The sequence below is a fragment of the Caloenas nicobarica genome, chromosome 1, assembly GCF_036013445.1.
Source record: "Caloenas nicobarica isolate bCalNic1 chromosome 1, bCalNic1.hap1, whole genome shotgun sequence".
NCBI lineage: Eukaryota > Metazoa > Chordata > Aves > Columbiformes > Columbidae > Caloenas > Caloenas nicobarica.
The window spans coordinates 109,100,972-109,350,379 of NC_088245.1; the positions used below are offsets into that span (position 1 = coordinate 109,100,972).

General features: G+C 39.4%; 2 protein-coding genes across 5 annotated transcripts; one reads left to right on the forward strand and one right to left on the reverse strand.

Annotated features, from left to right (window-relative positions):
• Window positions 1-13,705: 13,705 nt before the first annotated feature.
• On the forward strand, window positions 13,706-230,464 carry CNKSR2 (connector enhancer of kinase suppressor of Ras 2). 4 transcript variants are annotated; one of them, XM_065634123.1, is made up of 22 exons: window positions 13,784-13,929; window positions 51,336-51,499; window positions 63,003-63,205; window positions 75,106-75,193; window positions 90,911-90,952; window positions 101,766-101,885; window positions 108,170-108,229; window positions 112,872-112,940; window positions 129,694-129,840; window positions 139,801-139,934; window positions 143,780-143,991; window positions 147,852-147,941; window positions 149,556-149,770; window positions 169,605-169,653; window positions 170,521-170,693; window positions 173,111-173,184; window positions 175,648-175,719; window positions 181,887-181,954; window positions 187,216-187,316; window positions 188,524-189,055; window positions 226,753-226,949; window positions 230,048-230,464. In XM_065634123.1, exons 1-22 carry the CDS (start codon window positions 13,866-13,868, stop codon window positions 230,261-230,263), a joined length of 3,090 nt encoding a protein of 1,029 aa, XP_065490195.1. In that variant the 5' UTR covers window positions 13,784-13,865; the 3' UTR covers window positions 230,264-230,464. The 4 variants fall into 4 exon arrangements, with proteins under 4 accessions (XP_065490177.1, XP_065490195.1, XP_065490185.1 ...); XM_065634105.1 differs by lacking the exons at window positions 226,753-226,949; window positions 230,048-230,464 and adding an exon at window positions 214,694-215,753 and having other exon boundaries at window positions 13,706-13,929; XM_065634113.1 differs by lacking the exons at window positions 226,753-226,949; window positions 230,048-230,464 and having other exon boundaries at window positions 188,500-188,549.
• KLHL34 (kelch like family member 34) lies at window positions 230,400-236,164 on the reverse strand. Its single transcript, XM_065634137.1, has one exon. It carries the CDS (start codon window positions 235,510-235,512, stop codon window positions 233,725-233,727), a length of 1,788 nt encoding a protein of 595 aa, XP_065490209.1. The 5' UTR covers window positions 235,513-236,164; the 3' UTR covers window positions 230,400-233,724.
• Between the last annotated feature and the right edge of the window lie 13,244 nt (window positions 236,165-249,408).

Consider the following 249,408-nt stretch of genomic DNA (forward strand, 5'->3'; position numbering starts at 1 on the left):
TCACCCCGAGTAGAGGCAACCACGTGCACCTTCCTCCTGACTTCTGGTTCCCCTTGTACCACATAGCCATTGCTGGGGCAGCAGGCCTGTGAAAGTGTGGAGCAGTCAAGCTGCAGAGAGACCTCGATAGCTGTAGAGACCAGACAGTCAATAATCATAGAATCATTTTGGTCGGAAAAGACCCTCAAGATCATCAAGTCCAACTGTCAACCTAACACTGTCACTAAACCATGTCCCTGAAAACCTAATCTACACGTCTTTTAAACATGAGATATGGCAGGATAATTCACAGCTGTGCTCTCCTGCTCAGCTCCAGTGCAGGAGGGGTGGGTGGCAAAGATGTCCTTCACAAGAGTGGTGGAGGCCCAGGTGCTCCCGAGGGGTGTCCTCACTGTCACGAAGGCACCCAAAGAATCAATTTAAGCAAAGCGATAAGCTCCAGAATGACTTTATTCTAACCACAACTGTTTAGCAGAGAACCAACTAGAAATAGGGTTTATTCGAAATTATTCAGCACTCTGACAACATTATAAAAGACAGATTCGGATACCAGTTAGGAGTTCAGTTACTACACAGCAAATTCAGACTCAAGGGATCTCAAAACTCTAGTGATGATTCAAAATGCACATCTTTCCACTCATAAAAAATGAGGACTCTCAAGGGTACCCAGAAGATCACTTACCAATACAGCGAGGTGTCTCAAGGAGGAGAGTCTATCACTGCAGACCTGCTGCTCCAAGGAAGACCAATTCAATGGGGTTCTCCAGCAGGATCCATTTATACCCTAAGTTGAATCTGAGCTGTGGTAATTTGTGGTAGTGTTCTAGAAACTTCTCTCAGCCAAGGCGTTTCATTGGTCAAGGGCCATGCCTGTTGACCAAGGGGTATGTGCATAACTGTAGCAGTCTTTCAGTCTAGAAGTTCCTGGTATTTTCAGCGGGAGAGGCGGCGCATCTCCCAGAGCCACTGGTGCAAGCCAGCTGCCTGGATGCCACACGAGGTCCAGCTTCAAGGAGAGGGGTGTCCAAGAGGGGGTGCCCAGCGGGCACTTGCTCCAGCATCCCACAATGGGGGAGCTTTCTGCCCTGAGCATGCCGGCGGGCGGCTGCCTCCCCACATTGCTCATCCTCTCTGTCCTCCAGCAAGTCAGAGTATCCTCCTGGGGGTACCAGTGTTTTGTCGAGTTTCTCACTATAGCAAATCCCATGAGATATAAATCTCAGGAGTGTTGTGGGACAGTCTTTTGGGAGCATCTTTGCAAGTTATGGGCTTCCTTTCTGAAGCCAGGACTTTGGGCTGCCAGCTGTGTGTGCCCCACAGGATGCTTTGCCTTTGTGTGCTTTTTTTTCCACCTTCACAAGGATTATAAATATTTCAGAAGAACATTACACATTTTATTGTATTAATACTCATACTGCCTGAGACCCCTGAATGAGAGATGATGTATAAAGACAGTGACAGGTGGTTATGTCAAGCACCAGGACAAACAGAGTGGAAAAGCTTCTAAAGGCTAATCCCAAATATGCATACGTGCGTGCACACAGGAAAAGAAAATTGCAGCTTACTCAAGACATTGAGTTACCCATATGAATACCATGAAGCACGAAAGACTAGAAACAGTTAAATGAGTCTGCCTGCTCCGTTCTGTGGCAGAAACATAAACTACATGCTCTCTGCCTTCAAATGTCACGTTAAAAGATTTGGTGCATAAATTTGGATATGTAGTTACAGAAAAATGCCTCTGGAGTACAGGAATGTTAATTCATCAGTCAATCCTCGCCTAACATAGCATTTTAAAAAATTAACCTTCCCCCAATACCAACTTCCTATTGCGTATGTGATTGACAAATGCTGATTTTATTATTTTTTAAATTCTTGTAAACTACTATGAGTGCCTTGAATGGGGTGCAAATGTACACAATCCTTTTTTACAGTCTGACATAATTTCCTCTGATGCTTTGAGCTCCTCTAAGTAGCCACTTGACTACAAATTATACCATTTGACTTTTCATATATCAAGGGTAAATAGCTTGAGATATTTTGAAGCTTTATTCAAAGTGTGAGCAGTGCACACATTGACTTAATATCAGCGCAAAAACTAACCTTTGAAAAACTCCTGTGTTTTCTCACCATAGATGTTCACTTTCCTCTACTTACTCTCTGAAAACTAAGTAAGAGAACAATATGCAACCTTATGGTTATACCACTGTGTTTGCATGATGGTTTGATACGTGTTTTTCTGCTGCAGTTGTTACTTTAGAAAGAGTTGATGTGACTGACAGAGAATTCTGACGTATTATGATGAAACAAACCGATTGACTTTTAGGAGAGAAAGAGAGGAACAATTTATCCTAGTACTATATATCTTTTTTCTGGGCAGAAAGGTCATGATGACAAAGTAACAAAATTGAAAAATGATACAACTTTCAAAAACATGAAAAAACCCATTGCTCTTCTCTTTGACAAGCTTGTGACAAAGATGAGACTAAAACAAACCTTGAGATATTTGTTATTAATAGACATTGATGAATGATGAGGTTCCTGCTCCCTTCTCACGTACACGGGTGTTCTGGGTAAAGCAACGCTGCCGAAGTCGATACACTAAATTCCATCTTCCATACACTTAATGCTCACCTGCTCGGTGCTCTGAAGTTAATGGAGTTATTCTGGAGTTAATTTGGTCTAACTCAGAGGAAAACTGGACCCACTAGAACGAGCGCTGTATTGTTGGTCAGACAGACCAACAGCCGATGAAAAAGACCTCTTGGGAAGAAAGAAGGGCAGGAGGGTGATGCAGAGAAAACTTGCCCACTGTTTTGAATTGGCAGCTGCATCACATACTATCGTGGGGAGGCACTAGCACAATTCCCCACCAGTTCTGGCCGAGTATCTCCTTGGTTCCTCATCACAAAAATGACGTATATGAGGTAGGATGAACAAAAGAGAACTATCTAAGTGGTTAGCACAGGTCTGAACAGATGTGGGATGATGGTTACAGAGATCAAAATTAGTCATATCTGATGCCTCAAATTTATACATGCAACTGTTATAAAAAATTAGATCTAGATAATACATTTTATTACATATTGTTTAAAAACCTCTCTCAAAGTTAAAAGATTACATCAATTCTATCTTGTCACAGCAACATTGGATCAGTTGGTCAAAATAATTTTTACGATTTCAAACCAAGAATGATGCCACCAGCTACACCCTAAATTCCTTCCATGGTTACTGTCTATATAGCATATGCAAGTCTATATAAAGTGCCCCAAATAAAACTCATCCCTACGTCTTTTATATCCTTCAAATACATGCATATTAATCAGCAAGGTTTTATCTTTCACATACCAACTCATTTCCTTCTTCAGTAAATGATCAGTGTGTAACCCACTGAGTTTCTCCATGATTATTGGCAGTTGCAAGAAAGATTTCTTGCACTAACAATAAGATAGATGCCATGGAAATTGGGCTACCTTCATGTCACTTTACACATTTGTGAAGAATTTAGCCTGTAATTAGCGGAGGCGGTGATGGTCATTTTCTGTAGAATGATGAAGGACATGCCAGATGTAAAATCTGCTCAACATTTTCCCCTCTTGAGTTGTTACTTTTTCTTTCTTGGACTGAAAGGAAAAAAATGGGTGATTGGTAATTTTTCCAATACATCACTCACTTTGAGCTCATTTCAGACTCATTGCTAGCACTGCCAGCAGGGAGTACATTTCTTCTTCATATAAACTATGGACAAAGGCTATACTTTTGGATGTCTAAGCCATATTGCATGCTCTTGCTTAGCAAATGCTGCTGCTGGCTGCCAAAGCTCTTCCATCAAAACAGAGACACATCACGGTTATTCAGGCCATGATGACCATTCAAGTCACCCTGGTGAAGCACTTGCACCTCCTTCTCTACAGACTTTGACTGCGAAATTACACAGGCAGCTTTCCTCTTCCATTTGGCACCTGAGTATAACTGTTAGCGTGCTACAGCTACAGACTGAGTCTAAGTACCTGCAGTGCAAAGGAGACACATAGTGAGTGGATAGGAAACAAGTGGGTTTGATTTGGCAAGCAAGGACTACAAAAGCTTTTGTCCCTCCCAGCATCACTGTCTGGCACAGTGTGTCACCCATGTCAAATGATCAGATCTGGTCAGATGGCTGTGGAGCTTCTGTAGGTAGACTGCACATGGTCCCAAAATGTTACCTTTGGATAAGGTTCTCAGTGAGGGGTTTTAGCTGTGGAATCACCAAGGATTTTTCATTGCTACTGGGTTTTCCGGTAGTCAAGACTGGTAGAAAAATATTTTTCATCTGGGCATGGTAGATGACCAAGTCCATGGCTGCCATATGCTGACTTGGTTCTGGGCATTGTTGACTTCCAGAGTGGACAGATGCAATCCAGTCAACTTAGAAATAAACTCAGGAGAGGAAAATGTAAAATTCAATGTAAAATGGTTGAAGAGACAGCAGCTGACCTGTGAAGAAAGGGAAAGTGTACAAATAAATCATTGTGGTGCCTCCAGATTCTGACCTGACCCTCGGCAGTCCCAATAGACTCATTTCAGACTATTTGCAAGATGACTTATTTCTAAAAATCCATATGACCACATTTGCACAATAGTAATTCACATCAGTGTAATGCATTTTGCAAGCTCTGATACAAACCTGTGCACAGATGCAAGGCAGATCTTAAAATTTCATGCAGTTCCATTTTGGGTGTGCAACCATGTATGCTGCAGCAGTGCAAACATTAATATGCACCTGTGCTACATATCTGCAGCTGAAAAGCTCTTTGAACAAATCTGGATATGCTAGTGCAAAGTTCTCCAGAGTTGTTCGACATTATGAGAGGAAAGCTCTCTCTGGGACTCCCTCCTTAGAGAGACTGGAAGAGCCACAGATATTGATGCCCTCTGGCTAAAATGCAGGACTCCTCTCTATTGGTGCTTTCCCACTGTAACAACATTAATAATAATAATTAAACTAGTTGAATTATGTGCCTTCTGTTCCTGACTGTGTTGAGCAAGAACAGAACCAAAGATCAATATTAATTAGATTATGTAGTAGACTCATTTAATACTCTAAAATGCTCAGAATACTACAGAGAAGAGCACAATGGAAATGTCTTGGAAGATTAGATTAGATAGGTGTGATACCCATCTCTCATTGGAATTAATAGAGTTTTTAAAATTGGGGCAGTTAGAAGAATCTGAAATGAGTCCATGGCTTGCATTTTTGCTGAGCAATTATTCAGACAGCGCTTGAGAGTTTTGCAAAAGTTTCCAATCTGTGACTCCTATTTCCTGACTTTCCAGCCTTTGCCAACTACAGATAAAAGCTTCAGGAGATGGCATGATTTACAGTAGACTGTCTGGGTAGCAGGATGGTCAACTGTCAGGTGGAAACATGAAGCTGTGAAGCTAGAAGAAGCTGACAGAGTGAAAATGGTTTTATGTGTAGTGTGGTGTCGACTACTGCTTCTCAGGTCATCTCCAGGGCACCCTAGGGATTCTCCTTTGGGATTTATGACACCTCCAGAACACATCCTTGGTTGCTGGTGGCCAAAGTACAGGGATTGGGAGACCAGCTGTAAACTGTCTGGGCCCCTGTCCAGCCCTGGTTTCACTGCTGCTGGGAATGGATGCTGCCTGCCCTAGTCTGACCTTGACACTCAAGTCAGAGTACAACAGAGCATGAACCTGTAAAGCAATGCCTGAGCCTGTGGCATGAGTATAGGCTCCATCATTAAGTCCACAGTTGAAAATCTGTCAAGGTCATGGAATATTTTCAGGCATGAGAATGCTTGTTCTATCAAACTGCTCAAATCCACCCTGGCACGGCTTTGGGCTATGCCAGCTAACATGTCCCAAATAAGTCCCAAGCACAGTTTGGGCGTTAGCATGGTCAGGAACCATTCAAAACACACAAGCTGCATGCAGCCACTTGCTTTTGGAGGCAAAGGCTATTTAATGCTACGGGCATGAGCCATTCTGTAGTAGCCGAGACCAATGCTACCAAATGAACCAGCTATGTTTAATTCAGCACAGTTGAATTCATTAGCCCTAGTCCACCAAGGAACAATACAAATAACTACAAAACCCCTTTTGTTTAGCACTTTTTCTGGGTATGTTTTGTGAGAAGCTTTCTTGTTTCTCTGATTAATGAAGTAATTTTGACTCCTTCTCCATGGCTGAATTCCTGCTGAGTCACTTTGGGTATTTCAAATCTACCCTGTCCAATCTATCTGCCTTCTTGAAATCCTTTTCTTGTAAAACCTGTCCATGTTTTGGAACTCTTGGCTTTGATGATAGTATACTTACATTTTCTCCTTTATTTCCACCCAATTTCAATACTCTTCCATATCTTCCTACTTCACTGGTTTCTCACTCTTTTTTAACGTTCCCCTCCCTTAATTCCAACTGTATCTACAGATTGATCCATATGTACATTTGCTTTCATTTCCTCTTATGCTGATTGCTTTTCCCAATCTCTTGTCATATTTTCTTCTGATTCTTTATTGCTTCCTGTAACATATTCCCTGTCATTCTGCTACATTCCTTTTATCCTTCTTGCCCTGATCCATCATTTCTTTTTATACTGATACTTCTTATTACAATTCTTTGACACAAGAAAAGTTCCTTTCCTTGCAAAAATATTCTTTATCCTTCCCTTTCATATAACAATATTCCTTGGCTTTATACTTGTTTTTATGCTTTAACCAGGTCCAGTTGTAAACAGCCGTACTAAAAGAACATTAATGATATAGAAAAGTCCAAATTATGGCACTACTGTGGTATCGAACACTTTATGTATTTAAGTCTGACACATACTTTGGTTAACACTGGATCTGCAAGCGTCATTTTAATTTGACCATCAGGTCTCCCTAAATTCCCTTTGATTTCAGTGCGATGCCATATGGACAGACCTTTAGGTGTATGCACAATCCCAAGATAGCCCCAGGGAGAATATGAAGACTAGAAGCGACAGCTCACAGGAATTAGACCTTAGGTCACAAATTTCTCAAGCTGTAAACATGAAGCTTCATGTAGATGTATGAAATCTCAGCTTCTAAGCACAGTAATATCAGGGCACGCCAGGGCATATTTAATTGTAGCACAGATATGCTGCTCTATTCCAGGAATATTTGAAAATGTGTCTTTTTTCCATTTCCCATGAAATATATTTGAAAGTAGTAAACGCTTCTTAAGACTGGGAAATTTGTGACTATTTCCATAACAATAGCTTTTAGAGAAAGTTGTCATGTCTGAGAAATAAAGCAAACCTGTCAAGTTTCCCTGGTCATTAGGAGCCAAATTGCTCCTGCCCACTTCATCCACAAAAGCTGTCTGATATGAAGTCTCATGGCACTGGAAAATTTATACTCTCTTTAATTTATTCAGACTAAATACTGTCCAGGCAGGATAGAGCCCGTACAGCACGAACAAAGAACACGCTACATTTAAGAGGCCATGTCTGACTTGGAAGACATATGGCAATGCTTCCTGAAGTCAGAAATAAAATGTAATGCTTGTAATATGGCATGTAATACTTTCTGTACTCCACCAAATTACCAGGGAGACAGATTGTGCTTTTCTGAGTATACTGACAAATGTCCCTTCTCATTATGGTTTTGCCCTTTTTATATTACCATATCATTATTCTTTTTCTTTTGTACTCCAGTGTGCAATTTACATGACTATATTCTTCAGTAATTCTAGAATGTTGTTTTATTTTCAGGAATTGCTTAGAAAATTATCAGATATTTATTATTCTTTTGCTAATACAAATTCATCAGTAAAAATACATACCTCAAGGGGAGCCACCCATTGCATTTAGCTAAGCCAGCCAACCATTCCAAAGGTAATAAAATAGTGTTTATAATCAGGAATAAACTGTGACGTTTCTTTCTAATGAGATTTCTGATCTGACTCTTGTTGGCAGCCATTTTACAATTGTGATGCTAATAATGACTGGGAACCTGATGTCAATAATTAGTAGCTGTTTCCTAATCTTTATCTAATAATTTTAGCACAGAAGTACACTTCCCTCGGGTTTCTCATTGTTTCAAGCAGGGCATTTGTTTTGCAGTAGCATAAATGCAGCCTTAGCCTAGCACAGTAGCTGAACAAACAAACAGCCTCCTCAAACTAGTGCCTAAAAAAAGAAAATAAGAAGGCCCACACAATACCACCTGTGTGTATTTATTTTCATGATGGAACAGAAAACTATTCTTTTGAGATGACAACTCCCAACACACCTCCAACCGAGTGGCTAATGCTCCCAAAAAAGCCCTCTGCACCTGCAGGGACACATCCACCACCCCTCTGCTGCTGGCTCGCACCTTCCCCATGGCAGCATCGCTCTTTCCCCCCGGCAACATCACATTGCCGTGAAGCTGCACCGAGAACCTTGGCTGGGAGCAACCGTGGGATGCAGAAAAACAAGAGCCTGTCACATTACCAGGGATTCCTGTTCTTTTCAGCGACAAAATGAACCGGCCACTTGACTCCATATGTGAGGAAATGCAAAACGGATACAATTTGGTGCAATGAAGAGATATGATCAGAGGAAAAATAATTCTCCTCCCTGTGGGAAAGGCTGGGCAAAATTCTTTGGCAGACGTCAATGTAGGAGGACACGTCAGATGGTTGGTGTGGCTCCTCCTGTTCTTCAAAATCTATTAAGCCTTTGCACATTTCCACAAACCTAGGGAACAGGGAGGTCTCAGCAGGCAATTACTTGAGTCCACTGTTCAAGAGAGGCAGTGGGACTCAAATTGTGTATGGAGTGGTTTCTTTTTTATTCTAAATGAAGAAACCTAATTAAATTTATAGGAATTTCCTGGGGAAATTCTCAGCCTGTTCATTTTTGAAGAGCCTTTGTATTACAAAAGGTGTTTGAAGTCCTTGAATTTTTACCCTTTAGCCACCTCTAATCTAATTTCTAATCTCCTAATAGCCTTAATTGAGTTCTGAATAATTTAAATTATTAAACGTCTTCGGGGGATTATTATTTGTATTTCCGATTATACAAAAACAATATCAATTGCACACCCCCCCCCCCTTATTTATGTCAAATTAAACCATCAGGGATATGAGGCCTATACTTTAAGGGCAAGATATTTGCCTTTGAAACACTATTTTAAAACGGATGTGCTGCCAGGCAGGTTAAAGGAGCTGAGTGGTGAGAAATGAGGAAACAGCAAGGTCTCATTGTAGGCCTCAAATTAAGTGAGTGTCATTGTCTCTTTGGCCTCCTTGTCACACGGGTAGAGGCTGCCCATGGACACGGAGCAAGCGGCAGCTCGCTGCCCCGCAGGGCGGTGGGTCACACAGCCCAGCAGGGTGCAGGCAGGAGGGCTGCCTGCTCCTCCCAGCCGGGATGGATCTCCTTCCCACCCCAGGGCCTTCATACCTCCCCACTGCTCCAGGGCCAGGGACAACTGCTCAGCACGATGTGTCCCTCTGAGCTGGCTTGGGTCTCCAACTCCATCTAAGCCCCTTTGCTCCTTTAAAGTCTCCTGATCTGCCCTGCCTCTACCTTTCTCACAGGCTTATAACCTCACTGCACCTCTGCTCTGCCACGGACACTCCTCCTCCTTGTTTACTTGCTCATGGGCCCCTGGCACCAAGGATATTCATTATTTCCCTCCCACTCCCCATCATTCCCACCTCTTCTTGGAAGATGCCTGCCCTGGCAGGGACAGCAATCTTTGCATTGATGAGGCATTGGCTCAGACACCACTGAAGGCAAAAAGGCTGGCCCTACCAGGCAAGGAATGAACTCAGTGTCTTCATTCAAGGAGAGCAGCAACTTGCTTTACATGTCGTACCAAGCTGTGGAATAAAATACTCTCTAGTAAGATGGATACAGCGTTCAAAGCAGATAATTGTAGCATGAGCTAATCCCAATGAAAGAATTCAATTTCTATCAAATAAAGCCTCCCTTGTAAAAATCAGGAATTTATTTCTCACTAAAGCACAAACATGCTTTCTTAACTTGAAGAAAGTATTAGCTTTTTTACTTTTTTTTAAATTCAACTGGGTTTATTAGATCTCAGCTTTAGTTACTGTTAGCTTAGCTCCATTTGTTTCATCTTCCTACCTCTCAAAGAATCTGCTTTAATATCCAGCACCAGAAACAACATATTTTGAGAGCTAAATTCCTTTCCTAACTTCAGGGAAAGATTTCAATTTTTCATTGCCAAGTGTTTTCTGTGTATTCTAGACTGTAGCAGAAAGTTGATGAAGTTTTTGGGGAATGCACGGGTATGCTTGTACCCATTACTGCTATGCACTGCAGTGTCTGGCTTCATAAACATAAAACATGCTCACTTAATGTATCAGTGTTAGAACTTGGATCTAATTCTGCCACCATTATTCAGGCTGAGCAGCGCTCCACTTCAGGAGTTGTCCTATTAATTAAATAGGCACAAAAAGCACATAATTAGGCATACTTGAACTATTTACTTGTATTATTTATAATTGGTATTGCTGTAGCAGCTATGAGTGGAAGTAAAACTCTAGGGAGTTTTGGTTTTTTACAGTGTACTGTAACAGAAAGGACACATCTTCTCCTGTGAGCTTGCTGGTCCAGGAGATGTGTGTGCCCAAACCTGTTCTCTGAGGCTCTCCATCCATGTCCATGGATGTTCAGAGAATGGATATTTAAGCTGATACATAGTTTACAGAGCTAGGTTCAGGCTTGTACTTCAGCTGTAAACTCATTCCTGTTCTTTTTATTTTTGTTTCAATATTGAATTTTACTGTGTACTTGCTCTTACATTTACTACCTAATAAATTGAGGCTTACCTAACAAGGACATGTATATTTAAGAAATATATTTTTATAAACACAGTATTTTTTAATGCACTTATATGGACCAGAGGTAATTATAAAGATGAGTTAGGACATAATCCTGCAGTTCAGCATCTGTGCAGAAGCCTGTCTCATATGCTTCACATAAAAGGCCTGACTCATGCAGGTGTGACGGCAAGATGAGGGCCACTAAACTAAGAGATGAAAACACAGAAAGACTGGTTAAGGTATTTCGGCTGAGGCACTCTAGTTAAAGAAGGTTAGCGTGAAAAGTCATTCAGCTCTCCTTCTGACTTCTTACCCTAGAAAGAGAGAACAACAATAAAATGAGGCAGCAATAAATTTAGAGCAAATTAAAAAGAATACTTTTATGTAGCACATGTCCTGACTATAGAATCCATTGCTGTAATAGGTCATCAAGTTAAATACCATGGCTGGATAATTTTATCATCACTCATAATGAGCCAAATCCTCCCCACGATAGCCAAGCCAACACTCTTCAGGGAGACTGAAACAAGAACATTTGCCTGAGTAAAATAGTGGGATTTACCCCAGTATTTATGAGGTGGCTATGCTCTGTGAGAAGATCAATAAAGGTAATTAGATCACATATTCAACACATCATCTGTTTACTGGAGTGGGGCATTAAGCTCCCCCTTTTACTGTTCCATAATTTGCTAGAACCACTACAAAGGGGCTTTAAAACTAATACATATTGACCACTGGGACAGCACCGGTCACAGATGCTTTACTGAAAAAAATGGCTCTAGCTACAAATTACCCTGGCAAGCTATAGGCATCCTGGTGCATTCTGTAATTATGAACTATAGGACTTCATACATATGCACCGAGAACTTACTTCCCCTTTCCTCACCCAAGAAGAATTTTTCAGCACAATGAGTATTACACAATGGTGTTATAAATTATACGCCAGGTTTCAGCCTGATCTTGGGTATTTACTTCTAAATCTTTAAAACTACTGGTTTCTAATTAAAATTATGACACGGTCTTTCAACAACAATAACCCAGTATGTAGGGATCCTGCATACCTTTCAAACCTTTCATAAGGAAAATAGTCAGCCTTAATTTGCAAGCGAGGTTTATTGTTTCAGTGGCTTTAGGTAACGCACCCTCTTCAGAAGCAGTCTGTCTCATCAGTGTGCTGGCAGGAATGTGACACAGGAGACATGTCTAGAGCCAAATTCAAGGAAAGTTACAGTGTCAAAGCCCCAGTTTTCAGTAAAAAGAAGTTCCTCCTCACAGATAAGTACAATCTTTAAAGTGAGGGTCAAGTCTAAGCAGTGTTACCAGGAAGACTCTTCCTGGGACTCCAGGGAGCGGTGTTATCCACCCTGGGAGTGTCTTACTGTCCCTCATCACTAGTGCTTCAATCCCATGTACCAAAATGAGAGAGCTTCTGTTGCTGTCCATGCCATGCAAAGGGATGCCTTTGCTGCTGCCACTTTGGGGCTGAGGGAATCCTTTTTTTTCTCACATACAGATATTAAATGTCAGCATCACCAGCTGGTGTTCAGCAGCCAACACCATCAGAGGGAACATCTCGATGGCCGTCGCTTCAGGAGAAGAAAGGCGAATGCAAATGCAGGCAAAGCTGTGCACTGGCCAACACACTAGCAGGGAAACACCCTTAAGCAGTATTTACCCTCCTTTGGGAGCTCCAGGGGGGGCACCACCTCCTCAGAGCAGAGGATCCTAGGAAGGGTGCCCGAAAAGCACCCATGGCTATCCTAGGAAGAACTGCTTTGCGTTGGGAGAGACTCCTACAAACAGACACAGTGGCACAGGGTCTGTGGGAATTGACCCCTTGGGAAAGCCTTCAGGACGATGCGGCCGGAAGGGGACACAACGAGGAGAAGATGAACAGCTCCAGCAATGATCGTCGGCTGCGGGGACGGTGGATTTTTGCACCTGCAGCCACACCTTGGTGATGCAACTCAGGACAGCATGGGCAGAGGAGCCTCTCTGCAGTGCCCTCTCCCCAGCTAATTTCCTACCCCGATTCTGTTGGTGAACCTCACTTCAGTTTGCCCCATTACTGCACCCTCGGGGTGACGTAGGCAGAATACCGAGGTACAGCTCCTCTCCCTCTACTCTCCGGGCCCACAGCAGACCCAGCCAACGGCCGCCAGCTCATCTGCGCTGCCCGCCAGCACGGCTCCCCCCCGGCGTTCGACGACACCGTCCGTCACAGCCATTTAACAGTCGAGCTTTTCTCAAAAAAAAAAAAAAAAAAAAAAATCAAAACCAAAACTCAAAACAGCAAAAACCAAACAACGAAAAACCCACAAACCTTTCCCGCCCACACAGCGATGCTTTTTTCAAGGAAAAAAAAATCCAAAACCAAACCGCAAACGCCAGTTCGGTGCCGCTGGCTGCGCTCCCCCGCAGGCACCCCCCGTTGTCCCCGGCTCGGCGGGAGCAGGTGCTCGGCGCTGCCACCGCCCCAGGCCCGGCCCCCCGCCCCCGGCGGCGGCACCTTGCGAGTCATCGCGGCCCCCCGCCCCGCTCCCCCGCCCCGGGCGGCCGTCGGGTGTCGCTTCCCATTTCACTTGGAGATATTTTCGGGTGGCGGGAGCCGCCTCGTCATTTCCGCCAGGAGAAAAAGACACCGGCGCGGGAGCCGCGGCCGCGAAGAGCCGCGGGACTTGGCAGACAGAGCCGGGCACAGCCGAGCCAGCCGCCCGCTCCGCCACCGCTCGGGAACCGACCCCTCGGCGGAGCGGGAGCCGCCACCGCTGCTGCTGCCCGTGGGTCCCCGGGGGCGGGAGGCGTCGGAGCGTGCCACCGCCTCCTCCCCCTTCCTCCTCCTCCTCCCCCTCCTCGCCGAGCCGGCAACATGAACTGAAATCCCCTGGGAGGCACAGAGGCGGCGAGCGAGCGAGCGGAGCGCAGGGAAGCAAGGATTTAGAGGCTCTCTCCTCCCGCCGCCGCTCGGGCTACGGGAAGCGCGGTCCCGCCACACGGCACAGCCTCACCCCTCTCCCGCAGAGCGGCGGCCGCCTGAGCTCCGCACCCCCGAGCTCCCCATGGCCCTCATCATGGAGCCCGTCAGTAAGTGGTCGCCGAGCCAAGTCGTCGACTGGATGAAAGGTGAGGAGCGGCGCCGGGGCTGCGCGGTGCCCCTCTCCCATCACCCCCCTCATCCCCACAGGTGCGGAGAGCTGCGCGGCTTCCCCCGCGCCGGGGTCCCGCCTCCCAGCACCGCCGGCTCCCCCCACGTTTCTGCTGGGGGTTGAGAAAGGAGGGGGGAGGCCGTCGGGGCCACGTCGCCGGCGCGAGGGAGCAGCGCGGGCGCTGGGGGTCCCGGGCTACCCCGGGGCGAGGGGCTGCGCTCCCCGCTCCGCCCCCAGGTGCAGAGTGGGGGCGGCTGGCGACCCTCGGCGGCCCATAAAGCAGCGTGGAGGAGGGGGGCGGGAGGAATGCTGTGCCCGGGGTAGACCGGGATGCTGCCGGGCGGCGGCCGCGGTGTGGCGATGGGGCTTCGCCCCCTCCCCCAGCAGCGAGGGGATGCGAGGAGCGTGGTCGGCTGCTCCCGGCAGATGCGGTGCGAAGTGACTCGCGAAATAAAAGTTTAACCCAACCTGGGGCGTTCTCCCGTGCCGGGGACATGGCTGCAACCGCGCCCCGCGGGAGGGCTGGGGGGTCGAGGGGGGCTCCGCGGGGGGCGGGGCCCGTGGGTCGGTCCGCGCTTTCGGGAGTGCTGGGGATGCCGCGACCCCCTCTCTCGCCCCCTCCGCCCACGCTGCCGTGAAACCGCCTCGCCGGGCGAAGGGCGCTCAGGCCGGCCCGAGGGCACCCACGCGTGGGCGGTGGCGATCCCCGTCCGCAGGGGCGGCATTTAAAGATCGGTGGTTTACATTAGCCTGATTTACATTAGTTCGCCGGGCTGACGTGTGCTTGTAGATGCTGCCTTGCCCCTCCCGCTCCCTCACCTGTCCTCCCCCAAAATAAAGTCTAATAAGAATAAAATTTGGACTTTGTGGAAGTGCTTTTCTGTTATTCTGCGTGTACCAACCTCAATACTGTAATTTTAAAAGGTGTGGGGTTTTTTTTGTTTATTTGCCTTTTTTTTTAATTACCTTTAACTTAGGCTGCAGCTGTGTTTTGAATAAATCACCATCTAGTATTATACATCTTTTAATAAAGATAGAATGACCGGATGGGTACAACTTTTGAACAACTGTTACATTGTGGGAGTTCTTTATAACATGCTGCGTGCTACTAATGTGACAGTTTCATCATCCTTAAAATTTCAGGCATATAGCATATGTTTTCAGTTATTCAATCCTGGCATTTATAGCTGTCGAGTTATAATTATATCCAGTAACATAGATTGTTTTGCTTTTTCTGAAGCATTTTCAATCCATAGAATAATAATAATAAAAAAGAATAATGCGATCCTTCATCTGCTAAAAAATTGTAAGTATTAATAACAAAAATTGAAGTAGTGACAGATGATCAGTATTAAAAGCAAACCCTTTTCAACCTCATAATGTTTTATTACAGCTATTTATCTTCCAACATTTCTACTTCTGAAAAAAAAATTGTGTAGGAGTTTTTTGAGATCAATGTCTGAGATGCCTCCCCCATATTTTGGGAATGCAGAAGAAATAATGATTTTGCAGATAGTGCATTTTTAAAACACTTCAAAAAGGTAATACATTAAGTACTTTTCTTAAATGACAATTGAAGTACATTGCATACTTTGCTTTTGTACTGCATCAATATAAAATCAGTTATTTAAAAACAGTAAGCTAAATGATAAGATTAAAATTGTGAGGCTGGGTAGAGGTCTGTGGTTAGAAACCTGTGACTAACACACAGAACTGTATATCAGTTTATAAAATAATTCTGTCAAGTTTACAAAAAAAACCCAACAACATTTATTGCCATCATGCCTACTTTTTGGATTATGAAGCTTGCTTTTTAGCATTTAACCTGCTTATTTTGGTGGGACTGCTCGGTTGTTTCTCTGGAGAACTTTCATTTTTTACTGAGCAAACCCATATATGTTGCTTCAAGCTTTCATTTTGAATTCTGAATTGCAGATTAGCCTTCATTTAGAGTGAGGTGCAAATAAATAAAGCACCTGCCTTTTATTAGCCCTGTTTGAAGAAAACCACCTCGAGAGCCACTATAGTTTCAGAAGTTGAGCCTGGAAATGAGCATGACCAGCAGCTATGGGCAGATATGGTCCTGTCTGATAGATCACATCTTGCAGAGTTTAGAGAAAGGATAAGGGCAAGTGGTCTTGGCCGCAGCAACTTTGTTTTTCTCACTTATCATTTGTAGCATTGCAAACATTGTTATTGAAATCAGTGTGAAAAAATGTTCTGCTGCTGCTTTAAACATATTGTCTCCAACAAATTAATTTTCTGAAAGTCTTAAAAATAGCTTGTTTGTGTTTTAAGAGGTACCCAAGACAGTTCAATGAGGAAAACATGAATGTGTCTCTGACGTGAGAACTTTGGGGTGAGTGCATTAGTGGTCTTTGCATTAGCAGCAGTCAAGTCTGGCTTGCATAAATTACATTAAACTTCAAGATTTGAGAATATTTTGCGGATTTACCGAGACTATTTTACAGATTTATAAGTGTTGAACTCAGTTTTAACCTCTTCCTTGAAGTAAGTGCCCTGCTATGTAATATACCTGCTCAGTGCAGCTCTGTAAAGAGCATTCTTCAAAATACGTTTCAATGTTCAAAGCAAAATCTTCCCTGAAAAAAAGAAAATCCTACTGTTTAATATTGTTTACAGTTATCTGAAAGTAAGGGGAAATGAAACACTTTAGATTTTATTGCTCTCAGTGTTTTTGTGGTGGTCTTGCTGGTATGACCTGAACGTTTGCAATAAAAGGCCCTGTCTGGAATTCTTTATTTAGGCAAAAGAGCCGTTACCTCTGTGGCATTTTGTTCAGGGCAGTGATAAAGCATCGGGCCTAATATTAAAAGATGTGCGAAATGAAGACAGAAAAAGTATTCCTGCTTGAAAGTGTTAGACAAAAGTGCCAAGCTCTGGAATGGATGGCTGGATAGGAGCAGGCTCAAGACCATGGGTATTCACGGAATACATACAGTCTCTCCAATATCTTCTCATTTTTTAATTCCTTGGTATACGTGGTTGGTCTATGTATCCTTTAATATCCTATGGACTCTATAATGCCGTTGGGATATAGAGTTGTACCTGGAGCTGGCTATGCCAGTAGGAGACTACCTACATTTTGACCTTTGAAAATGTGTACGATAAGAAGTTGTGGACTGAAGTACCAGCTAAAACTTTGCCAATGAAAATGAAAAAACAAGTGGAGCCTGTGTCAGCACATGAGTTTTGGTATGGTTTAAAATAAACTCACAGACAGAAGATTAATTGTCACAGAGCTGGAAAAAGAGCAGATGGATTAGCTCATCTCTCTCACAGGATGGCATATTGTATGTGGAGGATAAAATGAATATTTAAATTGATTCAAACTGTGTATTATTTTGCTTTTCATATATTTAGGACTAATTTTAAAGGCCCTGCATGGATAAGTGAGCTGGAACTATGTCAATCACCTCCTCTGCCTCCCCTTTGGAGGACATGTGTGGATCCTACTGCCGCGTTGCAAGACGATGACACGTTGCATAGGCGAGGGCCGTCAAATGTCATGGGTTTCACTGACTTGGGAAGAGAACATGTCAGATGTGTTTTAGATTTCTGAGGTGCTGAGAAAACTCAAAGATGCGCAATTACTTTCCAAACATCAGGATGTTTTTAACTGAGTCTTGTAATTTAACTTATTTTGTCTGAGGTTATTTATAATGGTTGTAGTTTGATAAGGACTTGCTGCTTTTAACAATATTCTAGTTTTAATTCAGTACCAATCTTGAATGGCAGAATCTGTTCAAAATGCAATCCACCTGGAAAAATTGATATTACATTATCTAACAAAGCTTAAATATTTATTTTTTGTTTGCTGAACGACAGCTCATAGAGCTTATACTAAGCTCATACAGCTTATACTGTTGTAATGGTAGTCATACCAAAGAAGCTGACATCTGAGGCATGGAGGTGTTCTAAAGGCTTCCAGTGCTAAGACTTTTATAAAGTCTACTTTACCAGCATTTAGAAGGATGTAGATATTTAGAGGGACTGCAGGAAGAGAAAGAGAAACACGAATTTGCTAGCAAAGCAAAAACAGAGTGCAAAAGCCCCCCTATTTGGATGACTGAATATTACGTGGATTTAAGAACTGAGTTTCTGTCTGCTCTTCACATACAGAAGTTCATGTCAATTTTCAGCAGCATGTATGTTTGCATAGATTCGTCATGGGCTGCTGACAACTGTGTTCCACTTGGTGGGACGAGAATTATGTATTATCTGTCAAGAAAATGCAAGAGTTCATGGGAATGGTCTGAAGTGAAAGACTCTAATGCTTCATAATGATTTAAAAAAAGATGTTGCCATGGGGATCCTTTAACTCATGTTCCTGCATGTGCAGAGCCCTAGAACTTCTGTGGCAACACACAGGTCTTGCTGCTGTTCCCGAACCATCAGGTAGCAACAGAGAAGATTGTGAAGGCACAAACCCTCTTGCAGTACTCGGATCTAGCGAATGGATTTAGGTCTTAAGAACAGTAAGGATGACTCTTGTGTTCAGGGTCTTTATCAGACCTACCTAATTTTTTGCCTTGGCTTTCTCTGAAGAAGACTATTGCGGACAGAGTTCAGGAGAGAGCTTTTTCTGGAGTGTAGGCTGGACTACAGTGCTACAAAGGCCTGTGAGCATCTATTTTATGGTAGAGAGGAGATGTGCTTGCACATATGTATGTGCCTCATTTTGGGCTTTCAATTTTGTCCTTTTTTTTTTTCTATGGCTTATTGAGTTAAAGGTACTTGGTTATGCTAATTCCCTTCGTATTGCTTTTGGTAGGGCCATTAACAAATGCAGCTATTAGAAATAATACAGAAAAGGCTGAGTTGTCTCATGGAAACAAAAGCTGGATATTTAAGAGTATGAAAAATACTTGGATTCTGAAACTTCAGTTCCTTATGAAGCTTGCGTAGATGACTGATGAGCTGCAGAGTAGTCATCAACTTGAATAGTCATTGCTAAGTGCCATATGTGGAATAGATCAGGTGTTTTACAATTTGTCAGCGTTAAAACTTCTTTTTTCTCCCAAGAAAAGCAAACTGAAATTTTGCAGTATCAGAGGGTACATGTACTACTCCATTAGCTTTGAAGTGATGCTGTTAAATGGAGTTATGACTTTTACTGTAATGCCTAGCAAGAAAAGCTGTAGAAAAATATCATATAGTTGGACCACAATTATGATGAACTCCTGAACTTTTTAATGTATAAATAGTTATTCCATTTGTAAGAAAGTAATTAGAATTTTAGTAAGACAAGTTGGGGGGGCTGTTTGGAGAGGAGAGTTTGTACAAAGACTGATGGTCAAGGGTCAAACTGTGCTATTCCAAACCTTAGTTTTAAGTTTTTTAAGCTTTAAACCTGTTGTGCCAGCAGCACTGGAAGATCTCTCTCTTTAGCTTGTTTATTTTTCCTGTGGATCTCTCACTTTTTGCTTGCCCTTCTGACATTAGGAGTTTTAGCAGTATCAGCGGCCACCACATCAGTCACGGTGATGTGTTTTAGAGCATCTTGGTTTGTGATTAGAAAACCTCTCCTGCCATTTTTTATCAGCAGAAAATGAAACTGCAATTGCAACTGGGATGTGTCAAAGCCTAACAGCCCTGGTGTTGCCATAGCAAAGGCAATGTTACATAAGCAGCCACTCTGCAAATAATTCGTGCAGCCAAATTTCAAGCATAGCATGAGAATTCATTTCTAAATTAATGATCTTTTCGGGAGGGAGCCTTCCTAGATGAGATGATCTCACTTGCTAAGGAAATTAATGTGCTAGTTGTGAAGATCTTTTAATACTGCCCATTTACACCTTTATTTTGTTTGAACATATTGTTCTGTTTCTGAAACATCTGTTAGTTTAAATATGGCCTCACAATATGTTTTCTCAAGTGGTTTTAAGCAACAGTTCAGCAAAGCTCTATATTCTGATCTTATTCAGATTTATTTGCACACTGCAATATTAAGCCAAGCAATTTACAAATGCCTTTTCTGGTTAATGGGTGTCAAGAATTTTGCAAGGCAGTGATGTAAACCAGATCACTTTTCAGATGAAAGTTTTGAAATATATACAGATGTATTTTTAGAATCTTTGGAAGTAGTTATCTAATAGTGGTCTGACAATAGTAAAACCGGCAGTTTTATCTTGTAAAACCCAAATTGGCAAATGGTCTAGCCTTTCTGTCTTGTCCTCAGAAGCGTAGATAACCATTTTATCTCAGTAGAGTTACTGTAGCATTTGATTGTACTGTGTTTCTCAGAGTCAAGTAGTAATATTTGTTACTGATTTCCAGATAAATAGGGAAAAGCTGTTTCCTGAGAAAATTCTTCATGCAAGCCTTGCTATCAAAGGTATGCAACCAGGAGAAAGAAAAAGCTTGTTCCTCAGGCTCCCTTGCTGTGTAGGTGCGTTTTCTTTTTTGTTGTTTTCTTTTTTTTTTTCCATGAAGTTACAGTTTCCTCATCAAACCATAACATAGCTAAATAAATGATCACCTGTAGCAAGCATTTGCCTTTAGCAAGATAACTTAACTTTAGATTTCCAGATCCAAATAAAACAAAACTGTGCTATTATCACACTGCTTAAATAATTTACTTAATGAAACCTTTAAACCTTCAGTTTAGAAGCTGAATACTTATCAAGATAAATGCTGTAGGATAAGGGTTCCCAAATACCTTACTAAAAAAAGAGTGCAATTGTGGAAGGGCTGTGTCGTGAAACTGTGAAATCTTATACTCTCTTCACTCATCTCTTCTAGTTTTTCAAATGCATCCATTTTTTCTAAAATGGTGAAATAAGGAGGTGGAGATGAGTTGTATTTTGCAAGAAGAAAAAAAAATGAGGGCCCTGTATTTGGCCCATGTTATAGTCAAAATGCAGAGGAAAGCAACTACCACGTGAACCTATTTGCAGCACAGTGCAGGGAATTTAATTTCTTCTTGTGGGACAGCTGGACTTAGCAGGACATTTGCTCTTGAATTTAAAATAGCTGACTGTCCAAGAGCAATCATCTGCTGCTCCTGATAATGCTCCTCTCCTGCAATTGAAGGGTGAAGGGGTGGAAGACACAGGCCCATTGCTCTAGTGCACCCAAGATCTGGAACGCTAGCTGAGCATCTGCTCATACATACATTTTGCCCTCACCGTATATGAGGGTTAGCAGATGTCTGGTAGATGAAACCAATTTTCCCTTGAGGTTTCCAGTGTAGGCATTTCTCTTACTCAAAGGTAATTTAGTGCTGTATGTATCAAGACATCTGAAAGCACTGGAGGCTTGAAAATCTAGCCCTTTTTGTTCTTCTTCTCTGCCAAATAATATTATCTTTGAGAAAATAGCCGTGAGTGTGATCTTGCAGGGTTCTCAGCATTTCCAGTTTAAGTAGAAATTTGGGGCACTTAGTACCTCAGATGAGGTGCCTAGAACAGTAATTTCCAAGTGTTTGGCCTTGCGTGATTAACATCTGCTACAGTGCCATATGGTGGAGATTTCCAAGTAAACTGTTAATTAATATATGAGTGTACCAGAGTAAGCTGTAATTAAACTATATTCAGCTGAAGTGTATTATTTTAACACAGTGGGATGCAAAGTGCTGTACTTTTGTATTATACCTTTTCTGTTGTGTGAAAAAGAGGGCAAAAATTTGATGAGAATTAGTTGAGCCTTTACATTAAAGGTTCAAGTAACTTTTTTTTAAATAAATAGTTTAAGACTCACATCAGCATCAAACATCCATTGATTTAAGCGGCACAGGTTCTTTACTTGGTAATGCTGAATTTTGCTTTGTGGATGCTGTGGAGACTCCTCTGCTAGGATTTTGCTGATGTCTACTGTGGGTTTTCAGTGGATGTCCAGCTGAGCTGTGCAAGCTTAGAAGCCATTTGTAACTTCCTGTATTGCTCATAGGGCCATGTTTGCGCTGCTTGGCTTAGTACCGCTGGTGGAACAAAATCTTCGTGTGCAAGCTGGCCAAAATGGTCTGGAGTAATGTCGAGGTGGGAGCTAAGGGTGTGCATGAGCTAGAGTAATGCTGGGATCTCCTCCTTGGTGCTCTTCTATTTGTCAGGATGGACATACCCATGGATACCGCTGAGCAGCTGGCTGTGTCACCTCTAAGTGGCACTTGCCTCCCACAGAGGATGATCATTGGCTGTGTAGAAGTTTATAATATTACTGTTTTTGTTAAAGTGTAGAATTTATTTTTAGTTTGGTCAGATACACCAGTCACCAATAGCCGCAGCTATAAATGACCTATTTTAAAATAGATTCTTCCTCTCTGGCCTGCCTCCTCCTCTCTCTCCCTTCTCTCCTGATAATCTTTACGTCAATAAGAAGGTGAAGAAAGCCTTCCTCTGCATAATGAGGCCAGGTAAATATAGGTGGGACATTCTGGTGTTGTCTGAGTAGTTCACTAGATGGCATTCTTCCCTCTGAGTCAACAATGAAGCCCTTCATGGGAGTGACAAGAGCCCTTAGTGTTTTTAGTAAGATGTCAACCTGAAATTGTGACCGGGTGTGGTTGCTGAAGGCTCACTGGCATTCTTCATAATAATGGGAGAGTTAGCTCTAGCTCCCCGATTAAATTCCAAATTAATAATTAAAATCTTTGTAATCAAATACCCCTCATTAATATCCATGACTGACGTGCCTTCCTTTCTTTAACTGGTTTGTAGTTTTGTTGGTTGCCTTCACATGGTGAATATTTTAATTTGCATGGTGCAGTGCCGTTCTTGTCCTTATTTTGTTTCAGATTTTTAAGAAATAGTGGTGGAGGGACCTGTTAAATGCAAAGGAAAAGTTGCTCTCTGAAAAAATAACATGTTGTGTACAGTCAACTATTCTGAATCGACACTTGTCCTGCTTTCTGTACACCTTTTAAACACCAAGCAAACAACAATTTTCTTCTTTATTATTCCAGTTGAAGTGTGACTGAAATATGGGGTGGAATATCCAAAAAGTACCTTCTTGAGTGTTCAGTGTTGGTTGACTTCTGGCTGGTTTGTTTATTGTTGCTTTATTGTCATGGAGAGAACTGTGTGCCCTTCAACTCCATTTCTCTTAAGAGGTCAAGCATGGCTCTTTTTGGCAGACTTTATTTTATTAGAGCTAATGTTAAAAAAAATTTTGAATCTGTTAGTGTGGTTTTAGTTTTATAGTCTGATTCTACTTATTTCCAAAACTTTCTGTAAGTGCATGGTGATGAAGTGGTCATTACTGCTTTTCACAGAGGTGCTTATTGCCCTTTTAAAATACTGCAGTCTTCAAATATTTTCAAATAAAACTAAATAGATGTTAGTTTTACCTGAAGTGTGGATGCTTATTGGTTTTTAAATTTTTCATTATGTTTTTTAGTATAGTCTTGAGTGTTGTGCCCCACAAGTCCTCCTGAAGATACCTGTGATTGGTAATTTTGCTGTTGGGTACTGGACTTCAAAATCGAATGTAGTATTCATTACTTTAGCTGTTATTTCACTGTATGTTTTAAACCATATGGATCTTAGCTGTTTAATGCAGTCTGTGTTCAAAAACCCATTTCTGGAGCCCCGATAACTGATTCTAAGGGCACAGTGTAGTGTGAATAATTTGTCATGCTCTACGTGTGGATTTGAGAGAGAGGTTCAGCCTGGAAGCATAATCCTTGTACATAAAGAATTTCCATATAAGTGTCAATCTTAACATTTGGAGGAAGGAGGACAGTTTATCATTAGAAAAATAAGAAAGTTGGTTATATGACAGGACTGGACTCCCTGAGAGCAAATAAACTAATTTTTTTAAAAGGACTGGATACTTCGTAGCCTTCAAAGGATTGTTTTAAATGTCTGCTTTAGCAAATTGCATTACTGGCATAGCATTGAAATGACTGAATGGGTTGTGATGAAGCTACCACTAGTGACTACAGAAAGTCAAATGGTACATATGTAATCGTGAAAGTGAAACTTCTGTATTCCTAAAATTAGTATGTTTTCTTCTACTTTAAAATGAAGGATTTGGTGTTCCTGCTAGCTACCTTGGTTTGAATAAGGCAGCTGAAGAGTCATGGCAAAGCTAATGAAGGAGTGCTAGCCATCTATCTGATGGAAATGTCAGCATTTGAAAAGGGCCTTGCCAGTGTACCAGCCCAAGGTCTTGGGAAAAACAAAACACTTTTCTATGCGAATATATCCCATGGTACTATTTAGCATTCACTAGATGAATAAAAGATTAAATTTGTTGCAGAAGGCTAAAGGTAATTTCTTCTTTTCAGTTTTTGGTTACTAGAAGTTTACTAAGGTAGTTTACAAGGAGATCACTGGTTCTGTCTTGGTCAATAAAACCCTTTTCTATTACTTATTTGGCCATCATCTAGTTTCTGTCTTCCATCCGAACTGTTGTCCCTCAGCTCGCTACAAGCCACGCTGAACTATTCAATTATGAACTGGAGGTAACTAATGCTAATGAGATATGAATGAGTAAACCTGAACAGACTGGACAGTTAGTGACTGCCTCTGGTGTTGTTATGAGATCACAGGGTTTTGCACGTCTTCCTGAGATGATCCTTTCCAAAGTGGGTTGCAATGGGGTGCTGTAGGTGGCTGCCTGGGCATCCAAATACCAGGGACCGAGAAACAGGGGCTTGAATTTGCAGGATACCCCGTTCTGCATGTTTTTCACCTCTGCAGATCTGTGCAAACTCCTGTTTAGGGGAATGAGTGCTGTCTGTGTAATAGAATAACTCAAAAGATAACTTTGATATGTGATGCCTTCCTTCAAAAAAACCTGAAAATTAGGCAAAAATTTGTTTTGTAGCTGAAAAGAAGGTAAAGCCGAATAAAAGCTTTGCTGCCTAGTCCCCTAGTTAAAAAAAAAAAAAAAAAAAAGAGAGAGATCCTTATTTTAGAATATGTTTGGTTTTCAGTTGATAATATATTGCAGGCTGTGGTGAGAATTGTGACATTTTAGATCCAAAGGAAAAATTAACATGCTCATAACTCTTCAGTTGCATATATATGAAATTAATTCAACTAACAGGCAGAATTAAATAACATCTAGGAATTGTAATGTTGTCATTTCATTAGGTTTTCTCAGTTTGTATGTGTTCAGTAATGTGGTCTACCTCTTACAAGGTAATTGACTTGTATTTATCCTAGGAATTAAAACTTAAAATTTTAAGCCTATACTGTCTCCTTTAGTGCTTTCACATACTGTAACGAGTTTCCTGCAGAAAACTGTTTTGGTAAATCTTACTAAATCGAAATTCACCTGAAGAAAGAATTAAAATGAGACCTCTGAAGGAAAAGATTGATGTGTGTTGGGATTTAGTTTCAATCAATGATAAAATTGTTTCTAAAATTATAGATCTATCTAATTTACTTTTCTTTTGATAGAACCTTTGAAAGTGTTATGGCAGTTCACAAAGCTGTATCTCAAAGTTTTTGAGTTCAAAGCATCTCAGTAATGTCAAATGTTATGACTGTACTCCCTAGAAAAAAATGGCTTCCAGATTATAGTAATTTAAAAATGAGCAAATAGATAGCAATAGCTCTTTAGTGACATGATCAGGTATTTTAATCTCAAGAGATCATTTGTTTTTGTTTACTGCTTAGTATTTTAGGATTTTTGTGCCACTGTGGAACAGCACTAAATAGCAAATTTTAAATAGTTTAATGGTAAACATCAGCCATCAGTGTTGAGAAAAATAAATCCATGTAGCTCCTCCAGAAGAATGCACCCTTCTTGCATGTAATCAAGCACCATAAGAACAATTGACCTGAATGAACTTTGGATCAGTTCTTAAATGTGCTCCCTTTAAATTTATTAGCATATGACAGATGGGACATAAACTAGCTAGGAGTTCAGAAAGGTCAAATAAGGCTAGCTATAAAGAGTTGTCTGCCTGTGGTTTGTGTGTGTGTGTTTGTTTTTCTGGGTTTTTTTCTCCCGTTTTCCCCCTTCCCTTAATGACTTTTTGCTGTGGCATATGTGACTTTATTTAAGTTTGCTCCATGCACTCTAATCCAATTGCTGTGTTTAGTCAAATGAATGTTTTTGGTTTGTTTTGAATTTTAGCTTTTTTTTAGCATTAAACGTGCATATTTAATTAGGATATGTTATTAAAGATTAGATTCTTACAATAGGATGTGTGCCAGCTCTTGAAATGAAGTCATGCTTGTCAGGAGACAGTAAATAATAAGCTTAGTAAGGTTTAAAAGACGTGTCTTGCAAAACATTAGCCCCTGTAATGAGTGCAAAGTGGCAACAGTGCATATCTATCAATTGTTTTTCTCCAGTGGATCTGTTTGAATACAAGTTTTCTTAATTTGAATTAAATTTTCTTTTGCAAGTTTAATGAAACAAGCAAGAAGGGATGTTTGTCTTTTGAGAAACCACAGTTTCCCATCCCAGAACAATGACTTGTTTTGAACTGAAGGAGAACAATCCGACATTCATACAATATCTTGTAATCTCTGTTCCCAAAACCACGTTAAAAATAAAAAACTGCTGTCCAGTGAAAATCCCCATTTAGCTGCAAGGCGGAATCTTGGGTTCCCAGCTTTGCTTTCATAAATGTCTATATTTTGTTCTTCATTTTATCCAGAATCTTTTATTACTCCTGGGAACAAGGGCTTGTAGCATAGGGTCTCCTGTACTCTTAAATACCGTGAGCATCCTGGCTGGTGTGTGTGTGCGTGTGGCTGGTGTGCCCAGGGTGGCGTTGGCAAGAACAAGACTTTGAGACAAGGATGCGTCTGTCTCCATCCTAATTTGATCAGACAAAACTGTCTGCAATCATGCCCTGGAAGATTAAGAGCAGCTTTTGATGACTGTGGTCTTAAATTCAGGCATCTAATTTCTGTCTCTAAGTGCATGAGTCTCTCTGTGGGCCTGGGCAGAATAGCTCTTCTGCTAATAATCTTTGCAGTAGGTTTTCCATTGATGTTTCTGATGTGTCCCCTGGCCCCTGTGGCACAAGGAGGAGCTGGTGTAGCCCTTTTTCAGGGTGTACCTCTATCCTGAAGCAAGAGAGGAAGTGAGAACAGTATGTTGCGATACAAATGTATGATGTGGAAAGCAGACTGATTTAAGTGGAGAGCAGAAAAAAAGGCATACTATGCATATACACATATTCTCAGCCACTTTTGTTTTATGTTATTTTATTTTTCATTTTTTAAGTGATATTCATAACATTTTTGAAATTGTATGTATAAAATAAGTGCTTAACTCAGGCCCCACGTGCTATGGGATATAACCATGGGAAAGAGGAATTGCCTTTGCAAATGAGCAAATATTTCACATAGACTAATAAAAGGAAAACAAAACCAAAGAAGTAATGAAGAAACTTCTGCTTCTTCAGTAATACGGGGATGCCAGTAACCAAAACCCATAGTTTCTGATGCTGGAACTAATTAGCTATTATGCAAAGTAAAAGCATATCGCTATGGGTACCGTGCTGCTAGAAGCACAGTTTTTTGCTAAAACATTAAATTTCTGTACTTAGTAGTGGAAGACCTTAAAAATGCTACATTTAATTTTGTAAGAAACTATTATCCCACATGTATGAAAAAAATTACAGAAAATGGTTCTTTATACTGCTGATTTTTATTTTCCCATGTGTTGCTGGACCCTCTATATTGCTCACATTACTGGGAAGTTACCAGTATTTCAGCAGCAGGTGAAGAGGCTGCTCATCACCTGTTCTATCCCAAGTCCTCTGGTTCTTCCTCATTACAGTGGAGGAACAAGGTTTAAATGCCTTGTCTCATCTTTACTGTAAGTGTACTGAAGCATTTCTAACAGACTGGCTGCTCTTTTTTAATGAAAGAAATTTGTCTTGTAACAGCTTTATATGCCCAGCTAATTAAAACTGCTCCATTATATTACTCTCCATATATCCTGTTTGGTAGGCAGAAATTGTTTGCTGTTTGACAGATTCATTTCTTGCCGATGTTGGTTTTGTAGGACACTGCTGTCTTGGGCTTGTATAACGTAGAAATAATAAGGCATTAAGGCATTTTATATATTTGAAAATACAAAGATTTGTTAATCATTAACACAGAAAACATTTTCAGTCTTGTTTAGCATCATAAGGTACAGTTTGTTCTGTGTGTGTAAATGCCTCAGCTTTATGGCAAGACTTAAGTTGAGGGACATTTGGTTTGATACATGAAACTTAGGAATGTGTTTTAATAAAGAAACCATTACAAGACATGGTATGCCTTTGCTAGCAACCTTTTTAGAAGCTGTTAGGCATGAAAAATGCCCTTAGTGAAGAGGCAGGTTTGTCTGCACTTTTGTAGGCACTCAGTGTTGGTTGATGCCCTTCAGTTTATTTGAAGCCTTGTGTGTTTTTCCAGTAGCCTTCTCATTGCAGTGCTTTGATTTCTTCCACACAGATCTGAGTGTGCACAGGTGGGACTTGAAGCCTGCCATGCCACCTGTCACTTGTGATTTGAGACCTGGAGGTCTGAGGGCCTTCACTCAGCTGGGAAGCTAAATTGACTGTTGAGATTGATTCACCTTCTAAGCAAATCATGTCCACCCTGCATTTCCTCCTGTCTTTTTCCCATGCCAAAAACTGTGAGGTGGACTGAGAATTAACAACCCCATTAACTTTTGTCCCAGCTGTCAAACAGTCCCTGGACAAATTCTTTGGTGGTCATGTTTGTGTTGATTCTGTAGCACACTGAAAAGGGAAAAATTCATTATTAGAGGCTTAAAATTTCACAGATGAGGTTTCTGTTCAATATATTGTTGATGAGCCTGTTGACCGAACAAGTTGGGTTCTTTTTGCAACTACAAGAGTGCTAAAAACGAAGACCAACCAACCCCACCTCTGCAAAAGGCGAGTCATGCACCCAAGGACATTGTTGCCTGAATGGCACAACAGAAAAGGTGAATTATTGTGTAGGTTATTTGGAGGGAGAGATCTGATAACCAAATGATAATTGTGCACGCTTCAGTAGAAGCAGTAGAAGCCATCACTATTTGCCATCTGGTTCACCATTATTCTGACTGAATGCAGGAAAGGAGAGAGCGTTAGTAATTTGTAACCCAGTATTAGGGGAAGGGCTTGGTGACAGAAACCAACCGGATGGGTGCCTCTTTTCTTAGGCTCTGTAAATGCAGACCCTGTATAACCTAGTTTGTCATACATGAAAAGAGAGAGGCAATGTATGAATAGAAGGAGAAAGAAGAGTACTGCAAGCTTTTTGTTTCATATAGATTATCCGATAGGCCTGTATCTAGTGGAGTGCCTTAAGGGTCAGTACTGGGACCAGTATTATTCAATATATTCATCAATTACTTGGATGAGGGAATAGAGTGCACTATCAGCAAGTTTGCTGATGACACCAAGCTGGGAGGAGTGGCTGACACGCCAGAAGGCTGTGGTGCCATCCAGCGAGATCTGGACAGGCTGGAGAGTTGGGTGGGGAAAAATTTAATGAAATATAACAAGGGCAAGTGTAGAGTCTTGCATCTAGGCAGGAACAACCCCAGGTTCCAGTATAGGTTGGAGAATGACCTATTAGAGAGCAGCATAGGGGAAAGGGACGTGGGGGTCCTGTTGGACAGCAGGATGACCATGAGCCAGCACTGTGCCCTTGTGGCCAAGAAGGCCAATGGCATCCTGGGGCATATTAGAAGCGGGGTGGTTAGTAGATCGAGAGAGGTTCTCCTCCCCCTCTACTCTGCCGTGGTGAGACCGCATCTGGAATATTGTGTCCAGTTCTGGGCCCATCAGTTCAAGAAGGACAGGGAACTGCTGGAGAGAGTCCAGAGCAGAGCCATGAAGATGATTAAGGGAGTGGAGCATCTCCCTTATGAGGAAAGGCTGAGGGAGCTGGGTCTCTTTAGCTTGGAGGAGACTGAGGGGTGACCTCATCAATGTTTATAAATATGTAAAGAGTGAGTGTCAGGAGGATGGAGCCAGGCTCTTCTTGGTGACAACCAATGATAGGACAAGGGGTAATGGGTGCAAACTGGAACACGAGAGGTTCCACTTAAATATGAGAAGAAACTTCTTCTCAGTGAGGGTAACAGAACACTGGAACAGGCTGCCCAGGGAGGTTGTGGATTCTCCTTCTCTGGAGACATTCAAAACCCGCCTGGACGCCTTCCTGTGTAACCTCACCTGGGTGTTCCTGCTCTGGCAGGGGGATTGGACTAGATGATCTTTTGAGGTCCCTTCCAATCCCTGACATTCTGTGATTCTGTGATGAAATTCTTTTGAGTTATAGGAAACTCTTTGGTGTAAAATTCCTGCCTGCTATGACCGGTAGGTCTGCTTTGATCTTGCTCAATGCTTATCACTGTTACAATGATAAGTGCAACAGTACAAAACAAATTTTGTGTGTGCGCGCTGATGAAAAACAAACAAATACACCATCAAAATCTATTTCAGAAGCTCCTTGAAGCTGTATGAGAAATATTAGAGCTTTGACAAAGTATTGATACATGGTATTGCTGTGGGTATTGGCTGGATCTGCATCCCATTTATTATGAGTGCAGGAGGGACTTCAGTACACATTGCTCAGTAAGTTGCCAATTATGAGTGAGATCATAACAGGACTTTAAAGATTTTTTAAAGTGCTCTGCAGATAAGATTAAGAGATCATCTGGTGAGTCTGTATAGTATGCTTGTGTGTTAGAACAAGTTCAAAATATCAGCTTGGGTTCTGAATGAGAACTCTTGTTAATGATGTCACAGTAAATGTTTACATTCTTTTAAGCTCTAGCTTTTATTTGTGCCAGTATTTGTGATGGCTTTTAAAGGAATCTTTTTGAAGGTATTTATGGACTTTCTCAAGGAAAGTTTGAAATGACATCATCTTACAGTTTGAGACTAAGCCTTTTTTGTTGTTGAGTTTGCATAAAAGAATTGGTGATATTAAAATGTCAAGACTAATAGGAAAAGAAGCCAACCCATTGTAATACAAAAAAATATAGAAACATGAAGTAACTAATGCAATGTGTCTTGAATGAACTATACACCATTTTTGTATTGTTACTTCATAGTGGTAACATATGAAAGATGCATTTACCATGCCCCAAGGCAGATCACAAGCAAGAGCAGGTGGAGACGCTTTTATACTTTTGGTAGAGGGGCGAAAAGAGAGTCTTCTCTGGCTCTCGCTTTGGCCCACATTTGTGCCCTTACTGGTGCGGGCGCTGAGCTCCTCCTGATGTGCCAGCACGGTCAGCCTGTGTGCAGGGGGTCACTGCCAGCTGGTGCAGAGCTGCTGGCTGACCAGGGCGAGGGGCATCTCTTGTCATAGCCCCGTGCGGGTGGGAGAGACATCTCTTACCAGTGCCCTGTGCTGGCAGGGGGGACATCTCTTACCATAGCCCCGTACCTCCCTACAGCATTCATGGATTATTAATGTGCTCACCGGGGGGTGAAATTACCTGGCATGTGAGACAGGCCTGCATGCAAAGAAAGTGCCCAGTAAACTCTCGTGGTTAGTAAAGAAGCTTTTTTCATGTTGATTAATCTGTAGGAGGCAAGGGGGTTTAATATTTATGTTTTTAATTAGAGTTAGGTTTCTGAAATTGGTGGCTGCCCTTGTACTGACGTGTGTAGAGTGTGTAGCAGAGGGAAATCAGAAAGCTTTCTTAGACAGTAGGCGTGACCTGAGACACCTGGGAAGTCCTCTAAGAAAGTCCTATAAAGAATAACTCTGTTTAACCAGCGCTTAAGCTACCAGGTCTGCGATGTTCTGACTCAAGCAAAACACAAAAGTCAAGTTTATTCATCACTCCACAGTGTGGTGAGAAGCTTTGTAACAATTGACATTTTTGTCATGTTTTGAACACTAATTAGCACTTCAGATTAGCTGTTAAAGGACATGAAACTTTAATCACCATGTCTTTTCTTTTTAGCAGTAGTCACTAGTGCAATGCTCTTTTTTTAAAAAAAAGTTATTAAGTGAAAAACTTTAACAATTTTACTTGGGATGCAGCAGTTTCAAAAGTTGAGATTACTGGCCTAAATGAACTACATAACTAGATTTTCTTCTCCCTGAAGTAGTGTTTTTAAACTCCTGAAATATTAAAATACTAATAAAATAATTCTGAATGCCTTGCAGAAGCCTAGAAGATCCTCTTTTACTGCCTCTAAGTGTTTGGGCATTTTTAGGATTTGGTGCAAAGGTGAACACTTCTACTCATGACTGAAACTAATGATTTCTCATCTTCTAAAGTTGTGCTATTTAACGAAATATTATAAGCGTGTTACAACATTGATTCTGCAACAGTGACACTGTTGGGGTTTTTTTTCTCAGTACCAGCTAGCTCTTTAAAAACCTGTTTGGAATACACTTCAGACTAACTTTAAAAAGGAGCTCTGTCAATTATAAATTAAAGGAAAATTTATAAGCCTCAGAAATCTTGAAAATGCTGAAGCACAGTCTTTTATTATGTTTTCAGCCTGATATTCAAAAGGTTCTGAATAACAGTGAAATAAACCAGCTAATTCTTCAGGGATCCATCATTTAGGACCTTTTTCTTGAATTGAGATCAGTTTGTCTGCTCAAAATTGGCATTTAATCAAAATAATTTTTGTGTAGCTGTTTGTATTCTAAAAATACAGAATGTGTGAAAGATTAAAAGCTAACATTCATTTTTAGTAATATATTCTGGGGAACTCTGAAGGGAATGCCATGGAAAATATCAGTGAAAGTTTGCTAATCAACCTCTGTCCTTCCCTTTGCTATTCTAAGTGGCCAAGACCTGGCTCAAGCCATGGTGGGAGATGATTTCACAATGAATTTGTGCTGTGTGGATTTCTGCCAGCTTTGTTAATCGTGAGCATGGGGGTGGCTCTGTACGCGCAGTGATGCCCTGGCGGTGGGTGGGGAGGCGGCACATGGCATCCCACCCCGTGGGGAGGGGGAAGCAGCCTGAAACGTTGAGCAGAAGAGAGAAGATGGGGGCTGTGGCTTCTTGCAGCTTCTCTCCCAGCCTTGTGGGGAGTGGGTGGTTGGCTGGCTGACTGCCTGCTTGAGGAAGCTCTGAGCAGAGGTCAGACAGATTTTGGGTAGGGATGCGGGGTGGTCACACCGGAGTCTTCCCCGGCTGGAATGAACATGGTTGGGGACCCAAAGCACCTCTGCTGCAAGGCAGGGGTGGGGGAGGAATAGCAGTGGGTTTGTGTGTGGGAATTAGGGATGAGAGAAAGGTGACTGTTGTGGCTGTTGTTCCTGCTTGCGCAGATGAGTTGTGACTGGGCTGAGACACACTATTTTCATTCCGCATGCACTGCTGGGGAAAGACAGTGGAGAGCAGGCGATGACTGCTGCAGTTGAAGGAAGAACTGAGGTGCAGGAAAAGAGATTTTTTTTGTTTCCTGTAAATGCTGAATGGTAAAGTTTTCTTTCAGATGTAACTGTGAAAATTTGACCCAAGAAAACAATACCTTGTTAGGTTTTTCCTGCATGCCACTGGGGTAAATTTTCCTATTGGCATTTAGAGGTTACTGAGTGATGAGGATTGGGTTTGCAGAAGAAAATCTTCTCCTTCTCTCTGGAGCTTAACTTCTTTCCTACAGCAAGGGGAAAAAACCACTTCTCTGAAGGCCTGGCTGAAGTGTAACCTTATAGAATCATAGAATGGCTTGGGTTGGAAGGGATCTTAAAGATGACCTAGTTCCAACCCCCTCTGCCATGAATGGGGACACTTTCAACTAGACCAGGTTGCTCAAAGCTTTGAACACTTCCAGGGATCGGTCATCCACAACTTCTCTGGGCATCCCGTTCCAGTGCCTTGTCATGCTCATGGTGAAGAATGTCTCCCTCATATCTAATCTAAATCAACCTCCTTTCAGTTTAAAGCAATAACCCCTTGCCCTGTCACTACACCCCCTTGTAAACAGTCCCTCTTGAGCTTTCTTGTAGGTCCCCTTTAGGTACTGGAAGGCTGCTATAACCTTGGTGGTAAGCAGTGGGAAAGGTGACATTGAAGAGTAAGATGCAAATTTTAAAAGTTCAGTTAGTACTAGAACTAAATACATTTTTGTGGGCTTGACAATACAGAAAATATTTCTTTAAAAAAGGGAGGAAGGATTCTACATACTTTACAGCTGGTAGAATCCTAAAAATATGTTTATCCTTGGCAAAGTATCTTAAGGTCTCAGAAACCGTAAGATGTTACAAGCACCTCCCAAAGAGTCATCTAGGACCCTGCCTCTTGAGATTTCAGTTCAACGTTTGAGCTTCTTCATGTGAGCAGTGTGTTAGGTTTGAGATTCTACACAGAGATTAACTCCTTCAAATTTAATTAACAGCTATCGCATGTTCAAAACACTGATTTATTGATTTTTTTTTTTCCCCCTAATACATAACATGGAAAAATCTTGAAGACCAAATGCAGAAAAAATGGGAATCAAGTTATTTTACTAGTATTAAAGCATTTCTGGATAAAAACCAAAAAGGAAGAAGTCGGTTTGCCTTATGGTTCTATAAAACTGTATTAAAATTAATTTTGGAACATATTACATATATTAACACTGGCTAATAATGTGTGTTGAATGGGAAAGCTTTTTTTTTTTAATATCTCCAAATGCTGATGCTTTTGATATTTTCATAATAGTCTAAGGTAGTGACATTAATTTCTGAGACACTGTAAAGGACATACTTAGGTCTGATGTTTATACCTTCCGTAATTTCAATTAAATTATTTAGTCTCTGCCTGCTAACAGCTGAAAGGACATGAGTAACTCTGCAACTTTCTGCTAGGACTAAAGTTTCATCACCTAACAAGATGCACTAGCTCACACTTACACAAAGCACTAGTGTGATCTGCTCTAGTTTTGGTAGGACTGTTCACAGGCTTGAAGTTAAATCTTGGATGGTCTCAGGAATGAGGCCCATATTTGAGAACTACAGTGTACCTGAGGTGCATATACCTTGGCAACCTTACTCTGGGGATTTTCTGATGTTGACCCTTTTTATTTCTGCAGCATTAATGTTGCATTCATGCTAGCATCTAGCATTCTATTTGCATGCAGTTACTCCTTAGTTCCTTTAGTGAGGGTGGTGTGGTTTTGGGTTGCCAATAACTGTGAAAATAATATAATAATGAATAATCCTGCAAAAGCACTTGTGTACTGACACTCTTGTTCTGTTTTTTTCTGAGATGAAAGGTTTCTTTTTCTGGGCAGCTAAAAAGGAGTTGTTGTTTTTTATGTCCGTACCCTCAGAAACTTTTTCTAGTTCTCCTCCAAGGTATTTTTGAAACATTACTTTCTCTTTGCTTTTGTTTAATTACTTTTAATTTTTTTAAAACCTTTGGACATTCACGGGGCATTTTTTTTCCTCCAGATGGGAACAGGCCCTCTTGAGGTGATTTAGAAAGTACTGTTGCTACCAACTGTCTTAGCTATAAATTTAACTTTGCTATTTACTTAGTAAAATTCTTTCAAAACTCAAAAATGTTAGGATCTAAGGTTTTAAGTTGGGCCGTGAAAGCATCTAATCCTCTGCGTCCAAATTAGTCTTCCTCATCCTATGTTCTGAAAGGAGGAGAGAGACGTTTTGGGATGGAGTTCAATAGCATCAGGCCAAACATTGGAAGATTGTTTGCACAGCTGTGTCTAAGCAGTGACCAAACTGTTAAACAACCTTGTGGGGGGAAAATGAATAGAAACTCCTGTTGGCCAGGGGACTGAGTTTCCTGGACAGTGCTCAGGATGTTATGAAGTCATTGTACATGCTGGGTCAAGGCTTTTACCCATATTTTCCTCTTGCATTCGGGAATAATTCATGCTTTGCTTTTTCATAACAATATAATTGGCTTAAAGCATCTGAACAAAAATCTGTGTTGACGAATGATGCACTGTAGCGTATTTACCTATAACTTCAATCAAGGAACCTTTCCCTGCCAGTGAACTGATACACTGATGTGAGAGGAGACAGTGCCTGTATATCTGTCTTGCTTCCTTGCAAATTGTAGATTATGAAACTGGACTACTGTGCAATAATTTAATCAGTGGCATCAGTAGAGCATTAAGCTCCATTAAATGTTGGGTCACCATCAATGTCAGATGAGTATTAAATTGTGGCCTGCAACTTAGCAATACTCATCCAAAAGGCAGTGTTTAGGTTCTTGGCAAGCATGTAACAGTTCATTATGGAACAGATGCTTTAGAGCTTAACATATGACTGAAGTGTCAAGTTGTGTCAGAGAAGGTGGGCCCAACACTAATGTGGTGCGCAGACTTTGTGAGACCCATGTTAGCGAATTGCTCCCTGCCTGAACTACGTGAGTTAAAAGTGTTTCATTAATAAGAACTCTCGTTGAATGCTTGGAAGTCAAAGCACTGCTCTGTCTGCCAAGGACTGGATTACAATGTAGAATAAGTTATAATAAAATTCTCTCTGCAAATGGTGAAGATGCAGTTTTCCTGATAAGGAGGGAGGATCCCTACAAGCTGCTCAGAGTTTGAGTTTTTATGTAGAAGAAACATAATTTTCCTTCTGGTTCTGGTGCATCGTGATGTTGCCAACCTGATATTTGGAGCATGACTTTGATACCTTTATTGCTAGTCACAGGTTTTTCCAAGTGACAGCAGTAAGGTGGAACTATTATAGTAATGCTCTTTCTGGGTGGCTTTGCTGATGTTAGCAGCAGCTCTCAGGCAGCAGCTAAATCATTTGGGCTCTTGTCAGTCTGCTGTACAGCTCCTGCCACTTAGCAAAGCTGCCTGCTGCAGGAGATGCTGACCACGGAGCTCTGCGGGGACAGAGAGGAGGATGAAAAATGGTGCAAAGAAAATAAGGAGGAGATAAAGAAGAGAGGGAGTGGGTTGGGCTGGTAGAGTAACAGATGTGCTGAGGGAAATTTTTGCTGGTGGTGGTGCTGGGAAAGGAATAAATAAGAGTGATATTGATATAGGTAAAGCTTACGTGGTCTTTAAGCAGCCACTAGCTTGGTGGTAAGATGGATTCTCCAAGTGGGAATCCTAACAAGATTTCCCAGGCCATCTGCTGAAGACAGCTGTCAGGGTTCTCGCTGAAATCTTGCCCATGGTTAAGATTTTCTTATCTGACTGTAACCACAAGTTGGCTGCATAGTCTTATGGGCACAATATCATGGCAGGATATTTTAAGCCTTGTTACAGGTTTTTATTTATTAAGGATTGCATCACTGGTGCTCAGATGTTCTTGCTGCTGTGTGGAAACGGGTAGTACTTCTGTTTTGTGGCAGTGGGCTGCAGATGAGAATGCTGCAGTTTCAACTGAAGGAGCCTAAGACAGCTTGGCAGAAGACAGTGGTCTTCAGGGAGGAGTCGTGTCATCTGGCTGCAGGATAGGCTGGTGGAGATGATGGAGCAGAGTGTTGCAAAACCACTCCGGTCAAAAGTCTTCAGAATCTCCTCCTGATCATAATTTTCACTCTAAAAATTAGTGTTCATTGCTTGTTAAAAAGTACTGTCCCAGAAATCGACATGTCCTGTATTGTTAAATTGTTATTTTGCTTTTCAAAATATACCAACAACTTGTTGAAATTTTAATACTAAACTATTAATATTAAAGCTTCAGAAATTTATTCCATTTTGGACTTTTCTCTCTATTACAGTTGTGAAACTGGCCATTATGCAGAGGACCCGTTCTGAAGGGGACTTTAGCAGAGCAGAACCTGTCATGAGAAGGGGAATTTCACCTTATATTTATAGATGTTAGAATTGCCATTCCCTATCTATCAGTGCTTAACTTCATGCATGCTTTATTATTAAAAACCCTGTCATTTCTAAAATAGTTCAAGTTAATGAAGACATTCTAAAAGAACTGCAGAGCATTAAGGTATTACTATTTCTTAACGGGAGGCTGAAATAATACATATGCACTAAGATGCATGTGATGCAGTGGAAGATCAGAATACAGCTGATAAGTATGTGTTTAACAGACTGGTTGACATTTGGAAATGATGGTGGAAAGGATGCGTTTGATACCTTAGGTACTGGGAAATAAAGATGTCATCAGTCTTACCAAAAAACCCACTCTTTAAGTCTCACTCAAGTTCAGAAAGTTTATTTTCAATGAGACCAGAGGAGTCTGTGGCAGGTTAGGGACAGTCTTTTCCTTCAGTCTTTAGTGACGAGGAGGAAGGCATGCAAAGTCAGCCAGAATTACTATGATCAAAATAATAATGATTAATTCAGGTTTTACCACTACTTGAAATGGTACCTAATGTTATGTTTCAGGCGCAATTTTAAGAATAAATACAGAATAAGGAATCTCTCATACAGTAAGAAAAATGGTACATATAACAAGTCTGCAGTTAAACTCTGCAGAGTGAAAATTCAGATATGTTCTTGTACTTTTTGGTTTTGGTCTTTTTTTCCGGCTTTTGATTAGGCCTGGATGAGCTGCTAACGAAACAGTATTTTTGTACTGATACACTCTCTCCAAAACTTTTCAATATAAAGTAAACAATACTTAAATGGTCAAGAGATAATGGAGCAAGACCAAGAAGTATACTACAGTTGGCTATATACAAGCTGACTCATAAAGTGTTAAACAGCATTTACCTCCTGGTGATATCTTGTGGAAATGGGCAGGAATAATTGGGGTACTTTATCGCACACTGACTGATACAAGTATTTAGTTGTACCAGCCAGGGATATTGCAGAATTAAAGGGTGAAGATCACACAAAAGAAACCCAAGCTCAAAATTAATTCAGTGGTAAAACTATATTTTTTTTTCCCTTTCATCTGATAAGCTATGTTTACTAGAGTCTGTTGAACTGCAACCTTGGTTAAATCTTAGTTCTGGTTTAGTTTGCCATGCCTTCCATGTGGCTTGGGGCAAGACTGTTTGTAAGTATGGCTGAGCAAAAGGCAGGAGAGCATCACTTCCCCTTGCGCTGCCTTCTGGAGGGCTCCACACAAATAGAGCTCTCACTGACCCTGTGTTTTCTGTGATGTTTCTGGCTTCTTTCTATGTGAGTTGCTTGGGAGGACGAGTGCAGTGCGCATCTTCTACCTCCCCCTGGAAGGTTCTCAGTGTTGCCTGCAACAGTGGCAAAGTGGGGGGATTTCAGCTTTTTCTTTGGGTTTGCAAGCATGAGGCCTCTGAATTGGTTAAGTAAATGCATGTATATGTGTGCATTATAAAATGTTAGTAGCACTAAACTGCAGCATTTTGTACAAATGTATATAGTGTGTAACACCAGTATTTAATGAAGTACCTCATCTTCTCCTTGGGAAAGAGCTTCAGAGACAGGTTTCATACCATCAATTTAGTGCTATGCAGTTAACAGTTAAAAACCAACTTGTTATTAATTTTGTGTGATGTGTGCACACATTACTTTCCATGTGAACATTCATTTCTCTTTCCTGGGGATATAACATTGACGAGACTTGAAAGAGACTAATATGTCGCTGTAGATTAATTCAGTCTTTGAAGGGTCTAATTCCTAGTTACTGCTCTTTGCTCATATGGATAAATTGTATGAGCAAGTGATTATACAAAATGAGAAACTAGCTAAACTGTAACTTACATTGTTACTTCAACATTTTTTTAAATTTTTATTTGTTTATGACTTATGGAAAGCTGATAACATTATTTTTAAAAGTATATTGCCAAAGAAAATAAAAACAACTCAGGAATGTATTTTGCCATGATCCGGTTGTGTGGGTTACGCTCACACTTTACAGGCTTATGGTTCCTGTTGTAGATTTTAGATTATGGAATGTGTTTTTCTCCTTTAATGAGCGAGAGGGAAAGTGAGGAAGAGCAGGCATGTAAAGTTGTACTTGTACATACTTTTACGTAAAGCTTTCTACTTTGAATATAGTTTGAAGCAGATTGTCTTAGCCAAGAAGCTTAAAACAGAAGTGTTTTCAACTTCTTACCATACATAGGATCTGTGTGTATAATAACGTAACAGAGTTGTAGGACTGTAGGTAAAGTTATTTCAACATACTCTGTTCAGTTACAGGTGGTATCATTGGGATTCTGGCTTAATTCTGAAATCCTTCCTGGGAGAAGGCAGATAGAGCCAGTGAACACAGGATGATTTTGCTGGTATTAGAAGGCAAATTAAATGTAGGGGAAGGAAGAAGAATCTGGAGCATAGATGGAAGTCATCGTATAAGCACTCCCAGCCAAAGCTAGTGTCTTATCTACTGCTGCTCCAGCGAGAGGTTCAGTATAAGTGTGGCAAAAGTGAGGAACTGCTTGTGCTGTAAAATAGAATGCATTGCTTTTAACCACACTGCTGGGCTGCATGAAATCCACATACCCTGTGCGATGGCATCGCCAAATAAACCTTGAAGCCTCATTTGAACCATTAACAGATTTCTCCAGTAGTGAGGGACAGTGTAAAGTACTGAGGTAAAGGAAAGCTTCAACAACTGTTGTATTATTTCTCCAGGGACATGATGTTCCAGCTTACTCCAAAAGGATGCCTTCTGACATAATAAATTCTTGGCAGCAAAGATGGTTTTGGTGGTGAAGAACTACAATAAAGGCTGTGGCAGAGCTTATTTGACTATTTTGTGTGATAGCATGTATCAGCCCATGTGAATGAGGGAGGAGGTCCCTTCTTGTGACAACAACAGTGTGTTTAATGTGACTTCTCTGGAGCATGCTGTAAAAATGCAAACATGGGAAGGCATTTGAAAGAACAACCAGTACTTATTTACTTACTCGGTTAATGTCAGGGGTGTGCTTGGCTTACATAAACATCTTCTGACTGTCTTACGTATTCTACTTGTTCTTTTCCCTTTAATATGTGATTCATTTCTATTTTGCAGAGGGGTGGAATGGTTACTGAGACACTGTATGTGAAGTGATGAATATTAGGAGTAGGAGTATGGCTTTCCCTTTCTTCTTCAAGACACTCCTACACATATCAAAGTATTCGATCAGTGATTTTAAGTTACAGATGTTTCTTTGTCATGTGGAGGGGGATCTACAGCTTTTTCTGCCCACAACCCTAAAACCGTCCCAAATCTCACACTGTGCTGAATTGTGTGAGCTTCTGCTAAAGAGAACTCCAAGCCTGGGAATTGCATGGGCGTTGGGAGAAGGAAGAATGAACGGGAGTTCACTCAGAGTTTGAAGAAACTTTCCCTCCTGCCTGCCTGCTGTAGGCTTGGACACTGATGGCTTTGCACTTCCTATAGTCATATGTACTAGTGTGAAGCACAGCTGCAAATAATCACGGGAGACGGCAAAAAGTGATGAAATATAAAGACTTCCATATCTTAAGTCCTGAGGGGGTGTTTCAGCCTTATAGCCCCTTCTGAACTGTTGAGGAACCCAATACCACACCTATTTAGAAAAAGCCTCCCATCCTTAGGGAATATAGTGGTTGCATTTCATTGCTGACAGTCATGTTTGGGAATCTGGTAGTTTGTCATTGCTGTGCGGTGCAAAATTGTTCGGAAGGCTCAGGCTGCGCACCGGCGCAGTTGGGGTGGGAGATACGCAGCTGTAGCCCCAGGGCTGGGACAGATGGAGGGCTGCTTTGCCTTGGGCACGCTGTGCCCTTGCCAGCCCTTTCCAGCTCTGGCATTGTCACATTGGTGGTGTGCCTGAACCTGGTGGTACTCACTTCAGCCTATTTTAATGGCGTTAGTGCTCACTGCTTGCTTGAGAGACGTGTTGGAGAAGTGATAGCAGCCGTACACTGCTGTTCGATGGACAGTTGCTCTCCCCATGTAAACTAGTGGTGTAGCCTTTTTGTTTGCAGGCACCAGAATATAATATGTTTGGTGATAAGCTGAGTTTTAATCTTGTATGTTTGGTGATAAGATGCCTTTTAATCTTGTAAAGTTGCTTTGCACTAGTATAAACCTCTAAAAACTCTGAAATCAGAGGACACTGCTGAGAAAAACTTTTTGTTGTGTTAATAAATTGCTTTATTCCTAATTGGTTCACCCTAAAATATAAAGTTACTCCTTATAGTCTAATATATGCTAGCAAGCTCTTAGGAAACATCAAATCCCTACAGTGCTAGTGATGCAGACAGATGTTGTACAAGGGATCATTTTAGAAGAGAAAAATTTTAATGTTTGAAGTTTAGAAAAAATTATCCAATGAAACAGAAATCAAATAGATGTTAGTTAATGGTATTTAAAACCCTAATTTTATAATGCTGATTAAAAAATGCCTATATGCCAAGATAGTTGCAATGTATTCTAGTTTACATGTGGTAATTGGAGCAGAAATATGGTACCTTGAGGAAGAAGTCAACTGTTGATTGGACACAACAAGACTTCCCTCTCTTGAGTTATTCTGCAGACTGGAGTAGATGTGAAAAATGGGAGAGTGACTGTGTGAGTGTGAAAACTGCAAAGTGAAACAGAGTAGAAATAAAAGTAGCTGTTATAGGGTCTGCCTTCATTAGCTAGCCAGCTTGAGTTTCATGGAGGAAGAGAGGGTCAGGACTGTGTCTCCTCGTATATTACTTTGTACAGACTCTAGCATCCTGGGACCCTGAATAAGATACACTGTCTGGATCCTTGTGTATCATAACAATGCCACTTCTTCCTTTTGTTTTTTTGCAAAGCTTTGTGGTACATTCAGCGTCCTCAAAGCTGCTTCAATAATAATGAGGGCATAGATTTATGCAGGAAAAAAAGGAGACAGTAATGGGATTTCCTCTTGGAGATTTTCGAGGAGTATTTCATTCAGTATTTATAGTCTATTAATCTTGATAATGCTTGGACAACTTATTGGCGAACTTCTGGTTTCGGTAGAATATGATATTTAACCAACACCCTCACCCCATTACCCTGTCAGTTCTTTGTTCAGAATACAAGTAGGATTCTTTTGGAGGGGAAAAAAAATAAATTACAGTGCGGATAGTTTTAGTTTATCTCTAGGTACCTCCCAAATTGTGCTGAACTTCTAACCCTGAGCTTAAAATCTGTCATTTTATGGACTGAATTATGAGAATGAATGCATACTTTCTCATCCCATCCCCATTGTGGCTGCCCTAGGCCCCTGCAGTTTGGAGTAGTAGTGTTTATCAAGGGTGAATGAATGCGTTCCTTTGATTAGCTTCATTTGAGGGTTTCCTGATATTTAATGATGCTGTGGGTTGTTTGGCTCCTCTCCCTTCCACTAGCAAAGAGCTTTCTGCTGCCATTATCAGCCACGTTAACTTTTTAGCACGCTTCAGCATTTCTCATGTGCAAAGGCCACAGCTGTATTTGAACAATGTGGTCATTGTAATCCAATAATAAGAGGCCTAAATATAACAATAATTATAACCTCTTACAATGAGAACAATATTGATAATCAGTGGTACTAATCCTTGAATTTCATAGCAACAGAGCTCGGCACTCACTCTTGCAGTGTTATCTATGTTTTAAGATTTCAAATACTTTGCAAAACTTGTATATGCTTGTCTAAAGATTTGGCTTTGCTATACAGATGGGCATAATGGAAACAAAAAGCACTCAGAAAAATATGAATGATTATATTTATCAACAGCTAAACAGAACAGTTTGAGTATTGTTCTTGTAATTAACAAGTCAAACTTGCCATAATAAGCCCTGATTATAAGTAGTCTATCAGCAAGGACTGATTTTATTAAAAATATGTTCTATTAGACACTGCACCCAGTTCAGTCCTCTGTATCTTGAAATCACGCTTGTAGTTAGTCTACTTGTACACTTTCAGTCTCTCTGTCTTTTCTTTAAAATTTCATTTTCTTTTTTCAAGAAAACCCTTTTAAAAGTTGGTCCATGTGAAATTCTTTATAAAGTAGAGCTGCTGATGAGCTATGTATGATCCACTCAGTCTTGACGTTCCTACAATTTTCTGAGGAACAAAATTGCTATTTATTGCCAACATGGTCATACAGTTCATATATCCAGGTCTCATGAGAGCTGATGATTGTGAAAACAGAGTGTATCTGTAAACACGGAAACAGCAGACACTTCGGAGTTAGATTCCTTGAACAAAATTTGATCTTTAATTACAGAATTTGTAGTGACTTGAGACAGTACTTCTTTCATCTCAAACTGCTGTTCCAACCCACTGCTGTTACAAATACACCCTTTGACTCCCACATTCTCACTCGGAATAATACTATACCATCTCCTCATTCCCTGGTGGCTTTTTCTTTACTTGAGCACAGGCCCTTCTCCTGGCAAGGACCTTAAAAAGAACAGAGCAACATGCAAGGTCTAAAATATACTTTTATTTCAGTTCTTCATTTTGCACATCTCTTCAGGAGCCCAGTGTGATACCTTCCTCGTTTACCCTAGTGCTGTATACAGTACCTCTGGTCTAGTAGCCAGGGTCTCACCATTTATAATATCTTCAGGAGGGGCTGAGTTCAGATTACATTGCTGCTTCTCATGTTCTCATCATCTGTCCTTTAAGTTCTTCATTCTACAAGCTTAACATGCCTTTTTGGGAGTAGTAGTATATATCTAGTGGATTTTTTAATGCTTTGTGTTTCTCTTTCATTGCCTAAAAATGTAGGTTTTAGCAGTACCTTTCAGCTGATGCTTTGGCTATGAGCAGTTAAAGTTTCCTAGAAAAAATTAAATCTATCCTAAACTGCACATGGCAAACATGTAATCTTATACTATGTTCTATGAATAAGCATGTTGTGTTTGAAGGAATAATTATTGAGATATTCTCAGTCATTTTTAATGTTAGTTTTTAATGCTTTTGGAATTTTCTTTGGCTCATATATAGATATATACAGAGAGAGAGAGGGAGTGAGAGAGAATAATTCTATGGAGTGCTGGATAAATATGTTTTACAGTTAGAGGGCTTTTGCCTGAAATTAAAGATAACCAGCACACAAAGTGACTGTCCAGCTGTTTTGCAAATATTGCTGTAATCCAGGCATTTGGCAATTCTTTTTTTAATTAATCCTGTACCCATTCATAAATCTGGGTCCAGCAATTAAAATGTTTTTTTCGCTTTAAAAATATTGTAATTTTTACCCAGTCCGTAACAAAAGCTGCTTCAGGTGTTTCTTTTGCCATCCTACCTGCAGTGCTCCCCTGGGATGGGGCATTACTTTTTTGCATCCGTCCCATCCATGGCAGGCACTTGCTATCCTCTTAAAACATTCTGTTCTTTGCTCTGTCTTTTGGCACTGATAACTGTGACATCTGTTTGTCACATATGAAGCCCAGGAGGTGCCGAAGACCCTGAAGCAGTGAGCATCCTTTACATGCGCATCCCTTACATGGGCAAAGGAGAATTATCTTTGCCTCTCAGGTGAGGAAGCAGCTGACTTGGATTGCTCCCAGTTTCTGTGGTGACATCCGTACTGAGGGACATGGAGAATTTCCAAACGCCCATCTCCCACAGGCAGACCGTGGCCTCTCCTAGTCGTCTCTTGTGCTCTGGTTCTCCTAGGATGAAAGCTGAGTGCGTACCGCAAACAGGAGCTGCTGTGGCGGGGAGAATTGCCAGCCCTGGGCTGCCTCTGCCCAGGAGCAGCCCTCTGGTTGAGGTGGAAGAGAGGGAAAAGTTTCCTGGTTGGTCGTTTTGCTCTTTGATGTAAGGAAAGCTTGCATTTTTGTATAATTAAAGCAAATAGGCTAGTAGCCTACCAGCTCCGGATAAATAAAGCCTGTGTGCAAATGCGTAATTCATAGCACAGTGTTTTCAGGAGCTCAGCTGAACATTAAAGTTTGAAATATGGTGTGTGGCATAAGTGGACCTACATGCAGCTTCTGGGGTGGTCATTTCTTAAGAATAGTTGGCTTAAATTTAATGCATATTTAATAGTGAGTAGTGAAAAAAGCAACCATGGTATTTTTCTGAATATCTTGTGTTTTAATGGTTCCTGCCATCATGTTAGTTTGGGTAAAAATATAACAAATAATAGTTTATAACCTGAAAAGGCACTGAACAGTGCTACATAAATGTCTAGCTTTTATTAAACTCTAGTGTAAACTTTTTTCAATGACTTGTTAAATTCTGTGCTACAGTCCATTGCCTGAATTTGTGTTTGTTAAGGCATACAACTGATGGAGGTCAGATAGAGCATACTTCTTCTGTCCAGATTAAGAGATTAATTTTTTTGCCTTATATTTAAAGAAAAAGAAAAGCCCCAAACCTGAAATTTATTTTTTTTAAAGAAACCTGTGTGTCTTTTCCTTCTGTGCAAAATGATTCCATTATTTTCTGTAAGTGATTACTTTTCAGTAAATGCTGTGTTTACGGAAGAATGGCTTGCCAAGGGAAGTTGTCAGTGTGCATCCTTGTCCTGATTTACTAGAGGAGCATAAAAAAGTTTCAGGTGTGATAGTTAAACCTGTAATGTTCATTATCTTTCTCTTAACCCAAACTGAAAAGAAGGCTCATAAGGACATGAGATTTTCCAATCTTAAGGAAAAATTCCTTTGCTACCAATTTGGGTAAGAATATTCTACCTAGTTGCCTCTATTTTCAGAGCTGTATCTTCTCTTATATATCAGAGCAGCTGGTTACAAATTTGAGTTCAAATCTAGCTGTAGGAAAAGATAGTCTATCTTAATACTTTCTGATCTCTTTGAGGGGGGAGGACAGACCAAACTGGTTGCAGAGGAGGAGCAGACTGTGGGATCAGAACCTGAGGATGTATTTCATGGAGAGGGTCATCTGAGTTTGAATTACCCCAGATGTGCATAACCTTTTCTGACACTGAATTACAGGGTAGTTTGTTGGTTTGGTTGTTTCAAAAGAAAACCTGTTATGCACATGAAAATAAGATAATACCTCAGAGAGATCATGAAGTGTGCAATTGTGTTATTAGTTAGGAAGACTGCAAGTGTGGAAGATTTCCCTGGAGGGTAGCACTGCGTCCTGCAATCTTATTTGAGAAAACCATATGAGTGAAAAAACGAAATGAAACATTTTTTGGTCAGTTTCTACTGTGCCATTGTAATAAAAGGAATTCTCTGCATAGAAATCTGCCCCATTTCACATCAGTAAGCCATTAAAATTGTTAATGATTTGATGAACTCTGACTTCGCTCACACAAGGCAGAACTGAATGACAGAGCAGGGAAGGAAACCAGCTCTAATATGTTCTACTTGCAAGAGAAACTTTTCTAGAGAATTTTTTTAATGTTAGAAGCACTGAATCTCCTGAGCAGTTTCTTTTGGAAGAGCTTTCTTTACCTTTGCTATTGTTTTGTGCTTGTTTAGACCCACACATGAGGTAGAGCTTGTTTTAAACTTAATGAAAAGAGTTGTTCCTTTTCTGTTAATGCACAGAACAGTCCATCTGTGTACATAACACCTCAGGGGTATGCCAGCTGGCAAAGATGTGCAATGTATTAACTTAGCATCTCAAATGCTCTTCTAGGCCCCAGTCAAACTGGGCCGGTAATGAGTGTATGGTGGGATCTGGACAGCATTGCCAGACTCCATGGTTGATAAGCTCAGGGGAAAGCATGTGGGGTAGGGGAGTGCTTCTTTAGTAGTAAGTGTCCTTGGAGGTCTGTGTTATTTCTGGAGCTTAAGATGAGGAATCTTTCAAGAAAAAAAATTTAAAAAAAGTTACATTATATCGTGTTTCCTTTAAAGAATAAGTCTAAAAGGAAGAGGAGTACCATCATACGGTTTGACTTTAAACTCTCTTATTATTGGAACACTTATACATTTACATATACTTAAAAGATCCTGTGCTTATTTTGGGTGAGGATCCGAGCTGTTGAAAATGAGACTTATTTGTGTATTGATATCGCAAAATCTGTTTGATATATTATAGAGCAGGGGTGTCAAACTCAGTTTCACCAGGGACCATGTAACTACTCCTACATTTATACAGTTCTAAAATTACATTCGGCCCTTTGAAGGCAACCGTGAGGCTGATGTGGTCCTCGGTGAAAATGAGTTTGACATTCCTGCTGTAGAGCCTTGTGCATCCAGAACATAATAACAAATCTGATTTTTAGACACAAATGACTGTTCTTGAAGTATCCAGAACTACTACGTGCTTGGCAAACTTAATCACACCCATGGCCAGGAGCAGGGATTAGTACATCAAACTGAGTTATTTTCTGGGATTCCTTGGGTATGTGGATTGTATGACAACCTCTGATATGAGGGCATTGTGGAGCAGAAGAGGAGCAGACTGTGCCAGCTAGAAAAATTTTTTACTACGTTGAGGTCGGATGGATGCTAGACTTGCAGGAATGTTGTAAAAGACAAAGTGCTCTTAAGAAATCTGTGCTTTCCCGGTTAGCTTCCAGGGTGTCTCTGTGGACCCCAGGCACCTGATGGATTTTGGTACATCTTGTCCTGTCCCAACTTAAATGGCATTATGAAGCAGCAATGCCCATTTCCTGCAATTCCTCCTGTTGATGTGAATGCAGCAGTGGCTGGTGGGCTGCTGGCAAACACGGCTGTCTGCCTGGCTCTGGGGTGAAAAGGTGTGGGTAAGGAATGCAGGCAGCCTTTTTGTATTATTATTATTTCCTATCTGTACACAGTTTTGTTTACAAAAAGAGTTGCTGCTCTTTATTTAAGAAATAGAATGACAGAAATAAATGACTTCAAAAAGGATATTCTATTTAGGGAATGACGGGAAGTAATTGTGGCAAGGTATTCTGAAAATGTCACGCAATCTATGATTAAATTATTTTGTTCTTTCATGGCTGTGGTTCTTACGAAATTGGTGAGTCAAGTAATTGTCAGTAATATTTTTGTTGTCTTAAATTTTTTTCATACCCTTTATGAACTATATGCATCCATCTATATTACATCTGAATGACAAAAATACATAGATAGCAGGAGGAGGAAGAGTAATAGCTTTATTTAGAATTAACTGTCAGTAAGTGTTTATTAAGTGCATCCGTCATGTCTTATTCTGGATTTGTGTTGCTAGTCTCTTAGCTAGGAATTCATTTTTTTGATACCTGATGACGTTGAATATTTTAATGTTATTATTCTCATTCAGCAGTCTGTGTAAGCAGTGTGGGACTTAAGTTCAGGAATATTAGAAGTACTTACTGTCTTCGTTTTTTAGTCATTTAGTGAAAAAACATCTATGGCCTATTTTTAATATGTTTTTAGATAAGTGTTTCATGTATTGTCAAGAATATTCAATTTATTTCAAAAAATCAATGCCATTGTGCATGGGACTGTGCTTGTAAAACAGCTCATGCAATTAATATACCAGATGGAAAACTTGGGCTAAGAAGCGCTTTTGGAGAAAATAGATGCAAATATGGATAAATCAAGGAGGCTTACATCAAAAAATTTAAGATAATGGTATCATGTGTCTGTGTATGAACAAATAAAGTGGATTCAAGAAGACTTGAGGAAAAATTATTTCCTTTTGCAACTTAAATGTTAACATCCGAGTTCTAGATGTTGGACTTGGTAAATAGCCTCTTTTCCAGGTGCCATGCAGAAAAGAAAACCTGATTTTTATTGCTGCTTTTCTGTTTGCTAATAATGATGAACATTGCCTCGTACTTCAGAGAGACACCACAGTGTCTGGATGATTTGAAGGCTCCCATTGAAATGCTTTGGAAATATGCAGGATTCATGCCCTTCGGCATGTTCTGAAGCAATGATGTCTAAGAAAAGAGAAATTAAGATCTTCCCCGTGTACATCACACTGAGTAGGCGTGTATTGTGTTGTTCTACAGTGAAACATTCCTTGTGATTAACAAGCAGTTCTAAGGCCAAAGGCTGAGTATTTGTTATTTAAGTACAAAGGGAAAAAATACCGAAAATTCAGTGAGGCCCTCCGCAAAGCATCAGGGTGTATTGTTTTGACTTTAGAGAGTGTTTCTGTCTTCTTTTCCATGCACACGTGTGACAACCAAATCATTTTGTGGATCAGTCTTGGTGGTTCTGATTATGCAGTTTCCCCTAAGGTAGAGGGATGAAACCTAGGAGAATAAAAGCTTTACTAGATCATTGTTCTTACTGAAAGTTTAACCATTTGTATTTTCCTTACTGGAGAATTAGAAAATAATTTTAGCTCCTCACAAGCCGGTCAAGCACATCAGGGAGCCAGGCTGTGTTGCAGGATGTGATACATGATCTATCCTGAATCACCATTTTTTTGTTCCCTGCTAATAAGTTGTAATAGAGTCTATGACTGATTGGAGTGATTGTTTGATTAGAAAAGGAAACGAATGAGTGGAAGACATGGCTCCAAACGCTTGATTAACCTAGACCTTTAAGTGGTTTCGTTTCAGAGGCAGGAAATCAGGCGGCAGGTTCTAGAAGGCCGTGGTCAGAGGCTGCTGGAACTGGGGACCCGCTAAGGAGAGTTTCCTCTGTCTCAGGCCTGGAGTATTTGATTTACAGTGTGTTAGTACGTGGTTTAGTTTTGGTGTGTGAATTCTAGAGGTGAAAGCCATGTGAGGATTGTACTGATGTGTGCAGGGCACGTTCAGTTGGATGTAGCAGGGACAGAATGTGAGTGACACTTGCCCAAGGACTGAGCCAGGAATGGTAGGCTGGCCTGGCACTGGGGTATCCCTGAATGCGATACCAACATGTTCCTCATAGGAATCTCTTTGGAGCTGTGGATACACCCTGAAAGGGGTGAAAGAGAACCAAAGAGACAACAAAACCAGTTTCAGAGAAGCTTTATGTTATAAGATGGGGCTCTTGTGTGTCAGCTGGGGCCCATCAGTTAGATTGATCTTTTCAATGTATCTTCAGGTTTCTCAGACATTTTGATTAGCAAGTTAAAATGTTCTCACTTCCTTGCAACCTAATGTGCAGATGTCTTTTCAGCATTGGAGAGATATGTGCTGGCTGGAGTTGTTTGAAGACGGCCATCAGAAAGGTGGTATCTCTCAAGAAGCTGCTAGATTAATGCATTCAGGTTTTTGTCAAAACCTGCTACTTGGTATCAATCACGATGATCTATTGGAAGGTATTCAGACACAAGTTTTAGATGGACCACCAAGTACCCAAGAGTTTTCCTGATTCCCTTAGCACAAGAATGTGTATGCTGCAGAGCTTCCCTATACTGGTCTGGCCCTCTTAGGCAAAGATTGATTGGGAAGGATGATGGATTATCTCATGTTCTGCAGTGCTCTTCACTCCATGTTGATATGCTGTACCTGGAGAAGGGAGCATGTCTTTCCCCCTTCCCTTTCTCCCTCTTCTCCTCTCCTCTCCCCTCCCCGAGATGTAATGGAGGCATTGCTAACATATTTGTTATTAGGGGCTGCCAGACACGCATTCATGGCGCAGTATACTACAAGAATTCAGGGCTGTGTTCGGGGTTCAGGAGTGGTTGGTATCATCCACAGGTGGAAAAACCGTGGCTGCCGTAGCTCTCCAAATCTTAAGATTCTGGGTAGCATTAAATTTTTTGTAATGTTGAAATGCTTCTCTTAAAGGTAGGGAAATTATCCTCCGTTGGCTTGATTTTTGGTTCCAGCCCAGTTTTATTTTCTATGGCAGTACAAAATGTTGCTGACTTGTCTTCCCTTCTTCTATCCTGTTTTTGCAGGTCTTGATGATTGCCTGCAGCAATATATTAAGAACTTCGAGAGAGAGAAGATTAGTGGCGACCAGCTACTACGCATTACTCATCAAGAGCTGGAAGACCTTGGCGTCACACGAATTGGCCATCAGGAGCTCATCTTGGAAGCAGTAGACTTGCTCTGTGCCCTGGTAAGCTTCTTGGGGAAAACTAGGGGGAGTGGACAGTGTTTGCACATTCACAGTTTGTGTGTTCAAATTTCTAGTCCTAAAGACGATCTAAGTAGTTCAAGAAACTCCTGACATGTATGAACAATTTAGCATTTTAAACCACAGGCAAGATAAAGAGCAGTAACTACTGATAGGATGGTGCTTGTTAAATAAATTGGTACCAGAGATTTAAGGCTTGCATATGTCTTTATAGAAGAAAAGCTTATCTGAATCAAAAAAGGACTAAACTGGGTTTGGTTTGGAATGTAAAAGAGTTACATATGTGGATGCAGTAATTGGGTGCTGGTTGCTCTTTACAAACAAGATGTCCTGATATTAACCATGTCATTTTTCACTGATCCTTTCATGTAAATTATGTTTTAGATGATTATTCGAGCTTGATGAAACATAGCTTCTTGTATTTCACAGTAGAAAGGATTAAATACTGAAATAATTATCTTATATGTAAATAATACATACGTTTTTTATTGAGCATACAGAGGGAATTTGATAATGGTCTTTTCGGTCAAGTCACATCATGTGTAACTGGGATTATCCCTTTAGTGAGGGGTGTGGTGTCACCCTTCTCACGAATTTTTTTATGTGCCTGTAGAGATTAGTGATAGATTGGGCACACTGTCTGCATTCTCTGCTGTAGGAAGGATTGTGAACAGCTTTGTTAAGATATACTTGACTACCTAAAGTGGTGTTTTGTGGATTTTTAATGCGTACTACTTTTCTAAGCCTCAGAAGCAGTTTAAGAAAGCTGAATCCCAGTAGAGACAATCAAACATGGTAGGCTGAAAGGCTCTTCAGAAGCTTTGTGGATTCTCAGTATGCAGCAGTTTTTCTGAATATCCTGTTGCATCTTTAGGAGATAGATGTGAGGAGTAATGAAGATAAAAGAGTGGGGGAAAAAAGGAGCAAAAGAAAAAGTAAAAAAAGGGGAGAAAATCTGTTCCATGCAGGAAGACATTTGTTTTTAAACACATCTCAGATTATTTTCTTTAGAGTAGTATTTCTAATAATGTCACAGAGTGGCTCAGTGCAATAAGTTAATTTATCTATTTGTTTTTGAAATAATAGAAAGGATGTAATCCTAGAAAAAAAAATTGCTAATGATATAGAAGGGAACAGAGTGTTATTCACAAAGTACTTATCAGACAGTGCAAAAGGAAACAAGAAAGTAAATACTTTAACTGAGACAAAAATCTAAGTTAGGGTGAACACTGGTGACCATTCTTTCCCAGCACACAGGGAGACAGATTGCAGCTCTTTCAGAAATAACCTGCTTCCACAGAAAGAACCTTGTTCATTAGCTGATTTTTTTTTCCCAGATATGTAATTATAGATGTTATCTTTAGGCAAACAAACACAACTTGTATTTGCATATCCCTTATCTTAGGCAAAAGTCTAAAGATCTAAGTTGAATATAAAATAAGGAATTTGTAGCAAAGGCTAACACTGCATCCTTAATTCATGCAGCAAGTCTCTAACCTCCTGGTCCTTGTCGTGCACGTAGTTTTCTCTCCTTTTCTGAGTTCTTCTTAAAGGAAACGGTACCACTGAAACACAATAGCAGGTATTCAGATCACAGCTTCTAATTTAAGTTGAGGTTTTTGCAGTCTCACAATTGGCTCCTGATGGCTCCTCAGGGATACAAAATGTGATGGTTATATTGATTTTAGTAGTCTTAATTTGAATTTATTGTTCACCAGTCAGATAAACCTCTTAGGAAATTTAATTTAGAGACAATCCTTTTGGCTGTACTGGTCCTATAGTTACAGGCTTTCCTTTTTTTATTGCATCAGTAAGTATCTGTCCTGGTTAGTGCTTGCCCATTCTTCCAAGTAGCCTCTAATGTTGACTGTATTGTTTAGGAGAACTTTAAGACTATGACTCTCCAACATAGGATAACTGCTACTGCAGGTAGTCACTGTGCAAGGTATTTTAATGAAAATTATCTGATTATTTTTTCTATTTCACCGAAGTTTGACAGGGGCTTCATGATAGAATTGGGCATGAGTTAGAAGTGTATGATCCAACTGAGTTAAGATCTGTTTGAGTGCTGGAGATGAAGGGTGGCATGATGTGGTAGAATATGACTGTTAATTTTGCCTTGGAAATGTAATCTCTGATTTTAAACTAATCACTAAAAACCAAAAGGGTTATCACTTCTAATTCTCCTCCTCATTCTCTCTGAGCTAGTGAGTGACCACCTAAACAGTTTTTGGCATTGAGGACAACTGAGGGGGATAGATCCGCCTCCCACTGTTCATTCCTGGTCCCGCTCTGCAGGAGAAAGTTTCCAAGATAGAGTTGCCATCAATGAGGAAAGCTTCTGCAATGTTGATAGCTGATGTGTTTTAAGGGCTGCTTCCTTCCTGCCCCCTTCACAGTATTTCCAGGCGTAAATTTCTGGTCGTAGTTTCTGCCCTGTCAGCTGTGGATATGACAAATGACAGTCCAGCTGCTTGTGTTGCAACATTTTCTTCCTGGAGAGCCTGAACAAGTGCATCTGGCTGATATGGAGAGACCATGAGACCTCCTTAACCCAGGTGGAGGCTGTTGAACAGTGCTAAATAGACAAACTCCTTGCTGCAATAATTGAAGGAAGCAGTTATGATTGACAGTGCTATTTAAAGGATGTACTTTATTGATTTTTGACAGAAGGTGGGTGGGTGGCTATGGTCTCTCACAGTATTCCCCTCCTGTCATAAGCACTTGCAACAAATGGATCTTCCAGTGTTTGTTAGCTGATCAAAGAACAAATAGCGGCTTGGGCTATCTGTCTTAGTAGCGTCTCTCTTGGCTGCCAGCCTGCCATACTGTGCTCTTGACAAGACAGCCAGCAGCCTGGGAGTGAGATTCACAGGTTTTCTTCTCCTGTGGTGCTTCAAAGAAGGAAGAATAAAGATTTTGCCCAGCTGCTCTACTGCTGTTACAGGTCACTCTTGACTGATAAAGGTGGAGGCATACATATTACATACCATCACTGAAGCTGAACGTGCTCCAGGAGAGAGCGGGCAATGTAACTAACGTGGTTTGTTTCTTCACTCTCTCCTTCGGTCTGTGAAGGTGGGAGCATGTTCAATAGATTGTCTTGACTCTGTGCGGCTTAATGTTTTATAAAATCCCTATGTCAGAAAAGGCAAGATAAATGAAATGTTCTTCATGCTTAAAAGAAAGAAGTAGTGAGGTCTGTGATGGTATTTCATTGTTGCATGGGTTTTGATCAGTCCTTGGGAAAACACCATGATGGAGATAAGCCTGTAGAGTTGTTGTGTTTCCAGCAAGACTTTCATTTCAAACTGGGACATGAAACCAAGATCACACTGGTGGCACTAACAGGTAGCAGATCCATGCTTGATGTGGACATGTTTATTTGTGGTGACAAAAATCTCAAAAAATAATTGACATCTCAAAGCTGGTTGAAAAATGGTAAACTAAGAAACTGCATGTCCAGCTCTAGAGATACAACAGAAATTGTACTGAGATAGCTACCATGGCATTTTTTTCTCCAGGCCACTCCACATAATAGATAAAAGATACGTTTGTTCATTACTTAGAAAATTGTCACGCAGATGCAGCCTCAGCCTGATCTTTTTCAGTATGTGTGTGGCAGTGAAGCTAGTCTAAGACTGTTTTACATTTAATCAGTAAACAAACAGCGTAGCAGACCTTCATCCACACAAAAAATGTTATGACCCTTATTTTTCTGATCGCTTTAAGAATTGGAGGTGAACAAACAATACCAAGAGAAAGTAAATTGAGGACAGGCAGAGGTGATGCTTATGAAAAGAGGAATGCATACTGAAGGACAGATTACTTACATTATGCCGTCAAATCACTCTATCAGTCTTCAGATTTGGAGCGCATCTGGAAGTCTTGTAGCTCCTGGAATACTGAACTGTGCTGCAGAAAGCAATGAAATGCCTGTAATACTTTTTCTATCTTCTGTTGTCAGGAGATCATGTTTCATTTATCAGAACTAGGGATGACCATATTTTATTGTGTGTCCATGGAGTCTAAATTTTATGTCTCCTTGGTATCATATTTTTCCCAGAAAAGGCTGCCCTGCCTTGCTCTCTGAAGAATACAAAGACTGAAGGCTACACAGCCAAAGATTTCTTCTTATCGCTACAATGCATGAGGATTTTTTTTTACTTTACTTCTCAAAAATATTGTGTACATTTAGTTTGAGTGAAGATTAAATTAGTTTTGTTCTATTTTTTAAATTTTCAAATATTTTTAGGAGAAGACTTTAAAGTGAGAAATATTTTGTTCTGGGAAGATAATATTTAGGAAACTTCACAAGTAACTTTTGAATGCTTTAGTTTTCTTTAAACAGATAACTTTGTAAAGTTATCCCTGTGAATTTGCAAAATACTTCTTCAGGGAATGTGCATTTGTGTAGAATAGAGTTTGTTTAAAAAAACACAGCAAAACAGTTGCTTTGTACAGCATACTGGTTTCAGTACTAGTTTCATGCTAGATACTTAAATTGGCTATGGCTGCACAGGAATTTTTTACACACTCTATATTTGAATCTGTAAAGCTAGAAGATTGCAACAGATGAAATAGCGTTATTATTTGGCGGAGAAAACATTGGTGTGCACTAACAGCATGAAATTACTTATCATTTACCACTAACACAAAACATTTATATGCAAATGAATGTAAAAAATAGGCCTACTTCACCCATGAATGATTCAATTCCTCTTAAGAATTATGCCTTTTATCTTAATTTCATCTTCTTGCTATTTCTCATGCAGAAATCCTTTCCTTTGCCCTTATCACTAGTCAGATCTTAAAACTACTTTTGTCAGTAATAGTGAATATTAGAATTAATCATCATAGTGCTAAATGAGGAAGACTTCATTTCAGAATGGAGATTTGTATGTACTGAGGTTGTGATTTATTGTTAATATTCTGCATGCTCATAGCAGAAAAATTACTTACCCTTATTACTATTGCCCTTTCAAAGTTAAAGTTCTGCTTATATATAATCTACCTTCCTGTCTTCAGCCTGAGACAGCTTATCTGTCAAGAAGGAAATCCTGAAGTCCATCACCAGATGAATAAAGCTAAGGATTTAAAGGTGTTCTGATAGCTCATATAGATCACATTGAAAATGTTTGTTGTTGTTGTTAGTAGATTTTTTATACAGAGCTGCAGTAAACCCAGGGGTGTGCCAAAGGCAGTAAATATGTCTGTATGCAAAGAGTGAACGTTCTTTCTCCCACCTGGCTAAAGAATCCGGTGTGGATCCTAGATGCTTTTCTTAGTTGTTTTTTTCTTTGGGCTGTTTGGAGTTTGGGCAAGTGCGAAATACATGCCCTAGTTCATAGAGTCATAGCATGGTTTGGGCTGGAAGGGACCTTTAAAGATTCAACCCACCAATTTAAAAGCAGGCTGGACAAAAAAGGGCTGTTACACCTTAAAATGTTTTAAAGAGGTAGTGTGTTCATAACAATCTACCTTTTTTTTTTTTTTAATTCGAAACTACTGATTAGCTGTTTAAGACTGTGAAATGCATGTAACTGGATATGTAACCGTAACTTTGAATTCTGGAGAAATAAGAGCACTTGGCTGGCTAGGGACAAAATTACATGCAAAAGTACATAAACAAAAAATAATGAGCACTTAGTCTTGCAGAATCTGCTGATTGAATAAGAAGAATAGTCACATAATTGCTCTATTAGTGCTACAAAGCATAACCAGGTCTTGGCTTTTTGATGTGTTGCTTGATTGTGCTGTGGAAAAATAAGGGCATTTTTCAGGAAAGGGGGTGATGATGATAATTATTAATCTTTCTTGGGTTCTGCAGGGCTGTAAGTGTCATGCACCTGAGTTTTTTCTGACTACAAACATTTAGGACAAATATTTATACTCTTAGAAACCATGCCTTCTAATCAGTATATACTTAATAATTGCAGTAAATGATAAGTGTCATTTGAACTAACTGGCTTCTTCTCCTTATCTACTTATTCTGTGTTAATGAAACAGATGTGTAAGGGTCATGTGTTGTGCACTTCTAAACTACCCCATATGTCAGTGCTATTTGAAGCAGAGAGAACCTAAATGTTGGCATTTCATGATGCTGGAAGAAGGGCCATTAGAAATATGTTGCAGGCAGATCTGATGAGGTATAAAGTTACATAAGACACCATCCAGATGACAAGCTGTGTTCTCAGTTGCACGCAACTTTGGACTGGTAAGCTCTCTGCCTCATACTTTGTGGGATGTGTTCAGCCAAGTGTTTTGGAGAATGAGGTTCAGATGCACTTTGTTCATTTTTAAAAAGAGTTTGGAGGCAAAGGTTGCAATTTTCCTCAGTGAATTTTTGGCCGTCCCAAATTTTGAGGCATGGTTTTGAAATGGCTGCTGTGTGCCATGGTAGCCATGTAATGCTGTTTTTATTATTCATTTAAAAACTTCCCCTGGCTTCCGGAGAAGTGAGGACTCTATGAAGTTTACTGGATCTGGGTTGCTTGTTTAAAACCAATAAGTATTACATACAGAAATGATGCTCAAGAATTTAATATGGAACACGAAAGCACTGAAAAAATAGTGAGGGGCAGAATTAAGCTTGCCTGAGGTTATTTTAAGTCCATTTCTTAGTAGTCACATAGTATTCTTACCTAAAAGTCCTGTACTCAGTCTATAAGTCCACGGTTGCATAAAAGTTGTGATCAAGACATCTATTCTAAGGGATTTCTGGATTTGTTAATGGGACTATGGCTATGTCTGTGTTGCATTTTGCGATGTGTTTACACCCGGACTTCTTTTGATTTCTGAACTTAGCTTTTTTTATTAGCTGAGACATCTTTGCACTTGTAATGAGCAGCATAAAAATACTCTAAACTAAAGGTCTCAGCAGCTTCTAGACACCCTACCTGAGCCAGCAGAGGTAGCGCTAAATGAGTTAGGAACACTTTACTTTTTAACCTGTGCTAGCAGTGTGAGGTGCACTTCCCTTCCAGCATGAGTTAAGTGAATATAACACAGGAAGGAGATGAAATGAGCTGTGATTTTCTTTTTTTTTTTTTCTTTTTTTCTTTTTTTTTTTAATTGGGGAGAGGAAGGGAGTATGATCAGCTAATGAACATTGGTCAAGCTAATCCAAATAAGGTTCACTTTAATTCCAAAGTTTCGTCACCAGACTCTCTTCCTACCTTGTGGTGCTGCTGCAAGGAATGGGCTGGTAGAGGGATCAGGCTGGCTTCTCTCGCACACATACACGCACAAAAAAAGGGCAAAACTCATCAGTGGTGATTAGAGCTGCTGCTTGTCAGCATGTGAAGAAAAGAACTATAATTCATCACTCACACTGTCATGTGAAGCCACAGAAAAGTAATTAGCAGGTAAAATGTCTATTAATAGCTTCCACCACCTTTAGTTTGAACACCTGCTGACAAGCTATTACTCAGTGTAGCTTAGCTTCGTCAAGTTCTTGTTTTGTGATTGCCAGAATAGACTCCATTAGAGCCATTTCTGTTGAGGCGGGGTGTCTCTGAAGAGACTCTTGCTCTGTAGCCTCTCATTATGAAAGCAGATGCATAGACTTGCTTTGCTTCTCATAATCTCTACAAGCATGGAGAGATTTCTTTGTGGTTCTTTCAGTGACTGAATTTATTTTGGCTAATGAAAGTGTAACTTGCATTAGTGCTGGCTAAATGCAGAGAAGGGGAAAACAAAGAGTTTTCTCCTTTGCCTGCAATTATCTCCTTACATTGCTTGAAAAAAACGCAGTGTATTTCTGAGAAAACCATATTGTTAATAGTATATTATCACATATAAAGTGTGATTAAACTTGGGAATTATTATTTGAGCAAGCTTTTTTCCAATATTAAAACATACAACTGTTTGGTTTTAATGTGGGCCAGAAATATTAGTGATAAACAAAGAGGGGATTTTGTTAGCTTGGCTGATGTTTTAGGATCCTTCTACTTGAAGGCTTCAATAAAGACAGCTGACCAAAAATATATTCTACCTGAAATTTATCTCTGTATTTTCCATTTCTGGCTATATCTGTCTCATATTCCAGGTGGAGGCTTTACCAAAATCAGTGCCATTCCTCATGCAAGACTGAATTTTATATGTAGCTTAGGTATTAAATTTGTCCCTAAGGCTTTTTTTATGTTAAAGAAAACACAGGCATTTGATGAGTATGTGTGAAAACAGACTTTCTATCCATTAACTTTGACTCTTCCTTTCCACATATCTGACAGTGAAAAAGGACATTTGAAAAAGTGTCTGTAGTGACCATCACATGAAATGTTAACAAGAGGCCACTAAGCTTTTATAGGAGCCAGTTTTCTAAAGAAGCTTATACATAAATGCACCCTATTTTCCTGCCATAGAATAAATTTTTGAGAATTGTTTTGCTCAGTCTGCAGTGTTCAATATTGCAGGTTTTCTTTTTGCTGGTACGTGGCTTGCTGGTGAGATGGGAGGCCTGCTACATTGCCTGTCAGGGTTCCTTCCCGCTGTAGTAGGCACAGCACAGCAGTGCAGGATGGTACCCAGATGCTGCCTCTCTAAGCAGACGAGGGGGGATGGAGAAAGAGAGAGAGGAGAAATTATTTCGGGTTGTTGCGGAGGAGCATTGGGATCCAACCCAGGCCTCAGCGTAGTCTCCCCCAGCCATGTGCCCTGAGCGCAGCCTGGCTGGGAGATGAGCAGGTGCCTGGATCGCTCCTTGCCCATGCTCACCCCCAGCTTAATGAAGGACAGTGAGGTTTGGGGCCAGGGGATGAGATCTCCGCTGAGGTTCCATAGCAGCTCAGTGCTGGGGCTGAGAGGGGTTCAGAGATGTGGTATGGTGACTGCTGAGGAAACTCGTATTTACCTCATGTAGTTTGAAGCTGAGCCAAATATTTGGATAATTGCATTCAGCTTCTTAGTAAAAGCCCCCTGAATTAAAAAGTTCAACATTTCAGTGCGTCAGAAAGAAGGGATAAAAAGTTCAACATTTCAGTGTGTCAGAAAGAAGGGAAGCCTGTGGCCAGCCAGGTTTGTGGTCGATGCCCCTGTGTTTGGGGAAGGTGAGCACCATGTTGTGCGGGTGTCATGGGGCTTGCTTGTGGTGGGATCATGGTTTGACTCATCTGTAAGACGTTTTGTGTGACTTATCTTTCATTTGATTCTTCACCTGTTAATTTTGCCAAAATGAGATAGATGCTCAAGAAGCAGGATGAAATAAGAACAAACCTGGTGTTTTTTTCCAACACACTCTTACTCAGTCTGCAATCTCCGTTGTGCTCTCTGAGCCACAGCAACCACAGAAAACTGCAGCAAAACCAAATTTACTTTTATCTGATGTTTAGCTCTTTTAATTTGGACTGATTTAATAAGTTATTAGTTATGAGCCGTTTAGCTACAAAGTACATTTTACATTTCCATCCCTGTTTATTGTTTCCATCTTGTAATTTTTTATTTATAACCTATGTCTACCTGTTGTATAATTGCTATAGAATGTTTACATGGTGGAAAAGTCACTGCCCAAACATACAATTTGTCTAATTGGGAACTGAATGTGGTGGCAGAGGATGGCACCTGTGTAGAAACCGTGCAGTTGAGAAACATGCCCGCAAAGCCTTCCTTGCCCAGAATATGGATGTCCACAGAAGTCGTGATTTTTAAAGCGCAGCCTTAGCATATGGTCACTTCCCTCCTTAAGTCAAGTCCCAAAGTGCATCCTCTGCTGTGGAAGGATGGCTGTTATTTTGGTGGTTCCCTTATCAAGTGTGTTGGGTTTAGAAGCACAAAGAGGGGTGTGCCTGAGAGAGCAGACTAGCCGTGTGCTGATGTCTCTCCTTTCTGGGGTGATCTGTCTCCCATTTGCTTGGGAGTGGACATTGTGGGAGGGCTGGGGGCTCACCGGCGCTAGCTTCATTCTGTGTAATCTTCCAGCAGTCCCTGTATAATTAAAGAGGAGATTAAGTTAATTTAATAGAAGGTTTGGATTAGGAGCATGACAACTGCTGTAAATAATCACACACCCCTCCCCCATTTCCTATAGAAAAAAGACTAAGGTAAATAAGCTTCAGCAGTCTTAAATTAGCATAGGCAAATATATTCCTTCTCCCATCTCTTCTCCTTGGGGGCAGACTAGCATGGGGACTAAAGCAGGAGCCTGGGACATGAGCTGGTGAGGACAACGGTTGTTGTTAGGAAGTAGATTTTTTTCTGTGTGCAGCTGAGGGGCTTTCTGCATGCCACTTCATCATCATTTGTGGTAGAAAATGGTCCACCTTTGATAGTAAGTAGCCCGTTCCATCATCAACTGAAAAAGTTGTGAGCACCCCATGTTATAACCCTGTGATGTTGTTAAAGTGAGGAGCACCTTTGGAAGTACCATCTTTCCCCTACAGGAATAATGAGCTCAGTTCTACGCAATTGCTTATTCCTTTACAAAGGGAAAAGAAGATCTATTTTGAAATAACTCTATTAGTCTTTCCATTTGTGAGGAAAACAAATCTATTATAGAAATAACAAATTACTGATGGTACTATATTATATTGTAATTGAACATTAAATTAGGGCATTCTCTAGTGCTGTTTCAGCAACATTTGTATATTTGAAGGATTTTCAAGCATTATTTGTTAATATTTCTGCGTAATTATTTCTGTCTCTGCTGCACAGCTCAGGAACATGATTTAAGTTTAAGGCATTGACTTTTAAATGGAAGCAAAGTTTACAGCTTGACTTTAAAAGGGCAACATAGACATTGAGCAGAGTGTGTTCTCTGGTCTGTGACTCTGGCAGATCTTTACTGACAACGAGAATAAAAATAAGGTAGTGAACATGCTTCCTTCACTGAAACCAAGAAAAGCAATTTGCTGTCACACTGTGTCCCTACTGCATACTTCTCCTAGTTGCAAGCCCTCTTGCTTAACGTGATCTTAGGAGTTGGTGTGAGTACGAACACAAGGGACTGATCGACGGTGACAGAGCACTGGAACAGGCTGCCCAGGGAGGTTGTGGAGTCTCCGTCTCTGGAGACATTCAAAACCCGCCTGGACACCTTCCTGTGTAACCTCATCTGGGTGTTCCTGCTCCAGCGGGGGGATTGGACTAGATGATCTTTTGAGGTCCCTTCCAATCCCTAACATTCTGTGATTCTGTGGTCTCTAACCAGCAGATATACCAAGAGAAGCATCTGATCTACTAAGAGTGATGCACTGCTTTGAAAATCAGTCTTCCAGACTAGGGTTTTTTCTTCATTTTGAGATCTTTTTCTCACTGCACTTAAAACCAGCTGAAAGATCACTCATAATTTTGATCTTCTTTTGTTCTATTTTTACGCACTTTAGAAACAGAACATGCCATACATTTAAAAACTAATGAGTGGGTGTATTTCTACCTTAATTATTAGGAATGGTTAAGTTTTGAAGCAGAAGAGCAGTCTTGCTTTTCTTGGTACTTCATGTTCAACTGCAAAGCTAACTCTCTTTTCTCTGTCTTTTTTCCAATGCAGAACTATGGTTTGGAAACAGAAAATCTAAAAACCCTTTCTCACAAACTGAATGCATCTGCCAAAAATCTGCAGAACTTCATCACTGGGAGGAGGAGGAGTGGCCACTATGATGGAAGGACCAGCCGCAAGTTACCGAATGATTTTCTGACATCAGTAGTGGATCTGATTGGAGCAGCTAAAAGTCTGCTGGCTTGGTTGGACAGGTAAAATCTCCCAAATGTGTCACAGGTAACCAGATCACACACACACACAAACCCCAACTTCTTTACAAAATATAATGTAGACATTGAAATGTAAGCAGAATTCATTTACAAATTCTGAGAGTATGTTTGTAGCAATTTTTTCTTGTTAAGTCAGCATGCAATTCAGGTAGCATTTCAGTACAATACTTCTAAATGCCCTGCAACCTGACACATACCTAGAAATATTTTCAATATAGCAACAGGTTGACATCATTAGATTATAGATGTATCTTATTATTAAAATAGAACAACACTTTGACCTGCATAACTCGAATTCATTGCTCTGATAGTATCAAATTCACAAAACTGTGATCAGACTTTTCGTTATACAGATGTCAATATATACTTCCAGTGTGTGTGTGTGTGTGTGTGCGCCTACATATGCGTGTTGCATTTTAGGTTTTTTAAATGTCAGTGAAATACCTCTGCAACTGTAGATGCAATTGGAACTGGTTTACACTTTTGCTTCTATTACCTGAGAAGTATGTGGGACCAGGACATAAATGCTCTCCTTTACTGTATCTGTAGTGACATTTTTCTGATGATAACAAGAGTAATATGCAGGTATTTAAGATAATCATTGAAACTCCTGAAGTGGTTAAAATTAGTCTATCTGTATGTCTTTATAAAATGCATCACAGTGAATTTTTATCAGCAAAAAATAAAATACTTATCTTGATTTAAAGGTGTATTTTATTTTGTGTCTAGCAGCTGAAGTTTTGTTCACAGTATGATCTTTGTGTAATTCTTAAAATCCAACGGAATTGTTTGGATTTACTGCTGTGGGCTTTGTTGTGTTTCATTTTCCTGAGGAAAACTGGCTTCTGTCCCATAAATTATTTCAGTATGAAAAGTTTAGGTGAGGCATGAATCTTTTCCATTTCTTAAGCTGAACTGCCAGCTTTTTATTTTATTCATTAGACTGCAGCTACCACTGCTGCTTCTCTTTGCCTCACTTTTCCCCAAGTTTCAAACCAGTGTACTTGAAGTTGGGCTCCTAAATTTCTGTTTAGACATTTAACATTAGATGTGCAGAGAAGCGATATGATCTCATGGAAAGAGTTTAGTAATGAGACTTTGAAAATTGGGAATACATTTTTAGCTCTGCCTCTAGCCTTTGTTGTTACTCAGAAGACCTGTAGGCTTCGCTTTTTCTCCCTGCAAATCATTTTTGGCAGAGACCAGCATATCATTCTGCATTTTAAAATGGAAGGAACAGTATAAAACGATGTTCTTTTGCATAGGCAGATTAGTGTCTGCCACTTCTTTCTATTTAGAAATAACCTTGATTGTTTTCTCATTGGAATTGTGGCTAATGGATAAAGACTGTGAGTTACAAAGTTGAGATTTTTTTTTTTTCCATAAAATAATCTGGACTTACAAATAAACTTTCATATATACATATACATTTAACACATTGAAAAACAATGTGGCTTTGGCGTATTAATATGAATGTAGTAGTTGAACTTCAGGAAGAAAGTAGTTGTTGATGCTAGGAAACATCTGCATCGGAGCACTAATGTGTCACTCTAGTATTGTGCACCGCACCCAAATTATGCACTTTTAGTGTTAAATGACAAATCCAGTCTGTAAAATTTGTTTGTAGCTCAGGAGCTTGTTGAGAATTAGCTCTTCATAAATTTATGTTTATAAAGGCAGCTGTATTGGATTTGTCAGAGATAATTCTGTTAGCAGGTTTTAGTATTGGTGGGAGAAGATCTCTAAATAATTTCTAAAAGCATGCATATCTATTCTACTCCCGGTAAAATGCAAAATGACTTTTGCATTTATCTGAAATGATAGCTGGTCAGACACAAGAGTTCCAAGAAGTTGAAAATGAGGTCAGCCATGGTGGTAGCCCGCTTTTAGCAATGTTCTCTTTAATGCCCAAGTTAGGCTTCCTACAAGTGATATTTTAATTTTATTCAGATTTCTGCGAAAGTTCTTTTAAAGATCCATGTAGCTTAAACATCTGGTTCTGACAAATATTTTCTATAACATTTTAAGAATCTTCTGATTTGCAAGGGTGTGGGTATTTTGGTTAGACGTGTTATTCCTTCTTGCAAAGTCCCCAAATTAGGATAAAGGCAGGCCAATGATGACATTTTTCTCAGGAAGCAGGAACATCTGGAGATCAATAAGATTCTGCTTATTGTATTCCTTCTAAGCAGCTATTGGGGCTACTAGGGGGAAATAGAAAGATTTTTTAAAATAAAGTATTTAAAGTCAGGAACAGGGATTTGATTTTATTCTGCACAGCTATTACTATCTTAGTGTTTTGGTTGGTTTCTAATGCCACTTCCATGTCTGGGGTGTGACAGAGGGGACAGCAAACCATTAGGAGAATTAAAGTGGCTGTTAAGAGTCATCCACCCCATTGTAACAGCCATACTGGGCTGCCCCTATGCAGTGTTTTTCAGGTCACATCCATAAAAAGCAGCTCCAGCTTGCATAGAAATGCAATTAAGTGTTTTTTATGCGTAGGGAATCGTGATGAATCCATACGACTTGCGCTTCACTTACTGCTCTGGCGAACTCTGTTTATGATGTTTCTGTAAGACGCAATCTATAAGGACCTTGTTAGGCACAGTAATCAAAAGGAGCGCGAGAGTTGTGATGTGCTGAATTACTTTCACTGTGGCTCTTGCAGTGCCACTGTGCAAGGCCAATCCAAGGACGCCCTTTGTTTCAGGTCTCTGCCTGGAGCAGTCCTGCTTCCAGATGTATGTCAGAGATTGAGTTTTACTGAAAAGCAGGGTAGCTTTTATTGCCAGACTTTAAAATTCTTCTGGTTTAGTTTCATTTAGGAGCTGGGAAACTTAGCAGAGAATTCTAGCCATTTTCAAAAGAGGTTTGCTGGTGATTTTGAAGAGCATGAAATAGCTCTCCAATAACGTCCTGTAAAGAAACTGTCATCACATTAATAGATTATGTCCTTAAACTTTTTAGACTAATTTTAACTTTGTGTTACTTTCTCAGCCCATAAAATCTATCTTCTCTTCCAGAAGACTTAAAGAAATGTTTTAGCTTAATAATGTTTTATTTTATGCTCTTTCCCTAATCTTCAGATTTTTCCAAACCAATCTGCTGATGAGATTGGTTCTTTTTTTCAAAAACTATGAGAGACTTTTGTGAAAGCACGGTGCATTTCCACTTGACAATTAACTTAGCTCTTAGGCTGATGGAAAACCACACTTCAGGCTATAGCAACAAACTACTTATCTGATATTCAAAACAACTTGGAATCTAAATGTCTCCAGTGACACTTCTCAAGAATTAGAGAGTAATATATACAGTCATCCAGGCGTACTAGACTTCCCGTTAGATCATTGGTGTTCATTTCAATCTTTATTTCTGTAATTCATGAGAGGTGCATTCTTTGGAATAGTAATATATGCCGTCTTTCTGAATCCTCCTTCTCTGATGTGTCAGGTTCCTGGAATTTCTTCTGCCTTTTACAGGGCTGACACACTCCACCCTGGTGAGGAGGCCTCAGTGATTTCTGTGCAATATGGTTTCTTTGCTGAGATTATGTATAGCAGTTCTGATAAATGCATTTTTCAATGTTTCTTTTTAATTACAGTTAAAACACACACAACCTTGCTTTTAAAGTTTTGGCAACTCATTTTATGCAAATTTATTATTTGGTATCAAAGCAGGAGGGAAATAAATGTTGTTAAGCAGCACTCTGGTCAAGCAAGGAAAACTCTCTGCTTTATACTCCTGACCACAAAGTATGCTACAGTCTGGAAGCCAAGTGGCAAATATAATGAATACAGGTCTCCATATGTATATTTTTTTTTAATTCAGTGTTCAAAAATATGAAATAGGTAGTCAAAGATCTAGGAAAACTGGAATGATGACAATCAAAAAACATAGTTGAAAGGAAAATAAACTGAATTGTTAAAGAAAACCATTAGAATGAATGAAGAAAAAAACATAATTGAAACATGTGCAGCTGATCTAAAATAAAAATTGAGTAAGAAGTTTTATGTCTCTCAAGGTAAACATAAGGTATAACAGAGAGAATTTTTTTAAATGTATGATTAAATTAGGATTACTGTTATGAGTTCACTACTGAGGATCCACAATAAGAATGCATTGCAATTTTCTGGCATAAAGCTATCTCTAACCTCATAAAAGTATTTTTTTTCTTTACAGTAGTATGCCCAGTAGTATCTGCACACTTAATGAAAATTGAAATTAGACATTTATTTCTGTTAATCCCAGGTCATATTTTGTTCTTACAGCACACATTTACAGTCTACCTGAAAACCACTTTGTGAAAGTGTTGCTTGGTGTGGATGTGTCAGTGTTCACTGTCTCTCTGAGATTTCTAAATTAAATAGACATCGTCCATCCATGGCTTTCTTGCTCTAAAAGCACCATGAACTCACAGAGGGTTTTGAGAATCGAACTACTTTTTTCATCTTTAACAAAATTACATTAAGATTTTGCCATGTTGCTTGAATCTTCAGTGACACCAGTGATGCTTCCTACTTTTTGTCCGGAGGCAAATATGAACTGAAAAGCAATGATATTATAGGGATCCCAGAAAATTCTTAGGTCCAAGTTTAGAGCATTGAGCAATGCTTGTAACTAACTTTCTCTCTGACTAAGAGACAGCCCGCTCTTATACTGTACTCGCATCTCTTTCCTTTCCTATTAATTTGCTATTACCTGTTGGTTGTACTACTTAAATTGTGATGAAGTCCTGGGTGAAGGGTGCTTAGGTTCCTCCACTACTTTTTCTCCCACACCTTAACAAACCATCTGACACACAGACAGAAGGTTGTATTTTCATTAGAAGTTGGCACATTGACTGTTGAGTTTGTCTCCTAAGGAGTCAGTGGCTGCTGCAAAGTGAAGGCAGCCTTGGGAACAAAAGCGTCTTTTCAGCACACCATTTTCCCCCTTCAAGTCCCACTGTACATCATATGTTTTTCTTTCATGGGACAGCTAGATTTAACAGGTACAGCTCATTACTATAGTCTTAACTGGGAAGAACTGTACTGTGCTGTGTGGAAGAGGAAGCAACCTGAGGGAAACTGACCTGGGGTGACATTTGGTGGCAGTTGCATGGCCTCTGTCTCTTCCCATCTTGCCTCCTTGCTCTACCAGCCCACAGCTTGACTGCATCCCTTGCTTTTGCTGGTTGCCCTTGGTTTGATACATTGTCTTAATTCACCTCCATTTCTGTTGCCAACCAAACACCCTGGAAATCTGTATTTCCTGCTGACTGCACTAAGCAAGAAAAATTCCTTAGTTGTGCTTCTGGGCTTCTTGCCTACACTATGGTCCTTGGGCCATGTTATCTGAAGCAGGGACTCCTCATACCATAAAACTTGTGCAGCATCAAGAAGTAACATCAAATAGTAACAAACTGCATAAACTATAAATGTGGACTTAAGAGACTGGGAATGAGGAAAGGATGGTTGTTCTCAGGGCTTTAATTGAGGCTTCATTAAAGACACAGCTAAATTAATGCAGTAGTTTATTTTTCAATTAAGAATTTAAGAAAATATAGTCAACTTCCCTTGAGGTAACTACTACAACATTTTGCATCTGTTGTTGGGTCACAGATTTTAATGGTTGTGAATTAAGATTTGTCAGGGAACACTGGATTTTTTTAGTGCAGTTTAACTCAGCCATCTGTGTGGGCAGTGATTCAATATGTCTTTCACAGCAACTCTCCTGTATCCCTTGTTTTTCACCCTAACACTATCCCCCTTTTGGAAATGAAAAACTTAAACTACTGCTGCAGATTACACTGAAGCCTAAGTAGTAGGAACAAAGAGATCTTGTGGAGATAGATTTTTGTGTTCAAGACTTTCAGTGCTGTGGCCAGAGAAAAGCTAGCAGGCCGACAAATGTGCACCAGTCTGATTAATTTACCATTGCTGTCTGGATACATGATATATGAACCAAATGGAACAAGGAGATGAACAAAAAGCCCAACTGTAAATAGAAATTGTTGGTCATATAAAAGATATGGGTCAAATTGCTGACAGTAGTAACAAAATATAAAATTTCAGAGTAAAAGGCCTTCCTGGCAAGTCTAGGTCTGCTTGTAGCAGTGTTCACAGAGTGGTGGGGTTTAATCCTTTGACTTCTAACCCAAGGTGGACAAGTCATTTTGGCAGGGACTTAAATGTGCTAATATTCAACAAAGCACTTAAATCCTATTAAGTTAGGCTAAAATCTGTGTCTGAAGCATTTGAATGCTTCAGTGGTTAAGTCTGGACAGCAGAGCAGGAGCTCCAAGCCTCACTGTGGGCTGTGTAAACTTTTTTTAGTGATGCTCTGTTGTCTACAGGGAAGTGCAGCCTGCAATGATGTAAACACCCTTTGTTTACGTATGAACAATTCTAGGTGTTCAGCTTCAGTGCACCCTTTAAGCCTGCTTTGTATGAAAGCACTGTGGTAGCAGAACGCATTCCCCACTCAAAAATGGATTTCTTTTCACCATGGTGACATACACAATGCATACATTTTCTTCCACTGTAGGTAAAATGTGTTCAGCTGGATTTCTTTGTCTCATTGTTTTCTGTGAATGAGCCTTGGTGATGTTTATGGTGTGCCTATTTTGTAGTTTTAAGTAAAGAGGAGCATTCACTGGGAAAATTATGCTTGAGTGTTTGCAAGCCCATAACTTCTTCCTCACAAAAAAAAGTGTTACTGGTTTAGAGTCTCCTTTGTAAGAGACTTCATATAGGCCTGTTAGCTGTGCTTGGTTATTGCTTCTCCTGGCAGGGTAGATCTGGTTTGCACACAAGATGGTGGAGGAAAACAAATGGAAACCCAAACAAAAAGAAGCCAAAGAGTTTAGCAATTCCTTACTCACCACACGAATAATGCACTTTCTGTCAATTGGTTTTCAGTCTTAAACCTGTGAATCTTACATTTCCTTTATGCATTTCCCTTTATGCTTGTTTGAATGGTAGCCAAACCTGTCAGTAAGTGCTGCCTGACAATGCTATGGTACTTAACCTTATTGTGCTACTGGAACAGCTGTAAATGTTTAACAGACCACTCATTTAAAGAATTCCTTTATGCAGTGTGAATTTTACTACATTCCTCTCTCATTCTACACAAAGCGTTGCCATTAAAAATACAAATAAAATGTTTGTTTCATGAAAGCCTAAAACTATGAGTATTAGATGGATTTGGCACAAATATATATGCAACAATACTGTAGAGTCAAATTTTTATTTGAGCTTAATGTGTCGCCTTTGAAGACTGAGTTATGTCAACAATTTAGTTACCTCTCTCTTTAAAAGAATTTGGACTATTATGTTTAATCAAACTGCTCTGAGGATGTTTTAACTTATAAGGGTGCTAAAATAAGTATGGTATTTGTTTTAAACCCTTCACAGTGTCTGTTGTTACAGAACAGCTCAGTACTACAGCTAGTGGTGAAATATGATTATTTTTTATTTGGGGGCAATGCTTTTACTAACAACAGTCTGTATTTGTCCAAATTACAACTTTTTAAAGTGAAATACTTATTTCCATATATGATTTTTCCCCTAACCAAATGCTATGCGAAGACGACAGATCAGGAGGCTAAAGCATATGAGACTGAAAATGTCGATAATGTAGAAATACCGAGTGTATGCATCTCCTTCACAATATACATCTTTTTTAATTGTTTTGAAAGGATTTTGCTTCATGTGCAAACACCAGTTGTGAGTATAAATAGCTGTTGAATCGTATTATATCTTAATTCTGTGAGGGAATTAGCTGTGCTATATTGATGTAGCTGGCTTTTCTACCAATCCTTCAGGGTGGCTTATTTTTTTAATGTTAGATAATATGATTTGGTTTTCATTCTGAAAAATGCTGGTAGTGGTAAAGATTTTAGTTAGGTCTCAATTCATAAAAGTGTATATGTACATGCATGTGTGTTACAGCCTGCATTACATATTTATAATTGAATTAATGTTTCAGAGTCATTTTATTATTTAACTCAAACAACAGTGTAAAAAACATGAAAAGAACAGTACTCTGTCATGCCTGGTGTTAGGGAAACCTTATTTCCTATACATTAGGGTCTTGAAGTTGACTGAATTTAATGTTAAAAAAAAAAAAGGTAAGCACCAATTTTACGGTTTTTCCTTGTGAATGAGGTATTTAGAAGTCTTCATCTCAGTGGAATCTGTGATGTCTAATAAGGTACAGGCTCACAATGTGGGTTCTCATAGTGGAAACATTAAGAGGCTCCCAATTTTATTAGCTGCATGCATGATCACAAGACATGTATGAACTTATTTATCCTTGAAACCTATCACCCACACATTTGTGAAAGTGGTTTGAAAGTAGCTAATGGCTTCAAATGTTGGAAGGGAGAAGGCACGAGAAAAGGTGAGAACAAGGGCAAACCCACCCTGCATGTGTATGCAGAAGCACTGATGTTATTGCATAAATCTCCTTTCCTTAAGATATCAGGCATAGAAGGGGTAGACAATGGAAAGGAGAAATTAGCAGATGTCTGGAAGATGAAATGAATGGAAAGGGCATGTAGTCAGGTAGGCGCTCTGTGGAGCTACAAAGGTGTTTTATGTGGGTGTTGCAAAGGAAGAGAATCACAGAGAGGTTTTGAAGGAAGAACAAATGAACTACAAGAGAAACTAGGTAAAAAAGGGTTCCACAAATACAGAAACGTACGTGGAAAAAGGTCTTGGAAATGACAGAGAGAGAAGTGAGACAATGGGAGAGAAGTAAACTAATTAAACTAGGAATTCCTTTTGCTTTGTGTGTTTCTGATGCCTTGAGAAGGAAAGTGTTGTAGCAGCCAGTTGAAAAGTTAGAGTGTATGTAGGCTTTATTTGCATTTATATGTATTGTTTCACCTGTTGCAAGTCAATGCTATTGTGCTGTATTAAAACTGCAATCAGTGGATATATTGTTATTGAAGAGGTTTTTTGTTAGATTGCTGTTTCATGCTGTGTCTTTTATGAAAGCCAGTCAGTGATCCTACAATGAAGTTTTTGCTCATATTTTGGTTGAAACTGCTGGCATGTTCTTTTACTAAGTCTTGTTGGACTGAGGCTTGGGATGTAATAGCAAAATACATTTCCCTTAGTAGTAAATATTTAAAGAGGCTTTTGTCCTTACCGTTTCCCCAGCTGCTGATGCAGTAGTGGCTGTATAGGTGTGTGTGCAGGTTGCCTCCAGGGAAGTGGTCTGAACTGGGGAGGGCAAGTAAAGGGAATTTCAGTTTTGCTGGTCCAATTTGCAGCAATACCTTCAGAGAATCATAGGCAGAAACTGATGTGAGGGAGTCATTTTATAAGCTACAGAGACCTACAGAGGAGGCAGCTCAAGGACCCCTTACTTCTTCTGCAGAAGCCAAGTCCATATAACATGGACCTGTCTCCTTATCCTTCCAAGTCATGAAGCACTTTTCAGAATATTACATATTAGTTATTGATTTTTAGTAGTCCTCTCCCTCCTGCTGGCACCCTTGCTGCTTGTTTCACATGCTGTTTTCAGTAAATCTTCATTGTGTAAACTTCAGTGTAACAAAAATGACTAATGTCTCAGTCCCTTTGCCTATTCCTTAATGTCAACAAAGTTTATTTGGGGCATTTCTAATGATCTTCACTAAGAGCAGTGATGGTAAAAATGTCATTATTTTCCTCATGAACCGTGAAACCAAACTAAATTGTAAAAGTATGAGGAAAGATGATGTGGTATTAGAAGCCAAAGCCTACCATGAGATTTTGTTTAGAGAAATGCTGGAGGCTTTGAAATGTCAAATAGATTCCAGTTGTGTAATTTTAGGATCAAATTCTATTAACATCTATACTTAAAGTAAAATAATACTATTTGCTGGCTTGATTCCATTCATCTTCAATAAAGATGAGTTCAGAAACGAACACGACCTTTGAAAATCAAGGTTTCAGGTAGGTTCCAGAACCTCAACAGTTACAATTTTGAAAAGAAAAATATCAGTGTTTTTGTACATCTTGGCTAATGTACTTTTAAAAACAGAATTATGGTTCATAACCAAGCAGTTCGGTTACCTTTTATCCTTTAATATGCTCACATGTCTCTCAAACTTCAGTAATACTCTGGACGCGTGTCTGTGGGTAGGCCTGCTGTAGTGTGTACCCACTGTACCATTGCCATACACAGCATGAAACCTGGACTTTGAGTATAGCTTTTGTAAGGCACCTTTTGGAACTTACCCACATACTGTCTACTAAGTCTTTGCTGTCTTGTTACTTTTACGTTTCTTAAACTCTGCCTAGCTTTCCATTTCCATACTTTTGTTTTAAAAAGAATGTACTGCTTTTCTCCCTAGAAAATATGGGCAGAAAGTATATGTTGTTGTATGATGTAGCACATCAAATTAAATCTGCTAGACTTGAGTATGCACCTCAAAATTCTTATGTCTTATGAACTATCAGGGCTGCATTGGGAGCCCTGGAGAAGAAAGAGGACGTTAGAACAAGCAGGCAGAGATGGGAAAGTTCACATGAGTTTATTAATGGACAGTTCCAAATCTGCCTGCACTGGAATTTCAGAAATTCTGCATATGGAATGGAAATGTAGAAACTGTTAATAAACAGTAGAACTACATTTGTAGTTATAATTTGGGCGTGCTTATAGCAGAGTTCTTTATACTGGAAACTTGTCTTTAGGGTTAGATGAGGAAGGCGTGGTACCATCCAGAACTGTAAAGCTCTTAAAGATATATACAGATATTTATTCTCTAAGAAGTGATGAAAGAAAGCAGTTGAGGAAGGCACTAGTCAAACAGCTTAATTTAAAGGCAACCACACTTCAAGCATTGTTTAGAGATCTTGGCACATTGCATGATCTGTTGTTAGTTTATTCAGATATTACAATTCTTGTGGTTCTTTGCTGCCTTTTTTGTTTTAAATGTCTGAAGCAGGTAAATTAGGGAGAAATGCCACATTTGCAATGCTAATAATTCCCACAAAAACCTCATTTGCAACAGTGAAGTGAAAATCTTGACTCCTCTTGGAGAAAATACCTGTCCTACCTAGTGTTTGGCTACTTCTTGAATATAGAAGATAGGCCAGGTTGAGTTAATAGTTTAAAACAGACTCGTAGTACAGAAATCAGATAACTGCCAGCCTTGCTAACCAAATATATTTTAGCAGTACCTCTAGAAAACAAGGAAGCTTCTAGGTAGATGAGCATTTTTAACTTTCTAACATGAAGTTTTAAAATATAGGATACATATAGGTGACATCTCCAAATGCTGGATTCAACTTTTCATTTCATTAAGTACTTCTGATTGTAGCACAGTGTGGGGGGATGTTAGGTTGTGCCTCCAGTTTAGCCTTTGCAGCTGCCTCTGCGTGTTGATGCATCTCTGGCTCTAAATGCTGTTCTCCCCTTTGGATAAGATTTTTCGTCTTCTGAGTCCCTCCATTACTTTTACCAGATATTAGATCAGGTCCCAGGAATCCCAGTGTATCAGCCAGATGCTTTTCTGATCTGATTCACATCTGGACACTGCTCATATCACAGGTGCAAGCGATGCCTCTGGTTGCCTTTATGAGAATATTCCCGAACAATTGCAGAAGGCAAGGTGGACTTTTTCTGGGGGAATAAGGGCAATCCAGAAGGAAACTGGAAGGCTATGAGAAATAATGCTTTTATAAACAGAATTTCTTAAAGAGGATCTTAAAAACTGCAAAAGCAAGGAGAGGTGAATGTTTTCCATGTATCCTGTATTTTACAATTTTAGTAGTACATTTTGGGTATTTTGTGTGCTCTTAATATCTCTAGAAACAATGTGTGCTAAGCACATTTTAGACATGTGAAGCAAGTGGATATAAACTAGTACTATTGAACATTTCTTTTTCTTATTTTTTTTTTAGATCACCTTTTGCTGCTGTCACAGATTACTCAGTAACAAGAAATAATGTCATACAGCTCTGTCTGGAACTAACAACGATAGTACAACAGGTAGGAGACCATCTGCTTAGCAGTTGATTTTTTCCCAAATTGTAAATAACCAGTGCCTTCTTCACACAACTTTGTGTAATTCTGTCTATATCATTTTCTAACAAAAATAAGGGAATACTAGTACTTAGTTAATGCTTGGTAAAAATTCTGCTTCCTGGTTTTATAATACTAGTTTCGGTTGTGCTGTGTATATGCCTCTGCATATCTCAGTAGTAAGATTCATCTTGGGTTCTCCAGTCTAATATAAATAATATACATAAATAAATCTGCAAAATCTACTTGATAATTTGCATATTTAGTTTCTTATATGTCGTCATTAATTTTTAATTAACTGTCTGGTTCAAAAGGTCTGTGCGTGTTGGACTTTAGTCATCTGCTCTTTCATACAGTTCATATCATCTAGACACCTGTTAAGATGTGTTTTCCCATGAGGCTAGAATATTTTGTATACCTTTTTTTACATCCTACCCTCAAGAAATCCAGAAGTAGGTATTGAGAAGTGCTCACTTAATGGGAGAGCCTTCCCCACCCTTCTGTTGCTTCTCTTGTGTGTGGTTTAGGTCTATCCCTGTCTTTGCCTGTTGTTCTGCTGAAACTGAAAAGTCACTTTTGCTGCAAGTTCAAACTAATGTTGATACCAAATTCTGTAGAAATAACCTAGGAAGTTAAAGTAGTTCTATCATCATTTACCCTGATGTGTGCATTTCTGAGACCATTCTGCTATTGATGGTTGTGAAGGGCCTCGCTACCATGTTCTAGCGTTGGTTGACCATGCAGTGCAGCAGTGCCCATCATGCGGAGCATGGTTCGGCAACAGCAGATGGAAGGGACCACTGTTGCTGAGCAGTTCAAGAGAGCGTTTGCACTTGGGAAGGTGGAATGGGAAAATGGAGAGAGTGGGCTAGGTAGGAGTGCCGAGGAGACTTTTTCAGGTTTTCAGAAGCATCACTCCAAACCAAGCCAAGCTAAACTTCTCCTCTGGCCGCTTGGCATGACTTTGTATGATGATGATCTCCTTTTTATAAAAGAAATGCATTTCTCTCTGACCCTTTCATAAACGTATGCAACACTGATGATTAGTTATCTCCCACATAAGTTGGAGAAAGCAGTATTGCTAGTCCCATGTGCTCAAGCTTGGGAATCAGAAGCTTCTCACTTTATTATTATTATTATTATTATTACTATCATCACCATCATCATCATTATTATTCCCTCAATTATGCGTGGAGTTTTTGGTGTGGAAATGGAGCATGGGCTGTTCCCTTCCCACAGACCACCTGGTGAGGGTGCCTGTTTGCTTTCCAGGCCCAAGGGCCGAGGGCTGACCCGCCAGTCCCATCCCTTCAGCCACCCTGTGCTCCCCACTGGCCTTGTCACCATCAGCCTGCCTCAGACTGGGATGGGGATGCCAGTGGTGGTGGCTGCGTAAGAAGAGCCCAGGCCTTCATTTTTTAGGCTCCCTTTTTCACAACTCCTGGTTTTTTAATCTGTTGTCCTGTTGGCTTGTTGTGCCCTTGTTGGGCTGTGAGAAAGGGTCAGTACCCTATGAGAAGGAGGCATGAAGGGCGTCCCTTCACCTTGGCCAAACCGTAGAAGTAGCTGTGCATCACAGTCTAGTTTTTTAATTCAGAGAAAGAGCTACCTGATCCATTTTCATGTGTCCACTATTAGTGGGAAAGTGGGTAAAATATCAACTGCTGCAATATTTCCCAGGAATTAGCTCAATATCGGTTCATTTTCTTACGAATTCATCTCCTAGCCATGATACTAATTCGCTATGCTGTAGGTAAATATTTCTCTATGTGTATTTTTCAGTGTGAATGAGAGCACATGTTACAATTTCGTACCTTTGGAGAAAAGCAGTTTCATCTGTGTCAAAACGACATGTTTCCCCCATCAGGGAGCAGTTCAGTACATGAATCCATAATGTGAAGTCGAAAGGAGCATTTATGTGCCTAAATCTAAGCATGCTCTGGAATTGAATTGGGCTGTAGTTAGAAGAATGATAATGAAAAATTCCATTACTAGTCCCAAACACATGTGGTTTGATCTCTACTTAAAACAAATGCATTCCAATGTAACATTTCAGAAATGTCTTTGCTGAGCTTTTCTTTTCTAAGATCACTGAACAAACTGAAAATCCTCATTGTGCTTCCTTTAGGCTGTAGATTGAATGTTTCAGTATCACCTTATCAGGTGATATTCTGTCTCAGATTCCATTTTCTTTTGTATGCAAAGTATAATACTTTATGGTACTTTACTATCTTCTAATAATTTATAATTTAATATTTTTTTTTTTGGTGGAAGACCTGCAGAAGTCAATGTTACAATTGTTCTTTTAACAGTAGCTAACAACAGATTTTTATAAAGCTTAATGGTTTATTAAAAAAATATACAGTCTGTACATTTTCTTATAGTTTTGACTTTTTTTTGAGACATTCATACAATTCAAAAATAGAACACCAGTATTCATCTCAGTATCTAAGCACTGGCAGGATTTAAAATGGTGGGGGTTTTTTTGCTGTTGTTTGTGGTTTTGTTGTTGTTTTTTGTTGTGGTTGGGTTGTTCTGTTTTGGTTTTGTTTGGTTGGTTTTGTTTTGTTTTGTGGTATTTAAGTTACAGCCAACCTTCAGATTTATTAATCAAAAATTATTCTTAAGTCAAGATGGATGAAAAAAGCCTAAAATTTTGCTGGCTTGCTTGAATTCTTTTGCATGTTTTGAGGCTAATTGTAATGTCAGTGTTTCTTCATGGAATTAAGTGTGGGTCGTGGGTTGTGTTGTGTGTGTCCCTTTATCAGAGGTAAACGGATGATGAAGAAAAAAAATGACAGACTTACAGCTCTCTTGCAAGTATGAAGTCTAAGAAAATCCATTCAGTGTCTGTGCTTTAAATTTTAAATAATTTTAAAAGTTGGAGTTGTAATACCTACTTAGAGACAGACTTTGGAGTAAAATTCTGAATGGCACATACTTTGTTTGAACCATTTCATTTTCTTTGTGTGTTGCACGTTGCCCAGGACCCAACTAAGAGGCCCGTGTGCAGTAGATTTGCCAGTGGAAGCAGGTCCCTCAGAGCACTGCAAGTTATTATTACAACCTGCTTTGCATTTGCAGTAATCGTTTGCTTCTATGCAGCTGTTTTATTTTGGCTTAAGGAATCTTTTTCTCCCCCTTAGGACTTTAGGATATTGTTTCATGGGCACTTCCTGCAGGTTTTCACTCTTAATACATCCTCCTTTCTGATGGCTTATTTAATTCAGGGGTTGCATTCTTGGTTTATTTTTATAATCAACTCTTCCCTTGCAGCAGAACATTGGAGAGAAAAAAAAAAGTATTTAAATAAACAAATCCATGACACTCTCATGACTTTTGTGACTTTTCCCTTGCACTCTGCCTTTCTCTCCTACACTTGTCTGCCTGCTTAGAGCATCCTCATAGAGCTGGAGGTTGAGCATTATCTGTACTCTCTGTTTACACTGCAATACGTAAAAAAGGCCTGTTCTTTTTTGATGGTATAAGATAGGTATTAAAGGGATAGGAGTGTACACATTGGGAGGGTGAGATTGTTTTGGGTTCTGCTTTCTTCCCTTTTGGTTCACTCATGAGTTTAGATTTGTGTCAGCAGAATTATAAATTATAAATTATGCATTTATGCATTAAGGAAGAACAGGCAGGACTCCTTGTCTTTATGGTGTTCATGAAAGTCTTGCTATTCACTTAGTCAGGGTATTCAGTTTCAGAGAGTACCAGAATCTGGTCCTTGTAAGTGTGATTGTTTTGTTTTAGAATGGCAGCAGTAACCACAACAATAACTGTAAGGAATAGGAGATTTATTGCTTTCTTAGGCAATCTGTAGGTAGCTTTTATTACTATTCATTCTCAATGCTCTTGTTGCTCAGGAACCCATTAGGGTTTCACTAAAGAAGCTTTCTTGTTTAGAATTAAAACCCTGGAAATCTTGAGAATAGCTGAAAAGTCTATTTTTATATCAACTTGGTAATTTATCAGACATTTAAAGAAAACTTTGCTGCTGAACACCGTAGTTCTTATTATTGCTGTTTAGTAGTGATCGTTAATAGCACTCATCACACATTTTTTACCTTCCTTAATCACCTTTCACAATGATTTGCTGTGTTTATTTAGTTTTAAAACCACTGGTGCTCATCTCGCAACTTTAATGTCTTGTGGGATTTACTTAGCAAGATGCTCCAGCAGAAACATAGCTGTAGGCCTGTAAATACTCCTTTATAAAAGCTTCACTGCAATTACTTCTCTGCCTAAACACCTTCTTGAAGAGGGCCTATGCAGTGGAAGCGCTTCTATGTAATGGGTGGAGATGGAGAACAGTCACTTGGCTGACATGGACCTGATTGCACTGTTGTCACAGAACATACTTCTGACTTCATCTGCCTTGCAGCAATATTTGGAGGTAAATTCGGATTTTGGATGAAAAGAGGTGAGAAGCTGAGTGACGCAATTTGGGAGGTGGCAGCTGGGATGGAAGATAGCTAGGAAAGACCAAGACAACCATCCGCGAAACCTCTGTGTGGACATACAGGCACCTGGGATATTGAGCTAAAAGCCCTAATATAGAGCACATGCAGAAGTGCCCCGTGCGCTGCCTCAGCTGAGTGATTTCAAGCTTATTCCCCATTTAAAGGTGTTTGAGATTCGAAAAAGTGTCTGTATCCTCCATGCTCCAATGGACTCTCTTCCCATGCTGGAGGAGTAATCTTTTTTTGACTTCTAGCCATTGCTTGCTTTCATATAAAAGATATTGAAAAGGATCACAAATTATTGAGTAATGCGCTATTTTTGTATGACATTGAGTTTTTTTGTAGTCAGATGGCTGTAATTTACATGATTAATGTTTCAAATATTAAGTCTCATTGAGAAACTAAGTCCAGGTTTGTTTTCTAGTTTAAAGGATAAAAAGGGAATTTACTTTCATAGCCCTCTGCCCTGATTCAGAATCTAAAAGCAATAATATATAATAGTTCTATTCATTTTGCTAGGACAGTATCAAATTCGTGAACAGTGAAGAATACTTAATATCCTTAGTTGTATTGTTACAAAGTATCTCTCATATAACCTTTTCTATCACAATTCCTCACTTTTGTTTGTAAGTCCTAGTTATTAAGGACTTGAAGGACTTGCTAAATATAGCTTTAAAATTTTAAATTTTACATCGTACCAAGTAGCTAATTACCTCAACAATCTTTAGCTAATAAACTGGCTTTCATAGTTTAATGATGCGAATGTTTGATTGGTTCCTCATTAAAGCTGCTTTGTACTTCCAGATTGTTGGGATCTTTCAAAGCAACGTGTGTCTAATGGAAGCAGTTCTGTATTAAATTTTAAAGGTTTTGATTTAAATTTTCAGCATTATTCCTTCTACCTCAACTTTGTTGTCAAATGCTTGGAGGAAAATCTTTGTTAGCCTATCGTGGTAATAATCCCCTCCCTTACCCACCTTTTTTTAAATAAAAATACTTCATGGTGAGGAGGCCACATTCTTGGAATAAGAAATACTTATATTCATAGTACACTGCTTATACAAAATGTCCCATTTCTGATAAGTGTACAAGTAGGAGAGTAAGTGTACAAGTGAGTAGCTAAATAGATGTGGTCAAAAGTTAAAAACAGAACAAAAAAGTCCCCCTTGAAAAGAATACCCAGGCATTATCTGCCTATAGTACATGGAATCCAAATGGTGTTCATATGAGAGTGTTACAGCTCATTGCAAGTAATGCTGACAGAAATTTAGACTCACCTTGTATTCTTCAAGTGCTGCTCCTATAGAAGATTTTCTGTTGCATAAGGTTCAAAGCAGGGCTCAAAAGTAGTAGTGTTTCAGGAAATGTATTATCCTGTGCGGTTGTTTTCTTCACATTTAGAAGTCAATATATAATAAATAAGGTAAAATAGAATTTAAAGGATTGATGGAAATATGAAACTTTTTCTTGTTTACAAGAAGCTGTATCAAAGTGGTTTCAATTTAAACTCTTTAGAAACATATTTCTCTTTTTCATAGTAGAGTATCTTATTTCACTATAGCACACTTCTATGGAAAATTTCAGATGTAATTTAATGTACTATAAAATAGTGCCAAAGGTACTTAACATTGATGTCTTTTTCTGATTCTGATAGTTTATTTCCGCTGTTTTCTTATGCTTCCCCCCTTTTCTCCACTCCCTCTTCCCCCCGCCCCTCCTTGACATGTCTTACTTGTAGATATGTTGTAGTCTTTTTGAGTTTTGGAGTCCTTTAGAAATGGGATTAGGCACAGAATAGCTCCAAGGTTAAAACATCAATAATAGTCTGTAGGGATATGGACCACTACTAGAAATAATTTGATGCCTCATTGGTTGTCATTGAGATATATGCTGTAAAGAGGTGTTTTTTCCATCAACTTGAGTAATCTATGATGTGACATTTCAAAGTAGCATATGAAGCCACTGCATGCTTTAATAAAAACCCATCCAGTAAAGTCCTGTGAATTTATTAGCTCTGTTTTCTTTTACATTCTTAGGGAAAGTAGTTTCTTTTTCTCATGGATGGAAGAAGGAAAAACAAAATGAAAAAGAACAACAACAACAAAAAAAAAACAAACCGCAACAAAACAAAAAAAAAACCCACACGAAAGCCCAAAAAGATTGCTGAGTACCTAAGAAACTCTGTGATCAGAAAGGAAAAAAGTGTTGATGTTGGCTTGTGTGGGTTTTTTGATTGTTTTTCTTCCAGATTAATGATTGACATTCTCTGAACATGAGGGGAAATGAAACACAAAGCAGAACAATTTGTAGAAAAAAGACTAGTCTTGTTGATGGGGCATATGCCGGTAAACCAATGCAGATGTTGAATTTTTCCATGAAAAGGAGCCTGAGTGGGTCAAGGTGACAGTGAAAGAATCAGGAACTCCTGGGTTAATTCACGCACTCATGGAAACACTTGCAGAAAGATGCAGAAAGTTGGTGGAAACTGAGATAGACAGAAGGGAAAATTGTGTTTTAGTATTTCATATGTTTCCTCTAAATAAAACCTTTTTTCCTTCGACTGAGCGTTATGGGCACTGTGTCAGTCCCTGCCGAGTGGCATCACAGTTTCCATTTGAATAGAGGCAGACAGAGGATATGCCATGCTTCCTGTGTAATTTGTGATAAATGCTAAATCTAATCATTAATGATGATGGATTAAGATTACGTTGATCATATCAGTAGAATTGAAGACTGAGACTCTGCATTTCTTTTCCTTTGGAAACTCATTTCCCTTTCCAGACACAGTCCAGCCTCTGTAACCAGGTGCAGCAAAGGAAAATTTCACTTCAGTATGGTGAATTACAGAAACTGTGTGTTGCTAGCAAGCTAGTAGGAGCCTTGAGTGTGAAAAATTGTAGGGTTCATCTTTATTTCAGTAATATAATGTGAGATATGTGTGTATTTGTTTTATTAAATCCATTAAAAATACATCAAGAATTTCAGATGAACCAATACAAAACATTCATGCCATAGCTGAGCCTGAAATGCCATCTGCCTAAATATATTTATTTTTTCTCAAGTTTGATTAATTTTATTTCCCCTGTTGGCAGAATAACCACCTAGACACTAAATGAAACATGCAATATTTTGCTGCAATTGTATTTTATAAACCAGAATTCATGGCAGTACTAGAAGAAAAGCAGAAGTGAAAAATTAAGAAGTTATTTACCTCTAAATGGTCTTGGAAGTGACATTGAAAACTTAGGAACCTTACAACACATTGTGCTACAAACTCTGTGTTGCATGTCAGTAAGAAAAGATTTGGTTTTGAATACATGATGCTTATTTTTCCAAATTAGAGAAGTGGAAAAAAGGGTGTTTTAACTGTGTTTTTTCTTTTTTGGATGGAACATTTTTTACTCATTTCCAACCTCTCATCTGTTGATAATTTTAGTGGATTTTATTTTTACCTGCTGAGAATATCGCTGCATAGGGAAATCACCCTAATAGATGAAATTCAATTTAGACCATGTAAGTATTTAGACTCTAGCAGGATATATGAGCAAGCATCAATGTGATTTTAGTCAGTGCTAAACACTTGCTATGGTTTCTGACCTAATGCTGTGCCAGCTCATTTTAGAAAAGACATATAGTTACTTTCTATATGCAAATCAAGATCTAATATGTAACCAGATCCTAAAGGAAAGCAATATAATGTCTTTTACAGAAAAGAGTGTAAAAATAATTGGAAATGAAAAATGACTTCAGGAAGATAGAAGAAAAGAGCTTAATGTACAAATGGCATCGCTCTTAATCCAGTGAGCAATTTTTCCCAGTAGTTGCTTGATCTGTGGGTGATTTATGTAAGTTGTGTTGAATTTTTACCTGAAATATTCTGTTACTATGGTGATAGGTGCCACTCCACGCAGATTGTTTAAATAAAATAAAGGCAATTCTTTGTACTCAGCAAGCTGGGTAATTGCTATCAGTTCGTACACCAGGGTTATGAACTTAGAGAATGCACGTTCATTAAGTATTCAGGGAAAGGCTCTAGACTTTTAGAAGTGCATTTGTGTAGGTTGCATAGGAAATGTCCTTTCATGTAGCATTTGTTTAATAGCTTGCATTGTATTTTTCATTTCATTTTCTCTTCCTTAGTATCTTAAGTGGCGTAGGCTCACCATTCTGTTTTCTCCCGTCCCCATGGGTTCTTACGCATGTTTCCGATGGGGGAGGACAGAGTGGGTTGCTGCAGATGCAGGTGAGCTCTGGCTTCAGTGTGGAGGGGCAGGAAATAATAATAGAGTGAGGATGCCATAGAGCTGGTGTCAAGAAACTGCAGGGCTTGAATAATTGTAGCAAAAGTGGGAAAGAAAGCAAATATTTCTGAATGGCAGTGGGAAGAAAATCGACAGGAATTGTGTGGGAAGCGGAGTTGAAAATGGCACCCAGGTTGTGAGTTTGTGGGACATAAGGTGGTGGAGTTGTTGACAGAGATAGGAGAAGAAGGGGGAAGCAGAGAGGGTTTGGGAAGAAACGTGATTTCAGCTTTTCAGCATACTGTGTTAGAGCTGGTGGCAAATATCCAGGAGGAGATTCTGAACTGCGAATGTGAACAGAAGGGCTGAGAGATCTGTGACTCATCCACACAGAGCTGATAATTAAAGCAGCATGATTTCAGGAGGCTGCTGAGCAATAGGGAACAGGTTGCAGAAAGAGGGAGAGTGAGGGTAGAGCTCCCTGGGACTGTGGCAGTCTGAAGTAGGAGGAATAGCCATGACTGGAGACTCTTTTGGAGCAGCTCAGTGGGAAGAAAGTCAAGGAAAGCACATGTTCTGGAAAGTCCACTTAGAAATACAGTATACAGTTTTAACAATGGCTGTGTAATTTAAAAAAATTGTTTCATTTGGTAGCAGCCAAGAATGACCTATGCAAGTGCTGGGTAGTTACATAGCTTAAGAAGAGCTGGCTTTTTTGCATTTTAGGTAGTGAGAAAGGAGAAAGGTATTTCCTCTTCCCCATCTCCTTTTCAAACATTTGTAATTGTCAGTATCCCCGGGGCCTGCACCTTTTGCATGCAGTGTCCTGCTATATCTCTTAAAATCGAAGATGTGGTAAAGCACTGCGCTAGGAAACCTCTGCCTGTGTCATACTCTTAATTCTTTGCCCATTGCCAGAGGAGAATGTTACCCGCTTGACAGCCTTTAGCTTTGGGGGTGTTTAAGAGGTTTTTGTTTCTTGGTTTTGTGGATGAAGGGGTTGAGGTGGAGAGTTTGGAACAGATCAGTATATATGCTAATTTGTACTTTATTCCTTCAGTTACTCAGACATGCCTGTAAATGGCAGCCTGAGCAGAGTTCCCTAATAGCCTTCGGTTTTCTAATAGTCGTGCTCTACAGAACACAGGAACATTTTGCCATAGCCTACATTATAATGATCAAGTTTATTGTTTCAAAGCTGGCCTTTCATCCCACCATCAGTTGTATTAGATATATTTTCCATCCATTTTCTATTTTAAGTAGTGAAAGACTAAATTAATTGAATCTGTCTTGTCCTTGTACCTGTTTGGAAATAATGTACCATTGTCTTAGTCTGAGAAGAATGATGAAGGGTAATAATAAATGAATCTATTATGAAAGTTATTAAATTTTTGTCTTCTTAGTGTGTTGGCAAAGCTTTAGACTTCGTCATCATTGTTGTCAAGATCTTTTGTGAGAACCTTCAGTGACAACTCCAGCAAACCTCAGTCTTGTGGCTTTCTTGCTACAGCTGAGTTGGGCAGAATTCAACCCAAATGAGCCTTTCTAGAGCCAATGGCATAAATTCCCTAGAGCTGGTCACACTTGAACAGTTTCACAGTGGGCTCCTTGAAGCCAGAACAACTTGGTTTTGACAATGCAGTGCTGAGGCTGAAGGGACTGGGACTTACGATCTGAGCATTCTCAACTTAATTATTTTTTTATTCTTGCTAAGTAGCAAGACTGACAGACCATCCATTTGACACATAGTGGTATTAAAGGATTCAGTTACAGTTTTAATCAATTTGAGAAGCAAAGGGATTTAAAGAATGGCTTGGCTTAATTGCAACCAATGGCTATATTGCTCAAGAGAGATTTTATACCAAAGGTTTGGCAATGCATGAAAGTCTGAACCCTCTTTTAGCAATCATGTAATTCATTATTTTTGTTACAAATAGAGAACTGGAGTTACATGGTTTAGAACATTTTGCGTGACTTCCAAATAATGGTGACAGCAATTCTATCAAACATCTGTTTTTAAGCAGTACATAAAATCTAGCTGTTGCCCTCTTAAAACTAGAAATGGAAGATGTGTGAGATTGCTCATGAAAGGTACATTTTCCAGGAAATTTCACTACCACTTTTAAGATTGGGTTCCTAACCTTGCCAACATTTTATCAGCAAAATACTGGTAAAAACAGTGTAATATACACAAACACACACATGTAAATTCTGTTGGATTTCAGAGGAAAACAAATTAAAATAACTGTGAAGAAGCTGCACTAGAAGCAGCGTGGAAGCTGCCTGGAGAACACATGCTCTCATGGCAAGCTCTTGCTCTTCACAAGTTACCTCTGTAGCACCACACAGCTTTTGAGCAATGCTGCTATCCTATGAATTCACAGGGACATTTTGGCGTTAACATGGTACCTGAGCATTGGGAGATCTGGTTTTTGTTCTTGACAATCAGGTAACCTGCTTCTTTATCAGTTCTGCCTAGGAAATTTCCTTGCCTTGGAGGAAAAAATAAATAAGGATGATTAAATATACATGAGCAACTAAAGCATTCTGCTGGACAAGAAAACACAGTGAAAGAAGTCCATGCCCTCTCTTGAGCACTCTGATCTAAGGATAACTATAAAGGCTGAAGTGTTGCCAGTTTGTTGCTGAAAGAACTAACCGACATATTTCTGCAATTTTTTTTTTGTGTCCCTTACCTATTTGTATGTACATATTTTATTTTCTGAGCTAGCATAACTTTATTCTGAAGTCATGGAGCTGACAGGAACTTAAGAGTGCCAAGAAGAGTACAGTGCAGCAGCTGCCTAGAATATGTGGCAAAATCACAAATAATAATAGTAGTAGTAATGATGACATATTTCAAGATTACAGCCTGCAAGTACCCTGAGAGGAGAAGTGTTTGACAGGTAATTGCGACAGGTAATTGCAACAGGTAATTTGACAGGTTGCTGACTCAGACTTGGACACCGGATCATATATGTGCAAAAATATAAATGTTTTATTCTGAATATTATCCCATAGGTATAGAACTGGAGAACTGTATGAACACCTTTTTCCTGTGGGTTATATATATGATCAGTAGGATGAGTTGAGAGGTCTTCTAGATCTCAGTACTTCACATTTTGAGTTGAGATTTAAGCATCTCGGGTGCAAAGAAAAGTACTAAAGAGTAAGGAAAGTGCTGGTATAATTAGCTGGCCCCATTCCTCACTTCTGTGACAAATGTTTAAAAATAAGGCAATATTAGTGAAGGGAGAAGAAAATATAATGGAAAAATGAAGCATCATAACATTGCTTTTGAAAAATAAAATCCACATATATTTGTATTTTATATGTTCTAGTAACGCCTAGGGCAGGGTGAGGTGAGATGCAAAAATTCTACAGCATTGTCACCAGTCAGTGCTGTCTCATTCAGTGGGTTTAATTTAAATTTCTTTAGTAATTATTACTTATGACAGTATGATAGGATCTTTGCAGATAAGACTTGTCATTGTTGTAGAAGTAAAGCCAAATTGTGGTCATGAAGGTCCGAAATTCTGGAAGAAATAGAAATAATGCCTCTCAGTTGCAGGGTAGCATAGATCTTGCTAGTCTTGAAATTTTACCAGCATTGAAAGTGCAGAAGAACCCTCTCCCTGATTGTTGTAGTTTGTCCTTGCTCTTCTTATCTTTCCCCCTTACTGCATTTTTTTTTCTTTCTTCCAGTTTTGGCCCTCATGTTTCCTGTTTTTTAGGATCTTAGCCTAGTTCCGACTGCCTCCACAAAGGTCACTTTTACTGTTTTTGATGCATGAGGCAGAGCTGGAAAGAGTGACCATGAAAATCTGATATTAGTAATGAAGTTGTTCCATCATATTCCCCTTTTATTTCTCTTTCTTTGCAGATGAGATTGTCCCATTTTCCTGTCTGAAACTGCTAATGGCCAATAGTTGACTACATCTTCAGGAAGTATAAATTAATACAGAACTGCATTTGTTGCTTTATTAGCAATCTGTGGTATTAATCTTTTAGGAAATAATATGCATTTAGAAGATAACCTTATGTTTTTTCAGCTGAAGTTTTCTTTGGTTGGTGAGAAGATCATGTGATCTATCTTTAGTTATAGTTTCTCTGTGAATACATGTGTGAAGTTCAGAGAAAAAAAAAGTAAAGGTAAAATCTCCCTCTTACTGTATCTGTATTTCAGTTCCAGGGTAATCACAGTATCGTTTCACTAAGTGAGTATCAAATCGTCAGCTTGTGTAGGAGTAAAGCGTGGTTGCAGATTTTTTGTGTGTTCTCACTTTTCTAAAGTAGAAAAAAAGTTGATGTTGAACATGCTTGTGTTTTGTTTCTTACCTTAATTGCAATGTTTTGACACTGTGGTTAAACAGATATTTAAGAAGATCTTTCAGGAGTAAGATATGGGCTTGTAGTCTAGTTATGGAAGGAAGAGGGGTTCTCCAGCTGTGGGTAGTATGCTATTAAGAATACGAATTTATTTCTAATTGCATAGTTAGTGACTCTTTTTAATAGTTCTCAAGTGCTTTAATCTCTTTTAGTTGAAATGAAATGGGTATGAAAAAGCAATAATTGTAAATGGTAAAGGCCCCCAGTAATAAGCATTCAGCTTTTCATTCTACCTAAGGGATGTTTGAGGAGAGTGGGCACCGTTATCCTCAGTGCTTGCTTAAATATAGAGCACAAAGCAGCGAAGTGACTTAAAAAATCTAAGGGGAAATAAACTGTTCACTATGAAAGAAAGTGACATGGAGGTTTTGCTCTTGGGATCATTTGGAAGCAGTCTCAGCCGTCATCCCTAGAGGTGGCTGCAGGGCGTTAAAATGAGCTTGCAACGATGCAGGGATCAGCTTGGTGACCTTTTCTAGGTTTCTTTGAATCCTAGTCTTCAGGGCTGTGCTGGCATGGATCTTTGCATTCCTGCCCATTTCCCTGAGTCCATGCTTGGATTGTGTTTAGTTGGATGTCATTTATGTATGGAAAAAGTATGTTTTGGAATTGGTTTTTTACCTAAGCCTTGTGTTTCCTCTCCTCCAGTTTTTCTGTCTTTTGTGGTTTACTGAACTGTTAATTTTTCTCTTGCCTGAATATGAAGATGTAGCATCAACAATCAGCTGTTTGCTATGTAATTAACTCATTTAGCAATTCGTCTTCCCAGACCCTGGATTTGTAGGGAATCGTGTGTTGAAGAGAGAATGTAAGGGTGAGACAACCTGCCCCTATATATAGACTGGATGCCTGAGAAGTTTTCCACTTGCTTTACTGTCTTTTGTAGATTCAGAAGTATTTTAGATTCAGAAATATTTTATTTTTTCATATAGATGCTTGGTTTGTCAGAAATAAGCATATTTCTTTAGCTTTCTTCATAATTATGTGGAAGTTTCATTTGAAGGATGTAGGAGTGTTTCTCTGTTATTCACTGGTTTCCTGGTTGTAATAAACCTCTACAGCATTTAAGAACCCCAAGTCCTTCTTCCCTTAGTAGTGAGACTTCTCAAATAGTATCCTCTTGAAGCTGAATGTTTAAACTCATAGTAAACTCTTTGTATTGCCAATTAAATAATTATGTCTGCTTGAAAGCACTTTTTTTTTTCTTCTTCAACTTAAATGTTACAATCCCTTCCTGCTATTTTTGCAAAATGATTCATGCAGAACATAGATGTATCCAGATTGAAAATGTTACATGCCCTCCCACATAGAACAATGAAATGTGTGTTTTGCTACTAAGATTGCAAATACTTCATTGATGTCTGCATATAATTAAACGTGTTAGATTTTCTTTCTGGCTGTACTTACTGGCAAATGTTTCCTGAATGCCAACAGCTGTCATTAGGAAAATATTCCCTGATCAACCTGCTGCTTCTGCATAGGTTGCTGTATATAAAGCTTAAGGACACATTGGCTTTTCTTGCCTGAGTAACACTAGAAGCGTTTCATGGATTAAATGTTCATTTTTAAAAAAAAAAGAAAAAAAAAGTTGCATATAACAAAGTCATTTTTTAACAGGATACACTGATTTAAAAATGAGACTTAAAACATGAAAACTGAGTCACATTTTTCTTGTGGGTTATTAGGTAGGATATAAAGCATCTGTTCTAAACAGGGTTTGCACTAATTACCATAAAGCTACAGCATGTGATGAACTTAGCAAAGAGTGGTTCTTTCACCAATGTTGGTTGTATTTCATGTGCTCTCTGTCTTACTAAATCCATTTCTCTATATCCACTGTGGTTTTGGCCTGTCAGCAAAACTTTCATAACCCCCAGCCTCCCATCTGTTAGTCTTGCTTATAGAAACTACCTCACATGCTGCATAAGGTGACAACAACGTGCATGCAGTCCCCAGCAGGCTGTATGTCCTAAGATGGTCCGACACGAGTTTCCCGTGTATCTTGTGTCCCTCGTTTGTCTTCCTTCCCATTGCATGGAGTGTTATAAACAACCAGGGGTTCCCTTTTCTTCCTCCCAGTGGTTCCCTTTTCTCTTCTCCTTCTTCCCAAGGTTTCCTTCTCTGGCAGGGTGTACAAACACAGCAGTTCATCTCAGCTCAACAGGAATTGTTCAGCTTAGTTTTCTGTCTCAGTTACTTAAGACTGTTGCTGGTACATCTGTTTTTCAGTGTTACAACTAGTGGTGGGGCATTCTTGTCCATGGTCAGGGACTGCTGTTTGAAGGCACTTGTCTGGCAAACATGTGACTGGCTGGTATATGCCAAAACAGTAGAGGAAGATCATTATCTGTCTCAGGGAAGGAAACAAGAACTAGTGAATAAATATAAACATTTCCCAGTATTTCCTTTCTGTGGTGGCTTCACACTTTGATTACATGAGTCTTTCCATTGTGTTTGGGACTTTGAAATCTTTTGCTTCATTCTAAAGTCTTTTCAATTCAATTTAATTCAATTCTTTTCAAGGGTAAATCTAGGAAAGGTGAATGATTGGATCAACCTAACCTGCCTTTTCTGCTTTACTTTTTCAGGATTGCACGGTATATGAAACAGAGAATAAAATTCTTCATGTGGTGAGTAGTATTTGGATTTCTATCAATAAATATATTTGTATAGACTAGATAGAATTATAAATGTGTGTGTTTTGGGCCTTTTCAATGCAGTGCTAGTGTGATAATGAACTAGCCTGAGTATGACTGAGTGAATGTTTGGAACAACTTGTGAATAAGTAATGATGTTATGGAAGCTGAATCTGGCGTATGAGAAGGCAGGAGCTTTGCAAGGGCTTGTGTCTGTCTGGCTCAGGCTCATCTGTTATTTGTAAACCATGGTCAGAAGAATTATTTTGAAAAAATGGCTCTTTTTTTCCCAAGAGGGCTGATCACTAGGCTCCTGTGAAATCATATATATTTATGTTAGTGATGTAGCTTAATTTATACAGCTTTATTCCTCATAAGCATTGAGCTAGCCTAGTGACAGGAAAATTAATGCAATACCTTCCTTTTGAATTCTTAGGATAAATAAAATGGTCTGTTGCCAGAACCTGTAATGCTAGTGATAGTAAATAAAGCAGGTGAAAATCACCAGGGCATCAGAACACAGGATGAGTTTGAAAGGCTGGTATTTTGGTGGATGGAGAGTCAAAACCTTGAGTAAACTTTGTCTGAAACTGCACTTAAGTTTTAGATATTAAATTGCATTTCATATAAAATGTTTGTCAAGCTGAATTCTATAAGCTTTTGATGCTTTGATTGCACAGTGATGGGGAATAAAATGTCTCCTTGTATTTTTAAGTTTCACTGATCTTTTTCCCCTGTGGGACACAAAGCACCAGCAATTTTAGTGGGCTGTCATCATCATCTTTGTTAGGCTCATCTCTGCAAGTGTATAAGTAATGAAGTTTGTAATTGCATAATCTTGGAAAAAGTTGAAGCGCTGTAAGGTTGAAATCATTATATCTAGCCTCTTTTTCAATACATGCTTGTTTTCTACTGTAAGAGCCAAGAGTTCTGACATCTGCTATATACGATATATATATTTTTTATGAATTAGCAAAAAGGATTGTAAAGGGAGCCAGCAGTGTTTAGAGCTGATGAAGCATCAGTTAATATAGTCTTCAACAGAAGGTTTCATCTAAGATATGCGAGTTCACAAATTTGAGACAGGTTTCAAAAATGATCTTACATCATTCAGACTCACATCGGCTTATTTCTTTAATCCACAGTAACTTCATTGTGGTGACAGGTGGACATATGTATTATTGTGGAGAGCTTAATTAGCTTCTACAATTAGTGCTTAAGCTTCCAAGAAAATATGAATAGAGTGTTGAATGTTTTACTGAAGCCTAGGATTAAAAATTACTACATGTATTACACGTAACTTGGATTATTTCTGACCACATTTCATTTCAACTGATAGATGGGACTTCATGGGGCAAAAGCTGACCAAACGCAATTGAGGAAAGAGATAAATATGTGATTGAATAATTAAAGGTTGGGACTTGAAATCACATTTTGAATTGGAAAGGGAGCATTTTACAAATGCAGCTGAAAAGGCCGACGATAGAATTTGAATTGAAAGAAGTCACAGTTCCCTCTAACCTCTCTCCTTGGAAGACAGAAAAAAGTGTTGTGGCTTTAGCGCATTAGACAATCTGGGAGGAGTAATCTAACAGATTAATAAAAGAGGGGGAAAAGCCTACTGATGCTAAGGTCTTGGGAGAGTGCATGGTATTTTTATGTCAGTGTCAAAGAGAGGCTGTTAGATACCTTACAAGATAACAATATTTGAATGCACCAGTACAAACTAGATCAAAGATGTTCTAGAGGGGGATTAAGAATTTAAATCTTCTGTTATAGACTGTGCATCCGGTAAATTTGGAGATGAGTGTTAAAAAGAAGATTCTCTGATATAAAAAAGAGTAGTAGTAAATTTTGGTAAAGCCATATAAAGAATTTTCAATGAGAAATGCTGGAAGAACTAGGAAAGATTGGGATGAGAGGATATGTACACAGATATTCTAGAGAAAATAAATTCAAAGACCAAGCTATTACAAGTCCATTTTCTGAGCACATTTTCCATCTGCGAATTGTGCATGGTCCTGGAGGTAACAGAAGTGGCGTCTGGCCAGCATCATATCCAGCTGCCTTTGAATGCTTAGATACCAACATATAACTGTGGTTGTTGGGATGAATTTTAATTCAAAACCATGGGCTCACCCCATATGATTTTGCATTCCATGTTCTCTTCATGACACAAGAAAAGAAGGTTACCCACAAAAGCGAAAGGCAATGATTTACAACTGATTAGCAATTCATGCAATTAGCCTAAGGAAATCCTTCTTGCAAGGTATTGTTCCCACTAAGGATTGAAGGCAAATTTTAAGAGATCCTAAAAGAACTACAGCTAAAGAAATGAAAATAAATTAAATGGCAATTACGTACTCTTGTTCTTTAGGACAACAAGAAATTTACCAGCTTAGGAGTAGATCATTGAATCAAAGTTGCTGATTTTTGTCTGCATTACCTGTTGGTGGTCCAGTGGTTTACTTCAGGTTGAACCTGTGTTCTGGGTAGGACATCTCCACTGTTCACCTGGCTCAAATTGTTATTTTGAACTCGTGTGCCATGGTTCAGGGGCTGGAACTCTGTAAGCGCACATGACCTGTGGGGATGTGGCTCCATTCCCCCTGGAGCGAGCCTACTTTGTGCCAAACTGGGAGGGCAACAGGGTGTGTGGGAACAGACAGGAGACCACTTTGCTGCTATTGAAGTGCATACTTGGATACTTCCAAAGTTAGCCTGTCACTGAGTCTTCATGCTTTCCTCCAAAGCCTGGTGGAGTAGTCAATATCCCTCACCAAAGGCAAGATCCTCAATTAAATGATGGATTGGTTTGCTTTAATTAGGTAGGGACAAAATATAGTTAATGTGCTCATATCCTAGTGGCAGTAATTTCTTTTGAAAAGCAAATGAGTGCCCTCTTTCTTTCAGAGATGGCAGTGGTGTTCATGTGGAAAAATTGCTGAATCACCTTGTCCATAGTTAGCATGTTTTGATGTCAATAAACTTATTTTGATGTTAGCCTTTTAGATGTCACTTATACGATTAAGAAATAATATTCTGTGGAGACAGAACTGTATAGCTTCAGTTTACATTCAAGAAATCAATATGTTTGTTTACTCCAAGCAATTCAAGTTTCAAATGCTTTATAAAAGCATTTTGATTGTCACTCACAATATTAGGTTAAGTAGTAAACTAATCTGTATTATTCAACAAAACACATGAAATGGATCTAAAGGAAAAAAAGTCTTATGGAAAACCGATCAGATTTTAAGAAGAAATTACCTACTTCAACTTGTTTATTTCTTCTAAATGAAATTGCAAAGTCTGGGAAAAAAAAGGCTCTTCTATAATTTTCTGCCCTAGCATTGCAGGTGTGTTGAAACAATTATTTTAAAGACAACTATATTTTAAAAGTGGTTTTTTTTGCTGTGGATTTGTTCACAGAAACACTTGTTTTCTGTGGAATAAGAAGCATAAAACCACACAGGAATAATATGCTGGTTTTTGCTCAGGAAAATGTTGATGCTTCTGAAATATTCTTGAATACAGAGAAATTCATCCTATTTCTGCCACTTCATTATTCAGTATGTTTTTTTCCAGGTTACCTTTTGCTCAGTAAGCAATGTAATATTATTAAATAATAATAATTGTAATAATTTATTAATACAAGCAGAAAGTGAATATCACCAGATAATAATACCAATGGAAATAGATGGCAATAGAAAATTATAACTTTAGAAGAACAGGCTTTAAAATACAGTGAGCCTAAATATGAAAGGATAAGCAGTAGGTGTGGTGTTTGCTTCAAATTCGGAAATTAGTATGCTCTTCCTAGTTTATATTTAGAATCTTTATATTTATTTAACTTCAGATGATAAAATGTATGGAAAACTGCTCATCTTAAAAGGGTATCAGTTCTGGGGAGTTATAAGTTAATCATTGCTAAAGTCTGAATGGAGGTTTAAAATCTTTGAAGAATAATTCATTGATTCCATTGAGCTACTCAAGGCTGTATATGATGGAAATATCTAGTTCAGATTAATCCATGTGAAGCAGTAGAGTATTAAAGTGAGAGCAAAGCAAGAAGGACTAATTTTCGGAAAGTAGAATCTGAGCACCAGTCAGATTAATAATAAGTTTTAGCTGAATTTTCTTTTTAGTTTAATTATATATATATAAAAGAGTGTTTTCCAAAGGAATTTCACTTTCTTAAAATTATGCTGCTTTTCCTACCCAAAAAAATAGTTTTATTGAGTTGGAAAATCACAGAAAGTAGAACCACAGAGTGAAATTAATATTGAGAAGTTTTTGAAAAACAAGCTATTTAAATTTAAAAAGTTACTAAATTGAAAAACAAAAGAACAAGTAATGGATCAGAATATTCTCCTTTTGCTACAAGCCTTGCAGATACCACTGCGATGATAATCCACTCCTGCCCACTGTATTTGAATATTTGTTACAGATACATTATCAAAGGCATGATTTTGGTAGTCTTGTTAAAGGAAAAAAAAAGAAAAAGTAACCACCTACCTCCTTTCAAGGGCCTATACCTTGCAAATTGGGCCCAGCAAATTTAACTCTAACAGAAGCCTCTCTTCTTGCATCAAAATAAGATTTAGTTCAGTGTTTAAACTTCATGTATATACAAATGCAAGTTGGTTCTAAGATTACTGGAGTTACTGATGTATTCCCTACAGTACAACAAATGTTTTGACTAAAATCAATTGATTAATCATTATTTTGTTTGGCTTAAGCTAACTAGTTAGACTACATCCTGAATGCTCATATAGCAAGATGCTTCATCTTGGTCAATTATACCTAACTGAGCTGCTTTTTTTTCTAACAGATTAAACAGAACATTGGCAAGACATTTATTTTTTTTTTTTCTTACTTTTAGCCCTGAATGTCCATGTGTCTTATTGGCATTCAAATGACATAGGTGAGAGACTTGATGGGAGAGGCTGGCGCTTCCCTTGTCCTCAGCCCTGGGAATGTGTTCAAGCCAGGATGCTTCAGTGTTGCAAATCCTTGTCAAGATAGATTTAAGCTTGGTCGCTAGCCTGGGTAAAAATAAGGACAGGAACAAACACAAGTCTGTTTGCTTGACCAGAAATGTTTTGTGATCCTAGAACTGTCTGTATTGAGCAGAAAAGGGATGAAGAGTTTGAGGGAAGGCCACGGCTTTGTGGAGGCCTTTGAAACCAGCTGTGGCCCTCAGAGCTTCCACTCTTCTGCAGCAGACAGACATTTTGCCAGCACAAATTGAAGCTGCCACAGGGAATCAGAACAGATGCAAATCTAATTTAGTCACCTTTAGGTCCTTGTCCCCCTGGCTGAAATAAGGAGCAATTGTGGAAAATCTGTTAGAAATGGGTGCACTACAGTCCAAAGATACCAGTAGAAACTAAGTATTGGCTTTCATTCTTCACACTCTGGGCTGTAAAGTAGTTGCCTACTGAATGAAAGAAAATGTTTCCCCTTGAATTTCTACCAAACAACTAAATGCTGTGTAGTGATGCTTTTCATCCTCCTTTGAATCACTTAGTTTTGCACATAAAGACTGTGGTATAGCTTCAGTCTGCAATTATAAGTTTGTCACTGAATAGAAAGGAGTATTTGTTACTAAAGTGAAGCGATGAGTTACTGCAAAAGAGAACTGCAGTAATTGCTGTAATGCTTATAGTGACAAAAGGAGAAAATGTAATCATCTGTTGATTTCTCTCAGACTTTCGTAACTTTTTTTTTTCTTTTTTTTTTGGCCTGGCCAAATGCTTTTCCTTTCTTCAGATGTCTTGCATGCTAGAAGCTGAGTGCAGCTTGAGAAAGGTTGGGTATTTTTAATGCCTGAGGATCTTGTAGGAGCAATTGGATGCTCATCTTTCTGTGTGTCTTACTGTAGCTGGTACTGCATTGCAGCGGGGAATCAACAGTTACAAAAGATAAAGCATCCTGATCCCATTAACAGTGTTTTCATAAACAGATGTGTAGTTTTACAAAATAACAAAAGGTAACTACCATTTGAGAGAAAAGGCGAGTTGTACTGTCATCTGATTTTAGTGAAACTAAAATACACGTCTGTGATACAGCTTGTACTGAATAGTTATGCTGAAAAAGAATGCCTTCATCAATTGTTTGGAACAAAATGAGTAGCAAAAGTGCACTGTTTGTGTGCTTTTCCTCCACTCAAATTAATTGAATAGCCCATGTGCAAAACTTTATGTCAGTCTTTTACTTTCCCTCAAATATAATAATAATTTTAAAACTTTTTGTTAATAAGTAATAATTAAAAAATTATAATAATCCCCCCGTGTATTTTTTGCACCTCCATAATTTGTCAAATTGGCTTTCCATCTGCGAAGGTGAAAGCTCCAGTGAAACCTGGGGAACTTAGGAAAAATTAAGCCAAGCTAGAAGTAAAGTAGCATCAAACATAACTTTCAATTTAGGCAGGGCGATTGCTTGAATGAATAAGGGAGTAACCTGATGAGCCACAGTGTGACCTGTTTAGTAAGAGGAGCATAAAGAAGTTAAAAGTGTTTTATTTGGGAACTTTCTAAATACAGTAGCATGTTGCCTCCATTAAATTAACCTCATTCCTGTGCCATTTGGGGGCATCTTTGCCATGGAAGGTCCTGATCCACTGAATAAGTCCAAGGTCTTTTTGCATAAAGAGGCCTAACGGGGAGGAAGCATACTCCTGGTGAAAAGGCTGTTTTGTCTATGTGCTGCTTTATGCTCGTTGATATATTAAAAAGCCTTGGCTGATGAAGTAAACAGCAGTAATCTGGGCAGGAACTGGATGGTAACTACATTCAGAGCCACTGGTTAAACTGTCATAAGCTGGAACAGCTGTACCCTATGAAGGTGTTCCCAGAGCCTTCCAAGCTCCAATATGCTTCTGGGGCTGAAATTCCCCAATCCTCCTTCTCCCATCCTCCACAGACACAGACACACACAAGAAAACAACCCACAAACTGTGAGTGGGATGTTTTTGAGAGTAAAGGCAAGGAAAAAGGCATTACTTTGCCTGCGTCAGACTCTGTTTGCAGTGAGACCCCACGTACCCTGTGTGTGCAGCGGGGAGAGGATACCTGTGTAAGAGTGGGCCTCTTGCTCTCCTGGCTCTGGCCAAGCTCAGAGTTTGTGAAAATATGCCTTTCACACAAGCCAAACAGACACTTGTTCCTACTTACAGTCCAACTCTTTAATCAATGAGTATTTAACCAAAATAATTTAAATGTCTAACAGTTAAGGGAACCTTCTAAGATTCTGTAAATGTTCTAACACAAACAGGGTTCTTGTACTTTCAGAAGAAAACTAAAGGAGTTGTTAAATATTTTCTTGTAGCAGCTGGAAGTTTTGGATGGTTGGGCAGAACCCAAGCCTGTTGTCTAAAAAAATTGCTTTTTTTTCCCGAGGTCTTGAAATTATGCTGGAAGAAGAAAACTGAAATGAAACGTGTAGTATTTTGAAATTAGATGAGCAGTTTAATTAAAAACAAATCAGCTAGTCATTCCTTGGAAGTCCAGGCAACGTGAATATGCCAGTTTGCTATGCAATAGCGGTGAGGCTTAAATTCAAAATCCTCCTACAGCAAACATCCTTTCCCCTCCAAAAGGACAATTCTCACAACTAGAGCAAAACACGTTTGAATGAAATGAATTGACTGGACAGAACTATTCCATAATTGCTAAGCAGACAATGTCATGATTATCCAGAGTGACTGTTTCTTGAGAAACATTCTTTATGGGGGCAGTTCATTCATGGCATGTTGGTCCACTAGTGCTCTGTTAGAAAAAAAGAGCCAATTCTGTTGGTCAGAAACTGAGAAGTAATTCAGGAACTTTTATTTTTACTTTTCTGCACCTTCTGCTTTCTTTTGCTCTTTTCAGTTATCTCTGATACTGATGTATTATAATAAACCTGATAACATTTAATGGAGCTTTAAAAGTTCTCAGTAATCAGCTTTTGTCTTTATCCTGCTGAGAACTGAGTACTCATGAAGTGGAAAAGATTTTCTAATGATGCAGCAGAGTTTTGCCCCTAAATATCATTTTTCTAGAAAGACAGTTACGTATGCATTCACACATGCCGAATGAATGTTTACGTTTTGGAAAGGTCAGAGAATTTGAATCCTTAATATGAAGGAGCATCCTCTCATCATAGGGTCTTCTCTAGGGACTTTGCTGTGGCTCATTTATTGTGCTTAGAATGGGCACGGTATCATGCTGTTGGATGGCAGTATGAATATCTAAGATGGAAAGAAAGCTGCAAGGCCCGGAAGACAATAATCTTTTAGAAATGCATAGAAGCATATGGCGGGTTTTTTTTTTTTTATCATAGCAATTCAGTGACTTTAGCATCCGATATTCCCAGAGCTCCTTTTGGAGAATATTCACAATACTTTGTTTTATGATAGCAACCAATGTAACTGTGTTGGAATGCTGATCACCATAGGCTTGCTGTATAGACTGTCTATACCCCTCTCTTGGAGGGGCAGAGAGAAAGCAGCTGCTCCAGGGAGCCATTTATGCATCTCAGCTTAGGCTTCTGTTCCATGCCATATCCTGGACTTGCCTCACTCCCCTCCTTTCCCCATCATCTGTCAGGGCAGCTGAGGACTTTTTTTTTGAATGAGGAGCCACGTCTGTGAACTTGAAATGGCATATCCTGTGGTAGGTAGTAGTAACACTCCTGTGTGTTTTGACATCCCTCTGCAATGCAACAGTCAGGAATAAGAGTGAAAAAATCATACATTAATTCATTGTAAATAGAAGTTTCTCTGAAACTGCTAAGCATCCCATAACTTTGGTAGATTTAGAAGAGATTAATAGGAGGAATAGGTGGGTGAACACATTTCTAAAGATATATGAAAAATTCAGTTTTCATCACCACAGAAAGATTTATAATGTAGGTCTATTCACTTTACCTGTGGAGACCTGAGTGTTCTGTAATTTTCTAAAAGTAATTTTTCAATAATTCTCAGTGCAGTTACAAAAGAGATGAAAATACAAATAACATGTGAAGATTATATTAAAGACCCTAAACAAACAGCGAATCTATGCTTTCATTTTTATTATGGAATTTAAAATCATTTTTACATTTAAAAAATGTCAGCTCACATTTTCATGTATCCAAAAAGCTATTAAAAAAAACAATTTTGCAATAAAGTTCACTTTTTCACTTCTTCCTGACTCAGATAAAGCACTTAACCCCATATATATTTCTTAACCCTATAATAGGGTTAAGGATCCCCATTTCTGGACTTCTTTTTTTCAATAATAATTCTGCATCATTAAATAGAGATAAAGCAGAAGGGATGGGAGGGATGTGTCTTTTTGTGTGTGTCTATACTTGAAGGTAATATTCTCTCTGGTAGCAGGTCACGTTGGTAAAATAAATTTTCTTATATATTCCATTTGGTTGATTTCTTTATTCAGTCTGAAACATTATTGTTCAATAAAATAAGCCATATACAAACTTAAACTTTCAACTGTTTGTAAATAATTTAAAGAGGAGGAAATCCCGGTGTAATGGTCGGTAACAGGGTTAAGATTTCACTGTCACTGAATTTTTGTTTTGCTTTTATCACTTAAGTTTTTTAACTTTCCTTTTTACATGATATATTTGTAGTTTGGCACTTGGAATTGTAATGTTGATTTGGCAAGGAGGTTACATCCAGTTTTATATTATTTTTCCATAGAATCCTTGTAGGTATTTTTTTACCTTAAGAACTATACTTTGCAATCTTGGAAGAGTGGTTGATGCAGCAGTTGTGTGCAGTTGTGTCTCAGTCATTTGAGGAGACTGGGTTGCTTTCATCTTTTGAATTTGAGCACAGTTAAGCTGCTTCTTAATTGGTTTTGGAGGTACCCACAGTTTTGGGACCAAAAGAATGTTCTAATCCCTGAATTTGCTGACAAAACACACATTTGGAAACCTGAACCGAGAAATCAGTTTTAATTGCTGAAAGTGGACTTTACAGAAAACATTGAAACTCTCAGAAACCACTTGCTTACAGAAATATGACAGAATGATAGGAAAAAATTGCAGCTTCCCTGCTTCTGAGAAGAGGGTGTTCAGGGAGTGAGAGAAGAGGAGATACACAGTACCCATTTGACAGTCCCAGCCTTTCTAGAAACTTTTATTTCTATCTTGCTGTGAAGATGCTGCCAAGGATAACAGGTTTAAGAATTATCCCATCGAGAAGGGGTTATTTATTGTAATCTTCATGTCTGCAATAATAAATCATGCTTGGCAGCAGTAGAACATGAGAAACTCCATCCAAAGTCAATTAGCATGTTTTATTAGCATAGCATAAACTTCAGAGTTAATGGGAGTTACCCGTCATCGTTAGGAGCCTGATTTTCATCTGTGCTGAACATCTGCACATTCAACAGAAATTATTGGGGTTTGGAGGCACTTATTGTCTTTGCAGAAGATGTGGGGAGAAAGCGGGGGTTGGAGCTTGCCATATGCCTGCTCCCTGCCTGCCTGAGCACAGCTCCAGGGGGGCACTGAACCCTGAGAGTGCATGGGAGCAGCTCACGCAGGCTCTTCTCTCTCTACTCAGACGCAAAAGTATCTGCCTCTTGTTCTACCCTGGTCTGATGCTGTGTCACTTTGGGGTCATCACAAAAAACAGATTTTGTACTGTGCTGCTGATTGAGACCTTTCCCACTCCTCCTTCATTCCCTTGTAGATTCAGTGATGTGATTTAATATGTATTTTCAAAATGCAGTGCTTTAAATTGTAGGTTGATATGCAAATTGTTAGCAATGGTATGCTTATTGTGACATTTTATTTTCTTTATTCTTCCTAGTGTAAAACTCTCTCTGGCGTCTGTGATCACATTATCTCGCTCTCTTCTGATCCGCTGGTTTCCCAGTCTGCTCACCTTGAAGTGATCCAGCTTACAAACATCAAGCCAAGTGAAGGGCTGGTAAGAAGTACGCAGTTAATCAAACCCATCATCCAGGATGAGGAAGTGAATTTTTGAAAATAAGTTGTATATATGGAAAGGAATAGGACATATTAGCCTTTTTCATTTTAAAGTCTCAAAATAGTTTGATTTCTCATGCTAGTTTGGTTTTTCACATAGCTGGGACAACAGGGAAGTATCTTGTAAGGCCGAGCGATGTATACAAAGAGTTTAGTGAACAGGAAGAAATGAGTAAGAAGTTTTTGCCATTTATACCAGCTTCTGAAAAATGGTTCAGATTGTTCTAGGATCTTGAAGTCTGAAGGGATTTAAATTACTAAGATCAACTCAACCAAGAAGTTTGCGTGGGCTTATGCACAAAACCTGTCAAATTCTGGAATATGCTTCATGGTATCTCTGGGATATAAAGCTATTTTATAAGTTATTCAAGGACTCTACAGCACTGCTGAGAAGTAGCTCATTGAATTTTATAGCAAGAACTCTGCATGCTTAATCAGGTGCTTTTAAAGGTTCAGTGCAGCCATCTCACGTTTGTTGTTCAAGACTTGACCATTGATGTTTTGTTTACTTAAGTATGCAACACCCAAGGCATGGAAAAAACCAACCTGGTAACAATTGCAGCTCTATAACCTTACATCACTAATAATATCTCTTCCCACTATCCTTGGAAGTAGTAGAAAGTGATCAGAATACAGTTAACCATTTTTTTGCCAAATGAAATAGCTTTTGCAACTTCTGACCAAGTTTAGGATCATTCCATTTTATTGAATAAGAAGGACTACTGGTGTGCTCTTTGCAGCAGGTTTTTGAAGTTGGATGGTGTAGTTTTGGAGAGTATTTTGGTTTGTGGATTGGTTATTGGGTTTGGGGTTTTGGTTTTGTTTAGTTTTTGACAAATTTGGTATGCAAAGATATTTAGAGCAGTTATACTCTGAATTAATTTTCCACTCTTTTGGCAAATCACAATTAAAATATGAGAAAAAAACCAGACATTTGGATGAGTAAATATCTTTTGTTTTAGTCTGCTGTTTGTTTTCCCTTCCTCTACTGGCTTTCTTTTTATCTCTGAATCCATTTCAAACTAGTCCTCCAGGATTTCAGCTCTTCACAGATTCTCTCCTCCCTCTCTTTCTCCTGTAATTTTATCTCTTCCACCAGCTTACTGCAGTCAACTTCTCAAAATCCTATGTTCTGCTGTAATGGAGGAATATTTTTCCCCTTTCTCTCAGCCACATTTTTTTGGAGTTCTGTCCATTTTTATCTGAGCTCTTCTTTATTTTCCTTTCTGTCTTGTGGCTGTGGTTTGTTGTGGTTTTTTTTCTCCTCATTTGAGTCTTTCTGTAGGGTGGTATCAACCCCTAGTGCCTGAGAAGTGTTGAGCAGTGTTTTTGTAAATAAGAATGTGTTTTATGAGTCTGTTCCTGCTGGGTAGCTGATCAGATAGAGAATCTCTTCCCCTCCTCTGCCTCTGTTTGATACCTTCTGTCTGTCTTGTCTGTTTAAACTGGAAGCTCTTAAGGCAGGGTTTTTTTCTTTCGATATGTATCTGTGAACCAGCTGAACAGGGTCTTCATGCTGATTGAGGACTACCATGTCATTGTCGTGAAAATTATTATATGTATTTTTAAAAAATGGAAAATTCCAACTGTGCAGTATACAAGCCTTAGAAGGATACAATGCTATTTTGATATGGTGATTTTTTTCCCCTTCAGCCTAGCCTGTATGCCACTATTCTGTTGCCTCTCTATTGTGCTTTGCCCTCTAGATTGTGAGCTCTCCAGAGCAGGAACCAAGGGTGATATATTTGTACCAGGAGGGTAATCATACCTTTCAGATTGTTACAGTGCTAGTCTTACTAACAGGTCATCTTTGTAAGGTTGCTCTTGGTGCTCTGTATGAAACCTTTGCTTTTGGGTTGTTCAGCTTTTTGTTTGGTTGGTTTTTTTAAACTAAATCTATCAATTAAGATACAGCAAATGCCTATCAGTACCTTCCTGTTGAGTGCTAAGTGCGTCCATTTAAGAACTCATGGTGGAGCTTGGAGTTGTGAGTATCTTCTGCACATCAGGAGCACTTGGATGAATGCGAAGCTCAATAACTTCTGGACCTTCTTCCAGGATTCGTGCAAAGATGGAGATGGAAAAATGGATTATTTTCACCTTTCTTCTAGATTTTTGACTCACATGAGAGTTCTGTGCCGACTCTACTGATCACTAAATAAAATCTTCTTTAAAGATGGAAAGACTTCAAGTAGAGGGAAAAGGATAAGGATGGCTGCTAACTGGGAAGCTGGGGGTTTTTTTGTCACCTAGCATAAACAGAATATCAAACATGTCTCAAATTTAATATCTGAGAAGTTAAAGTACATCAGGGGAGAAAAAGAAAAGGAGAAGAGAAGGAAATAAAAAGGCTGGAAAACAATGCTGTTTCCCTAAACTCACATGGTAAATGCAAGATGGAATTTAGAAAATGATTGGAGGTTTTACAACTTAAAATGCATTGGAGCATTATCAGGATGTTCTAATTCAGCACAAATAATTCCTCTACTGTGTTTGACCTTTTTTGTGGAAATGTGAGTATCAGTCAGAGGTAAATGTAAATTGTCAGTCTAATACTTTAATGCAGAAGGAAAAGATAATTGTGTTACAGGGTTTACAATGTTTTTTAGATTTTTAAACCAGTTAACACCTATCAAAAGAACAGATCAAATGACTTGGCAAGCAGAAAATGTTGTTGGGGTGAGATATGGGGAAACCTTTGTGTACTGGGTAAAGCAGTGTTATGAGAGGGTGGGGTTTGGTTTTTTTCCCCTTTTTTATTTTTCCTTTTCTTTTTTCTTTGTTTTTTTTCTTTACTTTTCTCTATCTCTGGTTTGTTCCCTGGGTGTGGTTATTGGACTGGCTACATACACGTGTTCTCCAGTGAGCATTGCTGCAGGAAGAGATACGGCCTGCAGTAGTTGTGGAGTGAAAAGGGAGTTGTCAGGGTAGAAAATTCTTCTAAATAGTTCTAAAATGGTTTAATGTGGTCAGCTTTGCAACCACCAGCATGCTCCCATGAGTAATCACTTTTTTTTTTTTTTTTTTTTTTTTTTTAGGACTTGAAAGCTGTTTTATCTCCATCATTAAGCAGAATTTAATTTTGTGTGTTTTTACACTATTGACATTCTAGAAAGAAACAAAACTGGCTAGCTTAGATAGTACCTTTTATCAGGAAACAGACTTCAAAATATTACTGCTTGACTGAAAACTTTGAGTGTATTTATTAAAGAAACATGATATGGTATGCCTTTTGTTAGGAAAAAAAGGCAGGTAACCAAGTTATAGCTACCACTTTTCCTTGGGAATTTTTTCTTTAACAGTCTCTTTCTATTTTTTAAGATAGAACAGAATATCAGAGAACTGTTGCAAGGGTTAATCCTGAATTTCAATTTTTCCTGTTCATATAATCATTTTAATCCTAGTCAGTTCAAGTACCATGATAAGATTTTGAGTAGCAGTTCTTCACCTGGCTTGCTAGATTCAGAACTGCAAAGGTGAACCTACCAGAACATGAGAGTGACTGTTCTCGGTTCTTTCTTTGCCTGCTGAAGAAAACACAAAATGAGCCTGTCATGTGAAAAAGTACTCATGAAATACAATCATAGATGCAGCAGAGTGTGGCAGCTGGTTAAAGGTGCACTGCTGGCTGCCTAGCTAGAAAGTATTTTCCAGGAATCCGGTGTACTACTGTTTCCACTATTTCTCTTGAGTTATTTGATGTGAAATATTGGAGGAGCTGGGAAACAATTATGAACAGGGTTCTGAGAACCATTTGGGGTTAAAGAGGCACATGTGACTTTGGGGGGCTCCATTAAGATGATGTCACAGTGAAAGAGTAAAAGTTCAGTTACGTGTGTGATAAAATGGAGCTAGTATCTTCTCTTTTCCATCCACAGCATTACCTTTGGCTATCTAAGATGTGTATCTGCCAGTTTGTTTCTGTACAAGTGAAGAGCACACACACTAATCTCACCTATATTCTTGATCGCTAAAAGTACTGTTGACATTGTGCAGCCACAAGGAGGCAGAGAATGGAAACCTTGTAAATGTCTACAGTATTCTTATTTCCATTCCAGATCAAACATTAGGCCAGAAACAATCTCTTCTCTGTACTATTTCCCATCTATTGTTCACTTAAAACAAGGCCTGGAGGAATGTGATTGAAACGGTACTCATCTTTCTGTTGCAAAATGTTACCTCTCCCTATTTAAAAGCTGTTTTGTAAACAGAATTATGTTGGCTCTTGCAAAATCAATGTGGCATAGTACTAGTGTAACATCTATTAACATTGCACAAGTGGAAAAAAAATATTTCTCTTTTCTTTTACAGCTTCCGTCTCTTTCCCAATGTGTGCAAAATGTTGATCTTAGCCTTTAAAGAAAATTCTGCAAAAATTCTTTCTCTTTTGTTTCTTCAAAGTCTTTTAAATTTATGGAAAAGACTAGATTGATGTGAATTGCACTTCACCATGATCGCATATTTGGATGACCTTACTATCCCTCAGAATAATGCTTTGCACAAAACTAAACATTGTGTGACCATTAAGTATGAGACTTTATCCTCTGCTTTCATCCTGACGTTTTAAGTTGAAAGCAGTAACTTGCTGTCAATAAAAGCAAAGACGTGATTTTCTTCAGAAATTGCTCTGTGTGGGGACCTGATTCAGTTCCTGCCACCATGAAATCACCGCGATTTCAGTTCTTTCCATGTCACAGCATATATAGTCAGGCCACTTAGATCCAGATCCTGAGAGGGTTTTAGGCCCTGGTTTTTATTGTTTTGGAGTAGCTACAAGTACCAAATAACCAGTGTGTCTCAGCCTCTTATGTCGCTCATTATGCTGTCTGTAAAATGTGTGTATATTAGTGTTTCCCTACCTCACAGGGGTGTTGTGAGGATAAATGTATAAGAAGTTGCCATTCTATATTTGCAATAACTGAAGTAAGGAGGAAACTACATGCATAGAGCCAATCAATGGAGAAATTACTGAAGGTGCATAGAGGACTTGGAAGTAGAAGAATAATGCTAGAGGCTTCCTATCTGTGTAGTAACAAGCAGGTACTTGCTTTGTTCTCTTCTAGCTGTGACAGCCCAACACAACAAATGGATTTGATGTCATTACTGCTACGTATCGTGCAGAGCAAAATAGGAGTTCAGTTTTGAGCCCCCTCTCCTGAGAAACTTGTAAAGTCCTTTTTTTTTTTTTTTTTTTTTCCCAGTGTGGATATCTTCCACTTTGTTAAGTGGCAGTTACTTTTTTGTCTCCATGACCAAAGTGTTTGTGAGTTCTGGTCCCAAATTGGGTTAGTCCAGCCTGATATGTCTTCTTTGCCTCTTTACCATACTTAATCACCAGTGAGTACACCCTGTTCCTCAGCTGGGAACAGACTTCTTTGTGGCACTCTGATTTAAAAAAGTAGGTTATGGAAATAATGTTAATGTGAAACATTTGGGGGAAAGCAGACTTCTCAGAAGTTGTTGAATGATCAGTGTATGCCAATTATTTCATTTTTCCTTCTCTCACTGTTTTAGTGGATACTGTTAAAATGTTTGAATCATGAATAGATGAAAAGTCTGAGACTGTCTCAGACTACACATGCAGGAACTTCTGTCTATTCACAAGCCATCCCTCATTTCCCACATATTTTTGAAAGTGGGCTAGCTAACAAAGTTGATGTTTAAGTTTTCATCACTGAGTTTTATCGCTGACTTGTTCACTGAGATGAGTGAGGCTATCAAAGTCTTAGAGCCATTTTGCAGCACACTTCAGAGCATTGCTTATTAGTTTGGAAGTTATGTTTGTAGCATTGCCTACCAGAGATTCCAGATCTTTTAAAGTCTTCTGTAGCTTCCAAAGCAAAATGGAAGTATCTATCATCGTAAGGCAGTATGTAATTCTGTTTCTTTTTGTTATCAGGTGGTGTTATATTTATACTCGAAGGAGTATATTAAAAAAACTGGGGAGTTTTTTTGGAGACGACTGCAGTAAAAGTTTTAGTTTGCTATTGCTAATTAGGGCCAGAATCAATTGGGCTATTGTTCTCTAAGTGTATCAGAAAGCACTTTCCTATGCAGAGATGAATTCCTCATGGCATGTATTAAAAGTCCACAAATCTTGAAAAAAGAAAGAAAGAGAAAGAAAGAAACCACAAACTTTTCTTTTAGAGATATGCAAGTTATATTTGGATGGTGATGGTTTGTGAAACACTTTAAAAATTCTTTCCCATAATGTCTTTTTCTTAGGGTATGTACATTAAATCAACATATGATGGTCTCCATGTAATTACTGGAACAACAGAAAATGTAAGTATTGTTAATACTGTATGTTCAGGCCTGGAAGCCTTTTTGACCTTACCTGTGGTTTATGCTTTCCCTTTGCTATAGACTACATTTTGCTTGCAAAAGTGTGCTAGTTGGCTGTTGAAGATCAATAGCATGTTGGGCAGCAGAAACGCTTGTGCTTGTTTACCTCAGAACTGAAGGAGTTGTTCCCAGTTGAGGACCAGGGGAATCAGTTTTGATTTGTTCTTGATCAAGATAGGAAGTAGCTGTCTTGGAGTTACCTCGCTCTGTGAATAAAAGATATATGTCTTTATTATGTATAGGCTGATACGTTGGACTTTGCTGCAGTATTAGACAAACAGCTTTTATATTTTCCATCTATCAAGCTTTATTTAGTAATAAATAAATGCATGGAAATGAGGACATCTCTTCACGATGACAAATAACTATGTATTTCTGCATGAACTTCTGAATAATGCCTATAGAAAGGAACACTTATTACCAGTGTATCAATTCTCAATGAAGGTATTAAACAGCAAGCAAGACATAATAAACTGCTTTTCAACTGCCTTTGAAATACAACCTCTTTTCCTTGTACACCATGGTTAGAGAACTGGCTGTCTCTGAGGAAATGAGCAAAATGATCATTTTGGGGGAAAAGGCTTCTATCCATAATCTTCAGTGAACATGGAACAGACACTAAACAACACTGAACTGTTTCATAATGGTTCAGGCAATTCCTTTCAAAGATTTTGATGGCATTTTCTTAAAATGAAGCTGTCAGAAATGTTTGTTTTATCCTGCTACTGTGTCATACTGTGGAAAGTGCAACCTACCTACGTGGTATTTATAGCTACTGCCTCTGATCTGCAGTGAGGTTCTGTTAACATCTCAATAAAATAGGAATGTTCATCCCTTCATAGGAGCTACAATCTGATAGCCTTTCTTCTTTCTTTTTTCTTCTTCTGCCGGCAGAATATCCATGGGTTATACCCGGCAGATAATATCTGTTGTAGAGCTTCTGTGAATGCCACCTGTCTCAGAATAAGGAAAACGTAAGGAATTTCAACCTTGAAATCAAAATTCTAGGGAGTCAAACCTACAGCTACGGATATCATCAGTGAAATTAGCAAAACTAAACAAAAGCAACAGAGCCATAGCTGAGCTTAATGTAGAAAACATATGAAAGAGAATGGTTTTTACAGTTGAATTTCTCTCAGATTAAAAAGAACCATTTCTCTCCATGACTTACTAATATTGGATTTAATTTCCCAGGGGCAAAGATAAAAATAAAATCTTAATGCATTCCCTCAAAACTCTTATCTTTTGTGATTCATGAGTATAATTGAAAACCACATCAGGACGCTTCAGTCACGATGACTTTTCTGCTTTCGCTACTGACTGTTTCACTCACTGTAACATCCAGGAGGTACTCACAGCAGGCCAAGAAACTGCAGTCTTGCTATCTAGGGACAAACCTGTTAAAGCATTTATCAAAACAAGTAATGCCTTAAAAAAAGTGTCTCCTGCTTTTAAACACACAGTTGCTAGCTGCTTCCTTTAACCAAAAAAAAAAAAAAGTATGATTCTGATAGATAGGAAGAGAGACATGATGTTGACATGTTTACTATCACAATACGATTTAACTTCTAGGAAACAGTAAGGATCCAAATTCTCTTCCTTTTGAACAAAATTTTGTGGCCTTTTTCTTTCCAATTCTGCTCCTGCAAGTGAGACATTGGCAGACTTTTTGTCTGACACTTTCCTGAAAGATCACAAAGAAGCACTTGTGTTTTTAATAAATACAGTAGCATGGCAGTGTTAGCCACATTAACATGACAAAGTAGTTTTTGTAACCACAGTTCTGCTTTTTCTGTTTGCCATTTGAGATATTTGATGTCCGGCTACAAGGCCCACTAGAGTTTGGCACTTGCTGTTCAGCATGAGGAGTCATCTCTCCCAGCACATCAGCCCTGCAGTTCAAAGCAGCTGAACTCTGAAACCTGAACTGTGAGAGAGCAGCATTCCTCACAGGTCACTGCCCCATAAGAGCTTCTCTCTGGTGGTCCTGTAGCATTAGAGCAAGCTGAGCTTTCCGGTTCACATCTTCTCCTTTTTGTTGGAAAGTAACAATTCTAAAGGGTGCATTGGTCCAGCAAGAGATTACAGCTTTCTTGTTGAGTAGCCCTTTCAGACTATGTTGGAGAGATTATTTTAATTCACAAAGCAAACGTATTCTTCAAATAAGTCCATTTTGTAATTTGGTTTTCCAATATAAAAGAGTATTTTCTAAAGTAATAATATGCAGTACATCTCCAGCATGAGTGTAACTTTGAAGGGGATGCTCCCAGTGTCTCCACTTACTGTGCACTGGTTGTGTTTGCAGGGTGCCCTTAGATCTCAGGGAAGGGAGGCATTTCAGAAGAAATAATGCCAAGATCTCCACTCTGGACATGCAACTAATGTGCTCCAGGGGATCTAAGCTGATCTTTCAGACAGTGTGGGTATAGTGGGAGAATGGGACAAAGACAACATTTAGCCTGAAGTACAAAATTAAATCTATTTGGAAGAATAAATCCTAAGCAGATTCTGAATAGCTTGTATGGTATCGATGTGTGAGCCTCAGTGACAGGTACTTCCACCTGTTGTTCAAGGCTCTGTTGAGCTAAATTACCAGCTACTGAAGATATAGTTGTGATGTGACACACTTTGTTCCTCCTGGTAGGACTTCACGAATGGATCTTTTACTTAATGATCAGCATATGCATCTAAAAAAAGAAGGAGCTTGTCAATTTTCCTCTGTTTTCCCTAAATAGTGGTCATAAAGGATACCATTTCTTTACAGCAAGGTCTGTATACTTTTCTTTGGAGGAAAAAGCGATAAGGAATTAAAGTTGCCACTAGAGTTGTAAATTTTTTTATTATTTTTTTTTTTTAATCTCACCTTGCAGTGTGTTTGAGGCATAATTGCAATGATTTTTTTTTTTAAAGTAGGCTTTTCCAATTTGAAGATTCTCAGGCTATATTTTACTGGCTTGGCAAACTGATACACAAAATCCCTGTTTTGTCAAGATTCAAGCTGCTAGTGCTGAAGTCAATACAAGAGAAAGTTTGTATTGTAATAAAGTCCTGTAGAGTTCAAGGGTAATGACAGTTGCATTTACATTTTGAAAGTCTTAGGTGTAACTACATCTGAACTAAAATAGCAGTATTATGTATGAGGATTATAAAGATTGTTGGAGGTATGAATAAATGTGAATAGTGAAATGGCAGGCAGAAGATAGATTATTAGGACATAATCACCCGTGTTAAAATTTTTCCCCAAGTCACTCAACCAACACCTTCGATGCTGAAGTAGTGCCAAAAAGTCAAGGCTGCTGTTCTTTATGTATGTAAAATTACACTTCTACCAGCTCAACTTGATTTAGGATATTCTAAGCAATGTCTTCTAGGACCGAGTGATGAGCCACCCTTACTTCAGTCTCATGTTTCTCTTGGATATCTTCCATTTAAACACTGTCCTTAACGTAGGCCATGAATTACATGCAGTTGTACTAGAAAGTCATGGCATAGCTATGGGACATATATTTTGGATGGGGATATGGCATGTAGGTTATTACAAACAGTCCACATTTCAGACCTGGAGAGTATTCTCTAGACGACCTGTTATATCAGCTGAAAATGAATTTAATTTTGTTCCTTTCTGTAAAATTCATAGCAGCTTTTTGGAAACCTACTCCTGAGCAACTTGATTTTTTTCAAGCTGTCAGTCTCACCTTCTACGTTTAAGTTGATTAAGTGCCTTCATAGACTGGCAACCACACTACTGAGAAAAAAATTAAAGCATTGTCACTTATTTTCCTCTAAAAATGGGCATGTTTCCCTCAGAAAACAGTTGGTCTACTGTAAATATAGAAGACAGAAGAAGGGAGAGTTTTGGGAGGATGTCACTTTATGGGAGAGGGTTGGGGTTTTTTGCTTGGAGTTTTTGTTGATGAGGGCTTTTTTTGTGAGTTTGTTTGTTTGGGGTTTTTTGAGGCAAAAGCAACAAGCGAAACTACTTTGTATTTTGAAAGTGTGGTCTTCATAGGATTTTGATGCTGGTTGCATTTCTTCCGGGTAATACTGACCCAGAAATTAAGTTAACATGTAACTTATATGACCTCCTTAGCTGGTACCTAACTTGATTTTCTCTCTTTGTGTACCCTTTGAAGAACAGAAATTTACTGAGGCTGTCTGTGACTTATTGAAACATTGTAGAATTAAAAGGCAATGTTGTGAAATTTGTTTATGATCATTGCCCATTAGTCTTGGTAGGTTCAAAATGCAGCCAAAGGTTGGCTTTCAAGGCCTAAGGGATGTCAGGCAGATTAAAGCGCTCTTGGCAGAATGAAATTAAAAATAAATCCTTAGGACTTGGTTACCCTTTAATAAAAAAGTATTCATACCTTTCTTAACATTTGATTGTATTGTGTATAATAGTACAGATTATTTTTCTCCAACAACAATGAACTGATTTATTAAATATTTCTTTAATTCTTAATTTCATAGTAGAATGTAATTATCAAACCTGATTTACGTAGCTTAGCAATCATACTGCTGAAACAGAGATGATGACCAGTAAGAACTGTATTCTTTATCATCTCTTTTATTTTAAATTCAGTCACCTGCAGATCGGTGCAAGAAAATCCATGCTGGGGATGAAGTCATTCAAGTTAACCACCAAACTGTGGTATGTATAATTATGTTCTGTGTCAATTGGAGATAGAGGTGTCATGGCACATCAGCATGTGTAGAGAAGAAATGTGTAGAAGAATGTATTCTTATAAATCGTTATTTATTCTAACATCTAAAATTTCCTTTTCTCTTCTGAAACCACATAGTTCTTAAGTCCTGATTCTCTGAGTATCATGGAAGTATCAAGTTAGGCTAAAGAGCTGTTGCTTGGGCAATATGTTAGGGTGTTTTCTGCTTACCCATGCTCTATAAATAAACAGTTTGGTTTAGTATAATAGAAGGTTTGGGTTGAAGGGATGCAGGGAGTTGGAAATGTTGTGCCCTTGTGGGTTTAAGAGCAAGATTTCTTCCTGGAAGCTGGAAAACTTACAACTTTCCCAACCTACTGGAATGTGTAGAACATGTCTTTCAAGGACAAAAGCATGTTGAATTCCCATTGTGTGTCTAGGGTGTTTAGTTTAAATTGAATACAGTTTTCTAAACTTGGAAAATTAAGATGGAACAGATCTTTCAGATAGGCAAGAAAAGGAATACCATGCAAACTGCTCTTTGTGTGAACAGATGCATGTTAGTTCTGGCAATTTTATTTAGGAATGGTGAACTGTTAAAATTACTTTTTCTAAGGTAAGGCTTGGTAACAGAAAAGAGCAGACCGTCCCTATAGAAAGCAACTATTCTTTTTCCAAAGTGTAAGGTTTCTTGAAAGTAGTGAAGGTCAATACATGGTATTAATTACATATGTCCTTGCAAGGAACTGACCAAAAAACATCCTAGGTCACTATTATTAATAGAGAAGTCATTTGTTTAAAGTACATTTTGTCATTCCCCATGGGGTTCCACTTCTAGCTTTAGGCCATTGTACATCATGTCAGCTCCTCTGCACAAATTAGTGTAATATTTCAGTATACCCCTAGCTAATTTTGATATCAAATATACTGTACATATGTGGAAATTACTGATAAGAAGCTACCTTTTGAGCTATGCAATGTAATTTGATAAATCTAAGCAGATTAGGGTGAATTTTAATGCTTTTTTTGGCCCTATAGTTTCTTCATGAGTATTGTATCACGTTATTACTTACATGTACAGTTGATGAGCAGCTTCTTTATTTTTCTGTACTAAGAAAGCTTATGCTATCAATTTAATGTGGAAAATATTTTAAAAATTATTATTTTGGCTATCAAAATGTGTATACATCTGAAGAAGCACATCAGCAAGCATTCAGTCCTTTTGCTTGCTAGTCTTTCCAACAAATTCTGATCTTACTATATAGCAAAGTTGCCTTGTCAACTTGAAGATTTCCAGTCAACTGGGTATTTATTCTAGTTTTCTTGGCACATCTACACTGCATTTATTTGATGGAAAGATCATATTCTTACTCTTAACACTAATAATAAGAACGTTCAGACAAGCGTTAAAATTAGCTTCCTTACCTAGTTGGATGGAATTTTGAATGTAGAATTTGGGTGCTTTGATTTTTGCATCAGTGAAGCTAGGTATTTTGAGATGTACAGAAATAAAAGTTGATTGTCGTTTTAGGAAAAAGGATGATAGGGAGCTAAGACAAGCTTAATTTAATTTTTCAGCAGTAACATTTGGTGTAGAGGATATGTACAGTAATAGACTAAATCACACATTTACATATGCTCTTGCTTTGTTGTATCAACAAGTAAAATAACAGGCATAATTTATTTTGTATACAAGTAACTTCTCTGTAGTTTAACATCGTTTTTCCACAGTGAGAGTCAGCTGGCATTCACTTAGAAATGTGATAACACCTCCCATGTTACCTTTACAAAGGTGCACTTCATTCACTTTCTACTTCATAGAGCTCAAATATTCAATCTTTTCTATAGATATTGCCACATTTTAAGAATCTTTTTATTTCTTTTGGCAAGAGTCTTAAGTCAATAATTTTGTGTTCTGGCCCCTGTCATGAGGAATTTATTGTGCAGTTCTAGGAATCTTTTTCTGGGGAGAAGACATATCCTTCCTTCCAGTGATTCTTACTTTGGAGATAAATAATTCTGAAGATACTACATATTGTCTTCTCTGTTTATTGAATTTTTTCACACTTAATATACTGCTCACTAGTTAAAAATATGGTTTTTCAACTTGGTCCTTGTAACTTGTCATACATTATTACTAATATTGAATATAGAAATAACTATGACTGAATTTTTCAAAGATCTAATTTTAAAGCTGTAGGGAAGTATTGTTCACATGTAACTGGTTTTTTAGGTCATGTTCTGTGATTGGAGAATCAAAATTTTTTAAAAAATCTAACTTGAAATTTATTTTAGATTTTTAAAAAAATTCTCTATTTTCTTCAGTTACTTTAGTGTATTCTTTTTGTCAAAGTGAATTTAAAGCCGGGTTTTTAGTACTTTATTTTTCAAAGAATTAATATAAATATGGAGAAGAGAAATTCCACACAATTCTTTTAAAAATCCAATTTGTTAGCTAAGACTTTTTACAAGAATCACGTGTTAATAACTATGAAAAGGCTGTTCTTTCAGAAAGCCCACTGGCTTTCAAATTAGCAGCATGATGAAGTACGAGAATAATGAAGTGACTTATATTGATTTTTATTATACATGTCCTAATACTGGGTGTCAAATAGTTTTAAATTCTCTATTGACATCCTCTGTTTGCTTCTAGAGATGCTTAATCACAGTATTTTGTTTGGCAGTGAAATGAAAGGATTTCAAGTGATTACGCTGATCTTTTGCTATGTTGATAGAAAACATGCATAACAGGATGTATTCCACTTGTTGCTGGCAGGATGTCTGGAATGTAGATACCTTCTGAATTTTTAAAATAAAATAAGACTAAGCCTAAAGTCAGTGAAAAGTTAATGTTCAGAAAACTGTCCTTTAAATTATGTTTTATTGAGTTTAGATAGCTATGTTAATCTTCTGTATCAGTTTTGCCTTAGAGAATAGAATTTTTTTTAATTAGCTCTGTAACTAAGACATATGACTCCTGCATTAAAATTGAAGGATTTAGACACTGTCTTCCCTTAAACTTCCCTGTAAATTCTATCCTTAATCTCCTCTAAAAGCCTGCCTGTCTAAAATATTTCCAATGTAAACAAAAAAAAGTAATTCAGGCAATTCAGAATTTGCACTGTACTGCCGTACTCATGTTTCTGCCCATATATAATTCAAGAGTGTATTTTGCCTCAAGATAGTCCTCCTTTTAACCAACTGAAAGTGCAGGAAACAATATTATTGCTTACATGAATTGTTACGGTTCACAGTACTCTCTCTGGTTGCATCAGTGATAAAGCAGTAGAGAAAATACTCCAAGCAGAGAACAGGGAGGTATAGACTCAAGATAGTGTAGGATTCTTGAATAACAGATTGTTCTTGTGTAATTTCCTGCGTATAGTTTCTTTATTTTAGAGGCATTTTTGACACGTTTTATATTCTTCAAATACAAGTATGATATGACTTATGGACTTAATACAAATATGATATGACATGTGATAGACATATGGATTCCCAAAATCTGTGGTTGTTGGCTAAAACTTATCAGAATGTATGTAAACATAGATGATGGAAAAAATATGTTTAGCTTGGCAAAATAGGCTAATATGGTCAGTTATCAGGCTATTTCATGTAGAAGCTGGTACTTTTAATATCTTTAATACCTATAAGTTGCCACTGAAATTGGGTTTTTCAAAATCGTGTAGTAGATAACACTTAGTTTTATATGCCATGTTCCTTACTGTGGAAAATAACATGGATTTTTCTGGGCCAAGCCATGTCCACGGAATTGAGTTGCTGGAATTCTTTTTGTATTTACAGTACGAGAACTCTGAGGAGATTTTGCTAAAATTCCTCTGAAACATGATGGATACATTAACAAGATCATACCTTGCTTTTTTGCCAAGGTAAACACTTAAGAAGGGTATGATACCTTTCTAGATCCTTACTGTAACTTAACATTTGCTTAGAAAAAGTAAGGGATAGGTTTTAAGCTTCACTGTACAATTAGTGATGGGAGTTCAACTTCAATAGAACCTCTCAGGGTTTGTGGGGAGCTGGCAAATTCCAGCTGATAGGAAACACTGAACTTGGGGGGCATATGAATCTCTGGAGTGTATGCTTCCAAAGTGGAGTTTGCTGTAGATGTCTTCTTATTTTGTGAAAACCAAAACAAACCACCTGTAAGTAAAAAAATGACATTGAAAATATTTCTGTTTATTTAGCTTTTCTGCACTGTTTAGCAGGATTTGCTTCAGATCCGAGCTAGTTTTTTTTGAACACAGATATTTCATTTAAGACCTTATTAACTTGGCTTTGAAGGAAATGGTATTTCTAAAGAGACTCACTGGGGAGGTGGGCTGGAAGAGTATAAGCGGGGGGACAGCAGTGTCAGTCCAAGATTTTGTCATCAGATATTTGACAGTTTATACAACTTTGACTAACAACATCTTTCAAATGTCTTTCATTTAAAATAATTTTTTTTTCTCTTATGATGCTTGACTTGAACAACAAGACAGTGCAGCAAGATCATAAAAGTTCAAAAGAAATATGTCTCGTGCTCAGCTTCCTTCTGTTGCTCTCACACATACGCTTTTACAGAAGATGAGAGTAATAGCTCCCAAATAATGATATTAATCTTTTCCAAATACCTAGGCTTCTTCTGTTTATAATGGTTGGGTAAATGTTAACACGAATATTTGATTTTAAAGGTAGGTGGGATTTACATCTAAAAGCTTTTTAGGTCTATTCAGAAATGTTAGTGGAAGTCTTTATGGAAGTAACAGTTCTCTGCAGAGCTCTGTCCTGAACTCTCTGTCAGGAATATGAGGATCATACTTTGATTTTGGCAAATGTAGTCTGTCCTACAAATTGTCTCTCAACATTTCAGTTTAATTCTTTATTTACAGTTTCCATAAATATTGTGTAATACCGATAAAGGAACTAAATGGTCATGATCCTCTCAAAAGGAAAAATCTTTGTGTCAATTTGCAATTCCCTTTACAAGGACTTTATGTTGAGATTATATGGTGTTATATATGATCTCTTTTCCACATAGATGTGCAAATACACACAGAAATATTTTATATCCCATATGTCAGGGAAGTGTTATATTGCAAAAATGAAATGTGTGAGGGAAGATGATCTTTTGTTTCCCCGTGGTGAATGCAAATATTTTTACATGACTATAAATGAAAAAGAGAAACCACTTGACAAATTTAACAAATGCAGATGAATTATGTTGTGCTTTCCAAGAAGTATTCTCCAGAGAGAAAGTATTCTCAGGTACTCTGAAGAAGAGGTAGGAGTCTTTTAATGAGTTAGGAAAGAGCAGATGTGTGTGCATGTGAATAGATTTCATTTTAGTTTTCCAGAAATATTTTTTGAATGAGGTAAATATTTGGGAAAACAAAACTAATGGAGGTCATTGGCAGCAGCTCCGTGAATACCTCTGCTTAGAGAACTGCCCCACTTGGATTTGGAGTTTAGAGTTTGAATGGGCAAGGACTCTCCTGCCATTTCTGCAGCAGAAATTCTGAATGCTTTTGTCCATGGAATCTGTTTTCCATTGATCCCTGGGGCTTGTTTGGAGTTGATGTGTGAAACAAGCACCACTTTGATGAGCACAGACTCATTTGTACGTGAATAGCGTGCTGTGTCAGTGTGGGCATTGACAAATCACATAACAAACAAGTCATTGTCTCATCTGTATTAGCTAGAGCACCATAAGCTTGGCCAGCCCACGCTGCTTCATGTTTCTGCCAACATTTAAATAATTTCCCTTTGTTCATTCCACATGAAATTTGCACACTTAACTGCATACCCGTGTCACCAGCCAGTGGAATTAGTTTGTATGCAGCAGAAAGCCACACTGTGCTGCCTCTCAGCTCTGCCTGTCTCCTAGATGGTGACAGAGCTTAACTATGTGAGCGCTTCTACCTTACTTAAAAGTCAACCTGCTTAGCTTAGCTGAAGGCTTTAAACCTGGTTGACTGTGCCCCAAAATGGAACAGGAACACTGGCAGGGTCACTCATATGTCACAAGTGGTTGTAGAAATTGCTCCTCACTTTCCTGGGCTTTGTAAGTGGCAGGTTTGGTCCTGTGGCCTGGGCGACAACATCTCACTTTGAGTGAGCTCCAGAGGACCTGATCATGACTCTCTGCTGCAGTTAAGGTGCACTGCAGTGCTTACAGAATATGTGCTGGGCATGTTAAGCCTCATCTGTGGGACTGGTACAATATTGATGGAGCTGTGGAACAGTCAGGCACCGAGAGATTCAGATTAATATAGGTGGCCTTTCTGGAAGTAATAGAAGAGACTGGTGCAACAGGAGGTGCCCATCCTGTCATGTGGTTGGAACATGGGTTCAATGGCCCTACACTGTATTTCTGGAAGTATTCCCTGACAGCTGATTGTGGTCTTGGTCACCTGTTGCCATTTGCTGTGTCCCACAGCTCACTTAAAAACGTAGGGGTTTTTCCTGTTCTGGCTGTACCCCAGAATGGACAACTCTATTATCACTGAGGCCTGGTAGTTTGCATGTGTGGTTAGATGAATCATAGAATGTCTGGGGTTGGAAGGGACCTCTGGAGATCATCTAGTCCAACCTCCAACCCACCTGCTGAAGCAGGTTTACTAGACCAGATCACACAGGAACGTGTCCAGGCAGGTTTTGAATGTCTCCAGAGAATGAGACTCCACAACCTCCCTGGGCAGCCTGTTCCAGGGCTCTGGCACCCTCAAAGTAAAGAAGTTTCTCCTCATATTCAGATGGAACCTCCTGTGTTTCAGTCTGTGCCCGTTGCCCCTCATCCTATCATTGGGCACCACTGAAAGGAGTCTGGTCCCATCCTCTTGACACCCACCCTTGAGATATTTATAAGCATAAAAAAGGTCCTCCCTCAGCCTTCTCCAGGCTGAGAGCATGTATGAATAACCATTCAGCAGACTATTTTCTTCCATTAATTTTCTATGGGAAAAACAGTTCTTTTGTAATTGACAACATAGACTGCTCTGTATGGCACTGACTACAGCTCAGGAATACACACCTGGACTGACTTTGAAGGCACCAATGTCTCTTTTAGAAGCAGTGTAATTGTAGTAAGAATTCTGCTGCATTAATAGTTGACTTTTTCTGTGGGTGTCATCAGTGGACCTTCATAGTTTCACCACTGGTGATAGCCAAGTTACTGAGTTCATAGCCAAATCAAGTATTTTTATACAAGCTATACTTATGACCGTAGTCCTGAGGATGTATCTGCTAAAAACTGCTGCAGTATTCTGTGGAGTATTCTTGTGATCTAATTGTTAAATTCACCTCTCTGTACAGAACATACTGGGATATGATGTATTTTAATGTATTTTTTTGTACAGTTTTATGTTTTGCTTTTATTTCACATATGGTAGTGTTTCTATAGAAAAAAGTCCTCTAAAAGGTGCTGTAAATTGTATTAGTATTTCCAACAGAAATACTGAAATACAATGTGCTGCCAAAAACTTTTTGCATATATTCCCCCCCCCAAAAAAAAATTAATACATTCATAGTAGTTCCTACTGACTACTAATCTTGGTACAATTTGTATTTGCAGACAATTTAAATTACAATGTTAACAGTATGTTCTTGATAGTGAGAATACACTGAATACTGTAAATTCTGCAGTTAAAATAATTCTTTCAAAATTTCTTAGTCTCTGATGTGTGAAATATATGATAAGAGCATACGTTTTATGCTCAGCAGATAATAAGTAGAATTGGAATTTTTTATTGTTAACTGCACTGATGCCTATAGAACAGAATACAGATCATATTGCTCTTTTTGTCTTGTAAGAACAGATTTAGTTTGAGTTCAGGTATGTGTATTTACAAAGGAAGGCAGGTATTATTCTGCTGCTAATAATCTTCCTTTTAACTGAGATTGCTGAAAATTGAAGTACACTGTAGAGAAGGAGATGAAAGGTAAGGATAGTTGTCTTCAAAGTTGTGCAAATTAATTGGCTAATACTATAATTGTGTGCAGCCTGGACCACATATGAGTTAGGATTCAGTAGTTTTGAGTACCTCTGTGCTTTGTGCAGGTAGCAGCTGTGTAAATTACATAGCTCATCTTCAGGTTCCAGCCTGATCTTGTGTTGCATAATTATCTTATTCTGATGAAGTGAGGAGGTAATTGTGAGGAAGTGTAAGGCGGTGGTAGTTGTTGTAAAAGCAGATCAAAACAGTAAGAAAAGCAAGTTAATGCTATGTCATGAGGGAGGAAAAATTAAAGCAGGGAATTTCTATGCCTGATTTGAATAGATATACTCCAAATATGTAAATTTTTATTTAAAAAACTCTCAGTGCTGGCTTAGAACACCTCAGTGCCTTGAACACTGTACATAGTTTATGGCTAATTATTTTAATAGCAATAAAATGGAACAAAAATGAAACAACTGTCATGGTTAAATAATTCTTTTGGTTAAATAGTTCTTTTAACTCCCTATCCCTGTCCTTCCTTTATTTAAGTAATGCAGCCTAAGTTTTCTGCTCAATTAAAGATGTTTTGGTTTTTATTTGATGTTTTTATTTGGTTGTTTCAGTTGGTTGGGATTTGTTTGTTTGTTTGTTGTTTTTGTTTTGCGGTGGTTTTTTTCCACTTTCCTACATTATTATTGACCTTTAAGGATTTTTTTACAATTTATTTGTACACTTGTTTATCTATTTTCACTGTATGAATTCAGTCTCAGGAAACATCTGTTTGAAGGGTAGCAACACTGTTTAGCTTCAGGGCAGCTGGGGATCTCAGGGACTTTATTTATACATTGAAAGGGAAGGTGTCAAAGACTGTTGGAATTACTGACTCACTGGAATGGTTCTAAAATATTAGGCTGTGATAATGCAAATTTAAATCAAAACAAAATTATTTTTATATGTGTGTATGCATGTATGTTTATGTATATTTATTATTTTAATTCCAGGGCAACCTTTTTGGGGAATTTGAATGTGAGAATATGCAATGCACACACACATGTGCCTCAAATTCTCATTGTGAGATGTGAGAACCCAGCAGCACATGAGTTACTGTAAGGCAAACATGGCTGTGGTGGGTTAATACTGCAAGGTCACTCCCGAGAAGCACATTCCTTATGCTGCCTGAAATATGGAGAATTTGGCTGTTCCCTTCGCCCTAGGAAGGATGAGGCCACCCACGTCCATACTGCAGCTTAATCTGTGAGAAACTGGGGTGCAATCCAGTCTGCCTAAATCCTGCCTGAACCTTCAGCTGGTACCACCAGCTCTCTGAGCCTGCTTAGACATTTATCAACACTTCCCTCCTCAGCCTTAAAGTTTCTTTAGCATTCACCTGTGGCCACTTGGGGATGCTAAAATGTCTGTTCTCAGGCAGTGGAGGTCTGTCCCTCGCCAGGAGCCCTGCTGAAATGGAGGTTGGCACCTGGGCAATCTGTACATTCCCTGGAAGCTCCTGAAAATGAAGCCAAGTGAGGAGACTGGTGGCAGCACCTCTATTCATGATAATTTAATGTCTGCTGTTGCTGAAGAATGGGTAGGGCCTGCTCATCACAATGTGGCTTTCAAAGCCCGTTTCCTGCAGGATGTGTGTAGTTTGTTTTGCATTTATATTAAACAAAAAAAAAGTGGTCACTGGGAATTGCAACCAGAACCCTTATTTCCCTGCTTGCAATGCAGGCACATGATGGTTTCTTGCCTATTGTGTGACTGGGCTTCCTACTCATATATTGCCATCACCACAGTGTTTTGCCTTCAGGGAAGGCTTTCAGCCTGGAATTATGCACATCTTGGTGCATGAGACACTCCTCTAGGGTTTGAAGGACTGAGTTTAGTGACTCTGCAGCTAAATAATGCTGAGATACACATGCTACAAGTAGATGGAAGGCCAGGTGACCACCTTCCAAATTGCCAGTACCTGTTTCTTCTGGTTATCTATCTGTACTCCTGGTGGAAGAGAGAGATGCCTTACAGGCATCGTGCTGGAGGCAGCCTGTCACTGTGGGAAGAGCAGGTACCCAAGTGAGGGAGGATGCTTCATATTTCAGAGGTGTGCCAAAACTGACCAAACTGAAATCAATCTCATTTTTTAGAGCCATACCTTGAATAGGGCAATGAGACCCTTTTTCCTCAACTATTGTACCTAGTCACTGACTTTATATCTGTAAAACAGGATATATTCAAAGGCATAAAGTTGGAGCCTTTTGCTGTTCCCCAAAGATATACTTGTTCATTTGTTCTAGGATGTTGCTAGCAGTGGCCCAAAAGCAAAACAGTGAGGTAGCTCTGAACTGAAGGTTCATTGTTATCAGTGAAAAGTGGAATGTAAGCATTGTTATTAAACAGTGTCCAAGCTTCAATACGGAACTCATTCTGTGTCCCTGGATGATTCAAGTTTCAGTTCCCCCATGGGTAAAACAGATGCTTTTCTCCATTACTGTTATGCACTGTAGTTGTGTTACTAACATTTGTGAAGTTTACTGAATTATGGTAGCACTGAACTGTGCAGATACCTAAAAGGAGCAAGGTAATAAAATCAGTCAGAGGTTATGTTCTGGATCAGATGTGTTCTCTACAGGGAAATGTGGTTAGAGCAGCTTAAGGAGAGGCAGTAGCTTTGGTATTCAGCTCTCAATTTGGGTCCTAACTTAGTTTGTTCTTGGGAAAGTCTTTTAATGGTGAGCTTTAGTTTATGTAGCCAAAAAATGAATATAAAAGTTACTTATTTCATAGTTTAGTAGTAGAAAGCAAAAGTTTTGATGAAACATCAGGTTTTGCTCAAGCAAAAGATGTGTTTTTCTTCAGTGTACTTTACATACGAACTGTTGTGACTTTGGACAATGATACGGTGCTGTGTGATCAGTGACGTTCTAAGGATGCACAGAACTGACTTCTTTAACATTGGATTAAATTTGCATTTATTTAAGTAATATAGCCAAGATACTCTTTAATTAGATTTGCAGCATATGCAATCACAATATTATTAACCTCTCCTCTTTGGGAGAAAACTGTTGTTGTAAGCCTGGACATTCATTATCATGCTAAGCTAAGAAGCTGGATAAATCCCTGAAAGGCATCTGCTACTCTCCTGACACCGCTTCTCCTACTACATACAGATAGAGCTTTTCATCTCTCTGGTAGTTCACCTTGTAAACATCTTTCTCTGGTTTCCTCACCCAGTAATGTTTTCTGGAGGCGGAAGACCTATGGCCTTCTCTTATTCTTTAGCCTTTTCAGTCATCTGCAGCTGGGGGAAGAGAAGGAGATGCTCGCCACTAATGTATTTGTTTCATAGGGCTGCCAGCTGACCATCCGCATTTCTGACCAGTGTTCATGGAAATCAATCTGTTAATTTAACAGCATGATGCCAGATAGTTTCTTGTCAGATTCTGAATTGCTTAACAATGTACTAGGTCTGATAGACAGGAATTTGAAGTGCAATGTTGTTTTCTTAATGCACTGATTTTTATTTATAAAATGCAAGATGGGTGATAGATACGGAAGTTCTTAAAAAAATACGCATTTCTTAAGGTGAATACACTTTCCTCCTCAAAATTCTTTTTTTTTTAGCTGAAAAATGGGTAAATGCTTGAAGCTTGAAATGGTTGATAAGTCAAAGAGCTCTGGCCGCATGCCACTTATAACAGGCAACATTGAAAGAATGAGAATTTTTATTATCTCCCCATTCCAGTAACTTTTTAAAATTAAACACTGGAGCGTTTTTTGCATATTTCATTAGCTAGAAAATAGCACATAGCTTTGCAGGTTATATTTAGTGGAAAGACACTACTTTTCCTTCAGTACTGTAAAGATATTATTACTTTTCCCTTTTACAAATCTGCAAGTCAGGAAAGAATTACTTTAACTGAGGAAAAAAAGGTGACTGTTCATGGAAGCAGAAAGCTCTTGTTGACTTTCATGGGACCCTGGTGACCCTTTGAACAGGAATACACCTGTAAAGGTACGGACTCTGTTCTGTTTATCATTTGACTATAATTCCACCCTCTAGATGATGTAGTTTCAGTGTGCATTAGGTTTGCACACTGCTTTTGAATGATGCAGCTGTTCTGTGGTTTCTTTGGGATACATATATTGGATTTTTCAGCCTGTAGGTTATTTAGTACTAGATCTTGTGGCATCCTGAAAATACTTGGTTCAGGTCCATTCAATTGTATTTGAGCTGCCTGCATGTTAATATTTCACAGAGCTCCTCTCTGGCTCATAACATACACTAGTACTCAGAGAAATCATGAATGAGTACAGGAGTTTGGGAATACTGTCATGGGTGTGGCTGCATAAAAACAGATGGCATGAATGGTCACGCTTACTTTCAGAAAAAGGAAAGATTGCTGCAGTTTTCCAAGCTGGAATTCAAAATAAAAGTTCTTTTCCAGGCTGTTGTAATATTGTCATCCAGATGTGCTTGCTGCAAGCCAAAAAAACCTGCGGTTTTTAAAAATATGTTTCATCTTGCTCAGAGACATCTTTTCCTGGGTGGTAGCAGAGGGAGCAGACCTTTAACAGCACCCCCTCCTAAGCTTTCTGCTATTTGGGTTTATGGGTGCTGGGACATTGCAGGTGATGGAGAAACCAGTGGGAGGTGAGGCTGAGATGAGGAGGATGTGTCAGAGCCGTGTGCAGCTGTGCAGGTCTCCCACGTGCCCATCTGGCCCCACTGAGCCAACCTGGGTAGCCCCAAGTATGTCTGGAGCATGCTGATGAGGCTTCCCAGCCTGGCCAAACTTCTGGGCATGTAGTGGTGGGATGAGATGAGATGAGATGAGATGAGAAGTTTGGAAGTGGCCTGATACTGATGTTGCAGCCACCCTGCCTGCAGACTCGCTTCTCCTGGCGCAGAGATTTGCCCTCCCCTTTGAGAGGGTGATGGTCCCTTCTTGTGCCATCCCCTAGCAGTGGTGTTCATCTGGCCTTGGGGTATCAGTCCTTAGGTGGCATGGATGTGGTCTACCCTGTCTATTCCTCCTTTACTTTGGCAGTAGACTCCTCCAGCAAAGATGCTGTAATCTTCTTGGCAGAAACAGCTCAGCACGACCTCTCAGAGCACCCCTGTGGGGATTCCTCACTCTCCTCTCCTTCTTCCCCTAGTTCCCCGGTCTTTGCAAGCCGTAACTTGCCTTGCTGCTCCTTGACCCCATATTCCTTCTCCTCCTTCCTCATCAAAAAACCCCTGTGACCTGTCCTGCTCCAAGCTCCACCTTTCCACAAGGTGCTCCTTGGGGTGCCCAGGCCTGCACCCATGCAGTGGGCACGCTTCCCCCCAACCAGGGCTCCCAGTATTACCCAGGGACCGGCTGGATTGTGCTTGTGTGCAGTGCCTGACCCGCAGGCTGTACCTTCTCTGCCCTCGGCCCTCCCTGTGCTTGGCGATGAGCTGCACTGGCAGCCGGGAGTGATTCAGGCTCTGTGCAGCAAAACCCAACACTGGGCTTAGGCTGCCACCACAGAAACTTCTCCTGACTACAGCCTGTAAATGGCAGTTGGTTTAACAATGTAAATTTGTTTTAAAGCAAGCAACAGTAACTTATGTGGTCCTTAAAAATGGGTACCTGCTCAGTATAGTGCACTGATTTAAAAGATAATTGCTCAGGTCGTTTTAATGTAAGCAAAGCGCTCTGCTAATCTACTTATCTATTGAATTTTCAAACCAATAATAAAACTTCCTTATTACTGTCCATTTTTGCAGTACATGGGAGGATAAAGGATACAGTAGGGGCTACACCACAGTAGGGGCTTTGAAAGTTTTGCCCAGAAGCTTCATGGTTAGAAGCTGAGAGTTGCTAACTGTGGTGGTAATGAGAAAGTGGAAGATCTTGAGGAGAGATTAGAGAGAATAAATTCAAGTCACACTTAAAAGAAACTGTCACTGAATTGGGTTTCTGGAAAACAGTTTTCAGTTCCAGCAATATTTGCTGCCTTTCCTCTTTCCAACTTGACCTCCTCAAATAAGATGGCTTCTGTTTAGTCTGTGTCAATATGAATTTTGATGGGATCTAACTATGTGTGAACTGAAAAGCATGCCTCCTACATGGACATCAATTTCCTTCAATTTATTGTCGACAACCTCTTATGTGACTTGCTCCTCTTAGGCCAATTTAGTAGTTTCTTTTCAAAAGATGAGAAGTGACCAAGGACTTCAGAACCAGATAGAAAACTTCTGTCAGGAAACTAAGTAAAAGCAGAGCATGAACTCAATTTGAAATGTATAGTAAACTTAAAATTTTCCTGTGAAGAATTAATTTAAATTGTTTATATTCATGAACTTCTAAATCAAATACATCAGATTTAGTGCTTTGAAGTGATTTTTTTTCTTTAATCCCCCTAACTCTCATAAAGAGACTAGATAATCTTCCATTTATTGCAATGTAAGATGTAGTTGAAATACATGATACAGATGATCTCTGCAAAGTATGAAAGTGCATTTAAAATCATTTAAAAACTGCTAGCATAACCAACTACCCCCCACATACACTTTATTTATATTCATCTGGCTATTTCAGTGAGAAACAGATGGCTTTAAAGCACAGCTTTCACACGCAGCATCCTACCAACCTAAATGGCAAGAATTTTACATCCTGACTCTGTAACTGGGGCCACTTCATGATCTCCTCAAGGCTCCCTGTGCTGCTTTATTCAACAGAAGGATTCCTCTCCAGAAATCTGGTTTTAGTTGTTACATTAGGAAATTAAAGGGTACAATAACTTACATACAGAGATACCTTACATGAACTGTAGGCCTTTAATTCCTTCTTTTGGGTAGCAAATGAAACCTTGTGTATGCCCAAAGCGACATTATGGAACAATGGGGAATAAATTGTTTCTAAGCCGTGGTGGGAATCCCTCAGAGTAGGAAAACTGTTTTAAGTAGGAAGGTATTTTTTTATAAAATCATAGTATTAAGAGATAAAGCTTGGACTTACAGAGACTTGGTTTAGATATTGTTGAAACATTATGGAGACTTCATCAGGATGTGGGAGTTGAGATGAAGTTGATTATGTTCATGTTTCATTTTATTTGAAGTATAATAGCCATATGCCTACTGCCCTGGACTGGAAAGAGTTCCAGCATGCTTGGAAGTCTTCTATGGAAGCTGGAAAATATCGCAGAAAGGTGCATATTGTCAACACCCTGTTTCTTTAGTCACAATAATATTACTATGGAAGTGCATCCTGGATATAATGAACTTTACTGCAGCGAACACAGGACAGGGAGGTTCACAGTACCTGAGGAATAATGGTGAGGTTTGAACCATGTCTGTGATTCAGGGTTACTGGTAAGTGTTAGTGTTGGCTTAAGTGGCATGCTCATATGGGAGTATCAGCTCTTAAAATAAGTGATATTAAGCAAACAAAGTGAATTTTGGTGTAATAGAAAAGAAGATAAAAAATAAGTAGCAACAACCAATGTGTGATTACCTTGCTTAAACATAGCTAACAAATACATATTTGTGTCATATTGCACTTTATCAATGATAAGGAACATCTGCAGTCTCTTTGTTCACGTTGTCTATTTGGCTTTTTTCCAAATACGTTGACATGACATGATATAAAGTTTTTACAATGATGTTACCTTTTCACTTCAGAGTTCTAGATGTTCTGTCAGTAAGAATTTCACTTCTCATTTGGATAATTTTCTTCTTAACATCGTTCTTGTACAAGGTGTGAAGGAAGGAAAATATTTGTAACCGTGATCTTTTAAATATCAGAAAAACTTACGTGTTTGTTTGGGGGGTGGGAAGAGAGAGAAGAAAGTAGGAGAGCTGACAAGTTTACAGAAATAGTCACTTTCTAAGACTATAGGCCAAGATTTTCGATGGATGTATGATTCTGTGTATTGCCACTCTACGTACCAAGCTTGAAAAGGCAGGGATTGAATATCTTAAAGCATTTCAAGATAGATACCTAAAACCAGGCATTATTTAGACTGAAAATCATCGTCATGAGTTGTACTGTTATAATATTTGAAGTACTTGTTTCAAAAATGCAAAGTAAATTATTCAGAAAGTTCTATCCTGTGTTTATAAAGAAGGACTTGTTGCTTTCCATGTTAGTCAAGTTCTTAATTTTGGACTATTTCAAAATGCTGTAATTCAATTAGGAAAATTTTACTTTGGGCTAATAAGTAGTGGTTAGACTACATTTCTGTCATTGATTTACTGTATTTGTTTCTGAAATAATGATGAAAGAAGTACTATTTTTTTTAAAAGGCCTTGTGATTCTAATTTTTTTATTTTATACCATTGTTAGCAGTGTGAAGAGTAGAAGATTTTCCTGAACTGTTTTGTGCTTGCATAAGCTGCTAAGAGTAGAAGTAGTATGACTACATGTGGTTAGTGGACTTTAAATAGTCACCACGGAGTACAAAATGGTCAGTTTTGAACTGAACAGTTGGTGCAGAATCCAGGGCTTTTTAACTTTCTAGTCTCTAAAGTCTATGTACCAGAGCTAATTTTGAAAACACTTTGAAATTTAATTGTGCATTTGTAGTGGAGTAACAGTAGTTTATTAATTCTAAAACCTGAAATGATGCATATCCATCTTAATGCATTATAATAATTATTTAGTTGACGTGATTTATGTGCAGTAATTTATTTTTGACATTTCTAGAGTTAATCTCCTTTAATATTTATATACACACTCCTATTATGTTATTTTACTGATCTTATTTAAAAAGGGAACATTACATATTGAATACTGTACCTCAATTTTATTGTGATGATTTTACTGGTTACCAGGTGGGGTGGCAGTTGAAAAATTTGGTGAATGCACTACGAGAGGATCCGAGTGGTGTTATCTTAACTTTGAAAAAGCGACCTCAGAGCATGCTTACCTCAGCACCAGCTTTACTGAAAAATATGAGATGGAAGCCCCTTGCTCTGCAGGTAATGAAGCTTAATCATAAGTCATACACCATCATTTTAACTATAGATTATCTCAATGATGCTTTATTATGCTTCATCTCAGCAGCATATGGATTTACTCTTGTATACTTTGAAAAATTGTTTCTGAAATGATTTCTCTGCAGTTTGTTCTCATAGGCTCAAATGAAATTAAACCTGTTATTAGAACTTTTCAAAGAAGTAATCATCCCAGTGTTTTACAATGCAAAAAAGTAGTCCCAGATAACTTTTCTAGCCAAAGGGAAACAAGCATATTTCAGAAACTGATAAATTTTAGTTTGACTTATTGTTAAGCTCTCAGTGCAGTATAACCTCAAAGAAAGCGAGGAGGAAAAGATCTTGAGTTCTCAGTTTGATCAATTATGGAATCACAGGAAAATTTATACGGTGATTTATTCAATAAACCATTCGACCATCAAAATTTCCTCATGTAAATAAAGCTGCATGGATGCCAAAGTTGTCCTTGAGAATGAACCCTTGTGCTTAAGGAGATGTAGCATCCTGTTGGGCCTTTAATTTTAGTAAGCCTGAAATGTGCTGAAAACCATGGAATGGTTTAATTAAAGCTTTTGCGTGTTTCACTCTGGGATAAAATGTCACTGTCATGTATTACTCTAGGGAATAAAAGTTATGTTCAAACTGATGAAAGCATGTAACCAACAGATGGACCTGACAAATAATCCCTTTTTTAGTTCAATTCAGATAGAACAATGTTTAGGATTTTTCTTTTTTTTGCATAAAGAATGCATTCCTTGGGACATTTTTATTATCACAATAAAAAGTCTAATTTAAAATTAAGTACATTTGAGAGAGAAAAGGCTTCTGGAAAGTCTGGGCAAATGGGAATTAAATATAGAAATGCCGCTACCAATAGCTGTGGTCTTTGCCGTTTAAAATATTAAGAGTTTTGTAAAAAGAACTAATGAAGAATTTATTTCAAATATGTATATATACATATATATAAATTATTGTATAATGGTTAAATGCATCGTCTTTGAAACTGAATGAGTTTTTAAATGATTGAGGTGTCTTGGTCTTTCAGATATGAAGGATTAGGCATGTGACAAAAAAACTTTAAACCAAAATTATCTTATTAGCGTCTGAATGTAAAATTGCAGATCTTTTTGCATGGTATGAGTGTATGAATGGCCATACTTGAAGGCTGCACTTTTATTATAGCTTTAGTGAGAATATAAATTTGAATGAAAAATGCACATCATTGCTTTAAATGGGGTGAAATACTGTCAGTCTAAATCCTCTTTGGGTGACTTTGGTAATTCTTTGGGTGAGTTGGGTCATTCAAAATATTCCTTTTTGCTTCACTTTATCATTTGCCGCTAGAATAACTAAACTGAAGACCCCACAACAGAAGTTTCTGACATGAGCCATTGATGCAGACAATAGCAAATAAGCAATTAATTCAAGGCGGGCTACTCCAAAAGGGTGGGAAGAAATTGGATAGAAACTAATTGCCACCATTTAAACTAATTCCAGTAGGGAAGTGAGAATTCCTGTGGTCCTTTTACAGTGAATGCAGTCATGAGCCGGACTTTTGAGCCTGCTTGAAATGCCACACTCGCTTCCAGAAGCAAAAATCCAGTCATCTTTTAGTGTTTTATTTGGCTCTGACTTCCATCTCAGCATCCTTAGTCCAATACAGACACTAGGGTGTTATTCAACTGACCTAACTTTAGATGTCTACTATATATGTATCTACATATCATTCAGGTTTCTCATTTTTACTCCCTTTGGCCACTGGATGTACAGAACAGTTACTGGATCATTCATTTTGGCCTATTTCAGATTGATCTACCTTAGGATGAGGTGAATTGGAACCCTACTCATGCCTCTTTCTCTGCCTTTGATGCTAAAGGGGGTCCGGACAGCCAGCACAAATGTGAATTATCTGTATTAGATGAGACTGACCCTATACAGAGGTTTTCTGTAATCTTACAGGTTTGGGGATTTGGGTAATGCAAGTATTAGTTTTGGTGTGGGGTTTTTTTGCTCATAGCATAGAAAATATGAGTGTTTTTAAGGTTAATATGAGTATAAATAGAGATACTGTTAGAAGTTAGAAATATAATTCTGATATCCCAATGATGTTATTCTGATTTTATCAAACATGACACCAGGAAAAGGCCAGAACCTCAGTCAACACTTAGGTGTGCAGTGTGCATGTGTGTGTCTGTTGTAATTTATTATTTTAGTCCAAGAAACAACAATTTTCTTAAGTAGACTAAGTGTCAAAAAAGCTCCAGGGTGAACACAAACTTCAGAAGCTGCATAATGTGGAGATTTCTGTTGTTAATTTATGCAGATCAGAGGTGAACAGATGTTAATGTCAACTGATGTTAAAGTTTAAATGTAGCCAAAGTGTGAAATTGGCACTGTATGTTTGATTAATAACAAGCAGCGAGAGCAATCAGAGTGTAGTGTAATTTTATGGCCATCAAAAATATGAAGAAATTACGGGTTTTTTAACAGAATTAACTTCAAAACTTTCTGAAAAAAACTTCATAAAACCCATAAATTTTGTAATTGCAATTTGCCTTATGGCTGTTCTGAAATTTCTTATGTTCCTGATTCATGTGAGGCTGCTATTTAATAAAAGCTCGGGAGATAGTGTGAGAGGAGAAGGTGAAAGTGATAGGAAAAAATAAGGAAAAGCAGTACTTCTATCACCTTTGGAAGCAGGGGAAATTTCCCTATATCAGGATGTCATGAAATAATTGAGAATGTTATAACTGTGCTGTCATCCTAGAGCTAAGTTAATTGAACCATATGTATTATTCAATAGACACAAGCTATAAGGAAATTATGACTCAGTAGTAATTATATTAAAGTACAAAATATGAACAAAATATTAAAAAGACTTCAGAATAAGATATGGGGATGAAATTCTGATAAAATGGGAATTAGGATCTGCAAACGGGCTACTGTCGGTTTTTTGGTTCTGCAAATGGAATGAACAGAGGAAAAACAAGGTGTCACATCCTAATCAAGTTGCAATAAGTGAGGTGGGAAGGTGGAAGTTTGCTGTCATGTAAGGAGGCTGACACAAAAGCAGAGACTGAGTTTTTGAGTACAACCCACCAGTGAACATGTTGAACAGCTGCTACAGCAAATGTAGACGGTAAATACTTCAGTGAATTAAGAAAATCATTTACGTTGATATTTACTTTGGATGTTTTAATTGAGACCCTTCAAAACTTAATTCTAGCTGAAAGTGAATAATATTGAGGTATTATGGGTAAATTGCATTCTGCTTGTTTAGTCAATAGTTGTATGTAAGAACATGAAGTTTGCCATTTGCAACTACATGAAAAATGAGACTTAATGGAGAGCTACTAAGTGTGCCTGTAAGCTGAGCAAGTACTAGATGAGTCTTCCAGTTCAGGCAGTGCACAGGTACTGCCAGTGTGTCAAGGGTTTTGATGTGTGAGTGACAGGGCATCCTGGTAATGATATTATGCATTCTGATAATGAAATGTTTAAGAGCTTTGTGTCCCCTGTTAGTGACCTAGATTAGCCATATGCCAGCCGAACCTTCATGTTCTCTGAGTGTGGAAAATGCTTTTAGATCATTCAGATATTAACGGGGTACTAGTTGGCATAAATACTTCTTAGGATGTTCAGTAGTTTACTTTGAACAGCTCTGCCTTCACATCACAGTCTTGCCATGCATTACCAGTCAAATGCAGTCTAATTCTTTGGGTTGTTTTGGTGTTGTTTTGGGGGTTTTTTTTCTTTTTTTTTTTCTTTTTTTCTTTTTTTTTTGGGGGGGGGGGGGAGATGGAGAGTTTGTTGTTGTTTTTGTTTGTTTGTTTTTACTTTTAGCAGAAATGCAGAATATTCATTCTTTCACAAATATCCTTAGAATAAATATGAAAGGTTAAGAGAAACAAAGAAGAACTAGGCATCCTGTGTAGCAGTCCTGAAACTGATATTGATGTACAGTAAAATAATACAATTAGCCTATGGCTATACCACGCACCATTACATAATGAATTTGTATTTACAAATGCATTAATTCCAGCTCTAAGGTCAAGCAGTACAGAAAGAAAAACATCATTTGTTTTTTCCCTCGTATCCTGATTAAAGGAACTGCTGTTTTTTTGTTTCGTTTTCAGTCGCTTGATGATTGTCTGTTTTAATACCCATCAGTATCCAACTTCTTGCAGATAATCAAAGTTTTCCCTTGACACATTCTGGAATCATGTCAAAATTCGTGAAATCAAGGGATTTTTCAGCCTGCATTTTTTGTTATTGCTTTTATAACATTTGAATTAGGCAGCTGTGGCCTTAGGGAATTTTGCAGTTGTCTTTGAAATTGAAGGTATTCATTAATATGGCATTGTACCATAAATATTAAGATGTTATGCCTGCAAAACAAATCTTACTAAATTTGCCTTTCAGTTACCTTTTCTGATACTCTGATCCATTGTGCAAAAGCCTGGAATGGTATTTCAGATTGTGATGTTTGTATTTCTGACTGCTACTGAATGTGGTGAACAACCCAAAGAAGTTTAACCTTTCACTTTTAAAAATTTTTCTTACCTGACATAGCGGTAACAGAATTATCTTTGAACTCCCCTGTTTTTTGTCTGGTTCAAAACCGAACTTAAATAAACATCCTTGACTCTAGATTGTCTGTTTTATTTCTCCTTCCCACTTTGTGTTATTTTGGAGAGGTTTCAAAGGGAGGGTCCCCGAAGTGCTGTTTGAACAAGGGAGGAAGGTTTGCTAGAGAAGATTCTTGGAGCGTATGAAATCTTATGTAAGTCGCTATCATCATGCTAGCAAGAAACTAGCTGCAAAGTCCTCCTTTGCCTTCTGGAAAATGCTTTGTTAATTAGTCAAAAGAAACTGGACTTTGAATACGGTGCAGAAGACTGTTCGTCGAGTTTCTTTATAGTATAAAGCAACACGTGGCCATGCTTCAGCGAATTTGGACTGTGCTTAGCCGGTATCAATGAAAAGGCTCTTACTGCTATCAGTGAGGTTCTGGACAGGTCCACTTGCCAGCCGTATCTTGTGTGTTGACTTGGAAGAAAACCTTCTGGACCCCATTAAACGCTCTGTCACCCCATTACCAATCTTATTTAAATGTCACCTTTTGTATATTTGAAATAGTTCGCTGTACTTGTTTTGTATGTGATTAAATTCTACTGTTACAAAATCACCAAGACCTCAGTATCTGTAATTTTTTAAACAGACTTTATTTTGGATTAGATATGCATCATTTCTCGACTATGATCTATTCAGTGTTTTAACCTCCTAAGAAGCAACAGCAAAAACAACATTCCTTGTTTGAGAGAAAATGCTTTTATTAATTTTATTTGATATTTTTCCTTACTTGTTTATATTGCCTCCTTCCTTCATCTAGAGACAATGTTATATTCTGTTTTAATCATTTATGATCAGAATTTGTGGCCTTACATTTTTTAATCATTAAATTTGAATAAAATACTAACTTGTTGGCCCTTCAGTTGCTTTGTTGTCTTTTGACTACAAGGGAACTGGGCATTCTTTGCAGAACTGTTGAAATGGATTCTGACTAGGTTTGCATACAGAGTATGAATTAGTTACAGTATTTCATTACTTCATGCTTGGTCTTACAAAAAGTTTATTTTATTGGAAACATTCTGTTCAATAAATTGTCATAACCTTGGTCCAATATGAAATATATACTTGCAGGAAAATCTGTTTACTGATGCAAATACTGTATAATGACATTTTGTATTGGTTTTGCTTATGTTTTTAAAAATTGTATGTCTTTTTCTGGAGCGATGTTTCTCAAACTGTAAATTGGAGCTTCCAAGGGAGTTAATGAAAGATTCAAAGAGTTCTAAAAAAACATTAAAAAGAATTTTAGATGGTATGTATTAAATATTAATCACATTCATTGTTTAGAGAGAAAAAAAGCAAAAATAATATGCTGACTTACTGGAGGGCACCCTTGCAGTTCCTTCAGGATTGAGGATGGGGAAAGCAGCAATAGGGAGGCTGGGACCTCAGGGCAGAGCTACCCAGAGGCAGAGCAGCTCCTGGAGGAGAGTGTCTACACCTCAGTCCTTATAGGGACTTCTTACTTTCTTGTGCTGGGGAAACATGGCTGGTGTAAGTAAAGATGGTTGGTTATCTGTTCCTTGGCCAACTGACAATTTGAGAAAGGGTCCATAAAGACTAAAGATCCTGAAGGAAGATGGTGCATCCAAAATGTTTGAGAAATAGTACTCCAAAATTGAAGTATGGATTTTGTGTCTGTCTTTCTGGGTTAACATTGATGCAGGGTCCTCTGTGGGACATTTCTGAGGCTATTACAGTTTTAATATGTAACTTCTAAACTTTCTGTGTCAGGCTATTCGCATGGCTCAAGTATTTAACTCTTCGGACCTGAAAACCTTTTAGTTTTATTGCTGTTTCAGCAATCCCACTTGGCCTAGCCAGCCTACCAAAAGGGACTGCAGCAAGAAAAAGCTCTAGTGCTTGGAAGAGAATTAACTCAGTGATAACACTGATCTCCAACACATCCAATTCAGAGATACGTGAATGGAGTTCCATGGGTTTTTTTTCTGTTCGATGTGCTGCATATAGTCCACTGAATGGCTGCTATTGAACCAGAGAGCTACATGAGCTGACTTACTTGCAGGTGCACAGATTGACGCGAACTGAACAGTTGAGTTCCCTCTAAATTGCAATGCAAAATGCCATGTAGATGCACCATGTCTGCAGGTCATGTTCTGAAGGCTCTCTTTTCAACCAGGAGGGCCTTAAGACTTTTAATTCCTTATAAAATGAAAGCTGAACTCCTGTAGCGCAATGTGGTGGTTACAGCAATGTTCTTAATGTTTAGAGCTACGGACAGGAGAGACCATTTGAATGCTTTTACCATGTAGCAGTTATTTTAAAAGAGCTTGCTGATTTATCTGGTGATGATAAATATATTTAAAAAAAAAAGTGGTGACCCATTTTTAAATTCGGATTTCTCTTTTTTTTTTTTTTTTCCCAGTTACACAGCTTTTCTGTTTTTGTGGAAATAACCTGGAGAGTTGACTTTGGCAATATGACCCAAATATGGAAAAGATATGAGACATCCCTAGCATGTTTTGGGACAATCCTACAGGATTGCGCTTCCTCTTGTTCTAGATTGTATTATGGTTCCTACCCCTTGAGAGTTCTGGGTACCCTGGGAGGATCTACCCACATTGCCATCCTTTGAGATACTTCAGTCATTTAGACTCTCACCAATTATGCTGTAATTCCACCTCTGAAAGTATCCTCCTATCTGACATCAGAACAGTTTGAGAGAAATGTTTTACCTTCAGGTAGCTGAATAAGTTGTGTTTTACTGTAGTAGACTGAATGCTATTTCTTCCTATTGCATTCACTGTTTTAACCACCTTGCCTATCCAAAAGATGAACCAAAATATGCATTTGCCAAAGATGCACAAACTTCACTATTTCCAGCATCTTCCAGCAAACTGTTCTGGAGGACACACTGACCTCCAGTGGGCCGTGCATTATCAGGGATTGGTGAAGTGTGCAGTTACCCAGTAGACAGGTAAAGGTAAAGGGCTGTCTTCTTCCTTAAAGTGAAGAAGAGCAAATCCATCTACCCAGCTTGTCGTCCTCAGTGCTCCTGCCAGTATGAGCCATGAACAACAACAGCCTGGGCTTAACAAATGTAAACAGGGTCTAGGTCACAAAATTATTTTGGCTTAGAATGAGAAGTAATTCTACAAGCTACTCAGCAACACACAAATTTTTCTTGTCATAAAAGTGCAAGGTATCAAAGAGGAAATAACCAATGTTGCATTTGTAAGTGGTTCAAGAGCATCTATGGCTACAGTGTCACAGATGAAAATTTAAAGGGTAAGATTTTTGTTTCTCTGAAAGATTTTTTTTTTTTTTAGGTTTGTTTTTTGGTTATTTTTGTTGGTTTGGTTTTTGTTTTTACACAGTTTTGCCACCAACTTTAGTCTTCTTTTTGCAGACTTCTGTCTTCCTGTTTTCAGTGGTTGTAAAGTCTTTTACCTGTCTGGTTTTGTGTGTGTGTGTTTCTCCCTCTCTTTCTGTAAATACTGGCAGTCTTTCATTGGCCTGGCTACAGAATACTCATGTATTGGCTACTCTAATGAACAAGGAAAGTATTTTCAGTATCACCATTTACAGGAGATGGATTCCTAACATTCAGAAAATTTCTGTCATTTTGTAGCTGTGGCTCTAAAGGTAGACTTGCAAAGTTTTAACAAGAAAAACTTAGGCACACATTTTATTATGTTTGAGATAAATTATAATACATCTAACACAGCTCTATTCCTAAACCATGGCAGTAGCTGGCTAAAGGATGTCTGAGGTTTTCTAGGTGGCATGCATGATTCTTACACGCAGATTGAAAAAAAGTAACACAATAGTGGGGGCTTTGCTTGATAAGGATAAATTCAAATGGCTCATTACTAGCTTATGAAAGGCCAACATTTTGAAAAAGTTCCTGCTGTTGAACTCTTGGGATTTTCTCCAGTGTAGTCATAATGCTACAGTGTCAAGATTAATATCTAGAAAATGAGGACTGATTTTTCTGCACAGGAATGCCCTGTTGGTCTGTCATAAAGTATTCTTACTAGTGCTGGCAGAAGGATCTTTCTACACCCCCGTTCAACCAGTATTTAGAACTTCTCTGCTGTAAATACAATGTGACATGTTTGTGTCCTCCAGTAGTTATTTAGGTCAGAAATTATAGGTATGATGAACTCTCTTTAATCCCAACACTTCTTTCTTCAAGGTGTTGACTTCCAGTAAGATGGAGGGGAAAGAACGGTTTCAAAGCAAAACTCAGCATTTGTTTAATATTAGATTAATTTTAGGGTTTATGAAGATACTGTTGTACTTGCAATTTTGCCATTTTTCTTTTTCTTCTGCTTGACTTTCACTGTCATACAAGCCAGGCAACGTAAGACTTCTGTTATTAGACAGAGACATATTATTAGGTAGACTAAAGCAATCTAAGTTTGCTTCTCATTTCATTCTTCTGCATTTGTATAGAGACTGTTAGAAAACATTGCTATAATTTCCAGCCCAACAGTGATTTGATAAAGTCTTCAAATGGTTGGTCATTATTTAGCTAGCCAAGATAGTAAAGTCAAGGAAGAAAAAGAGGTGCCTAAATCATGAGAGAGAGAGTTTTGATTTAGAGGAGGGATTTGACAGGGTGTTTCAAAAAGGTGGACCCGATTTGAAATCACAGCACAAGGCATTTTGGGTCCATCTTTTTGAAACACCCTGTGGTGGACTGGGATGATAGCTAGAAAGCATAGTTGTTCTGTGAGGATAAAATTTATCTACCTGTGAGTAAATGTTACTTTGTGAGAGGTATGCCCAGGGGAGTGAAGAATAATAATAATCTCCAGTTTATTCTGTCTCTTAGTGCATATTCTCTGAAGATGCAGCACCTGATTTTACAGCATCTGCAGACATAAACTGAAGCTTTTACAGTTAATTTTTAGGGTGTAGAGCAGATGGGGGGAGATGACATTCAATTTAATGCCTACTTATGCACCTTTTACTGTAAACACTGGACTTTTTCATTACAATGTTAGTTTAATTAAGGAATTCACTGGATTGTGTATGTTACTTGCTCATTAATATTTCACCAGTGGCTCTACTGATTACTGTTTTTATGGGCATTGACTGTAACCTGACTGTGCAAAAGGGAAAAGGATGTAATCAGAGGAGTCAATTTTATAAGCACAATACATGTCCATATGTAGATCTGTCTCCACAGCATGAATATTTTTTCTGTCAGTTTAAAAGCACACAAAACTTTAGAACTGTTAATTATTTCTTTAACTTTCTGAACTATAGAATATAGCTTTTTCAGATAGAAATGTATAATATATAAGGATAATCATGATTGTTTCTCTCTCTCTTTTGAACCAGCCTCTTATTCCTAGAAGTCCAACAAGCAGTGTTGCTACGCCATCCAGCACTATCAGCACACCTACAAAAAGAGACAGCTCTGCGCTTCAGGATCTCTACATACCCCCTCCTCCCGCAGAACCTTATGTTCCAAGGTAAAAAAGATCATTTCAGGTACAACTCACTGTCAAAAATACTTATAAAGTAACTGACCATTCTGTTCCTACCTATTTGTCATCCTGCCCTGCAGGATTAGGCTGATAATACTTCACTTTGCAGTTGAACCGGTTATTAAGGATAGATATGCTGAATCAGACCCACAATGGTCTGAATCAGTGCCTTGTCTGCAAAACAACCAGTAGCCTTTAGAAAAGAAGGTTCAGTACCCTATTTTCTCAAATATGGAATAATCTATTGTTTGTAATAATCCTGTCTTATCTCAGAAGAGCAAAAATTATCTGAAACTCTGAATCTATAGCTAGGAAAAGAGTTCTTATCTGTCCCCTTGACTAATAATCATGATACAACAGGGGAGGCTGAGCTAAAAGCAAGAAACTTTCAACTTCAACATCAAGAGCATTGTTTTGTTCTGCCATATTATTTCTTTTTAGATATATTTGATTTGATAGTGGTAGAGGAGATTTCAGGATCACGTTTTAGTGTGGCCACCCTGTTAGATCCTGCAGTGCCCACACTTTTCCCTGTAAATATATCTGCTACTCTGACCTGCTACCTGGAACTGACATTTTCATCTCTCCCAGGTCTCTGGGGTTGCTGAGCCAGAAAAGCGGCAGATCCTCCTTGCAGATTCATCATCCTACCCTCACACGACCTCAAATGATTCAGTATAATTCCATAATGTACACAGCTGTTGCTTTCCTACAATTCTGAGAGAATTACGGCCTATAAATACGTATGGCAGTAGCCACCCATAGGTCTAGGAATGTATTTGAGAGGAATCAGTTTTTTCTAAAGCTTCCGGATTCTTAGATGCAGGCTATCATATGTCCAGTTAATGTGCTTTTAAATTCCTTCTTGCTTTTCTTTTAGTTAACTTTCTTGGAAAGGTCGTAAGGACAGCCCGTCCTTTCTTGTACCTGAGTTTTCTTTTACCTGAGTTTTTCTTCCTTAGCAGTAACTCTTCTAGCCAATTAATAAGACATATGGCCTGATACTGACAAGACTTTCCTGGGGGTTATCTGATAGCGAGGTATAGGGCAAATTAAATTGCCTAGTGGGGAGCAGAAGCTGTGATTCTATGATAAATTCTTACTCTTCAGAGAAATGAAAAACCTTCCAGGGCAAAAGAGTGACCTTCCACTTCATGCTGTAGATGATGTCACAAGCCTTTTGTGAAGCCATAAGCTGAGTCCCAAGTTCCTTCTTCATCCCTGCCTTGTCTGTCACCTGGCTTGGTTTTTATTTCTTGAAAAAAAAATTGCCATTTTGTTTCAAATGTGACAGGTACCATGCTGTTGAAGTTGCTAACACAATTACTCTAGTATCTGCCACAGAGTGATAAAGAGACAAACAGACAAACACTCTAGTTCACTGATTTTTTTTTCTTCTAATTAAATAAAGACATTGTCAGTCACAATACTCAAATTGTTCATAGGGATTGAATGTGTCTTTTATCTCTCTGATAACAGAATGTTGATGTGTCTATGTAAATATTTTAAGGACATGATTTTCAGAAAATCCACAGAAAAAATCAAGTATGTAATTCTAACCCATTAATATAAAGAAGCTGTAAAATGAAACCCTAAGAAAAATGTGGTCTTTGGTTTCTCTTTGAATGCAATGGTTACATGGTAAAGCCCTGTTGCTCCTGAAGCTGAAACTGTACTATCCTAAAAGAAGTAGTGCCTTTGTAATGCTGCTGATCATGCTTACCACCACAAAAATGCTTTTATTTGATAAGAAATGCATCCTTTTTTTACATATTTTTAGTGAATATTTGCTTCTAAGCAGTTTTTGAGTTCTAATCTAGAAACTGAGATTTTCAAAATGCATTTTGATTATTTATTAGTAACATTTCTTAAATCATTAAGATAATGCAGTAGTTTGGACCAATTCTGATTAAATCTTAAAATACATATTAGTACAAGCTGTAATCTTACAGAGAGATTAAGCTAGGTACATTTTTTTTTTTAATCAGCTTAATCCTAATGGACTACATTTCATAAACCTGTCACATAGGGCACAGTGTTTCTGAATAATCTGTTTTGGCATTTTATCAGGTTTTTTTGCCCATGATTAACTTTGTTTAAGCACGTCTTTATTTGGGGTATTATCAAACAGTTCAGCATCTGTTTCTCAGTTTGTTGTTGCAGTTCCAAGGAAAAAACGACCAAACCAACCAAACCTCCTTTTGTTACTGGAATGGAATAAAAGCCTTGATATGTTGATATAAAGTGTAAAGCCTTGAAACGATGCCGCCTTGATGGCGATACCCACAGATAGTACAGCTGCTGACATAATTTAACACGGATGGAATGAGAAAGAGGGACGGACACTTTCCGTGTGCCAGTTACTTAGAAGTGCTGGTCCAAAGTTACTGCCTGCTCAAATTTGTTGAAGGCATTTGAGGGTGAGAACTGAAGTCCTCATCTCCAGAGAGCTTTGCCAAAGGGTGTTCGCCTGGTGGCATCTACCCTTCTCTCCACGCTCGCAGTAAAACTCCCTCCACCCCAGGCTGTCCTCCTTATGGTGGAGGCTTCCTTGCGCCAGTCTCTAATCTGAAGTAGCCGCATCACGGATTAGCATCTCGCTGTTTCACATCACTCTCCATCGTGTTATCTGCTGGGATTCCCCAGCACTGTTACCACAGAAAGCCTTTCCCTGAATGGAGATGAGCTCATGTCACTAAGCCAACACCATCCCTGCTCTGGGAAAGCAGCCTGACAAAGGGAGCATAGTGGGCAGTGGGGCCTTGTGGTGTCGCAGCCAAGGCAAGATGGCCCTTCCTCATCCTCTGTGGCTGTCTGGATCCCATGAGGGGGTTTTGCTTCATCCTCAGATAGAGTCTCAAGGTGCCAAGTGAAGTGTGGGTCAGAACTGGCCAGCTTGGCACTCACATGGTGGTCCAGAGAGGCAGAAGCTCTCTAATGAAGGCATGAGGCCCCAGCTTCTCTCTTGGCTGCCTCACATGCATTTTGTTGCCCAGAAATTACCGTCTTTTGCAGCCATCTCCAGGCACAGTCCTGCCAGCAGGTTTGCAGAGCCCTGCTTCATCTAACGCAAGGAGAGGGCTCCTTCCCCACATGCAGTTTGCTCTCTTGTTGGATGCCTTTTGGTAGTGTGCATTTTCAGAGAGTGGGATGGGGGTGTGGGGAAGCAAAAAGCAATCACCTTCGGGATCTCTACACAAACTGCAAAGTGTATTCCTTGCAGTGCATTGCTGTCTTGGGATAGCAGGTCATGATCAGGTGCTACACACCCTGTTTCGTACTGTGTGGATGTACCTATACAACTTCTAGGCCTGCGTTGGCTTGTGCAAGACTATGTCAAATGCCTGTATATCATTGGTCCCTGGTTATTCTCGCTCTGGAGTTAGTTTGTAAGGAACAAGATTGAATTTGTCTGTGCTTGCCATATAGCTATGTCTTAAAACTGTCTGACACATTTAAAAATGCAAATATAAAAATGAAGGTCAATATTTCTTTACCCTAAATCACGAAATGCTAGGTAGATTCAAAAAAAGAAACAAGAGAAAAAGAGTAGCTGCATGTCAGCTTTCTTTCAAGATGATTCTTTTGAAGAGAAATCTATACGACAGATACAGTCTGTAAAGGAAGTGAATAAGCAGAGATGTGTGAGATAACTGGCACATACATATGCATATGCAATATGTGATCCTGGTGTTGGTCGTTGTCATCTATTTCCTGCTTATGAAATACTGACATATTCCCATGTTTATTGAAATATTCACAGTTAAACAAACAAACAAACAAACAAAGTCTTATCCCAATATATTAAAAATTTCTCCTATTTACTAAAGGGATGAAAAGGGAAATCTACCATGTGATGATGTTGGCAGACATATAGTGGGCAAGCCCGTTCATACAGGATCCGAATCGCCAAACTCATTTCTTGACCAGGAATATCGGAAACGCTTTAATGTTGTTGAAGAAGATGCAGTTTTATACTGCTATGAATATGAGAAAGGAAGAACAAGTGGTCCTGGAAGGAGAGAGAGCACACCGACATATGGTACGGCATTGGTCTCATAAGGATAATCACTATTTGTTGATTTTAGAATTTTCGTGCATCTTCTTTTGTATTTAAGCATGCAAATACTTTTGGTGATCATTGATTCTGCTAAGAATTCTGTACTGTTTTAGTCCAATTTCAACCTAAGAGCTAATTCTGTGCAGGAAAAATGAATTGCTTACTGTGAAAGGGAGGGTGAGTCCAGTTTTGTATTGATTATTTTTCCGAATCGAAGTTCTAGAATTTTGTTACCAGCTTACTTTTCCAGGTTATGTTTCAGTATCGTTTTACCAGAAAAAAGTGGCAGAACCCCATACTGAAAATACAGGATAGAATTGTACTCCCAGTATAAGGGCAAGATTTGCATAGGTTTAGGAATTCAGCATTAGAAAAATTTACGCAAGTATAATACATTTGAAGATGAAACCCACTTCAGATTTACCAGGAACTTTCATGCTTGCACTGCTCTCTAAAACTCTTTAATTTTTCTTCAGTGCCAGAAACAACGTATGACTGATGATAGTATGCTTTTTTTGTAATACTCTGTTAACCTCCTGTGACTTCCTATACAGGAAGTGATGGCTTCCTGTATATAGCAATTCCTCTTTATTTGAGGTTATATGTTGTCTAAGAAAGCATTTTGCATGTAAAAAGACACATGTATTCATGTTACTTCCTCATCTTGGATTTTCTCTTATTTAGGGTGAGAACTCAGAAACAATTTCTGGTGAGAGTTTTTCTCCTCAAACCTTTATGCTACAGATTATTTTCCCTTTGAATCTGTTGGAACTTTAGCTAGTATTGTAACTTGTTTCAGCTTTGGACTGGGAGAACTGGTTTTCTGTTGCCAAGTATCAAGTCATGCAGTTGCAGAATTGTTAGGATATAGAAGTAAATGAAGATAAAATCTCATGTTAAAAAAAATATATTTGGACTGCTATGGTGTTAGCTGAGTACACACTTGAATATTTTTTCACCCTACTTGCTATGTTATTTCAATTTTTAAACTGGGCACAAGTTGTATGTTGGAGTTTTTATAGTAATCCTGACATGGTAGAAGAAGACAGACTTCATTTATGAGGAAGTGTAGATTTGGTACATCATGCAGCCAAGCTCCAAAATTACCTGGGAACCTTGATATAAATTGAGCCTGAGCTGTGTAAAGTATCCTCAGGACCTGGAGCAATGTGTTTATGTAATATTAAAGAATGCATGTTCATAAAATGCACCCTTTCTAAGCAATCCTGCTGCAAAATCCTCAGTACCCTTTTGTTTTTGAAGTGTTTTCAGGTGTTTTCTAACCATGCCCATAGTGTACAAAATAACTTCTAAATTTTCAAAGTGGATATATCTATTTTATTACCCTTGTATTTCAACTATTACAATTGGTGGATGGAGTCAGTTCCATTAATAGAAATGTACACTCTGTTCTAGATGTTAAATTTTAATACTAGTAGTCTAGAGTGAAAAAGAACATGTTTCTTCTTCAAGGACTGCTGAATCCATTATTTTGTTGCAGGATAGCTTTTTTTTTTCAATTAGCAGAAAGAGTATAAATACCTGGATCAAAGACTGCGCTGAAAATCAGGAATTATTTAACACATTTGTTATATAGCCTTTCACTTTTGATCTCACTTCTTTTTTAATGATTTCACACCATAGAGTCCATTTTCATGTAAGTGTATTTTCTAAAAATATTACCATTTCAGCATTAAAGTTTCCCACATGGCATTTGTTAGCATAAGATTTGTGGCTAGACATAACCTTAGGATTTCACAGAAATCTAGAAAATGACAATAACATTCGTCTGGCTTATGGTGACCCATTAAAGAAGGTCAAACAGAATTCCAAGGCCTAGAGAAATAATTGTTTTCAACATATACTCATCATTAATTATGTGGTGGTGTTAAATTTTTATATATATATTTCTCAGTCTTGCTTCGCAAGAGGTTAATAGGGCCCTCCATAATTTCTTTATTGGAATCTTTTGACATTTTTTGAAAATGTTAACAATGAGATTTCTCTTTCAGGCTCTTACTGGGTTCCAGCTGTTGTATAATTGTTGCTAATTGGCCTCAGAAAGCTTCTGTTCAGATATCTCAAGGACGACATTTTCCTGAGTGTAGTCACCAGGGAAAACAGATTTAGGGAATCTATGGGAGTTAACAAGAAGGAGATTAGCAGAGGTAGCAGGGAAATGAAATGAGTTTAAGGACAGAAATGAATTTGGTCATTGCAGTTTTACTGCCAGATACAAAAAACATGCACTTCAAACAGCCAGAGCTTTTGTAGAAAATTTGTTATGGCTATCACTTTTGATAGCAATCAGACTTGACATGATTTTGTAGCTTTTGTGTCTTCTTAAGTGTGCAGGTCCTTTCAATAAGATACTGTGAGTTCAGCCTCACAAAGAAGAGAAAGTTGTGTTTCTAGAAAAAAGTAACAGTTGAAAGTTACTTCTGATCAAGCAGACGTGAGCCAAATACATCCCCATGCAGGAAATGACTTTTTAACTCTGTGCTCTAAATCTTACTGGCTTCAATCAGACCTAAATATGTGTCCATAAATAGTAAAATAAATTACAAATAAGACATTAAATATATGTGCTGTATTTCCTGAGCAATGGTGTATTTGCAACTTGATCCTGTGGTCTGTACAGAACATATCCCATTTTTTGTCAATTTTTTAAAAAGACAATAAAACCTTTTACAATTATGCTGCCCGCGTGGTGTTGGTGTATTTTCCATGGACACCATACTTCAACAGGTAGATAGACATGTTCAAATATTTGTTTTCATTATAAACATGTCTTTCTTTTTCAGTGTATCGTGGATTTAACCTCAAAAATGTGGAGTAAGATCGACCACCTTTATGCAGGGGTTTTCTACTAAAATAATTAAGTTTATACTTTAATTAAAGTAAATAATTAAGTTTATACTTTAAGCTATGCTACTTTTAAAAATAAATTATTTCCCTACTTATGTGTTGTATGACCAGTAGATCAATTCAAAAAAAGAGCGAGGGCTCACCTTGTTGTGAAAACATTTGGTTTGAGTCTACTAGATATTGTGCCATATGCCGTGCTGCTCTGTTTTGTTTCAATATACTATTTAACTTGCTAAAAACTTCAGACCACTTTAAGTAACCCTACTAAGTTGCATAACAGGCTTTCACTGAGTTTCCAACTATATTTGTGGCATCCTCAAGCAGAAATCATAGTTCACAGCATTTTGAAAAATCAATTCAGCAGCTTCCAAATTAAAATTTAAAATATATAAGTCTTGAGCTTTTCTGTCTCATGTTGGTTGGAATCAAATTGAATTTACCATTAGTAATGTACTTTGCTTTCTGTGAATGAAATGCTACACAAGAAATTGCATGTAGAGGTTTTCTGCTTCCTTTCTTAGTCATTGATGGATCTTTTAAGCCCACCAGCAAAGATGCTATTTGTGAAGGTACTTTAGCAATGTGGATGTTTCTGTTACCAACAGTTCACATATGCTTTAAAACAGTTCTCTCCATGCATGTGCCAGGGGCTTCCAGAATGACAGATATTGTTCAGTGAAAACTAAAGTGATTTGAATGCATCCGTCAGTCTCAAACATCAGTCCACTGATGATTTTGTAGGACACTGGATTTATTTTCTAAACTTAAAATCCATTAAATACTTAGCTGCTTCTTGTCTGCCAAAGAAAACAGGATTCCTGTCTTAACCCCTTGTTCAGAGGTGATGCTGGATCCTTTCTCATGAACAAGCCTGTAGAATAGCAGCTTAGCACATAATTTGTTCTTTCTTCCGAAGAATGTTAGTTTAATGCTGCCTTATGGTGCATGATCTCAATTTTTTCCTCTGTTTCCAGGGAAACTAAGACCTATTTCTATGCCAGTAGAATATAACTGGGTGGGGGATTATGAAGACCCCAATAAAATAAAAAGAGATAGTAGGAGAGGTAAGTGATGTGAACATACATCCTATAAAAGGCATTATGGGTTTTATCATGCTTTGAGTGACATATTTCAACCTCATTTTGCTGCTTGCTTAAATACGTATTTCTGTGAACCTCTTTTGGGTTCCTTCGTTATGTATACTTTTTTGCATACTTTTTTGTTATGTATAATTTTTTGCAGAGGCTGTATTGGGATTGAGGAAGTTGCCCATCCAGGCAAAAGAAATCAAGACTGCAAGCCCTGCAGTTTGGCTTAACTCGATATTGGCATTTCATTGATTCAGCTGTATTATCCAGCCCATTTTGAATCTGGCCTTAAGTTTTTGTAATACTAGAGGACAAATGTATGGTTATTATTGATATAAATTGTCACGCTTAAATGAGAATTATGTATTATATTTCTCTGTCTTTGTGAGTTCTTTTTGGATGGAAACATTCCAGAGCTGGATGGCACCTACCTCAAAATCATCAAGAATAAGTTCGTCATAATTCTGGTTTGTGAGGCTCAGATACGTACCTTAACAAACAAAATGATAACCTCTGAGATGGCTATTATCGCCAAGAAGATGTTACATTAATGATAGATATGTCCATTAAAACATTAACTAAATGTCGGGTAGGGATCTGAAAAGGAAACACTGTTGGGAATTATTAGGAAAAGAATACAGGACAAAGCAAGAAATGGTGGTGTGTAAGTTCTTGCTCATGATGGGTATTTGTGCAGTTCTGGCCTCTCCATCTCCATTGAAGAAGGCTCAGGGAACAAGAAAAATTATCATACATGTGGAGTGGCTTTTAAAACAGGTTCAATTCAGTAGGTTGGCCATCATCAGTTTGAGAGAATGTAGGCAGGACATAAGAAAATTTTATAAAATTTTGTGTGGGATGAAGTAAGGAGATCGATTTGTCACTGCTTTTCTGAAAAAAGACCTGAGAAACATCAAAGATCTTGGTTGAGTGCTGGTTAGAAAGAAAAAGAGCTGGCTCCTCATGCAGTTTGGGTTCAAGCTAAGGAACCCGTAGCCACAGGAGGCTGCAAATACTAAAAGTTCACATTAATACAAGGAAAGACCAGACAAGTTTGTGAAAGACAAATCTGCTAAGGTTTCCTAAATTCACAAACATTGCTTCTGGCTCAGGATGTCCCTCAGTTACAAGCTGTCAGATGCTGGAAGAGTATTCAGGGAAAGGATGGATGATACAGTGAATGATCTCGAATGTTCAAAACAAATTACTTTTAAATGTATGGCACCACAATCATTTGTATTCATTGCGATCTTGTTTAAAGAAAATATTACAGATGTAATCATAAGTGTGCCATTGTTCATTTTTTGAAAAATTCAAGACAAAATTTATTGATGTGGGGGTTCCTTAATATTCTGTTCCTTTTATTGTCAAAGATAGCAGAAAATGGCAAGAATCATGAATTTTCCCTACAAAAAGATTGGGATTTTATTATGTCTAGACCAAAGAAACAAATTAGTTTTGTTAATGAAATAGTCTTGAAGACTTAAAATTGACAGTAGATCTTAGCAAGAATATTATATGTTTTGGAAGAGGGATTAACATACATACAACAATTCACAGTGATGTTTTGCACTACTTTTCTTTCCACAGAAAATTCATTGCTTCGCTATATGAGCAATGAGAAAATAGGTCAAGAAGACTACATGTTTCAAAGGAACAGCAAAAAGGATACTGGGAAAAAGTCCAAAAAGAAAGGAGACAAGAGTAGTAGCCCTAGTCATTACTCGCTCTTGCCTAGTTTACAGATGGACTCATTGAGACAAGAAGTCATGGGCACACCTGGACCAGAGACTGCTTTGTACCATGTGAGTAAAAACAACATTAACAAAAGTGGTTGCTCTATGCTTGTGGTGACTGTTGTTTTTATAGGGGCGTCGAAACCTTTTTTGGACTACTGCTGTTGCACCGATTCCTAGTCCTCTGACTACAACTAGTCCTCTGGCTGCAACTAGGTCCTGAATAAATATTTGAGAATTCCTTATTTTGCTGTTACAAATGTGGAATAGATGCCAGTGATTTATCTCCTTTAACTCAAGAGATGTCGTGTTTGAAATGGAGTGTGGTATCTCTGCCTTGTCTTGCTTGCTGCTGATGGAAAGGGAAGAAGCAGTGGTTTCTAGACTGGCTAGAAACCTTCATTCCAGCATCTATGTCACTGCAATGTGCTAAGTGTTATCAGACAACTCCGTTACTACAGGTACTTGAGAGGCCTGATAATGGCAGGAAAACTTGTGGGAGGCGTTTGTTTTTCCTTTGAGGTAAGGGGAGCCCTAATGCGTGTATCTGCTTTTAACATGTAGCCCTCAATAACTCAAGTGATTGTGACGGAAGAGATTCTGCTGAATAGGACGTAACAGGAAAATTGCAGTAACTTGGTAGTTTTTAAAAGTGTCAAAAAAATAGGAGATCACAACATATTTTGGATGTGGTATCACCTTCACCCCATAAAAGTATTTACATTTTAGGTCTCAGTAAAATATGTCGTTGTACAGGAATATACACACAGTAGCTCTACAGCAAAACACTAGAAATAATTGAAATTATCTTCATGTACTAACAAAGAGTATGTAGTTTAGATTGCCAGTGCTTAAGGGAGACAGCAGTGTGGGCTCATCAGGATGTCTGCTTTGAGAAACTGGCAGGTGGAGCTTCACTGAACCTGTAAGAGACAAGTAACTGGGCTTCCTGTTGTAAAATGTCACTAAGGACTATCGTGTTATAAATGGTGTAGATCAATTGAAACGAATGGAGCCTTTATATCCTTTTGCACTCTCTGAGTTCTTGGTCCACTGGCTTCTAAAACTCTGTAGTGTGCTGCAGTGTATAGATGAGTCTGACAAATTTCAGAGAACATGTCTTTTAGTATTAAAAGAAAGTGCTTGGGTTGTATTTTAAGTAAATGAGATCCCTGGATGCAAGAACTGCTATTCTCTTTCTTTTTGATTTGTAGTAATTTAGGTATGATGATAAACATTTTTTCTTGCATTATTATTTCCATCTTCAATTTTACACTCTTTTTGTGAGTTGGAAATCTGAGTAAGAAGATTTCCATTTGCAAAGGCAGACTGATATATAGTGTTTCCTTAATAAATAAAGCAAAGGAGATTGCAAGTGTCCCCAAACTGTCCTCCTTGTAATGTCTACAGCCTTTCCTAGAAGGACTCTAATCAGTGCAAGAGCCCTCGAAGTCAAATATTTACAGAACAAACTACAAGAGTTATTTGTGTAATGGAGAACTTTCTACTCTGTAAAGAATAGTGTGGTAAATTTGCAACACTTTCCATGTATTGAGAGAATATCATCTCTCAATAACATTTCTTTTTTAGTATATGTTAAATTCCTGACACTGCAGTGAGAAAAACATTTTTTTAAGGTGCCATCTTGGGTTTTCTTTGGTTTCCTCTATGTTTATTGCTTGAGTTTGTTTATTTTTGGTTTGGTTTTTTTGTTTGTTTGCTTGTTTGGGTTTCTTGTTTATTTGTTTGTTGTTGGGTTTTGTTTGGGTTTGTGTGTGTGCGTGTTTTGGTTTGGTTTGGTTTGGTTTGTTTTTCTGTAATGTCACCCTTCCAAATCACTTATTTGCAAGACCAGTATTCCCAGTCTAATTTCTATCTTGCATTCTTTATTCTTAAATAGATAATATTGTGTATGGTTGGCCATGTTGAAACATACGACTTGTTGGATGTGCTTGCTGAATAATCTATGTCTCTGAAGCAACCCTAAGTATCAAATATCATAGAGTAAGGGCTCTGGGCCCTCAAATTTTGCCTTTTTGATTCCTGAGTCCATAACATGGAGTATTTGAAGCTCCAGGAATCTGGGATCTGCTGTGGAATGGAACTACCAAAACCCTTGTTTTGAAATTATCTTTTTAATATGCAAATTCTGTGAAATAATAATTTTAAAAATCCTTTCTATTTATTTTTTTCTCTATTTTCTTTTCCCTTCTTTCTGAATCCCCTGGAACAGAAACCATACTGTTCACTCAGCATTCATCTCTCACGTCATTCACTGGTCTTCAGTTCTGTGTTACCTTTATTCAATGATGTTTTCCTTCCTTTTTGAGTCCATTCATGCACATGTTAAATAATTTTGGACTGAGAAAACATCCCATTAGTTAATGATGAATTCTCCTTGCAGTTGGAGGCCTCTTTCCTTTTGCATTTTGCAGTCATTGACTTCTGCATCTTGATTACCTTTTTACTGTGAAGGTTTTCTGCAGGAAAGCAGCTTTTACAATTATGCTGACTTCAACTCCTTGACTCTCCTGCTTTTATACATGGCCCCATAGAAAATACAATTATTCGATCAAAAAATTACACTGATGAATTAAATGACCACAATGGAAATAGTATGATTTTGCCCTGTAAACAATGTGGATGGCGTTAAAAAATTACCATGGTAATTCAGAAGTGCATTGTTGTTGTTGTTTATTTGCTAAAAGTTCTTTTGAAAAATGCCATCAGATTCAAATTGTTATATTCTGAAGTGATCACAAGAATATGGCAGTCCAGCATTTTTGTGACTGTCAGTATACTAAATTTGCATAAAATCACTGGTTTTAAGAATTTTGTTTATATTGTTGAGCTTCCATTACAATCGAAAACTGTGTGGTCAAGGGAGCTTTTCAGCTATGGCCTTGAAAAGTGAACAGTGAAAGTGAACAGTGTTTACTTGTGTCCACTGAACATAACTGATTTGATAGCTAATTTAATAGCAAAAGACAAACGAGTTTGTATTATGTCTCTGAAGTAACCATCGCTTGTATCCACCTACAGTATTTTTTAATCCTCACATACACGGTCTCTTCACTACTTTGCTTTGTTTTATTTCCTGTTCCAGAAAGTGTTTCCACCATCCATTGATTTCTAGCCAAGTTGTTGGTTTTGCATTCTGTTTTTTTTCCTCAGTATTGCAAAAGAAATACCAACACAGAGTATTAATGTTTTTATTAAGCCAAGGCAAACTGTTTGAGCTGTTGCTAATCTGGTGTGCGAGCAGGTGTTCAATGTGATCTATTACTGTAGATATAAAATGGTGCAGTTAAAATTGTCTTGGACCTTTGGGGGACAAGACATGAAAGCTCTGACATATGATTTTTTAAGTTCATTGTGTTATTCTGTGTAGAAATTTCCTTGGTACATTATGCTTTGTTTTCATTACAGGAAAATAATGTGGTTATTTAGGAGGGAGATAGTGTCAGGAGTCAAAAGAAGTTCTGCATCAGGTTAATAATAGTCTGCTTCTGTCTGGATCAATACAACTTCAGTCTTGAAACGGCAGGACTACGGAAAGAAAACGTTGCAGCCTATTGTATATAGTAGAGTTATACAAGAAAAGACAACTTTGCTTACATCCGTTTCCAAACCTATGCCAACAAACTTATATTATTGACCTTATTCCTTCTCTCTTCCTGCCTCCTATCCCTTTGCCTTTTCCAGTGTATGCTCACTTGTTCATATGTATTTAGCAATACCTAATGACTTGCTTGTCATAGGAAAAGTGACAAAAAAGTAACAGCTTTTCACTTTGCTGATAACCAGCCTATTTAAAACTGTTTAATTAATTACATTAGTTTTCTTGGTAATTTTAATTATATTTGAAAGTAAAATAAGTTTAATAGCAAGATGTACCACTTAAAGTTCATACATCTGGAACAGGTGGCTCAGGAACGAATGCAGGACAGAAACAAGGGCTTTGTTCCCTAGGGATTTTGCTGAATCTACATGTATAGATACGTACACTTGCACTATCTTTAATGTCCCAGCTTTAAGTAAGGGAGGAATAAAATAAAAGCTATCAGTTGGGGGTTTTTTTTGCTGCAAATTTAATGAAGTTAGTGCACCTTTGGCAAATGTGTACACATACGCAGGCACGTTGCAAGAAGAGCCAGAGGCCACGAATGCATTGCAAAGAGCAAGTTTTATCTTAGTTACCTCTCTACTGGGGGATCTCCGAAGTCGCACCTGAGCTCCCAGGCAGAGGTGACACAAGCGGGGACGCAGGCGCTGGTGAGTTCAGCCCTGCTGGAAGATCGCTGGGCCTGCTGAGCTCGCCTGTATTTCAAGGCTTCAGGCAGGCGCAGCCTCCCGCTCTTTCTCACAACAAAGCGGGAATCTCAGACATAGTGAGAAGGTGCCTGGAGTTTCTCACAGGCCTATGTTATCTAACACAGAGGTTCTACTCATCAAGCACACAAGGTCAGTAAAACAATTAGTGTGATATATGTGCTTTTTCTACAGACAGGTGCAAGTCACTTGAGCGTATTTACATTTAACTAACCTCCTTGCCAAATCTTCCGCTACATTCCCATACAGCAAACTTATTTTTTTCCTCTTTAACAACGTGTAACTACCCATGTGGTTGGAGTGTAGCTCAGTGACTCTTAACTCACATAATTAATTTCAGTATTTGCTGCAGTGAGCACCTACAGAGAGCCAAGCACTCTCCATTCTACTCTGCCAGTGAGGACATTGAGGCAACGATAATGAGGGATTTGGCCAAGGCTGTAATTTCAGCTCTGTCTCTCTGCCAGTCCCCATGAGGTTGCTGTACTGGTTCAGCTCAGTGGGATTGCTCAGCAGAGCTGGTGGGTCCACATCAGTCTGGGCATGCAAAGTTCAATTGGTTGCAACGGTGATCTTGCTGAACATACTTTTATGTGAAGAAGATTTGCTTGTGGACCTATTGCAAAAATAGATATTTAGCTGATAAGATAAATTGGAAAGGAGACAGTAACTTTTAAGAAAAAATAACTTTTCTACTTAAATGATGCATATTTCCAGATATTTCTTGCCTCTCACCCACCCCCACCCAGAGAAAAATACAAGAAAATGCTCTTTAAAAGTTCTAATTAAAACCTATGAATTTAGGTGTTCTCGATGCAGAGAATTTACCAAAAGCTCATGATTTTGAACACTTTGAAGTCTAACTCTACTTAAGTGGTTGATTTTCTCTTACTTCTCCTATTCTTCTCTGTAGAAAAGCTGAAATGAAGGAAAAAGAGAAGGTACTTTAAACATAAAGTACTTACATTTTAAATGAAAATTCTTGAATCTAATAGGCATCTATTTATGAAACCTTCTAATTGTAGTACTCTGTAACTAGCATTTAAGACAGCACAGAACATATGCATATTATTTTCCTGATAAACTTTTGAACATGCTACCCATCAATTTTTGCAAAAATCTTCTGAATAGAAATGGCGTCTAATAAGCACTATATACTGGAAAACTATTTACCAAAAAAACCAAAACCACTCCACAGAAAAACTAGCAATTTATTACAATTGTAAGCATCACAGTATTTAAAGAATTTCTGTTTGGCGAGTTTTTGTTATGGATATTTGTAATTAAACAAAAGTAAGTCAGTAGAGGAAAAAATGAAAATCAGTTGTACAGATTTTAAGTAGGTGTCTGAAATCTAGAATGTCATTGTACCATTACAACAGATGGAGTTTGTACATTTTCTTCTTGGAAATGTTTGAAGTCCAGCTATGGCAGTATTTAAATATCAGGGCTCCCTTTTCCTTTTTCTTCTCCCTGTTTTCACAGTTGTCTATAGTTAGACTTGTGATTACTATAGAATAAAAGTCTAGCAGTTTAACCTAAGTGCCTAGTGAAAAGTATTTTCCATAAGTATTTCCATGATTTTTGTTAACACTTGAATTAGTATTGCTTCTTCTCTATGGTCTTTCATCTCCGTTTAAATACTTGTGTTAAAATAATACTAAAGCTTGCAGAATTATTATAGAGTTACAGGCATCAATCATCAGCAAAGGAAATTTTAAACTCCTTCTTGAAGATTACAGTCTAAATCTAATTGTGCATGCAGTAGCTACCACTGTAAAGGCAGAAAACACAAACCTCAACTGAAAGTAGCATATATACTATTGAAATTTCACAAGTGAAAAAAAGATTGTCATTCTTCATGATGTCAGGCCTTTTCAAAAATAGCGTTCTCAGTCTGGACTCCAAGCAGGCTCCTGGGCACCTCAGTAGAGCAGGTCAAATAGTCTGAACCGCTGTGATGCCCTAGTTTCTTCTCAAGTATTTGTATGTTTATGAAGGTCCAGCATAGCTCGGCTCTGGTAAAAGTTAAACAGTGAGATGTCCTTCTCTGGAGGTAACTGGAGCATGTGTGACATTTACATCCCTTTCTTCTGTAGGCTACACTGGTCGTATCTCACCTTAAGTTTTTGTAGCCATATGGGGATGTAGGAGAGCGCTTCGGCCTGTTCTGCCACTTCAAGTCCTTGTTCATTTTCCCACCAATGAGCATGTAACAAGGATAGAAGGCTGTGATGATATTTAGTTCCATGTGTTTGGAAATGGAAGGAGCTCACCATTCTGTAGTAGAAACAGAGCTGAATAGGCTTATGAAGCTATAGAATAAATGGCTTCAGTTTTACTCTGAAGGCATCACAAGCCCCTAGCTTTTTGCATTTCTCTTGTCAGCTCCCTCTACTATAGTTCAGTTATAGAAAATCTTTTGCTCTGAGAGACAACTGGAAAGAATGACAACTTAAAAATTCAGTAAGGGGTAGATGGGTAAGAGGAAGAAACACAATTGGAAATTCATATCTAGTGCTTTCATGAGTCTGAAACACTGTTGTGTCCCACTGCCACGATCACCCCATTGCCTGTATCAGCTTTGAATGCCTACACATTGGCACATGTTGGGTTTCTCCCAGTTGGAGACTCGTGGTTTTATGTATCTGATTCAGACAGAATAACAGCATCTCTCACATTCTCGAGATGGAATAGTGTTTCCAGCCCTCGGCCAGCTTCTTCACTCCCAAAATAAACCCATCTAAATTATACTAGATGTATTCCTTCCTTTGAATGCAGCACTTCATAAATTAACAAGCACAAAACAAGTAATAAAAATAGTAGTTATGTTGTTGAAATCAGTGTAGGAACTTCTTCTAGGCCATAAGTGAACTGTGTGGCCTATGAAACAAAGAAAAGGGTGAAACAGTTAACCAATAAGCAAAATATACCTTACTCCATAAGGTACTTGTCACAACTGAAAGTAAGTGGGACAGCCATAAGATTGTTGCTTTAAGAGGTAAATCTAGATATTCCATCTGGGTTTGGTAAAAATCTATTCCAAAATAAATTACATTTCAGAGATAAAAGGCAAGAGAGAAACAGCATATAAATTCCTTGCTAATGGAAGAGGAAATTGTATTATTTTTAGACTAATGCAATCAACATAGAGGAATAGAGAGGCCTCCTGGGTCTAGTCCTTTGCTATTGCAGTTAATCACCTTCATTTAATCCTATTCAGATATGTACTAAATTCCACATTCAAACATGGTATGAATTGCTGTTGCTAATGATGGGACCAGTAAAAAGTGGCAAACTGGGTGAATGGATGGCCAGTCATCATATTTCCAAGAAAAATGTTGGACAGAGGGCAGGAAAGAGGACAAAATTATGATTAGCCTTTCAGCAAGAGAAAGGCATCACTCCTAATGAATTTGCTATAGAAAAACAAACAAAAGCCTCAGAAACCAGCTACTAGGATAATTCAGACTGGGAGAGACGGCAGGAGGTCTCTAATCTGGTGTTCGCTCAAAGCAGGGCCGGCTCTGAGATCAGACAAGGCATCTCAGGACTTTGCCTAGTTGGGTGTTGGAAACCTCCTGGGATGGATGGAGAGTGCACGAACTTGCTCCCAACCTGCTGCACTGCTTGGCTGTCCTCATGGCAAAAAAGTTGGAGGCAAGCGATAAAACAGTGATTTCAGCAGTAACCGAGAGGAAAGCAACTTGCCCAAATTGAAGGCATAGTTGCTGTTGTATCATTGCTGTTTAGCTAAAATCATCTTGTGAAAGTGCCCCAGTAATCTCACATTTGTTCTGACAGTTCTAGACTCTCAGTCCTTTAAACTCAAGACTGAAGAGAATGGATGTGCCTATGTGGATGTATACTTGAGTTCTGGTTAAGTATACATTTTGTGAAATAATATTTTGTCTCCCGAGGAGAGAGTGCTTAGTTCTTTTAATTATATGGAATAACACCTGTATTGTTCATAAGGAATATTATTTCTGTCACAGATGAGAGAATATTTTCACATCTGCATCGCGTCTCTTTTAAAGCAGCAGTTAATACTGTGAATTTTCTCTTATTGGGGAAGCAGTTGCCAAAATGAAATTTGAAGGTATTGTATGTGGGGGATTTTACATCTATTTCTATATACCCTCTCATTTTTTATTAAAATCCAGAGTTAACTATTGCAGCAAAACAAAATGCTCTAGAGATGAGGTGAGCTTTTTTGGGGGGCCACCATGAAGCACAGTTGGAGTTTTTTGTGGAAAATTTTTATTTTAAACTTTCTCTATAACCTTCTTTTAAGTCAGAGCATGAGGTAAAAAATGGCCAGATATAATTTCTTTCCATGACGAAGCTGGGGAATTCTTTAAAAATGAGAAAGTTACAGTAAAGGTCATCTAGTCCAGCTCTGCCAGTCTAGATTTATTCCCTACTGCATATGATATAATGCTCAGAAAGTGTAATTTTACGTTGTCAAGAGATGTAGATCTATAGACTAATAAATCTCCCAGCTCAGAACATTTCCTAATTTCCTTTCACATCCCCATTCTGTACTTTTTCTGTTATCTGTTTCAGTTAATCACTCCTGGTTGTATCCTGCTTCCATTACCTGATAAAGGACTTTTGCCTTTGTAGGTATTAACATTGTTTGTACACCAGTAACCTATGTTACCTGTAGCTGGTACAATCACAATAGCACAGCTGAGAGATTTTTTTTTTTAAGGTAGAATAAGTTATTCGCCTTTAATAAAGAAGATATTAAGCACAGTATATTGTAGCAGAGAAGCGTATGTCAGGCATTGCACAGAGGGGACTTGGCATAAGTTGTCACTGCAATATGGTGGGGAGTGTCACATCTATGAGACCTTAGATCTGGGTCCTGACTTCTCGACTGGCTCCTCTCCCTACTTCTTTCTGCACAAGGAAAAGGAAGGTACCAGGACTATGAATGCTGTGAACCGAGGACACCAGCTGGCACACGTCATGAAATTTGATGTTCTATAAGACTTGTACTAGTGGTGAAAACGTTTGGATTAAAGCGGGGCAGATGCCCATTTCAGAGTACCATCTTATCAAAAGGCTTTGACAAACAGCATAATTGTTTCTGAACAAGTGATTTTTTTCAAAGCAGTGGTTTTGACTCCGCAGGAGTCTCTGCCCCATTCCTCTGCCCCGCTTCCACAGCAGTGGCCCCTCAAGCCTATTGCTGACCCATAATGTGGAAGATTGTATGGTTGCACCTGGGAGGAAAATGGCTCTTTGCAGCAGCGCAGCTGCAGAACAGAAGCTGTTTTCAGAGGTGTTTCTATTGTACTGGAGAGAAGTGCTTGTTGCTTAGTGCCTGATCTCTGAGTCAGCCAATCCATCTCTGCTGCTGTATTGTGGAGGAAAAAAACCTCCTATTTTTCATAAAGTGATAACTGCTTTTTGTCCATTTCTCAAGTATATCCCTTTGCTTTCAGATTAACCCAAGTAGATAGTATGCCTAACACTACGGAATTCTGACCTTAGAATGAAGTGTAAAATGAATTTTGTAAGCTGGTTTGTACCCATAAGGTCACCATAACCAGCACAGAATTAAAAAGACCGAACATTGTGTTTCCCCACCTTCTGAGACGTGCTGTTTCATCTTATGTTCAGAAGAAATTTCACTAAATTCCAGCAAGTAATGTGACTTCTACCTTGGAATGAACTGTTCTTTTTCTACCTTAATTCATAGATGCAATGGAAGTGTTTGGTACGAATTTTAGCAGAATGTATAATGGCTGAGGTACAAATGTTCTTTCCCTTATTTCCCCATGAAAACTTCCCCTCTGTTCAAGATCCTGTTATTTCCTGTAGTCAAGAGCTACCCGTATTCAGCCCTGATATGTAACTATTACTACAACTATTGCTGCAAGCTTTTTCTGGTAGCATGGTACAATGATAAAGAGGCACAAAGCATTACATTCTGAAAATGTCATTTTAGTCCTGAAGGGTACAAATCGAGAGAAATCTCCAGGCCTTGGAAATTATAATAAGGACATGTCCAGTAGGTTAGTTTTTCTCCTGATGAATAGTACTACTTAAAAGAAGAAAATTTGGATTTGTGTGTTTTGCCTTCTAGAGATGAGGAAGGAAAGCATTTTGATGGCTGTACTTTGTCTTGTGCATCTCCTTTGCTAAGGCTGCTTCTTTCACACACAACCATGCACTGATTTCCTGTTTGCACCACAACCTTTGTAAACTCCCTAGCTCCAGAAAAGCACAATTTTGTTTTATTGATTTTTCACCAAAAACTTAATATTTTGAAAGGCAGAATGAGTTTTCTATTTCTCTCACTGAAAGAATATTATGCCCGAGTGCTAACAGAGAATAGCTTGCAAGAGTATCTCTTCCTTAAAGCAAAAATCTCTTTTTTCAGTTCTGCCTTCATTCATTAGAGAGCACCTACATCCCCTGCACTCAGCCACACTTAGCAATAGGAAAGAAATCATACTGAGGAACACAACTGGAAGCATTGTTGCTCCTACAAAAGGACCCGTGCATGTGATTTTCATCATAAGCAAACATCTAGATGTTGTAGGGGGACATGGGACCTTTATTTTAAGCTACTGACTTTTCATCTAGAATGATCATGGGCCTGATGTAAGATTTTGTGAATGCCCTGGGGTTGACTTCTTTGATGTTTTACAGTAGTTTTTCTCCCCAGAGGGTCCAGGATCAGTTCCATGATGTGCCACAGACCACCTCTCTGATCTAACATAGATCACTTGCAGAAGTTTCTTAAATCTGCTTGGGTAGCCTTATTGGTTTAGTGTTTAGATAAACATACAGAGGACCTACCTTTGCTGTGAATAAGATGGAAATTTTCTAAGCAAAACCAGATTTTTTTCCTGGAAGAAATTGCATCATTTGAAAGAGGTTTGACTGTCGTATCTGTTGGAGGGGCAACACAGCAGGGCACAAGCAATCCACCAGGCTTCTGGAGTGCGTATGGGGTGACTTGTGTCAGTGACACCTTGTGAAAGGAAAAGAGACAATGGATGTACGTTGAAATACAGGAAATTCCATGTAAACATAATAAAAAACTACTTTTACTGTGAAGGTGGTTTAACTGGAGCAGGTTGCCCATAAAGTTTGCAGTCTCCAACTTTGGAGATATTAAAAACCCAACTGGACACAGCCCTGAGCAACATGCTCTAGTTGACCCTGCTTTGAGCAACAGCTTGGATGAGATGATCTCCAGAGGTGCCCTCCTGCCTTAGCCATTTTGAGGTTCTCTGACTCGTCCATTCTCTTCAGTAAGAGATGAATCTGGGAGTTGCACTGGGGTAGAAATCAAAACGAAGGCTTAAATACTATTCTGTAATGAGTGATAATTCAGTTTCTTTTTCCTTCTTAAATAGATGCAGCTGAAATATACCTAGTGATGGAACAACCGATGCATCTTGGACTTTTGCCATTATAGACTACGTATAGTTTTTGAACCTCCCTTTCTCTCTTAGATTACTTACTGTCAACAAAAGCAGTGTGGGAGGTACCAAAAATTACATGTTTCAGAGTAGATGTAGAGCAGCAGAATGATCTCAGAATAAATTATTCTAATGAACAGCACTTGTCTAGTTTAACTTTTTATCCTCATTTGTTTCAGGCAGCTATGACAGTGCTGCAGTCCTTGTTCTGTCAGTCGAAAAGATAGTGGGGGAATATGGGAACTCTCATTTAAATTTGATATTGTCCAGAACTTTTACTGCTTCGGTATTTCAACTAAAGAGTCCTGTGACTTAATGGCTAAGAAGGAAAATCTTTCCCTGGTCGTGGAAAGCAGGACCGCTGCTTATTATTTTCTCAACGTGGCTTGGAGATTTTAAAAATGTTTTCATTTTTCTAAGTTTTGCATGCATTATGCTAACGACTTTGCACAAACAATTTGCACTAGCTTGTGCAACTTCAAATTTGCATCCAGCTAATGCAACGTTTGTCACAGAGGCCCTCCCCCCAAATTACAAGAAAAAGTTTAGGGTTAGGAGACTGAATCCCTAAACAGAAAAGCCGTGCTTGCTGTCATGTTTCAGACAATGACAGTTCGGTCAATACCTAGCATATTTTTCTTGCATAAGCAGCCGTAGAACAGTTGTATGAAAAGATCAGACCTCTTTGATGTTATCAACCCTTATTGACTATGTCATAAGGAGAGCACCCTGCACAGGTAATGTATCCATTGCCTGCAACAGAAGCAGCTACAAAGTGGACATCTTCAAAGTCTAAAGCTACATTTTTTACAGTAGAAGCTCTTAGCATATTCCTCTTGAGACACACACAGTTTCTTTATCCTTGTGGTCACTAACAAAATGCATGCATTGTGAATTCATGCGCAGAGCTCCAAAAATACAGGAGCCCAGTTAAAGCAGTGACCATGCATCATAGAAGGCATAGCCATGGACTAGATCTTGTACTTCCTAGAAACCTTTGATAAGGCTGCTGTGGGGGAAGGAGAGAAGGAGCAGGAACAGGGCCATCAGTTGTCACGTAAATGTAGCAAATTATCTCTTCTGAAAATGACTTTTTGGCTGCTGCCAAGTACAGATTCATTTGGCCTTAGTATCGGAATAGCTTTTTATAGTTCTGGAAAGGCAAAACTGAGGGAGGAGGAGGAATATACACATATAGGATAACATACCAAGCCATGAATTTTGGGATCTATTCTTCCAGTGACTCTTAATTTGTCTGTGCCGCTCACAATCCATTTGACAGAAGTGATTCGTATTTCTCTCTGCCTGAGGTACCTGCCATTTAAAAGAGAAATATCCACAGGATATTTAGTATAACGATTCTGCCTTACTTGATGGCATTATTTTGTTTATACTACAAAAGCTCACTTTTAGAAGTCTGTTCATATATAATGTTCATACTGTGTTTTAGCATTAAATATCTTAGCTAGAACCTTAGTGAATGTTATCATTTTAATTCCGGGTATGGTATTTTTATTACAGTGTGCTCAAGAGCAGAGAGCGCTGTGCAGGGAGAGCAGAAGTATCTCTTACCAAAGAACCAAAAGATCAAGATATGATTCAAAAAATTTTGCTTTTGGGAGGCACAACTGAAGGTTTCAGGGCATTGTTAATCAACTGTGGCGTCCTTTGTCTGTAAATCACTTTTCATCCAACTCACCATGGATTTATGAGTTACTCACATATGATGACTGTTTTGTCATCAGCCTCTGACTTTAGCTTAGGAAATATTTCTGGATCTGGTTTCATAAATTCACTGCTGTCATTTTGTATTAGATTTTCTCTCACATGGACAAGCCCATTTACTGTGTTTGCCTTTTACCTTTCCAGAGTGAAGCCCCGCTTCGAGAAGGGTTGTTTAAACTAGCACACTTGCAGCATATTAAAAATACTTTATCCACAACTTAGTGCTACTTGGTACTGTTTTGGGGCAACAAAATAGTTGTAGCCACAGATAAATCAGAGAATGTCGAATGTATGTAAAGTTCAAAATCCAGAATTAAAGATAAAATGTACAATTATTCAGCAAAATCTAAGAAGAGAATAGATTAGGATTTGGAATAATCTTAGAGTTTGTGTGTTCGTTTCCCTATAGGAAAATGTAATGGCAGAGAAGAACTTCCAGCTTGCCAGGAAGGATTTCAAACCTGAAAACTCCTTCCCTCATCAGGCATTTTAACTCTAGCTTTGTGATGGGAAAACTTGCATCTCCTGAACAAGAGGATTTCCTGAAACACCCTGCATGACCTGAAAAATCAGAAATGCCAAGCAGGAGATTTTTTGCAGATATTCATTCTGTTAGCAGTCCCTGAACCCCAGACAACACATAAAACTATTCAAACAAAGCAGTGTTTGAAGTTTTTGCCTTCTTAAACAGGATCACACCTTAGAGCACAGTCTTTCTTTATCCTGCTTTTTAGTAGGTTCCCTTTTGACTGCAATTTCACCCATAGATGCTTCCTTTGACCTTGAGCCCTGGTAACTGATTCCAAGTCGTACCTTGTCTCTTCTCTCCTATGCCAATAAAGTCCTGTGTAGCCCAGCTTCAGCTCTTGTTCCAAAAACTACCTTGCAGATGCCCTGTGTGAACTCAGCTAGCTTCAAGACTTAGGTGACTATAATCAGTAATCGTTTTGCTTATTTTGAGGGCTAAACATGACAACAGGTGAGTAGCTGGTCCTGCTGTAAACAAAGCAGTTGTCTGTTGTGAATGAAATTCTGCTGATGATTGGCAGGAGGTTTCAAACTTTCTGAGCTTCCAGAGGTCTTATCTCATCATACCTTTCTAACATAGTCCTTGAAAACTATATTTTTGACGAATTCCTGTGAAAATAATTAGTACTACCATTAGCTCTTGATGGAAACTAAACAAGATGGTAAACAAAAAAGATTTTGGCAAAATGGTCTGTTGCAAGTACCATTAAGCGTGAGTTCTTGATAGTGATGGATAGTGTGACAATGTAATATAAAGAGCTTTGAACTTTTCCCTCTTTTCACTCTTCTTTTAGCTCCAAAATTTTCGGTCTTAACACACCAAATGCAGAGAAACACGTATATATGGTGTATCAAAACTGTGAAAACAAAACATTGCCAGTGTTCTGCAAGTATTGAGTGTGAGAGCTCAATCAAATAATTAGGAGCTCCAGCTTTCAATTTTTTCCAGGTATTGGCTTTCCCACCTGCAGCAGAAAGTTCCAGTAATCAGAAATGTTACAAGCTACTCTGCTGAAACTAGAGAAAGTTATCTTATAGTGACAGAGGGGAACTGTCTGACTCTAAGTAGTTCCTTAGGCTCTAATCTTGCAGCTTGAGAAAAATTGGGTTTGACTTGAGCTCTGAAAAAAACGATAAAGATACCTGCCATTTTTTTTCCCCATCAGACTGAACTCAAATTCAGGTAAAAGAATTGGAGGTTATTATTTCCATAACCTGGTTCTCTCTTCCAGCTTTCCAAAAATGAGTGAGTGCAAAATCTCTGAAAAGTGAAGAAACAAATGAGCGCTTGAAATAGGATTTTAGGAGCTGTCAAATTTCATACTAATTGCTGGGGCAAATCCAGATCTTCAGAAAAACTTCAGTTATGGTCTTTTTTTGGTAGACCTACAAATACTGTAACCATGAAGGGGTTCATGTAACTATTAGAATAAAGCTAGTTTTTGGACATGGACATCATGTTCAGTTGGTCACACATTGAATTATATTAGATCTTAGAGAAGCTCTTATATAGGAATAGTTTGACTCCAAATCTTTAGACTTCCTCCTCAGACTCTTGAAGTTTGGCAAAATAACCAGTCCTCCCAAATTAATAGTTTTGATAACCAGTCTACTTATCTTCTACTTTTATTTGAAGTATCAGCTGGAATAGAAATTTTCTAACTTTCATCATGAGTTTTATCAAATATTCACCTCTCGTTATAGCAGTTTCACTCCAATTTAATATTAGCATTGGAAGATCAGTTTATTAAGTTTTCTGGTTGGCATGAAACAAATCCATTATTTGAAATTTAAATTATTTGGCACTTTTTATTTAAATACATTTTTCCAGATAGACAACTATCAAATTGCTACTGAGTAGTTCATAATAAATACTCACATTTTCAGGCTTCTGAATGTTAATGACTAACTTTCAAGCTTGCTTCACCTCTGAGTAAATACACAGAAGGTGTGGTACTGATGAAGAATGAGTACTTTATCACAAGAGCTAAAAGCACACAGAAAGCTAGATAACTCTCAAGATGAAAGAAAAACCTGATAGTCTAGTTTCTTGAAAATTTTGTGTTGTACATACAAAGATGCTGATTCATGATTGTGTGCATACAAATATTGTTGATTACACCAACTATATGTGATTATTTTCTTAGTAAAGGAACAAATACAGTTATAGGTTGTTGGTGACCTCTTTTGTTAGTGTAAACCTCCACCTGGAAGTTTTCTGTGCTATAATCCTAAAAGCACGGAAAGGCATACCCTATAGCTGATTGCTATTTACAGTTGTGTAGTCTTCTGATGGGCTTTCAGAACTCTGTCAATCATTTTGAAGACTGCAGAAGTAAATAGAACCCACATAGCAGGTTTAGTAATGAACAGTTGCAGGGAGAGGAACTGTTATGGCTGTTCTGTGCACAATGAAATCTCCACTGGCTGATGGAATGTGCAGCTAAGCCCTCAGAAAGATAGGGGTAAAGGCAGGCTAGTACCACTGTTAAAAAAAAGAAGGAAAGAAGGAAAAAAAAAAAAAAAAAAAGGAAAGAAAAAAAGATCCATGGCAAAAATCCCTGTAATAGATCATGTTTTGTCTCTCTTTAAATACATGTGCTTTGGAGGTTGCCGACAGCAAAGGCAGACCTATATATACCTAAAATGTTTCTTTGATATTCTACTTAGATATGAATTTGTTAGAGGATTTAGTCTAGGTCTATTATTAAATACAACAAGCTAAAATACCACATATGATAGGAGAAAATGATTGCATTCAAGTAACTGAGAGTCAGGGTTTTCAAGGGATTTTTTGATATGTGTTGAACATCAGGTGATGCCTTGCTTTTAGATAATGGAAAGTTTTGCTAATTGTATTTTGGGCAACTGGAAAGCATATAATTCAGAATATTATTAACCAGTTGCAAATTTTCTTCAGGAGGCCAAATTTTCATTTGAGTTAAGATATTAATCTAATTAATCTTTTCAGTGGCAGTTTTGTTTCTATTTTATTTATTATTTTGAGTTACTAACAACTTTAATATAAAATGCTGTTTTCATTTAATTTTGTGCTTTCTCTCAGAATTAGTAGGAAAGACGATTTCTTGGAAACTGGGACAAGATATTTAAGAAAGCGGTTTCTCACAGCTCAAGATTTGTCAGAATCTAAAGGCAGTGAACATATGTTGTAATTCGGCCTCATGGGTGGGTGACTAAACAGCATCTTGCAGCAAACTTGTTTTAGTACAACTGAATTTCTGGCTTTGGTGTGAATACATATTTTCAGGGTTCATAACACTAAAAAGAAATCTTTATATTTGCCACATCACAGAATTAAGCTTTAAAAGGGCAAACATTATGGTGGCCAACATTAGGACAGATTGCTTAAAGAGGCTGTGGAATCTTCCGCCTTGGAAATAGTTGGTTTTAGGCTGGAGATGACCTTGAAGAACATGACCCAGCATTGACTTCAAAACAGGGTTTGCTTTGAGCAGGAAGTAGAACATGACCTCCTTCATCGTTCTGTGATTCTAAACAGCATTGAGAAGATGGCATTAAGCATTATCTAATAACTGGGAAGAGGCTGCAGATTGCATTTGATGATTTCCTAAAAAAAGCAACAGAAGAAGTGTTTTTAGATTTCATCCTTCCTTGGTTTTTTTTGGAAATGTGCATGATGTGGATTTGAAACTGAATGACATTGACTAATGCACACTGCTTATACATCTTCTGGGTAAAAAAAAAAATAGCTGGTGCTGTTTTTGCACAGGACAAACCGACTTGAAGCCTGAAGTCTATGTAAAATAGTCTAAAGTATTAGCTAAAATCATTGAAGTCAGTTGAACAGTTCCAAAGAACTTCACTCAGTCGTAGATTGTTTCCTTAATTTAATTCAGTGAGCTAATTTAGAATAATAACCAAATTAAATAAAAACATTCTATTTTGCAATATGACATAATCTATGGAAAAATGGCTAGACGTCTAAATTACATGCTGCCTTCCTATTTAAAACTGATACCCCTTCATTACCCTTTCTTCCCAAAAACCGACTCAGAAGTTGAAAAGTGCAAGCTCACTTTTGCAGGTTCAATCTATGATTGAAACATTTAAAGAGAAGGCTTTTCATGTTCTCATACACTTTCAGAATCACTTAAAAGAAAACCAAGCAGAGGTTTTCCTTTTCTGTTTTGGCACTGTGAAAATATTAGTGCAGAAAAGTCAAGCAGAAGAATGAAATGGTCTTTTTTTTAACTGAGAAGTACTAAAGTTTTGTGTTTGTGTTTATGTGTTTTTTCAACTACTTTGAATTAGGTAAGATTTTTAGAGCATCTAAGAGGGAGTTATTTACACATTTCTGCCCCTAAAGATGTCTCTTAGTCCTACACAGGTAGAAATATTTCATGTGACATAAGCTGGGATGTTGCTGCTGTCTTGGCTTGCCAAGAGCTGGTGCTGAGTGAATTGACACCAGTAGCAGAAGAAAAGGACGACACCCAGAGAATCAAAACAAATGGGCTCCTGTTGTCTTCCCAGTGGAGGCCTATTCTCACCATCTGAGGTGGCAATACAGTTGAGTAGCTTTCTTCAGATGCAGCCTACAAGGAATCAGCGTATCTACTGAGTCAGTTAATTTTTGATATTACATTTAATTTTGATTGTATTGCTGGTAATTTATCCGCACAAACATGTTAGGATTTGCTGCTTGAGAATGTCTCAGCTGTGAGGTGAGACATCCCTCGGAAGTGGAGCCTCAGCCTCCCACACCTGAGCTCAGGTGTACGGGAAGTGGGGAGGAGAAAATGAAAAGCAGCTCTTAGAATTGAAAAGGGAGTCTTGTAAGCTTGGGTGAGGGTTTCTCTTATCAGCTAGGAATGGGATTTTGGTTCACAGGGCTGTCAGTGCTTTTGCTTAGATTTATTTTTAGCAAGTGGCACAAAAGTTTCGATTTTTGTGTTGATTCATAGTAAGGAGAAATAAGAGGTCTTAACACTCGGACACTCTAATATGGCATTTTCTTAGTTTCATCACTAATACATTTGTCTGTCTTTACAGAAGACTAAAATTCAAAACAACTAAAATCATGTCTTTAAAAGTTTTGATTAATTACAGATTTTTTTTTTAGTTTACTGGAGTGATGGTGATTATCTAAGTTGAAGTTTTTTCATAGAAATGACTGTAAAATATGTTAGCATGTATTGTCATTTTTAATAAGCTAGGATCTTAAATAAAGGAATAATTTCCATAGTGTCTCATTGTCAAGGAAATGGGTTAGTTCATGGGCATGGACCAACTGGAGGGAAATATTTCCTGTCAAACCTGGTAAAAAACAAAGTGTTTTCTATTTATTGGGGAGACTTCTTCCAGTTTTGATTTAGCAGAATTTTATTGTTGTTTTTAAAAATATTAGGCCCATTTCTGAGCAAATTATTTGATGTTCTAAAGACCACCATATAAATGCCTTTGTAGCTGCATTAGGCAGTCTGTTAATTTGCGTATTTGCATATTTGTGTCAGGAAGACTTTTTAATTAGACCATCTATTAGCAATGCAAGAGCTGTGTAGCTTCACTATCATTCCTAACCAAAGGGAGACTTTCCTTCCTTATTAACAGAACAAGAGAGGAGTGATCGTTGTAGAGAGAAACTTCAGTTGTTTTGGCAAACTGATTTGTGCTCCATTCTAGATGATTCACTGTGTGGTTTTGCTTTACAACCTTGTGAACATATGAACTAAACTTACCTTTTTTCCTAGGCCTAGCGGTCTGTTGGTTGAAGATGTTACCTGGTCATGACTTCAGCATTTGCAACACTAGACTTCTTTTATGATAAGGAATGTAATATATAAATATATAAACATTATATTTTCACTTCTTCTGTTTTGATTTTCTTGTAGACATTTCAGCAGTCTTCTCTACAGCAGAAAAGTAAAAAGAAGAATAAAGGTAAAAATTAAATTTGTTTTCAGGTATTGGTAGGAAGGAAATTGCCAACTTTAATGTTTGTGGTATTGCAGTTTCTGAGGAACTACAACTTGTTAGCTCTAACCCAATGTTTAGTTCAGTTGATCATGTTGAGACGGTGTTAGTGCAATACTGATGTCCCAGTTTCCTAATGCTCCTCTACCTGCATATATCCACTGTTGTCTTTTTTTTTTTTTGGATACTTAGACTCTGCCCTCTTTGAGGCAGCGATGTTTTTTTCAGCTGTGTGCATTTAGTGCCTTCCTGCAGCCTTTTCTCATTACCTAAGCTGTCAGGTAATTTATATTGTAGAAAATTGTCCTCCTTTGATTTAGAAGTACAAAGGCTGTAGGAAATGTTTAGTTGCAAAAAGAGCTGCAAAGAGGGTTTTTTTGGAATACCCATGAAGTACTTACATAGTTGTATTTCACAAAACTATGAAACAACTGGCAGCCAAATGTGAAAGTACATGAGTTTATATGCTGTGTGCTTTAATCTGATGTGAAATATTAATTTGTTGAAAGTTACAAATAACCATTGTTCTTATTTTTAAATATCTTGCCTTTTCTCTATAATGTCTTCTCTTTCTGTGTTGCCTTTTTTTTTTTTTTTTTGGTCTTATCCATAGAATATGGGCTCTCTGAGGTGCTGAATATGGTTTGGTTTAGTTTTTAACTTATGGTACATAGCATAAACTTTGTGGTCAAAATAGAAGTTTTGTCATGGCAAATTGAGGTTGAAATTTTTGATTAATTTTGTTAAGCAAATATATAGTGCTCTCTGGCTAGCTGTCTTATTGATTTAGTGGACAAGTCAAACACTTCGACTTCAACTTGTTGTCATTTTCAGCTCCTATTCCTGGTAAAAGTAAAAGACGAATCTCATGTAAAGATCTTGGTCGAGGAGACTGTGAAGGCTGGCTTTGGAAAAAGAAAGATGCCAAGAGTTATTTCTCCCAGAAATGGAAAAAATACTGGTTTGTCCTGAAGGATACATCTCTATATTGGTACATCAATGAAGAGGTAAGCACCTGTGCTCATTGTTTCCACAAATAACCTGTGTTCTGCTGTTGCCATGAGATAGCGGGAAGCCAGTGCTTTGAGTGCTTATATATTTGAATAACTTTATTCACCCAAATAATCATACCGAAATTAATATTAACTGCCTGACTAAATTACTATTAAGGTCTGGAGATATTTAGTCCTTCAAATTCACCTTTTACTACAGGGAGAAATGACACACTTTCCTGTGTCCTGCTCTCACCAGTTTAGAATAAATCTATCCTCAGACCCTTGAAAGGGAAAAGGTATTTAATCCTGTCATTCCAGCTTAGTCATGGGAGTGTAAACTTTAATGATGTGCTGCCTGGTGTTGCTTGTTTATCTGTGCAAGTGTTATCACCAAAACCTCTGGCAATTAAGGAAGATGCTTTTGTTTTTTCAGTTGTGTCCTCCTGTCATTCCTTCTTTGTAGCTTTTGATACGATTTCAGTGCTCATATGTGCTGAACTTAAGAACGCCAGAGCAGCCCAACCGAGTTGTGTACAGCTTTGATTATGTAATGTTCTGTATTAGTATGTGCTTATTTATATCAGCTTTAGCAAAAAAGCTTTTTGCCAGTGAGTTAGGAAACCTTAATTTTAAACCCTGTTAGTCTCATTAGTAAATATGTGGATGCACTCAGTTCTGGAGTTTTGTAACCACTGCAAGCATTTATACATAACCTTTTTAAAATATTGTGATCCCCAACTTTTCCCCGAGTAGACAGAAAGCAAGTTATTCCATGAACAGCATTATCAAAACATGTTTTCCCACAGACTCATCCCATTTATGCCTTGATCTCAGCTTCAGATCAGTAACCCTAACTTCCTCCTCTCCATCCTCCCTCCTCAAGGTCTACTAGGAGGTGTTCATCAGGGTGGTAATTCTTATCTATAAGTACGATGACTGGTCACCAGCCATGGCCAAGGAGCATGTGGAACCACTGAGTTCTGCCTGTGGAGAGGGCAGTGGCCTGAGTGCCTCTGTCTACCCCCATCCCAAGTGTCCCCGAGACTTGCCAAGACTCAGTTATTTTTGAGACCTCAGCTCTCTCACCAAAGCATCTGCAATCACTGTTGCTGTTGAGATGGACAAACGACATAGACCACGTTCTTAAGTACAAACAGCAGTCTCTATTTATTGCCACGAACACCTTTTTATATAGTCTGTACCAGCTCAAGGGTCTTTTTGCTATTGGTTACAAGTTGCAGTAGTAACATCTCATTGGCTAATTTTGCTATCATAAATGTTACTCTTTTACTCCCTTGTCTCTTACGAGTACACCTTAATATCTCCGGATACTCCTTTACTCCCATCTTTCTCACGGGTAGACCTTAGTATCTTCAAGGCTAATTTCTGTTCCCATGCCCTCCGTCAGGGAATCCACGGACCCACCGTCGTCCCCCACAAATCACCAACAGATTCAAAAGCTGGCAGGGACAGCCTCAGTGGCGGATGGACAGAAAAGCAAACAGTGCTCTTGCCAAAATTTTGTTTCCTTATGCAACAACGCAAAAAAGAAATAGCACGATTATTCTAAACAATGTCCTTTTGATTTTAAAATACCTGCTAATGCAGAACCTGTTACCTTATACCTTCCACAGAATACCTCTAATTCTAGTTTTATGTGCTGTTTGTGTCTTACATTACTTTTAAGATAAGATACAGTCATATGGACTGTGTATGTAGCATAAATAACCATGGACATTCTGAGAAAAAGATGTCGTGTTTTCTGCAGCTTCACTTTCATGTTACTGTACTAATTTCTTGTGCAAAGTAATGAGTAATTAAATAGAGAGTCAGTGTTATTGGTGTATTAGTGGCTTAAAATAAAAAAAGCTTTCAAATTGTGAAAAGTCAAGGAAGACTGAATATCTCATAAAATAAACTATGTGCAAGTCTTTAGAGGAGAGGGGGTAGGTCAGATATCTTCTCTCTTGAGTGTTGGAGAGAGATGAACATAGCTGAAGAGATATCACTACTCTTAGCTATGATATCATATAAAGATGGTAAACAACACCCATTTAAATAGCTTTTTTCCCTATTTCTGTAAGCTGCATTTCTTCATACTAATTAGTCACATCTTCCCCCAAAATTAACTAATTACAATAACTAATTGCCTGAATACTTTTGGTCATTTTGTATCTTTTCAAATGCTGCTTCAGCTGTGAAATTGTTTGAGAAAACTGGATATTTAAAATTGTATTTTACACCAAGGGATCTGTCTTACTACTTTGGCAAAAGTCCCAGTGACTTCTGTGGGAGGTTTGCCAGAGCAGAGTATACATTAGTATTCCTTATATAAGAAGCAAGCAAGTGAAAATATCTTCAAGTTTTCAGTGTGGTAAGGTTCTTTACTGACACTTTAACAAAAGTAATATCTAGAACTATCTTTGCAGGATGAAAAAGCAGAAGGATTCATCAGTCTACCTGAATTTAAAATTGACAGAGCCAGTGAGTGCCGCAAGAAATAGTAAGTACGCTCAAAAAGAATGCAGTGATACAATAGAAAACATAAAAGACAAGGGTTTTGCCCTATAACAGTGATATAATGGACTTCATTTCAATGATCACTTGGTTGTATCACAGAATAAGCTTATACAGAACAGGCAAATTCAGTGTGGTTTCTGTGTGCCATCTTTCCTGAAGAAGGTTTTTTCTTACTTCATCATGAATCACAGTGCTTGACTAGTGCAAAACGAATTAAGAGCAAGAAGGCTGCTTGTCTGCTTCTCTGTCTTTATTTTCCTAGTTTTTCTTCCTTCTGCTGTTTCCTCTCTGATTTGGGGTTTTTTTGTTTATTTCTTTGTTGGAGGCTGGACAGTGTGTGTGATACCTTTAAGCTCAATAAAGAGCTTTAAGTGTAATAAAGAGACTAAATAAAAAAGTCCCCAAGTTCATGGCCAGGCATCAATCTTTAATGTAACTCCAAATTAGTTAGCATCATCTCAAAGTTTGCTGACACAGTGTATCAGTCCTGAAGCAGAGTTTAAAAAAAAAAAAAAAAAGAATGCCAGTTATTTGCTGTATTTTTGAGGTATGACCTAAAGATCTCAAATAACTTTTATTCTCATCTAGCTGTGTGTGATCCCATCCAGCTTTGTGCCATTGCACAAATCCATTTCTTATTTAGATGCAGATTCAAGCATATGTAGCAATGTGACACGTACATAATCCCACAGAGGTATTTTTAGATTCATTATTGTTCAAAACTTTTTGCCTTGCCTTCTAATGGTTTTACTGTTCTTTTAAGTTTATCAAGACTGTAGAATCACTGAAATTTGTACAGAAAAGCAATTGCAAAAGGAAAACGGTATGATTTGTAGTACATACAGTTCTGAAGAATACACTGACCTGGTATCAGCTGGTCTACGTATCTCTTCAGGATGAACTCTGCTCTTCTTTATGGTCTCAAAGGGCAGAAAGTAAAAACTGCATTTAAAAAAAAAAAAAGTCAGCTTGGGCTTTTTGTCATGTGTCCTTGCGCTACATTGCTGAAGTGCTTCATTTTTTCTTTTTTTGGGGGGCAGCAGCATAAAGTCAGCTCATTTCTCAGAATTGCACCCTGCTTAAATTGTTGGTTTTTTTTTTTTTTTACTTGGTTTGGTATCTACTGGATAGTAGAACATAAAATGTAGCTATTAAAATTCCTTGCTTGGGTGGTAGATAAAGAAAAAAACTCTAAGAATCCAGACAACAGATGCTGCAACAATTTTAAGAAGTCAAGTTTGGGGTCTCAGTAACTTGATGATATTTCTAAACTGAACAGATGTCACTGTACATCTGCTTTCACTTGCATAACATTGTGTCATGCACCAAGGCGTCAGAGGATTTCTTTTTGTCTCAATTTTATGTTACCTTCACTAACAGTAACTTTCCTGGATATCAGTTTCATATCCCTGGTTTCTTAAAACCTATTTTCATATTTTTAAATATATGTACATGCACAGACATATAAGAAAATTGCAAGCATGATACACATGAAGAACATCGTCACCATTTTTCTGAGATACAATGGATTAGAGAGAGTGAGAATTATTTTATTATATGTTTGTGTATGTATAAAATCCATTGTGTCTCAGAAAAATGATGATGTTCTTCGTATATTGTGTTTGCAGTTTTCCTTATTTTCTTTGGGACGGTTACGCATTTTTTGCCCGTATTTTAAGAGAGACCTTCAGCCTATTCCCAAAAATTTTTCTTCCGTTCTGTAAATTATTAATTACTTTCACACGCATTTTCTGGATCTTCAAGTACTTCATCATAATTCATTACCCAGCATAGTTAAATTTTTTTTCTAGTAATTTATTTCATATTATGTATGAAATGCAGTAACTCTCTTGGCTAATCATGTTGATTACTTTGGTGGGAAGAAAAGATGAGATGTAATGGCCCATTGCTTAGAATGACCTCAAGAACACAGTGTTGATTTATAACAGCTTTTCAGAAGTCAATCAGTACATCACATTTTTCTGTTTGAAATACAATCATTAGAGTTAAAGGTAATGTCAAGGTCTTGGGGATGTGAGAAATTACCAGGACTGAGACTTTTTCTGTTGTATCAAATGGATTGTTCAGTGAATTTTCTGTTCAGAAAAAAAATTACACCTATAGGTATATCAGTCCAATTACCTGATAGATAAAATTATATCCTTACCTGGTTAACTTCATCCAAATATAGTACACTGCAGGTGGTGATTGGACAATCTTTATGCACATATGGATCAAGCATTATTTAGAAAGGGGTATTTGAAGAGCACTTTACTTGCTGAAATCTGGGACAATCCTAAAAGCTGTGTGTTTATATACCGTGTGGGGCCATCCAACAACTCAGGAAAACTGAACTTATCTCATTCCTTGGTGACCACGCTATCTTACATTTTAATAAAAAAGTGTTGTGCCATCACATTTTTATAATTATGTTTTTCCTCTACAGTGCATTCAAAGCCTGCCATCCTAAGATCAAAAGTTTTTATTTTGCTGCTGAACATCTAGATGATATGAACAGGTAAGGAAATCTAGCAAAGTTCAAGGAACCATTCCTCAAATGTGACACTTCTTGGAGCTAGTAATAACACAGTGATAATAAATTAACATGTTAATCTAGAAAGTTAAATTTAATACTGAAAATAAGGGCAGAGGAGCATTATTTCTGAGTGTCTGCATATGCTAAATATTCAATTAATGCAAAAATTACTTATTTTTTGAAACAAAAGTTTGAGGATTTTTTAGAAATGAAATTCCCTTTTTCTAAAAGGAAACAAATACAGTATGTGAAACAACATCCAAACACAATTTCAGAATTCTAGGTTTCTGTAAAGCTGCTTTTGGCTGTGTGGCACCTGCAAAGGTGCAATGTCTCCAACTCTGCTTGCTAACATACTCCCAAAGACAAGTGATACTTTCTCTGGGGATGCTTCTATTTCTGGCCCTGGAGGGAATGAGAAGTTGTGGAAAGATTTAAAGCAGTCACGATGTTTTTATCCTGCCAGTCTTGAAAGAAGAGAGAGAGGTTACAAGGAATTAATTTTTCAGATTGCCTCTACTCTGTGAATTTAACCTACATGTTGAAGTGAAATTGTTGGTCTGTTGAATTTTAGTGGGAAAAATCTCAGCAACTCAAAAAGAAAAAGGACTTTGGGTATTTGGCTTTACTGCACCTATTTTAGGCCACTTGTGCATTTTTTTCAGAAAAATATTTAAAACTTCAGCACAAAATAAACGTAGTTCCCTTAATTCATTTGAATGGTAAATTAAAAACATGAATCTCTTGTCTGTTCATATATTTGGGGCATCATTTCATTTATTTTCACAACATAAGCTGAAATTAATTAATTTCAAAATAATACACCATTTTCATCATATGACAGAGAACATAAACAAAAATCTATTATTGCAACCTGAGGATTGGTCTATCTTAGTGTCTGTGGACATCCTCGCTGAGCAAAATTGCTTTGTAAACAGAGGAAAAAGGAGATAAAACTCAATCCATAAAACTGTTAGGAAGTCCTATAATCATGTTTTAATCTCTCCTGTACTAGACTCAGCTACCTGGCAGAGCACCTTCAGGGTGCTGCCAGTTTTTTACTGATAATACTTGGCTGGAGAAGTATGCCAATACTCTAGTATGCTTGCTTTCATTTGGAAGTAGCTGTCTGTTAAAATTTTTTCAAAAGTTCATGCATGACTAAGGCTCACTTAAAAGTCTCTCTGCAGTTAGAAAACTTAAAACCTTTTTTGTTGGTTTGTAAAATTTTAGGCTTGCCTTTCCTTGATAATTCTGTCAAGTCAGTCACTCAAAATACAATTTGCTTCCCAGCAAACAGAATAATGCCATGGTCTATTTGGCATGTCCTGAACTACAGCAGTTGATAAATCATTTCTGTCAGCAGGTCCTCAATCAGTATGACAAGGCACCTTGTTTCTAAGAATAAAAATTTATATAACTGTTCAGTAATCAGAAAACAGCAGCAAATATGAATCAGTTCTTTAAAAATATATTGCATGGTTTAAACCCCAGGAACTAAAAGATTTTTAACTTCCCAGCACAAATACTCTTTTTATCATATTTTGAAATAAGTGCTTATTAATTCATTTAGAATGAGCTTGACCAAATTTTGATCTGAGTTATACATAAGTAAATTTAAAGCAACTCTGTCAACATCTATGGATCAATCGAAATTCTTACATCTGAGTTGCAATCAGAGTGTCACCAATTTTTTTTCTCTTTATTTAATATATTAGAAAAAGTATTTCAATTTCACAAACATGGAATTAACTCAATATATTAGAAAAAAAAAGTGAGTTACTGAAAAATAATCTTTCAAATGCAGAGATAATAAAATATTTCCTGTCTAAAGGCATTTTGTAGCCTAGCTGAAGTCAAACACAGAATCAAGTTATTAAGTTAAATTAAGACTCTTTCGATCAATTTATTTTCTTTTTTTGTCAAGTTTCTGACATACATTTTAGTTATATATCATGAAGTCATTTTCAGTTCTGTTTATACTTGAAGCAGGAGAAATAAAAGTAGAAAACTGCTAATACATAGTATAACTGAAAGTTCAAAATGGTTCAGTTCCTTCATCCCTTGTATATAATGATTTAGTGTTTGGTTTATTTTATCTACTCACATATAATGGGTATTTTGATGTCAGGTAACTCTGTCACTATTCAAATTTCTTACTAATTTTACGACTGTGCCACACCATTATGTTGGTAAGGAGTCTGGAGACCTGTGATCACTGAACTTCATTGTAGTGGCATCTGAAGTTGCTTTCATGTGCATGGTTGCACCAGCAAAAGTGTTCTTCCTACCCATATAACATGCTTTGTCTGGGTCAGAAGGACAGAATATTCTTTATTGATGCAAAGTACTGTTTTGATAGCGTAAGTGTATAGAATCATAGAAACATGTTTCTTGTAAAGTCGTCGTTATTCTCATTCCAAAAAAATATTCTGATGTAGAAGGCAGTCCATATATTTGTACTTGATGATAGTATGTGTAACTTTATTCTGATTTTCCGTGGTAACTGTGCGTGCTGCTTATGGACCATTTGTTCTTTACACAAAAATCCTGATCATCAGCTCAGAGGCAAATGCATCCTTTTCAGGGTTGGCCAGCTTAAACACAATACTCTTATTCTTCCTTTTTATTCCAAACTGTCCATTTTTTAAATTATTACATATCATATATGGCTGCCAAAATTATATCTTCTGGGCAGGGAAATACAGTGAGTAACTTCATGTGGAATATTTGTCTGAGAGCTTCCTTGACCTGCTGTAACTGAGCTGTCCTCTTTGTCGTTTTGTGACATTGAGTATCAATGTTGGTAAGAACTTTCTTCCTCAGTGTAGCTCTATGATCAAGAGGAAAGATGACAAGTCAGCTTGTAATATTAGTGCAGAGAATGTCTCTGGAAGATTTCATTGAAGAAGGCCTCTAAAAATTCTCCCGCATCATCTACAGGCTTCTTCATTCTGGTTAAACTGCCGTTGGGTACTTATAAACACTGTAAGGTATCCATATTCCCATGTAGCAAGTTTGTCCTATATCCTCGAGCTTTATGATTAAGGACAATTTGACACCCTGCTTTGACTTAAAAGCATCATCTCTATCTGGAGCATGAGATAAGATAGAAAAATATTTCCTGTTCTTCTGTGAGAGTGCCAACACTGCATTCTTCTTTACAGAAGTTACAGGTCTACAGAAAGATTACTTTTTTAATCCTGTTCTGTGTGTCATAAAATTGTTTCAATTAAATACTGACAATAAATGTATGTGCTATTCTTAAAAAGAAAAAAAAGGAAAACCAAAACAAACAAAACAAAAAACCACCAACAAAAAACCCTAGATGACTGCTGCACCTGCCGGGGCTACTTTATTTATTGTTATACCTAACAAATAGATTGTGTAATTCTCACAAGAAAATTAAAGCTGCATTTGCAGTAAGGAAGAAAAATTTTCTTAGCCTCTTGCCCTTTAAAAGTTGCAGTGCCTACCAGGACACAGCACACCATGGGGAAGAAAGATTTAAATCTTCCCGTGTCCTAGGGATTTGTATCTTTTAGTATTCATAGTAAGGAATATTTGTATAACTGGACACTTAGAACTTTTTTCCCCGGTGTTTGTAAAGCAGGCACTCCTGTTCTGCAGGAGATCTTTACGTTTCCCTGTGATATGAGCCCAGTGCGTTGGATTTCTCATACAATTCTAACTTGGATGAACCATAACTCTAGCCGTGCTTTATTAAAATAATATTAATTCTCTAACCATACCAAATCTAACCATATCTAAAGAAGCTTTAGCAGCCACATATCAGAAAATAGGCAGAAGAAGTCAATACTATTCTTTTAGTTTCTAACCTAGGATACCACTCAAAAGCCATGGCTGTTTACAGTTTACCACCACGCCAATACCTTCTCATTCACCCCACAGGCACTGCAGGTGATATTCCAAACCATGACATAGCTCATGATCTACATAAAATCATTAAATGTGAAGTCAGTCTGCTGCCTCTCTTTCAGACTGTTACACATTTCCTGAGTTCTCATTAGATTATACTTTTCAGGAAATAACATTTTTCTGGAAACAATCATCTACCACACCTGTAAGTGGTATCAATTGACTCTCCATCAAGTATTTGTTAGTTTAATTTGTTATCTCATTCTCACGTACACTTAACAAAAACTGCTATCTCATATTTAGGACAGAACGAAGATTTCCAACAGGAGAACATCTATAGGTGTATCATCTAATATTTTGTGGTTAGCAGCCCTATCTAAAGAGGCTCAGTAGGTGGCTGTTCCCTGCTGGCTGTGCTGGGGGTGTGGTAAGCTGCGAGCTGAATTGGGAACGTGAAATCCAAAATAGGTGAGGGGCAAGTGAAGGGTCACCTCCACTATCTGCCGTGCTATTTGACAGAGCAGGCACTTGTCTCCTGCTGGTTTACCCTTTGGATGCGGGCAAGTCAGTGGCCTTTGCTGGTTCCTCGGCAGCACAGGGCTGGAGTGCTTTGGGTGAGGTTCCTGCCTCAGTGCCTCTGATTTGGACAGGCAGAGCTGTTGAGACAGCCGAGCTTTATTCCCCAAAGGAAGCCTTCACATATCAGGAGTGTGAACCTAAAAGATAGCTTTGGAGTGGATCACCTTTCTGCTGTGAAGATGTGAAATCATTGTCTGGGACATGATTTGTTGGATTACTGTTCCTATGTGCCAGTTATTTTTACAAGTGTATGGCACTGCCTAACAATTACAACTGAAAAGTTAAGTCTCTTCTTCAGCTTCCCTGTTCTTCTGGCAGAAATTTTGATTGTATGCTAACATGCAGTATTCTGTAATCACTTCAGGAGTGAATCTCTAGCTTTCTTCCCAATGTACAATGATTTATGGACCATTAACATGATTGACAGATCGTCGTTGCCATTTGTGGAAGGACAGTGACAGGAGTTAATTTTGAGGAGAGCAACTGTATTTTATGATCTGATGCCTGCTTACCCTACACTGAAATGTTGTGAAGGCTGGCATGCAAGAGTGATTACAAAGGTGTCCCCCTTGCTGAGACAATACCACAGTTTCCATGCATACAGTGGGCAAATGAAACCCATCAGGCACAGTTTTCTGAAAGAGGAGTTTCACATTCATGATGAAAACGCAAACCTGACTTCAGTTATCTTTCTGTATACCCTAGCAGTAAAATTGTAAGCCAGTAGCTTGGCAAACCGGGCCTGTCATATCCTGACTGTAGGATGTCTTGAGCAAGTAATTCCAGGTTTACCATGGAATGGAGAGCCATGGGACATTGTCACGGTGGTTTAAAGCTTTGTTGATGGAAAACCTGATTTAGTGTAAGCATTTGGATAATGAATACACTGAGAGCCCCGTGGGGGAAGAGAGGAGGTTGAAGCAGTGCATTGCCACAGGCAGTTGAGTGTATGCTTGGCAATGACAGCCCTGTTAGAAGAGAATAGGAATAGTTTGTTTTGTTGGGTTTTGGTGGTGGTTTGGTTTTGGTTTTTAATTTGTGCAGCTTACGGAAGCATTTTTTCAAGTCTAAGTTGAGTTTAAAGCCTTAGATGTGAATTGCATTAGGACAACTGTCTTTCCTCCCCATTTCTCTGACATGAACACAAAAGTGAATTCTGGTATGCCTCCTTCTCTTTGTACTTGGCACTGTAGGTGAGCTCTAAAACACATAATGGCATAATTAAACCTCACTGTCTGTTTTGGAGTGAACTTGTTCTTTTGACTGCTGGTTTCTGCTCTGTTCCTCTGCTAGGTTGCCAATTCAGGCCTTAAAATATTGCTTAAATCTCTGAAAAGTGGTGGTTATTCTTAAGAAATCAGAACAGCAGGAGTATTGGTGTGATGGCGTATCAGTTAGCAGCAGACTTAATAGTTCTTTGATTATCTCCAAATCCTTTATTTTACAGATGTTTGACACCATACATGGTTTTTCCATTGGAAATAAAATCTTTGCTCTGAAAACAATTTGTTTAACAGAAAAATCAAAGATCAAAGGAGGCTCCCTGAGTATGAAATAAAACAGTTGTCTAATATGAAAAATAACATTGTCCTGAATCTCCTTCAGATGCTTGTAACTTTGTTTTTTGTAGAAATGCACCCTAAAATTTAGAGTCTGGATCGGTATCACTGCTTTTTTTTATATTATTTCAGATGGCTAAACAGAATTAACATGCTTGCTGCTGGCTATGCAGAAAGAGAGAGGATCAAACAAGAGCAAGGTAATGTGTTGTTGTTTTGGTTTCTTCTGTCAGCTTGTATCACAAGTTCCTCTGTTCTTTTTTCCCTGCTGCGTATCAGGCCTCATTCTCACCATCTGAGAGCAATTCACATATGGCTATCGCTGTTGTAGTTTTAGAGAATTCCTTCTCTCTCAGGGGTTTTGATTAGCTCCTTCAGATTCTGGTCCACAGACACTTGGATTATTTCTGAGAAGAGCGCAGAAGGTAGCTAAAAGCAGCAAATGGGCTGGTAATAAGCTCTGGTATGTGGTACCAAGGAGACTGTGTCCCCTATCAGAAGAAACTTAAGAATCTGCAAACTAAAATTTTTCAGACCTTGCATTTGGTGTTTGAATTCATAAGGGGCAGGAATGCATGAAATTGGTCTCAGGAACAAAACCATTTTTCTAAAGCCTGTTAAAATAATTGAATTTCCCCTAAAGACTTTAATTTTAAGACCTTTTTTTGTGTCTCTGATTTCTGCTGGTTTAGCTATATTGAGGTATGTGCTAAAGCCCTGTTGGCATTTCATTTGGAGTTGCAGGTTCACAGCACTTTACATCTGTTTATTTTTAATGTCTAATATTTTGCAGGTTTAAAAAAGCAGCATATATAAAATAATGAGTCGCTTCGCTTTAGTTTGCTGCAGTAGAAATCCTGTTTGCAGACAGGAAAAAGAGAATGTCAGTCATCAGTTCTGTTGGGGGGGTTGTTTCCTAGAATTGCCGGTGACATGGATCCACAGAAGTGTTCCTTTTCAACTAGCTGGTTTGGCAAGCAGCTGGCTTTTGAATCCATGCTCTTTTTTACAGAGGTACCTGGCAGCAGGCACCAGAAAATTGCAGTGGTCATGATGATCCAGAGCTTATCCAGATGCCTATCTGCCTGCTGCCCACTGAGTCAAAACCCTACTTTCTAATTTTGTGGCTCTGCAGCCTTCATCAGTAAGGTTCTGTCTTTTGGCCCAAAAAGCTTATAGCTCGGAGCTGCAGCAGCAGTGTATTTAATCTAGTCTTTGTAAAGAAAAGACTCTATTTCTATACAATTTTTCAAGGAGGATTCTGTTCAAAAGGCTATCAGTAGGCTTCAAAATTGGCCACATGGTGTCCTCCTTGCCCCCCAAAGTCATGGTTCTGTACCAACCCATGTGACAGCAGCCTTAGCCATGACCTTCTGGTCTGCTAACATGAGGAGGAAGATGCGTGTGGTCTGTCTCTCTGCAATTTGTTGCTGTGGTGCCATTTTCCTGGAAGACATTGTGCAAAAAACTCCTTTCCCCAGTCAGAAGCAAGGGTGACTTCAGCAGCCAGGCAGAAACATCAAGAGAGTAGGATATTTTGTAGTGGTAGAAGATTGAAAGACAGCATCAGAAAATTATGTCTGCCTTGATTCATACCCTGATTGTCTCACCACAGAGCATCCTAGAGGGGTTAGCCTGGGGTTGACGAGCAGTGGCTTATAGATTACTGCCACGTTTGGTGGTAGCGGTGTGCATGGGAAAGGTTTTGGACGTTGTGTCATTCTAGGACATAACTAGGTCGTACCTGCTGTTGCCTCATTTCTAATCATGTCTTCCAGTAAGTGCAGCTGCTTACCCTGGGAGTGTTGCCCACCCCCTGTTTTAGTGTGCTATGGTCCTTGGCACATCACGTCATTCATAACACCAGGCCCTTCGCACTCACACAGCCCAGGACAGCAGCACCATGCTCACTGTCCCTCCAGTCATGTTCTCAGTACCTCACCAGACTTCAAAATCAGTTTGGGAATCTGTACTCCCTAGGCAGTACTACAATCCAGTTTGGAGGGACCTGTATGCCACCTGTCACTGCTTGAAGAGGCCATGAACAAACTCTGAATCTTGGAGTCCTCTAGGAAATCCTCCATGTTAATATTCAAAGCCAAATTCAAGCTTTTATTGACAGCAAGTTGGCACTAGAATTACAACATGTGGGACAGTCAGGGAAAAGGTGTATGAACAGTTACGCTAAAACTGTCAAAGTGCACAATCGCAGACATGATGCGCCTTTCAAAATCCAGATGGATGTGCAGAAATATTTTTGCTACCAGGCAATCACTGAGTGATAAAATAGAAGACGATCCAGCTCCTAGACATGAGATCATGTGGATTCAGGCCTCATGTTACCTATTATTAAAATATCTCCCTATTGAAGATAATCAGTGAGACCCCTCTTACTATTGAAATTATATCCCGGGTACTGATGGAGCAATTTGTTACAGATCTAATGTCATTCACTCAGATTGATTTATCATCTTCAGGTGGGTAAAACTATATCCTCTTTGTGTTGCTTAGTTGTTTTTAGTGTGGATATCAGTATCACATTTCTGCCCCCCACTGCTGTCCAGTGTCTTTACACCACTGGTGGTTATCCGTGGCTCCCAGCACAAGGGCTATTAAACAGCCCAGTAGTGTCCCTAAGTAGCAGAGGCATCAAGTTAGCAAAGTAAAACCTCTCTATCACTTCAAGCCTTTCTGCAGTTATAAAAACTGGAAGCTGGAATTTTCTGTATTCGGTGACTCTACCAGTTGTCATCTCCATCTTTGATTTTACAAAAGGTCTTTTATTTGTGTTCAGCTCAGCCCTTTGCAGCAAAGCTTTAGAATGCTTCTGAAACAATTCAACGGTAGTTGTCAAACCTGTTTCATTTAAGAGTTGAATGGTTCTGAATCTGAAGTGCATAAATATATTTCAAGTGCTTCAGAGATGCACGAATCACCAAATTGTGGGTGTACTGCGGAATAAAATGTCACATTCTGTACAGAACAGTTTTATAAAAATACCATCAGCTTTCCATATGAAATACAATGAATGTTGGCAATATGGCAAGGGACTTCCTTGGATGGAGAAGTTAGATAAATGCTTTCTAGTCATATAAAATCAGATTTTAAAATGCTATCTTATATAAACAGAAAATATTTAGTTGGCAAATGGTAGGTCAGTGTTAGTTTATATGTAACATATGCAGTCTATTGCTCATTCAGAAAACTTCCAAGATATGACCAACGCCTTGAGCTTGTCTGTCACTGAACTGGACAAAATCACAGAGATAAATATGGCAACTGACTGATAGCATTAAAGACATTTTAGGTAAGACTCTAATGAGTCAGTTGGCCAAAGGAGAATATTTTTGAAAACTGGTAAGAGGCTATTTTCATACGTTTCATCTGGAAGTTGACCCCTGTGACTGCAGGATTTTTCTAGACAATCCGTAGGTTGCCAACAGAATTCCCCGTCTGAGGTAATACAGTGCTTTATTATATGTGGATTTGACAGCAAGGACATCTTTGTAATTTTAGCCAAAATTGGAACCTGCACTGAGGCTGCTAAATTTTACTTTCAGAATAAACAGTTGAGCTCCAAGTCTGCAGAAGTGTCACTGAGTGATGCAGTTCTGACAGGCCTCTCAGCACACACCATGCCATTAGGCTTTGCTATAATAGGAACAAACATGCTTATAGGCCAATATTTTCAGGTGGTTTGAGTTGCTGGAAATAAATTTCCATAAAACTAAGAGTGATTGAAAAAAGACTTTTCACAGATTTAGGCTTTTGTTCACCAAAAATTAATTATTAGCAGTTTTCTAGAGATGAAACTGTTTGGAATTTTTTATTTCACGGTCGTGAAAACTTTGTTTATGCTATTTATTTATTATACCATTTAAAGACAATCTCTCAGCTATAAGCTTGCATGAAGCACATCAAGACACTCAAACAGAATTGTTAATGCTTGGAAAAATTAAATAGATAAATAAAGCTGTCCCCACCATTACTACAATCTAAAAATATTCAAAAATTTTGGGGACAACTGTTCAAAATGTTGTCATTTAAAGGTAAGTTTTTGTTTCAAATCTTGAATAAGATGAGGTCCAGTAGATCTTTAATCATACAACTCAATAATCATCACAGTAACAAAAAATCATTACAGCCAAATTTATATGTTGTGCCAGCTTGGATTTTTGGTTTAGATTGTTTATGAAGCAGCAATCAATCTTCTCATCTATCAAAGAGAAAGTAGTAAGTCATTCAGTTCATTGAATACTTACTAGGCGAAGTTAAAATTGTCTGTGATCAGTCTGTGAATAGTCTGAGCTCAAGTGTCCCGTTGTACAATGATTTACCCAAATACTAGAAGGTAATACAGTCAGAAACAAAGTGACAACAGAAATGTTTGCACAAGTCTTACAATGCCTAGAAAGGTTAAAGTTATCCATCTTGAGCCGAGTCGGCAGTTAAGTACTTTGTTTTTGTAAAGAATGTTAAGGTGTGATGTCCATTTAGTTAGATGCTGCTCTGCTTCAAAAATATTTGCAACAGAATAAATATAAATTCCCACGTGGTACATTTTTACATGTGTTTTCACCTTTGACCAAGCTATCAAAAATATGAGATGGGCTTGGCTAAGATTTGATTTCTTGACAAAATGAAGCCTCATACCCCATTAAATTTACCCTACAAGATCTGTGTCCCTTGTACTTTCTCATCCACCTTTCAGAACTCTGTACTTAAATGTCATTGTCATATTTTTCCTTATCATACCACCTTTACGTTCTTGCATGGATACCAGGGCAGCAGCTGTTTTAGGAAGCAGATACAGGATATAAAGTTTTTCTGTCTTAAATGTAGCAGTTTGTTAGTAGAAATTGAATTGAAAAGCTTGGGTAACCAGTAGTATACAATGGAGAAAATGGGTAGAAAAATAGCATTGATTATTCGTGTGTACAATGACCCCTACTTGTTTGATTTGCCAGTTGGTGTTAATTACATTTGTTAATGTTATTTGCAGTCAACAAGACTTAAGCAAGTTACATTTTTCATCTTTTCTGTTCAAAAAATACTCTCAGTATTTTCTTGCCAATATATGTCCAATCATAATTATTTTTATGGCTGTAGAAATATTTGAAAGTCTAATACTTGTATTAGGAGTGTTCTGAATGCATCTTGTGTTTATAAGGTGTGTACAAGAGTTAAAGTAGTGGTTCATTTGCAGGTTGTTGTTTAATATCTCTTCAGTGGAGCATTAGATTTAGTATACACCATAATGTTTTGAATTTTCCCTCCTTAGATTAAAACAGTTCCTAATTTCAGCAGCTAACATTTACAGAGTCAGCATTCACTAGTATTTAACTCTCAGTAATACCAAGGATGGAGTTTCCACTTGGCTTTTGTGAAAGCAAAGTCTCTGCCATACAAATGTATCCAAATGCATTGGTAGTTTTTGATCTGATCTGTATGTGACCCGTAGATTACTGGAGCGAGAGTGATAAGGAGGAAGCTGACACTCCATCAACACCCAAACAAGACAGCCCACCACCCCCATACGACACATACCCACGGCCTCCTTCGGTAAGTCACCTGCAACTGTCTCCAGGAATGACGACATAAAGTGTCACTTTTTACCCACTCTCCTGCTTAAAAGCATGTGTGTGCGCACATTATGGCACTCCCTAGTATAGTTTTTGAGCCAGTATTGACTTAAGGCGTTTGTTAAATAACATGCACCACTAACTTCAACAGCCATCATTGCTGTTTTCACTGGTTTGTAGAGAACATGGATTTATAAACCCACTCACTGTACAAAATAGATTAAGTTACAGAATTCTTTCTTCGTTTTCCTCTTTCATGATGGATCCCTACTCATCCATGCAGCCCCCCACTGCCTCCTTATCGACTTCTCTGAGAAAATGGTGTTACCTCAGTAACAACACAGACTCCTCTCTAAGGCTCCAACAGTTGTGCTGTGAAGCTTCACAGTAACAAATTACACTTGAATTTCCAGAGAAATGCCAACATAAAGATGTTCTGTCTTATATTGCAAACAGTGATACCAGTTGTTCTGTTGTTGTGAAAAAGTAGGTTTCTCTATAAATTAGAACAAAAGGGCATTTGGTTTTTATTTTTGATTTTCTTCTCGAAGCAGTTATTGATATGAAACCAGACTACGGACTTCTACCTTTTTCTGCACTGGCAATTTTAATTTTCATGTCCATATACTCGGACAGTGTTAACAAATGCATTTTACTTGGATATAGTTTTTTAAGTGCAAAAATTGGAATGAAAAATTGAGAGAGTCTGGGGAGAGTGTTCATGATGTTTAATTTGAATACAATACTTTATCTTCCGAAATCATAGATCTTTGAACTGCACTGAAGCATTGCAAACTTGATTCCAAATGAATTTTTAGCAAGATAGGATGCCAACAGGCATTTGGATGGCATTTTTAAGATTTTTAATGGACCAGGCACATCCCTTCTATGTCTTCCATAGTGCCATATTCTACAAAGTTTTCTGCAAATAACTGTGTTAGCTTATTTTACAGACTAAGGGACATAATGAAGATAGTTATGAGCACGTATTGGTGTTTGACCTACAGGTCAAAATGTGTAGATATGGGGATGCCTTAAAGTTAGGATCAGGGCAGGTTAGTCAGGTAAGTTTGTGCCTTCATTACTGAACTGGATACCACCAGTGACATTGAAAAGTACATGATTATTACTAGCAGTAGGTCTTGGTCTCCATTGATCTGAAGCTTGCTCCCTTGCTAACATCGTAGATGAGCTGCACAAGCCCTTATGTGGAGCCAAAACACAGCCGACTCTCATCCACGGAGACCTCGCAGTCACAGTCGTCGCACGAGGAGTTTCGCCCGGAGGTGGCAGGGAGTGCCACCGACTCGCCGGTGCGCAAGACAGCGAGCCAGCGGCGCTCCTGGCAGGACCTCATAGAGACGCCACTGACGAGCTCGGGACTCCACTACCTGCAAACGCTGCCGCTGGAGGACTCTGTGTTCTCCGAGGCAGCTGTGGTCTCCCCTGAGCACCGGCGGCAGTCCACCTTGCCCACCCAGAAGTGCCACCTGCAAGACCACTATGGCCCCTTCCCCCTCGTGGAGGGTGAGCGGATGCAAGCACTGAATGGGAATGGGGGAAAGCCCCGAAGTTTCACTCTGCCTCGGGATAGTGGCTTCAACCACTGCTGCCAGAGCCTTTCAGTCGGTGCCGCCGATCACCACGAAGAAGTGCAGCAGAAGGAGGTGGAGGAGGAGGAGGAAGGCAAAGCAGCAGAAGAAAACCAGGAAGATAAAAGTAAGTATGGGATATTTCTGTGGCTTTTCAAGAGTCTTGTTCGTGTAACGTAGAGGTTGTTTTCCCTGTTGCCTGTCAAAAAACCCCAACAGTCCTTCAACATCCCCCATGTTTTACCAGGTCCCCCTTGTGGCACACCTATTTGATCTGCCTTATGTATAAGGCTTGATAATCAGACAGAGTGCTGCGTGACCTCTCATGATCACCAGACACGTTCCCCATAGGCTTGTCACCAATCACCTCCTACTAGTAATTTTTAGTTATAAATGGATTTCGCTTCCATGCTTTCTTCACGCTTCCTCTTGCACAGTATCCTCTCCCACTGGCACATCTGTGTCTCAGGACATACTTAGTAAGATTTCCAGCCAACCCCATCTGGGTTGTATAAAACACTTGGTAAATCCTGAAGTGCAGGGTCAGGCTGTGATTGTGTAGTATCCAGGTGGGCAGGTCACAAGACAGCCCAGAAGCTCTAAGAATTTGAAAAAGAGAGTGTATTTTCCCCAGTTCCTCACCTTGTGATTTATAGAGAGAGAAGGTCAAAAAACATTTCAGTCAAACAAAGGAATTAATAGAGAACAACTGTGTGACCAGCAGGGCTTAAAAAAACCCATAATGCTGAGTAACTGTCTCTTACATGGCACATTAACTCCATAGATATCAGTGCTACTTGTCAAAAATAATCCAAATAAACAGGGATTGGGGAAAGTCCCTGCTCTTCCTGAAGGTGTAAACACATTTCTGTGTCTGTTTCATGCTTTGTCCTTCACTGTCATTTATGGAGCTTCTCAGCATGTGTTGCTAGCAAAGTTGAGTTCATGCTCAAGTTGTAGGGTCAGTCGACAAAATCTGCACCCATGGATTGTGGGGTGATGCTGCGATTAAGTCACCGGTAGTGGCAAGGAAAGCAGGATGACCCCTGAAGCTCTCAAAGGGTCTATGCTATCTGGTTCCTTCAAATTTGATTTTTTCACTGCAGTAAATGAGTATAAAAATGGTAAAGAGATAGGAAAGGATAATGAAAGCTTTGGATAGTTAACTACCTATTTAATTCAGTAAGGTTAGCACCTTCGTTCATCATTAAAATTCATGTGGACGTTATTTAGTCTACTTGGGAGTACATCAACAGTTTTCCATTGTCCTTATGCTTTAGTCAATAGGTTTTAAACATCCCAAATTCTTGCCTTTGAGAAAACAGTGATTTCTTTTGCAGATATTAAATTTGATGCCATTAAAACTTCAAAAACGCATGATTTCAGTTGTGTTCATGCATGACACTTTCCAAAAAAAAGACCCCATATATTTATTAGGGTAATATTAGACTCTTACTGACTGTGAAATGAAGCTGTCTAATTAACAGGGTTAAATGCCATCAACCATGCAGAATGTTTTATCTTATTTTTAGCCTTCAGTTTTGGTTTTCAAATGGGTTTTTACTGATAGCAATAAAAAAATATTTTTAAAAAATTCCTCACTGTCAATGAAAAGGGTCAAGGAGAATTCCCGCTGGAGTTCCTGTGCTGTTTGGGCATTACTCAGAGAATACTGGTGCAGGGTCTAAGTTGTTAGGTGTTTTAAATCTCAGTTTTAAGGCTTTTGGGTTCCTGGTTGTAACATTTTATAGCATACAATACTAATACAGAACTAGTGCTTGATTTAACCAGCCAGAACTTGGGCTCTTCTCCACCTTTCTACGCAAATTTCCCAAAAGGGAGGAAAAAGTTTAATTTTTGACGTGGTCTCCCGGTATATGCATACTTTTTTTTAGTTTGGGTGAGGAGGTTTTCTTGGTTGAATCTTTAACAGGAGATTGGTTTTGAGACATTAATGACCAGCTAGACAGGTGAAATGCTCATGATAAATTAATGACCATGAAATTATAAAACCCGAAAGAAAATACTGTTTAGTCTGTTGAAGAGTTTAGATGTTGAATTGCTTGTTGCTATGGCTGCAATGTTCTGTTTGCAACACTGGCTTTTTCCAGTGCCTCTACCAGTAAAAGGCAGGAGGGATTTCATGCAAGTGGTGTTAAGTGCAAAATTCCAGTTTCTCAGCTGAGATATTTGCTCATAACTGCTAAGTCCGCCAAGAGGCTAAGTGCCATTGTGCATGCTACATCATTGCCCCCTCACCTCCATTGCTCTGGGAAAATGAAACATTGAACTGGCTGGAGAAGGGGAATCTTCTCTCTTTATAAATGTTTTAAACCTCACCTTGAACTTTCCTTGATGTGGTATCAGATGAACCTTTTAAATGTATTTATCTGCCTTACACATTTGTGATCCTGACACAGTTCTGAGCTCTTGGATGATTATATGTGTTCTTGTGTGTACATGTATGTGTTTTAAAGCTTAATCATTCCTATTGCTTGTTGTGGGGGACAAGGAATGCCGCTCCTTTGCACTCGTTGATGTACAAGTCAAATGTCATTGCCAAAAGTTTGTTTTCTCAGCTTTTTGTTTTTACATTCCCACTTTTAAAACCTCATGAGTTAAACTGAATAGTAAAATGCAGTCCTGTTTGTTCCAATTTCTTTGCAGAATTGTTTTCAAATAACCACACCACAGATTAGGAGCTCCACTTTTTTTTCAGATGCTGTCCTCAGCTGCTACAATTTAACATAGTTCTGTTGACTTTCTACTAAAGCTACAGTGATTTGCAAGAACTAAGAATCTGCTCTTAATCACTACATTATGCCTTAAATAGATACTGCAAGATTTGACTGACACTGCAAATAGTTCTGTGTATCAGCTCTGCTGTAACACCTAGATATATCATGGTAAATTGAAAATATGGGTTGTCGTTTCCTGTGTTTATCCATTAGGATCTAACTTCGTGGTGTGTTCAGTTGCTTTTTTTTGTCTTGTTATATCACATTAACATTGCACTGCTAACCTGGATTGTTTTGTTTCCCTAATTAAAATGAGTTGTGTAAATCATTTAGATATTCCATATTGACACCGTCCTGTAATGGTCTCTTGCTTCGTAGCTGAAGAGGATTCTCTTGTGGGATATTTGTGTTTGTCCACGTGTTTGCTTCTGAGGCTACAAAAACGGCAAACATTCAGACGTGGCACTAAACATCCCATTTGCTGTGTTGTTCGGAGGCAGCCTGCACACAGAGGGCAGGTCAATGGCTGTGGCACAGTGCATTGTGTTTCTGTGATTCCGTTGTGAATGACGAGTTGGGCCTTTTCAGGTTTGTCTTCTGCTAGCGGGAGGTAATAGAAGGAGACAGCTGCGCATCATGGCACTGTCACCCCCTTCCCCTCTGGCCCCACTGCTGTCTGCACTCTGTGTTTCAACGGATTTCATCTCTTAATGCCAAAGCACACTTCTAGGGTCTTCTTGGGAGACTGTTTGGGAGCTTTGTCCCAGGAAAGCTTGCTTCAATTTCTGTTTTATTATTTGGAAGTATTTTTGATGGTGGTTCCTTAATTTTCAAAGACTTCTTTGGTCTGTAGGCGAGTGACAGGAATTACTAAGGGTTCAGTATGTAAGCGAAGCAGATACTAGCTCTCTACAGAGTGTAACTGGCTGTAGGTTCCCCTGACTTAGCCACGGAAAAACCTGCACCTTTTTTTCCCATACTCCTTGAAAAAGTCTTTGCAGAGCAGTCCCTGGGAGTCTCTGGTGCTGTCACCTGCCCAGACAGTGCTGGGGCAGGAGCTCCACGTGCTGCAGGGCTGGCCGGAGCAGCACTGGCACAACCTGCCAGGGAACCCGCTCCTGAGGCCTGCAGCAGCCTGCCAAGGAGCTTTCTGCTGTGCAGGTTCCGTAAGATTTCTTCAGGAACATGGATAGAAAAGCATTGACATCTGTGTTTGAGTCTGAAAAGGTATTCGGAGCAGAAAGAAATCACTTAGATTGTCTTCCCACTCTTCAACCCCATTTCCTTCTGCATCGTTCCTCACGTCTTCATTCTCCTGCTTCTCAAAGTTTTCTGTCTTGTTCCTGCACTATATGTACTGTAATTCCTGCTGACTTGTGGTTTAGGATTTTTTTGTTGCTACCCCATCATAATTTTGGAGTGTCTTCTGAATAGGATGGACAACTATTACCAGGTCCTAAATAGATTTCAGTAAATCAGTGGCTGTCCTTTCGGGCCAATTGAAAGGTGGGGGTCATTTGTTTGTTGCATTGATTTTTCTCCCCCAGAGTGTCTACAAGATGCAACAATCTTCCACGTGTGGCTTGTGTCACCTTGAAAAGATTTTGCAGGGTTTCTTAAGCCCGGACACCCTCATGTATATTCTCTGGCATTTTGCTCCCTTGTTCAGGTTTGCAACATCTCCCAGTATCCCATACTTAGTCCCACGCAGTCTGGTGAGCAGTCTTCCCAGAGGAACACAATAGCCTCATGCTCCAGTCATGGAACTTGGCTTTTTACCTTAAACCACTGCACACACTTGCCAAAGGCTGGAGTAGGAGTTAGTGCTGGCATTTTGCAGCTCAGAGACATGTCCAGTGCCTGCAAAGGATTTCAGGAAAGCTCCCCTTGATGTCAGTGAGAGCGGGTCACCAAAAGAGATATCAAATGTCTGCTTGTGATGAGGTACCAAGCCTGAGACTTTTTTCTTTTTTTTTCCCAGTAAAACAAAATAGGAACCAGCAAGAGAATAGTAAGAGAAACTGAGAGCAGTATCTCCCACCCCACTCACCAGTCCCAGAAATGAAATTCTGGGCAGCGGCAGTGCATTCACAAAGTGGGACAGATGGGCTTAAGGAGTCCCATGATGTGCAGCAAGTAGTTTTGTGCACTGTGCCCAAGAAGATATATCTGTAGGATATCCTAGACAGCATTTGACTTCAAGGAGTTTGCGCTAGAGAAAAATATACTCTGAATAATGTCAGGTATTTCAAATTCTGAAATACAGGTACAAGGAGGCTTGCCTCTTTTTAGTGAGTGGACTGTACTGTGCTGTGCAAATAGTATCTCTCAGAAAAATCAGTGTTTGCTAATTAAACACGACATTAGGAAGTGATACACTGCATACCACTTCTAGGATTTGCTTCTCTGCCTTTTGGATAGGACGTCTTTTCACAGTGGCAGGGTTTAAGCAACAGTGAAATGTGGGAGTCGGGGTCAATAATGTGTAGAGCCTGGACTGCGCTTACTGGAGTCGATGGGGAAGTGTGTCTGAAATTAATAGGCAGTTTGCTTTTACGACAGCCTCCTTCCATTTTAGAGAGGATACCATTAGTGGTGTCCTGTCATCTGACCACCTGGTTAGTTTTATCCACACCAAGAGGCAAGGGAGAGACCATTAAGATACCGTATCTTCCCCTCTGGAATTATTCAGAGTAGTAAACTTGTGCAGGCCTGGTAGTGTCTTAAGTGAGCAGAGCTATGAGAAATGACAGGTAGTGTTTCACATTACAAATGTTCCTTATGAGGCTGGTGAATACCACGAAGTGCAGCACCCTCTGGAACACTAAGGAGGATGTTATTCTAACTTACTATGTCCGCTATCAGCCCTGTACAAACCAGAACATTTACCAGGGCAAGGTGGTTTTTTTGCTCAATGTCCTTCTGGGCAGCACAGCCCGTGCATGGTCAAACACTGAAGCAAACTAATGAAATGGCTCCTTTTCTTGAGCTTGGTTTGATTTAATCTGATATTTCATTTCTAATTCCATTTGCGTCTTCCCGTGGCACCTGACTGGGTGTTTGCACTCCAGCGTGCTCAGGACCATCAGCATTTCGTGCCTTGTCTGCTGGGAGGAAACTTCCCTCCTTCCCACTGCCTCTGAGGTGCCAGCTTTGCTGTTAACTCAGAATGAGCTTGCTTAAAAATACTACCTGGTTGTGTTCAAAAATATGATCTCAAGCCTGTCAGTTCATAATGTAAGTGGCTAGTCCACACTGCTTTGCCATGGATAGTTTATATATTTACAACGAAATTTTCATCAGTGGCTCAGAGTTTCAGGAAGGAAGGAACTGTGGAAAAGCAGGACAAGACAGTGGCTGCTGTATCACTTGGTCTGCTTTTCAAAGCAAATGCTTTGTGTACAAAACGTCTGAAGGAATGGCATGTCTTCACACACTCTTTTTTTAACTAAACCATTTAGTGCTTCATTTCTCATAAGATCTGGTGAGTTGCTATGAGAGCTGTTATATTTGAAAATGAGTGGGCGAGGGGACAACATCCTTGATAATCTAGGTTATATGTCAGGCTAAGCTATCCTTGTTAAATTTTAAAATATACATGTTTATCCAAATAAGAATTTCTATAAGCTTCCAGAAGCAATGGCATATTTGGGAAGATTGTCATCCCAAATAAGAGTTGCTTAATTATCTTCTAGCTGCCATATTCATGTGTATAAAAATGTGCTTTAGACTATTTATTATATTTTAAAATATTATTATGAAGACTAACTTGGATAAACAAGTACTGGGAGTAGGTATCTTTCTTTGTGAGCTTGTTCTTTAATTCAAGATTTAAACTTTACAAAATAAAGCTTTTACAGTTCTCATATTCAAAAGAAACTGCATTATGGAAGTGGGTTTGTATTCTAAATAAAAATGATGGGATACAAAACCTCTGTATTTTGACTTCAACATTTCAGTTTGAGAGGAAAAAAATCCTGCAGTGTTTGAAAGGCAAATATTGAATAGTTTACTGAGTAGCAATTCAGAAAGTAATATGGGCTGTCAACAAAAATAAAAGTAATTTAATTTTATGCCGGTTAGTGTTTTTACATATGAATGGATTTTACCCACAAATATGCTGTTGCCACGTTTTAAATTTGAATTGATTTCCATTTGCCATGCTGCTAAAAATGCAAAGGAGAGGTGAATTCCTACTCTTATTTTGGTTTTAATAGCTTTGGGTGTCATTGCAAAGAAAGATCATCTGCTTTTGCCCAAAATATATGGATTAAATGCCTTCAATTTTTCCATTTCTCGGTGTAAGCAAGCTCTGTCCCTGCCACTGCCCTCTCTTAAGTCTGGCTGCACAGAAGCTGTCCTTGGGAAAAGACCACTCATAAGTGGCAGAGCACTTCACAAGTCCTCTACAGCTTCTCTGTTCGCTGTGCTGAAGGATATGTGATTGCTTCCCGGATTGTTGGCCTGCTATATCTCAATAGCAATATAAAAAAGCCTGGTTTGTGCTTGCAGATTCCACCTCCTCAATTCCAAATGTTCTTTCATTCTGAAGTGTAATACAGTCACCTTTCTTTAACAAGGATATGTAGCTGCTTTGAAATGTTTTGTGTACAAAAAGGAAAATCAGACTTTTTCTTTTTTTAAATAGCATATAGTTTCCCACTAAAAAGAGGATTTTCCTGTTCCAAAATTTACACTCACATTCATTTTGATTTCAAACATGAGAAACATACATTGTTTTTAATCATTTACATAAATCTTCTCACAGAAACTCACTGAAAATTGTTTAAAGACACTCTCAGATTTGACCACTGCATGAGAAAAACATTTTTCACTGGGATTTTTGCAGAACTGGGATAATTACTTTTTGAGATGCAGCAGGGACTCAACCTAATCTGAAAGTTTCTAAATGCAAAGGAAACAGACACCTAAAATGAAAAAAGTTAACCAGCTATTGTGTGCATGAGAATGTTCTTTCAAAATGTAGAATTTTAAAACTTTTAGCTTTTTTTTGACAAAGCTAAAAAAGAAACACAAAAAAAACCACACAACAAAAAACCACCTTTCTGTAATTGATTATAATTCATACAGAAGAATATGACATGGTACCAGTAGGACTGAGAGCCCAGAGGAGGATGAAAATATTTTCAGATTATATTTGTTACATCTCCAGGTGGTACCCTCTGCTGTCTGTGGCTCTCAGGTTCCTTCAAGGCAACTGTTAAAACATATGCAGGGATGAACTTGAGTCAGTAGGGCTTGGAAGGACATGGGAGGGTTGTAGTTTTATTGAACTGCTACCATGCTGGACTTCTGTAGTGTCACCATGTAAACATACATTTTTATTAAATTACTGTTAGTCATGGGAAGCAGGATGAGATATTAAAGCTCTCAGTGTGGACGGTCAGCATCCTGCTAGAATTTTTTCTGTTGGACAGGGGAATGTGGAAAACCCCAATTTGTTACATACCAGTTTTGTTTGGTTTAATGTATTTTTAAAAAAGAAGTCCTCAAAGTTCATATACTTAAGATGAAGATTGTCATGGAGGCCTATGAAATAAATGTTGCAGGGCAATTTTTTGTGAATTTTCCTGGCATCGCAGCCTCGCCTTTGGCTGACTTTCCTTTCCTTTTAGCCACTAGCTGCTGCTCCAGAAGGTCACAGGTCTCGTGTAGGTTATGTGCCCAACCTGCCAGCCCCATGCAACTTCCTTGGATAGTCTTTGACAGCTAAAATGGCACTAGTGCTTATGTTTGGGCATCTTAATCTCATTACTTGTTTCCTAAACCTTTCCACCACAGGAAGGCAGTATATGAAGGCTAAAATCTTGGCCCCTTTGAAGGCTCTGGTGAAGCTCTAAGTGTGCTGTGCGTGTCTTGAGGCCCATGAGCTGGAAGTGAATTCAAAGGTTACCCAGTGTAGCTCGGCCCTCTCAGTCTGGAGCTGCTATATCTGATGTCCTTAAACACCCCCAGCAGTGGCCATTCTTCATTCGCTCCAGACACTGCTTTTTCTCTTTGCTGTGTTGGAAAGGATTTTTTTTTTTTCCATAATGGATATTGAGTCATTCCCTCTGCAATTTAAGCCTAGCATTTCCTTTCCATTAAGGCACAGAAAACAAAACTGCTCCATTACAGCAGCTCTTTTTAAGCTGAAAGGTTATTATAAAGGTTGATTCCGTTTTTTTCACAGAGCATGTTTTCTAGACTTCTGACCACTTTTGCTGAGCTTCCCTGGGTTTTCCAGCTGACTCCCGCTTCTGGGATGGCAGCGTCCAAGCCGGGTGCAGTATGCCTGGCTGAGACCAGGAAGATTACTTCACCCTGAGCATTTTGTGCACTATACTGTCATAATTATCTGTTTCGCAACCATACTGTACTTCATATTTGAGTTCGTGCTGTACAGTATCCCAGATGCTTTTCTGCTTAAAGGTTATTTTTTCTATTTGTAGTTGAGCTGATTATTCCTGTGCCTTTGACATATCCACGTTAAGTAGCTCGCATTAATAGAAACCCCAGGTGATTTAAAATGTCTAATTAATTGGGCTAAAACCAACCAACAAACCAATATGACATTTTGTAAAACCAACAGCCTGACTAGACAAAAAAAAAGCCTTGCAGACTAACCTGGTGTTTGCCAAGCTCTGCGTCTGCTAGCATAGCATTTACCACACTGTTTTTATATAAAACTTGGCAAGGAATCTCGTCCCTCCAAATCATTCTAACTTCTGAGACTGTCCTTCAGCAGTCTAGGAGATGTTTCCTCCCACTTTGGTGCCTGTGGATTTTGCTAGGTGAATTTTCTTCTACCGTTCAGGTCATTAGTGCAGTCTGGGACTGTTTCTGGATTCAGGGCAGCTGCAGGAGAACCCCACATTGTGCAGCCCTCCCTGTTAACATGGAGCCTCTGGTGTCTCCTCCCTCTGGGCTTGGCTTTTGCTGTCAGAGGACACCTTGGATATCAGAGGTGGATAATGTCGCTCACTTCTGGGAGCTGAACTTTGAGAAGGAAAAGATCGTGTCATGTCTCATACCCATTCTGCATCTAAATAGCCAAGGGAGATGTTACCCAGGAACTGAAAGTTCATCCTGTTGTCACTTGGGGTTTCATTTCTTCCTCAAAAGAGCTTAAATGCTCAGACCTTTTACTAACCATGTGAGTTCTACTTTTAAGCTCTTCTGTTGTTTTTCAATATCAAGCATTGCCAGTTCTTATGAAACAAATGTCATAATACATGGGGTTTTTTAAAAAAAAAAGCCTTGGAATCAGGCAGTTTTGCAAGGATCTCACTTCTCATTAATAATAAAAGTAAGCTTCTAGCTTTGTTTTTAAAAATCATGCTTCAAAAGTTAGAAGATAAATATTGTTTGTCTCCTTTTGTGGCCCCAGTTGCGAGTTTTGGATTTTGTTGATAGTTAACGCTCACACATCGTTGCACCTAGTGTGATGCTACTAAATACTATGATTTCATGGACAAAGTGTAAAACGAGTTCTCTGCGGGAGCTTATTGTATTTACATGAAGAAAATGGCTTCATTTTAAGCTGGATGGTCGCTTTCTGGCTCCACGTTTTGAGTACTGCTGGCATAAAATAATAGCAGCTAATTATTTCTTCTCTTCTGGATTCCAGAGGGATGAATTTTGGCCTTTAGGAATATAAAATATAACCACTGATTTGTTTAAAAGCATTTGAGTTGTTATCACTGTTAGTAGAGTGAGGAGAGAGGCTGCCAAAAAGCTTCGATTTAAAACCACTTTTCAGCCAGTTTTTGGAATGTTGATTTAATCATGCCGAGATTCACAGGCATCAAGGAGGGGGTGAAATTAAGGAAACTTCTCTTGGGAGGTTTTTCTTGGTTGAAAATTCAGGGATGGACAGAGATCAGGCAGCGGCACCGCAAGGCCCAGCCATAGGGTACCAGCAGGGAGGAAGTTTACCTTGATCACTTCACCCAGCAAGACTAATGAGAATAAGTAATAAAGCTTGACTGGGCGGCATTGCATGTGTAGTTCCAGGTTAAATGAAACTCAGATTTCGAGTGCGGTGGGGTGAGCGGGGGGAGGCTGCAGGTACAGCACCCAGCTGGGCTTGGCAATGCCAGAGACATGCGTCAGGGGGCTCCTTGCAGCTAATCCTGTGTTTCCTATACATGCAAAGCAGTCGTTACAGAACACCTAAAGAATTAGACAGGTATCTTCCTGTAGTAAAAATAGCAAAATCCGTTTCAGAATTCACATAACAGTATTTTAATAGCCTCTACATTTGGCATTAAAGTGATATTTTTACTGTACTAGTGTGAACAGTTGAAATCCCATATGTAAATTATACTTAATCTATAAAAAGCTTGAAGCTGATTATTCTGAGAATTCTTCTGTTTCTTTCCTTTCTACTAGAAAATACCCTGCCACTCGTTTTCAACTTTTAAATAAGAAAATAAATTTTATTTTCAATAGACTTTTTTTTTAACCGGAGTAAGGACATGCACAGACTTTTACAGTAAAAAATTTATATTTTTAACTTTAACAGTTTTAGAGAAAACAACTGGAGTAGCTGGTTTCAGTCTTTTCAGAAAATGGAAGAGAATACTTTAACTTCTGACTGTGTAAAGAGCCTAGGAAACCTCCTGTTAAAATTTTACACTCCCCCCTATTTTTTTTTTGTACATTTTTTTGCCACTGAGGACTACGCTTACCTTTTCCAGTCTTACTGTATGATCTTGGTATTTAATGTCTTATTTCCTAATGTAGCCTCAAAAGTTTCATGTGATTCTTACGGGGGCTGGGAATACTTAATAATGAACTAGGACAATTTAACCATAGAATACATTTTTTTTATACCAGCACATCGGAAGTTAAAATATCAGAATTTTGATAATGGTTTATGAAATGGTGACACTGAGGAATAAAAATAACATCTTTTAAAAGGTGCTTTAGACATTAATACATTATGCATTAATAAATCAATAGTTTCCAAGTTCTCTGCTCACAATGTATTTGAACTTTCTGCAGTCCAATTCACAAGTTCTGCCTGCAGATGTGGGCACCTTATAGTGGCCCTCATGAGTGCTATAGCATACGCAGGCTGTCTCTGCATCTGTGGAAACTCTAAGAAGTTGAGAAATTTGAGTCTATGAATGTCTTGCTCAGTCTACAAAATATTTGTAAAATGTCTCCATAGTAAGAGAAGAGGAAAAGAGGATGTGTGTTAGTTTTCCTGGGAATACTTGTCTAAAGGATGGCTGAAATTTTTGGTTCAATTAATTTTGAACTATTGCTAGAAGGTGGAAGGAAGTTTCAGGGTTTTCATAAAGTGAAAAAATTATTGCCGTGTAGAGTCACAATTTGAATGTGGCTTTTACAGTTAATGAAATTCAAAAATGTCAATCACCTTCTTCTTGCTGTCCTCTATCCCAAAAGGCCAATTTCCTAAGCTTGTACATGTTGTAGCTAAACAAGGTCGTGGCATTTATAGCAAGAGTACAGGAGTCACTTGAAGTAAAAATTAGACTTCTCAGTCAGTTTTGAAAATACCATGTGGGTCCTTGATGGAATTCATTATTCCTGAACTTCAAAGGAAGCTGAACGTGAGAGGCTGAGGGCATGGTCAGATGGCCCCAGCCACCAGCACTGTCCCTTGGAGCCCTGTGACACTTGTAGTCTTTGGGTTTCTACTGAGAGGAAAACAGGAATGGAGGGGTGAGATTTTGTATTCCACCTCAATATGGCTCTTCTGCCTCAGCTGCCAGAAGACTGTCTGTGTTTCTGAGCATCGCAGCTCCCCGGGTTGTTGGGGTGTAGGAGGTTGCTGAGAGTAAACCAATGAGTATAGAGTAAACAATGGAAAGTAGACCCCACCAAGGTGGTGTGGGCTTAATTTATCTGCATTAAAAAAAAAAAAAAAAAAAAAAAACACTTTTTACAGGATGTAGTGATCCGTAGTGCTTGTTGGGAACAGGAAACATTAGGGTAGCTGGGGAAGAGATGGCAAAATCTAGTGGGTTGAGATGGAAGCAAAAGGCAGAAGACTAGAAATAGGACATAAATCTGTAATGGTGAGGATAAGCTATAGAACAAGTTTCCTTGGGCTGTGATTGGTTTTTCAACTGAAAATCCTATCAGCCTTAATACATTGTGAAATAATTGAGGATGATAGTGTTATAAATCCTTCCCCAGTTAGAAAAACTGTTTTAAAATAATAACACATTTCTCATACAGGATAACCTCCTGTAAATGCACCCATGCTGCCTTTGCCTTTGTTTCACAGAACTGTGCAATGTAGCATGCTGTGCAGGTTAGCCAAATGGACACATTTTAGAGTGGGGCCATGTGCTGGCAGACCGTGCCAGTGCACAGAAACATTTCCTCAGCCTAAGTTGTCCTCCAAAGAGGAGAATCTGGCATAACCTCATGATTATGTTGGAAATCTTGTAATATCTCTGGCATTAAATTAAATAGCTGAGGTTATGGTTATTTTTGACAAGTAAAACCTTCTTATAGTGTCCCCTTAGCTCATGTCTTCCAAAAGTATTAGCAGAGGCCTCTCATGAGACCTTTTCTTCAGATGACTTACTCATTTGTACCATATTGAAATGGAGTAGATATTTTAAAAGACAAAGTCATGAGTCTGTTTCTTTATTTTGTCCTTGTATGTTTTGCATTTCTTCAGTCTGCTATAGCTCATCTTTAGTAGTTGCCATAGCTAGCACTGTTATTAGTGACGAAAAGTATATAGCCAGATCTTCGTCTCTGTTCCTCTTGGGCTTTATTAGTGTCTGTCTCCTTCTTCCAAAGCAAATATAATGCTTGTAGTGGTTCCAGGCTGAGCAGGGGAGATTGTTGTCTGCACTTAGGCGTGTCCCTGTGCATTTCCACTTCTGGAATTCCTCCAAGCACACACCTGCTAAGGGGTTTTTTTTAAAACTTTCAGACTGTACTCTTGCTGTCTTTCGTAGTTCACAGAGAACTGTTTAAATCATGCTCACCAGCATTTTTTTTCATCACTAGCAGATGTGCTGATACATTACCTATCGCACCATCAGGTTATCAGAACAGATAAATTCTTGCCCATTCCTACTTTCTCGTGTACTTTCTCATAGAAAACTTAAATTGAGTAAGTTATTTTTCCGGAGTTGTTGAACGGATATATCATACACTGAACTTTGTGGCTACTCTGTAACCACAGTAAAATCTTTAATATATCAGATAAGAGGAAGGACACTATGAAAGGTAGTATCATCTCTGTGTATTTTGAAATTATTTTCCTCGAGTCTCTTTTCCAAAAGCAATCTTGGTTTTTGTGCTTCTTTTACCCTAGTTATGAAAGATATGAAATAGACCAAAGATAAATTTATAGCCTAATTCCATGTTGTTGCACCAGGATAATTTCTCTAGAACCTGTCCACCTATATTTCTGTAATATAAAACATTGAGGAAGATGAACATAAATTCAAGTCACTGCAAATTACAAAAGCATCAATGACAAGTCCAATGTTGTAAAGCCTCTTTGGAATATCCGGTTGTACCGATAGCAAGTCCTGATGTTATACAGGAAAATTAGTGTGCTTATTGCCATCAGATACACAGCTTCTCTAAGAGGAATGTTTACTTTCCTCAGAAAAAAAGCAAATCCTATTTTGTCTTGCAGTCTAACATTTCCATTCTGCACAGCAGATAAGGGGTTAGTAAAAATTGTCCAAAATGTTGATTTGTGTAGTTCTATATCACATCTCAAATTCTGAGTCAAAACCTGCTAGTGCAAGTGATTGCACTGAAGAGCATCAAGTCCCACATTCCAGCTAACCCAGTTAGCTTGCCTTGAACAGTGCCTAAAAACATATTCCTAGGGAAGAGTTAAAGGTATCTTGCTTGTAGCCCTTGATGAAGGATTCTTCCATAAAACAGTTTTAGCGATTTTGAACTCAGAGGTGCTTTTAGCTGTATCAATTGGCAACACGCAGATGCACATTTCAACTCCAGGCTGGAGAGAAAACCATCTTTTGATTAGTTTTGAAGCTGCCAAACTTTCAGATATTCCTGCTACTGGAAGACACAATGTTCAAGCTTTTCTCTCTTTACTTTGTACATGTATGTGCTTGTAATTACATAGACCTCTGTTACATCTGCCTTGTTTACAGGAGTGACCAAGTCCTGAATGGTCCTAGACTGTGCAATCACACCTTGCAGGAAAACCGTTTCACACCACCAATAATCCTAGCTGACCCTCCCTTTCTCAGTACTGCTTTATGAGGTGAGAGGGCCACAGTGATATACAACCTTCAGTAAATCAGGGATTTACACTATTTCTTTTTTTTTTCTGCTTTGTCTCCACTACTTTCTATATTTATTAGGAAGTAGAATCTAAACCTCTCAAATTCTCTGTTTTTGTGGAAGCTGATTTGATATCTGTAACAAATACTCTGCAATCGTGACTTTGCAAGCCAAGAAGAGAACTAAAGGGAACTGTTTGGTATAAGATGGTTCTGCCTGACAGGAAAAAAAATAAAAATTGTAGTTTTGATGTCAGTGATGCATGAAAGGGAAGTGTAATGCTTGTTCATATACAAGACTGCAGAGGAGGAGAAAACTAAAAAAGACAACATAGTTACAAAAGAAATTACCAGAGGACATAGCTAACTGAGCAGCCTGAGGAATCACTCAATAGGAGGGAAGCTGCTATCGCGGGATGAGAGCAGAGCTCAGTTACATGATATTCAGTGTTTTCCAGACTGTAGAGCTGCTGTTATTTTCTTTGTTTAGTGATAATATTTTGATGAAAAGCACTTAAGCAAACCGAAGGAGGAGCGAGTCGTGAGTTGCTGGGCTTGTATCCACTGCAGAGTGGCTCTGGGTCGTGCCAGAGCTTGCCCAGGGAAGGAATGACCATGCGACTGATCTGGAGAGCAGAAACGCCTCAGGACAAGCATCCTTTGTCTGACCATGCTCTGAGGGAAGAGCATTCTTATCCAGCAGTTCCCAAGCAGGACTGTTTCTATAGGTAGCCCTCGCTCCAGCATCAGAGGGTGTTTCAGCCCATTCCCTCAGCCCCTTTGCAGAGCAGGATTCCCTTGCACACAACAGCCACCGATTGTGGTGACAATAAGGATTTCCTCAACAAGCCTCTCAATACCCTTTCTGCTGCCCTGGGCAGGACACAGGGCCTAGTGCCCGGCAGCTCAGGGCACCGGCATCGCTTGCTCGCCTGGAGGCTGCCAGGGGAGCGGGCCAAGCCCTCCTGAGCACTTGATACCATTACCCAGGTCAAGGGTATTTTTTGATACTAGTGATGTCTGAAATGCATCACTCACTTCCCAGCAGATCGCTACAGCAGGTATCAGTGGTGGAGCTGCCGTGGGTACTCCCACCCACCCAGCACCAGCCTTCTTCCCACTCTTCTTCCTTGCCGAAGAGATGGGCTCAGTCTGCTCAGCTGCCGTCTTGCTCCAGCAGTACCCTTGCTACCCAGCCGCTCCCAGAGCTGGGGCAGTCCTTGGGGAAGGGCCCCCCTTCATTTCGTTAGTCTTCTCTTTTTCTGGTTATGGATAACTTTGAGGAAGCTAAAGACTTTTTTCTCGGCTTGTGACCTAAAACCCTGGATGAGGTAACAAGAGTTAGCAAGTAGTCATGCACGTCTAAGATCGTTCTCTCAATTCTAGCTGAAAGCCACAGAAATTCTATTTCCTGAATTTCCTATTCTATTTTCCTCCTGAAAAAAGAACACTTAACATCTCAAAAGGTTTTGAGAAGTGCCCATCTCCGATGCTGCTCTGGTGGTTTGTGCTGGTAGAGGAACTTGAGCTGCTGTAAGAAAAGGGAAATGGGTACCTGGGTGCTGATGAGGCCATGCTGGTTGTCCCTGTGTGCTGCTGCATCACTCCAAGAGGACAGCAGGTCTCCCCAGGGCTCAAGAGTATTGCCCTCATCCACACGGGATGGGACACTGAGGCAGGAGCAGGGCTCTGCCCTCCCACATTGGGAAGGGGTCAGATGTGCAGGAGAAGACAACCAGTGCCCAAATCAGGTATTGGTGCTGCAATCTGTTCAATGCAGGATTCTTTCTTCTGTGAAACAATAGCATCATACGAAAGTATGGAAACTGCACCTCATCAAACACAATGCCCATCTCTGGAAACATTCCAGGCCAGGCTGGACGGGGCTCTGAGCAACCTGATCTAGTTGAAGATGTCCCTGCTCATTGCAGGGGGTTGGACTAGATGACCTTTGGAGGTCCCTTCCAACCCAAACTAATTATGATTCTGTGATTCTGTGTGTGACAGAAACACTTCAGTGTTTAGGAGATGCTTGAGGGTGAATTAGGGAGGAGGAGGCTAATGAGAAGCAATTCATTTGGGCACCAATGTCTTTTTACCTTTGTACAAAGATCATGGAGGATAAAAACCTTATAGGGATTAGTGACAGTGTAGGAGTAACTCCTTCCCGGTTATCTCCAGCACACCAAGAACTTGATCGGGATCTTCCCTTAAAAGCTGCTGGGCACACCACGTCCTCTCTCGCCAAGAGGGCCTTTGACTGGTGCCTGGGTTTCAGAGGAAGGCTGGGCAGCAGAGCTAAGGGCTCCTCAATGGCTGGGCATCATGTGGCTGGGAAACCCAGACGTGTCATCCAAAGCCTCCTCTGGGCTTCCTGACCAGTCCGACAAATGAGTTTTACCTTTTCTTTCACCAAACAGCTGCCTTGTGGTTTTCTGAATTACTATTTAGCCAGGAGTCTGAACACATAAGGTGATATGACAGGACATTAGTTTGCTGGATTTTCCCCCTCCTAAATTGTGTATAGAAGTACTTTCTTGCAAGCTTGAAGAGATACTGTCCAATTAAAGAGATCATACTCACTGTAGCATGTTCAGGGATTTGAAATACTTTAAAGTTTGTTGTTTGTTGCTATCTTTACAGTTCAAATACACTGGGGAACTTCTGAAATTTTCAGCGTTTGGCTCCTGTAAGAGGAGCCTTTAGCCTAATGAAATCCCTGTCCAATTCTGATTTTCTCTTTATTACAGTGGTGAGTGCATTGTTTGGCATATGATAGGCTTAGGATATATATTATATGAAAAATTTGGAGCACCTCTGAAAATAGCTCTTGCATGTTAGAAATATACAAGCAATTATAAGCAAAAAGCAGAGCGATGTTCCACTTGCCAGAAGAATACCTTACATAAAACCTTTCTGTGCAAGCTTTTTATGTAGACATAATTATTCTCATAAAAAATAAAATTCAAATTCACCCGATGAAGATGTATGCTTTCACTATCTACCAGGTGTGAAACGTTTTGTCATTAATTCTTCATTTTATACTCCCAAGTAGGTAATGAATTCACTGCAGCAAAACAAGCAGCTCACTGCTGTATTGGTCTGATGGGTTTCCAGGACACTGTAGACACCAGAGAAAGCAGCTGAATCATTGTTTTAAAGCAGGAAAAGCTATCTATGCCTTATTTTTATGGAAATCAAATTAATTAGAAGCAAGGTTTCTAAAATCGGTTTCTTTATATGCTAATTTTGTGCAGTATATTTCAGTTTCATGATCTGAGGGAGGGGTTTCGGGTCTAAAAGTATTTGTATTCCTAAATATGGTCCTCCTCAAGCCTGGAAGAGACCTGACTAAATCAAGAATAGAGTTGGAGCAGAACCATATGACTTGCCTGGGAGCAGTCAAGGCAAGTTGGATTAACAGATCAAACACGTGCTAACACATGAGGAGAGAGAAGGAGATCCCCTTGTTGTATGTAGCACAACCAGTGAGGGGGAGTTGTCAACATTTCACTTAATGGCTTCTCCAGATAAGTAATAACATAGTGTGCTTCTCCAGTGAGCTGCAGATTAGATTAAAATATATAATAATAGTAGTAGTAGTAGTAATAATAATAATAATAATAATAATAAAAAAACCTGCCCTTGCAGCTTTCCCTAACTGGGCGGGTTTTCACACCATTCTTATTGGATGTTTTAGCAAAAGCCACCAAAGAGCCTCAGCAGAACAGGGCACAAAGATGACGCTTTTGGCTCAGTCTGTTCATTTCACCTTAACCACATAGTCTGATATCAATAACTTAAAATGTTTATGTGTTCTGTCTGTTTTATTGACTGACTCAGACAAGAGATCCTTGGCCAGGATGGAAAGCTGCTGCCATTGTCAGCAGCTGTGGCAGGAGCAGCATCTCAGTTCTCTGCCCTCGGATGTAGGCAGGCAGTGGGGAAGTGAGAGTCTGGCCGCGTGTTATGTAGTCACACAAGTGATTTTGTCAGTGCATCGGTATTTTTGTTGTCAGTATGGAAGGCACCATCAGAAAGAGCAATTATGTTACGTGATGATGTATCGAAGTGTTCTTTATCTAAAGTGGTTTCTACCAGTTGAAGATAAAAACTCGTGTGAATTTAAATTTGACATGTCATAATTAATTCCATACATTTCTGTTTGCTTTTAAAGCCCCAAGTGAGTTAATGTATAAAAATTTCCAGAAATATGCTGCTAATAAAAGTGATATTGAGAATAGTTTGCTATGATAATAGGACTGATTCTTCTTAAATATTCCTTATTAAAAAATTTGGTGATACAAATGCAAAAACTTTGTGCATTACTTTTTTTTTTCCAGAGTTGAAGTCCAAAGCATTAGTCAGGAAACACAACTCCCATTTTTGTGCTGTATTATAACTCACTCTTTCACGGGACAACAAACTGGAACTACAGTTCCTGCTGCTTCATGGTCAGGAAATAAAGACATGTCTTTTCAAGCAGTTCAGTATAAACCATACAGGAGGTTTGGTAGATTAAATTGAGCTTTATATGCCATTACAGTCATAGCCTTGCTAATTTTAGCCTATGACAGGACTAAGAATTGGATGGAAAGGAACCGCACCTTTAGATGTATGCCTCGTCTGCTTGTCTTTTGAGTGTAACAGAGTTGTCCTGGGTGAGGCTTGTCCCATAGGCATATATAGCTTAATTTCAGTGTAATCCAGCAATTAGAGTGCCAATACACAGAAATTTAAAGTTCTCAGAATTCATAAGTTGCCCCATGGGACACTAAAGTCCCGATTACAATTTGTGCCCTCTGAATGTGTCTAAAATATAAGAAATCAGCCAGCTTCTTCTTTTTTTCCTGACCGTCGTTATTCAACTGTGTGCTTTTTTCTCCTCTCCAAAAACAATGAAGTGTGTTTTTCTTTTTATACAAATCACAATGGATGTTTTTCATGATTTACCCAGCCTCATTGTTTATGTCCCAAATTAGAGGGCCTCCTGTGTCTGCAAGCAACTCTATGGTATTAGTTTACAATGGTTATGAAACAACCTAGTCTGGAAAAATAACTGTGGATTCCAGACAGAGCCACAACTGAAACTGCTCCATCTTGGAGTTGTGATCTGTCACTCCAGTAAGACCGCAGGAATGAGCTAAAGGAGGGAGTTTTACAGATATTAGAGAGAGACCTGTACAGCACAAGAATAACCATGAGATATATCTACTATGAAGGGACATAGTATGGGCAGAATTAATAAGAATTAGGAAGAAGATAATACAGTAATATGGTAACAATTAGTCACTTGATAAGTTAATGTGCTACATAAAAAAAAAAAATCCATATACCAAAGAGGAGCCAAAAATGGGGTCTTTATGGATAGGTGGTGCTCCTTCCTTAGATGTTTAGCTATGGATACAGGTATCATCCTTATTTGTCAAGCAAGCTGGAAGTTCATCACTTAATAAAACATCCATAAACAAAGAGCAAATAAGATAGGAGCTCTAGTGGCATTATCGAAAAGCTTTTTGTCAGCGAGAGAAACAATGTCAGTAAAGCAAATGCATGTTCTTTATGTAAACTTTTTCCGTGAGTTGGGTAATGTCTTACTTCAGCAGAAGGTAGTGCAGAAAGAAGGGTTCCAAGTCCATGGCTGTTGTTATCAGAGGTGGCTTTCATGGAGCAGTAAGAGCGCTCTGAGTACAGGTGACCTCAGCACACACCGCCAGTGTGATGCGTTGGCACCAAGAGACAGAGCGGGGTCAGGCACCACAGCTGCATGGCTAAGCAGGAGTCTGGGGAAAAGCATCATGAGTTTATAGGCTTCTGGCGCTTCCCTGCACGTGAGGTGAGATCAATACGATTCAGTGGACATGTGCACAGCTTAAGATAGGATGATTCAGAGAATAATGTTGTTCTGTGTACTAGTAAGTATGTTAGTGGTGTGGTGCTGGAGTGTATTAGACAACCTCAACTATGAATTTTCAGTTCTCCAGGTGCGCTTTTTTTTTGTAACTCTAGTGAGGTTCTTGCTTACTTGTTTGTTTGGGATGGGAGGTTATGTAGTTCTTTAGTGTTGAATAGATTGAGGGTTATTTAGCAATAGCTATAGTATATGTAGTGCATATTGGGAGAGCCAGGATACCTTTATGCATTTAGAAATACTGTGGTAAGTGGGAGGAAAAATGCCTGCCGATCAGAGCCCTGTAATTTCCCTGTGTCTCGTTCTCATGGAGTCAAGTGCAGCACTTGCAGAGGAGCAGATACTGGAGGTTATATGTGCTCAGACACCACCATCTGTCCTCCCTGCACCCCTTCGTCATTGTGGTGCTTTCTCATATATGATTTGTGCTCTTGGTGTTCCTGTGTTTAGCCCAGTGAGGACGTGAAGGACACTAAAGCATATACTGTGATGCTGGAAAAGCTGGTACTTGCTATTTGTAGGTAGCGTATTCCTGTATTATCATTGTTTGATTTAGTGCCCTTTACTGCAGTAACTCAATCTCCAGAGGAGTACTGAGTGACTCCTGCTGCTCCTTCCACATCTAACTTGCTCCTTACAGGATAACTTGTAGAGATGCCGCTTTGGAGTATAGTGTCAGGGGGCTGCACTGGATGTGTCTTCGAAACCCTCTTTCTTCAGGCACTCTCATTGCCAGGCTCTGTACCAGCTCCTTTTCATCTCTGCTTGGCATCTGAGACCTGGGCAGTCCTGAAGACAGTGGGAGCTTCTCACCATTGAGCAATGGACAGTTTGTAGATCTGCCAGCATTCCTTCCGAGGACTCTGTGTCAAATGGTGTCAAGCCGTTTCCCTAGCAAGGAGGGAGGTGTATCTGACACTGGACTCCTAACAGAAGCAGCCAGATGCCACACGTAGTATTTACCTTTAGGGGAATATGCATAACTAGACATGCATCATTATTGGACTAGATAATAAGGAAGAGCATCTAGTCGAAGTTCTTCTGTATGTCTCACGGATATATAGACAGAAGTAGAAATATGTACACAAAATGGGATACAAATGAAGGAAACATGGTTTAGAGGTGGACTTGGCAGTGCAAGGTTAATGGTTGGACTCGATGATTTAAAGGTCTTTTCCAACCAAAATGATTCAAGGATTCTATGAAAGGACAGAGATTCAGAAGGCGGTTACAGTTTTACTGATTGTCACTATAGATGGGAAGTCTGACATTTCTAAAAACCTCAGTACTTATTTCAAAAGTAAGTTTCTTAACCTGCTATTATTCAACCTAACCCTTGTCTGAAAAGCAAATTTACCATAAATGTACCATTTAATGATCAGGCGTCTTGTAGTCTGTTTAGGTAAAATATGTAATGTGAACACTCATAAAGTGTACTCTCAAGTGACTGGTAAAATGTTATGCATTTCATTTAAAAACACATCAAAGTGAAAACCCTAACTTAAATTACCTCTCATTAGTGACTGCTGGTTTGCCTTCATTACTGATAAATAGGTCTCAAAGAGAAATAGTTGATTCACCTTCCCTGCCCCTTTCCTTACATAGGACTTCTCATGTGAGAGCTATTTTGAGACTTTATTTATTGTGACTCTCAAACATTTCTCTCGGGTGAGAGAAATTTCTCTTTCTCCTCCCCTTTGCTTACATTTTTATTGAGTTTTGAGATACGGTGGCATGCCCAGGAAGGCCTGCGGAGTTTCCCTTTGCTCTTGCTTGGCGGGTTGATCCCAGCCCTGATGCATTCTGTCACCACCATTTTCAATGGGTAAATACCCCTCACTACTACAGGTTTGCTCAGACATAAGATTCCTCACATCTTGTGTGACCACATTAGCTGAAGAAATATGTGCAGATTTACAGCAGGCAGTTTTGTTTCTGGAACCTCTCTGGGGAAGTCATTTGCTGTAAAGCTCTTCTCATAATACAAACGTAATTTGGTTGGTAAATGCAGTAAGTTCACTTCATTATTTTCATAGGGTCATATTCATTTTTGTATATGAATGGCAGCTGGTTTATTTTTCAAAGTATTTGCAAGTCTCATGAGTTTCGTAAGTCAAAGTGTCAATAAGTATCCATCCAAAAGTACATTATTTGTTCTTTGTTATTTGTATTCGTTATCCTTTAAAACACATTACCAAAAAAAACCTTATCAAGAAAGGGAACCATATGCTGGAGATTATTTACTTAAATTATTTTGCTAATGCTAGTGATACAGAAAGAAAAATGTGGCTTTTATAATAAGAAAAGCCAAAAAGCAGAATTTCTAAACTCTTAACGTGTATCTACACTAATAGGAAATATTGTAATAGGAAATTACTCTCAGTAACAGTGGTATAGTAAATAAGAAAATCTATTTAGAATAGCCCCTCAAGTGTGCCTGTTAATTATATTCACTGTCAGATAAATAGGACAGTGTATGCTACCACTTATCTTAAGAGGTCCTAATGAAAGGCTGTTCATGCACGTTATGACTGATCCAAACTGGGACAGTGAAGAATTACCAGTGTTTGATGATAGGCCTATAATGGCCTTAGCAATATTACTAAATAGGCTTTTTGAAAGTGTGTCTTCTTAGCAGTTTCTTTCAGAAATAGTCACCTATTGAGTTGGATTTTAGGCACATAGTAAAGTCCTGTCCCACCATCTGTTGAAAGAAACACAATTTTTCAGTAGACACAGAGGACATGTCCCAGCCAGCCTCAGGGTATAGACATATAGAGTGGAGTATAGACATGCCCTAGGCAACACATTTGCCTTACCTTCAATAACCCTCCTTTAATTCATAGCCACCTTGTTTCATGTAAAGGAAAATTTCTTTCCTCAAAGCCTCACCTCTGAAACCAAACTTCATGAATGTTTAGAGATAAAGTTATATGAGCAACATCCACGAGACAACAGGATCTCCTGAAGCTGCAGAAGTGATACATGTGAGACAGAATTCTCCGCTTTCGCTTAGCGTGTTTTTCCAAACAAATCCAAGATTCTTATTTTAAATGCTGTGACTGTTTGTAGAATAAAAGAGGATGAAATGTGAAAAACATTCCCTTTTGCAGTCTACCAAAGTCTCGTTCCTTCAACCCCATGAATCCTGAAATGTGCTGGTTTTGGCCTTTTGTTTCTCGGGGTTTGGGGGTTGGATTTTTTTTTTTTTTTGGAGGGGGGAGTGTTTTGTTTCTTTTTCATGTTTTGTTGTCGTTGTTTTGGTTGTTTGGTTTGCTTTGGGGTTTTTTTTTGTTTTATTTTGTTTTTTCGGTGGTTGTTTTGGTTTTCGTGGGGTTTTTTTGTTTATTGGGTGGGGGTTCTTTTTACATTTTGATTGTAGAATCAAACATTCCTTATATTAAACAGTAAGTTATGTAAAAACTTATCTCAACTGCTATACTTAGGACATAGTTATATAAACTGTTTTCCTCTCTTCTTCCTCCTCTCCCTGTCGATGCACAGAGTCCCTGGGAAGCCTCAGCAGTGGAGGAGAGGTTGAACAGGGTTTGAGTTCCATATAGCATTGCTCACTCTCTGCCTCTCTGGAAACTCATTTTCCAGTTGCTGCCGTGGGTGGAGTAAATGGCACCAATGTTTCCATCTGGGATTTTTTCCACCTTGTGCCTTCTGTCACTGAGACAACATTTCTTTTCTGCTTTCCAGACTTTTTGTGATATACTTGAGAGTAAAAAAGGCAATGCTTGATATTTCCCTTCCTTTTTCATCCTGTCCTTTGGAAAAAAAACCACAAATCTCTTCAACAAGGGATAAACAAGTCTCACCAGTTAAATTGGATTTAATTTGTGCATCTTTATATTCTGCACAGTTGAACTCTTTCCCAAAGTGTTTTTTTTAACAACAAAATATCCCCCAGCTTTTCATATGTGGGATCTAAAACTATAATGGATTTCAAGATCCATGGAAATTTTCATATTTTATTACAAACAAGTGTAGTAGACAATAGAACAGGGTACGTACTGAGAGCAGCTTTCTGAAGCTGCAGTGACTGCATATCCACACACAGACTGAGTAAACAACTTAGCTGGGTGCTGTTTATTCCACCTCTTCTCTCTTTTCTTTGCTAACTCAGGCCCACAAAGATTCTCAAGTTCTCAAGCCCTAGCTTTTGGATGTATGTAGTGTCAGCGTGGTTTCAAAATCGCATGATTTCCCAGCTCCATATCTTATCCTTTGCCCAACGTTGCCCAAAGCTGGGTTGTAAGCTAGGACAAGGAAAGGAGCCAGAGCGCGTTGTGCCGCTTCTTTTTCTAGTTCATGCATAAGTTGCGAACAGGATATTTTTCTGTGTTTGTAGCACATTTGGTGGATTTGGGGCACATTTTTTGCTTCCTTTGTCCTCATTCATGTGACCCTTTCCCAGTGCTTCCAAATGAGCTAATGTCTTTTAAATACAGAGGAGACCAACCCAAGTTGGTTAGGCCGTGTATTGTTCTCTTGTTTTCTTGTATTGTTTGGTTTGGTTTTTTTAAATTGGTCTTTGTTCTGTTCTTTTTTTTTAAGCATATCCACAAAGATACAATATATAACTTTCTGCCCTAAATACCTCTTCTGCATCAGGGATGGACATTTCAATGGAGCAGTGTGTAACAGCAGAACAGTGCCGTGTCTCTGTCCTCATGAGCATAGCTGCATGCAGATTAGAAAAGCTCTGTAGTGCTGCTACTGTATGCCAGATTTGCTATTTGCTCTTGTTTGCATGACAGTATTTCTGATATACTAATATGATATGGAAATAATGGCACATCACAGTTCTTTCACCATATTGTATCACTGCTTTATCGTATTAGGCTAATACACTGCGAGAGTTGATAGCACCTCTCCATGTCAAATGGGATCCACTTCTCTTGGCACTGAACCGATTGGACTCAAAGGTTGATAAACTTATCATTAGAGAATTGGCACGACGGAGACTCAACTTCAGCCTCTTGCAAGCAACCTAATGGCCTCCGTTCAGAAAGTCAGTTCTTCTTGAATAACTGATGTTTGTAACAGAGAACAGACCTGTTAAAGCATAGACAACCACATGCCTGGATATGAGGCTTCCAGGAAGGTGTCAAAGGGCATGGCCAGTCTTTTGAAGAATGCACCCTTTCCACAATGGGACTAGGCACAAGGTCAGATCCAGTCTACACGGAGCACATTTGCAGAAAATACTGCCCCCCGCACGGGAGAACGGAAGGGGAAGAGGGTCTTGGCAGGGAAGGGCTTTGATGTCACTCAGTTTTGTTCTGCAGACCTCGAGGAATTAAAGAGGGATTCAGCCATGGTAACTGTAAAATCTTGTTGCTTGTACTGAACTCCACTGAACCCGTTCAGGCCAACCAGACCAAGTTGTGTCATTTAAGCGTACTTCACGTTAGTGAAGGAAGTCACCTTGCAGTGTCATGCTAAACTAAGTGTATTCTGTCAAGTGGAGGTATGTACAGACCTTTCAGAGACTTCCATTTATCTCATGATTTGTAATGAATTACCAGAGGGTACACTGACACTGGTTTGGATGATGACGGAGAAGATGCCTCACGCTGAGATTTATTAGACTCTGCAGATAAACTCTTCAGTTCCTCTTTATCTTCTAGGACTTAAACATGTGAGTGATGCTGCCTGGCCAAGCAGGCACAAAGTATTCTCTGTATAACACCCAGACTCCAGGGGGCTGTTTTGGGGACAGTATTTGTCTGGATGTCACTCAAAGTAGATTCAGATATTGTATTTATCATTATGTTCTGGGTCCCCTATGGGTTGATGTTTGCCTCTCTCTCTGTGGTTAGAATGTGGATTTTCCTTAATATATTTGGCTAAGGGTGTATTGTAATAATGTTAATGCTAATTACTTGGTATTTCATACTATCTTACGGGGAGATACTTTTAAAAAATGTATTTTGAAATGTTTTCTTTCTGTTTGCTCAATGTATGGTATTGCATTATGTTAATACCAATAAAATTATATATATATAGTTATATATATTTCCCTTTTATAAGAAGTAAATTATGCTTTTTTGCCTCACAAACAGGAAATGTGCAGTGAATAAAATTACATCATTCTGCCTTACAGCAGATGACAAAGCTTATAATAGTTTTAATATTCTTTTTTGAAAAATAAAAAGTATAGTATGACATACACTAGTTGGAAATTCATCAAAATGCATGTTTTGTGTTTCTGCTCAATGGGACTGTCACAAATCAGCCTAAATATTTAGCAATGTTGTTTTGGCATCTTTAATTTTTTCCAATCAAAAACATACACTGTATTGCTATTATTGATTACAGAACTGTACTGTCATAAATTTTTTGCCTGTTGGCCAAATAGACAAACCCACTGAGTTTTTATGACTCTCTTGTCTGTAGGAATTGATTTTTAAATTTAATTTAGTGCTCTTTCCAACACTTGGCAAAGGCAGAATTTATTTTTTGTATAAGGTTGCCTTTGAAGTACCTGCCTCTGCCAGGGCTGATAAATCACTGCTAAGTACATAAAGATTGTGCAACCTGAAGGATGTGTCATTAAAGCCTTGTTGGAATGGCCTGCAACCCCAGACAGTCCTTTACATTCTGTCATTAAATTCCATAATTAGTTAGAGGTGAAATGTTTTGGAAATTAATTAGAGCAGCAGAAGCAAAGATGTGACTCTAAAATGTCCTTTGGCTGCCATTTGGGGTTACGCTGATGGCTTATTCTCTGCTTGTAGCCAAAGGCCAACATATATCTGTGCTAAAATGATTTAGATTGTCTTCAGCTTCCTCTCTTTCTTTTCCCCACCCTTTCTAACATACTGTATTGAGTATCTTTGTTTTGCAGAGGCATTCAGAAGGGCTGTAATTAGCAGTCCCCGGCATTTAATTGCATACACATTTGTTAAATATTTTTCTGTATGCCTTAAAATAAAGTATAGAAAATGGCACTAAATGTTTCTTTAATGAAGGCATTTGATTTATTTATGAAGTCAGGATTTTTTGAAGGTGTCATTTTGGGCTTAATAAAGGAAATAAGCCAGCAAATTTTCAGTTTTGCCTTTGCGTAACCATCATCTGTCAGGGCTGATGTTCATTTCCTTTCTCTTGTTTCTTTTGTGTGCAAAAACATTCTGTCCAATGAATGGCGAAGAGACCTTTCTCCTGTGACAACTCTCGTGCCAGTTTTGAGAGAGAGATTTATGTTAAGGTGCAGATGTGTTCACAAGTTCATTGTGACATCTGATGACATGAGTACTGTCTAGAAAAGCGGCATGGTGTTGCATTTCTCTTGTCACGGTATTAGCTTTTCCTCTCAAAGGTACTTTGAAATCTGTGCAGTGCCTACAGACCATGGTGCTGTGATGGGCATTCAGCAGCTGACAGGGGGTGCTTAATATTTGGCGGTGTCGTTCTCCACTTAAATAACATGTAAATCAGGGTTCAGATTAATTAGTCTGGAATCTAGTCAGTGCAGCTACCATAACATGTGCAATTATAAATGCAATAATAAATCTGAATAAATAAGATATCTTCTGGGACAATGTTTTCAGAAGTATTTCAGGCCCCTTTCCTAAATGCCCAGGAGGTGCTTCCCCAAGAGACTGCAGTGCACTACAGAGGTAACCGAGCCAGCTATTAAAATAGTCTGGGCCCTGCCCACACTAATTTGCCATGTTTCTTTCATGCTGAAAGTAGGATTGCAATTCCTAAGCGATGCAAGTGCTTTCAAAAATTTCGCTCTCCATGTTGCATTTTCATATAAATAAGCAAACTTGGGATGTAGCCTGAAGTTCATTTTCTTGGTGGATGTTACTCACCAGTAACACCCACTCCTTCCCTTCAGGCTTGCTTTCAGGTATCAAGCCCTTAAACATTGACAGGCATGGCTGTTGCACAAGAGTGACTGTGGCTTGATTCTGACTGGTGAGTAATGTTGCTGGGTCCGTATCATTTGTCACTTAACCTTTCACAAATTCATGTGCTGTAGCAGCTTAGGTTTGTGAAAAAAAAACATTTTCCTGAAGGACTAATTGCTTCCATATATTGCTTGTGAGATGTATCTGTAGGGGCTTCCTCATCCTGTTTAAAAATCACAGCATCCCCACATATATAGCAGTTTACCCAGTTTGCTTCAGCTCCCAGCGTACCTCATGAATACGATAAGTTTTTCATTGTTTCTGAACCGCGGGACTGAGAGGAAGCATACTATCAAAATGTAATTGTTCTGTTTATTTCACTTCAACATTGGTAGCTTGTGGTAGAATTGAACAGCACTTACACTGATGTGTGGCACAGAAGAATGTCAGGATATTCTATTTCATCATGTTAAAATTCTCCCAAAGAGTCACTAAAATCTGTTCAGCAGATGAAGGTTAAACTGATGCCTTCATAGGCAACTTAATGAGTAGCGTACTGTGTCCAAATACCAAAGGATGCAATTAGAACACTGCTGCCAAAAAGTTCTGCCACTGATCAGAGTTCCGTGTTACTTTGGGAAGCTTTGGAGTTATTTCATCTTCATTCTTATGCCATCTCTGAAATCACAGCCCACCAATATAACCTCATGAAACAGCAGGGCTGGGAGCAAGTGAGGAGCTTCTCCCGATGCTCATTCGAGGTGTGTAAGAGCTGTCCAGAGGCAGCACGAGCAGAGCGAGCTAATTATTCCCTCTGTCTGTGTTTTTACTTTTCACTAACATATTAACTCATCTGCTGGCACCTGTACTTCATTGCTAAGTGGATGTTGAAAATGCCAAAATGTTACTGTCAGCGCAACAATGCAGGTCTGCAGGGCGAAACCTCGAGGACTGATTTTTTTCTAATGCCGAGTTTAGTGTCATTTGTTTTTAATAAGCGATTCCAGTTGCGTGGAAAGCTGAAGAGACGTGACTGACGTGGGCGTGAGACTTATAGTAAGACCAGCTCAAAGTGTCCTGTGGAGGTTGAAGACACTTCAGCCTGCCAGCTCACCAGCTGCACTCTGCAGGGCAGTGGTGGCTCACAAGGCTGTGACAAAGTGTAGGCAACTGGTCATTCAAATAGCATCAGAAAGGTGACCTCGGAGGAAAAGAGATTTGCAGGGCTCTACTGATCCAAAAAGAGAACCACTAGTGCTATAAGTATTTCACATAAAGAATTAGACCTTTGGTGCCATAGCAAAGGTTTAGCATCTTTCAGGCCTTACAAAGGCTAGGGTCAGATCTTTTAAAAGCAGTTAATGGTACCTCACTGCTACTGATTGAACTTGTTTGTAGTGGAAAATGCCTAAAATACCTTCAGAAATCTGTCCTATGGGAGATGAGTTTTCCATGTGGCTGCACAGTTCACTTTATTTCAAGAAACCAATTTATTCTCATGCACGTGAGAGGAGAGGCAGCCCCATACCATTGAGTGGAAAACTCCAGCGTATTGCAGAGCTTTGTTTTGTTGATGCTTTCAGTGAACACCGTCTCTAGGGAATATCTTTTTTGCCAGCAGGTTTACATAATGGGAGAGAATAGAAACCATGTACCACTATCCCAATAACTCAAAAATACTTCCTCTTTAGAGGAAAGAATGGTATGGAATGCAAACTTAATACTTGTTCTCTGATCCTCCAGCCACTAATGTTTCACTAAACACATGTATCAAAGCTTGTTCTTATATGTTGCTCCTCCCTTCCTTGACTGAAGACTTTGGGGGAAATCCTGCACTTTCAGATACACGGAGCCAGAAAGGATGGAGGATTACACAAATCAGAAAAGGGCAGGCAGAGGGAGAGAATAACAGAAGACCTGCAAAGGCCAGGCGCTGCACAAGAATCCCTCAGCTTTTCTCAAGCTTTCCTTAAGCTTAAACTTTTCTTCATTCATGGAACTCTCATTAATATATGTGTGTGTATATTTATATGCATATATATATATAGATGCATAGGCATACTCGCACACCCAGTCAGACCTTGAGTTTGCCATAACACGGAGTAGGAGAAGACACAGGTTTCTATTTGTGTCTATTTAACAGGGAAATCTGCTCCTTATTACCCAGAGCTTCCATATAGACCTGAACTGCATGTTATTGCACCTCCTGCCTGCTGTGTCATGCCAGGCTTAAACACTATGTTGCTTCTTCCTTTTCTCAGTAATCAGAGATGTGATTTCTGTAGCGTTTTCCTGCCAGGAGCTGATTTTCCATGTCACCATGGCTCATACCTGTGCAGGGGTGACCTCATACACAGCACACAGCTGTGCAGACAGTCTCCTTGTAAAACCATCTTTCTTTGGTTTCACCATTTTGTTCCTTTTAGTTTATAGTCTGGAGAGAAAGGAAATAGCTAGCTTAGCCTGCCTACCATCCACCCAAATAGTGTAAAAAATGACTGTAATTCCTGTTTCTTTGCATCATAAGCATTTGGACTCCTCCCTCTTGTGCAGTTTGGGCTCTAATGATTAACCTGAACAGCAGCAAAGATGGATTTAAGCCTCACACTGGGAAACCAACAACAACTACTCTGGAGGATTTCTCCTCTCCTCTCCTCTCCTCTCTCCTCTCCTCTCCTCTCCTCTCCTCTCCTCTCCTCTCCTCTCCTCTCCTCTCTCCTCTCCTCTCCTTTCCTCTCCTCTCCCCTCCTCTCCTTCAGCACAGCTAAACCTCACGTCCACTCTCCTTCCATCCTTTTCCTTTCTCACCTTAAATACAGGGAAATCCATCCTGTCTTTCTCTGAACTGTTCCCCCCAAGCCCAGCCAGGCTGTTGGACCCTGTGGCCATGGTACATGCCCTGCCTGCTCCTGGGCACACTTGGGCCGGCAGACAGACAGAGCTGGGGCTCAGGAGCTTGCCGAGGGAGACCTCCCCTCCTCAAGGGATCAGCAGGTGTCCATCTCCTCTCCACTGCCTACCAGCGAAACCACTGCAGGACGAGGCGGGTGTTGATAGACTTTTTCATTAGATACAGCCCAGCCTACATGCTGTGGCATAGGAAGATTACAAAATGCTTTGTCAGTCCTGGGATTATATCACTGATTAGTTAGCTTGTAGGAGACAAGCTTTTCTGTTCCCAAAATAGATGCATCAGGGTCAAGAAAGCAGAGCAAAAAAAACCCCACACCCAGAGATTTGTGCATCAGGGCCTGTTTTATCTAGCTTGAGACTGTTTCCCAGAGGCCAGGGATGCTCTTTGTTTTGTTGGAGCATTTACTGACACTCACAGAAAGTCTCTGGAAGGCTTCAGGTAGGTGCTTCTCCTGTGTGAAAGGTGAAGCAGGACAGTGTAACTCTCAAATTGGAAGCAAATCTTTGGAATTTGTAGGGGAGAATAACATATGGAAGCTGTTTAATAACGTAATTAGTGATGTATTCTAACAAAATTGCCTCCTTAAGATTCTCAGAAAGCTGAGCTGAGCTAATTCCTCTGCCAGAGAAAGCAAGCTTACTAAAAGGAATGAAAATGAGTGCTTAAATTTCAGTGGAGCCGGGGGATTTCAGTCTGACTCTTTGTGCCGTGTTCACTGTCTGTCACAGACTTTGCAGCAGCTCAGCTTTCTCAGGATTTGCAGAGGGTGGCGATTTTATTCAAATGCAGGGCAAGTAGAGGAGTGGGCGTGCATGGGAGGAGTTACAGGGCGAAGGAAAGCACATCACTAAACTGTAAAGTTAGCAAGCAGCAAAGGGGATAGCAGAAAAATGAAGAATGCCATCAGGACAGCAGCGGTGTCCATCCGTCAGGATGAGGAGTCTGAGGGTGACAGAATAAGCCTGGATGTCATTAGGAGGCACTAACAAAGCACAAAGGGGTCTCTAAGGAGAGCTTCAACCCTTGAAAAATCTGACCTTGTCAGCACAGTGAATGGCAAAATTTATTATTAACTGTGTTGTACTATCCTTGCATGGGCAGTTATGTCCACTCGCAGTCCCCAGTGCAATCACTGGTTCCTCTGGTATCTCACTGAAAGAGGAAAACCATGCAAGCTTCCAGTGGCTGGAGCTCTTACAGGCAAAGTGAGTCACAGAAGTGCAGGAACCTCCACTGAAAATTGCTAGGGGTTATTCCATATATTTAAAGCAGATTTATGAGAAACGTGTACCTAGAGCTTCTCTGCATCCAGAGAGTGAGCTGGGTTGCAGCAATAACCATTCGCGTGGCCCTAATTCAGTACTATTTTCCTGAATCATCAGTTTACATGGACCGATCATCTCTTGGTCAATGTAAATACCAATGTTAACTGTTTCTCTCTGGTCACTTTTCACTCAAGTGCCTCATATTCCTATTTATTGCTCTTAGAATCTTGGTTTATAAGAGGGAAACAATGGAAATATGAATACCCCAATGGAGCTCAGAGGTGGTTACACTTAGTACATCGTGGAGCTCAGAGCATGATCTTTTCAACAACAAATGACAGCAGTCTAAGAAATCCCACCACTTTTGCCTGAATGCCAACAACCCAAACCATTCCTGACCTCTCTGAGTTTCACCTACCCAGCCGCAACCTCCATCTCCCTCTCCTGAGAAAATGTAAGAGTAGGTACAAACATTTATGGCATTTTAAGAAGTGAGGGCAGAATACAAAAAGTTGAGAAAATCTTCCTTGTGGAAAACAGAACAATGAAAAATAATAACACACCATTTACTAGACTGACATATTTTTTATCTCCTGAATTTAATGCAAATGGCTTTGAATTCACTTGAAGACACAGCAGAAGCTTCATTGTTACAAAATTTAGTACCAGCATATTCTTATATTTGGAAGATGTGGTTCTGAATTTAGATCCTGTGTGCTGCACAGTTTACACAGCTTTATTTCTGCTCCAGAATTACAGAATCGTTCAGGTTTGGGTGATGCGGACAACAAAATTAGTGCTTCAGAGAAGAGACCCTACTTTTTAGCAGAATGTGGAAACAGCTACCAGTGTATTCAGAAAAAGATGATGGCTGGGGAGGTGAAACCCATGACTCAACAGCCAAGTGAGGGTGAAAAACAACCTGCTGCATTGGCTGCTCTTCTGAGGTCATCTGCAAAACCCCATTAGGCCACATTTTCCACCCAAATAAGACGTTACCCGAGGCCTTATTCTTCCTTAAGGAGACAGCCCTGCTGTAATAGCATGACTCCCATACAAATCCACCAATTTAAAAAAAAAAGAAAATATGTTTTAAGCTCAGCTGTGTATTTAATCAAGTACCTCAGATGCTTTATGGTGTTAAGGGTTTCACCAACACCTACAGGAAATCAATCAAAGCCTTTAGCAGAAGGGTGAGGGAGGGGATATTCATGTATAATCTCATTCCCGCCTACTGAGAGCCATTGAGAGCAGCAGTACCACCACCTTCAGTGTTTCTCTGGAAAATATTAAGGGCATGGGATGTGTTAGCGTGACGCCTGCCGCCCTCTCCCCAACGTGGGTGGAACAAGGCAGCATCTTGCCCTGTTTGAGCTTCCCCAGCTTCAGCAGCCGTGACACGTTTAAGAGAAGGGACCTGCTGGTTTTCTCCCCTTCTCTTTCCTTTATAGCAAATTACGTCCCCTTTCCTACACACGGCTCATAGCTACAGCACCGAGGCGGTGACAGAGCCTGGAGGAGGCAGCCCCAGCTGGGTAGAAGCAATGTGCCGATGAGCTTCAAAGAGCTGTTCTCAGTGCTTTGCTGCCTAACCCTGCCTGCATCGTGCCCCTGTAGTCCTGCACCTCTTCCTGTGCAGCCTCAGAGCTGTCCCCATTTGGGGTGAGGGTAGGAATCCCCTGTCTACAGTCCCTCTGAGGCCCACACTGGGCAGTGGCAGCCTGCCCAAGGAGGTGAGCCCTAAGGAGCACCAGCCGTGCGGACCTGCAGGCCGGTGGCACAGGGAGGTAGGCTATGGCAAGCCCCCCAGCTTGGTGTTCGAACCCACGTGGGCCATGCTGCCTTCCAGGCACTTCTCATTTAGGATTGAACCTCAGGGTTGAACCCAAAATTGTCCTTCTCCATGGTGGGAACCTTTTGTTTTTCAGGAAGCCATCTGTTTTCAGTGGCAAGCCTGGACATGATGGCCAGCTGCTGGTCCAGGCTCTAGATCACCCTAGCAAAGTGTGGCCAGCAGGTCTAGGGAAGTGACGGTCTCCCTGTACTCGGCACTGGTGAGGCCCCACCTCAAATACTGTGTAAAGCCCCTCACTACAAGAAAGACGTTGAAGTGCTGGAGAGAGTTCAGAGAAGGGCAACAAAGCTGGTGAGGGGCCTGGAGCACAAGTCTGATGAGGAGCGGCTGAGGGAACTGGGGCTGTTCAGCCTGGAGAAAAGGAGGCTGAGGGGAGACCTGATCGCTGTCCGCAACTGCCTGAAAGGAGGTTGTAGCAAGGTGAGTGTCTGTGTCTTCTCCCAAGTAGGAAGCAACAGGACAAGAGGAAATGGCCTCAAGTTGTGCCAGTGGAGGTTTAGATCAGATATTAGGAAGAATTTCTTCACAGAAAGAGTTATCAGGCATTGGAACAGGCTGCCCAGGGAAGTGGTGGAGTCACCATATCTGGAGGGGTTTAAAATATGTACAGATGAGGTTCTTAGGGACATGGTTTACTAGCAGTATTAGGTTATGGTTGGACTTGATAATCTTGAGGGTCTTTTCCAACCAAAATGATTCTATGATTCTGTGAAAGTAAATTCAGATGACACGGAGTCAGAGCACTGGTTTGCTTCTTCAGCAGATTGTCCCTGTACTAATCCCCTGAGGGTACAACATAGCAATGCTGCTGGGGAAAAGAGACCCGAGGAGAGATCTTTTTTGCCTTGTATAGCAAGGGATAAGAGAATGAGAGAAACGGATGTAAAATACTTCCTTGTCAGATCGAGGTTGTTGGGGTTTTTTTCCCCTTTGCCCTTTGGCAAATCAGTTCCATTCCCCATCTGTCAGACTAGTGAACTTCGATGTTCAGAGATATGAACTGATGGAGAGATCCCAAACATTCACTCTTGTTGCTGCATGGACTTTTTCAGAAAGCATAAAAATCAAGACCGTAGGGAAATTTAACAAACTTTAAGTATTCAGCTACTGAATGTTTTGCCCTTTAACACATTAGATGTTTTAGTAAGAAAGAAATTGACAAGATATGGAAACGCATCTAATTTCTGTTACAGTGATGAACCCAGCTCTCTGAGCAGGGTAGCACATGCTGGGGGGATTGAGGGAGCTCTGTACAGACCCACAACACCTCCATCAATAAAAAGCCTCTAACCCTTCTTCACTTTCATCTCTCTTTAATAAAAATGAGTGCTTTAAAAACAGCTGTCCTCTAGAAAGGGCAAATGAATAAACTGATGAGAGATATAGCTAGATTAGTTGCTGACTGCAAAATTCTTGGGTTGTGTTAAGATCTACACAAATGCAAACATGTTTTGTGATGGGGTGTGGAGACTTGGGTTTCTGGAGTTCTTGCCTGAGCCTGAGGTGAGTAGTTACCATACTGCACAGTATGGACTTGAATGGAAGATTGTCTCGGGTAGCTGCTGATGGGCTGGAAATGCCACTTCTAAACAGTAGCTGTCCTCCCTGTTGGTGCTTGATAAAAAACCCACTTAACACCTGAGGAGATTGAGGTTCATTACTTATGGACATTTAGCATGTGCTGAACTTTCAGCCCATGGAGATGACGCTGTCTTGGTGCAGTGTCAGTCGCAGGATAAAAGCAATGCTTGAAACCAAACAGGCGTAGCCTTCCTACAAGAGCTTTCATGAAAGCATCCTGAGGACACAGGCACATGGGGGCAGGAACACATACATCACTATGAAAGCCAAGACTGAGTGGGGGGCTCCTGAGGGCTCTGGAGACAACAGGGAGGCCATGCACAGGTGGTGGCCGGCTGTTGCCTGTACAGGTGTGTCAGTGTGCGAGAGGTAGCAGGGATGGAGCTGCCTGTCTCACTGCCTGGCTGCTCCCCCAGGGCTACCCTGGCTTCTCCTGGTCACCACCCCACTGATCCTGGCACTTCCTGTGTTTGTACTGAGTCGTCAGACTGTTTCTTCTGGAAGAACCAGTGTGTGAGAAGTTGAAATGTTTTGATGCTTAGAAAGCATCAGAAAGCTTAGGAAGCATTTCAAATGCTCATATCAGAGTAACATTTCATCACTACCCTTTGCTTGATTTTGGTTTTAGAGAAGCAAAATCTCTTTCTTTTTTATTTTTTCTTTTAAAATGCTCGCAATACTAGTTAAAACAAATATTTGTAAACCTATAATAAACAAATAAACACACCTATAATGCAAACAGCTCTGGTTTGGTTTGCTGTGCTGCTGGGTAGGCTGTCATGAATGCGCTCTTATGTCCAGTCTGTAGTCTGCTGCTGAACCTTCAGGTAATAGTACCGTAAAAAACCCACCACAAGTGACATCATTACTGACTATTGAACAACACTCTTGAATATCCAAAATAAGAGATAAAAAGAAGTGGACTTTACTAGGAAGGAAAACAACATGTCATTCCAAAAACATAATCTTGAATGCCATTGTCAGCACTCCAGGGACGAGATCCGATTCCTGATCACCTTCCTCAGCAGCATGCTTCCAGTGCTTCCAGGGCTTCCTTTCCCTGTAATAACCAGTGTATTTAACTCCAATACTAGAGATATGATTTCTAACAGTGTGTCACTCTAATATTACTACACCTTGCAACATTTGTCTTTCTTTTCCTTCTTTCTATGCATGTCAAGACTTCACATTCTTGGAAGTTTTTCTCCCTTTCTCCTGAAGGCAATAGCAAGAAGGAGCAATTACAATTGTAACGCTTTTTTCTGGAACTTAGCAGGTGTGAAATATTCTCTTTATGGCCTAGTTAAGTCTGTTAAATGTTTTGCGAAGATTTTTGATAGATCTCCATATAATCACATTAATGATACGTTGTTTCTTTCTCTATTTTTTCATCCTTTTCTTTTTTTACTTTTTCTTATTACAGTTGAAACTATAGAGGAAAAAACAGCAGACTCCTTGCAAGACTTGTACAGAGCCCTGGAGCAGGCCAGCCTATCTCCTTTAGGAGAACACCGGATTTCCACTAAGCTGGAGTATAAGAAATCTTTTATAAAGAGATGTAGCGATCCAGTAGTCAATGAAAAACTGCACCAGCTGCGAATTCTGAAAAGCACTTTAAAGGTGAGATAAAAGAGGAAGGAAAAACCCTGCCCCAGGGTTGGATCGGACTGTACTGTATTTGGAGATTAATTGTGCACAGCTGGAGTTCACGCTGAACCTGGTGTGTTAAACAAGCAGGGGAGACATGGGGAAATGCTGTTTGCAAAGTACGTAAAAATGTGCCTTGGGAGAGCAGTCGAAGCGAGGGGATCAGCTTTTATTTTGGAGTAGATAAAATCTCAGTCAGCCGCTCCTCCTCTAGCTAGTTTAACAGAATTTGACATCAAATTATCAGAGGAGACCTTAATCCCCTTTTTTGTCCCGAACATTTTCATTTACCAGAATGCATTCACTCTGTAATTGCTGAAGTATAAATTTAAGCAAAGGCAGCCTTTCAGAAGGGAGCAATACCTTTTACAACACTTGATTATTTTCTGACTGCTGAGCTTGTCCAGGAGGAAACTGTGTTCTTGCTTTCTGCATAAGCTGATAGAACTTTGTATTTAATCAGCAGGATTTATTAAATACATAGATGGTAGTAATGATAGATTTGAAGATTTTTATGGTTATTCTAAATGTACCACAGTTCATTTAACCTTCTTGTCAGCTTCTTTGTTTGTTACAGCAGTTTCAATTCTGTCCTGTTAGAGATTTTGGCAAACAATATGCTGGATTTCCCCATGGACCCTGTTAACTATACTAAATTATCACATTTTAAGTCACTAGATAATTGCATGGTGGACTTTGTAACAGCTTTCCTCAAAGAGGGCTTTATCAACATTATTTAATTTAGTTTTCCATCACCTAGAGAAGCATTTAAGCAATATTATTTTCATGCTGTGGGGCTCCCATGCTGAAAAAATCTTACACATACTTAACTTCCTGCACTGTATCGTCTCACTGAAGGTAACTGCTACTTGTAGTACTATCTGGGTGGGTCTTTACAGAATTAAAGCAGTCAGAAAAAGTCAAGATACATGGGCTTTCCACATGATTTACAGAAGTGTGAAAAACTGAAACAAAATCACGGTACTCTCAGATGTGTAAGGGTGGCAGGAGGTTCACACTGTATCTGTGCTTTTGCACCATGGCAGGATCACTCATACCAAAATCATGGTTCAGTGTCAGCTTGCTGCTGTGCTTAATTGTCTTTCTTCTTAGCATTTCTTGATACTTGAGCTGGTTGGTGCTGACAGCTTCCTACAGATGGAATTGCTTTCCTCCAGGTAGTTCCAAAAACAGCACAACCTCTTGACCCAGTGGATGCCTGTTTTCATGCGTCTCTGGGACTTTCTTCTTTTGGACCAAGCAAATACAATTTGATCATTCCCTTTCCATAAGCCATATGTTCTAAACCTGTTGCCATTCCTGTTTGGACCTTGATGAGTATAAATCATTCTTAAAGTACATGGCACCAATAATTGGAAACGCAATGGCAACTAGTACCAAAGACAGATAATGGCTGTTTCTTGAGTAGAGCAACAGCATAGTGACAAGTGTCTGTTCTGTAATGACATCATGGATGAATTTCTAGCTCTGTTATAGCCTAGAGATTCACCTCTGTCATACTGCTGGCAGTCGTAACTACTGCTGTTATCTAATCAGTTATTCTTTCTTTTTATCGGTGCCCTTGATTTATCCTTCGTGAATGCAGCCAATTGCACTGGCCTGTTGGAGCTGGTATTCTGAACTCACCTTGAATTTATCCAAATTAATGGTAGCCTGAGACAGCAATCCAAATTGCTTGTAGGCTCTCTGTCCCATCATCTAAGTCCTTAAGGAAAAACCCCTCTACTCTCTTTCCTGAGACACAACACAAAACCATTCTCCTGCCAGCGTGTGTGAGCTACCTGGCTGGTGGTACAGAGGTGTGGATACCAGCCACAATCTGCAAGAAGCAGCTTATGCTAGTTCAAGCAGAGATATGGTAATCAGGAGTTCCCATGGTTTAGTTTCCACTGGTCATTCTTAGCTTGCACCTCTATTTCTGAAAAGGAGTATTCTAGCAGATAGCGTTAATTAGCTGCTGTTTGCAAAGCATGAAAAATACATTTCAACCTATTGCTTATGAGTGACATCTCTGACCCTTCTGATCCTCTCCCATCAACGTGGACTGATACAACTTAATATTTCCCTTTAACATGCTCCCCAGAAAGATTTAACACACTCATAGTATGGACATGGCAAATGTGAGTTAGCAATGACGAGTGTGAAACCTGTCTGGCAGGAAGGATAGAGGGGAGATTGCTGGTGACCATGCCATGCCTGTGCAGAAGAGCAGTGCTGGAAACCTGCGTGTTAGCTGTGTTTCCCAGGATTATGTGTCGTGCATCCAGCTTCCACTGCCTGCAACAACTGCAAGGGGCTCTGGGTATATCTAAGGCTTAGTCTGATCTGTACTGGCTGCCTGTCATCTCTTGCTAAACTAGTAGCTGGCCAGTGAGTATGACACAGCCACATCCCTGCTTTGACGGTGGGGGAGGAGGTACCAGCAGCTATGTTAGATTTTACCCTTTCCTCTTTGCCACTGCAGTGGCAAAAGGAGGTTGCAGCCAGCCAGCCCATCGCATACATACACCCAATCTTTAGTGAAGATCAGTTATCATTAACATAGGGGTCCTTGCACAAGCCTTTGCAAAGTAGTGCTCAGATGTCCCCATGACAAGCCTGGTAAAAAAGGCTTAGCTCTGCTGGCGGGCGGGAGGCCATCTGGCTGCATCCCACGCACCCACCCAGTATTTCTTATGCTGATCAAGAAGAGTAAACAGATGGCACTTTGTCGTGTGAAACCTGTCTTGAGAAATGCAAGCAGCTAATAGTAAACAGCACAGGGCTTGCTCTTCCTTGAGCTGAACAAGGGGTGAGGAGGGGGAATGGGGAGTCTTTTCTGAGGATGCTGGACAAGGCGAGGGGAGCCCCAGCCCCACAGGGTGGTGTGTGATGCCCTGTAGGAAGGGCTTCTGTTTGCAAGTGGTCCAGTCAGGTAGCCCTCCTGCGTTTAGGGGCTCTAGGACTTGCATTTGCTGCCCCCATTCTCTCCTTCCAGGATTTGATTTTGATTGACTTTGCCAGTGAATCATCGTGCGCATTGACTCTCCTTGTTCCTTTTTATCTCACAGGCCAGGGAAGGAGAAGTAGCCATTATAGATAAAGTTCTGGATAATCCAGCTTTGACGTCTAGAGACTTTCAAGAATGGAAACAAATGTACCTTGATCTCTTCATGGACATCTATCAAAGCAGCACCCCGAGGGACTGTGTTAATGGCTCGTCGGAGGCTGATGCACTTATAGCCTCCTTAGCGCATACTCACTCTTACATCGAAACACATGTATAAAAGTCTCTCTTTCTGTCCATTTGCTACAGTCCAGCCCTTTACTTAAATGCATAAAGTAGGTTTTATATCAGTATGTGGGAGCTCTAGTAAATTATATTTTAATGTTACTCAGCTGTGTGAAGTAAACCTTCAATGGTCAACAATACCATGTCTTTATTGAAGATTTGTATATTTTATATACTAGCAATGCTCCGCTTGTGTTTACCTTCTGTGAAATAGCAAATATGATCTTTAGCTATTAAAGAAAAGTATTTAAAAGCATTTTTGGAAGACTGTGGCCTTCACAAGGAAGTTCTGTAAGCTAAAGGTTTTGATATTGAAGGTCACTTTTACAACAATATTTTGTATTATATAATCCCAGTGTTGCATTGCATTTTTGGAGTGCAGGTACTATTTTGGTGGTGGGAGAAAACCATTTTTTATATTTAATGAGAAACTCTAGGAGTTTTATTAAATAACAGGGAAAAAGTGTAATGCAGTAGTTGTGTTTCAGTTTTGTCAAACACAAAAGGGTGAAAATCAGCAGACAGAAATGACTGACATGAATTTAAGTATCAAAAGGTTACGTCTTATTTCCTTATGCTTTTTTAAAGTCTATTGCTAAGGTTTAAAATCAGTGCAAAGGGATGCCGGTTTGTATTCTAATCAAGACCAAATTATGTGTTATTTCTCTCTTAGTCACATTTGGTTAATTTTTTTTTTTTTAATTAGTCATGGTACTGTCATGCTGCTTTTTTACTGGCAGTATCAGTATAATGTGCAGATTTTGCAGAAGATAAAACATAGAGTTTGAACATCCTTGATAGCAGCGTTTCTCTTGCCCAGAAAAGCAGCAGTGGAAAAGGTTCCCAAGAAAATGCACTGAATCCGAGAGGCTTTGAAAATTCCAGCAATAGAAAAGGAATTAATAGGATTTCTCAACTATTGTCCTGTGTGTTTTCTGATCTGTGAAATTTGGCCTTATTGCATGCAGGGAAAATGTGTGATGGGAGCAGAGCTGAGCACAGGACTCGAGAAATAACGGAGGAGTAAGAAAGCCTCTGGTTTGCTTTTGAAGGGGAAGAGATGTCTCTGCGTTCTGCTGGGTTCACAAGCCAATTAAAATGTTTTAAACTTCCATGAGATTTGAGATGCACCGGAGACAACCCGGTGAATAGGAGTGGAAATAGCTCCTTAGAGTTAGGCACATGCCCGGAAGAGGAAAGTGGGAAGGAAATATTAAATCACTTATTTTCATTTTATGGGCTTGTTTTCGAAAAGTGAAGAGAGCATGACAAAATATTTCTGCTGCTTTTCAGTATTTTGCTGTATAACTTAGGACTCTTGACATGATTTCATAATGCTCATGTGAAAGGGAAAAGCCTCTTCTATACTTTTTACAGCGAATCATACTCTTCACCAACTTTCGATTATTGCCTGTACAGCTCAGTGAATGTACTTTAAACTTTATGAGCTCTGATATTTCCTGGCAGTTATATCCATGCAGACATGAAGGAAAGAGTGGACAGATTTATTTTCTCTTTCTTCCTTTCTTTTTGTTCCTCTCTCCTTCTCTCCTTCTTTTTCTCTCTTTCCCTCCTCTTTCTTTTTCTTTCCCTCTTTCTTATTTTATTGCATTTGGATTGCAAATGTTTTGCAGATTTTGCACAATTGTACAGAAGAGTGGCCTTTCTGTAGCCCATTTTCAGTACTCCTATATTCAAGTCGATATGGATGACAAATCATTTATCAACGTTTGTATAAAATTTTGGATCCAGTGTAAAATTTGTACCATTAGAAAAATATTGTTTGTATAAACTGGACATTTATTTACTGCATGGGTACTGACTTGTAGATTAAATTTGTGAGGTTTTTGTAAATTTCTCTCAAAAAATGCTTGACTTGAAATGGATTGTGCTCTTTGTTCCAAGCATTTAGACTCTCCTGCTACTGTTTTACCGGACCAAAAGTAAATATATTCATATAAAAAACTCCTTATATCTGATGGATGTATATGCACATTGTGTAGTTGATTCCTTGTCAAAACCAAGGCAGTTCAGAAGACTTAGATCTGTTGCTATGCAACAGCTATTCTGCCTGCACTTTACATTAGTAAAGTCAGCTTGATTGCTTTAAAGGTGAAAATTAAACATTACAGTTTTTTAAGCTAGTCTGGTGACAAAGAACGTGTCCTATCCATTGTGCTGCCTTCTTTCAAGACTATTAAATGTTCTTCTATATATATTTTTATTGTATCAACTCTCAGCCTAGAAAGGGAACACTATAAAATGAAGTACAATAAATTTAGCTTTTAAATGAACGCTTGTGACTTGAGATTAAATTTACTCCATACCAAAATTATTCTGTACCATCTGACCATTATTATGCCTGCGTTTCACAGATCCACGTACCTTGAAGTACCCCCATAATCTATGCGCTTAAACTCTGCCAACATGGCCAAAAAGTGAGACTATTGCTGTTTCGTATGTAGGCAGACACTAAATAAAGACTTCAGAAAACCTTCAGTTACCCCCCTCCCCATCGTACTCTTTGAAGAAAGTAAACCTTTTTTGACTGCAGGATTCACTCATCTACCAGTTCAAGAACTATGAACAATTTTAGTGTTATGAACAGGTGTGATAAAGCTGTGTATGCCACCAAGGTAAGTGTCAAAGCATTAATTACAGTAACTCCTGTAATAATAATAAGTATACCCATACATCTCTGGCCATCTAAATTAACACAAGCTCTGGATACAAAAGAAATGTACTGTACCTGTAGTGTGTGTCTTTAAAATAATGCAAAATAAGCATATGAAAGGCATGCTACAACAAAGGCTGCTCAGAGAGAAATGGCTTCTATCAAACAGTCACTGTTTTAACTTACGGCCATTACTGAGTCTACATATCAAAAAATCCATGCTTTCTGCCCAGTAATTTTATACTGGTTAGCTAAAGCATTCTTGCCTGGTATGTAACATATCAAATAATACCTTTTCTTTGACAGTACTTATTATTAGTTCTCGTAGGCATCAATTTTCTAGTCTTTATACAGCTCACTTTCATTTTGCTTAGCCATAGCATAAAAATTCAATAGCACTTGCCAGCTGGGAAAATTACCTCTGCTTAAGAAAACAGAAAAGATTGATTATATTTTTTAACCTTTGAAAAATCTGACTTGCAACACTGATTAATTGCTATCTAGGTATTATTCTTCAAAAGTCAAGGATTACCATTCTCGCTTATCTCATCTAAACGTGCTACTTGCTACATCCTTCCTCAGTGAGATCAGCCTCCGGCTCTGTAACTCCCAGCACCTTTTCCCATGCTGGAGCCAGACTTTCTTGCCCTTTTCCACCAAGCCTTTGGCTTATCAAAGCAAAACCTCCACTCTGTCACATTCAGTGCCATTGCAATTTTCTTCTTCTCCAGGACTGCCCCGCTGGTTCATCTCCTGGGATGATAACTCCGCAGTGTGTTAGCTCAGCAGTTCGGTGGCCTCTTCTGCTGGCTGTCACTGTCCTGGTCATCGGCCAGTTCGGAGAGTTGCAGCACCGCACACTGCAGTCCACACCAAGGCAAGGGGGCTTTGCAGATCTCCTCCCAGCCATCGTTGTCGATGTCGTAGCCAACCACGTCTTGTGTGGGGACTTCCCGTGAGTTTTGCCATTTCTTTCCCCCAATAAGAAGAGCCGTTTCCTCTACCACTGCCAGACCATAGCAAAATCGATCATAGGTCAGTGGTCTTAACCGAGTCCATTGGTTTAGATCAGGGTCGTATCTTTCTATTTCAGAGAATGGTTCATATAGTCCTAAAAAGGTGAATATGGATTCTCTGATTGTTGCCATCTGATGCCCAAACCGAGCAATGCTCATGGGTGCTTGTTTCATCCACTGCCCTTCAAGTGAGCTCAGAGAATATAAGTCCTTGCTTGTGCTGGCTGAGTCTGAGTACTTGCCCCCACAGATGTATATAGTATTCTTACAAATGGCACTGGCATGGCCATGTATTTTGCATGGCAATTCCCTGGCCTTCGTCCATCTGTCTCTGCCGATGTTGTAGACTTCCACAGATGAATGCAGCAAGCCATCCTCACCCCTTCCACCAATGGCAAAAATATCATTGCCTAGGACACAACAAGAAAACTGGCTTCTCTTTTCCAGCATAGCCATGACTTGGGTCCACGTGTTAAATCTTGGATCATAACGATGGACCTTGTTCGTAACCGATAAGATCTTGTTGGTTTTAGCATCGCCTGGGGAACCACCTTCTATTTCCCCACCCAAGACATAGAGGAAGTTCCCCACCACACACACGCTGTGGTTCTCCACCCTGTCTTGCACCTGTGTGAGAACTCGCCATTTGTGATTGTAAACATCAAAGGCCACCACATCGGTGACAAGCCCCCCACTTGCTGTCCCTCCCCCCAGCAGAATGATCTGGGTTTTCTGGTTCCTCAGTGTGGTGGACTTGTCCTGCAGGACAGGCTGTTTGAAAACAGATGTATGGTAATTAATTGCCTTAATGATCAAGCACTTGATACCTGCAGAGAGGGGCACTTCTGACTGTGTGTAGGTTCTTCTCAGCTCTTCCACCGGGATAAGGCCGTATCTTATGTGCTCTAAAAGGCTGCTTGCGTGAGCTAGCCTGGATTTATCCTGCTTCAGCCACAGCAGCACAAGATTAAGCAGGCGGGTTTCTCTCACCATGGGCAGATCTGGTGATTCAACCACTGCTAGCAAAGACCTGAAGTTCAGCTCGAGCAGTCCTGTCAAATCCAAGTCCAGCAGCTTCCAGAAATTATTGACAATGTATTTTTCTGTTGCTGCTAAGGCATCCGGCAGGTAGAACTTCCTGGCCACGTTGGCGGAGAAGCAGCAGTTTTCCAGGGCAAGATTGTTAACTAAGTACTGATTGCACAAGCCAATAGCATCAGTCACTTGCAAGTAGCTTGCAGCTTCCAAGGTATCCTCCAGGCTTTCAAAGGAAAGGGGCAACAAGGAAGTGTAAATGAAATCCAGGACATGCTGGAGACCAGCGGGTGAGATAACTTGCAGATGAATTACACTGGCTTTAGACTCTTGCGTATAACTTTTGAACAGGGCTCGGAAATAGTCGCTGGAGCATGCCAACAAGGACTTGTGTGCAGGAAATTCATTCTCCTTCACTTTCAGCAAAATATCACACAGAAAGCCCTCTGATCTCAGGGTCTGGTACCGGGCGAGCACAGCAGTACAGTGTGCTTTGCAGTAGGAGAGGAAGTAACTCATGATAGGCAAAACAATTCTTTCCCCTTGAGTTATTAAAGCTAAAATACACTTAGATATTGAAACAGCTGCCCTACTCAACAGCCATTGCTTGAATGCCCAGAAGACCTCCAGCTGTTAGAGAAAAGCCCAACCAAAAAAAAATAAATCAGTCTCTTGCCTGGCATAGGGGGACAGTTAGTAGATTCGTAGTGAATTCAATGCATTCCTTCACAGAAAAAACAGCTGAATATCCTAACAGCTGTAGGATGCTTACTTTTCCGGCCTCCGTCGCTTGTGCAAGGATGAATGGTCCACAGTTGTGCTGAGCACTTGCTTGGCTGGCCATCAGGTGACAGATGAGGGAGCTAGACGACAATCCCAACAAATGACACTTTGTGTCTGCTCAGCCGTCGCCCTCGACCCTTCTTGCTTCGCAGGCAGATCAAATAGATCCTCTCTGGCTGCCAGTGCATGGCTCCGAGCAAACACACAGATGAGAAGGGAGTGCTGGCTTTTCTCCTTGCTTATTTGTAGCTCCAACTCAGATAAAGCCAGACTTTGCCACCCCTGGAACAGGAGTCCTCTTTTCGTCCTCTTTTCACGCTCTTGTAGGAAACCTCAGCTGAAGATCAAATCAGCAGCCCGGGATTATTGCATGAAGATTTTCTAAGACCATAAATCTTTGCCTGGCAGGCAGTAAGACAACCAAAATATCGGGATTAGTCACTGGTTTGATTTGACACGCATTTCTGGGCTCTTTGCTTCACATGACACCGCCATAACTCACAGCTACCAGAATAGCCACAGGCGCATCCCCTTGTCCCCCCTGCCTGGGAGCCGACCACAGGCGGGTGAGCAGAGGGGCCAGGGACCGGGCGGACGGAGGAGCTTCCGCTGACATCCACAGCCAAAGCAGCTGACTTGGAATGACCTGGCTGGAAATCACAAGGGTAACACATTCGCACAAGGCAGTGACAAAAATAGATTCCCCTAGTTCGGCCATAATAAACTGAAATCTGTTTACAGAGGAGGTTTTGCATAATTGCACTCTTGATTACCAGCTGAGAACAAACCCAGAGCCCCTGAGGATGGGCTGGAGCTGACTCGCTCAGTTTTCTCACTTTCACTTTGTCCCAATTAGAAGCACGTACAAGGGGATTATCCCTGATTTTCACCTGAGCCCTTCAGGGTCTAATTTCTACCAGGAATAGTAGCCTTGGGCGGGCTACACATCCTGACCTCTTAAAGCTTACTTTTGTTTTTCTTTTTTTTTTCCCTTGCGTAACTGGATGGAGGTCTTCAGGAATCTCCTCCTGACACCTTTCTTTCCAGGTCAAACACGCTCAGGACTTTCAAACCTTGACAGGGTTGATAAATGCCAGACCACTTCGCTGCATCATGAGCCAGCAGACTTGGGACCAGAAGAGGCTCCCACAGGACTGAAAAATTTCACCTTTTGCTCAAGCCCAAGGTAAAGCCTTTTTACTGTATTTGTTTATAATTATTTATGTGATGTCATAAAACTCTGGCTCACCCCTGTAACTGAGGGGTGTTTGGGAACTGACTGGATCCTAATACGGATCGTGCATGCTGAGCAACTGTTCCAGTGCACTTAAACTGTTTTGATAAATAGACTGATACCTGCACATGCTCTGCTCTGTTTGTGGGGAAGGACTCCAAAACCATAATTCTTTGTTGCTGTATAGTTCTGAAAATTGATTTCCTGCTTGAACCAGCTTTCTGTCTTGACATTATAGACCACAAATCTTGCTAAAAAATCTTCCCCCTTGCTAGCAAAATAACACGTATGGGCAGTGAGGATGAAGGAGGGAAGGGATGCCTTCTTTCTCTTTTCCAGTGGTTTTGCTTATGCTTATGCTTATGTTTATGCTTATCCATGTTGAGGCAATTCTAAAGTATTTCAGATGTCGTTTGTTCTGCCATTGAGTTGAAACTCCTGGTCTGATGCTTTTCCTACTCTGCACAGACTGGAGACCAGGCATCTGTGTCACCCCTTGGCATTCAGGCATGCTGGTGATGGGAGACCAGGCCTTAAAAGTTGTTCCTCTTAAAGGTACTGTTTTCCCCAGTTTAAACCCGTAAGGTACCAGGTTTCAATAACATGAAGTGCACATAAACCTTCACTGTTTTGGAAAGAGCAAGCCAGGCGCTACAACATCCCACTTTCCCCATGAGAGCAAGCACTGAGCACAGGGGAGCAGGGAGGCTGAGCCTTCAGTGCAGGAGTGAGTTTGAGGAGCCTTTCTGCAGCAAGTCCTGGCACCACCTCCTCTTTGCTGACAGTCCCTGTCCGCCCTCAGCCCTTCGCCTGTGCTGCCATGATTCCTTTGATGTGAGGGACTCGGAGGTGGTACCAGGAACTGATGCTCAGAGATGAATGGGGGAAATCCAAAAAATCCAAAAATAAAACAGCAGGGAGGTCTCTGCAGCCCAGATTAGGTCCTCAGCCTCCCTCACTGTGTGGCTCCCCAAGCAGATGTAATGCCCCAACCCAGAGTACAGCAGAGGCCAGGAGGAAGCCGCTCCACCATCAGGAGACACATTTGGCACGTGACACCCTCTCGACACACAGAAACTAGACTGATCTTCTGTCATTGAGCCATGGCCAACAGTCCCCCAGTGCTGGTAAAGTGCTTTGTGTATGATGGTAAGCCATACAAGCTGGGACTGAGAACATATAATTAATGAAATCCTATTTCCTCCAGATCCAGATGTACCAGAAAAGAGTCAGAGATGTGTCTTTGGCAACCATGGGTATTACCAGCAGCAGAGAAAAACACACTCTCCACATTAAGCAATGCACTCCACAGCAGAGGCAACATGGCTTTTCCTCTCCCGCAGCAAGGCCAGGCCAGGCACTGCCAGGTTTGTGCCAGTTTTGCTGGCACTTGTTACGTACCAACGCAGCACCGACCGCAAGCCCTGTAACTTCAGAGAGGCCAAATGAGGCTCAGTCTGAATGTGCCTGTGCCTGAGAGATGCAGCATTAACCCAACTGGTTGCTCACCACTTGCTCTCCCAGTGAATTCTGCGCATTGGCTGCAGTTCGTGCAGGTCAGTTGCCAGTTGACTACAGTGTGTTGCCACAGGACCCAGTACTGATTTAACTGAACTGATTTAATACCAGTGCCAGATAAGCAGGTCCTATAATTGTATGCTGTTTTGCTGTGCAGTTCCCTCTCAGACCTACTTCATCTTCATGGCAAGCCAGCAAATAGAAACAGTAAGAATCATGATCCTTATAAAGCTATTTATTTGCCTGGAGACTTTTTTTTCTTCCACTTAAAGTTGAAATAAAGCCAAATCCTTTCCAGTTCCTTGCTCCGGAAAAAAAAAATTATAGATATATATATACAAAAATGAGGTGTCTCCTGGCTCTGCTTTTAGGCAGAGCTTTGTCTAACTAGGGAGCCTACTCAGCCAGTACCCTCCTTTGTCAACAGACAAATTATCTCCAGGTGGAACTTGGGTCTTCATCAGCTTTGGAGGAATATTTAATGTCCATTAGCAAGAGAGCAGGCGGTGGCTGAACAGCTAGGTTATGAATCTCAGGAATAGACCTAGCACTAGGTGGGATGCAGTCAAGCCATGATCTTATTTTTCTCAGCTGTAATTTGGAAGATCAGATCTAATATTTGACTCACTACATGGTGCTTAAAATTAGGGAAACATTAGTGTTTCAGTGATATGTGATTTGCTGGGAATAGATAATACCTTTTTAGTCATGTGCATCATTAAGACTTTAAATTAGATTTTGATTTCAGTATATTTTCCATTGAAATCATTGATATACTAGAGTAGACAGTCTGCAATATAAAAAGAATATTCAGAGGTATGCTGTGAAAAATGTAGGCTTCCATACTTGCAGTTATTTTTTTGCCTATACAAAGCTGAAAAATGGCCTGAATTGCAATGCTGTATTCAGTGTAATCTTTCAAGTAGGGCATTGGTTAATAAACACTTCAATTATCATTGTGAATTTTTCCAATTATTTTTTAAGACTGAAGGTTATAAAATGAGTTGTACAAGTAAAATTATGCTCATTAGTAACAAGTGGCTTACTGTAAAATATTCATTACAAAAATCCACAGCGGAGGATTTCTAAGCTACACTTTGTTCCAGAAGAAATCAGTGCAGTTCAGAGGACAACAAACACTTCAGACGCTTGATAATCTCCCACATGAACAAATATAGCAAAAGGAAGCCAAATGCTGAATGTAATAGGGATGATGTAGCATATAGGTTTTCTAGAAACTAGTAATCAGAAAGTTCATATTGATTTAAGTTGTCTTGTAAAAATCAGTAGAGTCTGTACTTCATCCTTGAATAACCATCCACAACAGTATTTGGGTCACCCTGCCTATTTAAACCAAAGGATATTTAGCTCGGGAAGGGAGCCTTTAAAACAGCAAGAGGGGGACATTTTCTTGCAGCTAAAAGCAATGTATGGTGAGATCATGTCTGTGTATAAAAGCACAGGAGAGAGTTACCAGCTTGGATGAGGTGGGTTGAGACTGTGAGGTTTCCATTTTGGCTGGAGGAGGCTGGGGACTCACTTGGCTTTAAGCACAGTCTGTGTGTGAAGGAGATGGAGATGCCCACAAGACACTTTGCCACCCTGTGAGCTGGGGGAGCAGGAAATCAGCACAGGGCAGCTCATTCCCTGGCCCTTTGCAGGAGTGTGCAGACCCTTGGCACACTGTATCCATCCACTTGCCACCCAGGAGGTGTTTGCGTCCAGGGATGATGCTGGCAAGAAGCTTTGTCTGAGTGCAAGCCTCTGCCTGCCACTGGGAAGAAGGAGAGGTTTGGTGTGGTCAGCAGTCAGTGCAGGGATCTCAGCCAAAGCCTCCTGCAAGGCAGGCCATGTCTGCACAGCCATGGCTATGTGACAGTTTTCTGTGGTTTTGTGGAAAAAGAGGAGGAAAGGAGGCAATACTGTTGGCACACCTGGGTTGGGGGTGCCACACCTCAGTTGGGTTATGCGAGCACCAACTACACGGATGCAAGAAAGCATCCTGTGTCAAACCGTGAAAGGCAATGTGAAATATTATAATGGTCTTTCAATCAGCCTGTGCCTCATTTGTTTCCTCTCTCCTTTTTTTCAGGTTCCCTTTTGTTCTCCTCCCATGCAGACCAATGTCGTTATGGTTTCCATTGCTCTCTCGGTGGGTTAGATGTGAGCTTCCTCAGTGAATAAAAACCAAGTTGGGAAAGTTTTAACTTGGGTTACCATTTCAGAGCAACTGCAGTGGGATGAGCCAGGCAACACAGCTGCGGGATAACTAAGGTGAATGTGTATTTTAACAAGAGCAGATGGAGTGTGGCAAAGGCATTAATGGGATGTGTTTTATTCACCCTCCTAATCTTCTTGAGTTACTGAATGGTCCATGACTAGCAAGCCTCACTCATTTGCCAGGCCGAGCTCAGAGCCAGTCCATAGTGGTGTAAGGTACTGGTGGCCCTACTCACCAAACAGGGAGAGATGTGTCCCTACAGATTAGCCACAGTCTCTAAATACCACTCCTGGAAGAAATTTGTAGGGTAGTTATGGGAACTGGACTGCATATGTCAAATTTTCCTCTCCAGGACAGAGTTCTTGCACAACATGGCTTTGGTCATCTCCCCTCCTTCCCCTGGTATGAGCTGGATGCATATTGGGCATGCGTGTAAGTTGTAGATAGTGGTGGGCAAAACCCCACATCCCCAAGGCACTCTCCAAGAAGTAATGTACTACAAGCTCATTTTTCTTAGTTTTTACTTTAGAGTTCTTGTGCCAGCGACACTGCAAATATTGACTTCCTCATGGAAGTTCAAGGGTTTGCCTGCCCAGACAAAACACACAGTCTGCTTAAATCAGCTCGAAAGCCTGTAGAGATTCTGACTTTTTTTTTCACCAAGTTTATCTAGGTCTCGTCTGCTGAGATCAAGGCTTGACAGAAGTGACTCTTGAAGGGAGCGAACATACATAGCCCACGGTTTGAGCCCCAGCAATATGCACCTGGCAAGACAGTGCAGCATCATTTTCTTGGTACAATTGCAGGGGTTTTAAGGGACCTTTGGATTTTGCCTGAAGTGGAAAAGTTGTAGCTGTATGTTAGCTCTTCTGCCGCACCGAAAAAAATGAAATTGTGGACAAGTAAAGAGAAAAGCTTAAGGCAGATGGACTGAAACCCATGAAAGCCTTTGAGGGAAAACATAAAGTTCAAAATGGCTGAGAGCAACCTACCTTCCAATACTCCAAAGATATCTATGTCTGTTGATCTCTCGGGTGGCCCATCTCCCAAGGGTACTAGGTATCTCTCAGCAGAACCATGGCATTTGTCTGACATTAGAAGTCAGCAGCCCATAGACAGGCTGCTCCAGCCTTGCTGAGGTACAAAGCAATGCACCCAGGGTAAGTACATGTCCTTCTGAGACATGTGGGTCAGCTTGAGATGCCCTCTCAAGTGAACTGGAAAAACTCCTCCTGCAGTAAAGAGACAGTGGTCTTTTGGGGTGAGGGTGGGGAAGATGTTTCAACAGGATACCATACTTCTTCCAGAAAATCCAGAGTCCTCACTCACACAAAACTAGTCCAGTTGCATTCTCCTCCCCTGCTTGCAGAGGCAGCTCTGACGTCTAGGAACCTTCTCCTATCCTGACAGTGGTCACTTCAAAGGGAGTGATGCAAACAAGAGCTGGAGTTAAATGAGAAATGCGGTTATATGGAGCTACCATACAATGCTGTAAATTTTATATCCTACCATTGAACAGGAGATTAAAAATGAATGTACATGCTTTAAATTCTTTAAACTTACAAGTGCTAGCTAGTACTTTCTGGAGGTAGTGCAATGACAGCAATACAGTAGTTTAGGCCAAGCTTGGCCATCTCAGAAGGGTGTGTTACGACAGAACCAGGGGAGATTCAGACTAGACATGGAGAAGAAATTTTTTACAGTGGGAGTGGTAAAATACTGGAACGGGTTGCCCAGAGAAGTGGTAGATGCCCCATCCCTGGAGACATTCCAGGCCAGGCTGGACGGGGCTCTGAACAACCTGATCTAGTTGAAGATGTCCCTGCTCATTGCAGGGGGTTGGACTAGATGACCTTTGAAGGTCCCTTCCAACCCAAACTATTCTATGATTCTATGATCTTGACAGGATACAACCACGGCTTTCCTGCCTTCTGGCCTCTTCCAGTCTTCCTCTTTGCTGAACTATGGTCCAACAAGCAAGTTACTGAAAAGAAAATTTCCTTAATTTGCACTATGGAAATGACAAATCTGGTCAGAGAAAACCTGATTTTAAAAGGTAAGTAGGTTTCTATATGTAGAGCAGTAGATAATCTCTCACCATTTAGCTCACAGAAACATATGAATGTGCGTACGACCCTCATAAAAAAAAAGTCAAAATTAATATATTAACTTCACAAACTAGTCCTGAGGCAGACTTCCAGCCCATCACTATGTAGGGAGCTACTGTGCACTGCTAGTATAGTGCTTCCATTACACTAGCTAAGTGAAAGCTTTTAAAAAGATAGATTTCATTAAGTATATTCTCCCACACTTCCCAACATCAGCACCCTAACACATAAAATAACAACCTGTAGATGTAAAATAACAAGCTATCTTTGCAAACGAACTGCACACTCTGATATTTCTACTCCTCCTGACTATGGTTAAGAGGCTGTACGTAGAAATAAAAAAATACGAAAATTAAAGCAATCACCATACAAATCACCTGTCCTTTTTTCCCCAAGTGAGTTTACTTGCCTTCAACAAAGCAAAAGAGATGTTAAAAGTCTGACAGATTTTCTGCAGGGGGGTTATGTTTTGCAATTTTCTTCAAATGAGGTTTTTGATCTAATACATATTTTCCAGTTTAACACTTACAGAGTTGTATGGAAATAGGGGCTGGTTTTGATTCCTTTGAAGCCAATAGGAATATTGCCATAAACTCTGGTACAAGCAGAAATGCAACATTCTGGGCATAGAGAAGCTTTGTGGGCCAAAGTACATCTTAGTACATCTTAATTTTTTAGCCTTATATACCAGAGGCATATTCAGTTCCCAATGGTCCTATTGCAATAAAGGTTGCATTAATGATCAGAGTCTTTACAATTGAGACCCTCATCTGCTATAGAAGAGAGCCTGATGAGTTTCTATGTATCGCATGTTATTTTTAACCTGTTAACACATCAGCAGCCTGTATGAGGTGAGCAGGCTCTAGTGAGCAAGGCTGGGGAAGGGCAGCAATAATCACTGCTCAGATGCTCCCGTGCTGCAACCTTCAGTGACTCTTGAGGGAACAAAGTCTTCAGCCACCAGTGTTGCACGGCTGCCCTTGCTGTCACTATTGTTGATTTCACTTGGGTTACTTCAGAAACAGATAGACTTGGTGGACAGCAGGATGACCATGAGCCAGCACTGTGCCCTTGTGGCCAAGAAGGCCAATGGCATCCTGGGGTGTATTAGAAGGGGGGTGGTTAGTAGGTCAAGAGAGGTTCTCCTTCCCCTCTACTCTGCCCTGGTGAGACCTCATCTGGAATATTGTGTCCAGTTCTGGGCCCCTCAGTTCAAGAAGGACAGGGAACTGCTGGAGAGAGTCCAGCGCAGAGCAACGAAGATGATTAAGGGAGTGGAGCATCTCCCGTATGAGGAAAGGCTGAGGGAGCTGGGTCTCTTTAGCTTGGAGAAGAGGAGACTGAGGGGTGACCTCATCAATGTTTATAAATATATAAAGGGTGGGTGTCACGAGGATGGAGCTAGGCTCTTCTCGGTGACAACCAACAGTAAGACAAGGGGTAATGGGTTCAAGCTGGAACACAAGAGGTTCCACTTAAATTTGAGAAGAAACTTCTTCTCAGTGAGGGTGACGGAACACTGGAACAGGCTTCCCAGGGAGGTTGTGGAGTCTCCTACACTGGAGACATTCAAAACCCGCCTGGACGCCTTCCTGTGTAACCTCACCTAGGTGTTCCTGCTCTGTCAGGGGGATTGGACTAGATGATCTTTTGAGGTCCCTTCCAATCCCTAACTTTCTGTGATTCTCTGATTCTGTGATTGTTTCCTACTGCCTCATGCTCTGGAAACATTTTCATTAAATGATAAAAAAATTGATTGTTTGGGTTTTTTTTTTTTCAGCTAGGCAGGTGGGGACTTCTGATTCTTCCTCAGGTTTTCAGAAAAGAGTTACTGGAGAAAATACCACATTTCCACAGCCTCCAGAATTACAACATGTTACCACAACCTCCAGAAAAGAGGCACTGCAGAGAACTTAAGTTCCTATAGGCCATTCATAGTTTCCCATGCACTGAAATTCTCAACTAAAAAGATGAAAGGAGAGAATAAATAGGGATCACTAAGACATCAGGAACAAAAGTGTTTAGGGAATTTTCATAGGCAGAAAGAGCAGTTAGAGATCAGGGTCCTTTCAGGCATCTAAACAATGTAATGGCCATTGCTGCTCATGACAATGTCCTTCCTAGCAACAGCATTTCTGTTATCAAGCTGACATGAAACTGTCCGAGTTGGTTCAGGACAGGGTTCTGTGCGATAAGCACTTTAGAAACACTCAGAAAGTGCTGTCAGCTCCCCTCCCATGAGGCCACTGCTGTAAGTCACCGCTGTCAATAAAACTTGTTGCTCTTAATTGTTTGGGTTTCTCTGAGAAACAAATATTTACCAGCTTCTGATTTGCACAGTCTTGTAAAGGTCACAGACACCAGCTCCAAGGGGAGCCAAGCTATTCAACCTTAAACTATTTAACATTGGCTTCCTGTACAAGCCTGCGGTGCCATAAAAGCAGGCATCACTATGGGACTTATGTGTAAGGATGGAGGAGTGAGGTTCTTCTCCTCTTGGCCCACTTCAGCATGTTATTTTTAAAAGCTTATGCATTCAGTGATGGAAATAGATGCATTCATTCTGCTTATCCATTTGAATAGGATTGATGTGTTAGATGCTAATGGTCTGCTGGGAAGTAAGAATTACTTTCTTGTATAATAAATCTGGATGGAGGGGAGAGAAAATGTGTTTCTTGGGATTGGTATTAGTGGTAAAAGTTTGAATTAAGAAAAAAAAAAAAAAGTCTAGGTTTTCCAAAACTATTATAGCCCTTCTACATCCACTATGTAGTCCACTACATGTAGTAACCTGTAGTTCCACAAAAGCTTCAACTCATTTTAGCTACTGGCCTCATCTCAACTTCCTAAGACTATTCAGGCAAGAAATGCTCTCTGGCAGTTACTTTTTATACCTGCCTTTCATTTCATCCTTACCAAAAATCTCAAACAAGAGAATTACTGGGGAAGTTTTTATCTAAATTTTGTGCACTGATTATTTCATGCTAACTCTTAATTTCAGTTGCATAATTTCTAATAACACCAGTTGCCTGCATACTCATCTGAACTACGTGCCTGTGAAGACAACTGTGTTCTGAGCTATACCCTCTGCCTGGTGCAGTGGTTTGGGGTTTGACTTTCAAACTTCTAGTCATGTCTCCTCTTGCTTTTCTGCCTTGTTTTGGCTTTGGTCTGTATAGAAATGAAAGAAGGTGAAGCTTCATATAACTGGGAGCTACCAGTTCTTCTCCTGACTGGGATCATCTAGGTCTTGCTTGAGTTCAGTAAGGACCAGTTCACTTTCTTTTAAGACTCGTCATTTTTGTCATCTGAACTAGAAGAATCACAGGAGACCAAGGCCCTCACTTAAGACCCCCTTGCACACAGGTTAATCAAGCCTTGGGAAATAAAAGTTTTGCTTTAACAGCCCTAGGATGGAAATTGATAGGATTGACATAATTTTATAATTTGATTGCTCTACTCGGTGTTGTATGTTTCCTGCACAAATATCACATGTAATATTGCCCATATACATTACATTCATGCAGGCCAATAATATCAGCTTTAAATAGGAAAAAATTTCTAACAGTAAAGATAACGAAATGCTAGGATAGGTTGCCTAGGGAGGTTGTATGGTTGCCATCATGGATGGATCTTTAAAGTGTGCTGTAAATAATATGTTCCCTACAAATCTGCCTGGAATTCGGCAAGTATAGCTGCTTGGGCTTGGAGGCAAGGAGATGGATTAGATGGTCTTCTGAATCCCTCTGAGGGCTGTACTCTATGTTATTCTGCTCAAGATAAGCTTTCCATCACAAAGTCTTCTGAACTATGAGGCATGTGACTTATCAGGCCTTGGTGATTCACACAAGTGATTTTCTAAATAGAGGTGCTTTGCTGAAAAACAAAAACCTTAAATAGGAAAAAGCTTGGATTGCATGCTGATGTGTGATGCTTTGGAGACATCATAATTGCTGCGTTTGGAAATTTTACCGAGGTTGTCAGTAAGCTGAAAGTGTACAGGGCAAAGGCCATGCAAAGTGTCTACCTGAAACCAGTGACTCTCCTCACAGAGAGAGACATTGTAAAGTCATTGCCCGACAACACTGCTGTTTAAAAAGCTGTTCCCTGGGGATGTCACAACTTGAGCACTTCCGCTTAGATCAATCCATAAAGAACACATTTTTGACAACTGACTGGTGTAGTACAGAAATGAACTCCACTACTACCAACATCAGAGTTATTTCATCTTCCTCTATGCTGCCTCACAGAAACAAAGTAGGTCATTTTCTATCTTATTTGAAATTTGAAGAGTAGAAATAGTTCTTATTCTGGATATTAGGAATTTGTGCTTCTGGATGTGCCCTTCCTGTGGTTGTTTTTTTGTTGTTGTTTGGTTGGTTTTTTTGTTGTTGTTGAAGAGAAGGAGCAAAGCATGTAAAATATCAGTAAGCCAAAAGAATCAATAAGCAAAAATGTAACAACAGCCATGTTCTTCTGTTGGATTCATTCTGCCCTGCACCAAGTTGATACAGGTGCAGGCAAGAGGCCCACTTTTAGTGCTGGAAGCTGCTTTCGGTAAAGATTTGCAATGCAACACCAGTGTGAATGCTGGGACACAACGAGCCAAATTCTGGAGGAATAAGGCCTCTGCATCAACATACATGTGCGTTTCCTGAAATAACCATGTCATCTTGGAATGCAAAATCCCTTCCCCAATGTGATGGTTCACTTGCTGCCCAAGCAGGCCAGAATGACCCTGCAGTGGAAAACACAACCAAACTAAAGAAGCTCTCGGAGGGTTTTGTGAGGAAGGACTAGAAATCCCGGACATTCTGGCTGCTTCTCCATGGATGTGAGTAGCTCCCTGCAGGACAGCAGGGCAGGAAGCTCCAACTGAGAAGGCTGGATGGGGGCAACCATGGGAGAGACCAAGCTGGCAGAGCCTGGCTGCCATTGGAGGGAAGAGGAGGGAAAGGGAAGCCACTGGTCCTCCCTCTCTGCTGCCTTGGCCTGCCGCCACCTGAGTAGGATGGAGTTTCGGAGGCTCCAGTCCCATCTGATGCTTTTCTGAATCACGCTCTTCCCCAGGCTCCTCCGGGGCCCAAGATCTGCTAAGGCTCTTCTCCAGGTGGGCACTGGTGAGTCACGGGTTCTTTATACATGAAATACCAATTCAGGAAATGAAATTCACCCTCCCACAGGGTGAAGGATGCTGTTCATCCTTTTTCCTCCCTTGCAGCTTACACTCTTCCAAGTGTCTCTCTTTCCTCCTGATTCTCCAAGGCTGCAAGTGAAAGTGACTCTGGTGCAAGCCAGCTTGGCTTCAGTGACATGGATGCACCAGAATATGACCCGGCCCTTGGTTTTAGGTCAGCGTCATGACTGTGGCATATGCAGCTTTCACTTGCCTTGCCGGACATGGGGCATAGGCAGAGCGTGTTCCTCTCTTCTCGAGGGCCAGGGAAAAGCCCAGATGTCCCATTTATGTCACAACAACTGTATGAATTTGATGTTGACTGATTTTTTTCAACTGTGTAGTGCTGCCCAGTGTAATTTTCCTGATCTTCACAAAACTCTGCCCTCGCACTGCCCCATTTGATAGCTCTCAACGTGAGGATGGTCAGCAGCATTTTATTGGAGAAACAGTCAAAGCAAGAAATTAAGACACGGCCTTATTTGGAGATATTAGTGCCCGAGTCACTGGGGTGTCATTCAGGCCTGAGGACAGCCTGTGAAGGCTTTCAGATCACATGCATGCATGACATTTAGAAGAGGTGGGTGACCTCATGGGAGATTATGTGAGAGATCTAAACTGGCTGTAGAAAGTGGCATTGGAGGCTTTCATTTATCCTCACTAACCTCCAGCAATAAAAATGGAGGATGAGCACATGGATGTGCATGCAGGAAGTATGCGAGAAGCGCTGAGAACATTGTGAAAGCCAGGGGGCTGGTAAACCATACCCCAGCTCCAGTGACATGTGGCTGTCATGGAAAGAGGGAGGACAAGGACACTATGTGTTTCACAGGGCAGAGTGCTTTATTTGATTCTGTTTGTGTGCGCATTTGCCACTTGACTGTGCGGTAAAGTTAGGAATTTGTGCTCCTCTTCTGGTTTCTGTAGGAAAGCACGAATTTGGGTATTCTCCTGACCTTCCCAATTCTAGATACAGACACCAGGCCAGAGCCAGCCTTGGCAGTATCTGTGAGTGCAACCAGCAACACTGAGAAACAGAGCCCTAATCATTCAATGCCTCAGCTTCTGCTGTTACTCACCCTGCATTTCCATATCAGCACCTCAGCACACACCAGAACTGCTGGTGGGGAGCAGGGAGCAAGGTAGTTTTCCTAAGTTCAGTAACAGTAAGGATCCAATCTAGACTTCCCCTGGCACAACTTGAGGCCATTTCCTCTTGTCCTACCACTTGCTACTTGGGAGAAGAGACCAACCCCCTCCATGCTACAACCTCCTTTCAGGCAGTTGCAGACAGCGATCAGGTCTCCCCTCAGCCTCCTTTTCTCCAGGCTGAACAGCCCCAGTTCCCTCAGCCGCTCCTCATCAGACTTGTGCT

Excerpts from the sequence above, each read along its gene's own strand:
- CNKSR2 (XM_065634123.1), top strand. The coding sequence starts at position 13,866 with ATGGCCCTCATCATGGAGCCCGTCAGTAAGTGGTCGCCGAGCCAAGTC. Across the intron at positions 149,771-169,604 it reads CAGAGACTGCTTTGTACCAT|ACATTTCAGCAGTCTTCTCT; the intron begins GTGAGTAAAAAC and ends ATTTTCTTGTAG. Across the intron at positions 189,056-226,752 it reads AGAAAACCAGGAAGATAAAA|TTGAAACTATAGAGGAAAAA; the intron begins GTAAGTATGGGA and ends TTCTTATTACAG.
- KLHL34 (XM_065634137.1), bottom strand. The coding sequence starts at position 235,512 with ATGAGTTACTTCCTCTCCTACTGCAAAGCACACTGTACTGCTGTGCTC.